Genomic DNA, 288,358 nt, shown 5'->3' with positions numbered 1-288,358 from the left:
ACTCTGACCCTTCCCCACGTTTCAGGGGAGACTAATTTGAGTAATAATAAAACCCTGGTCTCCTGCACAGCCGGCTCTGTGTGAATTATTCTTTCTCTATTGCAACTCTTCTGCCTTGATAAATTGGCTCTGTCTAGGCAGAGGGCAGGGGGAACCCGCTGGGCAGTGACATTAGCGACTCGAGGGCATCCCTTCATGGCTGTGGAAAAAAGCCAAGTCCTGGCTGTCACTGCCCTTCCACAAAGCGTATTCTTTGGAAGTTCCCACCACGAGAAACAGAAGCCCCATGTGCCAAGGGTCTTGCAAAGACAACTGCATCTTTGCGACTTTTTTCAGGGGAATATAATTAACACTGGGATCTTCTGACAAACTGGGACAATCTCCACAATGGTAGAAGAAAAAGAAGACAGTTTTATGTTAGAATAAACACTAAACCAGAATACGACATGCATCACAGGTGACTTGCTAAGAGATTGCAGAGACAAGAAACGTCACCTTCACATGGCCAGCAGGTGCAGCCACCACACTCATTCTCAGATGGGCGAGAACTCGGACTCAGGTGAGAGGACACCACGCCACCACTTGCCACTCATAGCTCACCCCAGATTTGTCTGGCAATTGGGATGGCCATCATTAGTTAACTGGTTTTATCTGGAAGGAAAAATAAACTCTTACCTTTACAACAGGAGGTGGGTTTGCAACTTTGAGGCCCTGCCAGCTGACTCTAGGCCCAAACCTCCCAGGGAACCTGGAGCTGCCTTCCTGGACGACTGTTTCAAATGGATGGCTCCCAAGTCCTTGAGAAAGACATTCCTGGGCTGTAAAACTGTCACGAAGCTTATTTAGCTTTTTAAAAGAGTTGTACACATTTCAAAGAGACAAAGAACTTTCAATTACAAGTTTTACAGTAAATGCTCTGAGAAAAGGTTCCAGGGCTCTCTCTTGTTAATAATACAGGAAGAATTACACCACTTACTTTTAATTTGTATTTTCCCTTACTTTTTACTTGCTCTTTTAGGAAACTGGAGTCAAGGAATTCACACTTTAAAGAAAGGTGATTGATTGATTGATTGCTGACATGTTGGAATCCAATAGTGCTTGACCCACAATTTTTCGAGCAACTGAGCATCTCTGTCCTCTCCGCCAGCTTCCTCAGTTCCATCCAAATTTGTCAAAGCTGCAACCTGCCAGGACCTCTTCCAGGAGCCTGGCATATGTCCCTAAAGAAAATCAGAGCTCACCTCTGCCTTGGGAGCTTAACAGTCAACAATGACATGAAAAGTAAAAGTCAGGTGATGGGTGCTACAGGCACGGAAAGCAGAGCAGGTTACAGGGGCCAGGACGCCTTGGCTCAGGATGAAGCTTCATTACCAAATGGGGGCGGTGGGGTAGGAAGGTTTCCGTGAGGGGCAGAGACCTGAGCTTACGCCGGAAGGTCAGGGTGAGGCGTCTGGAGGGACAAGCAGAGCGGGGGCCACAGGAAGAGCGTGGCTCTTTCTCCGGCTGAACCAGGAGTCGCTCAGGGCTCTGATCTATGGAGTAACCGGATCCCTCACGGCTCAACTGAAAGCAGACACGGACTCCAGAGCAAGGCCAGATGGGACCAGGGAGAACCTCAGAGGCCACCACTGCCACCCGCCAGGGAGGCATGGATTGGACGAGGCTGGGCCACGCTGGCGGCCCAGGGAGCGCGGGGGCCTGGCCGGGCTAGTAAATTGTGAAGATAAAACCAGCAGGTAGGAGGTGAGCATCAGAGAAGCCAAAAAAGTGCCCAAGGTCTGCCAGGAGTGATGGAGCCGCCTCTGCCCCTGGAGGGGAGGAGTCCAGGCTGGGTTTCAACACGTGGACTCTCGATGGCGGCAGCTGAGGAGATCCTGTCCCGAAGGCTAGGCTGAAAATCGCCTCTGGATTGGGAGCAGCCTTGGCTGAGGCCTAAGCCCAGGCCTCTGAGGTCTGCAGGGAGGGGCTGTGGCGGGGAGGGGCTGTGGCGGGGAGGGGAAAGGGCTGGGGACCAGGTCCAGGGAAGAGAGGGACGCAGAGGGCCCAGCAGGCCCCGGGTACCAGCCAGGGCTCCTCAGAGGACTGCAAGCACAGGCGGTGCAGGCATGAGGCGGTGCTGACGGGAGCCGATCCACATCACCATGGAGACCCCTCTGCAAGCTGGAGAGCTGGGGGAGCCTGAGGAGTCATTCAGCCCGAGTCCAAAGGCCCGAATACCAGGAGCTCCGGTGTCCGAGGGCAGGAGGAGCCTGATGTCGCGGCTCAAGGAGCCAGAGGAAAAGCTCAGCCTTCACGTGGGCGCAGAGCGCCCGACCCAGGGAGAGCCAGCTGCAGAGTGAGAACTGCGCATGCTCTCAGGACAACACGCCCAGTCGCAGCCAATCACAGCATCCAGGTGTCAGCCAGTCACAGCAGCTGAATCTCAGCCAATCATAGCAGCTGAATCTCAGCCAATCACAGAGGCTGTGTCTGGGCCAATCACAGCAGCTGGGTCTGACTCAATCGCAGTCACTGAGCCTCAGCCAATGGCAAGGTCCCGGCTCTAGCGCTACGAGGGCCCTCGCGCCCACCGTCCTCTCTGCTTCCTGAGGCCACCTCCTTTCCACCATCCAGGCTCCCGGCCCTGGGGCAGCCCTGGTGGCTCTGAAACTGGATCTAGGGCTCTCCATGGAGAGTTCTTCTTTGCTATATTGAGCTCTGTTGAATTCAGTTTTTCTAAACTTTTTTTGTTTTTGAGACAGTCTCACTGTCTCCCAGGCTGGAGTGCAATGGCGCGATCTCGGCTCACTGCAACCTCCGCCTCCCGGGTTCAAGCGATTCTCCTGCCTCAGCCTCCTGGGTAGCTGGGATTATAGGCGCCCGCCACCAGCCCAGCTAATTTTTGTATTTTTAGTAGTGATGGGGGGGTTTGCCATGTTGGTCAGGCTGGTCTCGAACTCCTGACCTCAGGTCATCCACCCGCCTCGGCCTCCCAAAGTGCTGGGATTATAGGCGTGAGCCACCTAAACTTTTTAACTGTGGTTATGAGTGACTTGCTACACAGAGCCTGAGACATGGGGGTGGGAGGTGGAGCTGAGGGGGTGGGGCTGAGGGGAGGCAGGGTTCTTTGGAGGTGGGGCCTAGGCGAAGTGGGGCCTAGGGGAAGTGGGTACTAGGGAAGGTGGGGCTGAGAGGGTGGGGATGATGGGAGGTGGGGTTCTTTGGAGGTGGGGCTTAGGAGAGAAGGGGCCTAGGGGAGATGGGGCTCAGGGGAGGTTGGATTGACGGGGTGGGGTTGTTGGGAGGCAAGGTTCATGGGAGGTGGGGTCTGTGGGGAGGCAGGGCCTCGGGGAGGCGTGGCCCAGGGATGGCAGGGCTGATGCGAAGTCGGGCCTGTGGAGAGGTGGAGCCTGTGGGGATTCCGGGGGCCTAGGAGAGGTGGGGCTGGTGGGAGGCAGATCCTTGGGAAGGCGGGGCCCAGGGAAGGCGGGGCTGGCAGTGGCCTGGGCCAGCGTGTCTCGCTGAGAAACTGGCGAGTCGAAAGTCCACGGCCTCAGTGGGTGATGAGCCCACAGCTCCAGCAGGGCCTGGACCCGCACAGTGTTCCACACCAAGCAAACGCCAGTGAGGTCCCCACAGTCCACACTGCTTACAGCCAGGCTCTGCATGGATTCATACGTGTGCACTCGAGTTAAGTAGTCTAAGGTGGGCTAGAGGTCAAGCCTGGTCTGTGAGCCAAGCCTGTTTTCCAGGTGGGCTGTGCGTGCATGGGACCACGGAGGGGAACCTGGGAACTTTGTGTTTATCTTTAATATTGGAGACCTTGGTGCCAAAGTACCATCTTCAAGACCCCCATAGCATGACCTGCACCCGGTGGTTGCCACTGGGCCTGTTTTATTTTTGCCTGTGCTATGCAGTCTTTGAGTTTTGGGACTCGATGTTAAAGCAGCAGGGAGAATGTCTGAGAGCTGCTCTAGGAGAGCATCTTGAACAATAGGCCCCTGTGTGTCTATTCATCCAGCTCATTAATTGTTCTATTAGCTACATCCTTTGTGGCCTTCGAGTCTTTTTTTTTTTTTTTTTTTTTTTTTTGAGACAGAGTCTTGCTCTGTCGCCCAGGCTGGAGTGCAGTGGTGCGATCTCGGCTCACTGCAATCTCCGCCTCCCAGGTTCACGCCATTCTCCTGCCTCAGCCTCCCCAGTAGCTGGGACTACAGGCGCCCACCACCACGTCCAGCTAATTTTTGAATTTTTAGTAGAGATGGGGTTTCACCGTGTTGGCCAGGATGGTCTCGCTCTCCTGACCTCTAGATCCTCCCGCCTTGGCCTCCCAAAGTGCTGGGATTACAGGCATGAGCCACCGTTCCCCAGGCTTTTTTTTTTAAATTGGCACTGGGGACTTACAAAGACAAATCCCATCAGCTCTCCAGAAATGCTTGCATTGCAGGGTGTCCTGGGAAAAGCCTCTGTCCTGGGGGCTCCCCCATGACTTCTGCACCGTGGCTTCACTAATCCCGTAAAGGGTTTCAGGGGCGGCAGGTTTGTCATTTGCCTTTCCAGCTACAACAGGACCAACAGGGTGCTGTGCCTCCTGGGGGAAGGATCTCCAGACCATAGTCAGAGCTGCCCCAGGCTTCGCGGAGCCTCTGAAAACACAAACCCAAAAGGCATCATGCCCTCCTCACATTCCGGTGGCTCCTGGTGGTCAAGCCTCATGACCACAGACGGATCTGTTCAGCACGCTTCTCCCTGGCTCTGTCTGCTTCTTTCTAGGACTTTAAAAGTGATGAGGCTCCAGGCAGTAGCATTCTCTACCACGCTAAATAGAGATTGGTGATTATCTTGATCATGACAGCTCTGACTGGGCTGTCTGCTTGTGTGTCCACCCCGCACACCATCCTCCTGTGGGGTGTCCTCTGCCAGGCTGCTCTCCTCACAGCTCAGATGCCTGGAAGCCTGTGACATCTTGACTATTCGCTGAGGGTGCTCTACCCAGAATCCAAATCCTGGGAAAAACTAAACGGGCAGATATGGTATTGGCTCCTGCTGTATGTGAGGACACGCTTCTCCCAACACTCAAGTCTGTTGTTAAGCAACAAAGAGAGGAGGGAGACATCAGGGAGGAGCCCCCATTGGCCGTCTCATTGCAGCATCTGGGGGCAAATCAGGGGGGCAGTCAGGCCCAGACTCTCTCCCCCATCCCAGTGCCGGGCCTCAGTGCCCTCAGGACCTTCATGGGACGTGGTGCTCAGGTCTTCCCCATGTGCATGTTTTGGGAAAAACAGTCCCGGTTGTGCAAGGGTGGGGTGATGGTAGAAAGGCTGGGATTTGAGAAACAGACATCAGTGTTCAGGCAGAAATTAAGTTGGGTCTGCAGTGCGATTTCATGCTCCAGAGATGTAGGGAGCATTTGGACCTGAGCTCGTGGGCATTTTACTTTGACAAACCTAGTGCCTCAGATGATGCAAACTCCTTGTATCTGGGTCCTCACACTCACTGGAATGCGTGCTTTTGCCTTTCATATGTGGAAGGCAGATAGTCAGGAACCGGCTGAGCCTCCAGCCCATGCCAGGTCTGGTGACTGGGCCGTTATCAATGCTCACCCCACCGAGTCTCCAATCACAGAAGGAAACATCAGGACACCAGAGGCCACATTTAAATCATGGTTTATTGATGCTTCAGGGAGCCTTTCCTAGGTGTAGGATAATGCTGATTTAATTAGACTACAGACTGGAAAATATCACTGTCTCACCCAAAGACTTTGATCTTAAATTTAGACTTTGCCAAAATTTATGTTTTGTAGCTAAAATAAATACAGGTTTGGCAGACTACGTCCCTCAAAAGGGATGAATCAGCCAAGAAAAGTGCTTTTCCTTTGTTTGGTTTCCTGAAGCAAGTTTAATGAGTTATTCTATTTGTGTTTATCCTGATGTTCCTGGGAATGAAAACAGAAACAGGAAAATGACATTTAATGAGCTGAGGAATCTGTCTAAAGTGAAATGGCCAAGGATGTTCTGTGGAAACATCCTAGAGAAGCTCATAGTAAAATGACCAGCACGTGACATCTTCCGCGTTTGCATAGTTTGTGTTTCTGAAATGCATTCCACCCACTTTTACAAACCTGGCCCATTTTACGTTAGCTCATCTCATAGAGCACAAGTGAAAAGCCTATGTGGAAAATTCTACTTCTGGAAGGAATGTCAAAGGATGCAAAAGACCTTTGTCTTTATGTCAGTGCCAAGAGAAATCCCAATAACATGAAAATGATCCTTCTGTTTAGGAATCCCAGGGGTATGAGGAGCCTTGAACATGGCCGTGGGTGTGGGCGGGAGGTGAACATGGCCGTGGGTCTGGGCGGGAGGTGAACATGGCTCTGGCTATGGGCGGGAGGTGAACACGGCCGTGGGTCTGGGCGGGAGGTGAACATGGCCGTGGGTCTGGGCGGGAGGTGAACACGGCCGTGGGTCTGGGCGGGAGGTGAACATGGCTCTGGCTATGGGCGGGAGGTGAACATGGCCGTGGGTCTGGGCGGGAGGTGAACATGGCCGTGGGTGTGGGCGGGAGGTGAACACGGCCGTGGGTCTGGGCGGGAGGTGAACATGGCTCTGGCCATGGGCAGAAGGTGAACATGGCTCTGACTATGGGTGGGAGGTGAACACCACCCTGGGCTTAAGTGGGAGGTGAACATTGCCCGTCACAGTCCAAGGTGACTCACTGGCTCAGGAGGAGGCCAGGAGAGATGTTGGTAAGGGTGTGGGCTGAAAGCTGGAAGGCCAGTCAGCAAAACCATGACTTCCACCTGACAGCTCTTCCCACCCACTCCGTGTGACTGAAGAAGCCCCTCCCTGAGGCTCCTGGGCCAAGGACTGCAAGGCTCAGCAGGAAGGAGCCACCAGGGGATTTCGTGGCCCCACCCCCACCCCACCCAAGGCTGGTCAGAGCACTGTGAAGGGGCAGCCTGGGAGGGTGGGCTCCATGTACCCAGCAGGTGACCTCGTCTTCCTGATACCATAGCCCCACTGCAGATGCATTGGACGGAGATATCGGAATAATGTTAACACTTACTGCTTCCTTAGCATCCATTGCTTTTTATTTTTATAATAAAATATACAATAAAGTCTTTGATAAATATTCACAAGCCATCGGAAAGAACAAGAAGAGGAAAGAAGTGTGACAGGCACAAACGTACAAATGATCAATGTGTCAGAACTGCCAGAGAAGGACTTCTAAAAATCCACTGTAAATATTAGAGGACTTCCAGGAAAAGATGAATGCAGTAAATGCAGAGATGACGAAGAATTGGATAGAAAAGTGGAGACTTTCTTAAAACATTAAAACTAATCAAAAAATTCTAGAACTAGAAATACAATTTGTTGATTTAAAAAATCAATATATTGGATAGGCTTAATTACAAGACAAACCCTGCAGAAGAGTTACAGAATTTGGAGAAATGTCACTAGAGATAATATAAAATAAAACTCAGGCAATGACTGAACAATTCGGCGAGCAGCAAGGGAAGCATCAAGAGATGCAGCAAACGTGGACTTGGAGGCTGCATGGAAAGAGAGCAGAGCAGTGAGAAGAATACAGAGAAAAGTCAGTCCCCCGAGCCCGGAAGCTCAGCAAACCATACACAGGAAAAACACAAAAAATGAACCAAGAAATCAAACGGATACCAGACGTGTATGTGACAGAGGACATTGGAAGATGTGTATGTTCAAAGGAAGAAAGAAAGAAAACTTTCGGGAGGCTGAGGCAGGAGAATCTGCTTGAACCCAGGAGGCAGAGGTTGCAGTGAGCTGAGATCGCCCCATTGCACTCCAGTCTAGGCAACAAAGCGAGACTCTGTCTCAAAAGAAAAAAAGAAGAAAAAGAGAGAGAGAAAAGAAAGATCTTGTGTATCCAGTAAAAGTATTTTTTGAAAATGAAGCCAAGCTGAAAACACACACACATGCATGCACGCAAATGCACACACACATGCACACACACACACATGCACACACACATGTGCACACACATGCACACACAAATGCACACACGCACACGTGCATGCACACATGTGCACGCACACACACATGTGCACGCACACATGCACACACAAAAATGCACACACACACATGCACACACACAGTATTCGTTGCCAGCAACTGCATTAAAATAATTGTAGAAGTTATTTTTATTTTTATTTTTTGTTATTGCCAGACATAAAATGATGCCAGTCAGAAACTGAAGTCTACAGGAAAGATGGCGAGATGCCCCAAAATGGCAACTAACTGGGTAAATATTTTTAGAAATTATAATTTTGACTATATCTAGCAAAAGCAACATCATTATATTGAATGAAACTTATTAAAACAGGAGCACAGAAGATGAGAAGTGAATGGAATTATTCTGGGTTTTTTTACTGTCCATATTTAAGGTGTACTACAGGATATTTTGATACACATTTATATTGTGAAATTATTACTATAAAACAGCAAATTAACCCATCCAGCTCCTCACATGGGTACTTTTTCTGGTGGTAAGAGCACCTAAAATCTCTCTTAGCAGATTTTCAGTATATGGAACAATATTGACTACAGTCCTCATGCTGAAATTAAACCTCTAGACATTTCCATCCTACATGACTGCAACTTTGTACCTTCGATCAACGTGTCCTCATTTCACACCCACCCCAGCCCTGGTAACAACCATCGTTTCTATATATTCAACTTTTTAAAGTGAAATCGGGTCGTATTTGTCTTTCTGTGTCTGGCTTATTTCACTTAACACAGTGTCCTCCAGGTTCATCCATGTTGTCAAAAATGACAGCAATCTCCTTTGTTAGAGGGTAAAAAACATTCTATTGTCTATAGGTACCACATTCTTTACTCCATTCACCTGCTGACAGACACTGAGGTGGTTTCCACATCGTGGCTGTTGTGGATGATGCCGAAGTGAACGCAGGTGCGGGCATCTCTCCATGAGACAGATTTAGTTTCCTCTCGACCTATACCCAGAAGAGGGATTGCTGGTTCTATGCTGTCTTAGAATTCACACGGAATCATTCAGGATTCACATGGAATTTTTCTGTTTTAAACTTGAAGAGGTGCAATATTAATTTGTATGGACTGTGTTAAGGATAATAGGCCAGTAGATGTAGCATCATAACTAAACACATATTCACTTCATTCCAAAGAGGTCAGGAGAAAAGGATTAAATGCCAAAGAAATAGTGGAGTGGGGGATGGAAAATGAAGCAACAAGATGATACTAGGCCCAAGTACATCAAGAATACGCTGGTCTCAGTGTTGCAGCTGAAAGGCAGAGACTGCCAGGATGGATGGAGAAAAACGACCCAGCTACGTTCTGTTCATGAGAGAGGCACCAAAATGCAACACAGAGAGGAAGCAAGGAAAAAACAAACAGCAGACACACTGCAGGCATCACAGGCAATACACAGCCACCGTGTCTATAGCAATAACGGAAAACCAGCCTAGGTGGCTTCCTGAGTAAATTTTACCCAACATTGAAGAAAGCAGTTGTGGGGGCTGGCAGGATGGCCAAATAGGAACAGCTCTGGTCTGCAGCTCCCAGCAAGACCAGCACAGAAGGCGGGTGATTTCTGCATTTCCAACTGAGGTACCAGCTCATCTCACTGGGACTGGCTAGACAGTGGGTGCAGCCCACAGAGGGAGAGCAGAAGCAGGGTGGGGGGTTGCCTCACCCGGAAAGTGCAAGGGGTTGGGGAACTCCCTCCCCTAGCCAAGGGAAGCCATGAGGGACTGTGCCGTGAGGAACCGTGCACTCTGGCCCAGACAATATGCTTTTTCCCATGGTCTTCACAACCCACAGACCAGGAGACTCCCTCAGGTGCCTACACCACCAGGGCCCTGGGTTTCAACCACAAAACTGGGTGGCCATTTGGGCAGACACCAAGCTAGCTGCAGGATTTTTTTTTTCATACCCCAGTGGCACCTGGAACCCCAGCAAGACAGAACCGTTCACTCCCCTGGAAAGGGGGCTGAAGCCAGGGAACTGAGTGGTCTTGCTCAATGGATCCCACTCCCACAGAACCCAGCAAGCTAAGATCCAATGACTTGAAATTCTTGCTGCCAGCACAGCAGTCTGAAGTTGACCTGGGAAGCTCGAGCTTGGTGAGGGAGAGGCATAGCCATTACTGAGGCCTGAGTAGGTAGTTTTCCCCTCACAGTGTGAACAAAGCCACCAGGAAGTGTGAACTGGGTACGGAACCCACCGCAGCCTGGCAAAGCCACTGTAGCCAGACTGTCTCTCTAGATTCCTGCTCCCTGGACAGGACATCTCTGAAAGAAAGGCAGCAGCCCCAGGCAGAGGCTTATAGATAAAACTCCCATCTCCCTGGGACAGAGCACCTGGGGGAAGGGTTGGCTGTGGGCGCAGCTTCAGCAGACTTAAACCTTCCTGCCTGCTGGCTCTGAAGAGAGCAGAGGATCTCCCAGCACAGTGCTCAAGCTCTGCTAAGGGACAGACTGCCTCCTCAAGTGGGTCCCTGACCCCTGTGCCTCCTGACTGGGAGACATCTCTCAGCAGGGGTTGACAGACACCTTGTACAGGAGAGCTCCAGATGGCATCTGGTGGGTGCCCCTCTGGGATGAAGCTTCCAGAGGAAGGAGCAGGCAGCAATCTTTGCTGTTCTGCAGCCTCTACTTGTGATACTCAGGCAAACAGGGTCTGGAGTGGACCCCCAGCAAACTCCAGCAGACCCACAGCAAAGTAGCCTGACTGTTAGAAGTAAAACTAACAAACAGAAAGCAATAGCATCAACATCAACCAAAAGGATGCCCACACAAAAACCCCATCCAAAGGTTACCAATATCAAAGAACAAAGGTAGATAAATACATGAATATGAGGAAAAACTCATGCAAAAAGGCTGAAACTTCCAAAAATTAGAATGCCTCTTCTCCTCCAAAGGATCACAACTCCTCACCAGCAAGGGAACAAAACTGGATGGAGAATGAGTTTGATGAACTGATAGAAGTAAGCTTCAGAAGGTGGGTAATAACAAACTCCTCCGAACTAAAGGAGCTTGTTCTAACCCAAAGCAAGGAAGCTAAGAACCTTGTAAAAGGTTACAGGAACTGCTAACTAGAATAACCAGTTTAGAGAAGAACATAAATGACCTGATGGAACTGAAAAACACAGCACAAGAACTTCTTGAAGCATACACAAGTATCAATAGCTGAACTGATCAAGCAGAAGAAAGGATATCAGAGACTGAAGATCAACTTAATGAAATAAAGTGTGAAGACAAGATTAGAGAAAAAACAATGAAAAGGAACAAACAAAGCCTCCAAGAAATATGGGACTATGTGAAAAGATCAAACCTACGTTTCACTGGTGTACCTGAAAGTGATGGGGAGAATGGAACCAAGTTGGAAAACATACTTCAGGATATTATCCAGGAGAACTTCCCCAACCTAGAAAGACAGACCGACATTCAAATTCAGGAAATACAAAGAACACCACAAAGATTCTCCTTGAGAAGAGCAACCCCAAGACACATAATGGTCAGATTCACCAAGGGTGAAATGAAGGAAAAAATGTTAAGGGCAGTCAGAAAGAAAGGTCAGGTTACCCACAAAGGGAAGCCCATCAGACTAACAGTGGATCTCTCTGTAGAAACCCTACAAGCCAGAAGAGAGTGGCCAATATTCAACATTCTTAAAGAAAAGAATTTTCTACCCAGAATTTCGTATCCAGCTAAACTAAGCTTCATGAGTGAAGGAGAAATGAAACCCTTTACAGACAAGCAAATGCTGAGGGATTTTTGTCACCATCAAGCCTGCCTTACAAGAGCTCCTGAAACAAGCACTAAACATGGAAAGGAATAATCAGTACCAGCCACTGCAAAAACATGTCAAATTGTAAAGACCATCGGCACTATGAATAAACTGCATCAACTAATGGGCAAAATAACCAGCTAGCATCATAATGACAGGATCAAATTCATACATAATAATATTAACCTTAAATGTAAATGGGCTAAATGCCCCAAGTAAAAGACACAAACTGACAAATTGAATAAAGAGTCAGGACCCATTGGTGTGCTATATTTAGGAGACTCATCTCATGTGCAAAGACACACATAGGCTCAAAATAAAGGGATGGAGGAATATTTACCGAGCAAATGGAAAGCATAAAAAAGCAGGAGTTGCAATCCTAGTCTCTGATAAAGAGACTTTAAACCAACAAAGACAAAGAAGGGTATTATATAATGGTAAAGGGATCAATGCAACAAGAAGAGCTAACTATCCTAAATATATATGTACCCAATACAGGAACACCCAGATTCATAAAGCAAGATCTTAGAGACCTACAAAGAGACTTAGACTCCCACACAGTAATAGTGGGAGACTTTAACACCCCACTGTCAATATTAGACAGATCAACAAGACAGAATTAACAAGGATATTCAGGACTTGAACTTAGCTCTGGACCAAGTGGACCTAATAGACAGCTGCAGAACTCTCCACCCCAAACCAACAGAATCTACATTCTTCTTAGCACCACATAGCACTTATTGTAAAATTGACCACATAATTGGAAGTAAAACACTCCTCAGCAAATGGAAAACAACGGAGATTATAACAAACAGTCTCTCAGACCACAGTCCAGTCAAATTAGAACTCAGGATTAAAAAACACACTCAAAACCACACAAATACATGGAAACTGAACAACCTGACCCTGAATGACTACTGGGTAAATAACATAGTATTGGAAGTTCTATCCAGGCAATCAGGCAACAGCAAGAAATAATGAATATTCAAATAGGAAAAAAGGAAGTCAACTTGTCTCTGTTTGCAGATGACATGATTGTATATTTAGAAAACCCCATTGTCTCAGCCCCAAAACTCCTTAAGCTGATAAGCAACTTCAGCAAAGTCTCAGGATACAAAATCAATGTGCAAAACTCACAGTCATTCCTATACACCAATAATAGACAGAGAGCCAAATCATGAGTGAACTCCCATTCACAATTGCTACAAAGAGAATAAAATATCAATGGGACTTTCTTATGCTGGAAAGACAATGGTTTTTGTGATAGGTCCTCTCCCCAGGACTCTGGCACAAGTCTCAGAGTGTAGGGAAGAGGAGACAGCATGACTGGGCTTGAAAACCAAGTGAGCAAAAAGTATATGCTATCTTCAAAACTATACTTTGAAATCTCAACCAATCACTGTCCTTAGATGCAGGTCACACTCCCTTCCCATGATACGTTGTAATTCCTTAGAAATAAAAATAGTGGACTTGCCTTTCTGAAAGTTATAGCTGGCCAAATACAATTGAATTTAACAGAATCTTTGCTGTGTATTTGTAAAGGAGATAAAATAGGAATAGTGTAGACAGAGGTATAGAACTCAGGCTGGAGTAAAAGTGGATAAAATATTTGAGTATAAAATGTTACAATCACTCATGTTTCTAAAATATGCAAAATTAAGGAATTGCCCCAATTTCAGTTTTTCTGCCTAGTGAAAACTTATCATTTCTGTGAGTTTTCTGTTGGATTTTTCTTCCTATGTCTCTGTTTTCAAACCTGAAAAGACACTACTTGACAAAATGGTTAAAAATCTGCATAATAAGTATGCTCATTAAATAAATATTTAAGGAAAAAGGGTAATACAATTTTTATAAGGAAAAAGTGCCCACTATTTCACATTCAGCGATAAATTAAGTAGAATTTTGGACAAAAATTATATTATTAAAATTTGTATAAAGACGTTTTGTTTTCCCACCAAAAATTCTTTTGGGATTTTTATTGTTTAACTGTGTGATGATAGAATTTGATGTAATGCAGGGTTTCTTAACTGTGGCATTATTAAGACTTTTGCCTGTATAATTTTAAAATAAATAAATAAACAAAATACCTAGGAATACAACTTACAAGGGATGTGAAGGATCTCTTCAAGGAGAACTACAAACCACTGCTCAAGGAAATAAGAGAGGACACAAACAAATGGAAAAACATTCCATGGTCATGGATAGGAAGAATCAATATCATGAAAATGGCCATACTGCCTAAAGTAATTTATAGATTCAATGCTATTCCCATCAAGCTACCATTGACTTCTTTCAAAGAATAAGAAAAAACTACTTTAAATTTCATATGGAACCAAAAAGAGCCCATATAGCCAAGAAAATCCTAAGCAAAAGGAACAAACCTGGAGGTATCACGCTACCTGTCTTCAAACTATACTACAAGGCTACAGTAACTGAAACAGCATGGTACTGGTACCAAAACAGATATATAGACCAATGAAACAGAACAAAGGCCTCAGAAATAACAGCAAACATCTACAACCATCTGATCTTTGACAAACCTGACAAAAACAAGCAATGGGAAAAGGATTCCCTATTCAATAAATGGTGCTGGGAAAACTGGCCAGCCGTATGCTGAAAACTGAAACTGGACCCCTTCCTTACACCTCATACAAAAATTAACTCAAGGTGGATTAAAGACTTAAATGTAAGATCTAAAACCATAAAAACCCTAGAAGAAAACCTAGGCAATACCATTCAGGACATAGGCATGGGCAAAGACTTCATGATTAAAACACCAAAAACAATTGCAACAAAAAAATTGACAAATAAGATCTAATTAAACTAAAGAGCTTCTGGACAGCAAAAGAAACTATCATCAGAGTGAACAAGCAACCTAAAAAATGAAGAAAATTTTTGCAATCTATCCATCTGACAAAGGTCTAATATCCAGAATCTACAAGGAACTTAAACAAATTTACAAGAAAAAAACAACCCCATCAAAAAGTGAGTGAAGGATATGAACAGACACTTCTCAAAAGAAGACATTTATGTGGCCAACAAACATGAAAAAAAAAAGCTCATCACTAATTATTAGAGAAATGCAAATCAAAACCACAGTGAGATACCACTTCACACCAGTTAGAATGGTGATCATTAAAAAGTCAGGAAACAACAGATACTGGAGAGAATGTGGAGAAATAGGAACACTCTTACACTGTTGGTGGGAGTGTAAATCAGTTCAACCATTGTGGAAGACAGTGTGGCGATTTCTCCAGGATCTAGAACCAGAAATACCATTTGACCCAGCAATCCCATTACTGAGTATATACCCAGAGGATTATAAATCATTCTACAAAAAGACACATGCACACGTATGTTTATCGTGGCACTATTCACAATAGCAAAGACTTGGAACCAACCCAAATGCCCATCAATGATAGACTGGATAAAGAAAATGTGGAAAATATACACCCTGGAACACTATGCAGCCATAAAAAAAATGAGTTCATGTCCTTTGCAGGGACATGGATGAAGCTGGAAACCATCATCCTCAGCAAAATAACACAGGACCAGAAAACCAAACACCTCATGTTCTCACTCATAAGTGGGAGTTGAACAATGAGAACATATGGGCACAGGGAGGGGAATATCACACACCAGTGCCTGTCGGAGGGTGGAGGAGAAGGGGAGGGAGAGCATTAGGAGAAATACCTAATGTAGATGATAGGTTGATGGGAGCAGCAAACCACCATGGCACATGTATACCTATGTAACAAACCTACACATTCTGCACATGTATCCCAGAACTTAAAGTATAATTTTAAAAAAAGAAAGAAAGAAATCATCCTACCCTACACGAAACCCTCTAGAGTACAAAGAGGAGGGTCCTCCCGCTCCTTTCACAAGGCCAGAAGAGCCCTAGTCCCAAATCTGACAATGGTGTTAGAGTAAAGGAAAGCATAGATGATCATCCTCTGTGAATATGGGTGTAAAAACTCTTCTCACATTATTATCACATAAAATCTAGTCATATTAAAAAGTACTTTACTAGAGAAATTCAAGGCAGCATTAATATTTGAAAATCAACCCCTCATATTAGTAGAATAAAGAAGAGATGTAATAGGGTGATATAGAATAAAATAGAATTAAAATTCAAAACATGTTTGTAGAGAAAAACATTCTCAGCAAAGTAAGAAAAGAAGAAAACATCCTCAGGCTGATAAAGGGCACCATAAAAAGCCACAGCTAGCATCAGACTCAATAATGAAATCATCACCTCTTTCCCATGGAGGTGCAGAAGAATGTTCATGTTCACCATTTCAATCTGACGTTAGCATAAAGTTTGTCAATACAGATGGAACCTGCTTATTACACCCATGCAAGCCCCTCTCTAATTGCAGAGGAGGACTCAGGTTGCACATCTAAAACGTCCAAGGCCTCAGGAACTAAACCTAAAAATAGATCTCAGCACTTTGGGAGGCCAAGGCAGGTGGATCACCTGAGGTCAGGAGTTCAAGACCAGCCTGGACAACATGGTGAAATACGAAAAATACAAAAATTAGCCAGGTGCGGGTCTACTAAAAATACAAAAAATAGACAGGTGTAGTGGTGTGTGCCTGTAATCCCAGCAACTTGGGAGGCTGAGGCACAAGAATCACTTGAACCCGGGAGGCAGAGGTCGCAGTGAGCGAGATCATGTCACTGCACTCCAGCCTGGGTGATAGAGTGAGACTCCATCTCAAAAAAAAAAAAAGTCTCAAAAACAAAAAAAAAAGGCTACAGAATACATGGTCTATTAAAAATTATATTTCTACATGTATGATAGTTAAAAACATTTGGTAGCTTACATTTTAAAATCAACAATTTAAAATAGCATCAAAACCATACAACACATAGGAATACATTTACTGGAAGATGTATAAATTCCCTACAATAAAAACTACAAAGCATTTCCAAGAAAAGTTAATGAAGATGTAAATCAGTAGAAACAGGTGCTGTGCTCACAGGTTGGAGGACTCAATATTGGAAAGATCACTTCTCCTGTAATTGTCAGATAGATTCAGTGGCATTCCAGTCAAAATCTCAGCCATCCTGTTTCACATAAACTGACAGTCTCATACTAAAATGTACCTGGGATCTGACTTCTGCTTAAGGAATCCATACAAATGAGCTGGAGGTGGAATGGAGATGAAAGTGTCAAAGCTGACCCTTGAAACACCCCAGGAGAAGAAAACTTAAGGGGAAATTTTGCAAGATCTGGATAGACAAAATCTCTTAGAATCTGAAAACAAAGCACTAGGTATAAAAATTAAAATGTTTTATACACATGACTTCATCAAAATTGATGACTTCAGTTTATTTTTTAAAAAAATGTTTAAGGACATAAAAAAATAAGCCAGACACTGGTGAAAATATTCACATTACACGAGGAACTCACAGATGGAATACATAGATATTCTCTGAAAATTAACATTAAAAATACAAACAACCAAACGAAAAGAGCAAAGAACTCGGATACAGAGCATGTAAATAAAGATAGAAACCACATGGGATAATAAATATGAAAAATGGCTCACATCCTTATCCATTAGGCAAATGCAAATTAAAACCACAACAAAGTACCATTAAGCACCCATTAACATAGCCAATCTTTTTTTAATGATAGTACCGAATGTTGGCAAGGAAAGGAGCCACTGGAACTCTCATCTACTGCTGGTCAGAGCATGCAGTGGTGCAACCACTTGGGAAAACTGGCATTTCCACAGAAAACAAAACATATACTACCATAGGATCCAGCTCTTTCACACTTAGGTATTTGTAAAGAAATGAAAATAATTGTCTGCAAACTGTCTTTACGGTACTCTTCATTGCAGCTTTATTCATAATGGGAAAAATGTGGAGAAACCTAATTATCGATCGATAGGAAGATTGATAAACAATGGTAGAGTATCCATACAAAGCAATACCACCAGGCCCCAACGTGAACCAGCTGTGTGCTGCAGGTAATGAGACTCCCACAACCTTGAGCCAAACATGCCAGGTGAGAACAGTACCTCTAGCACCACCCGCCTGTACGAAGTCCATGAACGGCAGCCCATGCAAGGCAGGGTGGAAATCAGAAGAGCGGCCGTCACTGGGAGCAGAGGGTGATTCCAGGATGCCGGCGAGGTTCTGTCCTTGGTTGGAGCACTGTTATGTGGCTGCAGACTTTGTCAAAACTCCTGGGGCTGTACGGTTACGTGTCAGTAAAAGGAAAAAGAAAACGTGTGTAAGACTTTTCTTAATATGATGACTTTAAAACTTGAAAATGTTAATAGACATTCTTTCTCCATTTTGTCAAGATAAAAATGAAAATGTAATTTTTTTCATTTAAGTCTACCTATTTTATGCATATCACAAAGAAATGAGATAGATAAGGAAGCAGCATAATCTCAGATTGTGTGATGCTGTGACCAACATTTGTGGAAACTAATAAAAACGGTTTTGTTCAAGGTGCAGCGGGACTTAGAGATGGAATAGACAAAACAAGCGTCAGATCAGTTTCTACGACTGTGATTGCTCTTTTGGCTGAGGTCCACCCAATACGGAACTGGAAATAGTGCCCAGGGCTTCATCACATAATAATTCAAAAATCTCTACTTATTGTTATGAGTCTGTTTCAATAACACACTAGGGTAAGCTTCCGCAAGCAAACAGAAAATAAGGTGGGTGAAAAGCTCCACTAAGAAATCTCCTGGTTTCTCCGGTCCCAGCTCTTTGCGCTTCCTGTTACTGTGATATTACCTGAATCCCAGGATGAGACCATACGCATCTGCAGCTTCAGAGACCTCAGTAATTACTTTTTTAAAACATAAAAGACTTATTTCAGATCATTATTCATGTGGTTCGTCTGGAAAAGGATCCCTGATTCAACGTTTACTGCATTTGGCGTTGGTGTTATTGTGGGAGTATTTAGGTTCTGAAAAGGTGGAGGCAGGATGTGAGTTCACATCCTCTTGAAGAATGGTAGTGGGATAAAGCGGGTAGCCGTTTCAGTCAGATGTCAAACGGTCATGATTTAGTGTTAGGGGAAGTGCGAGCGTAGGTGGGTTCCATGGCACATCGAGGTCTCCTTTATTTCAGGGTAAGGAAAGAGGCTGATCCTCCCCAGGTCAGAGCTACGGGAGCTTTGCTGGGAAGGACCTTGGTTGGGTGACAATAAAAATGTAATCACCTGCAATGGGCAAGTGACTTTTTTAAAAAGTTGTGTTCTGATTTGAAAAGAAAAGCATTTCATTTAAAATAAAGGTTGAATACATTCAAGGTGTACAATATGGTGAGGTGATTATGATACATTTTGCACTGATTACTATGATAAAATTGACCAACACATCCATCACCACCCCAGCCCTTATTCCACTTACAATGGAAAGCTGGTGCACACTGACCAACATCTCAGCACCACCTCCCCTCCCGGTCCCTGGGCACCAGCCTTCTAATCTCTGCTTCTCTGAGTTTGGCTTTTTTAGATTCCACATGGAAGGGAGATCACACAGAATGTGTCTGTCTGTGTCTGGCTTACCTCGCTGAGCAGCCTCCCCCAGGCTCACCCACCGTGTCACATGCTTCCTTCTTTTTAAATAAGAATGCCATGTGTATTGTGAGCAGTGCAGCAGTGAACGTGCCGTGTGTATTGTGAGCAGTGCAGCAGTGAACGTGCCGTGGTTATTGTGAGCAGTGCAGCAGTGACTGTGCCGTGTCTATTGTGAGCAGTGCTGCAGTGAATGTGCCGTGGTTATTGTGAGCAGTGCAGCAGTGAATGTGCCGTGTGTATTGTGAGCAGTGCTGCAGTGAACGTGCCGTGTCTATTGTGAGCAGTGCAGCAGTGACTGTGCCGTGGTTATTGTGAGCAGTGCAGCAGTGAACGTGCCGTGGTTATTGTGAGCAGTGCAGCAGTGAACGTGCCGTGTGTATTGTGAGCAGTGCAGCAGTGACTGTGCCGTGTCTATTGTAAGCAGTGCAGCAGTGACTGTGCCGCATCTATTGTGAGCAGTGCAGCAGTGAACGTGCCGTGGTTATTGTGAGCAGTGCTGCAGTGAACGTGCCGTGTCTATTGTAAGCAGTGCAGCAGTGACTGTGCCGTGTCTATTGTGAGCAGTGCTGCAGTGAATGTGCCGTGGTTATTGTGAGCAGTGCAGCAGTGAACGTGCCGTGTGTATTGTGAACAGTGCTGCAGTGAACGTGCCGTGTCTATTGTAAGCAGTGCAGCAGTGACTGTGCCGCGTCTATTGTGAGCAGTGCAGCAGTGAACGTGCCGTGGTTATTGTGAGCAGTGCAGCAGTGAACGTGCCGTGGTTATTGTGAGCAGTGCTGCAGTGAACGTGCCGTGTCTATTGTAAGCAGTGCAGCAGTGACTGTGCCGTGTCTATTGTGAGCAGTGCTGCAGTGAACGTGCCGTGTCTATTGTGAGCAGTGCAGCAGTGACTGTGCCGTGTCTATTGTGAGCAGTGCTGCAGTGAATGTGCCGTGGTTATTGTGAGCAGTGCAGCAGTGAACGTGCCGTGTGTATTGTGAGCAGTGCAGCAGTGAACGTGCCGTGTGTATTGTGAGCAGTGCAGCACTGAACATGGAAATCAGGTGTCTCTTTGATGTACTGATTTTGTTTCCTTGGGACATAAACCCAGGAGTGGTTTTGCTGGATCCTACAGTGGTTCCATGTTGAGTTTTTCGAGGAGCTACTGTCCCGTTTTCCTCCGCGGCTGCAGATTCACATTCCCACTACAGTGTACGAGGCTTCTTCGTCCGTGCTGGGGTAGGCGGCTGACTTAGGAAGCAAAGTCACCTCAGTTCAAAAAACAGAGCTTTTCCCAGGAAGGAGAAGACAGAGACCTTCAATCCTTCTTTGTCAAGGTCATACCCATCCTGATGACGTGGACGGATTTACATGAAAGCATATTCTGCAAGCATAAGAGAAATCATCACAACAGTAACCAAAAGGTTAAAAAGTCTGTGTAATATAAATGAAATATGATGTCCTTATCAATAGAAGCTCTACATGGATTTCAAAACAGACTAAACCCCTGACTTAAGCTTTTTGATTAAAAAATGGTTACCTCATCAAAAAAGTATAAATTTAATCCCAAACTGTTTAATTGGGAACATTTTATGATAAAACCTAGTTTTAAACATATCAGTAAAAATGCAAATTCATTTTGCTTAAGCCAAATTGGGGAATGTGCTCTGATTGTAAACTAATGTATGGAATGATTACTTAAGGAATTTTATATAGCCGTATCTAAAAGTGTGATTTTTAATAGCACGCTGAGTGAGGAGAGCAGTCATCTAGAATGTTAAAATTATCTGCACTCCCCTTGATTTCTACCATGTGCTACAAAGCTTCTCTACAAGGCATTGTTTCTGCTTTACTGGTAACGCCGAGGTTGGCTGGACTGATTCGAAACACACAGGTGAAGGGGGGCAATAAACTTCCTCTCGGGTCTCCCAGCCTCCACACTGGGTATTCTCCATGTTTTGTGTGGTTTCTCCCAGGTGATAGGGTGCAAACTCAGCAAGAGCGGGTGTGGTCCCTTCACATTTGTTTCTTACGGATACTGCGGTACATATGCACCCACACATATACATCTCGTTAACTCTCACATATATAAATCTATGTGTAAGTGTATATATATGAATTTATTACTGAATAAAAAGATTTTGTTGTTCAAAATGCCTTCAGTATAAAAGAGTAAAAATTTAAACATGTGTACTCCATGTACATAAAAAGTATGAGCATACATAAGCAGAAGTGTCATGTTTCGCCCCCCAGAGAGCCACAGTGTCTGCATTTTCCAAAAATTAATTTTTTTAATTAACAATATTTGTGGCTAGCTATCTCAATAGATATAGAATTTTCCTTGGTCATGTTTTAATGCCCTTAGTGCATTCCACGTTACCAACGTAAGGCAATCTATCTAATGAGTACCCTGCTAGTGAGATTTTCTACCTTTTCACATGAGACTGAACGTGTACATTAACCATTTAAGCACAAGAGAGGGAATCTGAAGGGCAAGGAAAGTTGCCCTCACTTACTCCTACCCTGTCTGCCCCAGGCACAGTCCATCCCCTCTGTCCATAATTTCAGAGCTTCTTTTAAAACTCTTGATAATTATTAGCAGGGCATGGTAACACATGCCTGTAGTCCTAGCTACTCAGGAGGCTGAGGCAGGCGAATCGCTTGAGCCCAGGAGGTGGAGGTTGCAGCGAGTCAAGATCACACCACTACACTCCAGCCTGGATGACAGAGCGAGACTCCATCTCAAAACAAACAAACAAACAACAACAACAACAACAACTCTCGATAATTGAATGAGGCGCCTGCCCATTGCTGTATCAACATCGACCGCAGACCGTGAAAGGTGCTGAATTTTGAGCGTTTGGTGCAATCCCAATGCCCTTCCCTCCCCTGGGAGCTCTTTGCTGGCTCTGTGCCCATGTGCACAGGTCAAGGCTTCCAGCAAGGGATTTACTTCTGTGGCTGCAGCCAAGTAGTCTATACTTTTATGCGTAGAAGGGTTATCTACAGGAATAAACTCTACCTATAATCGTTGGAATGTTATTTTTAACTTTTTCTTAAATCGTTTATTTATAATATAATAGTATCCAGGGAAAAGTAAAAAAGTATATTAACATTGTCGTGTTATCTCATTATTAATTATTTTATATGTTACCCTATTCTTTTTCTAATCTCTTTTTGACAGAAACAGGGTGACAGTGTGTATAATACTTTGCAACTGTTTTATGTAGCAACCGACCGCACAAGCCTGCTGCATCCATACAGACTGGTTGACTTCATTTTCCCATATGGTTCCACAGTTTAAATGAAATGTGCTTTATCCCATCATTTACTGGTTGGTGAACTTTTCGCTTGCCGGTGTGGTTTGTTCGTTGTCACTATAAAAGAATGCTTCCATGAACATTCTTGCACATTTAGCAGAATACATTGATATTTTGTTTCTTCTGAATAGATTTAATAAGTTGGAATAAAATTAACATCAGTAACAATTTCCAGATTTTTTTTTCTAAATACAAATTGTGACAATTCACACTCCCAGAACATATTAAATGATCACTTCAATGCTTATCAAACTAACCCATTTAAATTGCTATATTATTGTTACTTTATTTTGTATTCCCTGAGTACTAATAAGCTTGAGCATACCTTATAATGTTTTTAGACATTCACACTTATTTTTCTATAAGTAACTGTTTTATATTTGCCCAATTTTTATTGTATTTTTTAAAAAAATCTTGTCAGTATACAGAGGCTTTTTATTAGCTAAGGTAAATTTTGTCTTGCATATTATTCTAAATATTTTTCTATGCTGTCAATTTTATTTTTACCTTGTTTACATATGCAATAAATTTATAAAAATTTTTTTTTTGGAGATAGTCTCGCTCTGTTTCCCAGGCTCTTTTGCCTTGCTCCCAAAGCAATGGGATTACAGGTGTGAGCTGCCCTGTGGGGCCCAAACATTTCACATATCTAAATAGATTTGTTTTCTCTTTTGTTATTTAGTAATTTTATAACTACATGTTTAATAGGTATTTACAAATATTTATGTAGGCTGAGGGTGGTGACTCCTGCCTGTAATCCCAGTGCTTTGGGAGGCCAAGGCAGGAGGATCACTTGAGGTCAAGAGTTTAAGAGTAGCCTGGGCAGCATAGTGAGACCCTATCTCTACAAAAAATAAAAATAAATAGTCAGGTGTAGTGGGCACACCTGTAGTCCCAGCTACTCAGGATGCTGAGGTGCAAGAATGGTTTGAGCCCAGGATTTGGACATTGCAGTGAGCTATCTTACCACTGCATGCTGGCCTGGGGAGCACAGCGAGACCTGTCTCAATAATAAAAATAAAAATATATGTACCTAATATTTTTCTCATTTGGGCATTTTCATCCTAAGAAACATTCCTTGAACTATAATGTAACTCTATATATTCTTCTAGAAGTTATTTATATTTATGTTCGAGGGTCCTAACATTGTTTCTCACAGAAGAAGGCTGGCCATTGGTGCTGTATCTACTACATTAATAATTTATGTTACTGTCATATGTAAGCACTGCATATGTGCCTAGATCTGCTTCTTGATAAGTTTCTTGATTTGATTTAGTTCCATAAGTCTATGTTTTCCTTTTCTGAATAAATACAAAGCCACTTAAAACACAGCTTTATAAAACTCTTTAATATCTTGCCATTTTCAGCACCACCAAGTATCATTTTATAACATTTTCCAGGATATGCATCCACATTAATTCTTTAATTTAAAATTTAAATCATTTTGTGAAGCTCCAACTTATTTCTATTAGCATTCTATTTAAAATGCATTATATTCACATATTAACTAGGGAAGTATCTGAATTTTTACCATCTTCCTGTTTAAAAGGCTACCTTTATCCACTTACTCAAGTCTTCATTTCTATTGATCACTAAAACTTTTGCCATTTCCTTGGTGTGTTTGTTTGTCCCTTTCTTATGAAGTCAGTTCCTAAGTATTATGAAGTTTTTGTTTTTTGGCTATTTTCACTATTTCCATATCCTGTTTGTAATAATACATTGATACTACACTCAACATTTAACGATGTGTAACAATGTATATGTTGTGTGTTGCGTACCTGGCCACATCTTTGATCACTAACAGCTTTCTTTAATTATTGTACGTGAGTGTTCCCAGGTATGCATCCTAGTCATCCACAAAAAGAGGTGGTTGTTCACATTATTTTTCAAAGAGTTATAATCATTCCAAATTCTCTAATTTTAAGGTATATTTTAAAATAAAATTGAACAACATTTATCAAACACACGATTGTTTTGGTCTCTCTGTCACCCAGGCTGGAGTGCAGTGGAGCGATCTCAGCTCACTGCAGCCTGGACTTCCCAGGCTCAAGCAATTCTCCCGCCTGGGCCTCCTGAGTATCCGAGGGAGTACAGCTGCGGGCCGCCATGCTCAGCTAACTTGTTAATTTATTTTTACAGAGATGGGGTCTTGCTATGTTACCTAGGCTGGTCTCAAACGCCTGGCCTCAAGTGATCCTTTTCCCTCAGCCTCTGGAAAGGCACTTCTTACAAACTGGCCACGAAACATGGTGAGACACCCTGTGAAAGTTGCATTTTTCTCTAAGAAGAGATGGGGATGCCCTTGTTCCTGATCTTAGGGGGCCTTGTTCACCACTGGGCATGGGGTTAGCTTCAGGGTTTTCACTGATGCTGTTTATCAGGCTGAGGAGAGTCCCTTCTATTGGTAGATTGCTGTGAGTTGTCATCACGAATGAGAGCTAAATCTGTTGCATACTTTTGGCTGCCCATTTAAATCAAGCATCAGCAAACGTTTCTTCAAAGGGCCAGAGGGTAAATACCCTTGGCATTTGAACCACATGGTTTCTTTTGCAAATTCCTAACTCTGTTGTTGCGGCTGGAAAGCAAGACAGACAAGATTGCATCCCAGGGAAGCTCCATTCATGGACAATGACATTACAATTTTTAGACTGGTCATGTCACAACATCCTGGTCTCCTAGCTCTGGGAAAGGGCTGGGGCCACACGCCGTGGCCTTTCACTGGGTACCACAGACCCATGGCCCTGCAATTCGCCTGCACTCTATAAGGAGTGAAGCCTGAGCACAGAGGTTTTGTTTTCTTGTTTTTTTTTTTTTTTTTTTTGTGACGGAGTCTCGCTGTGTCTCCCAGGCTGGAGTGCAGTGGCGTGATCTCGGCTCACTGCAAGCTCCGCCTCCCGGGTTCACGCCATTCTCCCGCCTCAGCCTCCCGAGTAGCTGAGACTACAGGCGCCCGCCACCACGCCCGGCTAGTTTTTTGTATTTTTAGTAGAGACGGGGTTTCACCATGTTAGCCAGGATAGTCTCGATCTCCTGACCTCGTGATCCACCCGCCTCGGCCTCCCAAAGTGCTGGGATTACAGGCTTGAGCCACCGCGCCCGGCCGAGGTTTTGTTTTCATAAAGAATATTTCTCAGGAAGGCCAGAGAATGGTTAATATTTAGTTTTTATTTTAAAATAAATAACTATTATATTCACAAGTTTGGCTGGTTTTGGAAAATAAGGATTAGAAATGGCTGAATCTGTAACTATATTACAGTTCACTAATCCAAAAACACTAAACAATGCAAATGTATTTCCTTCATAGAAAATCCTGTGTCAAAGGCACCTCTCTTCCAGGTGGTTAAAGTGAATGCAAATTCTCGTGTGGTTCCAGAAGCAGTTTTCATAATTTGCATAGCAAATCAGAGCTACACATTCTTGCATTTATGAAAAGATACTAATATCTTCATGACTACATAGTCATGAAACTCTAATTTTTTTGTACTAAAAAATTGTGAAGTAAAAAGAGAGAAGAAATAAGTTCGGGGAAAAAAGAAAAAATGGAAAACAAGAGAATCTGGCATCAACTTGGGGTAAGACGTGGAGCCCCATCTATGACTATAGAGATGGAACAACCTTTTAAAGGAGAGAAACGCAGATGGAGATGGAGCTGGTGACCCACTGAAGCCTCAGCAGAGTGCACGGCGAGGAGGTGAAAAAATCCACCAACGCCTGGCACAGAGGATGGAGGCCACCGTTAAGAGGGACTCAGGGTCTTGGGGAAAACAGGAACCCCCACACAGGGCGGGAAGATTTCCCTGAAGTGCCAGGTGGCAGGGAACCCACGAGCAAAGAGCGCCTGGGCAGCCTCTTCACAGCCCCCCACGCGGGAAAGTGGGTTGTAAACCGTTGCTTGGAACAGACTTGGAAACCCATGCTGCTCACCGCCCAGGCAGCGCTCCCAGGTCCCTGTGAGGGAGGGGCTGACCTGAGCCCTTTCCAGCATCCAGAGGCACCGGGACCTGTGCTGTGCCTGGCCCAGCTCCGGGAACGGGGCCTTGGGCTGCTCTAGGGAGGAAGCCTGACTGGCTGGCTCCGTTCAGAGCCACCGCGGGCTGCACCAGCTCCTCAGGACCTGTCAGGATTGCTTGGCAAGACTGAGCTGGGCTCTCGTTGCCAGGGGCCTAAGTTGGAGCTGGCACAGCAGGTTGTGCAGGAGAACGCGTCCACGGGACAGCTGTCTGGAGAAGCCTCAGACCCGAAGGCTGGCACAGGCGTTGGGGTGGAGATGACCTTGAATTTGCTGCCCCTGGGGCCTGGGCAGGGCCTGCACTCGGCCTTCCTGGACTCAGCCCGATGCCTGTCTTTCTCCTGCTGCCTTTGCTCCGTATCCTCTTTGTAATAAACCTCCGTGGTGCACAACCTGCTGCTGAGTCCTGAAGGTCCCTGGGCGAATCACTAGACTTGGAGGTCGCCATGGATCCCACACCCGGAAGTGATAGCACGGATCTGCTGGTCACCAAGGTGCCTGCCAGGAGGTATGACGTTCATTCAAGGAGGGCAGCAAAACCCACCCACAGCCAAGTGAAACCCGTCACATCAGGGAGCCAAGCAGAATGACCAAGACGTGAAAAATAAGGGCACAGACCCCACAGGGGAGATACCAGCCATGAGAGAGTTTCCCCCAAAAGACCGAAATGATAAAACCATCAGCCAGGAACTTTAAGGCATCCATTGTAAACGTGATAAAAATTAAAGAAAAAGCTAAAAACAATGATTAGAAATGAAACCTAAAATCAAGAGCCTGCGATCACGAGAAAGCACCTTGTGCGATGAAAACTCACTGCATGGAATTAGTTACATACTAGACGCTGCCGAACCAAACAGTCAGGAAATTTGAAGACACAGCACTAGGAACAATCTAAAAGAAAACAGAGAGAGGAAGGAGATGGAGGACAACACGGGGAAAATTGCAGTGGCCCCTGGGAAAGTCTCAAGCGTTCAGTAAATACGTAAAGGGAGATCCACAAGACAAGAAGGAACATGGAAAAAAGCTGAATATATAATTGTTGATAATTTTCCAAATTTGAAGAAAAATGCAAACCCACAGAACTAAAAGACCAATAAACCCCGAGAAGAATAAGCACAAAGAAACCAGGCCTGTTGTGGTCAAATCCCTGAAAACCAGAGATGGTGACAAAGTTTCAGGCTACAGGGTATTGCTTAGTAGTCACAGTATTAAAATGGTAAAAATACCTTAAGAGTAGGTAGGGGGAAATTATATATAAAAGAACTAAGATAAAGATCAAACAATTCTTATCAGAAACACTGTAACCCAGAAGACAGGGGTACATTTTTAAAGTGCTGAAGAGAAATGGGAGACAGCAAAAACAAACTATATAGCTAGTAAAAATATTCTTAAACATTAAATCAAAATTAATACATATTTAGACAAGGAAACCCCAAAATAATCTAACACTAGCCAATCTCTGTTACAAAAATGCTAAATGTAAATTTTAATTGTAGAGGAAATGGCCATATCCTGTTGTATGTGAATTATATCTTATTTAAAATTGATTTTAAGACAGGAGACTGAGGCAGAAGGATCACTGAGCCCAGGAGCTTGAGACCAGCCTGGGCAACATAGTGAGATCTGTCTAAAATAAATATGTATATATATCAAATACAACCTCTGCTCTGGGCAGTTCTTTCTGTGTAAGTCTTCTTTGACCTCAGGTCTCAGGTCTCAGAAATAACCAGTTCCATCACATTACCCTTGCATATTATCACTGTATCTCACTCGACCTTCATTTCATTATTATCAATAATAATATTTCAAACTTTTTTTGAAAATCACATGAAACAATACGTAAAGTGCTTAAAGCGTGGCCTCACTTGCAATAGAAACATGGTGGTGGTGGTGATGGTGGTGATGGTGATGATGGTGATGGTAGTGATGGTGATGATGGTGGTGGTGATGGTGGTGATGGTGATGGTGGTGATGGTGAGGATGGTAGTGATGGTAAGGATGGTGGTGATGATGGTGGTAACGGTGGTAGTGGTGATGGTAGTGGTGATGGTGGTGATGGTGGTGATGGTGGAGGTGATGGTGGAGGAGATGGTGGTGATGGTGATGACAGTGATGATGATGGTGGTGGTGGTGATGGTGGTGAATCCTTTGAGGGCTCTACACATTTCTAGCACTGAAAGTCAACACACATTAACCTTCTATATAAAGGCTAACTGATCTACCATTTGAAGACTATCTTCTAACACAAAAACCTGATTGTGTTCCATGAAGCCAAAATTGAGAAATTAGAAGTCATTATATAAAGCTAATAGCTGAATAATATTGAACAAATTAAATAAACTGTCTTCACACACAGCACATAACCAGCCAGCAAAGATTTACAGGAGCTGCAGTGTTAAGTGTAGTCACTGTGTTTAAGAACAATTGGCATTTTTACCAGCAGCAATAACAGTCAACTTATATAAAAGTTGAAGTATCAAAGCATTGGGGATCTAGGGGCTGCTTAATAGCCATTAGCATTAAAAACAGAGAACAGTAACAACTGTTTGGTGTTAAACGTCTATTCACAGAGGGTGAAGCAGTTTCCATTGCCCTGAAACGGGAAGATCACCACTCCTCTCTGACATAAATTCCATCTCATTTGCTCTGGGAGAGAAGCGGAGACTTTGAGGGTAGGAGGGGTGAGCAATTGTGGCCACAAACCTGCAAGCCTCCGAGGCAGTGTTGTAGGACCCACACAGCACCACCTCTGCGTCTCCACCACCAGGTGCGCATGCCAACAAGCTCACCCCTCACGGGCACCTGCAGACTCTGCACGAAGCAACAGAAACACAGAGGCCCTCGAGGCAGCACAGACTCATTTCCCCACAGGCTACCTGCGAACAAGACTTCTCAGAGGCAAGGAGCTGCGGAGGAAGCCAGGACCTAACTGGAAGGAGCCAGGTGTGTCTGAGTCCCTGTGCATCTCGTAACGACAACCTCAAACTGCCACGATGTTGAATTTGTACCTAGTATTGAACTTGTATCCAGTGTTGCAAAGGTCATGCTGACTAAACGTTTCTAGGTGATTACTTGGAAGTGAAGTTTTCATTTCGTGTATTTGGCCTCTTCTTCCAAATCCAGTAGCTGACAAGTGGGGACTTGTTCACCCTCCATCTCTCAGGTGCTTGCTGGTGAAAAAGGCACTCTGAGGCTGGAGCAGGTTAAGGAAGGAGCTCTCTTCTCTGGGGTGACCCCGTGAAGTCGGGCAGGAGATTCAGCTTCCACTGACCTCAGCACATCTCCAGGCAGTGATGACACCAAGCTCCATCTTTCCCAGCACACCCTACTGTCTTCTTTTAAGGATAATGTAACTGGCTGGGCGCGGTGGCTCAAGCCTGTAATCCCAGCACTTTGGGAGGCCGAGACGGGTGGATCATGAGGTCAGGAGATCGAGACCATCCTGGCTAACCCAGTGAAACCCCGTCTCTACTAAAAAATACAAAAAACTAGCCGGGTGAGGTGGTGGGCGCCTGTAGTCCCAGCTACTTGGGAGGCTGAGGCAGGAGAGTGGCGTGAACCAGGGAGGCGGAGCTTGCAGTGAGCTGAGATCCGGCCACTGCACTCCAGCCTGGGTGACAGAGCAAGACTCCGTCTCAAAAAAAAGGAAAAAAAAAAAAAAAAGATAATATAACCAAAAAGTACTTTCGACTTTAAATCTTTCATTTTTAAATGTAACTCTGTGATTGCCACAACATTTGGTTTAAAGACACCCTTAGAATTCCTTGAATTTCAGAATTAATGAACTTTTTTATTAGTTAAAAAATATACGGAATATACTCCTAAGAATGATATTTCCGGAGACCATCTCTAAATACAGCATCTAAATAAAACAGATGATGCCAGGGAAGACAGAGAATATCTAAACATACAGCAGGTTAGACACACGAGGGCCCTGACTATAAAATGTGGGATCTTGACTCTTTTTTTTTTTTTTTTTTTTTTTGAGACGGAGTTTTGCTCTTGTCACCCAGGCTGGAGTGCATTGGCACGATCTCAGCTCATTGCAACCTCTGCCTGCTGGGTTCAAGCGATTCTCCTGCCTCAGCTTCCCGAGTAGCTGGGATTACAAGCATTGTATCACCATTCCCAGCTAATTTTTTGGATTTTTAGTAAAGACGGGGTTTCACCATGTTGGCCAGGCTGGTCTCGAACTCCCGACCTCAAGAGATCTGCCGGCCTGGGCCTCCGAAAGTGCTGGGATTACAGGCGTGAGTCACTGCACCTGGCCTTGACTCTCTCTTGTAGATCTAAGTTGCACGCGTGAAATTTAGATGATTGATTCCTGTGTGCTCTGAAGGATTTGGATTACTTAGGATCAGACAAGGGGAAGTAGAATCACGGTTTGATTTAGGAACCTGGCCCTGAGCTGAGACACCAGCTTGGGCTCCACACACGGGCTCCGTGCGGTGTGGCCCGAGGCTGCAGGAGCCGCCGTTCCCCGTCCCTGCCCCCAGGGTCTCCCGCTCACACGGGGACAGCCCCCTGAGTTCACGGGATCCGGGGAAGTCGCCCCAGGGGAGCGACCTGTCTCCAGGAACCCAGCCTTGTGTGCAGCTGGGCGAGCTCTGCAGCGTGTGGAGATTTCATCCTGAAACAATGCGGACCCGAGGCGGGGAAGGCCCAGCAGAAAAGCCCCGGGATCGCCGCCCGCGCCCCCTGGAGGGAACCGCCTCCCTCCGCGGCTCCGCCTCCTCCCGCGCGCTCGGGCCTCTCCCTGGGCAGCCGCGTTCCTGGGCTCCGCCTCCGCCTGCGGGGCCTTCGGGGAGACGCAGCTCCCGGTCTGGTCTGGGGTCCCTGCGGCTGCCCCGGGACCTGCCGCGCCCTCAGCCCTGCGGCCTCCTCGCCCGTGCCGTCCCCGCTCCCGGAGCTCTCGGCCTGGTCGCCTGCGCCGCCTTCCTCCACGGGAGGGCGGAGTTTCTGGGGGTCCAGGGAGGGTGGGAGGAGTTTCTAGGGGGCCTGGGGAGGGAGGGAGGCCGGGACGGGCCGGGCAGGGCGAGCTCCGAGGTGGGGAGGGGGAGGCCGTGGCCCCCTGGGAGCGCCTCTGGGCAGAGGCGAGGTCTACACGGCTGCACCCGCCCAGGGGGTCGTGGTGCTGTGACAGGAAAGGGGTCCCATAAGACAGGGTTCTTGGATCTCGCACTAGGAAGAATTCAGGGCGAGGCCATAAAGCAAAGTGAGCGCAAATTTATTTAGAAGGTGGAGGAACAAGAGAGTAGCTACTCCGAAAACAGAGCAGCCCCGAGGGCTGCTGATTGCTCATTTTTCTGGTTATTTCTTGATGATGCTAAACAAGGGGTGGGGGCGATCATTCATGCCGCCTCTTTTTAGACCCTATAGGGAACTTTCTGGCGTTGCCATGGCTTTGTAAACTGTCACCCAGCTGGTGGGAGTGTGCAGAGAAGACGCCCGGAGGTCACTCTTCTCGCCATCTTGGACTTGGTGGAATTTGGTCGCTTCTTTAACCTGTTTTATCAGCAAGGTCTTTATGACCTGTATCTGTGCTGACCTCTCTCACCCTGTGACTCAGAACTCCTGACTGTCTGGGAATGCAGCCCAGTAGCTCTCAGCCGCGTTTTACTCAGCTCCTATTCAAAGTGGACCTGCTCTGGTTCACAAGCCTCTGACAGTGTGGCCACCGGGGAAAGCCGAGGTAGAGCTCGCAGTCGGGTCCAGGGCCCAGCAGCCCTGCGGGGCTCCTCCAGGTGGGAACATGGCCTTGGACCTGCATTTCCAGAAGCCACACCTAGGCTCAGGGGGTCCCTGGACAAGGGTGTGTGCCTCACTGTGGGGTCCATTCCTGCCGTGTTGCAACAGTCACGGGAAGCCCTTCTGGATGTCCACGGCCGCAGGCTGGCGTGCGGGGGACACAGAGGCCTTGGGTTCACCACGGAAGACACGATTCCCACATGTCCTGCTGGGCACCGCGTCACTCACATGGGGGAGGCAGAGGAAGAGCCCATAGCCACCTGGGTGTCTTGTCCCAAAGCCCATACGGGCGACGGTGTCCAGGAGCCCAGCACATGCTGCAGGCAAAGGGCTCTGACCCCTCCCCAGCGGGGTCTGAAATGCAGAAGCAGGGACTGCCTGAGGCCCGCGTGACACCTGCTCTCCAGGAGGGCAAAGGGGCCGCACTGAGTCCAGGACAGAGAAGGCAGGTGGTGGTGGGCCCGGCCCAGGGTGCGAGGCTTCCTCTCTCGGTCAGCAGGTGTCCTGGGCCCAGGCCCATCCTCATGTGGTCAAACAGGGCTCACCCCTCAGCTACTAACATTGCACAAATGGGTTAGGACTCATGGTTCCTAACCCATTTTTCACTTTCTCTCACACGGCTGGACGCCTTCCACCTAACACCCTGAGATGCTTTGGAGCAGGGCCATACTGAGCTCACTCAGCATCTGTGCCCAACTGCACGTAGCACAGATGTGAAAAGTTGGAAACTGAAGAAATGAGGGAGTCCAGGGGTCCTGCAACATGGAATCCATGGGGCATCACTCGTATTCCACAAGCATAATCCAGAAATGTCCTTATCTATTTACTTATGTTCCCTAAGAAATCTTTCTCGAGAATATTTTTTTTCAAGTTTGGAAATTGTTAACCACTCTTCTCAGTATTTGAGTAATGCATTATTTATTTTGCTGTAGATTGCATGTGTTTTAATTTCAAGGTCCATTAGGTTGAACAGAATGAAAGCCATGTTCTTGTATAACAGCATCTTTCAGTTTCAGGCAAGAGAAGATGATAAAGCCTTAGAGAGGCCTTGGGAATCCTCCTCGGGCCCCCGTGGATGGTCTGAGATGGAACCTGGGACAGCCACACATGAGCCTGCAAAGGAGGAGCAGAGCAGAGACGGATGACAGTCTCTCAGCCTTGGCAACTGAGCCCGTGAATGCCACGAGATGGTCCTGCTGAGTCTTGGGGCCCTGACAATTCCACCTTGTTCTTATAAACTTGCTCTCCATCAATTAAGGGCTCCAGGAAAGGATTTTTGACTTTTTATTATGAAAATTTCAAACATGCGTACAAGTAGAGGAGATAAACCAGTGAACCCCTGCAGCCATCACCCAGATTCAACCACTGTCAACACCCCGATGACCCGACTTCAGCTTACTGACTGCTGGGGCTCACATTGTGTCACTCATGGATGTCTCAGGGAAGACACCTGAAAGCCAAGTACTGCTTTACCACATCAAAACGCCACCCGCACAGCTGCAGTACACTCACAATTTCTTGCCATCATCAATATCCAGCCTGTGTTGAAATTCTCTTAGTTGTCTCATAAGCGTTTTGGGTTTGCCTTGTTCATATCAGGATCCAAGGAGCCTCCAAGCTCTGCACTTGTCTGGTGTCTCTTTGGTCTCATCGAATGTGCAGCCCCCATCTTATTTCCATTTACTTGTTGGACAATCTGTGTTATTTGGCTTATAGGATTTGCTGATTGCAATCTCCATATCCTTTGTCTTCTGGGACATTCCTATAAGCTGACAGCAGTGTGATCAGATTCAAGTGTGGTTTGGGCAAGAGGCTGACACTGGGGGCGTGGACGGACCCCTTGCATCTCATCAGAGCCCACCCAGTGTCTGATCCTCCCCCTCTGGTAAAGTTTAGATGAATCAGTGCATTCTCTATATCCGGATGCCCCGTCCATTGTAAATTTAACCCCATGACATTAATTCGGTAGGTTTAGACATTATTGATGATCAAAGTCTAGATTATTTCCCTAGAAGTTGCAAGATGATGATTTTGAAATTCAATATTTTCTTCTGTATTAGGTGGGATGCCTATAAAAAGAGAAACAATATTACTATTAGACGTTTCTGAGAAATAATTCCTAAACTAAAAAAAGTGTTCAATTCTTTTATGACATTAAAGCCCAAAGCACTTTTAGCATCTTAACTCAGGAGCTCAAATAGCACTCATATCCTTTGATTCACTGCTGTTATCAATCTTTGTTTTTAACTCTTTACTTTGAGATAACTGTAGAGTCACAATGTTGACGTAGGAAATAGTAGAGAGAGAACCCATGTACCCTTCATCCAACTGTAACATCTTGCAAAATGATAGGACAATGTCACAGCCACGATGTGGACATTGATAGGGTTGAGATACGGACCCCCATTCACCAAGGATCCCGCTCACTCTCCCCATCCGTGCCTTGACATCTGGCAACCACCAACCTGTTCTGCTTTTCTATAATTATGCCATTTCAAGAATGATATCCCATGGAATTGTGTAGTATGAACCTTTTGTATTGGCTTTTTTCACTCAACATAATCCTCCAGAGATTTTTCCAGGTTGGTGAGTGTGATAATATTGCCTCCTTTTTCCTGCTCAATAGCATTTCGCGGTCCAGGCTTGCCAGAGTGTGTTTCACCAGCTGAAGGAAACCAAGTTGTTTCCAGTTTGAGGCTGCTATGAGCAAGGCTGCAATAAACGCTCATGAACAGGTTTTTGTGTGAATGTAAGCCTGCGTTTCTTTGGGGTAGATGTGTGTCAGTTCCCAAGGGTTTGGAGAATTCAGTGTTACCTTTCTGTGGTGGATTTCTGCATTGATTTCATTTATCTGTATGATTTTGATAATTTGCGATTTGTTGAAGTTTACTGCATGGCCCAGGATTCGGCCCATTTCTCTTTCCGTGGCACCTCAATAAATGCGTATTTAAACATGAAGCAGGTCCTGTGGGTTGATGGTGCTGTTCAGTTATTTCTAGTTTTCTGTTTGTTGACTTTTTTGGTATAGTTGTTCTATCAATTCCAGAGAGAGACACGTTAAAGTCTCCAACTCTAATTATAAATTTATCTACTTTTTCTTTCAGTTCTCTCAGCTTTTGCTTCATGTATTCCACAGCTATTTTGTGCATCCACATTTAGAATTACTACGTCTTCTTGATGAATTGACTTTTTTATTATTATATAATGTCTGTCTCTAATTTTCTTGTTCTGCAGTCCACTTTGTCTGATGTTAATGTAGCCACATCCACTTTTTAAAAAATTAATGTTTGCATGATTGACTTGCCTAGTCCCATTCCTTTAACCTGCCTATGGCATTAAAGTGATTTTTATTGTAAACAGCATTTGGTTGGGCCATGTTTTTTACTTCTGTTGGCAATTCTTGTGTTTAAATTGACATACTTAAATCATTTAAATTGAATGTAGCTATTTAAACATTAGAGTATAAATGTGGTATTTTATTTTCTGTTTTGCATTTGTTCTATCAGTTTGCCATTTTTCTGTTTTTGTTTTGTTTTTTAAATCTTTCCATGGGTTACTTGGACACTTTCAGAATTTCATTTTGATTTTTCTATAGTATTTTAATTGCACATTATGTAGACATTACTTATATTCTCCATCCATTGTCATTTACCAGTTTGAGTATAAAAATACAACCTATTTTTATATCTCTTTTCTTTCCCCATTTATAATTGTCTTTAATGTCTTCTCACACCAAACAATGCAACAATTTTGCTTCAACCACCAAATATAATTTAGAAAACTCAGGAAGAGAAGAAAACATGTTGTATTTACTCATGTTTTTGTTTATTGTGTGCTTTTTTCTTCTTATTGTGTGAGATTTTTTCTTTTATTGTTTTATCCCTATATAGAGAACTTAACTTCCTTGAGCTGTTCTTTTAAGATAAGTCTGCTGGTGATAAACTGTCTTTATTTTATTCACATGAGAGTATCTTGACTTCTCCATTCCTGAAGGACATTTTCACACATGTAGGGTTCTGAGTTGACAACATTTTTCATCCGTCACTTTCCAAAATATTGTTTCCTTCTGGCCTCTAGTTTCTGATGAGTAATTCAGCATTATTCAAATATATTTCCCTACAAATAAGGTGTCCATTTTCTCTGGCTGCTTTTAGATTTGTCTTTGGTTTTCAGCATTTAATTAAGAATTTTCTTTACATGGCTTTCTTTGGGTGTGTCTTGTTTGGAGTTTGGTCAGCTTCCTGAATCTGATGATTTTATATCTTTTCCAAATTTGGGAAGTTTACAGTTTTTTATCCCTTCAAATGCATTTTTAGAATGTTTCCTTCTCTTTTCTCTCCTTCTAGAACTTCAATAATAAAAATATAAATCTCTTATAATGGTTTCATATGTCCCTGAACATCTATTTTTGTTTTTCTCAGGCGTGTTTCCCTCTGTTGTTCTGTTGGTTCTGAGCTTTTCATTCTTAATTAAATTTACCTATGTGTTTTAGTTTAAATATATGTATTTTATAGTATTATAAAATATATATGTTATATATATTTACAGTATATATTTTAGTTTAAAATATTCATTTATATAAAGAACTATTAGTAGATACTATATATTTTTAGAGAAGCATATTGTTATCCATAATGTCAGTATACTTAGCTTGAAACTCATATATTCTTTCTTAATTTCTGCTTCTTTTCATAGTTTATTATTATTTTTCACTAGAAATTATGCCCTTCTTGCAGCTGCTTAAACCTTCACAACATGATTATTTTGGAGCTTTTGTTTTGCTGTTTGTTTTCATCAGCAGAAAATGCTTTGACTATTGAAAACTGAACAACATACTACCTCTTATTTTTTTCAGTTAATTTTACTTGAGTAGTTTTTATTTTAACAATAAATTGATTTTTGACAACTCTCAGATATCCTGGCCAACAAATCCAGGACGACTCTCCAGATGTGTGACGCCCTCTCACACACTCACAGCTGTGTGTCCCCGGGCGTCACCCACTTCTCAGTGCTCAACTTTCCTCAGCTGTGTGATGGGAAAGGCCACAGCACCTGCCCCTGCGCCAGGTGGTTATGGGGACCTCAGCTGTGTGATGGGAAAGGCCACAGCACCTGCCCCACCCCAGGGCGGTTATGGGGACCGTAATATACATATGCATGTACATCAATAAATTCTACAATATAGTAGACAGATATATTAATATATAAATACCAATCAATTAATATAGAAATACCAATACATTCTCTGGTGATGGTAATTACTAATTATTAATAAATACCCTCATGGCGCGATAATCAATTTACTACATATTAAATGGATGTGTTTCATTGATTTACTTTAAACACTTTCAATCTAAAGTGTTCCGAAGTTTCCTAATCTTTCTGGAGCATCATAACTCTACTGACAGATTCCACGCAGCCTTCTTCACCTGTGTGCGTCACACTTGGGTCAGAGACAGACACAGACCAAACTGCAGTTCACAGACATGGAGGAAAACCCTCCATCTCCCAGCATGCACGCTCCCCCCCAGCTTCTGGTGCGGGAATAAGAACTGAACTGCACACTGGCAGCCCCATCGGTCGTTCATCAGATCAGCTCACTAACACACCTGGCTGGTCAATGACAATCGTGACCTACTTTTTCATGTTTCTTCTTGAACTGCCCTTAGTAAAAATTAAGTCTGTCTTCATCACTCTCTGGGGACATTTGCCAGGAGAGAGGAGGGTTTTTCCATGCACTGATGTGCTGCGATGTGAAAGTGACATGGAAATCATGCCCTACCTTTATATTTCTCTGTAAATCTCCTCCACCCCTTGCCATGGGTTGGTCAATGATAAATGAAATTTCATCATTAAATAAGTATTGCTCTTTTCAGGTAGTAATCCCTGGTTGAATAAACAAATAACACTGTATCGTAATATGTGAAGCTATATTTGAATTTAGCCTATATTTACTTTTAAGTTACCTCCTCTGTACAAGTAAGAGCTAAGAAGAATTGCAGCTGTTGGGGAAAACATGTCAGGTTCAGTGAAGTTTTGCTGTCATAACGACAATCCCCCATCCTAGTCATTTATAAGAGCAAAGGCTCATTTCCCCTGTGCCTTAGGTACATGTGGGTTCATGTGCCTGGAAGGAAAGGAAAATCACAGGTCTTGTTGAGGAGGGTTGACGTCGGTGATGGAGCCAGAGCAGTGAATCCCAGGAGGTGCAGATGCTGGATGACTTCCCAGCCTGGAGGGGTCGGGGGTAGCTGGAGGTTTAGAGAGTGGACCCTGTCTATGGAGTCTTAATTAGGGAGTAGGAGTCAGGCTGGCAGGACGAAGGGAAAGCAAAACGAGAAAGCAGATAACATCTAAGTCTGCCTCTCTTCATGGTCCAGGCCAAATAACCCTCCTGTGCAAATAACTCGGAATTTTCCTGTGCCGAGATATCACCAGGTATCACCAGACGCCTGCAGGCTAGCTCACTGCGGCCTTGGCGTTATCAGTACACAGCACAAGCACCATCCTATAAAGTCCCCAGCAAGCCTTCGTCTCCCTGTGGTCAGCTCCTTTTTGCTGGCCTGCCCATTGCTCCCTTGCAATGTATTTTTATACTTGCTCTAATTTATTAGATTTATCTGTCTTTATTTACCTGCAACTGTCTTGGTGATTTCTCCTTACCTTCACGCCACCAGCCCCAGATAATCACCACTCACCTGTAACACCATCCTCTGAGCAGAGTTGGGGGGAGCATGTGACCAGATGGATGCAGAGGGGTGCAGGTGTGGTGCACGTGCAAGGAGAGACGACTGCAAAGCTCCTGGATCCTGGTCCAGCCTCGCCCTGACAAAGGGTCCCCTGGGCCTTCTGGGATGAGCCCCGTGAAGGCAGCCGCTGCCCTGTGGGGAGTGGGCCAGCACGTGAGCTCCAAAGCTGACTCCCTGGATTTGTGGTTCCCTCTCAGACGCCCACTGCCGTGTGTCCCTGGGCCTCACTCACTTCTTTATGCCCAACTTTCCTCAGTTGTGCAATGGGGACAGTCACAGCCCCTGCCCCAGGTGGTTCTGGGATCAAGTACTGCTATGCATTGAAAAAATTTGGAAAACACATGGCAATTCTGTGTTCAACATATTAGGGGTGATTTGCATGTTCTCAGTCTTCAGGCCCTTCAGGATAATGTTCAGCGCTAATTCAAGGAGAATAGTGATAACGATAATGATGATAATGAGTGCTAATTCAAGGAGAAGCAGGCAATGTCTGATAAAAGTCGATACAGTCGGGCAGCCACTGTGCCCTTGAGGTAGGAGGCAGGACTTGACTCCAGGGATGGGACTTGAACACCAGACCAGATAGAGGACTAGCTAAACCAGGGCCAGGAGAAAGCAGCTTTCAATCAGACACGCCCACCAGTGTGGCATGTCAATTTACCGTTGCCATGGCAATGTGGAAGCTACCGCCCGTTGCCACGGCAACGACCCAATGATTACTCCCCTTTCACTAGAAATGTCTGCATAGCCTGCCCCTTAATTTGCATGCAGTTAAAATTGGGAATAAACATGACTGCAGCCCTGCCCTGAGCTGCTGCTCTCAGCCTGTGGGGTAGCCCTGCTCTGCACGAGCCATCAGGGAGCTGTGATGCTGCTGCTTCAGTAAAGCTGTTTCCTTCCACCTCCTGGCTGCCTGTGAACTCTTTCCTGAGCAAAGCCAGGAACCCTCTAGGCTAAGCCCCACTTTGGGGCTCACCTGCCCCGCATCACCCTCACAGGAAACCAACACCACAAAGAGTGCAACAAACAGAAAACAGACACCAGACAGAGAGTGGATGCGCTGTCTCTCCCTGTCTCTGTCTCTGTGTCTCTCTGGGCCTCTATCTCTCCCTGAGTCCCTGTATCTCTCTCTCTGTCTCTCTCTGTTTGTCTCTGTCTCTCTGTCTCTCCATCTCTCTCTGTTTCTCTGTCTCTGTCTGACTGTTTGTGTTACGTCATCCACCCATTTACCTGGATTTGCCAAGACGACCTTCGTCCAGTCCCTCCAACCAAGCCGAGCACATTCTGTTCCCATCGCTCTCCTTGTTTATCTTTCATTCATTCAGAATAAAACAAACAGGCAAAAAATGGGTGGGCCTTCCCCGCCTGCCTGTCTGCTGAGCTCGTCAAAGGGTGAAAGCAGAGGACTCACTGGTCGTCGTCCTCCCCACTGGACAGGGCTCTCCTTGCTCCCCTCCTGTGAGATCCAGGCTGTAAGGAGACACCCCAGGCCTGCTTGGACCCAGCCCCACGCGGAAGCTGGTCTCCCCCCACAGTTTCTCATTGTCGCTGACTCCCCAGCCATGTGGGAGGACACCCGGTTGAGTTTCTACCCAAAGCTGTGAGGGTCCAAACCTGTTTACCTCCTGCCATCGCAGATCAAGAGGGTCCTACAGGAACCTGCCTGCTTCAGCGCCAACCTGGCTTTCTGCTGAGGGCAGTCGTTTCTGCTTTACAGAAATCAATTCTGTTTGCCTAGGAAGCCCCAGGGGAATCTTTACAGCCTCCCTGTAACTAGCTCCACGTTTCTTCTGTTGACAAATTCTCTTCTAATTACAATAGCTTTGGGACGGGCTTTTTGGATTCTCAGAGGTGTGCCTGGAAAAGGTGTTTTGTGCTTTGCAGGCTGCGGAGCTGCCAGGCGCTCACGGGCCTCTGAGAGTCGGGTGAATGACATTTAACCTAATCGGAAAATGCGCCTTCTGCCTTTCCACACTTCGAAATTCACAGAGAGATTAAACGTTTGAATTACTCTCCACCTGATTTATTTGTCATTTCATGCTACGGACTGGCACGTGTGTGAACCAATCTCTTTGCTTTGGAGTGCTCATGTGGTGAGACAGGTTTCTCAAATCTTTAGATAAGAAATTATTCTCCGAGAAAAGTGGGAGCATTTACAAAGCTGCTTCATCTACAACATAGAATGGTCAAGACAACACCGAGATCTTTTGCCATTTTATTTTTATTTTCATTATTGCTGGGAGGGTGAACTTCCCGGGAAAAAGCACCCCAGAGTTCCCAAATCATTCCTCACACCCACTTCTGTGGGGAAGCCTGGGGGGTTCATAAACATAGACATTGGCTGGCAGAGTGCATGGGACTCACACGTCATCCACGGCTGACTCCCCAAAATATCAGCGACATACCCTGCCCCCGGACGCCGGCGCAGTCACCCTATGCTAAGACAAAGCTGAGCGGCTGGCTTCATGCAGCGGAGAAAAGCCCAGCCCGGCCTCAGTGGTGTTGGGTGTTTGCAGTTTTGTGGTCTGGTTTACATGCGTCTTTCAATGCAGAGGCACCCAGTGGAGGGGGCCTGGTTTGGATTTGGATTAAGGATCATGATATAATCGTTAGGAAGGGTGGACACAGGATGTTGTGGCTGAACTGTGTCCCCCTAAAATTCATATGTTGAGGTTCTAACCCCCAGAAACTCAGAATGTAACTGTATTTGGAGGCAGAGTATTTAAAGAGGTAATCAAGTTAAAATGAGGTTGCTAGGGTGGCCCTGACCCAATCTGACTGGTGTCTTCATAAGGAGAGGAGACTAGGACACAGACACACTCAGAGCGACCCCATGTGAGGACATCACATTGGGAGGAGACGCCCAGGGTGAGCCAGGGAGAGAAGCCTCAGAAGGAACCAACCCAGGCACCTTGACCTCGGGCTTCCAGCACCCAGGGCTGAGAAAATAAGTGTCTGTTGTTTTAGCTGCTCGGTCTGTGGTGCTTAAGGCAGCCTTCAGAAACAAACCGAATGGTGTTCCAGGAGTTTCCCGGAATTGACGCAGTGGTGTGCATCTTCCCTCTTCCTGAGAAGATGTCCTGGAAGAGTGAACGTGTGCTGGTCAAGTGTGGGTGTGGGTGGCGCCCACTGTCCCCATTCTGCTGGTCGAGTGTGGGTGGCGCCCGCTGTCCCCGTTCTGCAGGAAATGCTGCCTCAGTTTCATCCAGATCACTCACTTCCACATGATAGTCCCCGGGAAACTTAAGGCTGGAAGGAAAACCGAGAGAAAGGAAGGTAAGGAGAATGTTCGTTATTTCCTAGGAAGCGACATTACCAGGTCCAGGCGCCCTGGCGTGGGTGTCAGCAGACGCATGGGCTCAGCTCAGAGTGGGCCAAGCCCAGAGCCATGTCCCTACAAGTGGCTCATGTGGAAAGGGACACAGGCTTCCCAGGGCAGTTTCTTGGTGTCACAGAAACCCTGGCTTTCCTGGAGATGGCCATAGAGGCTGTTCCAGCTGTAACCTCCAAGGCAGATTCCCGCCCCGGAGGAGAGCTGCAGAGGGTATCCAACTCCACCTGGGTTCTCACCCGGCCCCTGGGCCTCCTGTGCAAGTGAGCTTAACTCCAACCACCTGAAGCTGCAACAACACGAGACGGGAGGCGCTGCTGCCCTGGAGACTCCTCCGACGCATCCTGCCAGAGAGACCCCATCCTGCCAGAGAGCTCACTGCCTTGGCCAAGACTGTGCAGTCTCTAATTTTAACAGAAGCACCAAAATGGCTAAACGTTGAAAATTGTCAAATATATCACCGACATTCATATAGACAATGCCACTGCGTGGTCAGTGGCTAAGCCCAGGATTGGACCAAATTCCCATTTCCCATTCAATTCTGCATGACTCAGGTGGCAAGTGACAGCTGAGGGAAAAATACCGACTTTCACTGTAGTCACAAGGGTGATTCCAAAACTCCCCACAGGGGACTAGTGGGTCTTGGTCAGCTTTAATGAGACAGGGCAGATGGCCGCAGCAAGGCAGACGTGAGCCATGATGTCCACAGGGAATCAAATACTTAAAAAGAGTGTAGCACTCTGGCTCTGCAGTATGGAGAAGGGATGGGACTCGCACTCGGAGGGGGGGTCTCAGAATTCAGAAACCGCCTCTCCTGGAGGAGGAAGAGGGGATGGGCCAAGCACCATGTGGTGGAACTACTGAAAAATGGCAAATGGAAGGTCCTGCTTGATGAAGAAAACTTCAGAACCTGCCAGAAGGGGTGATTCTTGCCATTGCTTCTCCAGCCTCTCAGTCCACAACATGCATTTTTTTTGGTAAGGAATTAGAAATGTACATGGGTGTCTAATATTTTTATTTGTTTTGTTTCGATTTGAAGGCTTTTTAAAAAACAACAACAACAACAAAAAAACACATAAAATGTAAACTCAAATGGGAACACTGATGTGAAGCCCTAAACCTTTCTGCCAGTGGTCAGCAGGCTTTTCACTGCCTTCCACCATCGGCCCGAGGCTGAGATTGCAGGAATAAATGACTAAGAACTTCTGAAGAGATGCTCGCCCTGGGGACAAAAGTTTTCTAGGGAATCATTTAAGCTGTAATGACATTTTAGATATGAGACAGTAGAAATCAAAGACTTTTTAGTCACCCATGAAATCACCTCTTCCAGCTATAATCATTAAATCCTCCACCTTGCATGAGGGAGTTTGATAAGAACTTCTGGGAAACACTTGGGTGAATTAGCCCACTTTTGGGTCCATAGGCAAGACATGCATTTCCAGAGTCAAAAATCTCCAATATCTCACTAATAGAAAAGAAGGCTTTCTCCATGAGCATTCTGGATTATTGAACTCAACCTCATATTAAATATATAAATTTCATCTAAAGAATAAGCTCCAAGATCCAGTCGTGTGTCCCTGAATACCTGAAATGAAAAAATACACTCGCGTTGTGAACGCCGCATGACAAAGCCACTGTGTAAACTCCTGTGGATCAGTGGAACAGCAGCGTGAACCCAGCATGTGCAATTTTAAAACGTCTTCAATATTTGACAATATTAAATATGCTTCGGCCCAATAAACAGTTCTTGAAATTTGAATGCATTTTTATTTAATAACTCACAAGATAAAACTTTCTATAAGCATCAGCCTCATGAGTATATTTCCTATGGAAGAGTCTACAGAATTGTTTGGTCTTAACCAGAGAGTTATTTAAAAAACAACAATAGGGGCTGCTTTTGACTTTCAGCAGAACAAGATGATTTTTACCTGAAAACAAGATAAAAATTCTGAAGTCAGGGATATTGTGATTTAAAACAGGGATTTGCGTGATCGTTTGAGAGCATGCCTAACAGTTTCAGTTAATCCGTCCACCCCAGAGAAGCTCCCTCCTATGCCTCAGCTCTGCTTCCCGGCTGCAGGAGGCCTCCTGGCAATGTCCCCTGGGATCGCTCCCACCCGCCACGTGCAGATTCTGCAGGCTGGAAGCACAGCCCCATGCCAAAGGGGATGTCAGGAACACACGCGTGAACACACACTTGATCGGTGAGAAGAAGACCTGAAGGGCTGGGGGGACACGATGTATTTAAAATGCAGGATGCCGCCTGGCTGGGTCAGAGCTGAGGGAGGGCGCAACTGACCCCATGTGCTTCTTGGCTCCTGCTCGTGTGGCTTGTGTTGTGTGCATGAGTGTGAGCGTGAGTGTGCATGTGTGTCTGAGAGTGTCAGTGTGTGTGTATGTGCATGTGTGGGACAGCTTGTGAATGCCTGTGTGTGTGTGCATGTGTGAAGCTCTCTGTGTGCAACTGTGTGTATGCAAATGTGTGTGCATATGTGTGTACTTGTAAGTATGCATGATTGTGTGTATGCAGGTGTGGGTGCGTTTCAACCTGTGTCAGTGTGTGCATGGGTGCATATGGGTGTGTGTGTGAACATGTGTATGTATGCGTGACTGTGAACATGTGTGTGCATGTGAGTGAACATGTGTGTGTATGCATGTGAGTGTGCATGCATGTGTGACTGTGCATGTGTGTGAGTGTGCATGAGTATGTTTGTGTTTCTCTGTGTGGAAAGGGTAGGGTGTCAATGGGTTCCCCACAAATCTGTCCACAACAGTGCTTTGCTCACAGGTGTTTAACTACAGTTGTGCTCCCCCCTCCCCAACTAGATTTCCATCTTAGGAGGCCAGGGCAGGGCCTTTTCTGTGTTAAACTCTCCCGGAGGCCAGGTGCAAAGAGCAAGGGCCTGGGCTGAACAGTGCTGTGCACAGCTGGGGACCTGCCCTGGCCTCTGGGCTCTGGGAAGAATGGGGTTTTCAGGGTGGGGGCTCGAGCACGCTGTGTCCTGACCCTGCCCGGGTGCTGTGCAGGAAGTAGCTCAAGGCAATGCTGTGGGTGTCCTCAGGACCTGCCTGTGGGCCATGAGGCTGGGCCCAGGCCGGGGTTCCTGTAGAGGGTGAGCCTCGGGGTAGGGGCTGGGCTGTGCGGCCTCCATGGTGGGTCCTCAGGGCTGCCCTGGAGGTGCTCATGCTTGGTGTCCTCCCAGCTGAGCCTTGGGAGGGGCCCCAGGTCGGGGAGAACAATTGCTCTGAGATGACTAATTACAGAAAACTGGCTGGCTCAACATCCGGTTCCCAAACACCTCATTCTTCACATAGCACCAGCAGCACGACCCTATCCCCACATAGCCCCAGCGGCACGACCCTATACACCTCCCCCGAGCCCCCGCGGCAGACCCTCTACAACTTCCCCGAGCCCCTCCCTCTCCGCAGACAGCTCCTTCTCTGCTGTGCTGCCCATTACTTTTTACAACACATCTTTATACTTTAACAAATCTGCCGTTCCTTACCCAAAACAGTCTTGGTACATTCTTTTACCACTCGTGACACTGGCCCTGTCAGTTGCACCCGTGACACTTGCGTGGTAGCTTTGTTCTCATGAGGATGAGCTCCTGAGCTGTGCTGGGCTGACCTGGGCTCCCTCTGCTGGGGCACATGTGGTCCCAACAGGCCAGTCCCTCTGTCCCTCCACCCCCTCCACCGCGAAGGCACTGGCTGCAGGTGTTTCATACGCTGCACTGACATTTTATCCAGGTCTAGTCAGAGGAGGCTCAATTCTCATCCTCTGCAGCTCTGCCTTGGATGCTGGGAGGTTCTGGGATGATGCTTGGCTCTGTGAGGGGCCAAGGTGGAGGTTGGGAGGCCCAAGGGTCCCTGCTCCGCTGCAGGCCCAGCCCCGCCCACCTGCAGGAGCCCCTGCAAGGCAGAGCTGAGGACCTGGTTGGAGTGTGAGGCTGCAGGTGATGACGCCTGTGTTATGAAAGGGTCCCTAGGCAGTTTTTCTCTTATTTTCATGATTCCCAGAAAATAAATCACATAGTTCATGTTTTTTTAATGAACTAGTGTTATGTCAGCCTATCTGAGTAACGTGACGTGGAGACACTTGGGCAGGCACATTTTAGAGGACTTGAGTTCTGCAGAGGCACTGTCACTCAATTCTTACCTCAGTGACAGATTCTAGAGGTTCATGTTTATATTAATAGTGTAAATCAAAACTAAAATCCTAAGTCCTCAAACTGACTGAACAGATCCCCTCTTAGCCAAGAGGACTCCAGAGAAACCTGAAAAACAGAGTTCCCAGTCACAATAGGAAGGCGAGTCGGACACGTCGCCTTAGTCATCCTCCCTCCTGTTTGGATTTAGGCACAGCTGAGCAGCATTAACGTTAAAGAAGAGATCATGAGACTGACAGAGCAGACTCTTCGTGGCAGTGAGACACCAAATTCCAGCCTGACGTTAGCACCACAGGACAGATGGAAGACCCTGAAGGAAAGCAAAATATTTCACTCCAAACCATATTTATTTGACCTATTTTGAGAGGGCCCTGCAAAGCCATCTTTTGTGGGAGAAATTTGCATCTGTAGAGAATCTCCATTAATGCAGCCCGGCCTTCCTTTCTAGGCCTTCCCCGGATCTAAGGGAGATTAAAGGAGAGTCTGACACTTTCAAAGTCTGAAAAGAGACATTCACCTTCTATTCTCTCTGAAGACTGTGGCCTGGGAGGCTTCATCTGCATAACAAGAACCCTGGTCTCCACAACCCCCTTATCTTAACCGGAGCCTTTCTTTCTACTGACTTCAAGTCTTTAGACAAAGCTTAGCTCTTTAAACCAACTGCCAATCAGAAAATCTTTGTATCCACCTGCGACCTGCAAGCGCCCCCACCTGGAGATGTCCCACATCTTCAGGCCGAACCAATGTACACCTTCCATGTATTGATTTATGTCTTTGCCTGTAACTTCTGTCTCCCTAAAATGTATAAGACCGAGCAGTGACCCAACTGCCTGGCCACACTTTCTCAGGACCTCTTGAGACTGTTGCCCAGGCCATGGTCACTCATATTGGCTCAGAAGAAACCTCTTCACATATTTTATAGAGTTTGGGAGGGTTTTTTTTTTGGTCAAAGATAGTATCAATTTGTGAACAGAAAATAAATTTGGGGGCCACAAGATCACTAAGCTAAAGAGAAAAGTCAAGCTGGGAATTGCTCAGGGCAAACCTGCCTCCCATTCCATTCAACGTCATCCTTCTGCTCACTGAGATAAATGCGTATCTGATTGCTTCCTTTGCAAAGGCCAATCAGAAACTCGAAAGAATATAACCATTTGTCTCTTACCTTCCTGTGACCTGGAAGTCCCCTCACTGCTTCAAGTTTTCCTGCCTTTATGGATGGAACCAATGTACATCTTACATATATGAATTGATGTCTCCTGTCTCACTAAAATGTACAAAACCAAGCTGTGCCCTGACCACCTTGTGCACACGTCGTCAGGACCTCCTGAGGCTGGGTCACAGGCACGTGTCCTCAATCACAGCAAAATAAACTCTGTTTTTTAAATTTTTTTATTTTTTATTTATTTATCTCGCTGTGTGTCCCCAGCTGGAGTGCAGTGGTGTGATCTCGGCTCACTGCAAGCTTTGCCTCCCAGGTTCACGCCATTCTCCTGCCTCAGCCTCCCCAGTAGCTGGGACTGCAGGCACCCGTCACCTCGCCCAGCTAATTTTTTTTGTATTTTTAGTAGAGACGGGGTTTCACCGTGTTAGCCAGGATGGTCTCGATCTCCTGACCTCGTGATCCACCCGTCTCGGCCTCCCAAAGTGCTGGGATTACAGGCGTGAGCCACTGCGCCTGGCCTAAAATAAACTCTCTAAATGGACTGAGACCTGTCTCAGACATTTGAGGTTCACAAATTACAAGATATTATTTCCTAGAAAATGTTTAGTGAAATAAATATTGACTATTTCTGATATTTTTACTTTATCATTGTGAATCTACTTATTCTGAAATATAGTAAAACATTTTACTACATTTTCCAATCAATACATTATCTGGTGCACATTGCCTTAGGACATCATATGAGGCTGAATGTGTTAGAAAAATCATAACTAAACAATTTAAGAAATAAGGCCAGTTTCAGTGGCTCACACCTATGTAATCCCAGCACTCTGGGAGGCCAAGGTGGGTGGATCATCTGAGGTTAGGTGTTTGAGATCAGCATGGTGAAACCCTGTCTCTACTAAAATTACAAAATAAAAATTGGCTGGCCATGGTGGTGCAAGCCTGTAATCTCAGCATTTCAGGAGGCTGAAGCAGGAGAATTGCTTGAACCCAGGAGGCAGAGGTTGCAGAATCCCACCATTGCACTACAGCCTGGGCGACAGAGTGAGACTCCATCACACACACACACACACACACACACACACATTTAAGAAGTAAAAACTAGATTCTCAAATGGAGCAGACCATTCTTTAAATAAGGTGCTTAACCGCCTGGTAAGAGAAACATTTGAAAACAAACAGAATGAGTGATGTTTGGATAACAGGCAGAAATTATGAGAAACTTATCCTCTTTGGAAAAAACATATTTTCGAGTTCCATGGAGCAAATTGTAAAGCTCTGCATGCACAGAAGACATCATCCTGACGTCACCCCCTTCCCATGCCGGTGTGTTTGTGCTGGGGGCTTGTTTGCATTTTTTTTCTCTCCATGAAGGTATCATCACTGTTGAAAGACGGATGGGTTCATTCACAAGAAAAAATCATCTCCTAAATTCTGGTATGGCCAAGGCACTGGTACAATGCCCTGAACGGATTAATATAAATGAATGAGCCACGCACCCTGGTACTGCACCCCCACCTGGGTGCGTCTGGGGACGGTCCTCATGGCACCTTCGTACTGCACTCCCCACCTGGGTGTGCTGTCTGGGGAGGGTCCTCATGGCACCCTGGTACCACACCCCCCACCTGGGTGCGTCTGTAAGGGGGGGTCCTCATTTTTCTTGTTAATGCCCATCACAACCTTCATCCCGGGTAAGAAAAGGAAGATGGGGATGCTGAGAGGAGCCTTCTCCTTTTGTTTTATTTTGTTTTCAACTCAAACATGCAAGGCCACTGAGATACAGGATCCATTTCCACGCCTAATCTTCCTTCACCAGTCTCTTGTTGAAGCATCTAGGAAGAGCAGGCCTCCCTTCACGCCGTGGAGATCGGGAAATGACGGGCTCACAGGAGATGTGGGTGCACAGAAGAATCTGTCAGCCTCAAGCACATCTCCTGGGGTCTTTTTTTAAATTATGCCCTTGGCAGGCTCGATTTTGCCCTGCCTTCCTGTGCAGCTTTACTTTAACATTTAAGTGAAGCACCCAGGTGAGGGTGTTAATTGTCGAGATTCTAGTAGCTGATCTCCTGTCTGAGATTCTTTGAACTTGTCAATCATTGAAATGAGTCCATTTGGGGCTACGGAGAGGTCACAGGCCTGACACCAATTCTCTGCTCTGACACAGGTTTGGGATGTGATGGAGGACGAGCTGCTCAAGTCTCTGGGCTCCTGTAAAAGGACTGGTTGCAGAAATGTCCTCACAGAGTTGTTGGGAGGATTCAATGGAAGATGCATGCGAAGCACCTGGCTGAACGCCCAGAGCTCTGCAGACACTCAGGAATGAGTAAACATGCAGATTTTCTGCACCTTTAGACCGGATATTCTAAGAAACTTCCTGCTATGGATTAACTAGATCCTGATTGTGTTTTTCACTTCCAGGCTTAGAGGAAATAAAGGAAATATCCCAGGAGCAAAAACAAAACACACACAAGCATGCTCTCACGAGTCACTGGCATCTCAGCTGAAAAGTCAGTTCCACACCTGTGGGACCTGTGGGCCTGTTTCCGAGCTCTGTTCTGTCTCTTTGATCTGAGTGTCTATCTGAGGCCAATACCACAGTACCAAACGTGGTTGCTTTACAGGAAGTCTTGAAATCAGATGGGGTAAGCCTTCTGGTCTTGTTCAGCCTGTTGGCTATTTTATATGAATTTAAGAAGCAGCTGAAAATTAATGTTAATTACTACAAAAAACCTACTGAGATGTGATTGGGATTGCTTTGAATAGATTAATTTAAGGAGAGAGACATCATCCAAATATCCAGTCATCTGGTCCATGAACATGCTTTTCCTCTCTGTTTAGTTAGGTCTTTTAAAACTCAGCAATATTTTCTAGTTTTCATTTTGCAAGTCTTAAAAATATTTGTCAAACATTTCTCAAAATGTTCCATATTTTGATGACTTTATAAATGATACTTAAATGTAAATTCTCAATTGTTCATTGCACATTTATAGAAACAGTTGTTCTGTGTATTCTCAGCCTTGGTAACTTCACTCTTAGTTCTAGTCATTTTTTTTATGTGAATGAAAAGAGTCAACCTCTGTAAAGTATTTGAAGAGACTGATTCTGAGCCAAATGAGAGTGGCCAATGTCCTGTGACGCAGCCTCAGGAGATGCTGAGAACATGTGCCCCAGGTGGGCCCAGGGGCAGCTCGGTTTTACACATTTTAGGGAGACACATGTGAGATGTACGTTGGTTTCATCTGGAAGGGGGGACAACTCCAAGTGGGGGCTTCCAGGTCATTTAAGATTTAAAGATTTTCTGATTGGCAGTTGGTTATTTTCAATAGAAGGGAGCATCTGGGTTGTGATAGGGGATTGTAGAGACCAAGGTTTTATCATGCAAATGAAGCCTCCAGGTATAGACTGTAAATGTTTCTTCTCAGACTGAAGAGATCTGTGTTGATGTTAATGCTGGTCGGCTTTTCCTGAATTCGAACGGGAGAGGGAATGATGAGGCTCATCCAACCCCATTCCCATCGTGGGCTGAGCTAGTTTTCAGGTTAACTCTGGAATGCCCTTGGCCAAGGGGAGGGGTCTGTTTAGATTGTTGAGAGGTTTAGAATTTATTTTTGGTTTACATGTTATGCAGAATTTTCTACAGACGATGATGCCCTCTGTGAATAATGATAATCTCACTCTTTTCTTTCCAAACGTGATGTGTTTTTTGTCTGAGTGAGCCGACTAGGATTCCCAGCACCATCGTGAACGGCAGTTGCGAGCGCAGGCAGCCCTCTGCTGCTTCTGATCTTAGGTGGGAAACTTTCCTATTTCACCACTAATAAAATTTTAAAAGATAATTCTGGCAAAGATCAGAAATAGCAAAGACAGTGGAGGGTGACAGAAGGGTTGCCTGCAACAGTTCATGTTTTTTATCTTGTTAAAACAGAGTTACAATTATTTTAGAATATTATTGGGTAGAAAACAAATGGTATTTGTCTTACATTATTCTTTCTACTTTGCTTTTCGTTTTTTAAAAATATACTAGAGAAATGAAAATGAAGTTAGCTTCTATAAAATTATGAAGAAGAAAGGCAGTATCATAATGATTATGCCGGAACCAAGGACTGGCCTGGAAGATGGGCCTCCAAGTTCACAGGGACACCAGCAGGCACTGGTTCTCGACATAGAGCCTCAGTTCCAGAATGTTCCATGACATGACCAGGAGCAGGCGACCAGCCCTCCCGAACTCCATGTCTTATTCACCAGGCAGTGGTAACTGCAGGCTGGCCCTGACCAGGATGACCACTGGCCCACACTGTGGATGCACTTTGTGTTCGGCCTGCACTGGACATCGGCTCACCCACGTGCTGGGCTGTCCAGGGTCCAGGGGAAGCTCCAGGGCACATTTGAGGATCAGGAGAGCAACCTGCACAGTGCAGGACACTTGGCAGGGAGACTACGACCTGGGAGCCTTTCCTAGAAGACACAGAGTCCCCGCAAATACCCATGACATGGGCCTCATCACAGCACTGTCTGAGAGTGCTTGGAGAGAGGAAACCTGCCTGCAGCTGTTCCCGGAGCAGTGGGGCGGGGGACGCTCCCCTACTGAAGAAGGCATTTCCTTTTGGTGCCTCCAGTTCCTCCTGCCAGGACGTCAGCACCCAGGCTCCAACGCGGGCTGCTGGGGGCCACTGGCCGCAGCACTTCAATGTGGGGCGGGGGCTGCAGTGCTGCTGTGTGGACTTGGGGACACGGCACTCCAATGCTGCCCTGGATTGCATGGGGTGGGGGGGGCTATAGACGTAAAATTCAAGTTGGATTTTAGAGACTTAGTATGTGGAATAGAGTCTCAAATGTCCAAAGATGTGTTGTGTTGATTTCAGGGTGAATTGATAGTTGTTCTGATATACTGAGTTCAGTAAAATACATCAGCAGCGGGAATTTCACTGGTTACTGTTTTGTTTTTCTAAATATGACTACCACAAAATGTAAGGGCACGCGGGTTCACACCGTCGCCCAGCACTGGCCTCCCTTCCCAGACAATCAGTCGCATCTTTGCCCGCCGGCACGGCCCCTCGCTCTCGGCGCTCCTGCCTTCGTGCTCCTGTGTCCTCCAGGCCCCCTGCTCTCTGGGAAGCCTCGTGGCCAATGGGGCTTTGCTCAGCCTGGTCTCGGACTCACCTCCACCTTTGGGGCTCTAAGGCTTGTCATCCCTAAATGAGTGCCACAGTCACGGAAGCTTCAGGTCCACAGAGCTGGATGCCCCGGCCAGGCCTGCCAGCCTCACTCCTCGTCCAGAGCACAGCATCTCCTGCAGTTCCCCTCCTGTTTGACCAAAATGACCCTCCTGATCCCCTAAATTTAAAACCTCAGTGCTGGACCCTGCCTGGGGTCCCAGGAACCTGGCCCCTCTGCTTCACTCGCCTCCACGGCGTTTATCACTGGACTCGTACCAGGCTCCTTACCTGTTTCTCCTATTTCTCTCTCCCTTTAGGAGGGCAAAGACTATTGTTCACTGCTGTTTCCCACAGCGAGAACAGTGCTTAGAGGCACACAGGTGTGCACACCCAGATGCACACACACAGGAATGCACATAGATACACATATACTCACAGACACACACATCTCGTGTGTGTGAAAATAAGTAAATCAAACATCTTCATATTGTTTCAGTACTTTAATATTTTAGCTCTTTAAAAGTTTCCATGTTTACATGGTAGTGTTTCCTATCCAGCATTTATCCCTTGATCACTCCGTCCTGTTCTAAAATATTCTAAAACAATTTCTGAAGCCAAACCATCGAACTCTTCAAGACTAGGTCTCTAAGCAAATATGCCAAACAGACCCGATTCAAAGTCAGGCAGACCACAAGGCTGTCAGCCCAGCATGTTCCACTGAAAGGCGAGTCTGAGGCGATGTCTCAGACCCCTGAGGTCGGCTCCATCCCAGCAGCTCCCCTGGGTCTGTGCAGGGCCCCCCAAGCCTCCAAGTCGGAGCCAGTTCTCAACTCGCCAAAAAGAAGATGTGATGACTGCAAGAGCCTCTCCAGGTCCTTCAGGTTGGACCTGTCACCTAACTGGGTGAATTATGGCTGAATGGGTGAGGACTGTTTAACTAACTTCAGGCATCTTTCAGACTTTGTGGTTAGCTAAGCCGGCTGCTGCAAGAAATGGAAACAAACTCATTCAGGGGTTGCCTCTGGAAGACACAGGTGCCCACAGCCCTCCAGTCCCCCTGAATCCTCACCTTAAAATAAAATAAAATAGGTTGGCCCTTTTTCATTACTTATTCAAATACAGCTGTCCAGCTTGCACGGAATTACCCTCCATTTTCCATGTTTATGCACTAAATGCATATGCATATTTCTAGACTATTAGTTTCTTCATTTTTTTCTTTACAAAAGAGGACTTTCTGCTTTTATTAATTTTTACTATTTTCTCTAATATTCTGTAAGATTTAATGCATGTTATTTTCTAATTATTGTATTTAATCCTGGATTAAAGTAACCTCAAAAAATAATAATCAAGAAGAGATGGAAGGAAAAGAAGGGAATGAGAAAAAAGTAAACCTTACGTTTCAACAAATTTATAAAAAGACATATCTTTTATCCTTTACAAATACTAAATTATCGTTCATAGGCTGAAGGCTGTTCAATTATGAGAAAGCGTCATTTGAAGAGCTGGATGCCTCTGACCCCGCCAGGCTCCGCAGACCTGGAGGCGGCTCCGGATCTGGCGTGTGCGGCAGCATTGTGTGTCCAACAGGTGATTAACTCTGCTGGTGATAGTGCTTTTAGGTATGTGTGTCTTTTCTATGGGAGTAAATCTCCATAAAGCCCGCAGGATGTGCCAGCAGCCATTCTCGCTGGCCAGGCGGTGTTAGCGCTTGCAAGGCACATAGATTATATCCAGGAGGACGCAGTCAATATTTTCTGGGTCCTTTTTAGGTTCTGGGGACTTTGCAACACGCTTTACATCGCCCTTCATAAACCCGTCCTAACTGTGCGTTCCAGAAAATGTGCAGTTTCTTAAGTTTAGGAAATGTTTTCACCGCTTTTATTTTTTGAACGCTTGAATGGCTTCTTAACTTCCCGGGTCCCCGTGCAGGTTCATAGACAGACATGGGGACAGAGGTCTGCCTGGCGAGAGCTTAGTTCTGAGGGACACGCTTGGGCCATCCGGAGAGAGGCCCTGCTCCGCAGGCCGAGGAGAGGACGGCCGCACCCGGGAGCACCATCCCCCGTCAGGGCCTAAAGGGTGGAGCCTGGGAACAGGGGCTTGCTCCTCGCCTGCTCCCGGCAGCAGCGCCCCAGGCCCCGCCGTTACCCAGGGAGTGGTGCTGAGCAGGGCAGGCCCCCGGCGCCATGGAGAGAAGGATGTCGGCTGCAAAGCCCTTGGGCGCCCGGGCCCAGGGCGGCCCATCTGGGACACGCCAGGAGCAAGGGCACAGCTTTCTTCTGGGTCCCGTACGTAGGCCGCTGGCTCTGCACAAATGGTGGGAGGCACCGACCCTACCCCAGAACCGTAGACCCTCGTCCAGTTCCGAGTCAGGAGCCTTGGGGGCCAGAGACCCCCTTCGCTCGGCCTCCCGGACCTGAGTAAGGGTCCCCGCCCCACTTCCAAGGCCGGGACAAACGCCTGCTCCCAGTGGGTCCCGCGTTGTTCCCGCTTGTTTTCTAAGCGATGCCCTTCAGCCCTTCGGAAGCCCTCCGACCCCGCCCAACCCCCACTCTTCCCCGGCCGCTGCTCTTCTTCCCCCATTCAAGCCAGTCTGGCCTCCGGCTCTGTTCAGAGCAAGCCCAGCCCCCTTGCCATGGACTGGAAGGACGCCTGGCTCCAGGCTCCCGTCCTGCTCACACCTAGGAATGTGGGCCCTGCACTCCTAGAACCTAACTGGGAGTGGACTCATCCTTGTCTCCTCTGACATCAGCTGGACACATCATTTCTCTCCAAACCACAAACTCCCCTGAGCTGCCCTTTCTCTGGGAAGGCATAGCTGTCCGGATCCCCACGGGCCCAGGTGAGGTGTGGCAGGAGTCTTCCTACCTCATGACAAAGCTTCAAGCCTCCCCAGCCAGGAGACACTTACCTCCGCTCATTTCCTCTTTGAAGTCTGTGACGTGAACAGGCCCACATCCAGTACCATCTCTGCATGAGTTACAAGTGAGGGAAATCAGCCAAAATGCACTTATGCAAAAAAGGGACAAAATGAACTCTCATTACTGGACAGTTCAAAAAGGGGAGGCTTCAGGCACGGCTCGATCCCAAGGCCAAACTCCTGCTGGTTGCTCTTGGTTTCTGTCTTGCTCTCAGTTGGTCCTCAGGGCCATGCATGTTACCTCCACATTTTGGCAAAAGTGTACTCTGGGCCCTGGGGGCTGAGGTCATCCACAGCTCTAGTGACTGCACACCTCAGCGACCTCTGCTTCCTCTGAGGTGAGCCTGGCAGGAGCACATCCACAGGCAGTCACCAGGAATGAAGCCACTCAGGACTGTCACGGAGCCACATCAGGTTCCAAGTCAAAAAGTCAAAGTGTAAAAAGGAAGAGGGAGCCCCCTCCACCCCTGCCGGAGGTGTTTAAGCATGGCGAGCACGGATAACTAAATGCCATTCAATCAGACCTTATGTTCTATTCCTTCTGTGTCATCGAGGGGCGCAGCTCTGAGGGTAGGTCATTTAGCATCTTGTTTACAATGGCCGTGTGCTGCTGAAAATCCGAGTGGGAAACCAACGTTTGCAGAGAAGCTTCGTGTGCGCTCCAGCCCGTCACGTGCTTGTTTTTGGAGCAGATGACAGGAGCGAGGCTTCACCTGCTGCTTCCACACGTACAGCCATCGTGCAGGGCTCCTGCTGCATTCAAAGGGATGATGTTATCTCTCAAGGGAAAGTCATACTATTAAAATATAAAATTCTCTTTTATGCAGCAAAATTGCTATCATACATATTTCAATGGAAAATGAAGTGTTGTAATAAAATATGACAAAGATGATAAAGGCATGTAGTATTTTATGCCATTGAATGCCATTATACCATCCCATACAATAAATTGGTACTGTTCTGAGTAACCTTCAAAACAATTTAGTGCTAAATAAATAACTACACTTAGCTGTAAGTGGCAATACAGTATGAATTATAATTGTCAAATGACATCAATTGATAGTCATCAGTCAATGAGAGCATATAATTTTTTAGCAATACTTTTTCAACTAGGGAGTAGTCTCTACAAAAAGGACTTGTAATAACAAATTTCTAAGGAGAGTAAATATTCTTTGGAAAGACTGAGATGTGAGAAAATTATACCCTGACATAACTTAAGGAACAAAAGTTTTGCAGGATATATGACAACTATTTTATAGTTTCAGAGGATGGCTTAGCTCATTGCAAAAGAAGAAGAGGGAACAAACAGTTGGGGGAAGAATCAGTCCCTCTGTCCCTTGTCCCCTGTCCCTCTGTCCCCTGTCCTTCTGTCTCATCTCTCTGTGTATCTGCATCTCTGTCTCTCTGTGACTCTGTCCCTCTGTCCCCTGTCCTTCTGTCTCATCTGTGTGTCTGCATGTCTCTCTCTGTCTCTGTCCCTCTGTCCCCTGTCCTTCTGTCTCGTCTGTGTGTCTGCATCTCTGTCTCTCTCTGTCTCTGTCCCTCTGTCCCCTGTCCCCTGTCCGTCTCGTCTGTGTGTCTGCATCTCTGTCTCTCTCTGTCTCTGTCCCTCTGTCCCTGTCCTTCTGTCTCATCTCTCTGTGTGTCTGCATCTCTGTCTCTCTCTGTCTCTGTCCCTCTGTCCCCTGTCCCCTGTCCTTCTGTCTCGTCTGTGTATCTGCATCTCTGTCTCTCTGTGTCTCTGTCCCTCTGTCCCTGTCCTTCTGTCTCATCTCTCTGTGTGTCTGCATCTCTGTCTCTCTGTGTTTCCATCCCTCTGTCCACTTTGTCCTTGATTTTCTCCAAACACCCCCTGTCTTGACAGAGCCGCCTACATTCTGTGGCCCATGTCTATCCTGGGGAGTCCCTCGAAGCTCCACAGAGGGCCCCATCCCATCCCTGCTGCTGGAGGTCTATTTGGGCCTCCAAATAGTCAAAGGCTGCTCATGTCTCCGAGTGGGCTCAGGTTGTGTTTTCAGGAGCACCTGTTTCTTAACCTGTATCTAAATATGTTGGTTTCCCAAGGATACATCTCTTGGCTCCACTGAAGCCACAATTCTCCTTGGGAGAAATGATGTATCAGTAACTTCAGCTTCCTTGTACATAGTGATGAAACACACATTAGCATTCCCTTTATTGTAAGTTATTTTCTTAGCTAAGGAAACACATTTTATGCTTATTGGAAATTGTCAACTTCATGGCTCACAGACTCCAAGATTTTAATGTGACATGCATCAAAACAGACACAAATATCATCATCATCATCCTTATATTTAAAAAGATCACTTATGTTTAAACGTGGTTCTTCCCTCCAATTCCAGATCTTAGTTAACTATGACCCCAGTTTTGGAGTCACCCAGGTGAGAATTCGGGTGGCCACCTTCCCATTCTCCTTTTCTCCTGGTCACGAGAGCCCTGGATGCTGCCTGCTTTGCCCTCTCCCGCTCCCGTCAGCAATGGGTGCCCCTTTGCAACCACAGCAGTGCCCATCTGTGATGCTGCAAGGCGTCTGGGGCAGTGCTCTCCACACTGAGGGTCTCCCTCCATCAGCCCAACACCTTGGCAGCCGTCACTTTGTTCAAATACAAGAGCGACCATTGCAGTCCTCAGCGATCTCTCCCACCTCAAGTCAATACTAAACTCCCTAAAATGTCATAATCGGATTCCCTACTGCCCCAGACCCCTGAGTGTCAGGCACTGCTCCCGACCAGTCTGTAAATGACCAGCCCCTCGTCAACCCATGGAGGAAGCACAAGTTCGCCGGCAAATCCCCGTCACACCCTTGCGTCCAGAAGAGACACGGTGGAGAATCACCATCTGACATTCAGTATCTGTCACTGGCTGCCAACATGAAACGGAGCTTAGAACTCAGGCTGCAGGCTCTGTATTTCATTCTTTGTTCCAGATTCATAAATATAACGCAGTTTCTTGAAGCTTATTCATTGTTCTTCTCTCTGTTATGATTCTAATAATAGTGGCTACCTGTAAGTTTCTGTTGAATTATAGGCTTGTTAAGATGTAATTCACAGACCACGATCGTCACCATTTTAAAGTATATATTTCAGCATTGTTAGTGTGTTCATAGAGATATCCAGCCATCACTGCTAAATAATTTTACAGCATTTAAATCCTCCTAAAATGAACCTTGGACTCAATAGCAGTCATTCTGCTTCCTGCCTCTCCCCCAAGCCCTGGTGACCACAAGTCTGCTTTCTGCCTCTGTGGATTTTCTGATTACAGACATTTCATGCAAATGGAATCTTAACATTTCATGCAAATAGAATCTTTGGTTTATTTCATTTAAAGTGATGTTTTGATGGTGCATCTATTTTACATTTTTTCATTTCTTTTTATTGCTGATAATAATCTGTTGCATGAATATACCACATTTTGGTTCTTCATTTATCAGTTGTTGAACATTTGATGTGTTTCCTTTTTTTGGTATTATGATCAATACCAAATGTTGCTATGAACATTTGTGTACCAGCTTTTGCATGTGGATATTACCACAGTTCTCCTGAGTATACATTCAGGAGTGAAATAGCTGAATTATGTGGTAACTCTGTTGCAGTTTTGAAGATCTGCCAAACTGTTTTCCAAAGTGGCTGCATTTTCCAGTTCCGTTAGCAATGATTGAAGCTTCTGATATGTTCACCTCTCTCTCTCTCTCGTCAATGTAGTTGTTGTGAAGTGATCTTTTATTGTGGTTTAATTTGCTTTTTCCTAATGACTAATAATTTTGAGCATTTTCAAAGGCTTATGTGTCATTTGTATATCTTTTTAGGAGAACTATCTAGTTTTTGTTCATTTAATTTGCTTGTATTTCTTTTTATCATTGGTTATTAGCATTCTTTATATATTTTTTATACCAGTGCTTTATCAGATTTGTGATTTGCAAATATTTTCTCCCATTCTGTGTGTTGTCTTTACATATACTTGAGGGTGTCTTTTGAAACTGCAAGATAATTTTAAAATTTATTTTGAATATTTACAAAATTGTGATAAAGTCCAAATTATCTGATTTGTCTTTTGTTGCTTGTGCTTTTGGTGTCAGGTCTAAAAAATCATCACCAAATCCGAGGTCACACAGAATATACTCCTATGTTTTCTGCTAAAAGTTTTATAGTTTTAACCTTACTTTTAGACCTATGATTCATTTTGAATTAAATTTGTACATGGTGTGAAGTGGAAATCAAATTACATTCTTTTGCAGGTGGATATCCAGTTGTCCTAGCACCATTTGTTGTAAAGACCATTCTTTCCTCCTCGAATTCCATTGGCACACTTGTCAAAAATCAATTGGCCATAAATATAAGGGCTTATTTCTAGACTTTCAGTTCGATTTCATTGATGTGTGATTCCATCTTTATGCCTCTATCATATTGTTTTCACTACTGTAGCTTGGCGGTGCCACTTTGAAATTTTGAAGCACGAATCCAACAACTTTGTTTAAAATTTTCTTTAAGATTGTTTTTGGTGTTTGTAACTCCTTTTATTTCCATATGAATTTTAGGATTAACTAGTCAATTTCCAGAAGTAAAGCAGCTGAGCTGAAATTTTTGAAAGGGATTTTGTTGAATCTGCAGATCAATTTGCTCTTAACAATGTTAAATTTTCCAATCCATAAGCATAAAATATCATTCTATTTATCTAATTTTTTAAACAGTGTTTTGTAGTTTACAGTAACGAGTCATAACTTTTTTGCTGTATTTCTTCCTATTTTATTCATCGATGCTATTGTAAATGAAATTGCTTTAATTTCATTTTTGAATTTTTTATTGCTAGCATATAGGTCTACAATTGATTTTTGTATATTGTTCATGTACCAAGCAACATTTCTGAAGTCATTTATTTCTTATAACAGTGTGTGTGTGTTTCCAGAGATTTCCATATACAAGGTCATGTCATCCACAATAGAGTTTGACTTCTTTCTTCCAATTCGGATGACTTTCATATCATTGCCTTGCCTAATTGCCTCACAGGAACATCGATGACAATGTTAAATAGAAGTTGAGAGTGTGGATGTCCTTGTATTGTTCCTGATCTTAAAAGCAAAGCATTCGGGCTTTCAAATTTAAGTGTGCTATGGGCTTTTCTTAGAAGGATTTTATCAGATTGAGGAAGTTTCCTTCTATGTTTAGCTTGTTCACACTCTTCAAAAGATGTTGGATTTTGTCACACGAATTTTTTGCATCTTTTGAGATTATTATGTTTTTTCTTTATTCTTTTAATACAGTGTATTGCTTTCATTTGTTTCCTTATGTTAGATCAACTGTGCATTCCTGAAGTTAATCCCAATCATTCATGGTGTATAATTCCTTCTTATATATTGCTGGATTCAATTTGCTAATATTTTTGCAAATATTTATATCTCTAAATATTCATTCAATATTAGATATTAGAGATATCGATTCATAAGGGATATTGATTATTATCTTGTGATTTCTCTGTGCAGTTTTGGTACCAGGGTAATACTGGGACTATCAAATGAATGAGTTAAGAATATTCTCTCTCCTTCTGTTTTGGTTTTGGCCTTTTGACATGTTTTGAGTGACTGGCATTAATTCTTCTTTAAATATTTAGTAGAATTCATGCATGAAGCTATCTGGGGCTGGCCTTTTCTTTGTGGAAAGTTTATTGATTACTAATCCAATCTCTTTACTGTTATTGGTCTATTGAGATTTTCTATTTCTTTTGGAGATTTTCAAGAAATTTGTTGACTTCTTTTAGTTTATTGAATTTTTAGCATACAATTATTTATTATATTTGCTTATAATCTTCCTCATTTCCTAAAGTCAGTATTAATGCCCTCTGTTTAATTGCTGATTTTAGTAATTTTAATCTTTATCATTCCTTGGTCTAAGGTTTGTTAAGGTTTGTTAAATTTGCTGAGGTTTTCAAAAACTTTTGGTTTCACCAATTGTTGCTACTGTTGTTTAATTCACTATTTAATTTACCCTCCATTGTGTCTTTATTTCCTTCCTTGTGTCTGCCGCACGTGAGTTGTGTTTTTCTCATTTCTTAAGATTGAAGATTATGTTATCGACTTGAAATATTTCTTTTTTAATACAGGCATTTTCACCATTAAATTTTCTCCTAAGTACTATTTCCCACAAATTTTAGTATCTTGTGTTTGCCTTTTAGTTAGTATTCAGTTATTTTACAATGTTGTTAAATTGTATTCTTGAATTCTTTGGTTATTTGCATTGTTTCACCTGTTTTTGAATTTCCCAAGTTCCTTCCTGGTATTGATTCCTCCTATCATTCCGTTTTGTTCAGGGAGCATAACTCTGGCATGTCAGTCCTCCATTTCCTGAGGCTTCTTCAGGCGTTCCTGTGTGGTCCACCCTGGAGAACGGCTCCCTCTCCTCTCAAGAGGAACGTGGCTGCGGCTGTGCGTGGACCGTTTGGCAGAGGCCCGTCTGCTGGATCCACTGGTTCAAAGGGTTTGTTCCCGTCTGCTTGTTGATCTTCTACCTAGTGGCTCCATCACTCATTCAAGGTGGGACCAGTGAAGTTACCAACATTCACTGTCAGATTGTCTATTTCTCCCTTTAATTCTGTGGGTTTTTACTTTGCGTAGTTTGGGCTCCGGTGTTGGGTGATGTGTGTCCATATTTGTTACGTCTTGGGAGAGATTGACCATTTTGTTTTTATAAAATGTCATTTTGGTGTCTCAAACAACGACTCTGTCTTAAAGTCTATTTTGTCTGCATTCAGCCCCCCCATGTCCCTTTTGGGTATTGTTTACATGGTGTGTCTCTTTCCACCTTTCCCCGTTGGACTCTGACGCGTCTCTGCTGTGGGAGCCCATCGCGCTCTGGCGTTTCAGTTGCGGGAAGCCCACGGCGGCTCTGGCGTCTCTGCTGTGGGAGCCCATCGCGCTCTGGCGTTTCAGTTGCGGGAAGCCCATCGCGGCTCTGGCGTCTCTCTCTGCTGTGGGAAGCCCATCGCGGCTCTGGCGTCTCTCTCAGCTGTGGGAAGCCCGTGGCGGCTCTGGCGCCTCAGCTGTGGGAAGCCCATCGCGCTCTGGCGTCTCTGCTGTGGGAAGCCCATCGCGCTCTGGCGTCTCTCTCTGCTGTGGGAACCCATGGCGGCTCTGGCAGCTCTACTGTGGGAAGCCCATCGCGCTCTGGCGTCTCTGTCAGCTGCGGGAAGCCCATCGCGGCTCTGGCGGCTCTCTCAGCTGCGGGAAGCCCATGGCGGCTCTGGCGGCTCTCTCAGCTGTGGGAGCCCATCGCGGCTCTGGCGTCTCTGCTGTGGGAAGCCCATCGCGCTCTGGCGTCTCTGCTGTGGGAAGCCCATGGCGGCTCTGGCGGCTCTCTCAGCTGTGGGAGCCCATGGCGGCTCTGGCGTCTCTCTCTGCTGTGGGAAGCCCATCGCGGCTCTGGCGTCTCTCTCAGCTGTGGGAAGCCCGTGGCGGCTCTGGCGCCTCAGCTGTGGGAAGCCCATCGCGCTCTGGCGTCTCTGCTGTGGGAAGCCCATCGCGCTCTGGCGTCTCTCTCTGCTGTGGGAACCCATGGCGGCTCTGGCAGCTCTACTGTGGGAAGCCCATCGCGCTCTGGCGTCTCTGTCAGCTGCGGGAAGCCCATCGCGGCTCTGGCGGCTCTCTCAGCTGCGGGAAGCCCATGGCGGCTCTGGCGGCTCTCTCAGCTGCGGGAAGCCCATGGCGGCTCTGGCGGCTCTCTCAGCTGTGGGAGCCCATCGCGGCTCTGGCGTCTCTGCTGTGGGAAGCCCATCGCGCTCTGGCGTCTCTGCTGTGGGAAGCCCATGGCGGCTCTGGCGGCTCTCTCAGCTGTGGGAGCCCATCGCGGCTCTGGCGTCTCTGCTGTGGGAAGCCCATCGCGCTCTGGCGTCTCTGCTGTGGGAGCCCATCGCGCTCTGGCGTTTCAGTTGCGGGAAGCCCACGGCGGCTCTGGCGTCTCTGCTGTGGGAGCCCATCGCGCTCTGGCGTTTCAGTTGCGGGAAGCCCATCGCGGCTCTGGCGTCTCTCTCTGCTGTGGGAAGCCCATGGCGGCTCTGGCGTCTCTCTCAGCTGCGGGAAGCCCATGGCGGCTCTGGCGGCTCTCTCAGCTGTGGGAAGCCCATCGCGGCTCTGGCGTCTCTCTCTGCTGTGGGAGCCCATCGCGGCTCTGGCGTCTCTGCTGTGGGAAGTCCATCGTGGCTCTGGCGTCTCTCTCAGCTGTGGGAAGCCCATCGCGGCTCTGGCATCTCTGCTGTGGGAAGTCCATCGTGGCTCTGGCGTCTCTCTCAGCTGTGGGAAGCCCATCGCGGCTCTGGCGTCTCTGCTGCGGACACCCCATCGCTGGGCTGCGCTGCTGCCTGTTCTGCCCTCCTCTGCTTTCTGGCCGCGATTCCATTGAATGCGATGACTAAAAAGGTGGGATTTGCATCCGCTGTTTTACTAGTTGTTTTCTCTATGGCTTGTATCTGTTTTGTTTCCTTTTTTTTTTTTTTTTTTTTTTTTTTGAGACGGAGTCCCACTCTATGGCCCAGGCTGGAGCGCAGGGGCACGATCTCGTTTCACTGCAAGCTCTACCTCCCGGGTTCAGCCATTCTCCTGCCTCAGCCTCCCCAGTGGCTGGGACTACAGGCGCCGCCACCATGCCAGGCTAGTTTTTTTGTATTTTTTAGTAGAGACGGGGTTTCAGCGTGTTAGCCAGGATGGTCTCGATCTCCTGACCTCATGATCCGCCCGGCTCGGCCTCCCAAAGTGCTGGGATTACAGGCTTGAGCCACCGCGCCCGGCCTGTTTTGTTTCTTTACTCTTCTTTTACTGCCTACTTTTATGTTAAATAGATATTTCATTTATACAATTTTAATATTTTGATATATCTTTTACTCCTTTTTAAGTTATTTGCTTAGTGGTTATTCTAGAGATGTAATATAAATCTTATCTTAAAGCAAACTACTGCAAATTAATACCAAATTAATCTCCATAGTATGCAATAATGTTATTAAACAAAATTGGTTAACAACTTTGGACCAGTCATTGTGTAGTGTCCTGCTCTAGGCCCAGCAGAATAGACCAAGCCAGAATGGAGTCCCTTGTGCTAAGGCCCACATCACCAAACCAACGTTGGAAATGGGCAGTTTTCAAAAAATTGCAGGCCATTGAAATCAACCTGAGTCCACCTAACACAGAAGCCCTCTATTTTTTAACCCTTGAAAGTAGCCTTGAAAAACCCACCCGCCTTCTGTGTTTCATTCCTACTCTCCGGAGGCCCCTTTCATCTGCAGATCCCCTCAGTTCATGGGACACCCCCACTCAGTTCACATGACACCCCCACTCAGTTCACGGGACACTCCTGCTCAGTTCACATGACACCCCCACTCAGTTCACGGGATACCCCTGCTCGGTTCACGGGACACCATCGCTCAGTTCATGGGACACCCCCACTCAGTTCACAGGACACCCCCACTCAATTCATGGGACACCATCGCTCAGTTCATGGGACACCCCCACTCAGTTCACGGGACACCCCCGCTCAGTTCACTGTGCCCATCCTGCTTCCAGGGCCAGGTGTTTCCAAGTCTAGAATCACAAATAGAAGCCAATTCAATCTTTAAACTGATTTGTTGTAATTTTGTCTCTGACACCAAAGCAGCCTGGGGACTTGTCCACAAGGCTGGGCGATGGTGCGCTGGACCGAGGGCCCCTGTGGGGTCTGTGTGGAGGTGACACTGGGTGTGGAGACTTCAGATGACTGTCTACCTGATTTTGCATATTCACGGGGCACAAAAAAGGTTGCAGCTATTTCTGACACCAAGCCAGTCCTGGGTTAGCGACCCCTTGACATGGAGTGTGTGTCAGGAAAGAAGATTCCCGAGGGAAGCCCAGCTCCTGAGAGGGATGAGCTCAGGTTTCCACAGCTGGGCTGGGGGAGCCACAGGTGACCCCGCACTCCCCAGTGCCGCATCTTGGGGGAAGGTCCAGGCTTGCTGAATCCCCACTCCCCTTCCCTGATGGCTGAGGAGGCTCAAAGTGAAGCCCCAGGCTGATGTCTATGGAGACCCCTCCCCCACTCCTGGCAACTCTGAGGGGCCCCTGCTTCTAGGAGCAACAAGGTCGCCAGATGAGCAAGACTTCAGTGAGTGTGTCTGATGAGCACATTCATTCGGCCTGGTTGCCTTCTTTCCAGATGTTTGTTTCGGATTCCCCAGAATTGCAGGTTCATCAGCCCTTGCCTTGTGAAGGATGTCTGTAATTGTTATAGCGTCATGTGAAATGCATTCTGGGATATGCAAGCTGAGAGCAAACGCGGGCAGCTCTGAACCTGCATGCTCACCCCAGTTCCCCGTGTGCCCGCCCCAGTTCTACTAGCAGAGGCTCTCTTTGTCTTAAAATCCCATAGAATGGCATCAAATTACTGGATATAGAAACTATTTCAAAGCAATGCTTCCCACAAAATCAGATCTTCTTGTATGAAGCAATGTTTCATATAAGATGTGTGTGCCTTTTAGATACAGTTTTCTTTCCTTGATGAATGTTGGTCTTTAAAATTAATGATGAGTAAAGAAATTTGCATAAAATCACTCTCTCCATCAGGAGGCAAGCTCAGTGTTTCGATGACATTTATGGGAAAGGAAAGCCAAGGAATCGGGTGGAATTTGATCAGAGGAGGCACTGGGGTTAGGAGGGCATTGCAGACCAAAATGCCCCACGTCAGGATATGAAAGGAGCCAGAACCGTAAATTTGGGAAAGGTGATGAATATCTAATTTGTGTGAGTAGCTTGGGTTTCTCAGATGTCGGTATCGGGGAGGGAGGAGACCTCTTTTAGGGGAGCTTTAAGGAAGTCTGATTAAACAGTCTCCCGAGAAGCTCTGTGGGAGGGCAAAACCGATTATGCTATGATAGATTGCCTTCATCCAAAGCAATCAAACCTCCATAAGTGTCAGCAAAGTGTGTCTAATTTGGCAAATGAAATTCTGACTATAGAGTGTATGTTTCTAAATGTGAAGTATGTCAATTCAAGGACTGCTGTATTCACTGTGTTTTCTTCTCTGATGCAGACCTGCATTTAGTTCATGGGTAACAGCCACTGCCTGCTCCATCCTCAGGTAACAGCTGCACTTGCTGCATCCTTAGGTAACAGCCATACCTGCTCCATCCCCAGGTAACAGCCACACCTGCTCCATCCCCAGGTAATAGCCGCACCTGCTCCATCCTCAGGTAATAGCCGCACCTGCTCCATCCTTAGGTAACATCTGCACCTGCTCCATCCCCAGGTAACAGCCGCACCTGCTCCATCCTGAGGTAACAGTCGCACCTGCTTCATCCCCGGGTAGCAGCTGCACCTGCTCCATCCTCAGGTAATAGCCGCACCTGCTCCATCCCCGGGTAACAGCCACACCTGCTCCATCCCCGGGTAACAGCCGCACCTGCTGCATCCCCGGGTAACAGCCGCACCTGCTCCATCCCCGGGTAACAGCCGCACCTGCTCCATCCCGAGGTGACAGCCCCACCTGCTTCATCCCCGGGTGACAGCCGCACCTGCTGCATCCCCGGGTAACAGCCGCACCTGCTCCATCCCCGGGTAACAGCCGCACCTGCTCCATCCCCGGGTAACAGCCGCACCTGCTGCATCCCTGGGTAACAGCCGCACCTGCTCCATCCCCGGGTAACAGCCGCACCTGCTCCATCCTGAGGTAACAGCCGCACCTGCTCCATCCCCGGGTAACAGCCACACCTGCTCCATCCTGGGTTTCTTTCTCCATGGCTCCTCATTTGGTTTTCTGTTATTTTTCTCCTTTTCTATTTTTGTTGCTCTGTTGCCTACCAGGAGGTTTGAACTTCCATCTGGGCCTCCTTGCCTTCCTATCAAGTGGCTCTGTGCTCCAAATACCACACCAGAGATTTCAGTTCTCTCACAAAAAAATTAGCATTTACTTTCTATGGGGCACACAGTGATAGCTTCTTGGCTAATTTCTTAGAGTCACACATGTGTGTATTTCTTTTTTTTTTTTTTTTTTTTTTGAGACGGAGTCTCGCTCTGTGGCCCAGGCTGGAGCGCAGTGGCTGGATCTCGGCTCACTGCAAGCTCCGCCTACCGGGTTCACGCCATCCTCCTGCCTCAGCCTCCCGAGTAGCTGGGACTACAGGCGCCTGCCACCACGCCCGGCTAATTTTTTTGTATTTTTTAGTAGAGACGGGTTTTCACTGTGTTAGCCAGGATGGTCTCGATCTCCTGACCTCGTGATCCGCCCGTCTCAGCCTCCCAAAGTGCTGGGATTACAGGCTTAAGCCACCGTGCCTGGCCACATGTGTGTATTTCTAACTCTATGATCAAAAGCCCATCAATCATCTTCCAGGCTGGAACTGGAATTGGAAACCCCACTGAGTCTGTGGCAGTGAACCCAGGTTTCCCCAGTGGCTGAGCAGCCACAACTGGCCCTCGCCAGAGGGAGTTTGTATCAGTCGGTTTTCATGCTGCTGAGAAAGACACACCTGAGACTGGACAATTTACAAAACAAAGAGGCTTATTGGACTTACAGTTCGACATGACTGGGGAGGCCTCACAATCCTGGCGGAAGGTGAAAGACACATTTCACATGGAAGCAGACAAGAGAAGAGAGCTTGTGCAGGGAAACTCTGCCTTATAAAGCCATCAGATCTCATGAGACCATCATGAGAACAGCACAGGAAAGACCTACCCATGTGATTCAGTCACCTCCCACTGGGTCCCTCCCACAACACGTGGGAATTGTGGGAGCTGCAGTTCAAGATGAGATTTGGGTGGGGACACGGACAAACCATGTCAGGGTTTAAATGGGACCCGGGTTTCTGCAGCAGCAGGGGTGGTAACAGCAGCTGGGGTCTGGAACGACCCTGGAATGCAGCATGGTGGGGGCCGGGGGACCTCAGGGTTGGGGTTCCTGATATGGCCGTTCTCCTAATCCCCAAATCACTCCTGGAGCTCAGTCGAGAACCCACCCTCTCATATTGTGGGTTCTCAGCCCCTTGTGTGACTCTCTGCCTAGACACCTGGAGGGGTCGCTGCCCCAGCTGCCCCACCCGACAGGATGCTGTCCCCACCAAGGTGACGCACTGTCCCAGGTGGATTTCTTTGTCCTTTCCCTTCATCCCCGTTCTCTGCGTCCCTTGCTCACCGCTCTGGCCCTGGAGAAGGTTCTGATGTGATTTATGGGTGTCTCTACCTGGGAGGGTGGACACCTGCATGTGTGCACATCTGTTATTCTCGTTTATGTTAATCACACTCTTCTTTTAGGTGCCATTCCATTTACCATTATTTTTAAATTCTATAGGCGTTGCTGTTTTCATCCTTCCTTTATTCCTGAGTGTCAAGTGGATGCTTCTTTGGTGACTCCAAAACTCTTTCTGTGCATGCCCTGGTGAAGGATGCAGGTAGGCTTCATGACCCTGATGGGTTTCAGGACCCTGTCTCCACCCACAGGTGGGGACGACCACCCCGATGCAAGGTCTCTTATGAGAACAAGTGATTGGAGTGAAAAAAAATTGTATCAGATGGTTTTAAACAAGCAAGAAAGGTTTTATTCAAGACCACTGTGGTAAGGGAGAGCGCCCAACTCCCCTGCAGCACATGGCAGGAGGGCTGAGGAGCCTGAGGGGCCACCGAGCAGGTGGGAGAGCCCTGGAGGTCTCAGCAGGGGGCCGGCCCCCTTACCCTCCTCAGTGGAGTCAGGCTCCTGCCCTCCCACAGGGCCTGGGGGCTGGGCCCTTTCCTCCTCTATGCCTTGTTTTCCAAGGCAGCTCCCAGGCCTGGAGAAGGACATTTCCTGGGCTGTGGAACTAGCAAGCGGCTGGAAAAAGATTTACACCTGGAAGAGGCAGAGAGAGTTGACAATTTTACATTTTCCAAAGTCAATGCTCTGGACAGGGGAGGTTGACACCGAGTCAGGAAGAAATCTGCCTGGAGTGAGCGAAGCCTGGGGAAGGGAAGGCCGCCTCGGCCTGGGTGTGGCCGGCAGCCGACAGCCGAGCTATTGGTGCAGAGGTGTCCTGACCACGGTGCTCCAGGATCACTGCTCTAGGTCCTCCGGCAGGGTCCAGGGTTCCTGTGTCACCAGCCAGGGGCCCGACAGCTGGCTGAAGCCCTCACTTTCCTCCACATGCCTGGCTTGGCTGGGAGGCCACACCCGAGAGGCCACTGTTTGAGCCCCTCATCCATGCTGTCCTCACTGAGCAGCGGAAGCTCAGTGGCTGTGCTGGGGAGTGGGCACCACCCCAGTGACCCCCAGTGACCCTCACGATGCTCCACACACGCACAGGCATGTCTGCAGGGCTGCTGGGCCCTCCACAGGCGTATGACTGGCAGGAGCTAACACCTCCGCTCTGCCCAGGTGCACCCAGGGCAATGCTCTTCATCCTGACGACAGTGAGCCCAGCCTGCTGCTGACATGACATGAGGAAGCTTCAGTGCAGAGGCTGAAGGACCCACACCAGGGCTCCAGCAGCTCACGGTGGGTGGACAGGTCACATGCCATGGCTCCAGCAGCTCACGGTGGGGGGACAGGTCACACGCCAGGGCCTGGATCTGGGCCTGAGCAGAGCCGCTGTGGACCAGACAGAAGCGGCCACCACAGCCAAACCAGATTCCCAGATCTCGGCCGACGCCCTTGAAATCTGGGTCACAGAGCCTTTCTCACACGGTTTTCATTTTGCCCGGCAAGGATCGAGTTTCTTAGTCTACAAACGTACCAGGGCTCACTTCAAGGCCACAATCCATGAACACGGCTTTTGGGTTTTCTTTATGGGGAGTTCATAAAATCACATGCCGTCTTCTCGATCGTAATAAGACACGAACAAGCCTAGCGGACATCATGGGAGAGTTGAGGTGACCTGCTGTGCAAAGTGCTGCCTCAAGTGTGTGGATTCCCTTAGCGAGAGGCAGCAGCCGCCCAGCCCTGGGAGCCCCGGCCCAGGTTCAAAGCCCTCCATTTCTTTTCAGTGTCTTCTGGATCCGAAGGAGGGGGTCCCATGAAGTACAGACAGCCTCTGTGTCTCCATAGCAGGGAGAAGAAGCCCTCTTAATTGTCCCTTCCTGCAAATCCCCTCTCCTGATCCCAAAACTGCAACAGTGGAACCTTCTGGAAGGTGGATTTCCAAGGATTGTCCTTATCCTAAAACTGCATTCAGGAAAGACACGTTGACATGACTGGGGGCAGAGACGTGTGATGCAAATGAAGGTGTCTCTTTCATGTGACCTGAAAACTGAATTATTCATTAAAGGAATGAAATTGAATATTTCCACCAGCGTCAACTATCACTTTGCCTCAGCTTTCACGCAACACTCTCGTGAGTACCTCTTAGTAATCAATTTCTACACCTTTAGAATGTGATGAGTGTTACATGTAGTTTACAACATCCCAAACCCGACACTCAGTGAAACCACAAGGCTTCGTTAGAGGGAATATCGGTTTTTAAAAGGTATAGACTATTGGATCCATAAATAAAAGAAAAAGGAATTGCAATTAGTTGGAAATGCTGAAAAGAATGTACTGTTCATTTAGTTTTGAAAACAGCTCTATTTGGCCGGGCGCGGTGGCTCACGCCTGTAATCCCAGCACTTTGGGAGGCCGAGGCGGGCGGATCACAAGGTCAGGAGATCAAGACCACGGTGAAACCCCGTCTCTACTAAAAATACAAAAAAATTAGCCGGGCGCGGTTGTGGGCGCCTGTAGTCCCAGCTACTCAGGAGGCTGAGGCAGGAGAATGGCGTGAACCCGGGAGGCGGAGCTTGCAGTGAGCCGAGATCTGGCCGCTGTACTCCAGCCTGGGCGACAGAGTGAGACTCCATCTCAAAGAAAAAAAAAAGAAAAAAGAAAACAGCTCTATTTAACGAGTGTTCATAGCTGAAAGCACCGATAAATCAGGTGGAATCACAGGCTCTGTCCTCAGGCCCAGCCCACTGCCGGCTGCCGATTCCCAGGAGTGTTCACACCTCACTGGTAAATCACAGGTGGAATCACAGGCTCTGTCCTCGGGCCCAACCCGCTGCCGGCTGCTGGTTCCCGGGAGTGTTCACACCTCGCTGGTAAATCACAGGTGGAATCACAGGCTCTGTCCTCAGACCCAACCCGCTGCCGGCTGCTGGTTCCCGGGAGTGTTCACACCTCACTCCCGCAGGGCAGGGTGCCCCCTAGTGTGCACCTCACTTTGTCTTCGCCTTTCAGAACTGTGCTATGCATTCTAATAAGTCTTGTTTAAATGAAAACTTTATCAGAATGGAAAGACCACAAAACGTGTAGTCATACCTGAAATTCCAGTGCCGTTGACACTGCCAGACATTGGCTGGGCAAACTTGAGCAATTTATTTAACCTTTCTGCTCTGAATTTTTAAACTGCAAATTGACCATAATAACCCTGGTTTCATGAAGTTTCCTAGGGATGCTGAAGACAAATGAGCCCAGTGAGACCCAGATGAAAGGAAGAAAGAGAAAAAGAGAGAGAGAGAGAATGAGGGCAGAGGAGAGCGAAGGGCAGAGATGCAGCCTCATTCTCACTCCTAAACGAGCTCAGTTATTCTGTGGCCTCTCAGCAACGTGGCTGCTTTCTCCTCTGCAGTGCCCCCAAGGTGGGCTTTGCGGTCTGTGTTATTTCCACCTCGCCGAGAAATGGGCTCCTCCTCAGACCTCAGGCCCTGGGCCACTCTCCCTTTAACCAACACCATGAGATCTTTGCTCCCTCCTGGGCCCAACCAATGATGGTATTACCAAAGGCATTCATGTAAAATGCAAAGTAAAGAAGACAAGGTTGTGAGTTAAACCTTGGAGCATTCTGATTCCGAAGATCTGGAGTCCATATCATTGTAACAGACAGGACTCAGACTCAGTTTTAAATCACAGGCAAGAGTTTTGGGAACAAGAAATAAGCACAGAAAATGGGCAGGAGGACGGTGGATGAAACCAATGGGCTGATCATGGTTCCAGGATGGTCTTGCCGTGGAGGTGACGGGGTGAGCGCTGCAGTGCAGGGCTGGGGGTGTCACAGAAACGGGTGCCCCAGCTACGGCGTTGTCCAGGAAGGATGAGAAACCTGAGAACAGCTGGGTGGGAGCAGAGTCCACCAGCTGCACGGGGGTGGGGAGAGGTGCCCATCAGGGCCTGAGAGCAGCAAGGCTGGGGAGGAACCCTAATCCCTCATCTGCATGAGATGTGGGGCCTGCCGGAGCCCCATAGAGCTTGGAACGGAGCTGGGGAGGAGCATTTGCCAGGCCTCCCGTCCCCTCCTGCTGCCCACTGGGATTGCTCCCGAAGGAAGAAGAACCCATCAAGTCCTTGTAAATGTGCTGGGGAGAGAACCCCTGACAGCGCCTGGTGCTCGATCCTGGGGAGCCACTGTCTACAGTCTATCCTCTGCCCTGTCTCGGGTGACCCTGACTCTCGGGTTGTTCTGGTACCATGAAGTTTCTGGGCTCGGGTCCATGGCACCTGGAAAATGTCACATAAGTTAAATGGTCTTCAAAGCCCAAGACGAGATGTTCTGTGCACCCCTCAGAGACCCTATGAGGCAGGAAGGACAGTGGGGCCATGAGGGTCCCCAGCTTCTCCAGCTCGACCTGTGCCTGGAAATTACTCCCTGAAATCGTGAGCAGAGCTGGATGCTGGGTCAGTTCTGTGATCTGTGGGACTCTACCCTTAATGGCTTCATTTATTTACAGGGATCTAACCTTATATTTATCTATGTAAAGAAAGAAATTGGTCATTTCTTAGATTCACCTGCGCATGAGATATCTTTTTAAGAATATTTTCCTAGCCATTAAAGAACATAAGTCGATTTTCTTTTTTCATTTCCCTATTGCTATGTTACAAAAGGTAATATTCTATACTTTTTGTATTAAAGGACTTCAAATTACTGATACTCTAGATGACTTCTCAAGTCTTTGCCATAGTCTGAATGAAGAATGTGAGCCCTAGGTTAAAAAGATCAACAATTAAATCTCAGGGTGTGTGTTCACCAGGAGGCCTAGTGTTATTTTCTTGTTGGCCATTTGAGATTGGCTGAGAGGGAAGATCTCGTGCTGTGTTCTCAGCACAGGCACAGGTGTAAGGAAGCCTCCAGGAGGTGCAGAATTCCTCGACTGCTTAACTCAGTGATGGTTTCACGGGTGTTTGCTCAGGTCAAGCCTCACCGAAGTGCACTCATTAAATGTGTGCAGCTCTTTGTGTGGCAATTATACCTCAAAAATACTGAAACACTTTTACACTTGAAATAATTGAAGTGACATTTCAATCTAAAAGTATACAAAGCTATTGCCTACATAGCTGATTTTTCCATGAGAGTCTCGTTTACAAGAGAAACACAATTATGAAGTCAGTGTCCTTTAATTGTAAATGGTAACGGAAGAAGCGTGAGGTCCTGTCACGTCAGGGCTTACTCTCCCGCGTGTTTATTCCGTGGCTAACCATATGGTAGATCTGCAGTGATTCGGGAAGATGAATTATCTTCGACACAGAAAAGTTCAGTCCTCTGGCATGTATGAATCCTGGTGTGGTTTTTACACAACGTTCTGCGGGGATGCGTGGGGAGAAGCTGTGACGACAGTATCGGGATTTGTTCATGCTTCGTTCATCCCAGAGGCCGGCAACTGCCCGCGCAGTCACTGAGCCTCCAGCGCTGAGCACCGGACACTCCACCCTCCCCGAGGCACGTGTGCGGATGCAGGTGAGACGCCCAGACCAGGAGGGTGTGCGTGGGGGATCGGGCTCCAGAGAACCTGAGATGAGATTCAACCATGTGGACGGGCTGGTGGAGGTGGTGGCTCCTGGGCTGGGGAGGTGTAAAGAAGAATCCTGGTGACCCTGGCCCCGAAAAACTGCCGTGTACATTTAGTAGAAGACGGTCCATGAAAACAGACTCTCAGAAGCAAAGAGGGGCCTCGACGGGACCCCACTCCCACGTGCAGTGCCAGGTCTTACTCTCTCCACCCCCACAGGGAGCGTCCTCACCTCTCTGGTCTTCCTTCCCTTGCCTGGTTTGCAATTGTCCACTCAATTCCTGCAGCCCCAAACAGTCTTTTTGATGTGGACTATTTTGAGCTTGACATAAATGAATTAACGAGCAGTGTGTGTTTTTGTTGCTTCGTCCACTCACACACTGTCTGAGACACACTCATGTCTCCGGAGGTCCCTCACTCGCCTTGTGCTGGCTGACTCCCCTGAGGGATTTGCTGGGACGTCCTTATCCATCTGCCGTGAACGAGCATTTGGATCTCTTCCCACTCGGGTTTGTGCGAACAGTGACACCAGGTGCATCTGAAATTCGCCTTGTGCCCAGGTGCACGCGGGGCGTGTGCAGCTCCCTGACCCCTCTGCAGTGGGAGAGCAATGAGGCCCAGGGCGTAGCAGGGAGGTGTGGGTGTGGGGCCAGGCTGGGGTGGGGGAGAGGACACTGGATTCTGGGCTTTATCTGAGGGCTGAGCAGCAGGCGTCATGGCAGATCGGATCTGGTGTTGAACTGACCCGACTCTCCCAGAGAACTGATGTTCATGGTTTCTCTGAATAACAGAAATGGATCCTTGTGGTCTTGAAACTTGAGAAAGTGACATTTGTCTTATTTGAGTTCTTTTCTCAGGAAACTGACCATCAGGCCTCCCGGGTAGTGTGAAGGAACAGAGACTCACCAGATCACGGCATCTGGACGGTGAGACGCCAAACCCCTCACTCATCATGAGTGCCTGACCAGCCACCTGCCTCCTCCTGACCAACTCCTCTTCCTCACTCTCCCTAATTCCTGTTTTCCTTACACATAGTCACATTTCTTCCCTGCTATATAGTCAGGAAGATGCATTTGGGGCTGACGTCCCAACTCCTGGCCTGCAGACCCTGATGCATGCCTTCTTCATTGGCAGTAACCATCGTCTCAGTGACTGGCTTTCTGTGTGCTGAGCAGTAGGATCTGGAACAAACCCCTGCATTTTGGGAACAGGGAGAGCAGCCTCAGCAGGTCCCCAGCCCTGAGCGCAGACATGACCACCAGGGACCCACACCAGCCCCCAAAGGTGAGTGTGGACAAGAAGAAAAGGCTCCTGAGGACCCAGCCAGGAGAATTCCTGCAACGTCACGGAGAATCACGGCCACCCGGCCCAAGCCACCCTTGAAGGGCAGCTGCAAGATTCAGCTCATTTTTCTTCTTTCCTGGACGTCTTCAAATCTCCTTCAACACAACCTTGTGTGATCCTGAGATTCCATCAAGGTGTGCACTGTTTTACTATATTGCTTTACTCTGCCAGCTATCTGGAGAAATGCAACCTCATCAGCAGAAATTATTTCCTCCCTGCCGCTTTTTAAATCTGTTATTTCCTACAGCCAGGTACTGAGCCCTTCAATTGAGGTCTAAACCCTCTGCCCTCTCCCTCCAGGGTCACCAAGCCGGTGGTTTCAGTTCCATGCTCCCAGGCAGATTGTGTCAACTCAAAGTCCAGCGCGCTTATGAAATACTTTTTGTGTTTTTTTTCTTAATTTTAGGAGGGTTTTTTTTAATGTTTTTGTTTCATGGAGGTGACACCCTCCGTCTTTGACTTGTGGGCGCCTTCCTCCTTCAGTCTGCGTGCACTGAAGCCAGTGTTTGCTGTACAGCCTCTCAGCCGCAGCCCACAGTGAGGTGCAGGTGCTCAGCCATCGCCCCAGAGAGCGCCTCCATTCACCCCTCCACCCGTAGCCCCTCGAAACCACTGCCCTGCTCGCGGACATGGTAGCACTGTGTTCTCCAAGATGCCACGTGGCAGCATCCTTCGGCCTGTGCCCACTGAAACTAGCTTCCTTCACCAGGCATGTGGCCTGGGAGACCTGGGGCATTTGGGGTGCATGTTTCCACTGCTGGTTGGTGCCCCCTGTGTGGAAGCATCCGCGTTGGTTCACGCCTTCTCCTGCCGATGGACGTTTTGTTTTCTTTCAGTTATTGGCAATGAGCAATGAGGCCTAAACACTTGAGTGCAGGATTGTGTGTGCACGTTTAAGCTTTCTCTTCGGGGAAATTTTAGGAGTGGGGTTGCTGGATGACGTGGTAAGAATGTGCTTAACTTAATAAGAAACTCCTGGACCACGTCCAGCCCGGCGGGACCCCTCCCATTCCCACTGCCGTTTGTGAGGGTCCCAGTTCCTCTGCATCGTCACTAGAAGCTGGGTTGGCCCGTGGTTTTTGTCTGTTTTTAGCCATTTTAATAGATTTGCAGAGCTACTGTTGACTGGCATTTCTCCAGCATCTCTATCATGTTGAGCCTCTTTCTCGGGCAATATGCCCTCCTTAAACCTTCTTTGATGAGGCCTCCATTCAAATATCTGCCCTCTCTTTAATATTGGGGTTTTTACTTTCTTATGGTTAAGTTTTGATCGTTCTTCATATATTCTGTGTGCCAGTATGTTGTGAGATGTGTGATTCACGAATATTTTTTTCTAGACCACAGTTTGTGTTTCATTCTCTTTAGATTTTTATATTGCTTTATAGAATTATAATTTTAAATTTATGACTAAATTTAATCTGTCAGTCTTTTATGAATCATGCTTTTGGTGTCATGTCTAAGAACTTTTCACCTAACCCCAGGTCATACAAATTTTCCCCTGTGTTTTTATCTAACGGTTTTATAGCGTTATATTCTCCATTTAGGCCTGTGATAAATGTTGAGTAACATTTGTGTCAGCCACGGCCATACCTTTTTCCGTCTCTGACAGTATCTTGGGTGTTTGCAGCTCCCCGTGCCCCGGGCAGTTCCCGTCTTCTTGGTCCACCCTTCCTGTGAGTTTCAGGGCATGTCTTAGTGCAGACGCTGTCCTGGTCCATCGGGGGTCCTGTGGGCTTTTCCGTGTGGGAAAGTCGGGACTGCGATGTTGATGGGATGCTGTGAGTCAGGGGGAGGTTCTGACGGGGTTTCCGTGTAGGAGAGAGAGGTGTTTGGTTTTCCGGATGGGGCAGACTTGAGAGAGGACAAACCTGAGAAATGCCACCAAGGAGAAGCCCAGGCAGAGGAGGTCTCGGGGCTGCCCAGTCATGTGGGTGCCAAACGTGGATGTGTCAGTGGCCATGCCAGGAGGTAAACCCTCAACCAAGGGCCTCTGGGTGTCCAAGGCCAAGTCTTGTTCAAGAGGTGTGTTCAGCTGAGCCAACCATGGCAGAAATGCACACTGGAGATCCCATGGTTCCTCTGTTTAAATCCCCTGCTAATCCCACCTGACTCAGAGAAGGAGCCAAGTCCTCACAGCAGCCTGCAATCCTCACCTGACTCAGCCTCCTCTCGGCTCTGATTCTCGGTACCTTTCTACTCCTCTCTGTCTCCTCTCCCACCAGAGAGGAGATCCTGCACATTCATCCTGGTGGATTCAAACCCATCTTTGCCACACAGATAGTCACCAGAATGAATAGGTATAATTGATAAAGAGTCCTCTTGAAAAACAAAAAGGACAGGCCAGGCATGGTGGCTCCTGCCCGTAATCCCAGCACTTTGGGAGGCTGAGGCAGGAGGATCACCTGAGGTCAGGAGTTTGAGATCAGCCCAGACAACGTGGTGAAACCCCATGTCTAATAAAAATACAAAAATTAGCTGGGTGTTGTGGTGTGTACCTGTAATCCCAGCTACTCGGGAGGCTGAGGCAGGAGAATCACTTGAACCCAGAAGATGGAGGTTACAGTGAGCTGAGATTGCACCACTGCACTCCAGCCTGGGTGACAGAGTGAGACTCTGTCTCAAAAACATAATAATAGTAATAATAAAAGAAAAAGGCAAAAATTCAAACAACTTAACAGAAACTGGGCAAAAGAGCTGAACCAGCCCGCCACAGAAGAGGAAATGTGGAGGAATGGCTAATGAAAACACAAAGAGGGGCTCAGCCTAACCGGGGAAGATATCACGTGACACTCACCAGACTGGCAAAAATCCCATAACCCAAACAATGCCAGTGTTGGGGAGAATGGAGAGTAGCAGGAACACCATGCACTGCTAAGAACGGTTGTGAAATATATTTTTGTGATGCTTGTATATGAAAGGGTGTGTGCTGTGGGTTACGAGGAAAATTACATTTCTTACCTGGGATGAAATTTTAAATCTTGAAAGCTACTGACCAGAAGAAACTTGCATTGTGTACCAAAAAAAAAAAAAAAAAAAATGCCGAAGAACGTTCCCAGCAAAACACAGTCCTCAGGGCCCCAACCTGGCCAAACTCTCATCCACAGGAAGATGAAGACATTTCCCGTGCTCCACTCAGACGACGGGAGATCACGCAGCATAAAAATGAACCATGTCAGTGTGGGTGGGTCTTGGGGGAGAATGGAGACGGGAGATCATGCGGTAATGAAAATGAACCATGTCAGTGTGGGTGGGTCTCAGGGGAGAATGGAGATGGGAGATCACACAGTATGAAAAAGAACCTTGTCAGTGTGGGTGGGTCTCAGGGAGAGAAAGGAGACAGGAGATCACACAGCATGAAAATGAACCATGTCAGTGTGGGTGGGTCGCAGGGGAGAATGGAGATGGGAGATCACACAGCATGAAAATGAACCATGTCAGTGTGGGTAGGTCTCGGGGGAGAATGGAGACGGGAGATCACGCAGCAATGAAAATGAACCACGTCAGTGTGGGTGGGTCTCAGGGGAGAATGGAGGACAGAAACAGGCATCGAGCAGATGCTCAGAGCCATGCAGCCTAGGAGCAGCCACGCAGGAGAATTTCCTCACATCAGAGTTCAAAACTCCAGCCGAGGCAACAGAGCAAGACCCTGCCTCAAAAAGACAATGGAAAGTTCAAAAACTAAATGGCATATTTTTAAGGGATGTACACATACACGGTGAAAGAAACATACTGTGAAGAAAAGTACAGGAAGAACAAAGACGAAAGCAGGAAGTGATTCCCTCTGTAGGAGAAGGGAAGGGACTGGGATTGAGGCAGCGCCTCCAGGGAGCATCCAAAGTTATGTCTCTTCACATTCTATTCCCTAAACCTGGTGGAGATCCTCTGTGTCCAATGTGTCAATATTCTTTATACCTTACCCATATTGTATCAATGCTTCATTTCTATTCAATATTTAGAAGACAGTTATAAACAAGATATGCATTCAATAGCAAGATGGCCGATGAACATCAGGAAGGAACATCCATGAGGTTCCATCCACAGAACCTCACCATGGATACACTTGTGATCAAGGGCCTGGTCTCCCTTCATGACACAGTCAGAGAGCAGTGGCTGCACCATCATAGCAGGGGAGTAGGACCAGCTGGGACAGGGTCCTTCTGTGACACCTGCTGCATCGCCAGGCTGTGCGAACGGACTCAGCTGCCAGAACTCACAGAACATCAGTATCAGCACCGAAACCTCACAGGAAAAACGGTAAGTTCTGGTTCTCCATTAATAGTAACTCTCAGATTAATCTCGGTCATCCATCGCTTCTCCAAGAAATAACTTTTTATAGCTTTGCATGGGTCTATTTTTCAATTTATATTTCATTTTACTAACTGATTGAAAAGATATATATTGTGTGGTGTGTGATTTTGTCTGTCAGGATAATCATAGTTTAATTTGTATTACTATTATACCAATATCATTTAATTTTTTTTTAACCTTTTCAATTCCCATGGGTATTAATCAGGATCTTTCTGTCTCGTGAGACAGAAAACAAATCCAAACTGTGTAAGAGAAAAAGGAATGTATTGATCACGAGGACTGAGAAGCTCCCAGGCTTAACTTGCTTGGGATTCAGCTACATGTACAGTTTCAAGTGGGGTCCTGTAACTCTCTCTCTCTCTCTCTCTTCTTCCCCAACATCGGCTCCATGTTTAGCTCCATGAACTTCAGACTTAAACAGCATCACTGGCTCCTGACCAGGATTCCAGTTCCACAAACCTCAAACTAGAACACCAGCCCGGCTTCTCCGCAGGTCTCCAGTTCTAAAACCTAAGACATCAGTGGCAGTACCTACTCCTCCCGGGGGATCCAGCTCCGGGACCCTCAGACTTGAACAGCAGCACCAGCTCCTCTGCAGATCTCCAGCTCCACCACCCTCAACTAGAAACACCAACACCGGCTCCTCCGCAGGTCTCCAGCTCCACAGCCTAAGACGTCAGAGGCAGCACTGGCTCCTCCCGTAGATTCTAGCTCTGGGACCCTCAGATTTGAACCGCAGGGTCACCTCCTCCCTGGATCTCCAGCTGCACGACTCTCAAACTAGAACATCAGCTCCTCCCAGGGTCTCCAGCTCTACAACCGTCAAACTAGAACACCATCAGCTCCTCTCTGGGTCTCCAACTGCATGACCCTCAAACTAGAAAAACAGCAGCAAACTGAAAAAACTCCCTGGGTTTTTCTAGTTTGAGAGTCATGCCCAGCTGGACGCCCAGGAAGGAGCTGATTTTACTCTAGTTTGAGCATCATGGAGCTGGACACCCAGGGAGGAGCTGGTGTTTTTCTAGTGAGGGTCATGGAGCTGGACACCCTGGGGTTGGGCGGGGGGGCAGTGTTTTTCTAGTTTGAGGTCATTTGAGGGTCAGGTGCACGACCCTCACACTAGAAAAACACCACAGCTCCTCCCCGGATCTCCAGCTCCACAACCCACAAACTAGAACTTCAGCAGCTCCTCCCCTGGTCTCCAGCTCCACGACCCTCGAACTAGGAAAAAATCAGCTCCTCCCTGTGTCTCCAGCTCCGTGACCCTCTGATCAGAAAAACATGAACTCCTACCTGGGTCTCCGGCTGCAGGAGCCTGAAACTAGAACATCAGCTCATCCCCAGGTCTCCAGCTCCATGACCCTCAGACTTAAACAAGAGCAGCACCAGCTCCTCCCGGGGTCTCCAGCTCCACGATGCTTGAAATAGGAAAACATCAGCTCCTCCCGGTGTCTCCAGCTTCAGGACCCTCTGATCAGAAAAACATCAGCTCTCTTATGGGTCTTCAGCTACAGGAGCCTCAAATTAGAATAACATCAGCTCCCCCCGGGTCTGCAGCTGCACAACTCACAGCCTAGAACAACGTCGGCTTCTCTCCAGGTCTCCAGCTGCTGGACACTCAAACTAGAACATCGGCCCCTCCCTGGATCTCCAGCTCCATGACCTTTTGATCAGAAAAACATGACCCGCTACCTGAGTCCCCAGACGCAGGAGCCTCAAACTAGAACATCGTCAGCTCCTCCCCAGGTCTCCAGCTGCTGGACACTCAAACTGGAACATCAGCTCCTCTCCAGCTGTATGTTGGACCTCCAGCTCAACGACTCTTAGACTTAAAAGGCAGCGTCGGCTCCTCCCCAAGGTTCCAGCTCCACCACCCTCAGATTTGAACAGTGGTAGCACCAGCTCCTGTCCGGGTCTTCAGCCCCACAACCCTCCCTGCACAATCCCTTCTCGTGAAATTCAGCAGTCAAGAACACTGCAGCGGAAGTAAATAAATAATGTTTGTTGTCAAATCAATGTCTCTTTTACGTTCATGAGTTAACTTTTCTACTTTCCATTAACCTTGCAATCTACTTATGTCCAATGTGAGGTAGAACCACAACATTTGAAATGACGTTTAAAAACTTAGTAATATTTTTTAATATGATCATCACACAGCTGTAGACGCGATCTTATTTCTCTCTGCCTGTGCAGAAGTCTTATGAAAATTCAAACTATGGATTTACTTTGTCGAGATTCCCAGAATACACATTAATCCCAAATGTTACTCCCCTCCTTAAAATCTTTTAACATGTTCCCATCACCTGAGCATAAATGCCAGCTCCCATTCATAGCCCACAGTGTCCAGCACGGCCCTGCCCTCTGCCCTGGTCTGTGGACTCCCCTCTTAAATGCCAGCTCCCATCCACAGGCTTCAGTGCCCAGCACGGCCCTGCCTTCTGCCCTGGCCTATGATTTCCACTCTGGTGCCCAGCCCGGCCCTCCTCTCCCCTCTGCCCTGGCTTATGGTCTCCCCACTTAAATGCCAGCTCCCATCCACAGCCCACAGTGTCCTCATGGCCCTGCCCTCTGCTCTGGTCTAAGGTCTCTCCCCTCTGTTGTTCCCTTCCTGCCGGACAGGCCTCTGTCAGTTCCTCAAACCACACAGGCTCAGGCCTGACTCCGGGCCTTTGCCCTGCTGTGCCCTCTGCCTGGGATGCCTTTCCTGGGCTCCGCATCCTCCTCAGCTCGCTCAACTCCAGCCTGCTGGTCGACCCTCAGGTAGATGAACACACGGTGTCCTCCTGCCCCACCAGCCTTCGCACAGGCTCTTCTCTGTGCCAGACACACTCCCCCATCACCATCGGGGTTTACTCTCTCAATACCATTCATCCTTGGAGTCTCCGCTGAAATATCGCTCCCTGCCCACCCCCCTCACTGGGACTTAACCTTGGTTCGGTTGCCAACCCCCGTCTCCTGACTCCAGGAAGCCAGATGCTATCCTAGCACTCGGAACGTCCCCACTGCCACATTTTTCACACCGGTGATCACCGTGTTAGGTTGGTGCAGACGTCATCGCGGTTTTTGCCGTTACCATCACCAGCTCCTCCCACTTTTTTTTTTTTGCCATTACTTTTAATGACTGCTGCACCAGCCTATTAGAATCATTTATATTCATCCACCCATCATCTGCCTTCCCCTCTAGAAAGGAAGCTCCGTGAGAATAGAGGCCGAATCTACTCAAATCACTCCAGCTTCCCAGCACACTGCTTGTCATAATCATTTCCCGACTGACTGACAGAGAAATGCCGTCACTGTTGCTGGGATGAGGCACACGACACGCCCCTTTGAAAGCCACTGTCATGGACAGTTAGCGTTTGCTCTTCACTCCTGCACCTGTGGCGTGGCTGGGCTTAGGCTGATCTAGTCTGGGCTTGACTCCAGGCTGAGCGTGGGAACCATGTGTGCTCCACACGCCTCTCATCCTGCAGCCAGAGCCGCTGTTCCCTGGGGCACAGTCATCTCATGGGGAAAATCAAGAGCCTCAGAGGGCAGGCCTGGCAGTGCCAGCACATTCCAGGCTTCTGCTTGTGCCGTGTCCGTGCAAATCTCGTTGGCAGAAGCAAGTCACCCAGCCACGAGCAACACCTGTGGGATGGATAAGTCCATCCACCCTCCCTCAGGCCCTGGCTAGGCTGCAGCTGCGAGCTGTGTCATACTCTTACCGGGGAAGTGAAAAATTGAGGCCCAACATTAAATCACCCACGGCAAGAAATGTCAGCCTCTGTGTCCCCACGCTGGAATCATTCTTCACCAGCGGGTTTGCCTGAGCTAACTTTGCAATGGTGTCTGCAGGTTTAGGCTAATGCTGTTCCCCGTGGAGGACAGAGAAGCCTCAATCGGCCTCCATCTGTTGGGAAGAACAAGACATTAGCTTGGCGCAAAACAACCACAAGCCCCAGGTGGCCCACGCCCCGTGAGACAGGAGAGGAGCCGAGAACTGTGGAAGCTCAGGGAAGCTTGTGTCCCCAGCCCCTCCCCTGTGTCCCCAGCCCCTCCCCTGCATACCCAGTCCCTCCCTGCAAGCTCCCATCTCTGCTTCCTTCCTTCCTTCCTTCTTTCTTTTTACTTTCTTTTTTCTTGAGACAGGGTCTGGCTCTATCACCCAGGCTGGAGTGCAATGGTGTGATCTTGGCTCACTGCAACCTTCACCTTCTGAGCTCAAGCAATCCTCCCTCCTCAGCCTCCCCAGTGGCTGGGACTACAGGCACACGCCGCCACACCCAGATAAACTTTTTTTTTTTTTTTTTTTTTTTTTGGAGAGACAGGATTTTGCCATGTTGCCCAGGCTGGTCCTAAACTCCTGAGCTCAAGCAATCCTCCCACCTCAGCCTCCCAAAGTGTTGGGATTACAGGCATGAGCCACCAAGTCCAGCCTGCTTTATTTTTCTTCATAGTGCTTGGAACCTCCCTTTTTTTGTGTGTGTGGATGGAGTCTCACTCTGTTGTCAAGGCTGGAGTGCAGTGGTGTGATCTCGGCTCACTGCAACTTCCACCTCCCAGGTTCAAGCAGTTCTCCTGCCTCAGCCTTCTGAGTACCTGGAACTAGAGGCGCCCACCACCACACCCGGCTACACCTGGATCTCAGAGACTTCTGGCCTCCAGAACTGTGAGACAACAGGTTCCTGCTGTGGAAGCCCTCAGTCCCCTGCGGGGGGGTGGGGCAGCCCTGGTGGGGGTCTGTGTGGCCCAGCCCTGGAGCCTGCAGTGGGGTGGGGCAGCCCTGGCGGGGGTCCACGTGGCCCAGCCCTGGAGCCTGCAGTGGGGTGGGGCAGCCCTGGCGGGGGTCTGTGTGGCCCAGCCCTGGAGCCTGCGGTGGGGTGGGGCAGCCCTGGCGGGGATCTGTGTGGCCCAGCCCTGGAGCCTGCGGTGGGGTGGGGCAGCCCTGGCGGGGGTCCGCATGGCCCAGCCTGAGGCGGTGAAGGAGGCTCCCCTGGGATGCAGCCGTCATCCCTGTTTCAAAGCAGTTTTCTGTTTTGCTTTAATCAAATCTTAGTCCAACAATGGACAGGAATGTTGTAGATGTGTTAAAAGTAGAGCGTGACTGACACTGAAGACGGCTTCTCACTCCCCCTAAAACTGCGATTCTGAGGTTAAAATTCGGTATAAAACGTTCTACTGCCCCAGGACGATCTCAGAAGAGGAAGGTCATTTTAATGCAATGTTGGCAGGAGAGTTGGAATGATTTAGATGAGAAAGCTACATAATAAAAAAATATTTCACGAAGAGCTCAGTGTAAGAAACATGGAAATGGAAGGGCCAGGAGCAGCAGCTCATGCCTGTAATCCCAGCACTCTGGGAGGCCTAGGCGGGCGGATCATGAGGTCACCGATCGAGTCCACCCTGGCCAACATGGTGAAACCCCGATTCCACTAAAAATACAAAAAATTAGCGTGGTGGCAGGGGTGCCTTTAACTCTGGCTACTTGGGAGGCCGAGGCAGGAGAATCACTTGGATCCGGGAGGCAGAGGTTGCAGTGAGCTGAGATCGTGCCACTGCACTCCAGCCTGGGCAATGGTGCAAGACTCTATCTCAAAAAAAAAAAAAAAAAAAAAAAAAAAAAGAAAGAAAAAGAAAGAGAAAGATGGAAATGGAGCTGTAACTAGCCATGTGGGAGCCATGAAGAGCAAAACTGAAAACCACCCACTTCTTATGCATTCCTCACTTTCAACAGAAATTTTTAAAATCATCATTTATCAACACCCTGGCCGCTGTTCCTCGCCACCGCACCTCCCCACACAGCCCTTCACAGAGTCCAAGCTCTCTTCAGTGCCGCCACCCCGAACCTGGAGCTCGAAGAAGGACGGTGGCAGCCTGTGACCTCTGAAAACACGGCGCCCGCCCAGACTCTCCACAGAAAGACCCCCTGTCCCACCATTACCATCGCTGGGAAGCTGTTGGTCAACAGGATGAAGACGTCAGTCTAGCATTCCATCGCCTCGTTCACACCCAAAGTCACCTGGACGTGGGGCATGGGCGTGGAGCTGGGATTATCCACTCCAGCATGACCTCTGCATGGCATCCAAGGACAAAATCTCAAAAGTAGAAAACACCAGCTATTAAGAATAAAAGTAAACCATATGGAAGAAGTTGCTAGTAATTTCTACCCTCTACAGCACCAGTGACACGGACGGCTGCTTTCATTTGCCTTGGTTTGGGTTGGGTTCTGTTCACTAGGTGGTCGTTTTTATTCATTGACTTTCCCCAGCCCTGTGGGCCTCCTGCCCAGGGAAGGGGCCGCAGTGAATTAAGCATCTGTTCGCCCCGTACCAACCTTGCACCCACAGTACATTCTCAGCAAGAAAAGAACCCAGACTGGAAGCCTGTGGCTTGTGTTTTAAAGCATTTCGTTATTATCCACTGGAAGGTTTAAATAGATAACTATACATTTTCTTTTAGAAATGTAACATGGGTTTTGAGTATGAAAGAGACTCCATGGAAATGTTGGTTACAGAACTTAAAACACAGGGCCTGCGATCATGAAGAAAACACACCCCACGTAGGAACCTGTGGTCGTCGCATCAGAGAACGCGCTGCCCCCGCAGGAAACCGTGGTCATAACATGAGGAAACCCGCAGCCCCCATGCAGCTGACGCTCTTACTTTCCGTTGGCATCAGCACTGGTGTCCGGCGTCTCTGACGAGTCTCAGCAAACCACAGCCCCAAGTCCTGTCGGGACGTTGTTTTATCCCATAATTGTCTACCTGGTTGATATTTTCATAAGCAGACAATCTTGACTGTGATCTTAACTTGCTACCTGAGTAGGTAACTAGTAAAAACTTACAGTAACGTAAAAACCTGTGTGCATCCTTAGAGTGAAGACGTCTTCTGTTTATGAAGTGTTTGCCATGCATCTGTTTTTATACAGGTACACATGCCTTAAAATGTTCTAATTCACAGAAAAAAAAAAACCTACAAACATAGAAGGCATTTAAGATGAACTGAATTCCAAAACAGCGATGAACACACTGACAGTAATCGAAGGTGAAATTTTCTGCATTAGTGATCATTTATGAAAGATATGAAACTCCCTTCAATACACACATTCAATTTTTAGGTTTTGAAAACGTCAACTGTGCTGTATAATTTTGACTTTCGCTTTCCCTTTTTTTGTGATTTCTGCTTTTAATTTTTTTTTTTTTAATAAAAAGGTTTAAAATGGTTTTAAATGACCATTCATGGCTCCTCCCCTGGACCAGTCGGTCCTTCCCAAAGCACAGTTGTGTGTCCCTCGTGCACACTGGCAATCACGCAGTCACACTGTGTGTTCCTTCTGTGTGTTGTGCACACTGGCAAACACATGGTCACACTGTCATTCCCCGTCGGCCCCCACGGCCTCGAGCATGAGTATTGCCTGGAGTCCACAGACATCTCGGGTGTCACTGGGAGGCAACTCTCCTGGGCCTGGCGTTGGATCTGCTCTGTTCCCGGGGTGTTCCCTGGTGCCAGCAACCGTGCCTGCCCGGGGTGCTTGTGAGAAGTGACCAATCTTCTATGGATGATTATTTTATGCTCACTTTTGTGTGTTTCTGTCTTCTCTGTAGAATTGTGACCCCCCCCCAGGCTCTGAGACTCAGGGGAGGTGCCGGCACCCCAATCTGTCACCTGGGTGGGGGCACAGCAGCCACCCCCTCCTAGTTCATCGAGGCCCCTGAAGAGGCTGCTCCAGCCTTGTCCATTAGTCAGTTTAAAAACACTAAGTGCCTTTTTGTTGATGTTCATTTTAAAACACAGAGCACAAGGACTTCTCAGCAGGTCGCCTTTTGTTAAAGGTTAAAGGCCGCCTTTTGTTAGCATGACTTGGGCTGAGACAATGTGGAACTAGGAAGGGAGAGAGAGACAAGGAGAGAGATTTAGTTTTAGGGAAATGGCTCGCGTGACCGTGGAAACTGGCAGGTCCAAAGTCTGAAGGATGGGCCCTCGGCTGGAGACCCGGGGAAGAGCCTGCACTGAGGGTCTGGTCTGAAGCCATCGGACGCTGAATTCCTTCCTGCCGAGGGGGTTTATCTCTGTTCTAGCCAAGCCTTCAAGGGATCAGAGGAGACCCACCCACACTATGCAGGCTCCTCCTCTTTACTCACAGCTCACCCATCCAGCGCCTTCCAGAGGCCTCCAGAGTAATGTCCCGTCAAAGACCTGGGCACGTGGCCCCACCGAGCGGAGGAATACAGCGGCGGGGGAACAGAGCGGCGGGGGAACACAGCGGGGGCGGGACACAGCTGCGGAGGGACACAGCGGGGGCGGACACAGCGGGGGCGGGAACACAGCGGCGGCGGGAACACAGCGGCGGCGGGAACACAGCGGCGGGGGGACACAGCGGCAGGGGAACACAGCGGAGGGGGACACCGCGGAGGGGGGACACCGCGGAGGGGGGACACCGCGGAGGGGGGACACCATGGAGGGGGGACACGGCGGAGGGGGGACACCGCGGAGGGGTAACACAGCGGGGGCGGGACACAGCGGCCGAGGAACACAGCGGCGGGGGAACACAGCGGAGGGGGGGGACACAGCGGGGGAGGAACAGAGCGGAGGGACACCGCGGAGGAATACCATCACACACGCTCAACTCTGAAAATCCTCAGGGATTCCAAGTGTTCTTTACTACCTATTTTCTCAAGTGTTTAAGCTACACGAAATTAGCAGAATTGGTCACAGAAACAAAAAATAAAACCTACTGAATGACTGTCAAATTTTACAAAAGCACAGACAGGCCTCCAAAGCAAGTGCTCCTAACCTGAGCTGAGCCAAGGACATTGTGTGTGTCGATGTCCCCATGGAGGGCAGTGCTGAGGACACTGTGTGTGCGGACGTCCCCATGGGTGACAGTGCTGAAGTCCTGGTGAGCGAGTCCGAGGGGAACGGTGCCACTGCTGCAGCACCCCCTCGCCCCAGGCCCCGGATGTGTGAGGGCTGGGAAATCCCGTCTGTCTCTCTCTGGAAGTGCACGGGGTCTCCTCCCCCAAGGAGTCTCCAGGGTGCTTCAGTGGGTTCTCTTACCCTCTCACCCAGCTCCAGCCTTGGGGGTCCTCTCACACTGGGACCATCCATCACACTGGGACCAAGGCCTGGGACGCATCCTCCACCCTCTTGCTGATGGTTTCCCATGCCGTCTGCCACCTCCGCCTTCCCAGGCCCTTCTCAAATGTTACAACTTCCTACCTGATCTTTTGATCACTGACTGCGTTTCTCATTCTTTTTTCTTTCAGGAAGAGCTCTCTGTGAGTCCAGTCTCACATTGCTATAAAGAAATACCCGAAACTGGGTAATGTATAGAGAAAAGAGGTTTAGTTGGCTCACAGTTTTGCAGGCTTCACAGGAAGCATGGCAGCTTCTGCTTCTGGGGAGGCCTTGGGAAGCTTCCAATCATGGTGGAAGGCAAAGCAGGAGCAGGCATCTCACACGGTCAGAGCAGAAGGAAGAGGGAGGTGGGAGCTGCCACACGCTTTTAAATGACCGGATCTCATGAGGACGCACTCACCAGCTCGACGACAGTGCCAAGGGATGGTGCTAAGCCACTGACGAGAATCCACCCCGAGACCCAAGTACCTCCCGCCAGGCCCCACCTCCAACGCTGGGGACTAGGAGTCAACAGGAGATTTTGTGGGGACACAGAGCCAAGCCTTTTCAAGCTCCTACACTTAATACTTGGATGATTATTCTCAGCAATCTGTTCTTGTTCCATGAATGCATATTCCCATCATCTCTTAGAGGGTAGTCATTATTTTTTTTTTGAAATTATCCATATTCTCTGATTATTTGTTTTCTCTGGGCTTTTTGATTTCTTTATTTTGGTTTTTATCTTGACCGCTACATGTCTGTACTCGTTTAAAAGAGGAAAGCTTCAAATGTGGGTTTACCAAGTAACCCCATACCACCCTCCAACAGAAAACAACTAAAAGTCTGGAAAAAGATGTAAGAAAACATTCTTGAAGACGCCAGAGGGCTGATAGTAAGGAAGGGGCGGCTGAGTCGGAATGTGCAGTAGAACAGGGACCCGGTGGGGAGTGTTCACTCGGAGACAAGCCTCCCTGGGGCTGTTTCCCAACTGAAGAACCACAGAGGCTGAGCGTTGGTGAGGGGCTTGGGGGCCGAGCCCAGATCCACAGGACCCCGGGCTGGTCCTCCCTGAGAGCACAGCTCCCCATAAGTCAACTCGGTCTCCAGAACTGGACCAAAATTACCCCAAAGTTTTAGCAGAATGTGCAGATGCCCTACAGAGCAAATGTTACTTCTTTCTTTCTTCTTATCTCACTTTAGTAAGAAAAATTACCTCTTCGATTTTTCTACTAAAATGCTTGACATGTAATCGATGATAATCAGATACCCAGGAGGAAGGAGGATATCAGCAGAATCTCCTTAGAATAAAAGAAATGAACAGTTTAAGCAGATCCAGTGAGGCTCAATTCATGGAACTATCTCAGATGGACAAACTATGACCAGCGTCATTGGGGCAGCCTGGCCTTGGAGGGTGGCCTGGACACAGGGGTCCCCATGGCCTTGGAGGGTGGCCTGGACACAGGTGTCCCCATGGTCTTGGAGGGTGGCCTGGACACAGGTGTCCCCATGGCATTGAAGGGTGGCCTGGACACAGGTGTCCCCATGGTCTTGGAGGGTGGTTTGGACACAGGGGTCCCCATGGCATTGGAGGGTGGCCTGGACACAGGTGTCCCCATGGTCTTGGAGGGTGGTCTGGACACAGGGGTCCCCATGGCATTGGAGGGTGGTCTGGACACAGGGGTCCCCATGGTCTTGGAGGGTGGTCTGGACACAGGGGTCCCCATGGCATTGGAGGGTGGCCTGGACACAGGGGTCCCCATGGCATTGGAGGGTGGCCTGGACACAGGTGTCCCCATGGTCTTGGAGGGTGGTCTGGACACAGGGGTCCCCATGGCATTGGAGGGTGGTCTGGACACAGGGGTCCCCATGGTCTTGGAGGGTGGCCTGGACACAGGGGTCCCCATGGCATTGGAGGGTGGCCTGGACACAGGGGTCCCCAGAGCAGGACAGGAGTTCAGAATTAGACCCAGGTACATATGGTCAATGGATTTTGAACAAAGTTTCCCAAGGAAATTCAGTGGGGAATGAATAATCTGTTTAATAAGTTGCACTGGAACAGTGAAAACTTGAATTCTGAAAGGAAACTTTGATCATAACTTCACATCATATATAAAATTAAAATATTAGAAAATGAGACATAAACTCATTTTGTTCAAAGATGGCATGATTGTGTTTGTAGAAGACCACAAGGAACTTATGGAAAGATTATGAGAATTAATTAATATGTTGAGTAAGTGTGTTGGATACAAGGTAGTGAAACAAAAACACAATTTTATATCAGAAACAAAGAGAAAATGAAATTGGAAAACTATAAATAAGTAGGAAAAAATCTAAGCAGGATATGTGAGAGCCTTACACAGAAAATCATGAGATACTATTGACAGAAATTAAGTCAATCCTAGACACATGAGAGGTACACTCTATTTTTACATTGAAAGACTCCACTTTAGTCCACCTCAAGCTCACTGGTAACTCAAGACAACTCCATTCAAAACTCCAGTAGGTTTTGTTGTGTTTCTGAGAAAATTTCCATCCTTATCTACAATTTTTGCAGGAATCCCAAGGAGGATTGCACAGCTCGGGAATGAGGCTTACCGTAAGCTAAACTAATAGGAAAATAGACCCTGAGAAGATTAAACAGCGGCCGTTTGTATTTTGGGTAAAGAAGAGTTAATGAGAATTTGTTCTTCCCAAGTCTAAAGTAAATGGAGCATCCTTTTTAAAATTCCATTAATGCATTTCACTAAGAAGCATTAACGAGAAGACGATCGGCCGAGGGAAGCTCGCCAGGGCATTGTGGGCGTCTGGGTTTGGCTGGTACAACGTTTCACAATTGTGTTTTCTCACACACCTCTTTTCTCAGGAATGATTCAAAAAGCTGATTTCATCTCTCCCCTGGAGGTGTGAAGATATTACATAGAAATTCACTGTGGAAGGGGGAACAGAGGAAGAGAATGAGGTTTCTAATGACATGTCAAGCTGTCTGACTTTGCGGCTGAGTGCGTCTTTACTTCTCATGAAATGAATTTGAGGTCCATTAAAAAATGGGATGAATATAATCCTCAGAATATTAACATAAGTAGCAGAATATAAATCTCAAAAATGCTTCTGAGGTGTAAACAATTGTTTTATCACAACTGTTTTTGAAGGTAGCTAGACTTATGAGAGATTGTTATATCTAAAGTGCTACATAAGGAAATCCAACTTTCAGCTTCGATTATTTAATTTGGTAGACTAAAATATCCTCCTAGTATTGGAGAAAAGGCTAAAATTAAAAATTGTATTTTTTTGAAACTCAGGAGACACTGTTGTCTTTAAAGGTTGAATAATTTACGTATAATTGCACTAGCGTGAGCTGTCTATCACTTTTACTCCGTAATATAATTGAAATTTTAATGTTTCCATTAAAACAGTCGGCCAGGCGCGGTGGCTCACGCCTGTAATCCCAGCACTTTGGGAGGCCGAGACGGGTGGATCACGAGGTCAGGAGATTGAGACCAGCCTGGCTAACACGGTGAAACCCCGTCTCTACTAAAAATACAAAAAATTGGCCAGGCGTGGTGGCGGCGCCTGTAGTCCCAGCTACTCGGGAGGCTGAGGCAGGAGAATGGCGTGAACCCGGGAGGCGGAGCTTGCAGTGAGTTGAGATCCGGCCACTGCACTCCAGCCTGGGCGACAGAGCGAGACTCCGTCTCAAAAAAAAAAAAAAAAAAAAAAAAAACCGTCATAAAATACACTTTTTTAGCAAAAAGGAAACCAAATGTGACCATAAAATAATTTTTCAGGGCCAGCTTTTCTCAGATGTCTTATATTTTATGTTTGTTATAAAAAGGAGCATCTTTCTCTGAGGCAAATCTATGCAATTTCTGATTCTACATGCTCTGTGTTTAGTATTTTTTGACTCAAAAATGACACTATTAGGATAATAATTATGACCCCAAGCAGGCAAATACTTGCTTTTAGAAGACTAATAATCCTGAGGTTTTCCACCCAAAATGGATCTAAGGACGATACTTTGGTGTTTATTTGGTTTATATGCAAATTTAGGTACAATGTATAGGTAATCAGCACGTAGGAAGAACAAGAGCTGGGTCTGGAGTGTGGACTCACCTTTAAAGCACTTTACACGTGTGTTCAATATTACATTAGACCCTGGTAGAGATGTTAATTTATCCTGAGTCTAGGATTTACCACGTCAAGATATCAACATAGACTATTCTAACACAATTCTGCATATGGGATGTGCTACTATATGGAGCCGGGGGGCCGGGGGCAGACTCAGCGTCCCCTTCCACCACCCCCTGGAGCACAGGAGAAGATCCACCATCTGGGACTGGGTGCCGGGGGACCGTGGAACAAGGCGGCAGAAGACTGGGGTCTTCGCATCCAGCCTGAGGGTCTGTGCCCAGCGGCTACAAGACCAGGATCAGCCTCCCCGAGTCAGAGAATGTGGTGACCACCACACCTGCAGAAGCCTCTTCCACGAGCTTCTCATCCTGCCTGAGGCTGGCGAGCGGGTTCACCTGGACCACAGAGCAGGACCCCGCGCAGCTGTGTTCTCACCACACCGAGACCACTCCTGCCTGCAGCTGGCGAGCGGGCTCACCTGGACCACAGAGCAGGACAGACCCCACGCAGCTGTGTTCTCACCACACCGAGATCACCGGCCTGCCCAGGGAGAAAGTCCACCAGGGGATGGTTTGAGGCCGAGCACTGACCTGACCCCTGAGAGCCCTGATTCTGGTCTCTAAAGGGCACGTCCCGCCCAGGCCTCCCGGGGGAAAACAGCAGACACTGAGCAATGTTGAGTAAACCCCAGTGTCATGAACTAGACTCCGGCTTCCCGAATGCTGCTTCCCGTCGACAACCCAGGAAGCGAGCACTGAGAGCTGAGCGTGCACTGCCCGTCACGCCGGAGGAGGCAGCCACAGCTGCAGAAACAGGACTCATGTGAGTGTGCACCAGCCATTATTTCTGGGTTATTTCTGACGGTTGAGTGTAGATTTATACATGCTATCATTTGTAATGTTGTTTGTAATATTCAGGACAGATTGGAGAAAGAGGATTCCTTTTGCTTTCTTAACACCTTTCTGCCTGTTCATTTCGTACACATTTAATGATCTGAAGGCAATCTCGTTGGTTGAAAAAAAAGGACTCATCACATTATTTTTTGCAAGAGTTTTAAGGCCGTTATGGATACGGTCACACGGAGGATACTACAGAATTTTGAACACATTTGGAAAGTTTAAGTTTTGGGCGATGCGCACAATTCAAGAGCTGTGATTTTTTGATGAAAGCAGAGCGCTTTTCACACAAAACAGGAAATTTCCTCGACTGATGCAAAGGGCCATAAAAGAAAACTGACACAGCATTAAGTCACCGAGTATTAAATAACTTTATTCTCACCAAAAAAGTTTGGAAATAAGCAACTCGTAGATGTGAAAGCAGGATTTTTGCACAACAGTCACGTGGCCAAGTTTTCAGGGGTGTCAAAGGCCTCTTGCAAACAATTTATAATGTTACTTTCACTGACTCTTGCAAGGATTGGATTTAGACAAAACTCAGCACTCACTCCCTTCATCTAGGGCCCTGCATTGAGGAGCAGAGAGGCACAGGCACGTGGGAATGAGAGTGCAGACGTATTGATCTGACCGCAGCTGATCAAAGTGAAGATGTATTGATCTGGCCGCAGCTGATCAAAGTGAAGATGTATTGATCTGGCCGCAGCTGATCAAAGTGAAGATGTATTGATCTGGCCGCAGTTGCCAACCCCAAACATGGCGCCATATTCTTTCAAAGAAGACACTACCCGGTCGGGGGGTCTGAGCCCCTTCCTCTGAACGCTGTCTTCAGGCCTGGTCCATTCAGAGGAGGGGCTCAGACCTGGGATCGGGCGGGGGTCTGGGGGATCCTGCGGACACTGTGAGAGCCGTGCAGCTTCCTCTGCCCTCTGGGAGAGCAGTGGTCTCATAAGACTTCCATCTGGAGACGAGCACAGGGTGTCTGGACAGCCACCCACCCCAAGCCCCTGGTCGACAGACTCCAAGAAGAGGAGAATCAATCAATCTATGGAAACTGACCCAGAAACAGAACAGAAAATAGAAATACAAGATACAGACATTAAAACAGCCATTTGGATAGTGTCCTGGGTGTTCAGGAAGGAAGAGGGAAGACAGGACGCATTAAATAGAGCCAGGGAAAATCAGAAAGGCCAAAATCAAAGTTTGAAGATAAAAATGTGGGTCAGAAATAAAAACACAACAAATCTGGTGGGTGGAGGGTGAGTAAACATTGCAAGAGAAGAAATCGTTTCACTCAAAGACAGCCACGGAGACCCCTCAAACGGAGACAGAGGACCTGTGAGCTGTGGGAAGCTTCACAAAGCCTCATATACTCAAAGCTGATGTCCACAAAGGAGAGTGGATTTGGGCAAAAATAAGAAAATGTGTAGGAAAAAACTGGCCAAAACATCAGAATTTCATAAAAACTATCAACACAGATCCAGCAAGCTCCATGAACCCCAAGCACAAGGAACGTGAAGAGAAGCATGCCAAGGAACATTCTACGGAAATGGTAAAATCTCCTGCTACACAGACCCAGAAAAAGGGCACAATACAGAGAGAAATGGTGAGGAAACCCAGCAAACAGGCAGAGTGGGAGGTCTTAAAGTAACGAGAGAATACACGGTCAAATTGGAGTATTTCTTCAGCAAGTTCCTCTTTCCAAAATGAGGGTGCCACGAAGACATTTTCACAAGCAGAAAAGATGACGACATCCGTGGCCAGCGTTGGCGGCGTGGCACTTACGGGGGACGTCCACCGAGCGAAGTCAAGGGTGCTGAGTAAGGAGCTGGCCCCCCAGCAAGGGAGGAGCATACGGGAAATGGCTCCTGCACGCTTCACAGAAAACACTTCTCGTTATTTTAATCTACTTAAAAGATAATCGACCTCCTAAAACAAGTTTAGTATCAGCGCATCACTGGGTTTATAGTACGCATAGAATAAAACATACGTTGGTCATAGCACCGTGGCTGTGGGAGAGAATGGAAGGGGATTCTTCCCGGGCCCTTAACTGCCGTGAAATGGCACAGCATTGCTTGGAGGAAGACTGTGGTACGTTAACCATGTGTATCAGAAACCCAAAGCAACCACAAAATTAACGCAGCAATGAGTTTAGCTAGTAAGTTAAAAAATAAAGTGAAATGTAATGATAAAAATAATTAGCAATTCTAGTGTTAGCTCCAACATATAAACAGCGTGTCCTCTGTCGCTTCTAAACTCACAGGCAGAAGCAGGAAAAGGCTGAGCGGTTGGTGAACGAGCGCAAACGTACGGTGAGATGGAGGGAATACGTTCCAGCCTTCGGGAGCACGGTAGGGTGAGTAGAGGTCACAGTAACTTATCGTGTATTTCAGAGAGTTGGAAGAGAAAGTCACGTTCCCAACACAAAGAAATGATGTCGGAAGCGGTGGGCACCCCAGTGACCCTGACTTGAACATCACACATTGTATGCTTGTTTGAAAACTTCCCATAAATACAGACAACACGCTGGACAAGCAAAGCAATGCCGCCTGGGCTCTGCAGCTTCTGGCCTGGTGCCTACTTGGCTGTGACACGCAGGTCAGGACAGTCGTCTCCTCTGACCAGCCCTGCCTGCGACAAAGGCCACCACCCACTCCCCAGGACAAGGGAGGTCTCACAGTGTCCCACAGCGTGCCATGGGAACCTGGGAGTCCCGCACAAAGAATATTGTTGAGAAATACAGTGCGAATTCCTCTGAGAAGCAAATTCTGTTTATGACCAATGTGTCGATTGTTAGACAAGATTCAAACAATGCTTGTGAGCAAGTTTTACAAAAGCACATTGAGAAGGAAGCTAGTGGGCTGGGTGTGGCGGCTTCCGCCTGTAATCCCAGCACTGTGGGAGGCCGAGGCGGGTGGATCACAAGGTCAGGAGTTCAAGACCAGCCTGGCCAACATGGTGAAACCCCGTCTCTACTAAAAATAAAAAAATTAGCTGGATGTAGTGGCCTGCACCTGCAATCCCAGTCACTGGGGAGGCTGAGGCAGGAGAATTGCTTGAACCTGGGAGGAGGAGGTTGCAGTGAGCCGAGATCACCATAGAGACCCCCAGGCGTCAGACGCCACATTAGGAGTGCCCGGGATACCAGTTACTGTGTCCTCCTGGGACGGATGTGATCGCCACCTGCGTCCTGGGAACGTCATGCAGGCTGAGCTTTGACAGAAGCCAAGGTGAGACCCATGCTCTGCACACAGGGACCCCCTCCAGCGCCCGCCCTTCCCACACAGCAGAACTTAGGCCCCACGTAGCCCAGGTAAGCCTGGCTTTGTCCTGCCGCTCTCCTCAGTAAAGCTGTGGGGGGAGGGGTGCTGACCCAGCACCTGCACCTGCTGCTCGCGCCCCCGGAAGCGGTTGCGTTGCTGACTTACCTGTTTAGACTCTGTCGAGCCTCCCTCAGATGAGGCTTTTTGCTCCTCAGGCAGGCAGTGGAGAAGGGAGGGACAGGAAGGCAGTGTCTGCAGGCTGGCTCCGTCCCTGACTATTTTCAGCTTTTCCCTGCTCTCTCTTGTTTTTACCCAGAGTCAATCTTGTCCACGTAGAAGCAGGCGGATTAGAGGTAGCTTCGTTCTTTGCATCAGACTTGTCAGTGCCTGTGGTTTTATTTTTTAAAAATACTAGAGAAAGACTATTTATTCCAAGGCAAACATTTGAAAAGACTACTTTGTGTAAACTGAGATTAGCACTATGTATACATGCATACGCCAATGTGCCTGTGTGTATGTGTGTATATGTGTGTATGTATGTATACTTGTGTGTGTATACGTGTATATGTGTATGTGCATGTGTATGTGTATATGTGTGTATGCATGTATATGTGTGTATATGTGTGTATGTATGTGTATGTGGGTATGTGCATGTGTATGTGTATACCTGTGTGTATGCATGTATATGTGTATATGTGTGTGTGTATGTATGTGTATGTGTGTATGTATGTGTATGTGTGTGTATATATGTGTATGTGGGTATGTGCATGCGTATGTGTGTGTACTTGTATGTATGCCTGTATATGTGTGTTTATATGTGTGTGTGTGTGTGTATGAATTTCTCCTGTGACTCCGTTCTAATTTGCTCAGAACGCTGCCTTTCCTCCTCCGAGGTTTGGCTGTACCAGGTCTTTCCTGGGTATGCAGGTGGTTCGGAGTGAGGCTGAGCCCTGCCATTCCAGCCGGTTTTGAGAGCCAGGGCACCTGCATGGCCTTGGCAGGTTTGCAGTTTGAGAAACAGGGCATGAGTCCAATTGTGGGAAAATACAAAGCAGTTCCCACAGAAGGTGCGATCTGGAGACGCAGGTCTTGGAGGCTGTCAGAGCATGTGGCCGGCAGCCACAGGTGAAGCTGAAGAAGGCTCTGCCACTCCCACTCTCAGCCCCACGTCCGAGCATCTCGGACACAGAGTGTGGGAGCAGCTGACTCTGAAATAAAGAGAAGAATCGGAGGCAGTTTGCAAGGTAACGCTCACGGTTATCACTCTGGTTAAAGTTCCAATTCCAACCGTTTCCCACTGTGCACGGCACCTTCAGCCCCTGTAGATGGAATCCGATGATGAGGGCGGGCGGTCAGTCCAGGAGACGCTTCCACACTTGCACCACCACCTCCCTGGGGGGAAACGTTGCCAGGTCGAGCAGATGAGGTGGCGTCAGAGGACCTCGGTGGTGGCGAAGGTCCCTTCTGGACCAGCTTTCCTTCCCTTGGGCGCCTCTGAACCTCTCCTGATGCACCTGGACCTCCACCTTTTGGGTCCACCCTGAGCTTGCTGGGCCTGCCCAGCCTTGACAAGAATCCTGTGACGTCCGTTTTTCCAGAACACTCCACTCCTGGTGTCCGACCAAACTCCCCGTCCTCACTCTCCCTGTCCGATCCCGCTGCCCTGCCCTCAGCAAGAAACCTGTGCCCTCTGACCAAATTCCCCATCCTCACCCTCCCTGTCCGATCCCGCTGCCCTGCCCTCACCCTCCCTGTCCGATCCCGCTGCCCTGCCCTCACCCTCCCTGTCCGATCCCGCTGCCCTGCCCTCACCCTCCCTGTCCGATCCCGCTGCCCTGCCCTCACCCTCCCTGTCCGATCCCGCTGCCCTGCCCTCACTCTCCCTGTCCGATCCCGCTGCCCTGCCCTCACTCTCCCTGTCCGATCCCGCTGCCCTGCCCTCAGCAAGAAACCTGTGCCCTCTGACCAAATTCCCCATCCTCACCCTCCCTGTCCGATCCCGCTGCCCTGCCCTCACTCTCCCTGTCCGATCCCGCTGCCCTGCCCTCACTCTCCCTGTCCGATCCCGCTGCCCTGCCCTCACTCTCCCTGTCCGATCCCGCTGCCCTGCCCTCAGCAAGAAACCTGTGCCCTCTGACCAAATTCCCCATCCTCACCCTCCCTGTCCGATCCCACTGCCCTGCCCTCACCCTCCCTGTCCGATCCCGCTGCCCTGCCCTCACCCTCCCTGTCCGATCCCGCTGCCCTGCCCTCACCCTCCCTGTCCGATCCCGCTGCCCTGCCCTCACCCTCCCTGTCCGATCCCGCTGCCCTGCCCTCACCCTCCCTGTCCGATCCCGCTGCCCTGCCCTCACCCTCCCTGTCCGATCCCGCTGCCCTGCCCTCACCCTCCCTGTCCGATCCCGCTGCCCTGCCCTCACCCTCCCTGTCCGATCCCGCTGCCCTGCCCTCACCCTCCCTGTCCGATCCCGCTGCCCTGCCCTCACCCTCCCTGTCCGATCCCGCTGCCCTGCCCTCACCCTCCCTGTCCGATCCCGCTGCCCTGCCCTCACTCTCCCTGTCCGATCCCGCTGCCCTGCCCTCACTCTCCCTGTCCGATCCCGCTGCCCTGCCCTCAGCAAGAAACCTGTGCCCTCTGACCAAATTCCCCATCCTCACCCTCCCTGTCCGATCCCGCTGCCCTGCCCTCACTCTCCCTGTCCGATCCCGCTGCCCTGCCCTCACCCTCCCTGTCCGATCCCGCTGCCCTGCCCTCACCCTCCCTGTCCGATCCCGCTGCCCTGCCCTCACTCTCCCTGTCCGATCCCGCTGCCCTGCCCTCACTCTCCCTGTCCGATCCCGCTGCCCTGCCCTCAGCAAGAAACCTGTGCCCTGACATCTCCTTCTGGTCATTTTCTGTCCCCCAACGCCCCCACTGTGCTCATCGGCACAAGTCCCAGCCGTCTTGACTGTATTCGGAGTTGAGTGTGACCTCCTCCCCTATTGCAGAGGTACCGAGTGAAGCCTTACTCATCACTTCAGCAAGAATCAGAATATGAGGAGAACGGTGGGCCCCTCCCCACCCCATCTCCTTCTGCAACTGCCAGTGGCCAAGAGCCCAGCAGGCACGGTTGGCTCCAGGGAAAGGAGTGGACCCAGCAGAAGCCGCCAGGAGTTCTGTCCTGAAAGGAGGTGTTCATCGTTCTCAAGAATCCTTGAGAGACTCAGAAACCAATTGGATAACTTGGAAAATGTCCAGCAGAGCCCCAGCCCCCAGGGGGATGTGTCAGTGCGTGGCGTGACAGTGGGGTGACCGTGGTGCCACATAAGGGACAAACACCATAAGCACGGCCCAGAGCGGGTCGTGCCAGCTGAGCTGGGCCCCTCCAAAAAGGCATGCTGGAGGCCGGACCTCCTGGACCTCAGACCGTGACTGTTTAAAGATGGCATCTTCACAGAGTTCAAGTTAAGTTCATTAGGGTGCACCCTGATACAGTGACTGGGGTCCTCAAGGAAAGGGGAAATTTGGGCACAGAGACACGCACAGGGGAAAGACAAGGTGAGGACATAGGGGGAAGACGGCCAAGCACAGGCCTCCCTCGCAGCCTGAGAAGGAACAAGCCCTTGGGCATCTTAGCCTTGGATGTCCAGCCTCAGGAGTTGGGGGGGACGGGGATTTCTGTGGTCTGAGCCCCCTCGGGAGCTGGGGACAGGGGTTCTGTGGTCTCAGCCGCCTCGGGAGCTGGGGACGGGGGTTCTGTGGTCTCAGCCCTCTCGGGAGCTGGGGACGGGGTTTCTGTTGTCTCAGCCGCCTCGGGAGCTGGGGACGGGTTCTGTGGTCTCAGCCGCCTCGGGAGCTGGGGACAGGGGTTCTGTGGTCTGAGCCCCCTCGGGAGCTGGGGACGGGGTTTCTGTGGTCTCAGCCGCCTCGGGAGCTGGGGACGGGGTTTCTGTGGTCTCAGCCCCCTCGGGAGCTGGGGACGGGGTTTCTGTGGTCTGAGCCCCCTCGGGAGCTGGGGACGGGGTTTCTGTGGTCTCAGCCCCCTCGGGAGCTGGGGACGGGGTTTCTGTGGTCTGAGCCCCCTCGGGAGCTGGGGGACGGGGGTTTCTGTCATCAGAGTTGCCCCGTCAGTGGTTCATGCAGCTTGTGACCATCGAGTGGAGGGAGTGCAATCCCGATCTCCATGATGAGAGGAGGAACTTTACCCAGGAAGGGCCTCTCATTTGACACTAGGGGATTCAAGGGAATAAGCTGGCCTTCTGCTAACCGGGCTTGGGACTAAGCCTCGAGTTAGGAACTGTTCCCAGCTGGGGCAGGAGGGGTGGAGGCTGGGGCAGGAGAAGCGGAGGCTGGGACAGGCTGAATCTGCCCATGGGTCCTGGGGACACCCAGCACTCCGGCTGCAAACGTCACCAGCGCCAGACACCCTGCCCTCTTCAAACCCCAGACAGAAGTGTTTTCCATCTCAGGTAAGCCAAATACAAACATTTCCATCCAGAAAAGTTCAAATACAAATGGACAACACAAATCATTTAAATAATTGTAACATAGCTATGTGATAATAGACCAATGTGTTTTCAGTATACACAGGATAACTAAAATATTTATTTCATTATAATCATCCAAATATGTCAAACAACCTTGTACAATGATATCCAGCACTTCTTAAAAAGCAAAGATGCTTTTAAAAATATGCATTTTGAAACCATGAGGCAATTCCTAATACACTTTCAAAAGCCACTTCTGCACACGAAATACTAAAATATCTAATGCATAATTAAAATATTATTTAAAACAGATAAAAGAAAGTGTAATTTTTTTTTAATGATATACTAGGCATGGTGGTTTGTGCTTGGAGTCCCAGCTACTCAGGAGGCTGAGGTAGGAGAAGCCCTCAGCCCTGGAGGTCCAGGCTGCGGTTAGCCGCGACTGACCGTGCCACTACACTCCAGCCTGGGTGACAGAGCAAGATCTTGTCTTTAAAAGAAATTGCATTACATTAAAAATTAGAAGTATGATACCCTCTATAGAGCTGACATCTCCGTTTCAGCGCAACGTTAAAAATCCCCCACTCAAGAAGAGCCGGGGTCTTCCCTACCCTTTGTGTGGGTGAGGGAAGGTCATGACCCCTGCACTGCTGGTTACACATCACGGATGCAAGCGGAAGAGAAATGTCTTTTAACAGAGGTTGCGTCTATCCCATTTCCTTTTTTTCTACCCAATGCAAAATAAAAATATTTTAACTTCTCAAAATTGGACACATTCTATAAAATATCTCTCTATAGTATTGTATATAATATTTGTATACAAAGTTTAAAAACCTATTTTGTTATGACACTCATTGGAAGACTCCATGTTTTCCTCAAATATAAAAAGAACTAAGGACATATCTAATTTATAAAAATAGAACATTGCCAAAGAATTTCAAATGCACTTATAAATTAATACACATCACAAAGTTAATATACAGGGTAGGTTTTGTGAGACCAGTGGACAGGTTATTGTACTAATACTTAGAATGATTATTCATTTGTTCTCACCCTGCTGTAAAGAAATGCCCGAGACGGGTCATTTATCAAGGAAAGAGGTTTAATCGGCTCATGGTTCTGCGGGTTGCACAGGAAGCCGGCGGCGTCTGCTTGGCCTCTGGGGAGTTCAGGGAACGTTCAGTCCTGGCGGAAGGCGAGGGACGCGGGCCCCTCGGGAGGGAGACGGGCTGGGGCTACAGAGTCTCAAACACACACAAGCATTTGCTCACTCACGGCCACGAGGGCGTCCCGGAGGCGACGGTGCGAAACCACTGGTGGGAACCCGGCCCCGTGATCCTGTCACCTCCCGCCAGGCTCCGCCTTCATATCAAATGGCAAAGACCTGGTTTACGTCTGAATTTCAAAACGTGAAACTAAAGCCCAAAGCCACTGGCAGACGAGCATTCTCTTTCCCATTCAGGGTTTTACAGCTTGGCGATTTCTGACTTCACCTTCCTTCCCCGGATTGGTGCTGAATGTAGGGTGGAGGGAATGTGTCCCCTCCAAACCCACGTGTTGAAGCCCTAACCCCAACGCGATGGGATTAGGAGTGGAGCCTCTGTGGGGTGATTATAGGATGAGAAGGAGGCCAGAGCTGCCTCTCTCCCTGCTGTGAGGACACACGGAGAAGGGGGTCATCCTCAAGCCACGGAGAGAGACCGAACACGGCACCTGCCAGCCCTAGCCCTTCCAGCCTCTGGACTGTGACGGATGAATTCCTGGCAGGTAAGCCCCAGTCTAGGGGATTTTGTTACAGCATCTCAAGCTAATACAGGGGGACTCTGGTCACTTGAGTGCCAAGGTTGCCTCTGTGGAAAACATTTCAGAGCTTTTTTATTTATTTTAATCTATAGCACCAACCTTGCCCAGCAGTGCCAGATCACGTCTTGATGTGTATAAATAGCTGGACAGGGATGACAGATGGACAGAGGTGGGTAGCTAAATGGGTGGGTAGAAGAACAGAGTGATAGATGCATGGATGGATGGATGGATGGATGGATGGAGGGATGGGTGGATGGATGATGGATAGATGGTGGATGGATGGTGGATGGTAGATGGATGGTGGATGGATGGATGGTGGATGGTGGATGAATGATGGATGGTGGATGGATGGATGGTGGATGGATGGATGGTGCATGGGTGGTGGATGAATGGTGGATGGATGGGTGAATGGTGGATGGATGGATGGTGGAAGGATGGATGGATGGATGGATGGTGCATGGGTGGTGGATGAATGGTGGATGGATGGTGGATGGATGAATGGATGGATGGATGGTAGTGGTGGATGGATGCATGGATGGTGGGTGGATGGATGGATGGATGGATGGATGGATGGATGGATGGTGGATGGTGGATGGATGGATGGATGGATGGATGGATGGTGGATGGTGGATGGATGGATGGATGGATGGATGGATGGTAGTGGTGGATGGATGGATGGTGGGTGGATGGATGGATGGATGGATGGTAGTGGTGGATGGATGCATGGATGGTGGGTGGATGGATGGTGGATGGATGGATGGATGGATGGTGGATGGATGGATGGATGGTGGGTGGATGGATGGATGGATGGATGGTGGATGGATGGATGGTGGATGGATGGATGGATGGTGGATGGATGGATGGATGGATGGATGGATGGTAGTGGTGGATGGATGCATGGATGGTGGGTGGATGGATGGTGGATGGATGGATGGATGGATGGTGGATGTATGGATGGATGGTGGGTGGATGGATGGATGGATGGATGGATGGTGGATGGATGGATGGTGGATGGATGGATGGTGGATGGATGGATGGATGGTGGATGGATGGATGGATGGTGGGTGGATGGATGGTGGATGGATGGATGGATGGTGGATGGATGGATGGATGGATGGATGGATGGATGGTGGATGATGGATGGATGGATGGATGGATGGATGGATAGTTTATTATAGAGAGAAGTGAGTGGAGAGAAGTACAGAAGAATAGATGGAGAAGCAGGTTTAGACAAATTCAGAGGTGAGAAATGGTGAACTAGGTCACAAGGCGTGGAGCTTTCTCCACTGCAGCAGAGCTGAGTCGGACATAGATCTCACCTCCCTCTGTGCCAGCCGGTGTCAGGTTCACCTGATGTGTGCAGTGGAGCCTGTGGAGGGGAGAGCATGTGTCCAGGGCTGCTCTTCTGTGAAGGGAACCAGTTTCCCAACAAAGGCTGGGCCTCTGCTAAGCTCTCAGGGTTTCAGGGGACCTGCTCTTTTGTGGCCCTTGATCCCACGCCCCCAGAGGGTCAGTGTCCTGCTGCCAGCCCCATCTGGTCCTAGATTTAGGGACTCTGATGAGTTAACACCACATACCTTGGCCACAATTCAGCATTTCTGATAATTAATTAGTTAAATTAATAAAAATGCTAGTTTTTTCCTAGACTTAACATATATTTCCAGCAATTACATTGGCATCATATGAAAATAGCTTAATAAATGATTAACTTAAATATATAGTAACTCACTTGAAATGCCTGATTTCTTTCTGCAAAAACAGAAATTGCTTTTTCTGAAACCCCTGGCTCCTAAATTTAGCACATCTTTCCAGGACTTCCCCCATCCTTTCTTTGGAAATATGAAAATGTGTAACACTTATTCACCATCTGCCTCTAGGACCCGGAGAGGAACAGTTCAAGAAATTAAAACTTAGAGAAACATGCATAAAACAAAAAACTGCCAACTTGGCTTAAAAAATGACCAAAAGCCACATAAAGCACACTTCTTCTTTAGTATTACCCAAATAATGACAATAATAAAAATGACAATAATAACAATAAATTGGTGGTTAAATGCGTTACGGACGCACGCCACGCCAGGCTGCACAGCTCGGGGTTTACGGTGCAGATTGCCACATTACACACATGGCGAAACCTGCAATCCATAAAAAACTCCCAAGAGCGCCTTAGCGTAGCATTTTCCAGGTTCATTTGGCTACAGAAACATTTGGAAATATCCATTACCATGTGCAGTGAGCCTGGTCAGAGCTGCGAGGGCACAGAAACAAGAGGCCCCTCCTGCTTCACCTTGGAGAGACAGGACACCCACCCTGGCTGTGCCGCGGCGGCCACGTCCCCGACTGACTCCACACCAGCTCCCGTGTCCCGGAACCGCCCATGGGCTCTGACCCTCCGGCACCACTCCCTCTCCACTCATGGACCCCAGACTCTCATGCACACCCTGAAGACCCCGTCCCTAAACCCTGGCACAATCATAGTTCCTCTCACAAATGCAAACATCAAGTTGTTTGCTTCACTCATGGGAGCTGCTCTCTGCACACGGGGGCTGTGAAGTGGCCTCCAGTTTCCCGTGGGACTGGGCCACGGAGGACGCACGGAGTTCCTCCTCACTCAGTGAAGATGCAGTTTCTGCCACCGGGTGTGGCCCCGGAACAGCCGGGCTGCACTGGGTGCTGAGGCCACTGCTGTCAATGGGGAGAGACCTGCTTTTGCAGGTGGATCAGAGTTCTGGACTCCTCTGTCATTTTATTAGGAAACAGATTTTGCAGACCCTGGGCTGCAGCTCCTGTGCTGAGAACTTTCCAGAATGTTGGTGGCTCCTGTTCTATGCCTCGTCCCGGAAGATGTGGTTTCACTCCAGGTGCTCCAGAAAGGTGGTGCTCTCTACGGAATGAAGACGGGTGGGCACAAGCGTGGGTCCGGGGCCACCCTCTGTCGTCTGCCGGTGTTTCTCATCCAGCGGCATCTGGGAAGGTCTGTGACTGCTGAAAACATTCTGCGCATGAGCGTTGGGGAAGGAAATCCACCCAGAGGAGGGGCAGGTGCCACCCCAGGCGACAGAGCAGCAAGCTGCAGGGAACGGAGGCAGCAGGTGCCCGGGACATACCGGGGAGGCTGTGGGACCAGCCCGTTCACCCGACAATTCGAGAAGCACCGTGTCCCCAACACCGGGAAAGGGAAAGGCTCAGGAGCAGCCCATTCACCCGACAGTTCCAGGAGCACGGTGTCCCCAGGGGCTGCAACGTGGGGGCCTGTGAGCGTCGGGACGGGGTGTGCCCTGCAGACCAAGGTTCTGGGTGTTCACCGCTGCACACCAGCTTTATCCAGCGATGGCCGACTCGCAAGGTGTTTGCTTTCTTTCCTCACACAGGCACTTTTAAAACCAGGTAGGACTTCTGTAAATATTTAAGTAATTTGTCAGTTTCAAACTTGTATCTTCATTGTATCTGAAGTTTGACTTTTCATCAAAACTTTCTGTTTACTTCTGAAAACAAACTGTGTGAGTTATTTCAGATGCAGCCTAGTCAGCTTGTTGAGAAACATGTCAACTCACTGAGGCCATGCTCAGGCTGGGATGCAGGATGCCCGTAAACAGTGTTGCCACAAACTGGGATGAAGAAGCAGGATTTTCCTCTAATGCCCCACTCATGCTGAGATGTTTAATGTAATATAATATAATATCCTGCTATATGTAGCATCGCAGATTGTTTATTTAATATGATCATGTATTAATTATATATTGCATATAATATAATAATTTCTTTATAAAATTCACTAAAATTTAATTCTTTGAAATCAGGTATTTAAACCATATTGTCAGTTTTGACACTAACCCTGCTTCAGCACTGGAGCGGTGCTGGCTTTCCCGGGCTGGGCGGCGTGGGCCGGGCTGGAGAGGACGTGAGGCTGGAGGCCACCCTGTGTCCCCCGCTACCCAGGACAGTTTTCTGCAGGGATGTGTGTGCAGCTATGCTTCCCGGGAGGCCTGTGGAGCTGAGGAACGGAGCCCTGGGCGTCTCCCTGGCCACACAGCTGCAGCACAAGCATGGCCCCGGGAAGGCACCTGGGTGCGTCTTTTAGTCCCCAGAGGCTGATGTGCACGGCAGAGGCTGGGATCCGATCCTCATGCCAACTCCAGATTTCCCAGGCTTCCCGGCTGTGCCTCGGCACCTGGCTCTTTGGAAAAGGTTTCTGGACTTTTGCAGAAGGAACCAGGCCTGCATTTTCATTTCTCTCACGTTTAATTAGATGGAAAATGATTATGCAGAGCTCTGAGGGAAAGTCTCAGGACGAGGCTTGGAGAGGACACGGTTCTCCCAAGTTACAGTGAAATGTGTGGGAAACGAGGGCAGGAGGCGTCAAAGCGTGGACAAGGGTTGTTTCAGGAGGAAAAATTGCTACTGGCTTAATTTTTTTACTCTCCTGTTTCACATTTTTATAAGGTTTTAGAATCAGAAACATTAAAACATTAAATATTTTTGAAAGAAAATCATAATTATCATTATTTTACACAGATGATACATATTTGGTAGAATATCAATATTCCAGATTTATACGAAATGACTTTTTCCCAAAACTCTACATTGCCCAAAATTCTCCTGAGGAAGGAAAAGTAACTTCATAATATTCTAGAGTTATGCACGTCCTTTAAAAGGAAGTATTTGTTTACAAATGTGTATGTGGAAGACAGCATTTGTTTTTCATGAAAATTTATCTTTTTTTCAAATTCTTGTAATATTAAAAATACACACTCTCCCAAGCAGAAATATATTCGCTCAGAAATCAAGCTCATCACTTTTATCACTTTTCTAGTCTTGTGTTTCTATGAACCCTCATGTCCTGAATTCAATGTTTTTAGCTGTTAGAAATGTCTACTGTGGTCAGTGCAGAACAGGATGAATCCATTAAGCATGGCAAATGTTAACTGTGTTTACAGGTATTTACTTTTTTAATATTGTGTTGCTCCTAGTGTCTTCTGTGAATGTTTGACATGTTTCAGAACATTCATGATGGCAATGTCTTCATTAATTTTACTAAATTGTATTTATTCATTTCTTTATTAATCTGCTTTGTTTTTGGTGTTGTACTGAGCTGTGCTTACATATTTATTTTTCTTTTGTCCTTCCTGCATTGGTATTTCTGGCCTGTTTCTCAACAGCCCCTGAGGGACTTTTTTATTAATGCTCGGAAGGACCGAGCCGCATCTCTTCTTCATGGTGTGGAGGCTTGAGGAGCACACGGGCAGCTGCCCGTCCACGTGGAGCTGGGAAGTCACCCTGGTGTCCACAGTCAGGGAGGGAGGATGTCACACGTCCCTGCCTGGTGCTGAGACCTCAGAACCTCCAGAGACAATCAGCCCCAGCCAGGAAGGAGTCACCTGTTTGCATAACAATCTAACACTGTGAGACCCAATGCACACACCAGAGGTGCCCACGCTCTCACACGCACCCAGACGCCCTTGTGCACCCGTGCCCCCACTCTCACACACACTCAGATGCCCTTGCACACTCATGCCCACGCTCTCACACGCTCACATGCACCCAGATGCCCTCAGACACTCGTGCCCACACTGTCACACACACCTAGACACCCTCGCATTTTCACGCCCATGCTCTCACACACTCACGCATACCCAGATGCCCTCACACACTGATGCCCACACTCACACATGCTCATACACAGCCAGGTGCCCTTGCACGCTCATGCCCACGCTCCCACACTCTCTCCATATACTCTCACATGCACTCACACTAATATAGACACACTTGTTTACATTCATACTCACATGCACACACATATTCATACACGCTCATTCACACTAACACACAAATACATACTCATTCACACACACTCACATTCTCACACATGCACACTCCTACACGCATACTCATACACATTCACACGAACACACAAACACATACTCACAGATGCACCTACAGCTAAGGACAGCTCCCACAGTCCTGCACATTTACATGAAATGAACCTTTTCTTGCAAAATTGCCATAGCTTGCCTCGTTTGTGAGAACAAAGTTCCTAAGCAGGAAGGCCAGGCAGCCCCCAGGCTCTGCTTCGAACGCTGCTGTGTCTGCACACTGAGCTTGTTCATGACTTACCCAGGGTCTGAGGAGCAAATGGAAACAGGAGAGAAAATTCCTCCCTGCACTGGGAGCTGCTGGTGGACGCTTTGCTTGCTCGGCGATGAGCTTGGCGGTCAGGGTTTGGTTGTTGACCTGTTAGGATCGATTGCATTCGCAGCACTATTGGATCTTAGTCAGTGATCAGCGCATGGTACCTGGCACTTCTGTTGATACAAATATGACTTTGCTTTTAAACATTTAGGTGCCCTTCTGGAAGCACAGCCTGGCACGGGGTTAGGAACCGGGCAGGTGAGTCAGGGTCTGCAGGGAGGGTGTCCTCCTGGAACCACAGGCAGACAGGGGGTTAGGAACCCAGCAGGTGAGTTGTCAGGGTCTGCAGGGAGAGTATCCTCCTGGAAACGCAGCCTGGCACGGGATTAGGAACCCGACGGGTGAGTCGGGGTCTGCAGGGAGAGTGGCCCAGTGAGGGTACAAGGGACCTGATGCGTCCTACAAATGGTGGAACCTTGAAAGCATCGTGCTAAGTGGAATAAGCCAGTCACAAAAGGTCACATGCTATATGAGCTCATTCATGGAACTGTCCAGAACAGGCAAATCCACAGAGGCACAGGTAGAGAAACGGTTTCCAGGGGCTGAGGACTCTGGGAGAGGCTGTGTGGTTTTATTTTGGGGGTGATGAAAATGTGAAATTAACTGTGGTTAAGGTTGCACATCTCCGAGTACACTGACCAGCACCCACCGGATCTCCGAGTACACCGAACACCACCGACCGGATCTCCGAATACACCAAACAGCACCAACCGGATCTCTGAGTACACCGAATGGCACCGACCGGATCTCCGAGTACACCGACCGGATCTCCGAGTACACCGAACACCACCGACCGGATCTCCGAGTACACCGAACGGCACCGACCGGATCTCCGAGTACACCGAACACCACCGACCGGATCTCCGAATACACCAAACAGCACCAACCGGATCTCTGAGTACACCGAATGGCACCGACCGGATCTCCGAGTACACCGACCGGATCTCCGAGTACACCGAACACCACCGACCGGATCTCCGAGTACACCGAACGGCACCAACCGGATCTCCGAGTACACCGAACACCACCGACCGGATCTCCGAGTACACCGAACACCACCGACTGGATCTCCGAGTACACCGACCGGATCTCCGAGTACACCGAACGGCACCGACCGGATCTCCGAGTACACCAACCGGATCTCCGAGTACACCGAACACCACCGACCGGATCTCCGAGTACACCAACCGGATCTCCGAGTACACCGAACACCACCAACCGGATCTCCGAGTACACCGACCGGATCTCCGAGTACACCAAATGGCACCAACCGGATCTCCGAGTACACCGAACGCCGCCGACCGGATCTCCGAGTACACCGAACGGCACTGACCGGATCTCCGAGTACACCGAACGGCACCGACCGGATCTCCAAGTACACCGACCGGATCTCCGAGTACACCGAACGGCACCGACCGGATCTCCGAGTACACCGAACGGCACCGACCGGATCTCCGAGTACACCGAACGGCACCGACCGGATCTCCGAGTACACCGAACGGCACCGACCGGATCTCCGAGTATACCGAACACCACCGACCGGACCTCCGAGTACACTGACCGGATCTCCAAGTACACTGAATGGCGCCGGCCGGATCGCTGTGCTCAGCTCCCCAAATCCACTTCATCCCCAGAACGGTGCAACGATAGGAGGTGTGGGTTAGGTGGGGTCTGAGTCCACCCCCCGCGTCCTGTCCACCTGGATCCCAGTCGGTCATTCTGGGTTCTTTATGGCATTCAGGGACATTCCCGCTGCTTACAGCTGCCTCGGGTCTCAGATAAATGGCTCTTTCTTTCCTTTGCCTAACAGCTGTGGCTTTACCTAGCCAGTATATTTATGGAGCATCAATCATGAATGTAAAATGTGGACAGCTTTCACTGTACATATGGTTGTAGAATATTGGAGAAAATAGAAAGCCAACAGGAATTAATGACAGGGCTCCACACATGATTTGCAGCTTTCACAAACTATCAATTAAGCCACATGATGGCTTCATCCCCAGGCAGAGATGAAAGCCCCGCAGGTGAGCAGGAGAGAGACGGAGCACGTGGACACCGCCCGTGAGCAGGAGTGAGACGGAGTGCCACGGGACACGTCAGGCTGGGCCACCACCCGTGAAGTCACAGTCACACTTCAGCTGGTGGTACCCACAGTGTGCAGAGGACGCCACACCCTCAGAGCCTCTTTCTGAATCGTCCTCTCCGGGAAATATTTAAAACAAACTGAGCCTGGCACAGGAGGAGAGCTACAATAGGTTAAATTTTGGATACAGATCCAGCTACTACCAAAACAAAGGAATTTTTTTCTTCAACTTCCTTAGGCAGCATCTAAAGAATCAAAATCAGATTCACCTGTTAGGCTGACAAAAAATTTGTAAGTAAAAATAGCCAGACACAAAGAGTGTGTGTGTGCACACGCGTGTGTGTTTGTGTGCGTGTTTCTATACATGTACACGTGTGTAGACTGTTGATGGACATTAAGCCTGTGCAGGCAGAATTAACTGGATAAAGTTTTATTGAAAGCTGAACATGGGGATCCACTCGGGAAGATGCCCACAGAACTAGCATGTTCTGGGGTCGGCTACAAGGTGGAGCCTTTGTGGGAAAGTTGAGGAGAAGGGAGGGGACTCCTCACACCAGAGGCATCCTTCTCATGGGGGGACAGGGCGGAGGGCACAGCCAATGCAGACAGATCACACCCTGAGGGCTAAAATACCTCCTTGCAAGACCATCAGAAAGCCTCATGATTCCGAAACAAACCAGCAAAGCTTCGTGATTCAGAAGCAAGTCAGCAAAATGTCATGACTCAGAATCAAATCAACATTTCGTGGTTCAGAAACAACTCTGTGAAATTTCATTGTTCAGAAACAAATCAGCAACATTTCATGGTTCAGAAACAAATCAGCAACATTTCAGCGTCAGTGGGCGCAGCACTGATCAGTGCGTCAAGCTCATGGTGAGATTCTCCACTCCGACAGGACGTGCCCGTGAGTCACGGACCTCTCCAAGGCCAGTTAATTTGGAAGCAGGTTTATTTTTAAAGTAAACGGCCAAATGTGACCGAAAGGTTACCAAGACCCCCGCTCTCTCTCTCTCTCTCTCTCATACACACGCACCATCTTACATACTCTGTGATTCCACTTACAAGATTTTATCACCCCAGGCTTGGGCCTGAGTCCCTCAACCCTCTCTGTGTTCTCCCCGATGCCTCACGCTTGGCCGTCGGGATTCACTGACATTACCTAAAGAGAAGCCGCCGCTGAGCAGCCCCCTGACCCGGCGTTTTCCAGCTGGCTCCGCGCATCTCAGCGTGAGACCCACACGGGAGGCGCCTGTGAGGACTGCAGAGGTGGACACGGGTCCCAACCGCCCCAAGGCTGCCCCAAAGCATCTCATGTCATTGTTATGTTTTATGTATGGGGCATTCTGGTAGAAATTCTGTACTGGAAAACTATCTCCCCACTAAAACCAAACGAACAGGCAGCTTTCGGGGTCTTCGTAACGCCTCCTACCTCACCTCCTAACGCCTCTCACCTCACCTCATGACGCCTCTCCTCACCGGGTTTCTGGTCTCCTGGGGCGACCTGCAAACCATGGGTCCTCAGCCTCCTCCTCACTGGTGCCCGGCCCCACAGGCTCTGGGGTTAGGACAGTGCCTGCTGCCTGGTGCTGGTCTGGGAGACCCCCTGGCCAGGGGGCAGGAGCTGCACGGGAGGGCTGAGGGCCAGGAAGTGCCGTGGGGCAGGCAGTGTGGACGCTCTGGGGCGGGGAGCGTGGGTGTCAGCAGGATGATTTTTGACACTTTATTTACACAGACGTCTCGATTGTACCATTAGATGAGTTTGTCAAGTTCCCCTGTAAACACCACCCCAAATAAATAAGATATGAAATATTTCCAGCCCCTACAATTTCCCCATGCCCACCCACGCCAGGGCCCTCCCGGCTCCTCCCACAGCGCTGAGTCCCTGTGCAAGAAAGTCCTGCTTCTCCCGGATCAGATGGCACGGGATAGCCTGGCACACAGGCAGCCTGCAGGGCTAGCACGGATGCTTGTGTCCGATGTTTTTGCTCCAAGTATCTTTTGAGATTCACCCACGAGTTTGTGGACGCCAGAGGTTCATGCATTTTCATTGCCCAGTGGCCTTCCACTGTGTGGTGAGACACAATTTCTTTAACTGTTTCCTGTGGAGGAACACTGGACAATTACAGGTGTGGGCTGTTACTGTGAGTGACCCCATCCAGGACTACGGACACTTCCAGGTGTGGGCCGTTACTGTGAGTGACCCCGCCCAGGGCTATGGACAATTCCAGGTGTGGGCTGCTACTGTGAGTGACCCCTTTCCAGAGGGGGGGGGATGGACAATTCCAGGTGTGGGCTGTTACTGTGAGTGACCCCGCCCAGGGCTATGGACAACTCCAGGTGTGGGCTGTTACTGTGAGTGACCCCGTCCAGGGCTATGGACAGCTCCAGGTGTGGGCTGTTACTGTGAGTGACCCCGTCCAGGACTACGGACAGCTCCAGGTGTGGGCTGTTACTGTGAGTGACCCCGTCCAGGACTACGGACAGCTCCAGGTGTGGGCTGTTACTGTGAGTGACCCCGCCCAGGACTACGGACAGCTCCAGGTGTGGGCTGTTACAGATAAAGCCCCTGTGAGCGGCCCTGTCCAGGACGATTTGTGGAAGACATTTACATTTTGCTGGGCACAGGCAGGTGTGCGTAGAGTTGTGGGGCACCTGCCACACTATGGTCAAAATGCCTGTGCCTATGCACCTCCCCCCTGCCGGCGACGTGAATATTCCAGACGTTCCAGACCCTCCCGGCACAGGGCGGGCCCAGGCTCTTCACATCCAGTTATTTCAACGTCCGTCACGCAGCATTTTCACGCAGCATCCCGTTATGACGTGAAGGTGAATTTCCCGATGGCCGAGGACACTGAGCACTTTCGATCTGCTTGTTGGTCATTTCTGTATCACCTTCTGTCTAATGTCTGTCTTGTCTGCTTTTTCTAAAAGAACTATTTATTGATTTGTAAAGGACCTTTATATTTTGATACACGTCTTTCGGATTTTATATGTGTGCAAATATTTTATTACAATCTGTTTCTTTTCTTTTTATTTTTTAATGGTGTTTTTATTTAAAGCAGCAGAATTGGTAGCTAACAGAATAGAGCCTATGAGTCACCTGAAGGGCAAACGTCACATCACCGTGTTAACAGACGCAGGAAGGGTATCTGAAGAAGTCCAACCTCCATTCATGAATAACAATTTTCAGCAGACTTCCCTGGGGGCCTTCCCCACCTGTGGGAGTCACACATCCAGAAGCCAAGTGAGCTGGAAGGACCCCAGTGGGGATGGACTGTGGTTGGAGACTCTGGTGTGAACCCCAAGTTAGCCTGACATAGACACAGATGGTTCCATGCAGAATATTTATAGACATGTATGTGCCTGAATTCGCATTCACACACATTCCCTTGCTCTGTCAGCTGAGAATAAAAATGAGGATCGTTATTACTATTACATTCGCATTTAGGCCTTTAAATAGGAGCTCTGGTTGTAAACCTCTCTAAGGGGCTCTGGACTAACTGTGAGAGTGGTGAGGGGAAAAGGCCTTTCTCATCTCCATCTGACCCACCCATCTACCAGCCAAGCTGGACACTGACTGTCCTTCCCTCCTGTTCCCAGAGGAGCCACTGCAAACAGACACCCCAGAAAGACTCCATGAGAATGGTAGTAAGTTTGGTGCAAAGGAAAGATTTAGTGAAAATGACACTTAGTTCATTATTCACCGTGGAAGCCATCATGCAGAAAACAAGCCTCAGCTCAGCCGGGCTCTCCCTGGGTCTTACTCCTCCACTGAACTCCCGCCTGTGCCTCCAATGAGAAGCCCCTCATGCCAAGCCTTACCTGCCCCTTCCCCCTGCCACCCCCTGCACCACACAGACTACACAGTTACTCTGTAACTCAGCTATCTGCGGACAAAACCAAAGGAATGGCCTGTATTTGCAACTCACTCTCGATTTCTTCTATTTGCGATGCCAGGGAGCTGTTTAGCTCAACAAAATACCACAGTCTGGGTGGTCCCTTTGTGGGTGTCCATGTGAGCACGTTGGGCCACCAGCCTTCAACTGAACTCTGAACTCGACACCACTGCATTCTCTGCAGACTGACAAGGAGATAGGGGCACCGGCCATGAGTGAGTTAGAGTTTCGCACACAGAGATGGCGTGAGAACCAGAAGCTGGCACGTCACTCGCACATTTGCTGGAAATGCAGAGTCTCAGGCCCACCTCAGGCCTCCCAGGCTAGAATCTGGGTTTTAACATTGGCTTCTACACCCTGACGGGTGGGAAGCTGGGCCTACAGGAGAGACTCAGGGAACGCCAGGCCAGGGTGGCTGGGGCCCTTGCGGGCCTCATGGACTTGTCGTGTCCGTGGACATCATCTGCACCCCAGTCCGTGCCCACCACTTGTCAATCCATGTCCTTTGTCCTAAGAGTGTGGCCAGAGTCGCCAAATAGACCATTCACGTGCCGCCAAAGCTCACACCCAAGAACCTATGGGGCAGGTTGACGCCATCACTTCCACACAAAGGGCAACACTGCTGAAGTCCACAGGCCCGAATCTATTGCTGGTGTTACAGGCAGAGTCATGCTCCTCCTGAATTCACGTGTTGAAGCTCTAACCCCAAGCCCCAAAGAATGTGACTGTTTTGGGACACAGGGCCTTTTAAAAAGGGTGATAAAGTTAAAATGAGGTGACCAGTGTGGGCTCTAATCCAACCTGCCTGGTGTCCTTATAAGAGATGAGGACACAGACCCCCACAGCGGGACGATGCTGTGAGGACGCAGCAAAGAAGCTCCATCTGCAAGCCACGGAGAGAGGCCTCCACAGAGCCCAGCCCGGCCGACACCTGGACCTCAGTCTTCTTCCCTTCAGAGTGCTGAGAAAACACACCTCTGTTGTTTAAGCCACCCAGACGGTGGTATTTCGCTGAACAGACCAATACACCTCCCTGGCGTTGCAAAAGGGAGAAATCAAGAGTGGGCTGCAAATGTAGGCCATTCCTTTGGTTTTGGCGGTGGATAGCTGAGTTACAGAGGAAAGAGGGTTTCTGGATGTCTGAGCACCTGCCCTCCAAACTCCAGCTCCACAAGCTTATCAGAGAGCCACCTCCGCTGTGGACACTGGTTTCCCCCTCGGCCTGCCTTTGCTTTGCATTTCCTGGGCTCAGCAAGCAATGCTGCTTTCCATCTTTTGTGTCTCTCCAAAGAAATGGGGATTTAATACACACCAGCCTTGGACTGGGGATCACATGTTGCCAAGGACGCCTAAGAGCAGACAGTGCACTTTGAGCTGAATGGAAGCGCCGCACCCCTGCGTGGCCTGCGTGACCCCTGCACACAGCAGCTGCAATACAGGGCAACAGCTCCCAAGATCAACTGTGCTTCTCCTACCCCAGATGTGGGGTCGGGCATTTCCCCAAGGGTCCTGATCACAGGGAAGGGTATTCACAAGCAAAGGTCTTCATGCTGGACTCCAGGACACAGACCAGGAACACGGGGCATCCCTGCTGAGGCTGGGGGAGGGTTGGGGAGGGGATGGGCGGCGCCTCACTCTGAAGCGGGGACAGAAACACTTGTGAAGGCCACGGGGAGGAGGGCACAGGCCCCATGAAGTCCAAAGGCGGAGACCAGGGAACTGCCTCTCCCCCACCCTTCCCTCCCCTCTGACTCACAAGCTCTGGGATAGCTGGATTACAGCTGAGTGACCTGAGAGACACAGGCTGTTCGAGGAACAGCAAAGGAAAGTCCAAAACCAAAAAGGGAGACAAAAGGAGGTCACAGAGGAATCTGAAGTCCCACACACCCACAGCAACACACAGCCCAGCCCTGGGCAGGGTTAATGAAAATCTCCAATTCAAAACCTATTTATTCAGAATTGATTGCCCTCAGCCAGGTGCGGTGACTCATGCCTGTAATCCCAGCAATTTGGGAGGCTAAGGCGGGTGGATCATTTGAGTTCAGGAGCTCAAAACCAGCCTGGCCGGCATGGTGAAACTCCATCCTTACTAAAAATACAAAAATTAGCCAGGCGTGGTGGTGGGCATCTGTAATCCCAGCTATTTGGGAGGCTGGGGCAGGAGAATTGCTTGAGCCAGGGAGGCAGAAGTTGCAGTGAGCACACATGGTGCCATTGTACTCTAGCCTGGGCAACAGCACGAGACTCTGTCTAAAAACACAAAAAAACAGAATCTATTGCCCTCTAGAAGATGTCCAGACTGCGAAAAAAAAAAAAAATAGGAATAAGTAAATTGAACCCCAAATGAGAACCACTACACACCAATTAGAATGGCTAAAACGCAAAATTCAAGCAACGCCCCATGCTGATGAGGTTGTGGAGCCACAGAATTGCCAGCCATGCTGTCAGAATGGCAAAATGGCACAGCCACTGTGGAAGACAGTTGGTCATTTTCTTAGAATGTGGAACAGAATCTTACCACAGGATCTGGCCATCACAGCCCTAGCTATTTACCCAGCTGACGTGAAAACTTGTTCACACAAAAACCTGCACGTAAATGTTTACAGTTGCTTTATTCTTAATTTCTAAAAACTGGGAGCAACCAAGATGTCTGCTGTGGATGGAGGGTTTGTGACCTCCCGCCCCAGAATTCGTATGTTGAAGCTCTGCCCCATGTGATGTGTCTGGAGACGGGACCTTTGTGGGGTGATTAGGTCATGAGGGTGGGGCCCTTGTGGATGGGGTTAGTGCCCTTACAAGAAGAGACACCAAAGCTGGCTCCCTCTCTCCAGTGTGGGCACAGGTCAGAAGGCAGCTGCCTGCACATCAGGAAAAGAGGCCTCAGAATGAATATGCAGCCAGCACCTTGAACTTCCCAGCCTCTAGAAGAGCGAGAAATAAATTTCTGTTGTGTAAGCCTCCCAGTCCATGGTGTTTTGTTCCAAACTGCCCCATACAATGGTCTCCCCACAATGAAATGGAGAACATGTGCTTCGTGCAGTGGGTGCTGTGCAGCGATAAAAGGAACCAGCTATCGATTCACACAGCAACAACGATGAATCTTAAATGTGCTCTACTAAGTGAAAAACCCAGGCCCAAAGGCTACATATTGCATTATTCCATGCATATGATACTTTGGAAAAATTAAAACGGTAGGAATGAACAGACTGGTGCCAGGGTGTCCAATCTTTTGGCTTCCCTGAGCCACGTTGGAAGAAGAATTGTGCCTTGGGCCACACATAAAATATACTAACAATAGCTCTTGAGCAAAAACAATGTCCATGCATAGATCTCATAAGGTCTTAAGAAAGTTTACGAATTTGTCTTGGGCCACATTCAAAGCCATCCTGGGCCACGTGCAGCCCATGGCTGTGGGTTGGACAAGCTTGGACTAGCAGTTGCCAGGGGCTGGGGAAGGGAGTGCTTGGCCATCAGGGGCCACACAAGGAGCTCTTCTGTCTGGCACTGGGGTGGGAACACATGGCTCTGTGCACTTGTCAGAACCCAGCACTGCACGTCACAAAGCGTGAACTGTAACGAGGGCAAACTTAAAGAAAAGGGAAGCTGAGCTGAGTCACTTCAGAATGTGATGTTTTGAGTGGAAATTGTAAAGCTAAAGACAAAAGGACATTAATAGTGTTCCTTCGTTGGTAAATTTATTTCCCACAGGGGTACAAGTTAACAATTCACATACACTGGGATTGAACAGATAAGTCAACAAGTGGCAAACCATGGGAGGCAGACTTCTTGTGTTGGAAGGGAAGATTATTTATAATAAGGAAGTTTAGACTGAATCCTGTGGTACTAGATCAGAATCAGAGACATCAATGTGAACTCATATTTAGCTTAGCATCGATATAAGGATGGACAGATCCAGAAATAATCTGAAGTACATGTTCACACATAGGGTATTAGCCGCACGCACATTACCCAGCTGTCTTCACTAACAGGGCTGGAGGCAATGACACCCCAGTCCCACTGAGCACACCCAACACCCAGGTTTTTGTTTCTAAATATCATTCTCCAACGAGGGGAACCAGGGCTGATTCTAGGGTGGATCAGAGAAAAGACAAGATGAGCCTGGAGTATCTCATGATATCAAAAAGTAAGATGTTCAAAAAAAACAAAAGGAAGGGGATTGTCCAATGGACACAGGTACCATGTGAAAGGGCTGCCAGTGGCCAAAGATGGAAAAATTTGAACAACAAAAGAAATAATATATTGGATGATTGAATTATAATCCAAAATATAAAGTAAATATGCATGAGCCCATACTGGTATAAATAGATAATTGAATAAACAAGTAAATGTGGGGAAGAGGCAAATCTTTCTTACTCCAGATAACATCATACGCGGCAGCCCCTCCAGGAGATGGAGCTTCCCTCTTCCCCAGCCCTCCCCTGAAGGAAGCACAGGCTTAGTGACTCATCCCAAAGAGTGGAGCAGTGGAAGGGAAGATGGTGACTTTACAGCGAAGACACCTGGCAGACGCCACCGGATCCAAGTGTTGAGAGATGAACGTAGGCACATGGAAGTTTAAGGAGTTATTTGGGGAGACAGGAATCCATGAGTTGGGCAGCACCACACTACAGCAGGTTGGGCTCTGCCAAGGAGCACGAGGGAAACAAACCTTTGCCAAGTGTTCTTGGAAGGAAGAACAGAAAGAGGGATTGATTAAAGTGAAATGGCATCTTAAAGCCCCCGTTTTGAGGTTAGCTGGCAGTCTCTGATTAAACTTGAATTTTCTTTCCTAGGACAGGACCCCTTACCCTGAATGGGGTTTCTGTGTGCAAGAATTGGGTTTGCTTCTGAGGTACTGAAGCCCCAGCCTAGTGCCTCCCAATTCGTTATTTTCACACAAGTGATCAGGTTAATGCCGCCTGTGAAGTCAAGAGGATGTTCTACGCCTTCGAGAGGCTGTGAGGGGAAGGACATTTCACCTCCCTGGTATTATTTGCCAAAGCCCATCACCCCAGGCTAACCATGAGGAAAAGGACAGATGAACCCAAACGGAGGGGCATCCACAGGGTGCCCAACAGGCTCCTCTGCATTGCCAGGGTCGTGGCAAAGGAGAGACAGAAATGTCACAGACCAGAGGAGCCGAGGACACAGGAGGATCAGACACAAGGTGGCACCCCCGATGGGGTGACAGCAGAGAGGGGACATGGATGGAAGCTCTGAAATCCGAAGCCTGGAGTTGAGTTCGTGGCGATGCAACGCGGCTTCCTTGGCTGCTGCAGGTGCACCATGGCAACGAAGACGTGGACGCTGAGGGAAATCAGGAGCAGCTTGCAGAAGCTGCCTGCGCGATCTTCATAACCCTTCTGAAAATCTAAAATTATTCAAAATTAAAAAGTATTTGAAGCTGACAATGACAAACAGACATGCACTGCCAGCTTTCCGTGGGCCTCACTCTGTGGTTATTCAGTCCACACACGGTGGCAGGAGGGGTCCGCTGCTCTCTGTGCACTGCCAGGTTTCCATCGGCCTCACTCTGTGGTTATTCAGTCCACACACGGTGGCAGGAGGGGTCCGCTGCTCTCTGTGCACTGCCAGGTTTCGGTCAGCCTCACTCTGTGGTTATTCAGTCCACACACGGTGGCAGGAGGGATCCGCTCCTCCCTGTGCACTGCTGGGTTCCCATGGGCCTCACTCTGTGGTTATTCAGTCCACACACGGTGGCAGGAGGGATCCTGAAAGGCAGAGGGCCCCTCCCAGCCTCCCAACCTGGAAGAATTCCAAACAAGCTTCAAGGTTCCAGGCCGTTGCATAAATCATCTGCCATTCAAGTGATTGCAATTCAGATGATTCCAAATAATTAGCAATTACATCTCCTTTCGCACCCCCTCCAACGTCTGAAAATGAGCTTTGATCATGAATGCCTATTTGGGAAACTAAGAATTCTCTGCAGGAACTAAAACCTGGCAACTTCCTTAGGCAAAAATTAATTGATTATTCAATTAATAAAAATAAAGAGACTCTTCGTCATGGCCCAGAGACGGCACTAATGAAGAATGCAGCCATGTCCGGACCTGCGGGGCCCAGAGCTCCACCAGAAGTCGCATGCCCCCTGGCAAGGCCCCGGCCACAGGAACCTCCATCCCTGTGTCCTGATGGGACAGTGGATTTACTGGGAATGCTAACAGAACCACCACACTCATGGCAAGTGCAAAATGTGCCCTGGCAGGCCTGAGTTTGTTTCCTTCTAGTGAGTTCTGCCTGGACTGTGAAGTCTCCTAGGGTCAGGGGGGCAAGTGATCCCACACTGTGCCTGTGCCCACCTGTCCCGGAGCTCTCTTCTCTGGTCTCCCAGAGGCTCTGAAGTGCATTGGAAAGATCGCCCCAAGCCAACACGCCTCCATGCGCAGAGCTCACATCCCAGGGCCCCCAGGGGCTTCGCGTTTTCCTGGCATGCCTAGGACTTTTCTGTGGCTTCAGGGGCTGCTCTTATCAGCTTGACCCAGTGCAGCGGGTGGGTGAGTTGGGAAGTCAGCATCTCACTTTGTACAGACACAGTGTGGGGGACAGTAAGAAGATTTCTACCTTCAGCTGGGACTGCCAGAGCTCCCGGAGGGCCTGGGCACATGGGGAGGGCAGAGTGAAGGGTCTGGCCTGTGATACCCTTGCAGCCGGGCCCAGGTGGGGCAAGGTGCTCCACCCACAGTCGCTCTGGTTTGGCCTCTACACGGCCCTGGGAGGTTGAAGCCACTGTCTCTGAATTCCTTCCTGGGGCACTGAGGCTGGAAGGACGTGCCCAAGACCCAAGGTCCGATGAGAGGAGCTGACAGCTTTTGGTGACCAGGAGCTGTGGGACAAGCCTCTTTGCACTTACACAAGGTGGTTTCTCAACACAGTGCTCACTCACGGAGCCCAGCTCTGCCCCGCTTTGGAGATGCTCATCCTGGTAAGGTGCGGGAATGTGGGTGACGATGGCTGCATCTCATCAGTACCACCTGCTCCTTCTGCCCATTCTGAGAAGGACTCACACTTCAAACAGGTGTGGGGAAGGTGAGGACCCTACCAGGGCCTGCTCAGTGAATAGTTGTTGCAGGAAATCGTTTCAGCCTGGGCATATTTATTCATTTATTAACGCATGCTTCCTTGGGGGCATTTTATCTTCCAAAATCTTCCACAGCCCTGGGATCCTTCCAGATTCAGTCAAGTGCATCCTCACGGTGATGTGTGGCCAGCACGCGTCCCTGCACACAATTCCAGGCTGAGCCACCAGAGCCGGTGGGAAGGAGCCCCTGGGCCCGTGCTGCCCCTCAGCACACACTCCCAGCACCAGCTCTCCAGCTGCTTGGCCACGACCCAGGGGCCTCTGACCTCCCGGGTCCCTGCCCAGCTCACCCCAGGGCCCTGCCACGGAGCTGTCCCAGCGCAGCGTCACCTGGAACAGCTGGTCACAGCCAGTCCCGCCCATCCAATGGAGTCACACGTGCCCTCGGGCCCCAGTGACGGGCGGGGACTCAGGAAACACCGTCAGCGGAGGCGGCCCCTCGCCAAATTCGTGACTCCTTCATTAAACTAGTTTTCCCCAAAGATGGCAACACACAGCATCGCCCAAAACATCCTCCGAGGTGAGAGTGGGGGTTCCCGGAGGTCAGATGAGCCTCTGCTTTCCCAGCAAGGGGGCCTGGGCAGAGAGGGCCAAATCTGTCTCAGGTCCCGTGCCACCTGTGATGGGGCTGGCACCAGGACCTTGCCTGCTGTTCCGGGCACACGGCCAGAGCCATGCCTGGAGAAGGGCACCAGCTGCCACCGCCGAGCCTGAGAATTCCGAGCTGCAGTCGAAGTCCCAGGCCACACAGAGCCCGGGGCCAGCACTCCCAAATCCCCAGGCTTCGGGAAGCAGGGAGGCTTTAGCTCCCATAAAACTAACTTAGAGCCCGGAGAGGCCAGGGACGCACACGCTTCTCTCTTCCCACGCCTGGAGGGTGGGTGCCCCTGCACGTTCCTCTGAATCGGCAACCAGCCCCATGAGTGCCCATCTAAATGTTTCCTTCATGGAGACGGAAAAATAACTGTGCACATTTTTCCCAAGGCTGAAGTTGTAAATTACAGGCACCCTTCAATCAACTGGCTCCTCACGAGGAAATTAACAATCTCGCTGATTGCTGACAGATTTCGTTTCCTCCACCATTTGTTTTTCCTTTATCCTGTAGTTTTCCGTAAATGGTTCCTCTAAAGTAGAAAATATGAGTTACGTGGAAAACGGCAAAACAGGAAAGAGGCAAATCTGCCTGTGCCCCTCCCCTCCGACCCGAGCCAGGTCCGAGCTGGGCTTTGTCCAGTGTCCTCACAGCTGCGGATGGTGCTGTGTCCCCCAGAAAGACAGCTGAAGTTCTAACCCTCACACCTGAAAATGTGACCTCATTTGGAAACAGGGTCTTTGCACATGTGATCAAGTTGAGATGAGGTCATCCATTTGGCGTCCTCATAAGGAGAGAGAGATTTGGGCAGAGACACAGGGATAACACCATGGACAGACGGAGGCAAAGGTGGGTGATTCATTCACCAGGCAAGGAACACCAAGGGTTGCCAGGAACTCGAGAGGAAGGAGACCAGCATGGAAGGGCTTCTTCCACGGAGCCTCCAGAGGAACCAGCTGCTTGACCTTGGACTCTCAGCCTCCAGATTGTGAGGACCACCAAGGACTCCTTCCATAAAAATCAAAACCTCAAAGCTGCAGCTTCCAGGCCTCCTGGTTGGGATAGGGTCCATTCACAGAAAGAGCAGCTTCACGCACATCAGTGAGGGCACTGAGGGCTTACCCGGGCAACAGAAGCTTCCAGACTGTCTCCTAAAATCCCTGACCTCAGGGTGGTGCATTTCTGTTCCCAACGTTGAGTTACTGCAGTTTCTGAGAATAACTCCAAGTTGGAAAAGACAGTTGCCTCATGCCAGCTGCGTCTGTATTAATCCATTTTCACAGCGCTGTGAAGAAATACCTGAGACTGAGTAATTTATAAAGAAAAAGAGGTTTAATGGACTCAGGTCCACATGGCTGGGGAGGCCTCACAATCCTGGCAGAAGGTGAAGGAGGAGCAGAGGCAGGTCTTATATGGCGGCAGGCCTTACATGGCGGCAGGCAAGAGAGCCTGTGCAGGGAAATTCCTGTTTATAAAACCATCAGAATCTCTCGAGATGTATCCACTATCAAAAGAAGAGCCGGGAAAACCCACACCCATGATTTGATTACCTCCTACCGGGTCCCTCCCAGATACCTGGGGATTATGGGAACTACAATTCAAGATGAGATTTGGGTGGGGACACAGTCAAACCATATCAGCATCTTTCTGGGTGTCACAACTGCCTATGGAGCAGTTTGGTGGAACAAGCAGGCCTTGGTAACACCGGATATTTCAGAGACCATGGATGATGATGGAGCCACCCACCTTCCCAGGCACAGAAATGGAAAAACCAGACACACTGAAAATGAACTCAGTCCTTCCTATCAGCAAGTAACATGATCAACTGGAAGAAAAATGTATTAAATAATGGATGTATAATGAATGTAGACAAAATAAACTACGAAACATAAGGCTGGAAAGACAACCTTCTTTTTAACAGAAATGTACCAGAAGGGAAAATTTTATAACTTTCTATGAGAATTGATCAATAATTTGGCAATCACAGAGTTAATGAGGTGTTTCTGTTTCTCTTTTTGAATGACTATTTAATTTGAGAAATTAACAGGTTGAAATGCCCCCTCCCACTTCCCAGGAGGCAGGTCTGGAACCAGCTTCCCCCATGTCCTGTGCCCCTAGTTAATATGGACATTTATTTCTCACAGTTCTGGAAGCTGGAAGTCTGGGGTCAAGGTTGCGGCCAATCCTGTGTCTGGCGAGGCTGCTTCCTGGTTTGCAGACACCATCTTCGTCTCTGTCCTCAGCAGAGAGGACGGATGGTGAGTAGGGAGAAGAGGCTGGTTCTGGTGTTTCTTCTTCCAAGGGCACTAATCCCTTCATGGGGCTCCACCCCATGACCTAATCATTTCCCAAAGGTCCCATCTCCAAACACCATCCCAGTGGGGTTAAGGATTTCAACATAAGGATTTGGGGGGATGCAAACCTTCAGCCCACAGCAGTGCCCTTGGTCCCACCCTTTCCTCTCCTAGACTTCCTCTGCAGGAGCTCGGCAGGCACTCCTGGTCTTCTTTTATCTTCTTGCAGAAAGATGGCCCAGCAGGTCTGTGACAACATTCACACCCACAAGGTCAACCAGGAAGAAACTGAACCTGATGCAAATAGAGACAGTCGCACCTGTGAGAAACAAACTCACCCGTCCAAACCCAAAGAATGGACTCAGAGACCTGGAGAACAGTGAAACGGAGATTTTCAATGACGGTCTTGCAAGATCGGGTGTCTGGCTGGCATGCAGGTACCCCCAGCAGAGTTTCAACAAGCAATGTATCCCCTAGTGCACAGGTCCCTCCCCCAGTTCCTCATGGGCTGAGTAAATGGGGTTACAATCTTCCTGGGCATCACCTATTGGTAGTTGGATTAAGGTTTCAAGTATGTTCTTTAGGATCTTTCTACTGTATTTTATTATAGCCCACCATGCTTGCAACAGTCTCAGGACTCTTCAAACATTTGACTATGGCCCTAGTGGCTGCATGTAGCTGATAAGAAAGAGTATAATTATTTATGCTGCAAGCTAGCCTAAACTAAATGCTTTGGTGGGGTGGGGAGAGGGTAGTTGAAGGGGCCCCAACTGATAGGCACCTGGCCGCTGGGTGAAAGGGAAAGCAGGAAGGAGAGGGGGGTGGTGACAGTACATTTCTGCTTCTTTATTTCTCTATTTCCACATAGCCTACTTAAACCTATATAAAGGCACTTACAATTGAAAATGGACCACCACATACAGGTTATTTTCTACACACCTGCCTGTCAGCAACCAATCTTGCTCAGATATATCTTTAACCAGCACGACCAGTCAGAGCTTCAGTCACGTGGCAGCCTGGGGAGCTTATTCATACCAACATTCCTCACCTCTGTTTGTTAATCTACCCACCTACCAGCAGTAGTTCATCCATCTCAGGGGCTCAGGAAAAAAGTCACGGGACTTTGATCATGCTCATCCTTATGTTCTGAGAAAAGGGGTGCTCAGGATGAGTTGATGTGGCTTCGTCTGACACAAGCTGTCATAAACCACACGCCCCATCACCAACCCCATGCTCCATCGTCGACTCCACGCCCCATCATCAACCCCACGCCCCATCACCACCAACCCCACGCTCCATTGTCGACTCCATGCCCCGCCACCAACCCCACGCTCCATTGTCGACCCCACGCCCCATCATCAACCCTACGCCCCATCGTCAACCCCACACACACCCCGTCATCAACTCCATGCCCCATCAACCCCATGGCCCCATCATCAACCCCATGCCCCATCGTCAACCCCACGCCCCATCACCCATCATCAACCCCATGCCCCGTCAACCCCATGCCCCATCGTCAACCCCATGCCCCATCACCCATCATCAACCCCATGCCCCATCAACCCCACGGCCCGTCGTCAACCCCACGGCCCATCGTCAACCCCACGCCCTGTCATCCACCCCATGCCCCATCATCAACCCCACGCCCCATCACCCGTCATCAACCCCACACCCCGTCATCAACCCCACACCCCGTCATCAACCCCATGCCCCGTCATCAACCCCACGCCCCATCACCCATCATCAACCCCATGCCCCGTCAACCCCACAGCCCATTGTCAACCCCACGCCCCATCGTCAACCCCATGCCCTGTCATCCACCCCATGCCCCATCATCCATCATCAACCCCACACCCCGTCATCAACCCCATGCCCCGTTGTCAACCCAACACCCCGTCATCAACCCCACGGCCCGTCATCAACTCCACGCCCCATCATCCACCCCATGCCCCGTCATCGACCCCACGCCCCATCAACCCCACACCCCATTATTAACTCCACGCCCCGTCATCAACCCCACGCCCCGTCATCAATCCCACGCCCCATCACCCGCCATCAACCCCATGCCCCGTCGTCAACCCAACACCCCGTCATCAACCCCACGGCCCGTCATCAACTCCACGCTCCATCATCCACCCCATGCCCCGTCACCAACCCCACACCCCATCATCATCCCCACGCCCCGTCATCAACCCCACACATGCCCCGTCATCAACACAGCAGCATAGCATTTCCTCCAGGAGAACACCAAGATCTCACATCCCATCCATAGGCTGAGGCTGCTGCTCCTACAGGAACCTGGGGCAGTGTAGCAATTCCACATCCTGAAATTTCTAATCAAAACTATTAAAGTGTCAAACAGTGAATAGCTAAAATACCACTTTGTGCAATTAAGAGGTTGGAAGGAAAACGTTAATTGTATCAGAGAATATGGACTCCTAAGATACAGGGAGTCAGGTTCATTTTCAAGTCGCTCTTCTTTCAACAGATTCACTAAGGCTCTTTGTCAACACAAATTGAAAACGATTAAAAAAGTAATGATGATGCTTCCTGCCCTCCATGAAAGGACCACATACAGACACCACACTCATATCTGTGGCCCTGGGGTGGCCTTTAATGGCCCAGCAGAATGGCCAGAACTATTAGAGGAAACATTTAATAAAGTCTGGACGTCAGAGCCCTGTGGGTTTAGCTGGACTCCTGGAGGTGCGGCCCAGAAGCCAGCGGGACGGAATTGGAGGCCGGAGGCTCAAACTGTCCCCTCTTCCACCAAGGGCTCCTCCTCCAACAGCTTCTCGGCTGCTGAAGCCCCTGCATCGCCTCCAGGGTCCCCTGGGTCCAGCCTCATGCTTCCCGTAACGAGTTTTTAAACCACAGTCCTGCATCAGATGACATCTGTTCTGCAGGCTGCGCGTCCCCAGAGGGAAGGGGGCTGTGTCTTCGGGACAGTGTGTGCTCTCAATCACTTCACTGCTGACAGGCACCTCAGCTGAAAGGTGTGAGTTATGCAAAGATTGTGCTGAATTATTTAAAGCATTCTCTATTTAAAGAACAGAGAATATTTCATTAGCATTCTGCTGTGCTTAATTGAAGACTCACAAATCAATTAAAACTGCTTACCTTTTGGCTGTTCAGTAACTTCACAGAAACCTCCCAGAAAATGCAGCCTCTTCACAGCTGGATTCATCCTACACCCAGCGACCTGCAGCCAGCGTGGCGCTGTGATTAGAGGCGGCTCAGCACCCTCAGAGGAGCGACCTGCAGCCAGCGTGGCGCTGTGATTAGAGGCGGCTCAGCACCTTCAGAGGAGCGGCCCGGCTGTGCGCACATTAGAGAAAGGCTTCCATCGTCGTTGGTCCTCTTTCTCACAGGGACTCTGGGGTCTTGGTGCCGGAAGATGCAACTGCCTCTAGCAGCCCGGCTTCATTTTAGGGACAGTGACTATGGAGAAACCAGGTCTGACCCATTTTCTCCAGAGGGGAGGGAGCCACGGGGAAAGGCCCCTTGTTGTTCTGTTGGCTCCGAGCGCCTCCCAGGAAAGGTGAGAGCATGGACTCAACCCTGGGAAGGCCGAGAGATCCCACTGGACTCTGCCTTCCTCAACACTCTGGACAGGATGCAGACAGTGGGGTCCTGGCAGCAAGACCCCGTGGGAGTGGGGCCTTGGAGCTCAGGGCCAGGCCGAGGGGGTGCTCATTGTTGGTTCCAGCCTGCAGACACGTTGACATTGACACCACACGGGGCAACTGAAACCCTAACAGAAAACCCAGTGTCCCCTGGCCAGACCCAGCAGAGGAAGAGCCCAGCTGCTAGAAAAGAGGGTGGAATCCCAGGCAGAAGAGCTCTTCGGGCTGAATGGAAATGATTCCAGAGGGAAATGCAGATATGAAGAAGGAAATAAAGAGCTCCAGAAATGGCAAATAGCAGGGTGAGTGTACGCGACTTCTCTAACGGAGGAAATTACCTTTAAAACGCGTGTGCCGGCTTAGAGCAAAAGAAACCGTGCCGTAAGGTGTGAGTCAGCGTAGTGCATATGACACCACAGAACAGAGAACCAGGGGCCTCCGGGATGGCCAGGCAAGGTTGCCGCATTTCCTATGAAGTGCACAATCGTCATACAAGAGTGCATTAAATATACATATGTATGCATTCAAAATAGACAAACATCACATATATCCATTAGACTTCGTCAAAATTAAAATATTCTGTTCACCCACATAAAATGATGTCATTTACTGCAAAAAATATTCTCATTTATCCAAGTGCTGACATCCAGAATAAGTAACCCCTAAAATTTCATAATAAAACAACTTGGTGAAACAATGGTCAAAGGATTTGAACACTTCGCCAAGTGATGGCAAATAAACACACGAAAAAGTGTTCAACAGACTTGAGCACCAGGAAGGTGCAACGGAAACACCAATGAAAACCACCCCACACACCCACAGTAGCCAAAATCTGTAACACTGGTGGCACCAAACACGAGGAAGGGTGTGGCCCACCCAGAACTGTTGTGCATTCTTGGTGAGAACGTCTAAGACATCCCCTCGATGGAATTAGAAAACCACAGGGCAGGCAGGTCAGCTGCTGTGCTGCACACCACAGTGGCTGGTAAACTCTGCACACAGCAGCGGGCCATCAACCGAAATAACAGCAGGCAGAGAGCAGCTCTCAAAATGAAGGCATTCCGTGGGGAACAGCAGTGGATTATCAACCAGGATATGTGAGCCATCACAGATCACAGGCATTCCCTGGGAGGCTGGGGCAAGGGGAAGCTTTTAAAGGCAAAAGAAGCTCGAGTAAGCAGTTCTGAAACAAAACTTACCAGCCTGAGAGGCTGATTGCAGGGGCTGGCGATGGCTCATTGGAAACATTGACAGCTGCTGGGAGACGTCCTCATGGAAGCAACTTCTGAGCAACGTGAAGCCTGGCATTCCAGTCAAAACCTGGTAATATAACCAGTATTTTCCATTGTATGCTGCTCTGAAGAGAACAGGCTTTCATTGAACTTACACAAATAACTATATTGCCAAAAACATAATAATATTCACAAATAGTTCACAAATTTTGGAGAGATAAGGTAGGGAAAGAAGCCTATGTTTCCATTTTTGTTCACAAAGTTATACTTTACCAAATTGGTGTAAATTATAGATAGCTTAAGAAAAATATTTTCCTTAAATCTGGAAAACAAAACACTAAAACAGAGAACCAAAAAACCTTTAAATTAAAACTATAAAAACCCATAATTCCTTTTCATCAGTTCATTCGGTCCCATGTAATTAATTCTCATTCTGCTTCATCTAGGTTAGCAGATTTATGAACCCATCAGTTTCTTCAACATAGCCCTGAAAATATCTACTCTGTCCAACGGTATGATCTCAAAGGAATCAGCAATCAGAGTTCAAGAGGACTGCCAAAGTCATTTCATTAGAAGCAATTTGGACTGTAGTTGACGCAAATGCTTTTAGAGAAACATCAAAACAATAATTTGGATTTGGATTTTTATATGGATGACAAAAACATAGACGGGTCATGGTTGAAAGTCTGATGAGAGTTCATTATAATGAGAAATTGACAAGGAACTTTGGTTATTTCCATAGCATAGAATATTTTAACACAATAATTAGAACTACTACTGATAACATTACACCAAGATATATCAGACATTTAAGAACTTTATACAACTTTTGGAATACACTAATACTGTATCCATACAAATATAACTTAAAGAAAGGTTAAGGCCAGGCGCAGTGGCTCACGCCTGTAATCCCAGCACTTTGGGGGGCCAAGGCAGGCGGATCATGAGGTCAGGAGATCGAGACCATCCTGGCTAAGACAGTAAAACTCTGTCTCTACTAAAAATACAAAAACATTAGCCAGGCGTGGTGGTGAGCCCCTGTAGTCCCAGCTACTCAAGAGGCTGAGGCAGGAGAATGGCATGAACCTGGGAGGTGGAGCTTGCCGTGAACCAAGATCGCGCCACTGCACTCCAGTCTGGGTGACAGAGAGAGACTCTATCTCAAAAAAAAAAAGAAAAAGAAAAAGAAAGAAAGAAAGGTTAGACATCATTTCTTATGTTTACAATGGTTCCCACATATTTAATAATTTAGCGTGTCAAATAAACTTAATATATTTCTTTTAAAATGCAAGAATAAAAAGATTTCATTTAGAATTTGATCTTGGGAAAGCTTGTCAAAAATGTCAAAGGTTTAAAACAGGATAATAGGTCATTGTGAAATAATAGTCACCCATTTAACTATAGTGATAATTAAAATACTTTTAAAGCAAATACAGAAAGTTACACAGATGAAAAAAAAAAATAACCCTAACTCTTTAAAGGAAGAATTTTTCCAAGTGATCAAAAACCTAATAAAGACAGCACAAAGTACACGACATTATCTTGATAACTTTTTCTAGGCCAGTTACTGTGGAGGCCTCATTAGTGAGGGAGAGTGGGGCTGGCGGGACTGAAGGAAGCAAAAAGAGAAGACACATAAGCTTTAAGTCTGCCTTTCTTCATGGTCCAGAACACATAATCCTCCTGCACAAATAACTCAATCTTCTAGCTATCACCAGATCCTTGACTGACAGAAAAGTTACAAGTTAGCTCACTGCAACCTTGGCGTTATCAGCACCGTACAAAGCCCTCTTCAGCTCACAGCATAAACACTGTCTTATTAAACCCCCACCAAGTCTTTGTCTCCTTGCAGTCAGCTCCTCCCTTGCTAACTTGCCCATTGCACTCTTGCAACGTATTTTCATACTTTCTTTAATAAATCTGCCTTTCTTTATCTGCAACCGTCTTGGTAAATTCTTCTTCTCACCACACCACCAGCCCCAGATGGTCACCACTCACCTGTGACAGTTACCAAAAAGGTAAGGAACACTCTGATTATTTTTTAATCAGGAGTAGATCAATACTACAAGAAAATCTTGTCATATTAACAGAGAAGACCAAATTCTAGTTTCATGTTGGCAAACTTTTGATCTTTTTTCTTCTTTTTTTTTGAGATGGAGTCTTGCTCTGTCGCCCAGGCTGGAGTGCAGTGGCGCACTGCTCATTGCAACTTCCGCCTCCCAGGTTCAAGTGATTCTCTGCCTCAGCCTCCCTAGTAGATGGGACTACAGGCATGCACCACCACACCCGGTTAAGTTTTGTATTTTTAGTAGAGAAGAGGTTTCACCATGTTGGCCAGGCTGGTCTTGAACTCCTGACCTCAAATGATCTGCCCTCCTCAGCCTCCCAAAGTGCTGGGATTACAGGCATGAGCCACCACAGCCAGCCTAAATATTAATGTTCTATTTTAGAAAGACTTATAAATTATTTCCTTCTAATTTTAGTCAACTTGATCACATACACAATGTATTTCATAAAATTCGTCTTCCATAAACCTTTTGCAATTTTCTCAAACCTTCTAGAATTTGTTCAAACCTTCAGTTTTGTTCTATACTTCATCTTTTTTATATTGGAACAACGAATCACGCTAACTTAGGATAAAAATTTACTCTTTTTTCCCTTATAATTTTGGCCACATAAGATTTTCTCATATAAAAAATAAATTTATTCTCTTTTTCTTTTCAACTTTCCTTACCAAAGATATAACTTTCTTTGCTTATTTTTGTCCTATTTACTGGTTCCTTTCTGCCTTGTTTCTATTTCTTTTCAAAATTTACATTTTCAAGCAACCTTTAAATAACCTCCAAATTAGACAAAATTGTTCTTCTTCTAAAACAACCCTCATGTCTTTTTATAATTTTTTTACCAAAAATTGTATCATTATTTTTCATACTTTGCATATAGAATGACACACATTAATTAGAATTTTTAAATCTTAGTGCCCTTAATTTTTAGTGGAACCTAGGAAGAAAGCAATTTTGAACTGTTATATAACATTTTATGAATACATATTTTATAATTTTTCAGAAATGTGCTTCCTCATAGAACAATTTCTCAATGTAGAACAAGACACAATGTTTTCTAATAGACCCAAATAAATTTTATCTTTCCACAGAACTTTAGAAGCCAGGAATAAGCTTACACTTACGTTCAGTGATTAATGTTTTAGTATTTTAATTTGTTTGGGTTACTCATGAGAAACTTCCTGAGATATTAAGCAGCCATCATCTTGAGGTGTTTTCCTATTAACCATTTTTACAGCATGTGACTGTCAGGCGGTCATCTCAAAATCAAGAAACTGAAGAGTTAAATGCACAGCGCTTTGTTTCATTGCTGCGCTTCCTACATGAGAAGTAATGGGCTGCCGCCACACTTCCGAGGACGTGAGAAGGAATGGGTGTGCCGCCACACTTCCGCGGACACATTTGTTTTTAGGTAAGACTCATGCTTTACAATTTTTTAGCAGAGATGAAAGTTGTGTGTCTGCATCATCTTTAACGCTGAGGACTCTGAAGACACCTGCTTTTATTAAACCAGCAAATCTAAACTCACCTTTATTCACCAAAGGTTACCTCAGGTCATGTGAACTTTAAAAACATTTGGGTTAGTTCCTATTCTTTTTTACAGTTGTAGCTATGCTCATTTATTTCTAAGTCAATTTAAACAATGCCTCTTACTGAGTAGGAAATACCTTAAAGATAATTTATTTGCTCCATTTTAAAACAGTCAAGAATCAAGCCAATCAAAAAATGTGCACAGCACACAGTCAGCAGTGCTGGGAAAGGATGGCTCGGCTGACTGAGAAATTCCCAGGGGAAGAAGCAGAGTCTGGCGGAGAAAACAGAGAGCCACCGAGAGTTATAGCCTGAGCATCAGCTTCCAGTTAGCCTGACTTCTCATCAGGGAGCTCTAAAGAAAGTCCTTTTTCAAATATCTTATTATCAGCTTTTAATGAGGTCAACAGTAAACATTGCCGGTAGTATTGAAGTCTTTCTTTCCTCCCATCTAGTTCCATTTTAGCTTAGGACAGAAAGTCAAACAAACAAAAAGTTCCTATAATGCTCCAAATATTAACCAAGTTCCAAACCAAAGGTAAACCTACTTCAGCTGTGATTCAAAATTAATAAGCCCTGTATGGCTTAACCACGGATGCAAGAGGTCCCCAGAGAGGATGCAAAGGATGTAGTCCCCTTCAGGATCCAAAATTTCTCCTGAAGATAGGCTAAGGAAGTAAAGATGCTCACTGGTAACAAGGCAACCACAGTGAGGCAGTTAAGGTAAGTTCCCGAGAGCTGCCGTGGTGGAACAGAGACACTTCACGCTTCCGTCCTGGCCGGTGACTCCCGTCAGAAGCACGCCTGGCAACTTGGATCTCCCAGTGGGCGGAGACCAGAGACAGCATCCTCACTGGTTATGACCAAGTTCTCAAGACAGAAAACAAGCCTTAGGACAAATCGCACAAAAAGCAGAGACAAAGAAAACAGCAGCTATTTCTGGGAAGCTGTGGCCAAAACGCAACGGGCACCCAGCACCAAATTCACAAGAGTCACCATTTAAAGAACCACTTCTTACAATGTTCTCCTTCCACTCCAAATTTTAAAAAGAAGGGACAAGAAGACTTTTTACCTTCTCAACCAGGCATTCCAGATAGTGGCGTGAGAGAGCTGACTCTGGTGAGAATTCCTGCCTCTGCCCTGTGTCAGGGCTCCTGGAATCCCACCTGCAGGTTCCAGGGAGAGGACAGAGCGGGTGTCCCAGACCTTTAACGGGTCTGAGAATTAAATTAACATAAGATAGACTAGCAGGAGAGAAGCATCATACAGGTTTTACAGAGCATGGGAGCCCTCATATGGAAATGAAGACCCCAGAGAGGCAGTTATCAATTCACTAAATCATTCCCGGGGGCTTAAAATATATGAGTTATCTAACAAGGTCTGTACAGTGTTCTCTCTGCTTCAACTTCTCATCCTTCAAGATAAGAAGGCTGCTTTTCCTTCCTTTCTTTCTTCTTTCCTTCCTTCCTCCTTCCTCCTTCCTTCCTTCCTTCCTTCCTTCCCCCCTATTTATGGTCTCTGATGGGTGTAGAAGTTAATTTCTTGGATGTTTACATTTCAGCTAGGGCTCGTGAGGATTAAAAACCTCCAGGTAGCTTTGAAATCAGCGTATTTTTTAGTTTTGTTTTAATTATAGTTGTAGCAGTGGGTTTTATCTTATTTTAAAATGACTCATTTTATGAATCTCTATTTAATTTCATTTTAAAACTTCAAGTTTCACCCAAAATATGTTTGGACTTAATTTTATGTAGACACAGTTTATAAAATCACTGTCATTGAAAAGTTGATTTATAAACTTTGAAGTCATTTACATTCACCTAATTTACTTGGTTTTAGCAATTATGCTTTAATTCCTTCTTAATCAAAACTGGCCATTGAAGGAGTCAGGAAGTACCATCCCAGACGATGCTTCTTTAACACAAATATTCTTTTCTGCTAAAAGCAATGAAGAAGTAGCAATGGAAGGGCTCCATTTTTCCTTCCATCTAAAGAAGGATATTAATTTTCTTAACTGGACACAACTCTTATCGGCACAGAGATGGCACCAGGGGAATCCTAATTAAATCTTACTTCACTCATTTATTCTCATAGTTTTTGCCTCGGAAGCCCAAGATTGTTTTCCTTTATAGATGTGAGTTTTCACAAAACAGTTTCAAGACAGCCAGCTAAATGCTGAAACGTGTTTAGTTTGACAGGCAGTTTTTTCAACTTTGCTTGTTTCTTAATGAGATTGCTAACTTCAGGGTAGAGCCTATTAAGAAACCGTGGGGAGAAAACATTTTTTTACATCTGCAATCAGCATGGGTAGCTTTGAAAAAGACTCAAGCCTGCTGTTTTTCGAGTGACTCTAACTAAATTGTCAACACGCCAGAATAGCGTATTTAATTACTTTATTTCCTTCCTCTAGAACTTCCCTAGAGGTTCCACATGTTAAAAGATGAATTGGTGGTCATGGAGAAAAGCTGGGGAGCTCTGAATAAAGGGGGTGGGGAGGTCAGCCAGAGAAGGAGGAGGAGGACGCCCTGTGGGAGGGGGAAGGAAGGGCTCTGGGAAGGAGGAGGTCAGCCAGAGAAGGAGGAGGAGGACGCCCTGTGGGAAGGGGAAGGAAGGGCTCTGGGAAGGAGCTGCCTTGGCTGGCGTGGAGACAGCACTTTGCAGCGAGGCCTTTTTAAAGTCCTGAATGCACTTTGAAGCCTCCAGATGGCAATTAAAAATATGTGCCTCATTCAGACTGTTTAACCCAATAGCTGCAGCTTTCTAATGTAGTTCTAGGAAACCAGTTTGGGGAGCTGGAATGATTCTCAAATGGCCACTGGAATTCCAAATCACCCTTCGTGTCATCTATCCATGGGCTTAAAATATGCACAAAGGACCACAATGTTTGAATGTATGACCAGCTGAGCCCCTGAAAGCCGGGCGTGCCTTACACTTTGAGAATCCCATTCTGTCTCCTACTGCACTTTTGAAAGAAAAAAGAAATTCGTATAACCCCTGTATGTGATGTTTGCTCTTTAAAGATGTTTTTGAAACAAGCAGGGAGAGCAGAAGTAAAAACAAGCCAAACCACTTAATCACTTACGGATGCACAGAAACAAACAAACCAGAGCACTCCCCAGGACCAGAAAGAACCACCCAGCCTCGCGGGGTCCCAGGAGGGATGCGAGGTCCTATATTAAGGCAGCCTCGTCCAAGGCAGATCCCGAGCGAAGTCAAGCTTCTGCCGGAAGAAGGGCTCTCAGCCTGGGAGAAGATGCACGTGGGCAGAAGAGGTGGGCCGTGGAAACGACGAGCTCAGAGGCCTCAGGCAGGCACCACACAGCAGTTCCAAGAATGTCACTTCCTTCTGAAGGCCATCTTGCTTCTGGTCCTACTTCTGGCACCAGATTGTGCCATTCTGAATAGCAAAGGGAGTGGCTCTCAGGATAAGCGAGTTTATTTGGAAATGGCAGCGGATTGTAATCCTGAACATGTGAGCCGGGCAGATCCCAGGCATCACTGGGGAGGCTTTTAAAGGCAAAAGGGAAAAGTTCCTGTGAGCTTTTACTAAACAAAGTATATCGATTTCAGAGGCTGATTGCAGGAGGTGCTGATGACTCATTGGAAATGCTGATTGCTGCTGGGGAGGCATCAGCCTAGAAGCCACTTGTCTGGACTTTTTTGTGCTGAGTTCTCATAACAGCTCTTATCACAGCACAGAGGCATAAGGACCTTCAGAGCGTTTGCGCAACTGCTCTTACCGCAGACACACTGCACGAGGCTCCCTTCCTCGTGATCTCCCGCTCTGCTTTGGGAAAGCGACTGCATCCTGGCGTCAGCAACTTCCACAGGCTCCTAAGGATGGCGTCAGAAACAGGCACCGAGCAACTTACTGGGATTTTGGAACAGAAATTACAATAATATGTAACTTTTATAAGATCCCCAAGAGGGTCTGATACATAGCCGAGTTAGGGAAGACTGGAATAGTGAGTTGAATTATGTTTTCCAAAAAATATGTCTAAGTCCTAACCCCACATGGCTTGGCTAGGACCCCACCCAAATCTCATCTTGAATTGTAGTTCTCATAATCTTCGTGTGTCATGAGAAGTGATTGAATCATGGGGTGGTTCCCCCCATGCTGTTCTCATGATAGTAAGTGAGCTCTCGTGAGAGCTGATTTTTTTTTTTTTTATATGGAGTCTCACTCTGTCACCCAGGCTGGAGTGCAGTGGCACAATCTCGGCTCACTGCAACCTCCACCTCCTGGGTTCAAGTGATTCTTCTGCCTCAGCCTCCCAAGGAGCTGGGATTACAGGTGCACGCCACCATACCTGGCTAATTTTTGTATTCTTAGTAGAGACAGGGTGTCACCTTGTTGACCAGGCTGGTCTCAAACTCCTGACCTTGTGATCTGCTCACCTCAGCCTCACAAAATGCTGGGATTACAGGCCTGAGTCACCATGCTTAGTGGATCTGATGATTTTATAAGGGGCTTTTCCCCCTTTTGCTGGGCACTTCTCCTTCCTGCCGCCATATGAAGAAGGACATGCTTGCTGCCTCTTCTGCCGTGATTCTAAGTTTCCTGAGGCCTCTCCAGCCATGCAGAACTGTGAGTCAATTAAACCTCTTTTCTTTATAAATTACCCAGTCTTGAGTATTTCTTCACAGCACCGTGAGAATGCGCTAATACACCTCAGTACTTGTGAATATGACCTTATTTGGAAATCAGGTCATTGCAGATGTAATTAAGTGAAGGATGTTGAGATGAGATCACCCTGGGTTGCCCTGGTGGACCCTAAATCTACTGACTGGTGTTCTTATAAGAGAAAGGAAGAGGGAGATTGGCACAGACAGAACAGGAGAAGAGAGAGGAAAGTGGAGAAGCCACATGAACGAGGCAGAGATGGGAACAATGCAGGCACAAAAACACGGGCCCAGGGACACCTGGGGACACCAGGAGCTAAGAGAGGCAGGAAGGCTCCTCTCCTCAAGCCTGGGAAAGGGGTGTGGCCACCAACACTTTGGTCTCAGATTTCTGGTCTCCAAAAGTGAGAATAAACTCCTGTTATGTTTTAGAGATGGAGTGATACGGTTTAGATGAGTGTCCCTTCCACATCTCATGCTGAAATGTGCTCCCCAGTGCTGGAGGTGAGGCCTGGTGGGAAGTGTTGGATCATGGGGGCAGATTCCTCATGAACGGCTTAGCACCATGCCCTGGGTGATGAGTGAGTTCCTGCTCGGTTGGTTCTCTGGAGAGCTGGTTGTTTAAGAGTCTGCCCCCACCCACCATCCAGCTCTCGCCATCTAATCCTGCCTCCCCACTGCCCTCCACCATGACTGGAAGTTCCCTGAGGCCTCCCCAGAAGCAGATGCTGGCACTATGCTTCCTGTACAGCCTGCAGAACCATGAGCCGATTAAATCTCTTTCCTTTATGAATTACTCAGCCTCAGTATCTCTTTACAGCAATGCAAGAACAGACTCAGATGCAGGGTCTCACCCTGTCGCCCAGGCTGGAGTCCAGTGATGCTAAACTGTGGGCCACATTGCCATGGCCCAGACAGTCAGGACTTGGTCGATGACTGTGGCTTCCTGGGTTGGACTCCTCATCACCTTTCAACTCAGGACCAAGATGGGAGAGCCACGTGTGTTCCATTACCAAGCTCACAGGCCGCCCCACTCTCCCCAGCCACTGCCTCCACCAGGGGACACCAGGGCTGCCTGTTCCACTGTGAAGCTCCCCCAGCCCAGCTGCCTTCAAGTCTCTGTCCAACACAAACGATGTGGCGAGGCCCTTGCCCAGCCAGCCCTGGGTGAGCCCTACCTGTGCTCGTGGGGGTCTTTGATGACATCCACTGCCTGGGCCAGCTCCCCCTAACACTCTCCACCTCCCATCCTAGCTACCCCTCACATCAAGTGCCCCTAGGCACCCCTTAAGAGCTGCAGACTCCTGCCTTCCTTCTCCACATCTGCCCCTCATAGGCCTCTCTACCTGTCCCCCACTGAAGCCCTTGCCCTGACCCTGCCACGTCGGCCCATCATCCTCACGTGTGCGCTGTTGGTGGTGTGTAGGGTCGGTCTCCTCACGTGTGGCCCCTGAAGGCAGACAGTTGAGCAGTTTGTTCATTGCTGTTCCTCATGCCTCAAAGTGTGTACATGTACGTTCATGGCAGCATTAATCACAGCCGACGAAAGGCGGAAACAGCCCAAATGCCTAATAGGTGTGAAAGGAAAACAAATCTTGGGCCCCCAAGTCACTAAGCTAAAGGGAAAAGTGAAGCTGGGAACTGCTTAGGGCCAACCTGCCCCCCAACTCTCTTCACAGTCTCCCCTCTGCTCACTGAGATCAGTGCATATCTGACTGCCTCCTTTGGAGAGGCTCATCAGAAACTCCAAAGAATGCAACCATTTGTCTCTTACCTACCTATGACCTGGAGCCCCCTCCCTGCTTCCAGTCATCCTGTCTTTCCAGACCAAACCAATGTTCATCTTACATATGCTGACTGATGTCTCGTGTCTCCCTACAATGTATAAAACCAAACTGTGCCCTGACTGCCTTGAGCATGTCGTCAGGGCCTCCTGAGGCTGTGAGACCTGTCTCGGTTACTTTAGAAAGTTTATTTTGCCAAAGTCGAGGACACGCACCCATGGAGAGGAGAGAAAGGACCCTAAGGGGTGGATGTAAAGAAGTGCTGTAAACAACAGGCCAACACGGTGTCCAATCAATCAGACGCCAAGACACTTAATGTCTCCTTTCCGCAAAAACCCTCACCCCTGGCAAACCAAGGGACGGCCACTCTAAGCTTCCTGCAGTGTCAAAAAGATTTCCACCCCCTCCTATCCCTGGAAAGGGGACAGGTCGATCCCATTCTTCCCTGGAAAGGGGAGGATCAAGAAGAGGTGGATGCCTGTCCTGCAGCAGGGCAGCTTCCTCCTGTGCATGGCCGCATCTCACACTCACGCCTCTCTCCTCCACACCCGCGTCACTCCCCTTGAATACCCGCGTCTCCCTCCCTTGAATGCCTGCCTCACTGTCCTACTTGTTCCAGTACTAAGGAGACAAGAAGCCACCAGGCTCTGGATTGGAAGCCCTGGGAAGCCACCCCGAGGGGCAGGACAAGCTTGGATGAGCTTCAGTGCAACAGAAAGTGCAGCTCGCTCTCACCAGGCTCCGTCCTCCACCGAGAATGATCAGACCTCATTCCATTCCTCAGAAGAGGAAACGGTGAGTACTTTATGCTTAAAGACAACGTGGCTTGGAACCACCAGGGCACTGCTGTTATGATAATTCACCAGCTTCAGCATTCGGTACAGACCTGTGTATGTCGGGAGTAAAGACCATGTGACTGGTAACAAAGAGCAGAAGGGGACCCACAGGTGATCCAAAACTGGGGTTGGCAGAGAAGGACCTTAAAGACAGCTGTGATGAATGAGCTCAGTGACAAGAGATGGGAAAATAAGGGATCCCGACGAAGAAATGGAAACCTTAAAACAATAACACAGACATTCTTGAATTGAAAAGTATATCTGAAATTAATAATGAAATTGGTGGGTTTAATAAAAAATTGAACACAGTAGAAGAATTTGTAAACTTAAAGACAAGTCATTAGAAAACACCTAAACAGAAGTAATAGAAAATACTCAAATGAAAGTAATGGAAAAAAATAAATAGAAAATCCAGAAAGGAAAAATATAACAGACGAGACGCAGTCAATAGGTCAGACATCTGTGTAATCCCAGAGAGAGATCAGAGTTACTGGGACAGACAAAATATCTGAAACGATAATGGGTGGGAATATTTGAAAACTGCTGGCAGACGTTAATCCACAGATTCACGAAGATCAGTAGATCCCAAGGGGGATACACATAAATCCCACCTTGGAGCACCCTGCTAAGAGTAATGAGAGCCAAATACAAAGAGAAATATCCACAAGCATAGGGGAATTGTCACAGGCCCTTCTCGGTAACTGGGATAACATAAAATTAGTCGGGATAAGGAAGACCCGAGCAACATAATTAACTAGAGTGACCCAATTGTTCTACCTCAGACCTTGTATCCCAAATGGCTTGATTCCTCTTCTTCTTAAGTGTACATATAACATTCACCAAAATGTCCATATGTTGGGACATGTGGAGAGCCTCAAATAATTTCAAAGGATCTAAATTTAAAATTCAGAGCAGTTTCTGATCTCAGTAAAGTCAGAAGTGAAAAAAAAATTACTAGAAAATGCTCAACTTCCTGGAAATCAAACAATATGTTTCTAAATAATCCAGTGGTCAAAAAGAAATCATGGCAGAATGTGGATATATGTTGAATGAATGGTGATGAAGACAAGACACATCAAAACTGCAGGATGCAGCTAAGCCAAGAGAAAATTATATTCACTGGAGCCTGCAGGGCAGCCACGCGGGCACAGGAGAGAGGACAGCGACGGGCCAGTCGAGACCTCAGGACAGCTGCGGCCTGGGCACATCCAGCTCCTCCCCGTGGCCCGGGCACATCCAGCTCCTCCCCGCGGCCCGGGCACATCTGCTCCAGGCCTTTGCAGACATGGTAGCCGAGCACCCTCGGCCAGGTTCTGCGGCTGAGCACTTGGTCCTCTCTCTGGGGACAGTAGTGTGGCTTCTCCCAGAGCCGGGGTCCCTGCAGCATCACGGGGACAGAAGTGGGGGTGACCTGCCTGCTGCGGGCTCCCCGGGTCAGAGGCCCGCAGAGCCTGGGGTCCTCCAGCTTCCACTCCCCACAGCCTCTGGCCATAGATTCGGCTGGAGTCACTGCTGAGGCCGCAACAGAGGGCAGCGGCCGAGCGTCCACCAAGACAGGAGTCCGGCCTCCTGCCCCGCCTGGCCCTGAGCAGAACCACCGCAACCACTTCTCACCCTCCAGGAGCAGCTGCGTTCGGGGAAACAGCATCATGTGTGAGGTGGAAGCCGGGAGGGGAACCTCCCCGCGCACCTTAGGGTGGACCCGCGTTGCTCTCATTTATGTGGTTGCTTGAAAGATGCCCCATGTGCTGAGCCCCCCGCCCCCTCAGTTCCCCTCCCCGTTCTCCCTCCCCCCTTCACCCTCCCTTCCCTCCCCCCGCCCCCACCTTGCTCTTCCTCCACCCCCTTTCCCCTGAGCCTCACTCCCTACTGAGCCGGCAGCCCTGAGCCTGTATCTCAGGCGCTGCTTCCCAGAGAACCAGCTAAACACTCTTCACTCTTCGTCTTGGGGGCTGCTGTAGCCAACACCACAGAGGGGCTCACACAGACCTCCACTGCTCACAGTCTGGCAGCCGCGGGTCTGAGGTCAGTGGCCGGCCGGGATGGGTTCTTGCTAGGGCGGCTGGCTGGCCAGCAGGCGGTGGAGAGCGAGCTCTGGTCTCCTCCTCTTCCTAGGAGGGCACGAATCCCCTCACGTGGCCCCACCCTCATGACCCCATCTCACCCCAGGCACCTCCCAAAGGCCGACCTCCAGATGTCATCACAGTGAGGCTGGGGCTTCCACAAACGGCACGGTTCTGTCCCCAGTAGACATACATGCAAATGGCAGAAACTGCTTAAGGCTCTCGAAGTCATGTGGTGGAAAACATTAGATTTCCTTAAACATTAATATGCATCTTATTTGTATTTGAAAGGGTTTAACAGACAATCCTCTCACAAAATGATGCCAGGCAAGCCAAGAGATATCATCACCCATTCTTGTAATCCAAAGCTTAAAAAAGTCCTTTCCTGGCCGAACGCATTGGCTCACACCTGTAATCCCAGCACTTTGGGAGGCCGAGGCGGGCGGATCACCTGAGGTCAGGAGTTGGAAACCAATTTGACCAACATGGTGAAACCCCGTCTCTACTAAAAATACAAAAATTAGCTGGGCATCGGGGCATCCGCCTGTAATCCCAGCTACTATGGAGACTGAGGCAGGAGAATCACTCAAACCCGGGTGACGGAGGTTGCAGTGAGCTGAGATCTCGCCATTGCACTCCAACCTGGGCAACAGGAGCGAAAAAAAAAAAAAAGTCCTTTCTTTCTCTGAACGTGCAAGGAGCAGGAAACTGACCACAGACAGCCAAAGGCATTTCCAGGTCCCTCCGCTAAAGCATGCCCTGAGTACTCCCTACCTTCCCTGCACAGCACCCACCGCTCCCGAGTTCCACCTCGATTCTCTTTCGGAGACACGCAGCCTGGGCTCCGTAGGCTGCCCCACCCTGCCCTCCCAAGATGGTCCCGTGACCCAGGCCTGGCCGATGAGAGCACCCAATGCCCTGCTACAGTGCAGGCTCAGAGGTGGGCGCAAGGCCCGAGCCAGTGCAAGCATCTCAATCAGAGGCTCGTGTTTGAACTGCTGGGAAGAGGAAATCTCTGAGTCGACTTGAGGCTGCAAAGAAATGACCATGACTGCCAGGAGCTGGCAGGAGGAGAAATCTGGGCGTCTCATTTCAGAGGAAGGCGTAGTTAAGAGACAGAGACAACTGAGGCCCCTAGATCCATCCATTCCTGAATGCCTCTTTGCAGTTAGTAATTGCAAACATCAACAACCCCTACCCCTTCAATGATACTCTGTTTCTGGCTTTTATCAGCTTGAACTGAGTTCCTGGTGACTGCAAACCAGAGTCCCACTCAAGTAGTTGTTGGTGCTGTTTTGAGTTTAGGGCCCTTCTGACTTTGAAGTTAAACAGTTAAACACCTGAAAGGAATGCAGTCGGTATGGAGGTTTTTGTTTTTACTTATTTGTTGCTGCTATTTTACACAAAACAGGAGTTTCAAACATCTGGAGGCTTTTAAGGATGGGGATAATTTCTCACAGCAGCCTTAAATGCTTTGGGGTGAAGCCTCCTGTTTCTCACTAAACATTTTCTCAAACATCTGGGAGGCTTTAAGCATTGCATTTAAGCAAATACTCTCAACTTGTGAAGCAGGCGCAGAAAATAGGAGGCTCAAGGCCCCATGGGGTTTACAGTGCAGGGATAACTTCTGGGGGTGAAAGGAGGGAAAATGCAGGTAAGAGCTAGTGGGGCCCAGCTGCTTCTCACCCCATCCCCGGCTACAAACCGCGAGGCTGCCACGTGACCAGGCGAGGCCCCGCCCTGCAGCACACGCCCTAACCCCGCTCTGGGCTCCACATTCTGCCCCGAGAAAGGTCACAGGGGCTTGCGGGCGGCAGCTGCATTCCCACGCGGAATATCCCAACGGCATCGCCATTCCATCTCAGCCAGCAGCGCCCACCGGCACGGGCCCCGCCCGCCGACCGGCACCAGCAGCGCCGCTTGGCCTTTCGCCGGCCTGGGAACGTCCAACGCGCCACGATTTCACGGCAAACAGCACGCGCTCCACCTAGTGGACAGAAGCCGGAGCTGCGTCCCGGGACGGTGAGGCCCCGCTGCAGGGTTCATGCAGCCCGGGCTGGAGGCCTTTGCTTCTTCCCACTCCCTTCACTGACATGAGGCCGCAGCGGCATCAGGAAGACGTCACCAGGGCTCTTCAAACCCAAGAGTCAAACCTGTGCACAGGGTCGATGGTGACACAATTCTGTTTCCGTAAACTGCCCGTACGCCGAGGTTTATTTACTCTAAAGAGGTGCGGGTCCCGGCAGCAGGGGCCCAAGGAGGCGTGGATTCCGCCAGGACAAGGGGTGTGACGTCCTCACCTGCGTCTCACACTGGCTTTGCAACCACAGGTTTGTGAAAACAAATGAAACACATTATTCACTGTGCCTGTTCGGCTCCAAACAGCAGGCCAGTGTTGTGCAAGAATGACCCAGAGGATGGCAGGGGGAGATGGCGAGACAGGTCAGACACGTCCTAAACAATGGAGCCTCACCCACCCCAAACACGCACACACAGACACGGGTAAACACAGAGACAGGCATATACGCAGACATGCAGACACAAACGCGTGTTCACACACAACCATGAAACACAGAAAGACACTTGTATGCACAAAGCCCTGAGACAGCACGCACACACACTTGTGCACACAGGCATGCACACTTGTGCCCACTCACGGACCCATACACACAGACGCATGCACACCTGTGCTCACACGGACTTATGCACACACACACATGCACATCTGCTCACACATGGACCCATGCACACACATGCACATCTGTGCTTATACACGGACCATGCACACACACATGTACACCTGTGCTCACACACGGACCCATGCACACAGGCACACATGCACATCTGCTCACACACGGACCCATGCACACACACACATGCACATCTGTGCTCATGCACGGACCTATGCACACAGAAACACAGAGAAACCCACACAGCTGCATGTGTGCACACATTCATGCACACACACACACACACACGGACACGCTTCCCTCACACACACTCCCCCTTTGGGCCCACCCTCCCAGCCTCCAGCACAGGCCAGGTGGAGCACCTGTGGTCAGGGAAGATGGAGACACGGGAAGTACAGCCCCTTTCAGGGAGGGCAGAGGGATGGGGGATCACGGCCTTGTTCAAGGATGATTCAGGGGGGATGGTAGGAGCACGGCTCCCTTCAGGGAGGATGGGGGATGGGAGGAGCATGGCTCTCTAGGGGTATGGGAGATGGGGGAGCCTGGCTCCTCTCAGGGGGACAAGCTGTGGGGGAGCAGGGACCTCCCAGGACAGGGGGTGCTGGGCCCCCCGCAGCTTCGTGCTGGCACTGGTGGCTGGCTCACACAGCATTTCTGGAACTTCCTCTCTCAGAGCAATTTGGGAACTGGAGTTAGGGCCAGCAAGGATGAGGGGGCACATAAGAGATGACAGGACCTCACCCAAAGCCCAGCCCAGGCCGGGGCTCCTGCCTCCCCTGGCTCCCTCTGCCTCCGTCCCCCTTGTGAGGTGGGGTACCGGGTGATGCTCTCCCCACGGCCCCCTGACCCCCACTGTGCAGGTTTCTTCTCACACCAGCAGGTCCTCAGCTCCCGCCCAGCCCAGGGAGGGCTCCCCACTCTCCACAGGCATTGAGCCCACACGACGCCCCCACTTCCAACACCCACGGTACCTGGAGCACCCGTGGACCCCCGGCTTCCGAATTCAGCCGAACAGCTCCCAGGACCCGGAGGTGATTCACTCTCACCCGCCTGGGAGAGGCACAGGCCAGGCACAGGAGAGGTGGGGGGCCTCCAGGAACCACCATGGTCACTGCCATGCAGGCCCCTGGACCCTCATTTGGGGTTTTTATGGGGTTCCAGACACGACCGATTAGGCCACAGGCCACTGGGGACTGACCCTATCCGGCCTCTCCCTCTAGGGTGAGGTGGGACTGGGTGCGCCAAGCTGACCCGCACCGGTTCTACTGGCAACCAGCCCCCCCTCCAGGAGCTGCCCCCTTAGCATCAAAGAGCAGGAAGATCCAGAGTGGGAGCTCTGTGCCCACAAGCTGGACAGAGACCACGTCTCCTTCTGTGATGTCGCAGCACAGCGGTCCGGGGAGGCCACCATCTCCCTGCCCACAAGGGCTTCTCCAGCCTCCTCCAGCCAGGGACCAACACCCACGTGCGCCTTTTCTCCTCTGCCCTGCGCCCCGCAGCCCTGCTCGCCCACCTCACACACGTATAGTCACACAGACACACAATCACATACCATCACACAAAATCACACACACCCCATCACACACAATCACACACACACACCATCACACACACATGCAGACACACACACACCATGTACACACACACACCATCACACCAGACACACCATCATACACACACGTGCAGCCACAGACATAGTTACACACCATCACACACAGACGCAATCACATGTGCAGTCAGACATCACGCACACAAAATCACACACAGACACGCACAATCACACATACCGTCACACACCAAGACACACAGACCATTACACACAGACACATGATCACACACACAATCACAGAGACACACACGATTACACATTATCACACACACAGACACACACACCATCACACAGACACACACATCACACATAGACACACACACGATCACACGTAGACCCACACAATCACATATAGACACAGACATACCACACACACACGATCACACACACACATCACAGACACACGCACAATCATACATACCATCATATACCAAGACACACACCATTACACACAGACACATGATCACACACAGACACACACAGAGACACACACGATTACACATTACCCCACACACACACCATCACACACACACACATCACACATAGAAACACACACACGATCACATGTAGACATACACACAATCACATATAGACACAGACACACACGATCACACACAGACACACACACATCATCACACACACAGACACGTCACACTCCCAGACACAGGAACACAGACTCCGCTGTCCCCACCTACGGTAACACGCGTGTTCCAGACACAGGCGATTTCTCATTGCTGACATAGAGATCGTAAAGCTTAGAAAACGTCAGCTCCCCAGACTCAGCCAAAAAGCGTCCACTTCAGCTCTGCTTCTCATTTCCTCGCCTCTTCTGTCATTTTTCGAGTGGCACAAAATCAGACTTTAATTCCTGTTAGGGCTCCAAGTTTTTGATGTGGATGATTTTTTAGTCTCAGGCAGAATGTACTGCAGTGCCCGCTACATGGCAGTCGCTGAAGCTCAGCTCAAGTCCCATGTGGGGCTGGAGCCCTCGAACCTCTCACAGGAGGCCGACGTGGCCGCCGGGCTGCGCTTGCCCATGCACAGCTAACCGACCCGAGGTGAGGGCGCTGGGTGAGCAGACCAGGCCTCCTGTGCAGGGGGAGAAAGAGGCTCCTGGGGCGGCCTCCACCACCGAGGTGTGGACAGAAGACCAGTCTCAGCAGGAGACTCTGCAAGAACCAGATGAGAACCCTCATCTGACTCGGAGCCAGGGTCCAGGAGGCTGCAGACAGTCCCACGCAGTCCAGAGAGAGTGGGGAGCAAATCTGGCCTCACCCACAGCTGGGCGAGCCCCAGAAGCCGCCCTCGGGGGTTGGCCATGAGGTGGAGGCTGTAGCTGGAGGGCAGGTTGAGGGAATTCCCCCTCACAGTGACAGAGTGGCTTAGAAAAAGCTCAGAAACCTGCCCCGTAACCACTGCCAGGAAGTGCTTTCCGACATCTATCCTAAGTCCTTCATGCTACAGTTTTCAAATTTTATCTTCAAACAGTAACAAGCCACATGCCTCAAATATCAAAGCCTATGAAGACAGCATGTGACCTCCTTCCCTGCCCCCAGCGCCGTTCCACGGGCCTCGCCCCTCCCAGCCTCCCAGAAACCACTGCTCATGATTCCTTTCCCCGTTCCAGGACGGTAAGCCCAGGTCTGGGCAGGCCCACGGGCAGACGGCCCTGCCATGGGGAGCCTCACCCCAGGCCACAGACAGAACAGAACGCTTTCCATCGCCTCCGCGTCACACACACATGCAAACAGTAAATGAAACACCGTGTGAAATTCTGAAACCTCTACAGAACACTGGATCTGGGCAGCAACATGAAAGGATGGCAGGTGGGGGTGTGGGTTTTTCACTCTGGTGGGGGGCTGCAGGGGCAAAGGGCGGGGCCAGAATGATCCATGGGGCGACCAACAGATTGGAGCTGGAGACACTGGAAGTATTTGCAGTGTCAGAAAGTGAGGAGATGCACAAACACACACAATGATGGGGCTCGCCGCAGTGACATAGGGGCTCGTGGAAAGCGCCTCCGAGGGCCAATGCTGGAACCACTGAACAAGAAACAGAGCAGCGCTGGGTGGTACCCGAGGTGTAACATAAGCCTCTGCAGGTCCACACTGATAGAAAGAGGTAACTGGACAGATGTACTATTGGGCGAGGAGAACCCGCCACATGATCCAGCTCGGGGTCAGGGACGGTCCTGTCGGTGCATGAGAAAACCCAAACCCCAAGAGGGGCGCTCCGCAGAGTTCCTAACGGAACCCCTCAAAACCCTCAAGGTCGTTAGAAACAAGGAAAGCCTGAGAAACGTCCAGCCAAGGGCAGCCCCAGGGGTCATATGTAGTCCCGGACACAGGGCTGGCACAGAAAGAGGGAGAAAACCAGAACCGGAATGAAGTATTGTCCTGTCAGTAATGATGGATCAGTGTGGGCTGGTTAGTTACAACACGTGTACCAGTCCGGGAACGTGGGCGTGGGGCCCACGGGACTCTGCCTTCTTCTCCATCCTCCTGTAAATATAAAACTCCACTAAAATTGTTTGGAAGTTTATTAAAATAGGGAAGCTTAAAGAACAGCTAAGTCCGGGGTTTAGGTGGCACACTGGGGTTTAGGGACACGGAGGTTTAGGGACACGGGCGTTTAGACGCTCTGGGGTTTAGGCACTGAGGTTTGGGCACCCCGGGGTTTATGGACATGGGGGTTTGGGCGCACGGGAGTCGGGGCGCGCCGCACTCAGTGCTCCTTTCCTGTGGCTTCTGCTTCCCACACACGCTTCCACTTTCCTTTTGTCTTTTTGTCGGTCGGGCGGGTTTGTCCTTTCCCGTCTCCTTAGAAAGCCTTAAACCTCCTTAGTACTGTAGATGAGTTCTGATTTTGCATAATAAAAATACATTGTGAGACACTGATTTTCTGTTCTTTAAAAAAAAGGTGAAGTTAGCCGCCTATCTCAGCAAAGCCTATGTGGAGCGGGTAACGGGTGAGCTGCAGACCCCACGCGTCCTGACATTAAAGGCCTCTTGGGACAGGCCAGCTCACTGGCATGAACTTCCCTCCACGGCCACACACTCACATGCACAAACACACACGCACACACGCGCACACATACGCACACTCACACGCACACTCACACGCACACTCACACGCACACACACACATGCACGCACACACATACACACTCACATGCATACTCACACAAGTGCACACATGCATACACGCACACCCACACATGCACACCCACACATGCACACACACCTCCACACACATGCACACACACTCATATGCACACTCACACGCACACACACACGCACACTCACATGCACACACACACGCACACACATGCACACTCACACGCATACTCACACACGTGCACACATGCATACACGCACACCCACACATGCACACACACCTACACACACTCACATGCACACACGGACACTCATATGCACACTCACTCACATGCACACACACACGCACACACACACGTGTGCATGCTCATTTCACCCACACTTCCTAGTTCCGATCACACATCCTCTCACAGGCAGTGAGGTCTGTAAAACAGGTAGGGGGTGACCATGGTCCATGGGTGCTGCAAACTGCTGAGACAATATTTTCCTGAAAAGGATCATCTGAACTCATTTTGGCCGCAGTGTCCCCACACCTGTGCAAATCCATTTCAGGCCTCGTGGTGCATCTGAAAGCTGTTGTGCACGGTCCCTATGTAGCGACCCTGGGGAAGCCACAGACGCCCACCGGTCCCACAGCAACCCCTGGGTGGCGCTGGACGACTTGGTTCCACGTGGACGCTCTCCTGCCCTGCACCCTCTGCCCGGAGCCCCGCCTGCCCGGCCCACACCCACTGTGGGCTCCGGCTGGGGCTTGGTTTGGGTTTGTTGGGCGCTGCCCAGAAGGCCTGTGCCAGTCCATTTTCACATTACTATGAAAGAACGCCCAAGGCTGGGTGAAGTGTAAAGATAGGAGGTTTAACTGGTCGCCATGCTGCAGACTGTACAGGAAACCTGGCGCTGGGAGTGGCTCCTGGTGAGGCCTCAGGAAGCTTCCTCGGGTGGTGGAAGGTGAAGGGAGCCCGCGCATGACAGGGGAAGAGCCGGAGCAAGCGGGGGTAGGTACCGGGCTCTTTAAACCACCACATTGCACACGAGCTCCCATGGCAAGGTCGGTGCCAAGCCATTCATGAGGGATCCGCCCCATGGCCTCCCTCCACACTGGAAGTCTCGTTTCCACAGGAGATTTGGAAAGGACGCATCAAACCGTATCCAGGAGGGTGGGAGCAGAGCTGCGGGTGGCAACTGCCTCCAGGCACCGGGGCCGCCTTGGTCCTGCCCTGGCTGTGGTTAACCTATTTCCTGCCAGGACCAGGCAGATCACCAAGCAGGAACAGAAGGTGCTGAGTCTAATGGCTCCTTTCCCCATGGCCGCAGTGGTCTCTGCTGGCCACTCACGGCTGACGGTCTCTGCCAGGTGCTCCAGGGCCATCAGTGAACGCTGGATATTCCCCCCAAGAGCACAACACAACTCTCTTGTCTACACAGCTTGCCTTGGCTCACTTGTGAAACCATGTTCGGACTTTCCGTGCAAATTCCCATCCATCAGTTATACAACGACCACCACCAGCCGCCGGCCTCCGTCCACTCCCGGCTCCCCACGAAGTCAACCACACCGTTATCATGGAATAATAGTGTGGTTCCATGATAAAATAAAATCGTAATGTTTTTGTAGAAAATAGCTATTCTATAAATAAAAATGTAAATAAGAATAAGCTGTTCTCAAGGCAAACATCACATGGATTTCTCTGTTCCACGCGTCCTGGAAAATGCACTCCACATGGGGTAGGGACAAAGCCTAGACTGTGAGACTGTATGCAATGGCCTCTTCGGAGGCCTCTCATTACCTGTGTCCCTCGCCCGCCTTGCAGTCTCCACGGAGCTCCTGGGAGCCATCTGACCCATGCCACCTGTCAGTACGACCTGGGTATGGCTTGGCATCAACTCCGCCGCCAATTTCAGTAGAACGCCATCTGCTCTGCACCTCAGAACGTATGTCCTGCTTTTGATAAACTCATGGAATCTACATACCCCTGATATGTAAGCACAGTTTACACAACAGCATCTAAAGGGAGAAACTGGGTTTTGCCCACACTTCTCCACAGCCTTCCACCCTCTGGGAATCGACCTCGGGTTGGCAGCGACTCCCGACCACCTGCGGGACCAAGTCAGGCCCCGCTGCAGGGTGCAAAGACCCAGTGCCAAACACACACCCTGGGTGCACCCTGAGCCACCCCTCCTCACTCGCCACGTGCAGAATGTTGTCAAGTAGTCTCAGTGATAAAAACACTGTCTACAGAATAAATACTATCTGCCGTCCCAGAATCTCCCAGTCAGGGTTTCTCGGAGGGTGTGTGGCTTGAATATTCCCACTGGAGTCCCCACTTCCATATTCTGCTCTGGGATTCTGGGACTGAGATCTGCAAACCTTTCCCAGATCCCGCCAGCAGGGAGGTTCCGGCAGGTTCTGCCAAACAGCAGCACTGGCAGAGACCTGGAAGGTGGGAGAGAAGAAGGCCACCCTCCCTTCTAGCACCCTACCGGCTCCAGCTTCTGCCAGGTCTCATGTCACCGCTGCAGCCCGGCCTTGGGGCTCAAGACCTCCAAGTCACACTCCCCCGCCCTCTGGGCCTGTGTGCCTACCGGGGAGTGCCGTCCTCTGAGCTCTGCCACACTAGGAGCCCAATCCCCCTCCTCCTGCCGGGGAGTGCCGTCCTCTGAGCTCTGCCACGCTGGGAGCCCAATCCCCCTCCTCACTCCCGGGTCTCAGGGCAGCTGCTGCCTCTCTCGGTTCTGATATCAGGGCTGCCTGTTGCCCTGGGATGAATGCCCCCAAAACGCCCACACTCCAGTCCCCACAACCTGTCAGCAAACACTGTCCCACGGAAAAATGGACTTTCAACTACCTGAGGAAATGGTAATTTCCATCCCTTGCATATAAGTGTATTTTTTGGTCAAAAAGTAAGGAATCGTTGTTGTCTTTTTTATTTGTGTTTTTTGGAGACAGGGTCTCGCTCTGTCACCCAGGCTGGAGTGCAGTGGCACAATCACGGCTCACTGCAGCCTCCACCTCCCAGGAGCAAACGATCCTCCCACCTCAGCCTCCTGAGTAGCTGGGAATACAGGCGCGTGCCACCACGCCTGGCTAATTTTTGTTTCTGTTTTTTTTTTTCCAGAGATTGGGTTTCACCATGTTGCCCAGGCTGGTCTGGAACTCCTGGGCTCAAGTGATCCTCCCACCTCAGCCTCCCAAAGTGCTGGGATTATAGGCGTGAGCCACCGCACCTGGACAAGCCATTGTTCTCTAATAGATTTTAATCCTGCAGATTTCTCGTACGCAGTAAAAAATAGTTAACTTTTATAAGAGTTAGTTTTTTTAATAGAAAGGCATAATTGGATTTAATGTTTTAATCTGATGTTTGAATCTCAGATCTACAAAATATCTGATAAAGGAATACAATCTGCAAAACTTAATATGTAGTCACACAAAATTAAGTCTGAAAACCATAATAGATTGTTTACACTCTCTCCTTGGCTGTAAAGAGTTTCCTTTGATTAATCCTATTCTTTCTTCTGTAACAATTGTTATTTCTCATAGGATTTATTTTTCTCATTTCATTGTGACTGCAGTTGTCAACTTTATCTTTTCTATTAACTTTTTGTGTCTCCCTGAAGCTTAATTTTTATACATCATTTTGTTTTTCTGTTAAAAGCAAGCAGTATTATGAGCAATAAATTTCATGCCTTGGCATTAGACACCATTACTGCTGTCTTAGTGCTTCCGTTTTTTCCTGGGTTAGCACAAAGCAGGCAGTATTCCTTAGGGAACCACGAGGAGCCAGGCAGAGGAGCAGCCTGGAAGCCCAGCTGGGCTGCGGGGGCAGAGGGTCCCTCCCTCCAGAGGCCCCTCCTGTGGCCGGCCCTCCTGAGCAAGTGTCTCAGGCATGAGGACCTCGCTCCCGCTGGCTGGCACTCACCCCTCTCGCCATCCCTCCCCTTCCGTCACTGGTGCACCTGCAATCAGCACTCCCGAGGCCCGTGCATGACAGGCGAGGCCTGGGTCTATGTCCTGAGAACACCAAGGGAACAAGCAAGGCCGAGCACTGCCCTCCTGGAGCTGACACACTGCTGTGTGCATGTGTGTACATGTGTGTGCATGCATACATGTGTGCTACTGCCTGTGTGTACATATGTGTTTTAGACCATAAACCTCCAGTGGCAGAAGTTGCTATAGAAAAGAACAGTTCTTTCATAAAAACCATTACATATTACATGGTTTTGTAACTTGCCCATTTAACTCCATAGATATCAACGATTCTCACTGGGCTACAGTCACCAAACAACTTGAGTTCTCCTCACATCTGCCCCAGCAAACCTACTCCACTCTCTCTTCACTGAAAACTTGGCCAGCCTCAGACATTTTTCATCATATTCAAAATATTGGCCAGGCACAGTGGCTCACACCTGCAATCCCAACCTTTTGGGAGGCCAAGACAGGCAGATCACTTGAGTCCAGGAGTTCGAGACCAGCCTGGGTGGCATAGCAAAACCTCACCTCTATCAAAAAAATTTTTTTAATTAGCTGGGCATGGTGTCAGGCATTGGTGGTTCCAGCTACTCAAGAGGCTGAGGGGAGAGGATCGCTTGAAGGAGGTTGAGGCTGCAGTGAGCTATGATCGCACCAATGCACTCTAGTCCCAGCTTGGGCAACAGACCAAGATCCAATCTCAAAATAATAAGATAAATAATCCCCAAGAAGTTGCAGCTCCATAAGAAACACGTGACACAGCTCAGACGGCACTTTGGCCAGAGGGTCATGGGGCCTATGCACACCCAGCTGCCAGGCATGACCGGGACACCATCTGCCCAAAACCATGGATGGCCGGGCTCCCAAGTTACCAAGGAGACACGTGGCCTCTCAACCTGCAAGTGAGGTGGCAAAGTCTGGCTTTGCAAAGGCCAGAGAAATGGAGGCTGTGCCCTTCCAGGGTCGCCCGAGCTGGGGCTCTGGATCCCAGTGGGCACTTGAGAGGTCAGTGGCAGCAGGAGGGTGTGGTCCCTGTCCCAACCGGCCTCTACCACAGCAGACACACCCTCTCCCTGAGGCTTACAGGCCTGCTACGAAGAGGGCGTCAGGGAGGCCGGTGGGGGGTCCCATTCCGGCTCCCCAACCTCAACACTCCTGCCTCCTCCCCACCTTGCTGGCTGGGTCCCTGTATGGTCAGGACGTTCCCATCCCCTTTCCTGGGCCACACCCGCAGCCTCTTGCTGTTGATCGGGGGCCCCAACGCATCAGGCTGCCCTCGAGGCCCATCCACATGGCTCCAACTCCATTGCCATATATGGAAGGCGTCTACACAGGAGGCTCAGGCCCTTGTCGTGCCAAGTGGTGACCACTCAGGGCCCCGTTATCCTCCTTCCCCTCTCCAGGGGTCCCTGGTGACCATCTCCACAAAACCTCCACGCCGCGGAGTGCTGGACCAAGAGAGCACTGCAGAGTAGATTTTTGCTCCCTGGGTCCCCAACATTGCTGCAATGTCTTCGTGTCTGTGTCGCTGGGAGCCCTCCCGTCCACATCTGCCCCGAGGCTGCTGGGGTTCTGACCAAAACCATGGCGTGGTCTCATTCCATAGCTTTCTACGTTGTTAAACATTCTTCTACAACACGGTGAGAATAGTTTAACAAGTTCCCAACACCGAAAACAGTGCAGTGATTTGGTTCAATCTGAGCATACGTTCTGGACTATTTTGGGGGCAAATTCCCAGATGGGGAATTGCAGGTCAGTGGGAATGAAAGACAGCCCTGTCTTCCTTCTCACCAGATCGCTCACCTGAGCTGCTGCAGTGCACGGTGTCATCAGCCCTGTTTCCTCAGTCCCGGGACAAAGGGTCATTTATTTGTTTGGTTGGTTTAAAGTCTATCAGGTTGACAGATGGACAATTCTTACAAAGGTTGGTGACTCTTTTGGGGTAAGGAGTGGCTAAAGGCAGAGCAGATCAGAAGCTGGCACGCTGTCATCGAATGGAGAAGGGGTGGAGAACACTTTTCCCTCCTGGCATCTCAGGGGACCCTGCAGCCAGGTCACCCTCAGCAGAGCGAAGCCAGGCATGCACTCCAGGAAAGGAGTTTCTGCCAGCACCACCGCTCATGCCTGTAATCCCAGCACGTTGGGAGGCCAAGGCGGGAAGATGGCTTGAGCCCGGGAGTTTGAGACCAGTCCGGGCAACATGGTGAAACCCCATCTCTACAAAAAATTTTAAAAGTATACAGACCTGGTAGTACATGCCTGTGGTCCCAACTACTTGGGAGGCTGAGGTGAGAGGATCGCTTGAGCCCAGGAGGTTGAGGCTGCAAGGAGCTGCAATTGTCCCTCTGCACTCCAGCCTGGGTGACAGAGCAAGACCCTGTCTCAAGAAATTAAAAAATTAAAAAAAAAAAAACAGAATTTCTCCCATCACCGTGACACTGCATGCAGCAACTTTCATCCTTCATTTTCGGCTTGGGAGTCAGCGGTCCTTGGTGCTGGGCCAAGTTCTGCACAACGACTCTGGTTTCAATCTCGCAATATCCAAGTGCTTCGTAATTTCAGACGTGGTACATATTGCCCCAAAATGAATGATTTTATCACAGCAGTTGTCCGACTTATTGTTTACCACGTTTATTTCCTGCAATCCATTTTTCTCTCTTATTTCAATAAAACAGCATTCGTTATTGTCATAAATTCCAGGCTCTAATATTTCTGGAACAAGGTATATTGAATACTGAAACACTATTCACTATGAAAATCAAAATATAATGCCCTCCACTGATATCCAATCAATAGTTTCAACGAGATAAAAATGCTTTACTTTTAAGTAATCTGAAGGTGCTTACTAGTTGGGATTTTTTTGCTAGCATTGGCTACTGAATTCAGTGAAAATGCCCACAAGCTGTAATGAAATTTGCTTATTGGCCTTGATTAAAAGTGAATGGACTTTGAAGTCTTATAAGCAAAACACCATAGTTGCTACATGGACATTGAGGTTGACAACATTTAAGTGAAGAAGAAAAAAGGTGGGCTCTTCATAGGGCATATTGGAGAGGGAAAGTGTTCAATCAAAAGTATTTGCCATGAGTTTAATTATAATCAACTACTCAGTTGTTTCATATCACAAAGTCTTCAGGTTGACAAATCAACAAATATGACTAAGCAGTATTCTTGGCAATGTCCTCCTTCTTGGAAGATGTGGTGACTGCTGGGTTGTTCAGCCTCTGCCTACAAGTTCCAGCACAAACCCCGAAAGCCCCTGAGCTGCCAACCTGCACCCACACACATTCCGGAACAGACAGCCTGCGCCCACACATGTTCCTGAACAGTCAGCCTGTGCAACACACGTTCCTGAACAGCCAGCCTGTGCCCACACACATTCCTGAACAGCCAGCCTGTGCCCACACACATTCCTGAACAGCCAGCCTGTGCCCACACACATTCCTGAACAGCCAGCCTATGCCCACAGCAGCCTGTGCCCACACACATTCTATGAGCTCCTGAGACACCCAGGGCATGCTGTTGGTTTGAAGTTATGCTTTTAAAAACTCCTAGCTCCATTTTGATTTTGCAAATAGAAAAAAAATGTTTAAATACTTGCATTAAAATGTAATTTTTGAAAGTTCTGCTTATCTTTTTTTTTTTTTTTTTTTGAGATGGAATCTCACTCTGTCACCCAGGCTGGAGTGCAGTGGCACGATCTCAGCTCACTGCAACCTCTGCCTCCCAGGTTCAAGCAATTCTCCTGCCTCAGCCTCCCAAGTAGCTGGGATTACAGGTTCCCGCCATCATGCCTGGCTAATTTTTTGTATTTTTATTGGAGATGGGGTTTCACCATATTGGCCAGGCTGGTCTCTATCTCCTGACCTCAAGTGATCTGCCCGCCTCAGCCTCCCAAAGTCCTGGGATTACAGGCATGAGCTGGAGATCCAGGAGAGCCAGCCAGGCAGCACCCAAGGCAGAAGGCTAGGCCTGTTATAACCTAGCTCAGACGTGGACTCCATCACTTGCCATTTTCTATTCACTGCAAGTGAGTCATCAGGTGCAGCCCCCCACTCAAAAGAGGACTGAAGAAGGGCATGAAATCGGGAGTTCACATCACTGGAGGATGTCTCAGAAGCTGACTACCACACACGGGTACGTTTTAAAATAAGCTTGTTGATTTCCAAGAAAAGAAACTAAGGAGGATATTGATTACAGTTGCATTAAATTTATAACCAGTTTGGGGAAAATTGATGTTTCAAAAATATTTAGTCTTTTTTATTTAGGTTTTCTTTAATTTCCTTCAGTGAATATATGCAGTTTTCAGAGTAGAGGATGGGCACATGTTGCTGTACTTTTTTTTTTTTTTTGCACTATTGGAAAAGTTACTACATTTTTTATCACATTGTCTACTTGGTGCTGGTATATAGGGGTACAATTGAATTTTAATTATTGATCTACAGATCAATTCTTACTAATTTTAAGACTTTTTGAACGGACTCTTTTTTTCTATATATACAATCATCAGTGAAAAATGAGTTTTATTTCTTTTCTTCAAATCCCCTGCATTTTTTTCCCTATGGGACTATTACGTAGACATGATGGTAGCATTTACACATTCACTATTAAATGCGAAGTTTGCTGCAGGGCATTCACATGTACTCTTTATCAAATTAAGGAAGTTTCCTTTTATTGCTAGAGTTTGTTAAAGGTTTTGATAATGAAAGGCATCAGTATTTCATCAATGCTCTTTCTTCATCTATTGAGAGAAAGGTTTTTCTTCTTCATTGTAATAATATGGTAAATAGCATTGACTTCTTTAGTGCGAAACCATCATTGAATTCCTGCAGTACACCCCCATGGCATCATGATGTGCCAGTTTTTGTATATAATTTTGCTGATATTTTGTTCAGGATTTTTTTTCATTTATGATAATGAAAGAGATTGGTTTGGAATTTTTCTTTATTTAAAAGTCCTATAAGTGAGGCTGGGTGCAGTGGCTCACGCCTGTAATCCCTACACTTTGGTTGGCTGAGGTGGGCAGATCACTTGAGGTCATGAGTTCGAGACCAACCTGGCCAACATGGTGAAACCCCATCTCTACTAAAAATATCAAAATTAGTCAGGCATGGTGGAAGGCACCTGTAGTCCCAGCTACTTGGGGGGCTGAGGCACGAGAATCATGTGAACCTGGGAGGTGGAGGTTGCAGTGAGCCAAAATTGCACCACTGCACTCCAGCCTGGGCAACAGAGTGAGACTCTGTCTAAAAAAAAAAAAAAATAGTCCCATAAGTGAAGTTGAAATGAAAAAAAAAAAAATCCAAAAGATCAATGAAACCAAAAGCTGGTTTTTTGGAAACATAAAACTGACAAACCTCTCACCAGACTAAGAAAAAAAGAAAGAAGACCTAAATAAATACAATCAGAGATGAAAATGGAGACATTATAACTGATACTACAGAAATTCAAAGTATCTTTAAAGACAATGGCAACTATGTGCCAATAAATTGGAAAACCTAGAAGTGGATAAATTCCTAGACACACACAACCTACCAAGGTTGAACCATGAAGAATTCCAAAACCTGAATGGACCAATTGCAAGTAATGAGATCAAAGCAGTAATAAAAAGTCTCCCAGCAAAGAAAATCTGGGGATCCAATGGCTTTACTGCTGAATTTTACCAAACATTTAAAGAAGAACTAACACTATTCCTCCTCCATCTATTCCAGAAATTATGGAGGAGAGAGCACTTCTAAACTCATCCTATGAGGCCAGTATTATCCTGATGCCAAAATCAGACAAAGACATATCAAAAAATGAAAACTGCAGGCCAAAATCCCTGATGAACATTAACGCAAAATTCCTCAACAGAATACTAGCAAGCCAAAATCAACAACACATCAAAAAGATCATTCATCATGACCAAGTGGGATTTATCCCAGGGGTGCAAGGATGGTTCAACATATGCAAATCAATTAGTGTGATACATCATATCAACAGAATGAAGGACAAAAACCATAGGATCATTTCAATTGATGATGAAAAAGCATTTGATAAAATTCAACATCCCTTTGTGATTAAAAAAAAAAAAAAACATTAAAAATTAGGCATACCTTAACACAATAAAAGCCATAGTTGACAGACCCACAGCTAGTAGCATATTTGATATGATCTGGCTGTGTCCCCACCCAAATCTCATCTTCAATTGTAATCCAAATTATAATCCCCATGGGTTGGGGGAGGGACCTCATGGGAGATGATTAGATCATTGGGGTGGTTCCCCCATGCTGTTCTCATAATAGTGAGTTCTCACGAGAGTTGATGGTTTTATAAGCAACTTTTCCACGCTTCACTCTCACTTCTCCTTCTCCTTCCTGCCATCATGTGAAGAAGGACATGTTTGCTTCCCCTTCCGCCATTATTGTAAGTTTCCTGAGGCCTCCCCAGCCATGCGGAACTGTGAGTCAATTAAACCTCTTTCCTTTATAAATTACCCAGTCTTAGGGAGTTCTTTACAGCAGTGTGAGAATGGACTAATATAATACTGGAAAGGGAAAAACTTTCCTCTAAGATCTGGAACAAGACAAGGATGCCCACTGTTATTCAAAATAGTACTAGAAGTCCTAGCTAGAGCAATCAGACAAGAGAAAGAAATAAAGGGCATCCAAATTAGAAAGGAAGAAGTCAAATTATATTTGTTTGCAGAGATAAGACACTATATTTGTAAAAACCCAAAGACTCCACCAAAAAAAACTATTAAAACTGATAAATTCAGTAAAGTTGTAGGATACAAAAGCAACACACAAAAATCAGTAGCATTCGTATATGCCAAAAGTGAACAATCTGAAAAAGAAATCAAGAAAGTAATCCCATTTGCAATAGCTACAAATGAAATTAAATACCTAGGAATAAACTTAACTGAAGAAATGAAAGATCTCTACAATGAAAACTATGAAACAATGATGCAAGAAATTGAAGAGGACACCAAAGAATTGAAAGATATTCCATGTTCACAAATTGGAGGAATCAATATTGCTAAAATGTCCATACTATCCAAAGCAATCTACAGACTCAATGCAACCTCTATTAAAATACCAATGACATTCTTCACAGAAATAGGAAAACTAATCTTAAAATCAATATGGAACCACAAAAGATTTAGAATAGCCAAAGCCATCCTGAGCAAAAAGAACAAACTGGAAGAATCATATCACCTGACTTTAAATTATACTACTGCGCTATAGTAACCAAAATAGTATGGTACTGTCATAAAAACAGACACACAGACCAATGCAACAGAATAGAGAAGCCAGAAATAAATCCATACATCTACAGTGAACTCATTTTTTATAAAGATGGCAAGAAAATACAGCAGTGAATGGACAGTCTCTTCAATAAATGGTATTGGAAAAACTAGATATCCACATGCAGAAGAATGAAACTAAACCCCTATCTTACACCATAAACAAAAATTAAATCAAAATGAATTAAAGACTTAAATCTAAGCCCTCAAACTATGAAACTACTAAAATAAAATATTGGGAAACCTCTCCAGGACATTGATCTGTGCTAAGATTTCTTGAGTAATACCCCAAAAGCACAAGCAACCAAAGCAAAACTGGACAAATCGGATCACATCAAGTCAAAAAGCTTCTACATAGCAAAGGAACCAATGACAAAGTGAAGAGACAACCCACAGAATGGGAGAAAATATTTGCAAACTACCTATCTGACAAGCGATTAATAACCAGAATATATAAGGAACTCAAACAACTCAATAGAGAAAAACCTAATAATCCAATTTCAAAATGAACCAAAACTCTGAATAGACATTTCTCAAAAGAACACATACAAATGGCAAACAGGCATATGAAAAGGTGCTCAATATCACTGACCATCAGAGAAATGCAAATCAAAACTACAATGAAATATTATCTCGCTCCAGTTAATATGGCTTTTATCTAGAAGACAGGCAATAACAAATGCTTGCAAGGATGTGGAGAAAAGGGAAACTTCGTACATTGTTATGGGAATGTAAAGTATTACAACTGCTATGGAGAATAGTACGGAAGTTCTTCAAAAAGCTAAAAATAGGACTATCGTATGATCCAGCAATCCCACTGCTGGGTATATACCCAAAAGAAAGGAAGTCAGTACATCTAAGAGAGATCTGCACTCCCATGTTTATTGCAACACCATTCACAATAGCCAAGATTTGGAAGCAACCAAAGTGTCTTTCAATAGATGAGTGGATAAAGAAAAGGTGGTGCAGGTACACAATGGAGTACTATGCAGCCATAAAAAAAATAATGAGGTCCTGTCATTTGCAGCAACATGGATAGAACTGGAGAACATTAGTGAAATAAGCCAGGGACAGAAAGACAAACGGCATGTTCTCATTCATTAGCGGGAGCTAAATATTGAAACAGTTGAACTTATCAAGATAGAGAGTAGAATGATGGTTACCAGTGGCTGTGAAGGGTAGTGGGCAGTGGTGGGGAAAAGATAGTTAATGGAGAGTTAGATAGAATGAATAAGATCTGGTATTCCCGACAGGTTGATTACAGTCAACAATATCTTACTGTACATTTGAAAATAACTGGAATGTTTGTAACACAGAAAGGATAAATGTTTGAGGTGATGGATACCCTATTTAGCCCGATGTGATTATTACACATGTATGCCTGTGTCAAAATATCTCACGTATTACATAAATATATATATCTGCTATGTATCCATAAAAATGAAAAATTAAAAAGCAAAAAAATTAAAGTCCTGGCAATAAACATAATACTCAACAGGTATTACCTAGGTGACAAAACAGTCTGTACGCCAGGTCCCCATGACACACAACTTACCTATAAAACAAACCTGCACGTGTGCCCCTGAATCTAAAATAAATAAATAAAAGTCCTTTTCAGAGCGTGGTATCAAGCTTATGCTGGCCTCAAAATTGTGTTGACAGAGATAAGGTCATCAAGATAAGAGCAGACATCACTGAACTAGGAAGGAAATCACTGAACTAGGAAGGAAATCACTGAACTAGAAGCTGGCATGCAAAAAGAGCAGGTAAGTTCTTTGATTTGTTATTTCACTCCTATGTTTTCTGGTTCGACTTCCTGTTCTTTTTATAGATTCTTAGACAAAAAAAAACACTTTTCGGCCTTTCTTCTTATCTAATACATTTAATTAAGGTATAAATTTCCTTTTAAATATGTATTTAGGTGGATTTCAGAGGTCCTATCATTTTATTCAGTTCAAAATATTCTCTATTTTTTATTGTCATTTCTTAATGAAATCACAGTTTCATTAAGTGGGTGATTTCTTGACCCATGAACTACCCGGAAATCTATAGACTGATTTCCAAGCAACTGGAGGTTTTCTTGTTAGTTTTTATAAATTTCTAGTTGGACTACATTGTGTTCAGGAAGTGTACTCTGATTTAAATCACTTGATGATTGTTGAGTCCCTGTGACCAAGTATATGGTTACTTTAGATGAACGTTCCAATTTTCACTTGAAAAGAAAGTGAATTTTTTTCTTTCTTTTCACCAAGAAAGTGAATTCTGCCATTTGTTATTGCTTGTTGTTAAAGTGCTCCATGTGGATTAATCGGGTCAAATGTGCTCAGTCTAGACCTGTTGCTTTTTTATCTGCATGTACTATCAGATATCGAGACAGGTGTGTTAAAGTCTGACACTATGATTGTGAATTTGCCTATTTCTATTGTCATTTTTTAGTGTATTTTGTTATCTAGTGCACACAAACAGGAAGTGATATCTCCCTGATGGCTTGACATCTTTTTTAAGTATACAACCTTCTTTTTTAATTCTATCTATGTTAGTACAGCTACAATCTTTTTAAAATGCTGCTATTGAATGCTACAGTCCTTTCCAGACATTTAACCTCCACCTTTTCAGTTCCTCATCTACAGTACTATACCTCTCATAGTTTGTTTTGCTTTTCTATCTACTCTGACAAAGTCCTTTAATTTTGAGGACTTTAGTCAGTTTGCATTTAATATAATTATAAAAATCATGTAATTCATAACTATTATCTCACTATATATTTTCATTTGAATCATCTGTTTTTATTTTCTATCCCCATTCCCTCCCTCTTTTTGATTAACTTAATGTTATTCCATTTTCCCCTTTAGCAATTTTTTATTATAATTATTTTATGAAAATTTAAGTGCTTATCCCAGATATTTAAACACTCATCCTTGACAATTTCCAGTCTAGTTTGAAGTATTACTCCTGCCACTCTCCTGGAGAAGTATGAATCTTAAAACAATTTAACTTCACTTACCTCCACGTTTTTCGTTGTTTTTCTCACATATTTTAAACACATTTAACGAAGCTCCACAAAACACTGCTGTTACTGTTTTCTGTGCTGGGTGTTCAGGGAATGTCGAGAGATATTCACGATGAGCCTTCCCTCCCCACCCAGCTCACTCACACCCTCACACTGCTGTGGTTACCCTCGCTCATCAATTTCCTTCCATATGAAGAACGCCCTCTAGGACTTACGTTAGTTCAGCTATGGTGGTGATAAATGTTCGGAGTTTTCTTTTTTCCAACTTTTATTTTAAGTTCAGGGATACATTGCAGGCAGGATCTGCAGGTTTGCTACATAAGTAAACGGGTGCCATGGGGCATTGTTGTACAGATTATTTCATCACCCAGGTATTAAGCCCAGTACCCACTAATTATTTTTCCCCATCCTCTTCCTCCTCCCAGCCTCCACCCTCCAACAGGCCCCAGTGTGTGCTGCTCCCCTCTGTGTCCATGAGTCCTTGTCATTTCGCTCATGTTCTGAGTTTTCTAACACTGGTTCAGCGTTGTTGTTGAAGACCATTTCCCCGGCAGCAGAAGTTCTATGGTGACTGCCTCTCAGCAGCTGGAGGAGGCCATTCCGTGGCCTCTGGTTCCCATGGCTTCTGCTGAAAAGCAACCGTGATGTTGTTGAAGTCATGCATCCCTTTCATCTCCCTCCAGCTCCCTCTAGGTTTCTATCTTTGTTTTTGGCTTGTATCATCTTATGATGGCATGCCTAGGTATGATCTTCTCGCTTTACTTATTCTTCTATTCTTCGTGGGTTTAGAAAGCTTCATACATCTTTCGTCTGTTTTGAAAATCCCCAGCCAGTAACTCTTCACTCATTTTCTTTATTTTTTTTTTGTTATTATTATACTTCAAGTTCTAGGGTACATGTGCACAACATGCCGGTTTGTTACATATGTATACATGTGCCATGTTGGTTTGCTGCACCCAATAACTCGTCATTTACATTAGGTATCTCTCCTAATGCTATCCCTCCCCACTCACCCTACTCCATGACAGGCCCTGGTGTGTGATGTTCCCCTTCCCGTGTCCTAGTGTTCTTATCATTCAGTTCCCACCTATGAGTGAGAACATGCGGTGTTTGGTTTTTTGTCCTTGTGATAGTTTGCTGAGAACAATGGGTTTCCAGCTTCATCCATGTCCCTACAAAGGACAAGAACTCATCCTTTCTTTATGGCTGCATAGTATTCCATGGTGTATATGTGCCACATTTTCTTAATCCAGTCTATCATTGATGGACATTTGGACATCATTGATGGACATTGGGTTGATGATCTTTGTTATTGTGAATAGTGCCGCAATGAACATACGTGTGCATGTGTCTTTATAGCAGCATGATTTATAATCCTTTGGGTATATACCCAGTAATGGGATGGCTGGGTCAAATGGTAATTCTAGTTCTAGATCCTTGAGGAATCGCCACACTGTCTTCCACAATGGTTGAACTAGTTTATACTCCCACCAACAGTGTAAAAGTGCTCCTATTTCTCCACATCCTCTCCAGCACCTGTTGTTTCTTGACTTTTTAATGATTGCCATTCTAACTGGTGTGAGATGGTATCTCATTGTGGTTTTGATTTGCATCTCTCTGATGGCCAGTGATGATGAGCATTTTTTCATGTGTCTGTTGGCTGCACAAATGTCTTCTTTTGAGAAGTGTCTGTTCATATCCTTTGCTCACTTTTTGATGGGGTTGTTTTTTCTTGTAAGTTTGTTTGAGTTCTTTGTAGATTCTGGATATTAGCCCTTTGTCAGATGAGTAGATTGCAAAAATTTTCTCCCATTCTGTAGGTTGTCTGTTAACTCTGATGGTAGTTTCTTTTGCTGTGCAGAAGCTCTTTAGTTTAATTAGATACCATTTGTCAATTTTGGCTTTTGTTGTCATTGCTTTTGGTGTTTTAGACATGAAGTCCTTGCCTACGCCTATGTCCTGAATGGTATTGCCTAGGTTTTCTTCTAGGGTTTTTATAGTTTTAGGTCTAACATTTAAATCTTTAATCCATCTTGAATTAATTTTTGTATAAGGTCTAAGGAAGGGATCCAGTTTCAGCTTTCTACATATTGCTAGCCAGCTTTCCCAACACCATTTATTAAATAAGGAATCCTTTCTCCATTTCTCGGTTTTGTCAGATTTGTCAAAGATCAGATGGTTGTAGATGTGTGGCATTATTTCTGAGGGCTCTGTTCTGTTCCATTGGTCTATATCTCTGTTTTGGTACCAGTACCATGCTGTTTCGGTTACTGTAGTCTTGTAGTATAGTTTGAAGTCAGGTAGCGTGATGCCTCCAGCTTTGTTCTTTTGGCTTAGGATTGTCTTGGCAATGTGGGCTCTTTTTTGGTTCCAAATGAACTTTAAAGTAGTTTTTTCCAGTTCTGTGAAGAAAGTCATTGGTAGCTTGATGGAGATAACATTGAATCTATAAATTACCTTGGGCTGTATGGCCATTTTCACAATATTGATTCTTCCTATCCATGAGCACGGAATGTTCCTCCATTTGTTTGTGTCCTCTTTTATTTTGTTGAGCAGTGATTAGTAGTTCTCCTTGAAGAGGTCCTTCACATGCATTGTAAGCTGGATTCCTAGGTATTTTATTCTCTTTGAAGCAATTGTGAATAGGAGTTCGCTCATTATTTGGCTCTCTGTTTGTCTGTTATTGGTGTATAAGAATGCTTGTGATTTTTGCTCATTGACTTTGTATCCTGAGACTGCTGAAGTTGCTTATTAGCTTAAGGACATTTTGGGTTGAGACGATGGGGTCTGCTAAATATACAATCACATCATCTGCAAACGGGGACAATTTGACTTTGTCTTTTCCTAATTGAATATGCTTTATTTCTTTCTCCTGGCTGATTGCCCTGGCCAGAACTTCCAACACTATGTTGAATAGAAGTGGTGAAAGAGGGCATCCCTATCTTGTGCCAGTTTTCAAAGGGAATGCTTCCAGTTTTTTCCCATTTGGTATGATATTGGCTGTGGGTTTGTCATAAATAGCTCTAATTATTTTGAGATACGTCCCATCAATACCTAATTTACTGAGAGTTTTTAGCATGTAGAGCTGTTGAATTTTGTCAAAGGCCTTTTCTGCTTCTATTGAGATAATCATGTGGTTTTTGTTTTTGGTTCTGTTTATATGATGAATTACATTTATTGATTTGCATATGTTGAACCAGCCTTGCATCCCAGGGATGAAGCCCACTTGATCATGGTGGATAAGCTTTTTCATGTGCTGCTGGATTCAGTTTGCTGGTATTTTATTGAGGATTTTTGCATCGATGTTCATCAGGGATATTGGTCTAAAATTCTCTTTTTTTGTTGTGTCTCTGCCAGGCTATGGTATCAGGATGATGCTGGCCTCATAAAATGAGTTAGGGAGGATTCCCTCTTTTCCTATTGATTGGAATAGTTTCAGAAGGAATGGTACCAGCTCCTCCCTCTACCTCTGGTAGAATTCAGCTGTGAATCCATCTGGTCCTGGACTTTTTTTGGTTGGTAGGCTATTAATTATTGCCTCAATTTCAGAGCCTGTTATTGGTCCATTCAGGGATTCAACTTCTTCCTGGTTTAGTCTTGGGAGGGTGTATGTGTCCAGGAATTTATCCATTTCTAGATTTTCTAGTTTATTTGCATAGAGGTGTTTATAGTATTCTCTGATGGTAGTTTGTATTTCTGTGGGATCGGTGGTGATATCCCCTTTATCATTTTTTATTGCATCTATTTGATTATTCTCTCTTTTCTTCTTTATTAGTCTTGCTAGCAGTCTTATCAATTTAGATGATCTTTTCAAGAAAACAGCTCCTGGATTCATTGATTTTTTGAAGGGTTTTTTGTGTCTCTATCTCCCTCAGTTCTGCTCTGATCTTAGTTATTTCTTGTCTTCTGCTAGCTTTTGAATGTGTTTGCTCTTGCTGCTCTAGTTTTTTTTTTTTTTTTTTTTTTTTTTTCTTTGAGACGGAGTCTCACTCTGTCGCCCAGGCTGGAGTGCCGTGGCCGGATCTCAGCTCACTGCAAGCTCCGCCTCCCGGGTTTACGCCATTCTCCTGCCTCAGCCTCCCGAGTAGCTGGGACTATAGGCGCCCGCCACCTTGCCCAGCTAGTTTTTTGTATTTTTTTAGGAGAGACGGGGTTTCACCATGTTAGCCAGGATGGTCTCGATCTCCTGACCTCGTGATCCACCCGTCTCGGCCTCCCAAAGTGCTGGGATTACAGGCTTGAGCCACCACGCCCGGCCTCTCTAGTTCTTTTAATTGTGATGTTAGGGTATCAGTTTTAGATCTTTCCTGCTTTCTCTTGCAGGCATTTAGTGCTATAAATTTCCCTCTACACACTGCTTTAAATTTGTCCCAGAGATTCTGGTATGTTGTGTCTTTGTTTTTATTGGTTTCAAAGAACATCTTTATTTCTGCCTTCATTTCGTTATGTACCCAGTAGTCATTCAGGAGCAGGTTGTTCAGTTTCCACATAGTTGAGCAGTTTTGAGTGAGTTTCTTAATCCTGAGTTCTAGCTTAATTGCACTGTGGTCTGAAAGAAAGTTTGTTATAATTTCTGTTCTTTACATTTGCTGAGTAGTGCTTTACTTCCAACTATGTGGTCAATTTTGGAATTAAGTGCAATGTGGTGCTGAGAAGAATGTATATTCTGGTGATTTGGGGTGGAGCGTTCTGTAGATGTCTATTAGGTCTGCTTGATGCAGAGCTGAGTTCAATTCCTGGATATCCTTTTTAACTTTCTATCTCATTGATCTGTCTAATGTTGACAGTGGGGTGTTAAAGTCTCCCATTATTATTGTATGGGAGTCTAAGTCTCTTTGTAGGTCTCTAAGGACTTGCTTTATGAATCTGGGTATTCCTGTATTGGGTGCATATATGTTTAGGATAGTTAGCTCTTCTTGTTGAATTGATCCCTTTACCATTATGTAATGGCCTTCTTTGTCTCTTTTGATCTTTGTTGGTTTAAAGTCTGTTTTATCGGAGACTAGGATTGCAACCCCTGCCTTTTTCTGTTTTCCATTTGCTTGGTAGATCTTCCTCCATCCCTTTATTTTGAGCCTATGTGTGTCTCTGCACGTGAGATGGGTCTCCTGAATGCAGCACACTGATGGGTCTTGACTCTTTATCCAATTTGCCAGTCTGTGTCTTTTAATTGGAGAATTTAGCCCATTTACATTTAAGGTTAATATTGTTATGTGTGAATTTGATCCTGTCATTATGATGTTAGCTGGTTATTTTGCTTGTTAGTTCATGCAGTTTCTTCCTAGCATTGACGGTCTTTACAATTTGGCACTTTTTGCAGTGGCTAGTACTGGTTGTTCTTTTCTATGTTTAGTGCTTCCTTCAGGAGCTCTTGTAGGGCAGGCCTGGTGGTATCAAAACCATCCAGCATTTGCTTGTCTGTAAAGGATTTTATTTCTCCTTCACTTATGAAGCTTAGTTTGGCTGGATATGAAATTCTGGGTTGAAAAATTCTTTTCTTTAAGAATGTTGAATATTGGCCCCCACTCTCTTCTGGCTTCTAGAGTTTCTGCTGAGAGATCTGCTGTTAGTCTGATGGGCTTCCCTTTGGGGTAACCTGACCTTTCTCTCTGACTGCCCTTAACATTTTTTCCTTCATTTCAACTTTGGTGAATCTGACTATTGTGTGTCTTGGAGTTGCTCTTCTCAAGGAGTATCTTCTCAAGGAGTATCTTTGTGGTGTTCTCTGTATTTCCTGAATTTGAATGTTGGCCTGCCTTGCTAGGTTGGGGAAGTTCTCCTGGATAATATCCTGCAGAGTGTTTTCCAACTTGGTTCCATTCTCCCCATCACTTTCAGGTACACCAATCAGACGTAGATTTGGCCTTTTCACATGGTCCCATATTTCTTGGAGGCTTTGTTCATTTCTTTATACTCTTTTTTCTCTAAACTTCTCCTCTTGCTTCATTTCATTCATTTGATCTTCAATCACTGATACCCTTTTTTCCAGTTGACTGAATTGGCTACTGAAGCTTGTGCATTCGTCACATAGTTCTTGTGCCATGGTTTTCAGCTCCATCAGGTCCTTTAAGGACTTCTCTATACTGGTTATTCTAGTTAGGCATTCATCTAATCTTTTTTCAAGGTTTTTAGCTTCTTTGCGATGGTTCGAACTTCCTCCTTTAGCTCAGAGAAGTTTGATCATCTGAAGCCTTCTTCTTTCAACTCATCAAAGTCATTCTCCGTCCAGCTTTGTTCCACTGCTGGCAAGGAGCTGCGTTCCTTTGGAGGGGAAGTGGCACTCTGATTTTTAGAATTTTCAGTTTTTCTGCTCTGTTTTTTCCCCATCTTTGTGGTTTTGCCTACCTTTGGTCTTTGATGATGGTGACGTACAGATGGGGTTTTGGCATGGATGTTCTTTCTGTTTGTTAGTTTTCCTTCTGACAGTCAGGACCGTCAGCTGCAGGTCTGTTGGAGTTTGCTGGAGGTCCACTCCAGACCCTGTTTGCCTGGGTATCAGCAATGAAGGCTGTAGAACAGCAAATATTGCTGAACAGTAAATGTTGCTGCCTGATCATTCCTCTGGAAGCTTCATCTCAGAGGGGCACCCAGCCATGTGGGATGCCAGTCTGCCCGTACTGAGGGGTGCCAGTCTGCCCCTACTGAGGGGTGCCTCCCAGTTAGGCTACTCAGGGGTCAGGGACCCACTTGAGAAGGCAGTCTGTCTGTTCTATATATTTTTATCCTGATGTTTTAGTGTTATATTTTTTTCTATTGACCTCCTTTCTAATTCATAAAAGCTGTTGTTTTGCTGTGACTACTCTGTGACTTAGTCAATTTAATGGGTTATTAATTTTAGATACTATATTTTTCTATTCTAGACTGTTCAATTGATACTTCATTTTTTTAACTCTTTTCTCCATCTGTTTCCCTAAATGCCTTGGACTTATTGAATCATAATTATTTTAAAACCCTTGTTGGCTGGGCATGGTGGCTCATACCTGCAATTCCAGCACTTTGGGAGACCAAGGCAGGCAGATCACTTGAGGTCAGCAAGACCAGCCTCACCAACATGGCAAAACTCTGTCTCTACTAAAAGTACAAAAATTAGCCGGGAGTGGTGGCATGCACCTGTAATCCCACCTACTCAGGGGGCTGAGGTGGGAGAATCACTTGAACCTGGGAGGCAGAGATTGCAGTGAACTGAGATTGCACCACCACACTCCAGCCTGGGTGACAGAACAAGACTCTGTCTCAAAAAAAAAAAACAAAAAACAAAAACAAAAAACAAAAAACAAAAACCTTATACCTTGTTCACTGACTCAAATATCTTGATCACCCATGGGTTTATTTCTATCGTCTGTTTTCTTTTGTTTTTCAGTAATCTGATGGTATCTTCCGGTGTGTCTATTAATCTTTGCATATAAAGGACCATCAAGGCTTGAGATGATGTTACCCTCATGCAGGCAGACAGTGGTGGCTGTTCACCTTGTCCCAGTGACTCTGCCCCCTCAGTCTGGGTTGCAGCCTTCATCTACCTTCAGTTCATCCGCCAGTCCTGCAGCTTGGTCCTACATGCTTTCAACTGAAATTCTGTTTTGTTTTGGGATCCCCTTTCCAAGCAGGTCCTAAAGCCATTCCCTGCTTTTCAAGGCTGTCAAAACTCCATGCTGCTTTTCCTCCAGATTTTCAACATCCTACCCTGTGCTGCTCCAGAATTAAATATATATATTTAAACACACACATATTCTGAGGGGAAAATCAGCTGCACGTGAGACTCTCCATGTCTCCATCAAAACTCTAGGCATTTCCTAGCCCCATCCCCTTCCTCCTCCAAAATGGCCTCCTCCTCTTCTTGTTCTTAATGTTCAGTATCTCTTGGATAGCTTCAAATAATGCCTGCATTTTGCCAAGCATTTCTCATCATTCTCAACAGGAGAATGCTTGAGGTGCTTCCAGCTTCACTTTCCCATATGGTGATTTGAAGCACACTTTTTTGGAAAGCTGTAAGATACTTATTTCTGGTTTCTTAATGTTTCTCAAGATCTACCATATGTTCCAAACAGCTGGTCTGTCGACAAACAGCTTTTCTTTAACAACAACAAAAAAAAATTATCACATGATAAGACTGCTAGAAAGAATTCAAACGATGCACTTAAAACCAAGAACTACACACAGACTCAAGTTGATGGTCACCAGCACAACCAGCTACAGAAAGTCAACTGGTCTCCCTCATTTCAGATTCACCTCCTGTTTTTTCAGGCCCCAATCCCAACACGCCAACACATATACCTAGCAAAATGCACCCTAGCATGTATAGTTGATCTTAGCTGGTGGTATCATTTAGTCAGACCAAGTGCAATTTGACTGTTAAAGATGGAAACTTTTTCACACAACGTGGCTCATCCCTGAAGGGACCCTGGTTTATTGTGATGCTAGAGGGAAGTCTGCCTGTGTTGGACTTTCTCTGTAGCGTATTTAACGGCAAGTTTATCGATGTGGAATTTTTACCATGTAGGTGACTGCAGATTTTAGAACTAAACCCCACTCCATGTGCAGCCCCTCTCTGTCACCATTGTTAAAATTTCAGATTTTTGGAAAACACAAAATTGAGTCTTTCGGCTGTTAGAAACAGAAATATCTCATATACTCCAGCCATGGTAAGGTGTGATAAGGGTTCAGCATCTCACAGAAAACCAAGTCATTATCACTTAGAATTTAAGCAGCCTCGGGACCCAGGCTCCCTCGTCACACCCCAGCCCCACCCATCTTTCCGGATGGTACATGTCTGTGGTCCCAGCAGAGGCTGAGGTGAGAGGATTACCTGAGCCCTGTAGGTTGAGCTTACAGTGAACTATGATCACACCACTGTACTCCAGCCTGGGTGACAGAGTGAGATCCTATCTCAAGAAAAAGAAAGGAAGGAAGGAAGGAAGGAAGGAAGGAAGGAAGGAAGGAAGGAAGGAAGGAAGGAAGGAAGGAAGGAAGGAAGGAAGGAAGGAAGGAAGGAAGGAAGGAAGGAAGGAAAGAAGGAAGGGAAGAAGGAAGGGAAGAAGGAAGGGAAGAAGGAAGGGAAGGAAGGGAAGGAAGGGAAGGAGGGAAGGGAGGAAGGGAAAAGGAAATCAGCATTAGAACACCACAGTAATTATTACTTCTGGCAAGATGTCCTTAGGGCTGCTGGGACTCGTAGGCAGCTGTCTGGGGAGAGGTGGGTACTTGTTTTGTCTAAAAGTAGTTTCCTTAGTATATTTATTAACTACAAAAGAAAAAAATCATAACTCACTGTGGAGCAACCTGCAGATACCTGCTAATCAGGCAGTCAAGGTCAGCACCACCATCAATAAGCCATGCCAATATTAAGCAGGGCTAATACAGTGCATTCACAAAGACATACACCACGTCTGCGGTATCCTCACCCATGCCAGTATTAAGCAGGGCTGATACGGTGCATTCACAAAGACACACACTACATCTGCAGTATCGTCACCCAAAAAAAAAAAAAGCATAGCACCAGACTAATCATGAGAAAGCCTCCCAGGAACCCAAGTTAAGGAACATTCTACAAAATAACCGACCAATGCTCTCCAAACGCATCAGGATCATAGAGACAGGATAGAGGGGGCAGCTGCCACCCGGGAGAGTGGAGGGTCAGAGGATGCAGGACGCAGGACAGCCAATTCCATGCACATCCAGGACACGTCCTCGAGGGGAGGAGCAATGTGGAAAATGAAGCAGAGGCAGGTAAAATCTGTGCTTAGTTAACAGCATTGCACCAGCATTAACTTTCAGTCCGGCACTTACCCAGGTTATGTCAGATGGCAGCCTAGGGATGCTGGTGAGGGGCATGGCCCCGCTCCCTATGCCCAAAATCCCTTCACTTGAAAGGTAGAAAGGCATTGCAGTGTGATGAAACAAAGCATAGAGAGAAATACTCCAAAATATTCACAATAGAAAAGCAATATGTCAAACAGTGGCTGAAGTAGTCAGAATTAAATCATAATACATCTGCCAAAATTGTACAAGTTGTGAAATTTAGAGAATTTTGCAAAACAGGTTACGTTGCACAGAATGTTTTCTCTTTGCCTTTTTTTGTTAAGCATCCAGCTGACATGTTTTTGCAAACCACAACCTAAGACCTCCAGAGGAAAATCCACTGGGGCTTTGATGGGCCAATACGTCTTTGTTTTTCTAAAAACAAACACAAATGAGAGGCTAGATTCTCATACCTCTTGATTTTCCTCCAGCCCTAAACACTTTTGAACAGTATTTTCTAAATGTCTGTCAGTGATGAGGGCTGTCTTAGGATCAGAAAATGGGGCCTCAGAAATCCCCGACGAAGTCCCCATCAACACCAGAAGCTGCACGCCCCAGGCCTGTGACCCTCCAGCCACTGTGCAGCCCACACTCACTCCCCATCTGGCTGAGGCCTCCACCCTGCCTGGAACAGCCCCCTCACCTCCACCCTGAGCATCCTTGCTCCTCCTTGGAAAAAGATGCATGTCCTCGGGGTGCCCCAGACAAGGGGACTCCTGCCCCAGATACTGCAGCCTGCCCACTGGGCAACACCACGCCACCTACCACCACAAAACCCCCAACACAACAAATGAGTAACGTGTTTTGTTCTTTAAAAGAACATTATCACTGTCACCAACTGGGCGTGGTGGCTCACACCTGTAATCTCAGCACTTTGGGAGGCCAAAGTGGACAGATAGCTTGAGGTCAAGAGTTCAAGACCAGCCTGGCCAACATGACGAAACCCTGTCTCTACTAAAAATACAAAAATTAGCCAGGCATGGTGGTACGTGCCTGCAATCCCAGCTACTCGGGAGGCTGAGGCAGGAGAATTGCTTGAACACGGGAGGCGAAGGTTGCAGTGAGCTGAGATCGTGTCCGGATCACTATACTCCAGCCTGAGTGACAACAGTGAGACTTTGTCTCTAAAAAAAAAACAAACATTACAGTCAAGCACTGCTTAACCATGAGGATATGTCCTAAAAAATGTGTGTTAGGCAATTTTGTTATTGTGAGAACATCAGAGAGTGCACATACACAAACCTAGATGGCACAGCCTCCTACACACCTTGGCTGTGTGGTAAAGCCCACTGCTCCTGCACAGCACGTGACTGTGCTGATGGTACCATGATGGCATCTGTGCACAGAAAAGGCAACGCACCACAAACACCACACACACTCCAGACACACCACATACCACACCAGACACCACACCAGACACACCACATACCACACCACACACCCCAGACACATCACACTCCACACCAGACACACCACATACCACACCAGACACACCACATACCACACTCCACACCAGACACACCACACAACACAAACACCAAACACCACACACACTCCAGACACACCACTCCACACCAGACACACACCCCAGAAAAACCACACACCACAAACACCACACACACTCCAGACACACCACATACCACACCACACACACACCCCACAGACACACCACACACCAGACACACCCCACACCACACCACGCCAGACACACACACCACATCAAACACACACACGTCACAGACACACCACACACCACAGCAGACGCTCCATACACCAGACACACCACAGACCACACACCACACCACAAACCACATACCACACCAGACATACCCCACACCCCCCACACCATACACACCACACAGTCATACCCCACAACAAACCACACCAGACACACACTACAGATATACCACACACATCCCACACCATCCAAACACACACACTTCAGACATACCCACACCTCACAGCAGACAACTCAAGACACACACACCACACAGGACGCACACACCCCAGACACACCACACATACCTACCACCCCACACCAGACACACACCCCACACCAGACACACACCCCACACCAGACACACACCATAGACACACACCCCACAGCACACTAGACACACACACACCTCATACACCACGCACATCAGACACACACCATACACACCCTGCCTCACACAGCCACAGACACTGTGTGTGAGACCCCCTCTTTAACAGGAATTAACGCTCGACTGCTCTGCTATATAGATTTTTTTCTGAAGTGACTTTTGGCCTTTTTCCTACCATTTTAATTAAAATCCGCAGATGTGTTCAGATGAAAACCAAATCTGAGAATTGGCGAGTGAATTCCGGTGGCTGGGTGGGGCCGCGCCTCTCACCTCTGGGTCTCAAGCGCTGGCGGGAACTCGAGTCTGGGCGCGCGTGTTGGTGGAACAGCCGGGCCTTCGCGTTTCCTGCTCCCGCCTGGGCTCCTCAGTGCTCAGCCGCCGCCCTGGCCGCTCAGGGGTTTGTGTCGTGAACCACTCAGAGAACGGCGGGAGGAAGCAGCTTCTTTCTGCGCGGCTTGTGAAACGCGGGAATGAACAGAATGCGCCGCTTCCCCTCAGCAACCGCCAGACGCTCGGGAAGCCCCCCGGTGTGGGGGCTCCTACCGCCTCGGGGGTCCCTGCACGGACTGCGGCCGGGAGACCTGAGGCGGCGGAAAGGCCTGGCTGCCCGCGCCTGCTTCGCGCCTTCCCTCCTGACGGGAGCGGGCCCAGCTCCATCCGCCTCAGAGCCTGCAGGCCCGCCCGCCCCTCCGCGGCCTCTCTCTGACTGGCGAAAGCTTAGCAGCCTGTCTTCGGATGAATCCTTTAGGTTAATTTTTAAATGACCGCGTGAATTAACAATGTCAACGCATCTACATAGATGGAGGCGGTCGCGGGACAGGATGCTTTTCAAATCCGCTGTCAGGCTTAGCAGGCCCTGAGTGGGATGCAGGGTGGACGCAGTTCACGGGTGCAAATGTTAGAAACAACGAATAAGACTGACCTTATTCACCTGTTTCTTTCCAAAGCAAACAGCGCCTCTGAAAGTATTATGCGCCAAGGATTCTGCCCACTCACCTACCCCCCAAAAAGAATCACCGTTTCATACTGTTGTAACAGTTATAATCGGTATCTTTATGTTTACAACGCTGAAACGTTTCTTTCACGTGATTTCCAGTGGAAACAGTTCCTGATACAGTGATTTGAAAGTGGGCTTCATCACTGGAAATTAAACCAACTAATCAGGAATGGCATTAAAATGTGTATATGGCACGTCAGGTCCCTTGGCATATAAGGAGGGGGTGGAACATCATTTACTATGGAACACGGGCGGTACTGGCAACGGCGGGAGCATCCGGTTCGTCCTGTGATGGACGTGGGACGAGGACACAGAAGGAGCTGGTGCTGAAACACAGGCCTAGAGGGGGCCGCTAAAGACGCAGCAGGGAAGGAGATATTTTTCCAGAAGAGTGTGGAGCAGGACTCACGACAAAGATGAGAGTCAGCAGCCAATGGAAAAAAGCCACGGTAGCTGAATGAGAAGTACGTGGTTCCTAGAGACTACAGAGAAGTGAGGGTGTTTGGAGATTCACACCCTACCCTGTGAAGACAGGCACCCACAGCCGGCATTGTCACTCAACAGAGCGCTGTCAGGTGCAGCCTTCAAAGAGACTGGCTCCGAATCAGGTGACTCTCATGTTCCTCCTAAAGCCAAAAGGAAATTTTAATGATCAAACCTGCTGATGCCACCTGGAATACAGCTTTAGTTAATGATCACCTGGGCTCTGCTCTGGGAGGAAGGGCGCATTAACAGACACAGCCAGCTGCTTCACTAAGGCCTCCCATCCTACTGAGAGCAACCAGAGGGGAGGCACGGGATTGCACTTACATATGTGTGAGCTGATGCTGGCTCTCACAAGACTGTGAATAATGAGGGGTCCGCTTACATACGTGTTACCTGGTGCTGGGTTCCCACAAGGCCATGAATAATGAGGAGGGGTCCACTTCATATGTGTTAGGTGATGCTGAGTTCTCACAAGGCCATCAATAATGGTGAGGGGTCTGCTTACATATGTGTTAGGTGATGCTGAGTTCTCACAAAGCCATGAATAATGATGGGGGATCTGCTTACATGTGTGTTACATGATGCTGGGTTCCCACAAGGCCATGAATAATGATGAGGGGCCTGCTTACATGTGTGTTACATGATGCTGGGTTCTCACAAGGCTGTCAATAATGATGAGGGGCCCGCTTACATATGTGTTATGTGATGCTGGGATCCCACAAGGCCATGAAAAATGATGAGGGGTCTGCTTACATGTGTGTTACATGATGCTGGGTTCCCACAAGGCCATGAGTAATGATGAGGGGTCTGCTTACATGTGTGTTATGTGGTATTGGGTTCCCACAAGGCCGTGAATAATGATGAGGGGTCCACTTACATGTGTGTTACGTGATGTGGGTTCTCAAAAGGCCATGAATAATGATGAGGGCTCTGCTTACCTATGTGTTATGTGCTGCTGGGTTCTCACAAGGCTGTCAATAATGTTGAGGGGTCCGCTTACCTATGTGTGAGCTGATGCCGGCTCTTACAGGCCATGAATAGAAGACTTTCAAAAAAAGAAAAAGAAAAAAATCCCTTGGGCCTCCAGGAAAATAAATAAATAAATAAATAAAGAATTTACTAGCAGCATAAGCAACATGCAATGCACAAAGCCAGGAAGCAATGAATCTTATTTTCAAGAAAAGCAGGAAAGTGTGAACCAAGTATTTAGTATCTACCCTCAAATACCAGCCTGCAGGAAAACAGCTTTAAAGGTTGGTGGAAGCAGAAGTGCACATGGGAAATGAGTGTGGGATCTGGTAAAAGGGCTAATGGTGAGCACTCGGCATATTTAGTTATAGGTCTAGATTGTCTTGCGTGGGTAAAAAGTGGAAAAATAATATATAAAATTAATATGTTCTGACACAGCAGAAATGATGCAACTGGGCAGATAAGGAAGAGGGAAATACAGTTCAAAAAAAAAATGATGGAACGGCCAGGCACGGTGGCTCACTCCTGTAATCCCAGCACTGTGGGAGGCCGAGATGGGCGGATCACCTGAGGTTGGGAGTTTGAGACCAGCCTGACCAACATGAAGAAACCCCATCTCTACTAGAAATACAAAATTAGCCAGGCATGGTGGCGCATGCCTGTAATCCCGGCTACTCAGGAGGCTGAGGCAGGAGAATCGCTTGAACCCGGGAGGCGGAGGTTGTGGTGGTGAGCCGAGATTGCACCATTACACTCCAGCCTGGGCAACAAGAGTGAAACTCCATCTCAAAAAATAATAATAATAATGAGAAAATACTAAATAAAATATTGGTATAAGAATCCAAAACTACTGGAAGAAAATAATATACTACATCATGCCTTGAATGTTTGTTCAATATTAGGAAAGCCATTGTCCTTTTAAACCATATTAATAGATCTGAAGACAAAAATATGACTCTGTCAATTCTGGAAAAGCTTTGATAAGATTTAATATCAGTTCCAAATTTTTAATCAAGAATTTCAGAATGGAAGGATAGTTCATTACTATAATAGATTCCTAAAGCCACCATCTTATTTAATGAAGAAATACTTGGGACATTTCCACTAAAATCAGATAAAACAGGATACTCTCTGTGATGAACTGAGTGTGCCTCTGACTCCAAATTCATATGTGGAACCCCTACCCCACAATGTGGCTCTGTTTGAAGATGGGGTCTTCAAGGATGTCATTAAGGTTAAATGAAGACATCGGATGAGGCCCTAATCCAGTGGGACTGGTGTCCCTATAAGAAGAAAAGGAGACACCGGAGTGAGTATGCCCAGAAGGACAGCCATGTGAGGATACAGTGAGACGGTACTGTCTGCAGGCCAGGAAGAAAGACCTCATCAGAAACCAAGCTTGTTGTCACCTTAATCTTGAACTTCCAGCATCCAGAATGTGAGAAAACACATTTCTATTGTTTAAGCCACCCAATCTGTGTTACTGTGTTTTGATAGCCCAGGCATAGTAATACATCCACTATCTCCACTATCATTCAACATTGTACTGGAGCAATCAATCAGCCAGTGCAATTAGACAAAAGAAAATAATTAGAAGTGTAAGAATTGTAAAAGAATTAAAATATCATTATTTACAAACGATATGAGCATATTTCTGGAAAACCCTAGGACACCAATGCTAAATCTAATTAAAGCAATGAAAGAGTTAAGTAATATACCAGAGCACAAACTTAAAATACAGAAATTAGCAGTATTCATATACTCAGTAACTAATTAGAAGATACTTGAAGAGATAATGAATAAAAATTTTCCAAAATTAATGAAAGACACAAACTCAAAGATCCAAGAAGCTCAGTAACCTCCCACAAAATGAAACATTGATCCCACAAATAGTGGGAAGAATGGAAAATGAATTTATACTCTCATAAGGGACTCATACTGTAGATGAAATAATTGTGGACTAACACCAATTATTATTAATAATGAAAAATACTAATTAAAAGATTAGCATAGGAATCCAAAACTACTACAAGAAAATGATATACTACATCATGCCTTGATGTAGTACGATGTAATATACTTGAATTGATGTACTATCAATTCAGGTCAGACTGAGATCAGTTTAAAATGCATGTTATAATCCCTAAAGTCACCATTAGTAAAATAAAACAAAGAAATACTGCTTAAAAGCCAATAGAAGAGTTAAAATAGATTACTAAAAAATGCATTTGAAATCCAAAAGGAAGCAGGAAAGCAAAAATAAGAAGTTAAAAAAGAGGGAAAATGTATACATCAAAATGATGTCCTTAAACCAAAAGTTTTTTTGTGGTTTTTTTTTTTTTTTTTTTTTTTGAGATGGAGTCTTGCTCTGTCACCCAGGCTGGAGTGCAGTGGCCGGATCTCAGCTCACTGCAAGCTCCTCCTCTCGGGTTCACGCCATTCTCCTGCCTCAGCCTCCCGAGTAGCTGGGACTACAGGCACCCGCCACTTCGCCCGGCTAGTTTTTTGTATTTTTTAGTAGAGACGGGGTTTCACCGTATTAGTCAGGATGGTCTCGATCTCCTGACCTCATGATCCACCCGTCTCGGCCTCCCAAAGTGCTGGGATTACAGGCTTGAGCCACCGCGCCCAGCCTAAACCAAAAGTTATCAATAATTATATAAACGTAAATGAAATAAACACCAAAAATACAAGGCAGTGATATTTGGACTAGATTAAAAAGTAAAATTCAACTTTATACTGTTTCTAAGTAACTTTAAGTATAAAGAAATGCTTACACTGAAAGAATAATTGAATAGGCATACTATGAAAACACTCACCTTGAGAAAGTTAATGTGGCGATATAATTACCGGACACCATGACCTCAAAAAAAAAGAAAGTGTTAGCAGAATAACGGAGGACATTATATAAAATTAAAAAGATCAGTTCATCTGGAAGATATAACAACACTTAATAACATAGCTTCAAACACTTGAAGAAAAACTTACAGAACTGAAAGACTAAATTCAAAGCTTCACAATTCTAGTTGTAAATGTTAATCTTTCTCTTTCGTATTTTTGTTTATATAAACAATATGAGCTACTTAGGGTATTCTAAAGTGCATCCAATGATTTAACCACTTTGACTCCAATTCTTTCTGTTGTATTTATTTATATAGAACAAATAAATAAAATGATGAAAATTATATAAAAGAACTAAACAACACTATCAATCAACTTGACTTAATTGACAGAGAATACGCACAAGTTCACTTTTTTAAATTCAAAAACAGGCAAAACTTGACACTAGGATTAGAAATGAAGTTAATGGTTACTTTTGGGAAAGGAGAATAGACTCATGATTGGAATGAGACCTGAAAGTTGGAGGGATGGAATGCTTCCAGGGTAGCTGTTCTATGTCTTGTTCTATGGCTTGACTTGGGCAAAGCTTACATCAAGGTTCCTTCTGTGATGGTTCGTTGAACTGTACCTATATATGCTGTGTAATTGTGAGTATATGTGTGTATGTGTGTGTAAGTGTTATATTCAATTAAGAAATTTCAAAAGATTATACCACAAGAAAAGATAAAGAGAAATTAGCCTCCATATTATCATCACTCAGCTATGAGTCTGAGACCTAAGATATGGTTGTAAAACTTCAATTTAAATGGAATATTGACATACCCAAGCCTAACAGTTGGTGTTAAAGAAGAAAGAACAAGATGTTATTTTATTATGTAAATTCAGTCTTTATAAGGCAATGTAATCAGAAGTAATAAGAATTGTTTGTATTTCTCAGGACACTAAGCATACAACCTAATATGAAGAAAAACTCAAGTTTGCTTTAATTTCCACATATTTACTGATCATAATTTGTAATAATTATCCTAAACAAACTCCAGGAGCTTATAACATTAGGGGATGAAGAAGCCATCTTCACTAGTAACACCAATGGCTGGGTATGAGGTAACCAAGGAGGAGAGAATGGCTGGAGTGACAGTAGGCTTCTCAGTGGACAACAAATTATGAAACTTCAGAAGTAGGATCAAGGGTTGCAAATTGTGTGCTTCAAGTTCATTATTTTATAGATGAAGAATTTGAGTCAAAGTGGTTAAATCATGGGTTCCAACCTCGGATGTACTTTAGAATACCCTAGGGAGCTTTAAAAATTACTGATGCTGGGCCTCACATACAGAGATTCTAAATGAACTGGCCCAGCTGGGAGCCTGAATTTCAGGATTTTTTTTTAATCTCCAGGTAATTCTACTGTGCAGTCAGAGTTGAGATTCTCTTCAAGGCACCCTATAGGTTAGCAGCAGGCTAATCTTACGAGCCCAGGTTTGCTGAGTCCCACTAGGGCAGTGCCAAGTGTTAAGCAGCATTTAGTAAATGAGAATGAAGTCTGTGTGTGTGTGTGTGCATTGGTGTGTTGTAATGAGACAGGTGTGTGTGCAGTGATGACCATCCTTCTTAGAAAGGTGAGGTCTTATCCAAAGATCACAGGAGGAATGTGTCTCTTTTATAAAAGCATAAGAATTTTTATTCATGTGTATGTTTCTGTGTGGAAGTAAAGAGCAGTAGAGTTTAGGGAATCTTACTGCAACACCCAATTTTGAAATCTAGGCATCACCACCATACAAAATCCCAATCAGCAATGCCAACACCTTTCCATCTTTGCCATATGGAGTTCTTTGACAGAGTTGCCTGGCACGGTGATTTTAGAATATGTCTGTAAATTCTTTGACACTCACACTGTAAAGAGCTGGAGTTTAATTCCCCTCCCCACTAAGTGGGCCAGTCTTAGTGACCCTCTTCCAATGCCTCAGATGTGGTGGAAATGATGCTGTGACTTCCAAGACCAGATCCTAAGTGATGCAGTTCTTCCCGGCCCATATGGCAGGCTCTGGAGGAAGCCAGCCACGGTGGCATGAAGACACTCACACAGACTTGTGGAGAGACCTGCATGGAGGGGAACCGACCTGCCTGCTGTGTGAGTGAGGAATGTCGGAGGTGTGTCTGCCAGCACCACTTGAATCTTCAGGTGAGTGCAGCCCTGGCTGATGTCTGCCTGACCCACCCCATGAGAGGCCCCCCATGCCAGAGCTGCCCATCTGAGCCATCCTCACCCTCAGACACTGTGAGCAATAATATATAGAACTTTACTTAATAGACAGAGAATATGCGCAATTTCACTTTTTAAATTCACAAACAGGCAAAACTGGACATTAGGATTAGAAGTCAAGTTAATGGTTACTTTTGGGAAAGGAGAATAGACTCTTGATTATTGTCATTGTAAGTCACAGAGTTCCAGAGCTGAGGAACACAAGGAATATGCACCACACCTGGATTACATTTCCTTCTACAGTCCTGGTTCTGCCCAACCTTTGGAGAAGATGTAAATAATTATCTGGGAAATCCCCAAGAACCCACATTGCAATACCAGCCCATGAGGCATTTATCTGTGTTCCTGCTTCCGGCAGTCATGCATGATCAAGAGCAGGCAGCAACAGCTTAGAAAGACCCTGAGTAGAAAACCACCTTGAGCAGTGGTATTTGACGCTTCAGGTGCCCTCCAGCCAGGTCTGTGCAGATCTTTGCCTCCTGCAGCTTCATCTTATTTCCCCAGACCCTTTGTATGAACAAGTTTCATGGAAGCCCACGGAAAAGGGACAGATGTGAAGTTTGAAAAGTTTCATCAGCTGCCATCTGACTTCAAATCCACGAGCTGAAAGGCAAGTGGATCTGAGTCCATGCTGAGAACCTTTACCTGCACGACTTTCAGTCCGGCCATGTACTCAAAAGGCAGCTGACAACAACTGGACCCGGGCTGCCGGGAGGAGTTTGCTGACGCCGGTGGACTGCACAGGGACCTCTTCAGGGCTGCCCCTGCTGCTCCCAGAACGGACAACCTGCACTCATGTGAATTCCACTGCCAAAGTGAAGTGGATCTGCTTCTTTCATGCCTATGTTCCTCTGTTCGGTGAGAACACTTTTGCAATTCTCTTCTGAGTTGGAAGACAGGGTAGAGCAAATGTTTGTTATATGAACCCTCAGCTTCATACAGTGTCTGTCCTAGTCACAACCCCGTCCTCTGAGGAGCTATCTTCCAGGTTGGCTTCTGTTATGGTGTTAGGCTGCTCTTGCATTGCTACAAAGAAATATCTGAAGCTGGGTAATTTGCAAAGAAAAGATGTTTAATTGGCTCACTTTTCTGCAGGCTGTACAGGAAGCATGGCTCCAGCATCTGCTTCTAGGGAGGCCTTGGGAAGCTTCCAATTGTGGTAGAAGGGAAGGCGGAAACAGGCATCTCACACAGCAAAAGCAGGAGCATGAGAAAGAGAGTGGGGGGCAGGGGAAGGTGCCACATGCTTAAACCACCAGATCTCCTGTAAACTCAGAGCCAGACCTCACTCATCACCAAGAAGATGACCCAAGCCTTTCCTGAGGGATCTGCCCCCGAGATCCAAACCGCTCCCGCCAGGCCCCACCTCTTGACACTTGGGGTTACATCTCAACATGAAACTTAGGTTATAGATATCCAAACTCTTATCAGTTACCAACGTTGGCCTCTATGATAACTGTGGCCTCTGTTACCAGCTTTGGCCTCTATTTCCATTTCAGCCGCATCCTCTCGACACTCCATCTTGTCTCTGATCATGCGTGTTGTTCAGGTTGGTCTCTAACCCGCTGCTCTCTGAATGCGCTGGATGTCATGTGGGGACTCTGTTTTTGAGGTTTCTCTGGGGTCCCCTTGGCCAAGAGGGGATCCAATCGGTCAGTTAGAGGGCATAGAATTTTATTTTTATTTCTAAACTGGTTAAATACATGATTAAGCTCCAGGATACACGACCAAAAATACATGGCAGGGGTACTAATCAAATATTTGCTTGTTGAGGGGGAGGCATTAAAACAAAAGAGGCTATTCTGTTGAAAAGAACACTGACCTGGACATCAAGAAAACCAAGATGTGCCTTATTATTCATTGCTTTGGCAAAATATGTCAAATGTATTTTGGTGTAAAATATTCTGACTTCTCTCAGGATCCGCTGAGAATCCACACGATGCATTTCGCCTTAACTTCTCTTAATGCCTAAATTTTCAAAACCAAAACAATAGGTATAATTTTTAAAAACTTCTAGAAATTATTTCTCTTTTATCAATATTGCATTAATGTTCATATTTGTATATGTGAAAAGAAAAGAAAATTTCAGGACTTTCCAAATTTATTGTGACAAAGAGAAAAGTTAAGCCCTGGAGACTGAGTCGCGTAACACAGCTGTTTTTTGTCCCTGGTGCATGACTGTTGGTTCCTGACCTTCTTTTGAGATGTGAGACCTCAGCCAGGCTCCCCACTCTTCATTCAAACCTAGGCTCAGCAATGTGGAGACAAACCCCACTCCAGAGCCCCACCCCGTGACTGTCCTTACAATAGAATGTTAAACAGCCTCCTTAGAGCATAATTAATGGTAGCCAATGTTACTGTTAAAAAACAAATTCTGTAAAATATTTAAAGAGATTTCTTCTGGGCCAATATGAGTGACCATGGCCTGGGTAACAGTCTCAAGTCCTGAGATAGTGTGCCCAGGCAGTCAGGTTACAGTTTGGTTTTATACATTTTAGGGAGACAGAAACTACAGGCAAAGACATAAATCAATACATGTTAAGGTATACATTAGTTTGGCTTAGAAAGGTGGGACATCTCCAAGTGGACAGGAGGGGTCCTTACAGGTCGTAGGTGGATACAAAGATTTTCTGATTGGTTCTGACTGGCAGTCGGTTGAAAGAGCTAAGCTTTCTCTAGCGACTTGAAGTCAATAGAAAGAAAGGCTTAGTTTAAGATAAGGAGGCTGTGGGCCGGGTGTGGTGGCTCATACCTGTAATCCCAGCACTTTGGGAGGCTGAGGCGGGCAGATCATGAGGTCAGGAGATCAAGACCATCCTGGCTAACATGGTCTCTACTAAAAAATAGAAAAAAATAGCCGGGCATGGTGGCGGGGGCCTGTGGTCTCAGCTACTTAGGAGGCGGAGGCAGGAGAATGGCGTGAACCCGGGAGGCAGAGATTGCAGTGAGCAGAGATCGCGCCACTGCACTCCAGCCTGGGTGACAGAGCAAGACTCCGTCTCAAAAAAAAAAACATAAGGGGGTTGTGGAGACCACCGTTCTTGTTATGCAGATGAAGCCTCCCAGGCCACAGTCTTCAGAGAGAATAGAAGGTGAATGTCTCTTTTCAGACTTTGAAAGTGTCAGACTCTCATTTAATCTCCCTAGATCCAGGAAAGGCCTAGAAAGGAAGGCCTGGCTGCATTAATGGAGATTCTCTACAGATGCAAATTTCCCCCTCAAAAGATGGTTTTGCAGGGCCCTCTCAAAATATGTCAAAGAAATATAGTTTGGAGTAAAATATTTTGATTTCCTTCAGGGCTTCCCAATTGTCCTGTGGTGCCACACCAGAGTCAGGCTGGAATTTGGTGTCTTATTGCCACAAAGTGTCTGCTATATCACTCTCATGATCTCTACTTCAAGGTTAATGCTGCTCAGCTGTGCCTAAACCCCAAAAGGGAGGGTGAGGAGGTGTGTCTGGCCCCCTGCCTGTCATGGCCAAGAATTCAGTTTTTCAAGTTTCTCTGAGGTACCCTTGGCCGAGAGAGTCTGTTCCATCAGTTGGGGGGCTTAGGATTTTATTTTTGGTTACCACAATCAAATGTGGTATCCATATGTTTGCCTTTGTAAGGAAAATGCTGTCATTCTGTTCAACCCCCCTGGTTCTGCCTCTCCCCACATCAGGGCACTGATCCCCTGTTCCTTGGTGAAGATCCACTACGAGGACAGTAGCCCTCACACTTCGCACTTTAATAAACTCTTTTAACTGGATCCTGAGCCTTTTGATTACTTTAGGTTGGCATATACTTCTTTACAAATTATTCACCAAATCATTTACTAAACCTGTTGTAACCACCCAAGGGGTTCACCTTGCCTGCTGCCTAGACAGAGCCCATTTATCAAGGCAGTGGAATTGCAATAGAAACAGAGTAATTCATGCAGACCGGCTGTGCAGGAGACCAGAATTTTATTATTACTCAAATCAGACTCCTCAAAAACTCGGAGACCCGAGTTTTGAAGGATAATTTGGTGGGTGGGGCCAATGAATCGGGAGTGCTGATTGGTTGGCTCAGGAATGAACTTATTAGTCAGTTCCTGGGTGGGGGCCACAGATCTGGTTGGCAGGTCCAGGTGGGGCCATCCAGTTGTTAGAAATGCAAAAACCTGAAAAGACGTCTCAAAAGGCCGATCTTAGGTTCACAACAGTGATGTTACCTGCAAGAGTCATTCAGGAAGTTGCAAATCTTATGACCTCCGAAATAATGGCTGGTAATATTTGGAATTCCAGCCCCTTTCATCTCGACTTGGTGGCTGGTGGCCTTTCATCTGTTTTACAAGAACAGTTTAGCCTTTTGGGAAGGGCTATCATATAAACTATACACAAAATTCCTTTCCAAAGTGAGTTCAGCCTACACCCCGGAATGAACAAGGACAGTTTAGGGGTTAGAAGCAACACGGGCTCAGTTAGGTCTCATCTCTTCCACTGTCATAATTTTCTCAGTTATCATTTTTGCAAAGGTGGTTTCACTATGAATCATGTTTTTTTGTTTGTTAGTTTTTGTTTTTTCTCTGAGATGGAGTTTCACTCTTGTGCCCAGGCTGGAATGCAATGGCACAATCTTGGCTCACTGCAACCTCCGCCTCTTGGGTTCAAGTGATTCTCCTGCCTCAGTCTCCCAAGTAGCTGGGATTACAGGCGCCTGCCGCCATGCCCGGATAATTTTTGTATTTTTAGTAGAGATGGGTTTCACCACGTTGGCCAGGCCGGTCTAGAACTCCTGACCTCATGATTCGCCCGCCTTGGCTTCCCAAAGTACTGGGATTACAGGCGTGAGCCACTGCGCCTGGCCTTGAATCATGTTATACTTTGTTTTTAAATCTTAAATATCTTTACTAGAGTATAATTTAAAAATCTACACCTTTTATGTGTACCGTTGGACTAGTTTTGACACATATTTACTGTCATGGAACCACTGCCACAATCAAGAGAGAGCACGGAACCTTTCTCTCCCCTTAAAGATACCTCCTGACCTCGGCAGGCGATGCTCTTCACCCGCCCTAGGAAAGCAGGACCTGTTCTCTGTGACGGCTGGAATCTGAACATCTAGAATTTCATGGGAACGGACACAGTCTTTCGCATCTGGCTTCTTCTGCTTAGCACAATGCTGTTGAAATCCATCCGTGTTGGACATTATCAGTGAAAAGAGTCGAACTCTGTAAAATATTTGCTGAGATTTATTCTGAGCCAAATGTGAGTGACCAACGGCCTGTGACTCAGCCTCAGAAGATCCTGAGAATGTGTGCCTAAGGTGGTCAGGCTCAACTTGGTTGTATGCATTTTAGGGAGGGACATAGGACATCAATCAGCACATGTAAGTTGTACAATGGTTTGTTCTGGAAAAGTCGGGGCATCCAGGTCATAGGCCAATTCAAATATTTCCTGATCGGCAGTTGGTTGGGTTATGATCTAAAGACCTGGAAACAATAGAAAGGAATGTCTGGGTTATGAAAAGGGGTTGTGGAGACCAAGGTTTTATCATGCAAATGAAACCTCCAGGTAGCAGGCTTCCGTGAGAATAGGTTATAAATGTTCCTTATCAGACTTAAAGAGTCTGTTCTATCAGCCTTAAGGTCTCTGTGCTGATATGAATGCTGGTCAGCTGTGCCTGAATTCCAAAAGGAAGGAGGGTATACTGAGGCTTGTTCAACTCCCCCTTCTCATCGTGGCCTCAACTATTAATAGTCTTTCCGGTTAACTTTGGAATGCCCTTGGCCAAGGGGAGGGTTCATCAATCAGTGTGGGAGCTTAGAATTTTATTTGCGGTTTACAGTATGTATTAGCTCTCTAGCTTAGATTGAGAGTCTTTAGTATCCCATTGTTTGAATGCAGTGAATATGTTTATCCAGCCACAGCTAATGGCCATTCAGGTGTCTCCAGTTTGAGGCTCTTGTCTGTAGAGTTGCTAGGAACAGTCACCTATGGCTCTGTGTAAGCACGTTTTTGTTTCTATTTGCATAAACATCGAGGACCGGAATTGTAGGCCATCTGGTAGATGTATGTTTATTTTACATGGAAGTGTTAAAAGGTCTTTCAGAGAAGCCGTACTGTCGTGAAATCCTGAGACCAACGTGTGAGCTCTCCCATTCTCCTGTGTCCTCACCAGACACTACGGTGGCCTTTTCCCACTTAGCCATCCTAGAGGGGCATCTCCCCCTTTAACCTGCATCTCGCCGATGGCTCATCAGTTGTGCATTTTGTGGTGCGCTTATTGGTCATTTGTGTGTGCTCTTTTGTGAAGTATCTGCTCAAATCTGTTGCCCGTATTTTAAACTGCTTTTTCTTATTATTTTGGAGTTATAGGTGTTACTTATGTATTTTATGAGTCCGTCCTGGACAGGCTGCACAAACCACCACACTGGCTTCCAGAATCCTGTGAAAATGGAAGCCACAGAGGGAGCCCAGGTTTTCAAGGAGCGAGTATCTCAGCACCTGTCACAGGGCTTCAGTATGATCAAGGCTCCCACATCCCAGAGGATAAAACCTCACACCCAGTTTGGTTCTCACGTGCAGGAGGAGCTTAACAGCACATGATCATGATCATAACAGATGTAATCAAATGTTCCACATGTTTATCAATTCAACCTCATCCTGGGAGCTGTCTTGATCTTTCTTGCACTTTTTTGGCAAAGATCTTAACCCCAAGTGTGAAAGCTCATGTATCCACAGCTAGGTGGTCCAGCTGTGGTTTTCACAACAGGGTCTGAAGGAAAGCACTCCAGCAACATTGGGTTGATTTTACTTATGATCTCTTCAAATTTAAGCTCCTCATCCTAAGAATCTGGAAAGAGGTCACCAATATCAGGGGCATCCATGCTGAAATCCAGGCTCAGCACCACCACTTTCCACATGGAGGGTGACAGCATTGGGTCGATCTTTAGCTTCCCAAGGAGTTGGCTTGGAGGCAGAGCCACATTTCACACTGAGCAGGCTGCCTTGGAGCCACCACTTGCAATCCACAGAATTGGCTTTGTGCGGGGTGGGCTCTGCGCGGGGTGTGCTCTGGCAACGTTCAACAGACTTTCCTCATGCTCGGATGTCACCGTGCAAACTCAGTGTGGACACATGTTCACAGGACTCACGCAACGAGCCTAGGAGACACCGTGACTGTGGCAGCTGCATTTCAACCTGACCATCTCCTGCCCCATGGTGTCGAGGGCTCCTCACTGTGGCCCTGAATGGAGGGGCTGTCACAGGAAAGAACTCCATCTTGGGTGCTTCTTTAGAAACAACAGCAAAGCATCTTTAACATCAGAAGAAGAAACATCTTTTACTCTTTGCCCCAGAATATCTTTAGCGGTGAGGGCTTCACCATGAAGTGACTGCTGACTCATCATGGTGACGCTGTTCATGGTCCCCGGATATGCCTCTGATACACTGTCAGTGGCAAGACACCCAGGTGCCAAGGCGAGAGACTGAAGGCACAAGCTGTTCCAGTATAATAAAGAAAATACTTAAAATAAGAATAGTTGTATTAGACACAGAATATAGATATGATTATATATGAATATTACTAATCATTAGTTTATAGCATTATTCTTTATTCCAATGTTATAATAATCTCTGTTCTACAATTATAACCTAGGAAAAACCAGGCCATACAGGGATAGGAGCTGAAGGGACACGGTGCGAAGTGACCAGAAGGCAAGAGCGTGAGCCCTGTCACGCCTGGACAGGGCCACTAGAGGGCTCCCTGGTCTAGCGGTAACGCCAGTGCCTGGGAAGGCACCGTTACTTAGCAGATGGGGAAAGGGAGCCTCCCTCTCCTCCCGGGAGGTAGAGAAGACTCTGCTCCACCACCTCTTGTGGAAGGCCTGACATTAGTCAGTCCCACCCGCAGTCATCCGGAGGCCTAACCGTCTCCCTGTGATGCTGTGCTTCAGCGGTCACGCTCCTGTTTCACTTTTATGTTCCGCTCTGTACACCTGGCTCCGCCTTCCAGATAGCAGTAGCAGAATTAGTGAAAGTATTAAAGTCTTTGATCTTCTGAGAAGAGCATAGAAGAAATCATGTCGGTTGTCCTCTCTCTCTCCGCCTCGGCTACCTAAAAGGGAAAGGCCCCTGTCCGGTGGACACGTCACCCACACGACCTTATCAATCATTGGAGATGGCTCACACTCCTTACCCTGCCCCTTTTGCCTTATATTCAATAAATAACAGCGCAACCTGGCATTCGGGGCCACTACCGGTCTCCGCATCCAGGTGGTAGTGGTGCCCCAGACCCAGCTGCCTTTTCTTCTATCTCTTTGTCTTCTGTCTTTATTTCTATAATCTCTCGTCTCCACACACGAGAAAAACCCACAGACCCTGTAGGGCTGGACCCTACATCACACAAGATGGAAAACTAAGAAATGGAATTCAGGACGATGTTACTCATAGCGTTTCATGATGGCAGTTCTCCAGGTTCTTGGATTCCCAGTAAGTACAAGGCTTGTTCCGCATCCCGCCACGGGACCCACCACCCACATGGGCAGCGGGGAGCTGTGGTGGGAGCAGGGGCGGGTCACCCAGAAAGCCCGGACTGTGAGCCCCAGCGACACCAGGCTTCTCAGACTGGGGCTGGGTGGAGAAACAAGACTACACCCACCCTCAACTCGCAGCCCCCAGAAAACGACCAGACACAGTCGTTCAAGGAGAAGAAAAAGCCCCGGGGGGCCGGTGCAGATGCACAGGGAAGGCTGAAGATGGCGCCACACAAGGTCACGCAAGGCCACATAAGGTCACGCTGGAGGCGTCTGAAGCCAATGCTCCCAGGAAGGGCGCCAAGGAAGCAACACAGCTCAAGCCCGGCTCACCTCTGACCAGACCGACTCAGCACCACACCGCGACCTGAGAGGAGGTGAGCTCAAGGCCCCGCCATCATCACATGTGCCTCAGCCGCTGCTACTCTGTGCAAGATGTCTGGCATTCAAAGATCGTGACACACACACACACACACACACACACACACCACTGTCAACAGACAGAATAATAAACAGGACCAGACTCAGAGATGACTTAAACATTGAAATTTGCTGTCAGTTTGTTGTGGCCACTCTCCATGGAGGATGGATTCTCACCCCAAGTTTGGTTCACATGTTGAAACTAATGAGGCCAACACATACCACAGGAGGGTATTAAAGGTTTATTTTACCTACATAATGAGGCATTCTGGGAAAATTGGGACAGATCTCCCATGCAGGCCCAAAATTGGCTTGAGAGAGCTGGGACAGTCCTGAGGATTCATGGTGGCAGGGGATGGCCCCAGGTGAAGATTCCTGTGCACAGGAAGGGCTTGCATGGTTTGAACCTCCTGCAAGCACCAGAGGAGGGAAAATCTGGTCGTTCTTATCAGCCGGCCCAAATGTGGGGCAGAGGGAAAGAGGGAGGGCTGGAGCTCAGAAGCTATCAGCACTCAAACAGCAAAAAATGGAGACAGGCTCTTTATGACAATGATACAGATAAATAAAAATAAGCAAGTAAATAGTTAAACAAATAAGTAAATAAATAAACTAATAATTAAATAAATGGACATATCACTAACATATGCTCTAGTGGAAAGGTGGCAACATGCCTGAATACAGGGGGAATTTCAGCAGAGAGAGAAGCTGTGTTGAAAAGATAAAAAGGAAATCATAGATACAAGAAAATGTGGCAAAACATGTGAAGACTTTCTTCAGTGAGATTATTAGTCAACTGTATGGCTGAGGAAGGAAACCACAAAATCTGATAGGTCAATAGAATGACCCAAAATGGAACACAGAAACATGTGAACAACAACAACCAAAAAAAAAAAAAAAAACAGAACATCCAAGAGCCTGAGTGCCATGAAGCACTCTAGCACACGTGTGATTGAGTCCCAGAAGTAGGAGAGAGAGAAATGGGTCAGAATGAATATTTGAAGATATGATGGCTTAAAGTTTTCTAAAAATAGTAAAAGACATTGAACCAGAGATCCAGGAAACTCCAAGAAGCCAAGCCAAGACACCGACCAAGATTCTTTGCTTGACCAAACTTTAACCAGGCTGCCGCGAGCCTTCTCCCCAACAAGGCCTGTCACATACTTCCCTGCAGAATCCAGTTTCTATAGCAGTACTGTTAAGTAGGTTTAGGAGAGAATTCCTTACCCCTAATATCTGATATCTGATCAAACTCCTCACCTCCACCATCTCCCAGGTGATGCCTGACTGCCTGCCTGCCTTTGGCAATAATCCCATCAGGTCAGTTCAGCCAGAATCCTCCCAGATTTGATGTCTCCTCTTGGCAAATTTCCATCCATCCATGTTCTCCAAGCCTCTATGTTGTTTTTTGGCTAAAAATCTCCACTTGTTCTGGTTTTATTTGGAATTGAGTCCAGCTCTATACTGGAGTCTCTCTTCCCCTGTAGTTTTATGAATAAAATCTACCTTTAACTTCTGTCCAGTTCGTTGTTTTGGGGGAGGGTTTTTGTTTGTTTGTTTGTTCTGTTTTGTTTTGTTTTGTTTGAGACAGGGTCTCACTGTCACCAAGGCTGGAGTGCAGTGGTGCAATCACAGTTCACTGCAACCTCAACCTCCCCAGGTTCAGGTGATCCTCCCACCTCAGCCTCCCAAGTAGTTGGGACTACAGGCATGCAACACCATACCCAGCTATTTTTTGTATCTTTTGTAGAAACAGGGTTTAGCCATGTTGCCCAGCCTGATCTTGAACTTCTGGGATCAAATGACCCCCCACCCGCTTCGGTCTCCCAAAGTACCTTTGTTTTTTTAAAAAACAATGCATGAGTATGAAGACACACACACACTTAGATGAATTACATTTGAACTGAGAAAATCTTGCTGGAAATTAGAATTAAAAGATACATTTTATTAGAGTCACAAAAATAATGATTGTAGCAAAATTCTTGTTAGAAACTGTGCAAGCCAGAAGACAGTAGAAAAGAAAAAAAGTCAACCCAGAATTCTATACTTGACAAAATATTTTTCAAATATGTATGCTTTAACACATATTTTTCAAATAGTATTAAAGACTTTTTCAGACAAAAAATGAGAGAATTTATTACCAGCAGAACTAGACCATAAGAAATGTTAAAGCACATTCTACAGAGAGAAGTATGATACTAGACAGAAACTTGGATCTACACAAAGATCTCTATGCAGTTAAAATGAAAATAAATATAAAAGACATTATGTTCTTATTTTTAATCACCCCAAAAGATATGAGACTATCTAGAAAGAAATGGCAACCCATTGTGTGTTTACAGCAGAGATGGCAAAGTTGCCTGCCACCAGGATTTTTCTCATAGAGATTTGCTGGCTCTTGGCCAGGCTCGTTATGGACATGTTGTTTATGGCTGCTTTCACATGATGGTGTCCACAATGGCCATAAATCCGAAAATGTTCAGCAGTTGACCATTAGCAGAAAATGCTTGCTGACCCCTGGTTTATATCACAGGTAAAATTATTATGTGTGACAGCAGCAGCACAAAGTATGAGAAGGAGGAACCGGAAGGGCACCTTTCTAAGATTCATATGTTATGCAAGAAGCAGTATCATAGTATTTGAAAACAGAATGTCAATAACTAAATATATATGTGTAGTAAACCCTAAGGCAACCACTCAAAATAATGTTGGAAAGGAGGACAAAGAAAGTTAATCCTGGAGATAAGTTGGAATCATAAAAAATGCTATTAATCCAATAGCAGATAAAAAGCTAGGGGAAGCAAACATAGAGCAGATGGAACAAATAGAAAACAGTAAGATGTCAGATTACAATTCAGTCATTAATATTGTATAGCGTTATCATTAATGGCATCAAGTATAAATTAGACTAATTAAATGAGAAATATTGTCCAAATGAATAAAAAGTTAAAATCCAACTGTATTATGTCTACAATAAGCCCACTTATTTTAAATATAAAGACGTAGACAGGTTAGAAGCAAAAGAAATAAAATATAAAGATGGAGGGGCTTAATATAAGACAAAACTTAAGGACAAAGACTATGACTAAGGGTAAAAAGGCCCACCACATAATGATAAAGGCATCAATTGACTAAGAAGACATAAGAATCCTAAACATGTATGCTCCTAACAATACATGAATCAAAAACTGACAGAATGGAAAGGAGAAATAAATGACAAGTCCACATTGAGAGTTGAAGACTTCAACATTTCTCTCTCCATAATTGCAGAAACAGGTAGAAAGAAAATCAGCAATCATTGAGAAGAACTGAAAAATGTTTACCACATGATTAGCATGACCTAATTGACATTTATAAAACACCCAAGCCAACAGCTTGGTGAAAAAAAATACACATTTTTTCAAGTACACATGGAGTATTCATGAAAATACAGCATGCCCAAGCCATAAAATTCACCTAAATATGTTTAAAATAACTGAAATCATGCAACATATGTCTTCTGACCACAATAGAATTAAACCAAAAATCAATAACAGGAAGATATCTGGAAACATGATAGATTCACAAATTAAAAAGGAAATCTTCTAAATAACCTAAAGGTCAAATAGAAACTCTTAAGACAAATGAGAAAATATTGTATTTTAAATAAAAATGAAAACACAACATAAGAATTTGTGATGTGTGTCTAACACAAAGCTAAGAAGGGAATTTATGGCAATAAATGCTTCCATTAGGAAAAACAAAGTTCTCAAGTAAATGATTAAAGTTGCCACATTAAGGGCATATTATACCCAAATCTCATTTTGAATTGTAGCTCCCATAATTCCCATATGTTGTGGGAGGGACCCAGTGAGAGGTAATTAGATCATAGGGGTGGTTCCCCCATACTGTTCTCATGGTAGTGAAAGTCTCATGAGATCTGATGGTTTTAAAAGAGGTTTCCCCTTTCACTTGATTCTCATTCTCTCTTGTCTGCCACCATATAAGATGTGCTTTTTTGCCTTCTGTCATGATTGCGAGGCCTCCCAGCCATGTGGAACTGTGAGTTCATTAAACTGCTTTTTCTTTATAAATTACCCAGTTTCGGGTATGTCTTTATCAGCAGTGTAAAAATGGACTAACACAATGCCCAAGTCAGGAAGAAAGAAGGAAATAATGAAAACAACAGCAAGAATCAGTGAAATTGTAAACAAGTACCAATAGAGAAAATTAATGGAGGCAGAAGTTGGTTCTATGAAATAAATACTAGTTTGATAAACCTCTAGCCAGAATGATCATGATAAAAACAGAGAAGAAGCACATTACCAATATCAGAAACGAAAAAGAGACATCAGTACAGATCCTGCAAATCTTACTAGGATAATAAAGGGGTGTTATGAACAATGTTATACTACACGTTCAACTAATTAGGAAAAATGGCCCAAATGCTTGAAAGACACAACTAGCAATATTATTCAAGAAGAAACAGGTAAACTTGATAATCCTCTACTTATTTGTAAGTAGAAGACTTCTAACAAAGAAAATTTCATTCCCAGATAATTCTACCAAACATTTAAAGAAGAAATAATACCAATTCTACTCAAATTCTTCCAGAAAAGTCAAGAAGAAGGAGCATTTTCCAACTTATTTCATGAGGTTTGCATTACCCTGATATGAAAACCATACATAGAGCAAGATTCCTCATGGGCACGCACATACAATAATCATCAACAAAATATTGGCAAATTGTATTTTTAAAATGACAAAATAGAGTTCATCCAAGGAATGTTACAGGCTTCTGGATTCTAAAAGTAATCAGTGTAATTCAGCAAACAAATAGACTGAAGAAGAAAATATATATATGATCATTTCAAAAGAAGCAGAGAAAGCATTTGATGAAATTCAGTATACACTTGTGATAAGGCCTTTCAGTACACTGGAAATAGGAGGAAAGCTGGCAGCTAACATCCTACTTACTTGTGAAAGACTAGATGCTTTTCCTTTGATTGGAGCCAAGGCAAGCCTGTCTGTTCTCCCCACACCTATTCAGCATTGTCCTAGAAGTTCTAGCCAGTGCAACAAAGTAAGAAAAAAGAAATAAAAGGCATACACATCAGAAACAGAGAAATAAAATGGACCTCATTCACAGATGACATGATGGTCTATGTAGAAAATCCTAAGGAATCTACAAGGAAGCTTCCAGAATTAACAAGTGAGGTCAGCAAGGTTGCATGATACAAAATCAACACACACAAATCAAGCATATGTCTACAGGGGATGGGGAGAGTAGACTATGAGTAGTCTTGTGGGAGGATTCACAGTCACTGGCTGATGCACCTGGATTTGTACCATCATGCACTCCACACGTACTCCAAACCTTGTCCCTCAGATACAACCATCAGCTTCCTTTCCAACCCTTTCTCACTTCTGCCAATACCAGCACTAGATTCTTTTTTCATGGCAGAAGTCAGAAAACTACCATCTTCAGGTCAAATCCAGCCCACAGCCTGTTTTTGTATGGTCCCTTAGCTAAAATGGCTTTCATGATTTTAAAGTTCTGTAAAGAAAGAAAACGAACAATGAGTCATCACCTCACACCTGTTAGGATACCTGCTATGAAAATGATAGGCAATAACGAGTGCTGGCCAAGAGTGTGGAGGAAAAGGAGCCCTTGCACACTGTTGGTGGGAATGTAAATCAGTACAGCCATTGTAGAAAGCAGTTTAGAGGTTCCTCAAAAATTTTAAAATAAAACTACCATGTGGTCCATCAATCTTACTTGTAGATATGTACCCAAAGGAAATGAAGTCACTATCACAAAGGGACATCTGCACCACTGTGTTCATTGCAGCGTATTCACAACAGCCAAGATATGGAAACAACCTAAGTATCCATCAACACATGAATGGATTAAAAAAGCTGCATATCTACACAATGGAATACTATTTAGCCTTAAAAAAAAAAAAAGGAGAATCTGTCTTTTGTGACAATGTGGATGAACCTGGAGGACATTATGCAAAGTGAAGTAAGCCAGACACTAAAAGACAAATACTGTATGATCTCACTTATCTGTAGAATCTTTAAAAAGTTGCACTCATAGAAACAAAGAACAGAAGGATGGTTACCAGAAGCTAGGGGGTGGGGAGATGGGGAGAGATTGTCAAAGGGTGCAAACTTTCAGTTACAAGATGAACAAGTTCTAGAGGTCTTACTCACCAGTATGAGTGGTGATAGATGCGTAATACAAATTTTTTTAAAAAAAGAAAAGAGGTGTGTATGTGACAGAGACCGCTTGTGGCCTGCAAAGCAAAAAAAATTATTAATATATTATATATATATTTACTGTCTGTATCTTTACCAAACAACAACAACAAAAAATTTTGCCAACGCCTGGTTTAGAGTTGTTCACATGCTTCTGAATGAAATAGATGCTAATGGTGGAAGTGAACTTTTTTGTCCCATGGCTGTGTCTGGGTAGGAAAATCTACCCCCTCCAGGACTTTAGTTGGTTTCTGGATCTGATTTTCAATCACCTCTCACTGTCAACAAACAGTGTTCGACAAAGTTGTCTGGAGTATTTTGTGATCTTTCAACAGAAGTTCCTCACAAACTTCAGCTGGGGTCTGTTGTTACTGTTCACCGCCTGCCATCCACAACCATATGACTCAAGGGCTACCAAATACAGAACAACATGAATTACTTAACACTGTTGAAGGTTAAGCGAATGTCTGTCTGTCTATCTGCAGGAACGCTTGTCTTATTCTGTGTTCTGCTGCGAGTCAGTTCAAAATGTCTCTTTTGCATTCACGTCAAATGTTTTAATCATTATAGATAATAAGATCATGGGGTCTACATTTCAGTCAGTGTCATAATAAGCTCAATAGACAGGAAAGAAATAACATCTTGAATGAAAATGTGATTTTTAACAGTGTCTGTAATTTTGTAAATATCTGTATTATACTTCTAAAGTAGTTAATTCCAGGATCATATATCATGCCACAAAATAAATTTCAGTTTTTAAAATCTTCCCATATAGTAGAATATTCTGCCTAATACCCCAAGTAAAAGTTAGCCATGGTGGGAAAAAAGGTGTGTCTTACATCAAAATTGAAACTCTATTAATTCTAGGTTTCAAAATGAAAACAATTTATCCAGTTCTTTAAAATCACACAATTCAGGAAGAAGGCTCTTCAAATGGTGAAAACGAACATTGATTTCTCTCAAGTTTTACAAACAATCTGCTGTCTTAAAAAGTTAACATCAACTAGAAATGTCCTTTAAGATGTCCTTTAAGACACAAAAAATCATGGTGTCAACATTTCTCTGAATAACAATGTGGAGCAGACACACCTGGGTTTCAGGCACAGGTGACCAACCAGCAGCTCCTCTCACCCTCTGCAGGTCTTTGTTCCCCATCACATCACTGTTTCCATGCACCCTGATGCTTTACTCTCAGAGAAACCAGAGGTCAGGTGAGCACAGGGAATGTGTCTTTCTTCATGTGACTTGGGTCTGCCACCCATGCCCAACACAGTTAAAGTTGCTCAGAAAACATTTGGTGAGCACCTTAGAAAGACAATGCATACCTGCCTTGAAGAGGGCTTCTTCACATGCCGGAAGGAGAGCAAATCACTGGGATCTATCGGGGATGATGGGAAAGTGTGAATTGGCCCCATACTATGTAATCAATTCAATGCATTTGGATGCTGAGTCAAACAAATATATTGCTTACAGATTACAAGAAATACTTCAGGTCCTAATTTGTCATTTGCCATTGGTATTCTATTACCCATGACTCAGTTATGAAATATCACATCCCTCTTCCTGAAGAGTAAGCCACAGCCCTGTCACAGGGACACATACAGCCCCTCGCCATGGGCAAGCCCACCACACTGCTCCAGCAGCCCTCCCTGCTCCTCCAACGTTCTCCACCACAGTCGGTGGAAGCTCTTATTTATTTTTCTGTGTCAATTATCTTCATACTCCAGTGGTCTTTATGGGCTTTGAGACACAGGGATTCATCCTAACTCACTCTAACATTTTGCATGTGGTTCTGTTTTCATGAAATGAAAAATTGATCTCCCAATAACAGAACATCCTTAGGATGCTTGAATTGATGAGGAAATACTCAATTCCCATCCTGTAATATTTGAGTATTCTAACAACTAATTCCATTCAGAGGCTGATATAAGAACAAATTCCTTGTTGTGTATATTCTAAAGCAGGGAGTACTTCAACAGCACCGTTAGATTAACTTCCACGTTGAGAAGCTATTGTTTAACTTCACAGAGCTAGCACTCTATACATTTCTGACATTTTTCTTATTTTGTAGATTTGAAAAAGGATTGAAAAAGTATATGGGGAAGTGCATTTTTAGTTACAATGGCAAAACAGAGTTAGGACTTAATCTCTCACTGTAAACAATGATAAAACTTCTTTAAATGTGAAAAAAGCTCCCAACATTTAACAACAGTGTGCACAGATCTGTAGTCCCTTACAGAAGGGAGACAAAGGAAGTGAGCCCTGCAGCCTCACAGCTTTCAATCTGCAAGCAGCTTCCAGAAAGCTACACAGAGAAGAAACCCAGAGACCTGTGGGGGCCATGCTGAGGAAGTGAGGGTTAAAGGGCTCTGGAGCAAACAAAGTGGGGAACTGGAGCACAGTTTAGGAAAAGAAAAAGCTAGAACCTCTTTAAAGTGTTGAAAGGAAAACATGCCAACCTAAAAGTCTATATCCACCAAAATAGACATCAAAAAGGAAAATGAAATAATACCTTTATCAGACAGAAAGAGATGAAAGGAATCATAACCAGCAAATTCTCATTGCATATATATCTTTTTGATTCTTCAAGCAAAAGGGAAAGTATACCAGATGGAATGTTGGGTCTACATACATTAATGAGGAACACCAGAAATGGCAAATAAGTGAGTAAATGAAAAATACATAATTTTCATTTTTAAAATTCTTTATACATTTAAAGCAAAAATAGCAACAACATATTTTGAGATATATAATATAAAAAGAGAGAGAAAAAATATATAAGAAAACCACATGATCCTCTCAATAGATGTAGAGAGAGTATTTAACAAAATTCAACACAAATTTGTGTTAAAAAATTATCTATATACTAAGAAAAGAAGGGAACTTCATTAATCAGACTTTTAAAATCTATTAAAAGTGCAGCTAACATCATACTTAGTGGTGAAACACTAAATATTCTCCCTTAAAAATCAGGAATAAGACAATTATTCCCATTTTTACCACTTCTACTCAGCATTTTACTGAAGACCCTAAGTATTGCAATAATCAAGGAAAAGAAGGAGGTAAAATTACTTGAAGATACTATTCTTCATTTTAAAATCCTAAGAAGGCTGGGCGCGGTGGCTCAAGCCTGTAATCCCAGCACTTTGGGAGGCCGAGACGGGCGGATCACGAGGTCAGGAGATCGAGACCATCCTGGCTAACACGGTGAAACCCCGTCTCTACTAAAAAAAATACAAAAAACTAGCCGGGTGAGGTGGCGGGCACCTGTAGTCCCAGCTACTCGGGAGGCTGAGGCAGGAGAATGGCGTAAACCCAGGAGGCGGAGGTTGCAGTGAGCTGAGATCCGGCCACTGCACTCCAGCCTGGGTGACAGAGCGAGACTCCGTCTCAAAAATAAATAAATAAATAAATAAATAAAATCCTAAGAAATGTTTTTGAAAGCAAAGAGAAATAAAGAATAACTTTAGCAAGGTCACAGGATACAAGATCATTATACAAAAATTCATTGTATTTCCATATACTAGCTATGAATGACTGGAAACTAAAATTCTTTAAAATATATAATGAAACATTTTAAAATAAAATATATAATGTGTTGAGGGAAAATTTTAATACAATAAGTTCAAGATGTATGCAGACAGAAAAGAAAACATTGCTGAGAGAAATTAAAGAACCCCTACATAAATAAATGGGTATACCATGTTCATGGACTTGAAAGCTTAAGACACACACATAACCACTATAGCAGGTGCCACGCTAAGCATTTTATATGAAAATCTCTCAAATGGCCTGTGTGGAGGCTCAACTGTTCCTACACTGGGTCTCACAGTGAGCAACTGGTAGAGCCAAGATTCATCCCAGGTTTCTGGGCTCCATGGCCCAGACTCTTAAGCACTATGTCTTTAATTTGCACACTGCTTTGACAAGAGAATCCATCTTCATATTTTCTGAGTGAATATCATTTTTTATCACATTTTCCATTATGTGAAGAAAAAAATGTTTTTATAGAGATGCTCAAACATATGCTCTCACCCTTGAGGGGTCTTTTTAATATAATTTTTAAACTCATTTTTACAAAAAGTTACTAAAACAGAAAAGAAGTTTCTTCCCTCCAGTGCTAGGTGCAACCTGGGTCCATCTAAATTAAGTTCAAGCTACCCCTAAATCAGCATCCTATCTTCTTAAAATAAGAAGTTTTCTTCTCAGTTTTGTGCTATGAGGGTGCAAACATCAGACCTTCAGTCCACCTTCTCTGTTTCCAGGTCTTAGGTGAGCCCTGTTAAGTTGGCCGGGCCTGGTGACTGGGGTGGCTTCTACATTAGCCTTCAGGAGGCCTTGGCTGGTCTCCCATGGCCTCTGGATGCTGCCTGCAGCTCAGTTTGCAGGTGCAGAGGCCTCCATGGCTATGCTGAGTAGAGAGAAGTTTCCTAAGCGCCAGTCAGCTGAGGAGCTTGTGGCAGGGCCAGACCCCTAATTCCTGCTGCTGTCTTCCTAGCAGGAGATGGCTGGGCCCCAAGGCCGCCATCTGCTCCCAATTTCCTCTTTAATAAAGGATGGTGGAGGTTGGTCAACAGGTACAAAGTTACAGTGAGGAGAAAGAAGCTTTGGTGTTGTATCGCACAGTAGGGTGTCAACGGTTCACAGTAAAATACTGTATATTACAAAATAGCTGCAAGGGAGGCTTCTGAATGTTCTCACCACAAGGGAATGATAAACGCTCAAGGTGGTGGTCATGCTAAACACTCTGATTGGATCGTCAAACAACACATATGCATCAAAACATCAAGTTGCACCCCATAAATATGTACAATTGCAATGTGTTGATTAAAGAAGAGAGAAAAAGCAAAGAATGGCTTTTCTTTAGTGCAGAAAATAGCAGAGGGACATTTTACTGTGCTGCAGATACAGCAGGGCCACATGGGGTCCCATGGGAGGGCTTCCATTCCTTACCAAGAGGGTAAAAAGGTTATTTCAACTGCTGTGAGCCCATCTACCACAAGTTACTTCGATGCTTAACAACCATTAAATTCGGAGACACTGCAGAGTGAATGACTTTTTCCCTTCCTCACAGAGAAAACATACAGCGAGTGTTCAAAGCACTGGCAGGGACACTGTGCAATTTGGTCAGCACCTCCTCTGATCCAGACACTGCTCCCCAGGGTCCCAGACATGAGGATAGGCTCTGAGAGAAGATAAAAAGCCTCAGTCAGTCAACCTCTGCTGGGGACTTGCCAGTGATACCAGTGTTCCTGCTGCAATCTACACACAGGACGAAATGAACTCTTCTTGCCCCATGACCACACGCTCAGAGCTGGAACACTGGCTCAGAGCACTGCAGAGGCTTAGGCATTCAGAAACAGGCCTGGCTCTGCCCCAGCTACAGGACAGTGATGTCACAGGATGCCCAATGCCACTCGAGGTCACCTGAGGGCAGATGTCCCTCTCTCTAAGGTAAGTGAGTTTCCTTTTCTCTAAATTGTGGGTAGAATGAGTCATTCCTTTCTGAGGAGACACAGCAGGCATTGGTCTCTGCACATGTGCACACACATACACACATGGGCATATGGGCAAACAGGCACACACACCCTCACACGTGCACACCTGGGCACATGGGCACACATGCACACACACCCTCACACATGCACACCTGGGCACACATGCACATACACTCTCACATGTGCACCCACACGCCCACATAGGCACACATGCACATACACCCTCATACGTGCACCCACACTCCCACATGGGCACACACGGGCACATAGGCACACACACACACACCCTCACACACACACCCTCATACATGCACACACACCCTCACACGTGCACCCACATGCCCACATGGGCACATGGGCACACATGCACACATGCACACACACCCCTCCCATGGGTACCAGGCTGGTGCTTGGCACCTGTAGAGCCTGCCTGAAGGCCTCTCCTCCAGCATGTCCAGCGTGCATGGCAGAAAAGGAGTGGGCATGACTGAGTCTCAGACACTGGTGGCTCCATCCCTTTCCCCAACCCACGGGCCTGGGTAACAGTGAGCATTACCCAAACTCAGAAATAAGCACCGGCCTCCCCGAGAGCTCCTCTGGCAGAATTCAGCCAGCAGGTGGGAGGGGTTCAGGCTTGGGGAGAATCTCTGCTCTGAATGTCAAAGGCCATGTTTCGGATGCCAAGTTCAACCGTTGACTCAGCCTTTCACTGAAAGAGTTGTGATGGTTTGTTTCCTGTGTCAGCCTGGCCAGGCCACAGGACCCAGCACCCAGCACCCAGCACCCAGCAATGCAGTCACATCCTCCCTGGGTGTTGTGTGAAGGTTTCTGCACATGTGCTTAACACCCGCCATTGGCTGATGGAATCCAAGGAGGCCCCAACGGTGGGGCGGGCCTTGTCCAAGCAGGTGAAGACCAAAGAGCAAACTGGGACCTCTCAACGATGGACCCCACCTCACGATGGCAGCAGCAGCTCTGGCCTGGGTGTGTGAGCCAATCCTTAAAACAACTCTCTCCATACAAAGAGAAAGAAGCAGAACTACCAGGACCTACTTACAGCTGACCTTCGAATAACATGGGTTTGAACCACACGAGGCCACTTATACATGAATGTCCTGCACCTCTGCCACCGCTGAAACATGAAGGCCAGCGGCCTCCTCCTCCGCAGCCTCCTCAACGGGAAGACGCCGGGGAAGAAGCCCTTTTGGATGATCCACTCCCACTTCACTAATAGCAAATATATTTTCATCCTTCTTACAATTTTGTTAATAACATTTTTTTCTCTAGTTTATGTGATTGTAAGAATACAGCATACAATACATAGAACACACAAAATAGGTGTTAATCCACTACTTAGGGTACTGGGAAGGCTTCCAGTAGACAGTAGGCTGTGAGTAGTTTGGTTGTTGGGGAGTCAAAATTTATACTCGGACTTTTGACTATGCAGGGGTTAGCGTCCCTGACCTATCTCCACATTCAAGGGTCCCCGTGTATCCTATCAGCTCTGTTTCTTTGGAGAACCCTGGCTGATACTCAGTGTTTCCATTGTCAACCTAAATCACAGTAGAGAGATGAGCTCTCAAAAGTAACATTAGGCTTCCTTGGGAATGGAGGGCAGCGGTAATCGGACTGCATCACCTCAGACAGGTCACATGTACGTCCAAGAACTTGGGGGAGGAAGGCTATCGAAGGCAGGAGAGAAAAGCCCCTGGAAGCTGCTTTGAAACAAAGTTTGTTGGTCATGAAGCTCATCACAGAAGTTGAGGAGCTCACTGGTGGAGACAGCGTTGCCAATCAAGTGTTCTTGAAAGAGCATCTTATCTGGAAGGCTGCAGGCTTAAAGAATTTCTCATGATAAATCTTGTTACAGAAGTATGTGCAGATGCGCAGAACAAGAAAGGTGCAGACTGGGTGCAGTGGCTCACACCTGTAATCCCAGCATTTTGGTAGATTGAGGCAGGCGGATCACGAGGTCAAGAGAGTGAAATCATCCTGGCCAGCATGGTGAAACCCCATCTCTAGAAAATATACAAAAATTAGCTGGGCATGGTGGCACGCACCTGGAGTCCCAGCTACTCGAGAGACTGAGGCAGAAGAATCGCTTGAATCTGGGAGGCGGAGGTTGCCTTGAGCCAAGATTGTGCCACTGCACTCCAGCCTGGAGACAGAGCAAGACTCCATCTCAAAAAAAGAAAAAGAAAGAAAGGAAGAAAGGCATGAGCTGCTTGGGCGGAATGCAGGAATCCTGTGGGTTTTAGAAAGTCCTTGTGATAGTGCACACGTCCCACACAGTGTAGCCTTCTCCTTTTCTTAAAACTTCAGATAGAATTTTAAAGAATTTTAAAGAGTTTCTTGTAACTTCAGATAGAGTTTTCAAGAAGAATATTGGGTCTCCATTCATGAGAGCAAAAGCAGCATTTCTGTGGAGCTGCAGCCTGCTGGGTCCACCATGTCCCCCCAGTGACAGCGGCCAAGGCGGCATCTTGGCCTGAATGACCCCCAGAGGGAAGGAGCTGAGTCTCAAATGGGTCTGAGGTCCCTGGAGCTGGCCCCATGCAAGGGACCAAAGGGTGGCTCTGCCGCCCTCCTCTCCAGCAGCCCCCAACAGTCCCAGCCCTACGGTGGACCCCAGCCCCACCGGCCCATTGAGGCTTCTCAGACCAAGGACCAGAGCTTTGCCACCTTAAAGGGGTTTTCAGAAACAAGAAGGTCCTCCCTCCGAAGTTCAGTCTGGCACTGATACTGCCTGAGGGCCACCCACAAATAGCCTATGTCCTGCTCCAGCCCCAAACCCCACGGTTGCAAGCCTCCTGCTGGACTGAGGCCTCTGTGCCACGGGGGACAGGCAATGAGGGCACCACCGCAGGGGCAGTCCTCAGTCTCGTGATGCCTGGCCCCTCTCGCAAGAGTCTAATCTGCTGCACTGATGTCCTCCCCGCTGACTGGTGGGGTGGGCGGGGGCTCACCCAGCCTCTTCCCAACACCAGCCACCGCTCACCAGTTACGGTGACCACACCCCTGGGCGGAGTGTGGCTGCAAAGCTACAGAGGACAAGAGCGGAGGCTCTTGGAAAACAGGCTGGGGGATTAAAACACTCTCAAATATGTGTGTTCAGGCACAGAAATCGAGTTTCCAGAAACCATCAGTCTCCAGTGCTCAGATTTCACATGCGGGGTGCCGAAGCGGGGTGCCTGGCCCTGCGCTCTTCACCGCCGGTGCACGGGAGGCTCCAGAGCTGCCCTAAACCAACCCACGGCCGCCGGCCTCGCCTGGCCACTCTCTGCCATATCTCGTCCTGCCCGACGGGGGTGGGAAGGAGGGTCTGTGTCCCGGCTGCTCCCTCTGCCACAGCTCTGCACTGTCATACGAGACCAGGCCGCAACCCGGGAGGGGTCCCAGGGCCAGGTGCCGGGAGGAGTATGCACGCAGGCGCCTGAGGGGCACAGTGGTCTGGGAGAAATGTCCAGGGCTGCGTCCCAGCGGGACCCCGAAGCTGGCCCCTGAGGAGAGGCCTGAGTCACAAGGGAAGTCACAGCGATGAGGTTAATCCCTGGAGAGCTTCATCGATGTCTGGAGAGGTTTCACTTCCACAGTCATCTGTACCATGAGAAAATCACGGTTCCCAGTCCTAACTGCCCAGGCAACCCTCCCAGGCAGTGAGGGAAGGTCACACGGCCCTCGAGAAGTGCGGTCGAGTACAGCCCCAGACCCCAGACCCCAGGCCCCAGGCCCCCACCGTGCCAGCCCTGCAGACGGTGACCAGGAGCTCTGGGAGTCTCCTTTCAAGGGCCATCATTTCAGCGGTGCTGCACTCTCCTGCGAGGTGTATACTACGGCGTCATCCATCTTACATATTTGTCAGTTTATGGCAGCTTTTTTTTCTTTTCTTTTTTTAAAGAGCCTGGATTGCCGAGGGGCTGGTGATGGGAAATCTTCCCCATGTCCTGTGGACTTTTCTGTGCTGTACAACTTTCCACAGCAAGTCATAAAAACTAAATAGATATATAAATCTTGAGGTTCGAGACAGTCTTTTATCTTGTTTTTTTAAAATTCCTTTACTTTTTATTTCTGTTTTGCTTCACTTTACTCATTCTAGATTCCAGCGTGTTTTTATTCATGATTAACAAGCTGGAAAAGCCAAGAACTTGTTGGAAGGGAAAAGTGTGCAAAAGCCATCTCTCACCGCTGCTTATGAAAAATAACGGATGACCACTCAAGGGGCCTATTCCTAACGATGTCACCTTTCCCTTACCCAGAGACACCACGCCTGGGAGCTGCGCTCCGAGCCAGAGACGGGTGTAGACACGGAGGTGCACACAGTCAGTCTGCAGGGCCCCGGGACTCACCCGTTCCATCAGGTCAGCTGCTTGGAGTGCTGGCCAGCAACTGTGCTCTGGTTAGAAACACGGTCGTGAGGGCTTGGAGGCTGCAGGCCCAGCCAGGAGGGAAAACTTCACCCAACCCTATTTCCCGCCCCATCTACACGTTAATTCCACACGAGCATCACCATTCAGCAGTGGTGATTATAATTTCTCCAAGCATCTGCTTTTTACGGCCATTTTCAGTCCTAAAATGTCTGCTGTGTCTGCAGCCTGATGTTTGCTTTTGGCTTTCTGTTAACCGCATTTGGGCAGTTCTTTAGGGCAGGACACTTGCTTGTGAGAGGTTCCCCACTGTGGTGACTCTGGGACGACAGAGTCGCGCTGGTCTGGGACCAGCCTGGCCTTGGGTTCACTGCTGGCCGCCCTCCAGGGGCCCCGGGGTTTTCAGTGTTTCGAGAGGGGACCCTCATTGGCCAATACTCGGTCTCTCATGCTTTCCAGTAGGTGCTGCTGACTGCCCCTAGAGGCTCTGGGGTACACCGTGTTGACATTCTCTCTAGGACTGTGGGTTATGGCCCTTCCCCCCGGGGGAATATTGGTCTCACCTTTTCCTGCTCTGAAGTTAGAAGTTATGATTTTTCTAAGAGCCAGTTGCAGGCCGCCTCCTGTGCACCGTCTTATAACTGCTTAAGCCCCTTAGTGGAAGGAACTGGGTGTTCCTGGGCCCCTGGCCTGACAGACGGCCACCTACAATGGTAGACAGGTGGCCACTCAAACATTGTTTTTGGTGTCTCCGTCACCGAGAAGGTTCTCCGGGGAATCAAGGCCTCTGAGGCCTCCCCTTGGGCCGTGCTGCTCACCCCTCTCCCCTCCATCCTGCTCACCCCTCTCCCCTCCATCCTGCTCACCCCCGCATCCTGCTCACCCCCCTCCCCACTCCTCCCTCCACAGCCACCGTGCGTTTGGACCCTCTCTGCCCAGCCTAAGGCATGTTCCCTGCCTCTCTGGAGCTCAGGTTCATCATCCTACTGCCCATCCACAGCTCATAATCTGCTTTTGCAACACCTTGCAAGCTATTGCACCTTCTTTGTAGAAAGTGAGAATTTAAGAGGAAAAGTAACCAGGCATTCCATAAACTGAGGCCAACTGACACCCCCGTGGGATCCTTACTAGACATGGGACAGCAGTGAGCGTCCTGAGAGACTCGCCATGGGGGCATCTTTCAGGTAATTGGAGCAAATTTGAATTAGATTGAAAAAGGAAAACCTCATTTTCTATTGCAACAATGTTTGGGTTCAGTAAACTGGTGAGCAGACAGACCTGGCCTCAGCATGGTTCCTTCCTCACACCATAGTGATATTTATCATTAGACTGTTCTGTAAAAGGGAGGAAAACAGGAAGAAGCTTCTGTGGCCCTCAGCCAGGACCCCGACCTCAGTGCTCACTGCAGGGTGTGTCTGGTTCATGATACTCCCAGAAGCTACACCAGAGAGCCCAGATGACCCTCCTAGGAGGCCCATGCCCCTCCCTCAGAGCCTCCTCAGTCCCCCAGTTGTGAGAGGGGCCCCACCAGTTCTCTAGTGTAGGGTTCCACCCCTGGGACATCAGGGTCCCCTCCCTGTTATTCACCAAGCACTGGTCCACGTCCCCCGCTGCCAAGGAAGCAAGCCCAACCAGTGCCACCAGGAGCAGGGCCCCATATCAGCCCCTAAAATCAAACCTGTGCCCTTCGCAGGAGGCAGCTGATGGGGGAGTGGAGGATATGGCCTTTCTCCATGTCCACTTTGGCTTTATGCAGGGAGAAACCTGGTGAGTTTTCGGGGAATCCAGGGAAATTGTAGAGGAATGTGTGACGTTGACCATGCCCTTTGATTTAACTTGGCATGAAATGCAAATATTATCTACTTGCTGTACTGTATGAAGGGGTGGCCTGCCCCTCCACACCTGTGGGTGTTTCTCGTTAGGTGGAACGAGAGACTTGAGAAAAGAAATAAGACACAGAGACAAAGTATAGAGAAAGAAAAGCGGGGGCCCAGGGGACCGGCGCTCAGCTTACAGAGGACCCACGCCGGCACCGGCCTCTGAGTTCCCTTAGTATTTATAGATAATTATCTTTACCATCTTAAAGATAAGGGAGTGGCAGGACAATAGGATCATTTTTAGGGAGGAAATTAGCAGTAAGACATAAGAACAAGGATCTGTGACATGAATAAGTTTAAAGGAAAATCCTGTGCCTTGAGATAAACCTTTTAGCAACATTGTTTCATCCTATCACATGGGGATAAACCTTGGACAATACCTAGCTTTTCTAGGAACAAAGTCACACCCTGCACGCCCAAAATCCATTAAACCTTGAGTTACCACAGCACATGTCTCTTGCAAGGACAAGGTTGGGGGTAGGGTCACAGATTAACAGCATCTCAAATACAGAACAAAATGGAGTCTCTTATGTCTACTTCTTTCTATATAGACACAGTAACAGGCTGATCTCTCTTTCTTTTCCCCACATTTCCCCCTTTTCTTTTCAACAAAACCACCATTGTCATCATGACACCGAGATTACATACTTCACAAAGTAATAGAATATCACAAAGCAAGTGGAGGCAGGATGAGATCACAGGATGGTGTTAAAATTAAAATTTTTGGGCATGCATAGTCATGGATAACATCTTATCAGAAAACAGGGTTTGAGAGCAGACAACCTGTCTGACCAAAATTTATTAGGTGGGAATTTCCTCGTCCTAATAAGCCTGGGAGCGCTACAGGAGGCCGGGGCTTATTTCATCCCTTCGGCTTCAACCGTAAAAGGCGGCACGCCTCCAAGGGGGTCGTTTATAGGCCTACCCTCAGAGCGCATTCTCTTTCTCAGGGATGTTCCTTGCTGAGAAAAAGAATTCAGCGATATTTCTCCTATTTGCATAATGAAAAGAGAAGAAATATGGCTCTGTTCCGTCCGGCTCACCGGCGGCCAGTTCAAGGTTGCCTCCCTTGTTCCCTGAACATTGCTGTTATCTTATTCTTTTTCCAAGATGCCCAGATTTCATATTGTTCAAACACACATGCTCCACAAACAATTTGTGCAGTTAAGGCAATCATCACAGGGTCCGGAGGTGACATATATCCTCCTCAGTTTACAAAGAAGATGATAGAATTAAGAGATTAAAGTAAAGACAGACATAAGAAATTACAAAAGTATTAATTTTGGAGAACTAATAAATGTCCATGAAATCTTCACATTTTATGTTTTTCTGCCGTGGCTTTAGCCAGTCCCTGTGTTCAAGGTCCCTGACTTCCCGCAACGTTCTCTCTCCCTTTTCCTCTATATAAATGTGCCATGGTGATGAAGGCTTGTTCGTTAGTCAATGGTGCTCGATTGCGGTGTTTCCGTCTCCGTGGAGGCGCTTTTCTTTGCATCTCCGATGGGTTCATTGTAGAACTTCAAATGTTTAGTGGGTATCCAAACAGGAAGCTGATTTTCTCCTGGTGAAACACAAGCAAAACCTCTTCCCCAGGTTATCACCTTCCCTATTTCCCATGTCTTATTTTTGTTGTCTTTCCACCAAATCAGTTTTCCTTCATGTGGACTGTTCTTTTTACCAGTAAGATGTTGTTCTGTAGAAGTAGTAGTCTGATTTCTATAAATGTTTAAAAAATTTAAAGTATAGAGTGCTAGATTAAGCTGCATCTGAGGAGTGGTACACTCCTTACTGTCTCCCCCCTTTTTTTGTTTAACTAACTGAGTTTTGAGTGTTCTATTAGTTCTTTCAACTATGGCCTGTCCTTGGGAATTATAAGGAATTCCTGTTGTATGTGTAATATTCCACTGATTTAAGAATTTTTGGAAAGCTTTACTACAATAACCTGGTCCATTGTCAGTTTTAATTTTTTCTGGAACTCCCATTACAGCAAAACAAGATAATAAATGTTTTTTAACATGGGAAGTACTTTCTTGATTATCTGGTCCTAAACAATGTAAAATCATTGTACTTTCGTACACTTCTGAAGCTGTGCCTACGCCGACAAGTCTTGTAACAGCCTTTTGTTTAGGCCAATTTTTTGGCCATTGATTTAAAGCAATGACAGAGATATCTGCTCCAGTGTCTACTAACCCTTCAAACTGTTTTCCTTGAATAATGGCCTTACACACAGGTCTGCTCTCAGAGACCAGATTTGCCCAATATGCAGCCTTTCCTGTTGGATCAGTGCTTCCGAACCCTCCTGTTCTTTTTATCTCACTGTTTCCAACTTTAATATAAGGTAGGAGTAATAATTGAGCAATCCTGTCTCCTGGACTGGCACTCCAAGGAATTGAGGAACTAATAACCAATTGAATTTCGCCTTTAAAGTCTGAATCAACCACACCAGTATGAATTTGAACTCCTTTTAGATTTAAACTTGATCTTCCTAAGATTAGTCCTACAGTCCCCTCAGGCAATGGGCCATATACCCCTGTGGGGATTTTTTGTGGAGGCTCCCCTGGAAGCAGAGAGACTGCTTGTATGGTGCATAAATCTACTGCTGCACTGCCGTTTGTGGCGGGGGATAATTGCTGTATTGTGATAACTGGCTTATTCCCTGAGACACTTGTGGCAGTGGGGGTTGTTGTTCCTGAAAACCCTGAGGAACAAAGGGCTGAATTTGGAATGCCCCAGTTTGTTGCGGGGCCTGAGGCTGGCCCCTCCTCTCGTTTCCCGACAGTGGTTGCCCATTTTTATCAAATTTAGAACGACATTGATTACCCCAATGTTTTCCCTTTTTACATCTTGGACATAGGCCAGGTGGCTCTTTATCTGTTCTTGTAGTAGTTTGAGTAGTTACATTTTGTTTATTTGAGACTAGGCAATTCTTTTTTAGATGACCAATTTGACCACAATTATAACATCTTCCCCCAAATGTTCTAACCTGTCCTCCTAAAGCGACTCCTGTGATTGCTTGAGCCATAAGCATAGCTTTATGTATAGCTCCTCCAATTCCATCGCAGGCTTTAACGTACTCTGAGATTACATCTGATCCTGCGGGAACCCTTCCTTTTAATGGCTTAATGGCTGATTGACAATCAGGATTGGCGTTTTCATATGCCATCAACTCCACTATGACCTTACGGGCATTCTCATCGGTAATTGACTTTTGAGCAGCATCTTGAAGTCTTGCTACAAAATCAGGGTAGGGCTCTTTAGAGCCTTGTCTTATTGTATTAAAGGAGGGGCAGGCGGTTCCTGGGTCTTGGATTTTCTCCCAGGCCCTAAGGCAGATAGCCCTGATTTGCTCAATGGCCTCATTTGGCATTATTACTTGTTGGTCAACAGTGCTCCAATTTTGACCTATTCCTAATAGTTGATCTGCATCTATGTCAATTGGAGGATTGGCAGTCCTATTTTTTCGGACCTGTACTTGTGCCCCATCAATCCACCAAGTCTTAAATTGTAAAAACTGAGAGGGTGAGAGTGAGGATTTTGCCAGAATCTCCCAATCATAAGGAATGAGTCTATGTCCATGAGCAATGGAATCTAATAATGTTCTCATGTAAGGAGAGTTGGGTCCATACTGTTTTACTCCTTCTTTCATTTCTTTTAGCATTTTTATAGAAAAAGACTTATATCTGGCTTCAGCTACGGGAAGCTCTCCCTCTTGGGCCCCTTCTCCAGGTGGTCTTGCTTCTAATATTACTGGGAATTGCCACGCCTCAATATCTCCTTGTTTTCTTGCCTCATCAATAATTTTATGTAACGCACTACCCTGTGTACTAGGCGGTGCTGTAGGATTAAGTCTCATGGTGGGCGGCTGAGGATATGGCGCCCTGCCCTGTGGCGCTAGAAATGTTCCTGGCTGTCCACACGGATTTTCTGGGGGCAACCGATACTGCAGTTCGGCTGGCGGCCAGTATTGATAGGCTACTGGCGGCTGGGTCTTATCTTCTACCGGCTGATATTGTGGACACTGCATTTGGAATGGCATTGCCATGACAGAAACTCTATCTTTTTCTATTTGATCTTCTTTTGGAGTTTGTACTTGTTTAACCTGCATTTGAGGTTGTAAAGTTACAGGCATTTGAGCTGCTGGAAGAGGAGTTGGCCATCGTGGTTTAGACTCTGATGGCTCTGCTAATTCTGGATTTTTTTCTTCTAATTTTAACGTTTCAGGATATACTACCTCCTGTAATTGATTATTGTCAACATTTTGCGTTGACCGAGCCATAGCCGGCTCTGATACACATTCACAGTGTGAACTTTCCTTTCCTTTCCGGGATTCTATCCCTGCCTCTTTTTCACAATCTACTGCACAGCTTTTAGGGACATCAGAAATTGGAACGCTATCTTCTTCTGTTTGAAATGGTTCTAAAGCTACTTTAATAATGACCCAATCATTCCATACTGTGAGCGGAATGATTTTACCTTCCCTACTTGCTTGTTTTAATTCTTTGCCAATTTTTTCCCAGTCTTTTAGATCTAAAGTTCCCTGTTCTGGAAACCATGGACAAAACTGCTCTATTGTTTGAAATAGTGTAATTAGATTTTTGGTAGAGACTTTAACTCCCCCTCTTTTTAAGAGAATTTTAATAAAGCTGCGATAAGAGGCATATTTACTCTTAGTTTGCCCCATTGTTACCCTAGGTTCTTCCGAGCGCACAAGCTTACCGCAAGGCTGACTGTAGACGTACTCGGGAGTCTCTCGTCGACTTGTCCTCAATGACCACGCTCCAGCGTACCTTCACCTTAGAGAAAAGCTTCCACGTTGGGCACCAGATGAAGGGGTGGCCTGCCCCTCCACACCTGTGGGTGTTTCTCGTTAGGTGGAACGAGAGACTTGAGAAAAGAAATAAGACACAGAGACAAAGTATAGAGAAAGAAAAGCGGGGGCCCAGGGGACCGGCGCTCAGCTTACAGAGGACCCACGCCGGCACCGGCCTCTGAGTTCCCTTAGTATTTATAGATAATTATCTTTACCATCTTAAAGATAAGGGAGTGGCAGGACAATAGGATCATTTTTAGGGAGGAAATTAGCAGTAAGACATAAGAACAAGGATCTGTGACATGAATAAGTTTAAAGGAAAATCCTGTGCCTTGAGATAAACCTTTTAGCAACATTGTTTCATCCTATCACATGGGGATAAACCTTGGACAATACCTAGCTTTTCTAGGAACAAAGTCACACCCTGCACGCCCAAAATCCATTAAACCTTGAGTTACCACAGCACATGTCTCTTGCAAGGACAAGGTTGGGGGTAGGGTCACAGATTAACAGCATCTCAAATACAGAACAAAATGGAGTCTCTTATGTCTACTTCTTTCTATATAGACACAGTAACAGGCTGATCTCTCTTTCTTTTCCCCACACTGTAGAGGAAGAACAGAGTTCCAGGCACTGCCCAGGGACATGCAGACGGGGTGGCCGCTCCGTAACCCAGGTCATACCATTTATTGTGTGGAAGGAGACGCAGCTCCAGATCTGGGCCCTCAGTGGGATTACCACAGGGGTTCCCATGGAGACAGAAATCACATGATAACTCGTTTAAAAAACAGTATGAAAAAGTGTGTGGTGAAGCCAGTTAATTTTGACAAAGTTAGAGAAGTAACTCAGGAAAAAGATGAAAATCTACTCTGTTTCAGGAGCACGTGGTGGAGGCACTCAGGAAATACCCTAAGACAGACCCAGACTCCTCAGAAGGGCGAGCTCTCCTGGGTGGGCATTTTGTTCCTCAGTCTGCCCCTGACATCAGGAGGAATCTACAAAAGGTAGCAGTGGGAACCCAAACCCCCAGGAGCCAATTCTTGGGCTTTGCTTTTGGGGTTTACAATCAAGAGATGAAGCAGAAGAAGAGACAAAACAAAAAGAATAGGCAAAAAAAGCACAAGCGTTAGCAGCTGCGTTAGGCCCCCTCCTGCCTCCGGGTTACCCACCCTGAGGAAATGTGGGGACAGCAGCATCTGGGATGCCAGAAGCCTCCAAGTCACCAGCCTCTAGGCCAACGCCACTGTGCCTTCCAAAGCAAGAGGGCCCAGGAAGAAAGACTGCCCCAGCGTGAGAGGAGGTCTGAGATGCCCAGAGCCACAATGGCGGACACAGCAGAAAACTGATGGGCCCAGGGTCCCTACAGCTCCCAATGGACACCTTGTCATATCCAGAGAGACGCCTCAGGCCACCCTTCATGAAGCAGCCAGAAACACTGAGTGCTTACTGGACACACAAGCCTGCTCAGTTCCCACCCACTTCTCAGGGCCGCTGTCTTCCCGCTCTTGCACAGTAACAAGAACTGATGGCCGGCCAAAAATTAAGAGATTCACCACCCCCTTGGTTGCACCATGGGGGGCCACACTCAGGAGAGCCTCATGAGAAGGCAATGAGCCAGGAAGGGACCCTCCCCAGCTCCTAGTGCTCACCCAACACAGCGAGAAGACCCCCCCACTCCACCGCATGCTGCTTCTCAGGTAGACCCTCTGTCTGGGACGTGGAAGTTCCTGGTAGAGCTGTGAACACACCCACATCCAGTTTATTTTAAAGCCCAGTGTTAATTACCCATGGAACAAACAATAGCCTTAGAGACCTGAGGCTCAGGAGGCGTCCAGCCCCTGACGATGAAGTTCCTAAAGTATGGATTACAGCAATTCTGTCAGTCCCCATTAACACCCCCATTTCACCTATAAAGCACCCAAATGGGGAACACAGATTTGTTCAGGGTCTGAGCGCAGTTCTTGGGGCAGTCGTCCCAGCCCACCCACTGGTTCCTGATCTTTACACAATATTACCAAGCCCCTGAAGATGCTCATTGGTTCCCACTGTTGGGCTTAAGGACATTTTCTTTTGTTTACTTTACACCAGACTCCCTCTAGTGTACGTTTGCTTTTTTTTTTTTTTTTTTTGAAATGGAGTTCCTCTCTTATCACCCAGGCTAGAGAGCAATGGCGTGATCTCAGTTCACTGCAACCTCCGCCTCCCGGGTTCAAGCAATTCTCCTGCCTCAGCCTCTCGAGTAGCTGGGATTACAGGCACCCACCACCATGCCCAGCTAATTTTTGTATTTTTAGTAGAGACGGAGTTTCACCATGTTGGCCAGGCTGGTCTCAAACTCCTGACCTCAGGTGATCCGCCTGCCTCAGCCTCCCAAAGTGCTGGGATTACAGGCGTGAGCCACCGCGCCTGACTGTACGTTTGCTTTTGCGTGAATGGACCCAGACCCTCATGCTGCAGCTCGGCTTACCTGGATGGTCCTTCCCCAGGGTAGTCCTGACCTTCCCCAGGACAGTCCCGGTCTCTTTGACAATGCATTGGCCTACGGAGTTAAGGTCACTACAGTTAACTAACGGGTCCATACCAGGAAAAGGAGATGGAAGAAAAAGATTTCTAAAAAACAGAATGGGTCCCTTTTGCAATTTGTGGTGACCTATTAATTTCCAGCCCTGCTAGGGAAGACTGTGACAGAAACACATCCCAGCTCCTTACTGTCCTGGGAAAGCGAAGGTATCAGGTATCCCCCAACAAGGCCCAGATCTCTGTGCAGAAGGCTAAATATTTGGGATATGTGCTCACTCTTGAGACAAGGACTTGAACCCAAGAGTGAAACGAGACCATCCTGGCACTCCAGCCCCTCAGACTAAGAAACATGTAAGAGCCTTTTGGGGAACAGCTAGATTCTTCTGGATTTGGATTCCTGGGTTTGGGGTCACAGCAAAGCTGCTTTAGGAAGCTCTAAAGGGAACGAGCATGAGCCTTTGAACTGGTACAGAGCTTGCCAACAGGTGTTTTTACTTCTAAAAGAAAAGCTGGGGACGGCCCCTGCTTTGGGATTCCGAAACTTAGAAAAACCTTTCTATGGGCCGGGCGCGGTGGCTCAAGCCTGTAATCCCAGCACTTTGGGAGGCCGAGACGGGCGGATCACGAGGTCAGGAGATCGAGACCATCCTGGCTAACACGGTGAAACCCCGTATCTACTAAAAAAATACAAAAACCTAGCCGGGCGAGGTGGCGGGCGCCTGTAGTCCCAGCTACTCGGGAGGCTGAGGCAGGAGAATGGCGGGAACCCGGGAGGCGGAGCTTGCAGTGACCTGAGATCCGGCCACTGCACTCCAGCCTGGGAGACAGAGCGAGACTCCGTCTCAACAAAAAAAAAAAAAAAGAAAAAGAAAAACCTTTCTATGTAGCTGGGAAACAAGGGCCGGCTTTGGGTATCCTAACACGAAGGCTCAGGAATAGCCCCAGACCTGTGACTTGGTTTTCTAAACAGCTGGACCAGGTGGCAGCTGGGTGGCCAGGATGCTTGAGCACTGTGGCTGCCATCGCTCTATTGGCAGAAGACGCCAGTAAGCTTTCTTGGGCACAGCAATGAGATGTCATCGCTCCCTAGCAAGTACATGGGGTCCTAGAGGCAAAAGGACACCGATGGCTAAAAGGAGGTCACTTACTTAAATACCAGGCCCTTCTGCTTGACCTCCTAGATGTTAACCTTCAAGTGCAGTGAGTTTTAAGCCTGACTACCCTGTTGTCGGGCTTCATGTCCCGAGAAACAGATCCCCACCTCATTCCTCCTTATTTGGAAGCCATAGAACGGACCTACTCTAGCAGGCGTAACCTCAGAGATGAGCCCCTGCCTAACCCGATGCTGAGTGGTTTACAGATGGGGTAGCTCTGTGCATGGGAGAGGAAGAAAGGTGGGTTCTGGGAGCTGGCCAATAAGAAGGCAGGGAGGCCAAAGCTTTGCCTCCCCAGACTTCTGCTCAAAAAGCAGAACGAATTGCTATAATCTGGGCACTCCAATTGGGAAAGACGTAGGCATCAATGTATTGACTGATTCCGAATATGGGCTCCTTGCCCTCCATGCTCATGCTGGCATACGGAAAGAAGGGGGGCTGCTAACAGCCAAGGGGTCCCCACACAACATCACGCTGAGATCCTGGAGCTTTCTTGGATGCTGTCCACTTCCCAAAGGAGGTAATAATTATTCACTTCAGAGGACACGCTTCTATTATCAGAGGAAATGCTCCAGCAGACAGAGCAGCTAAGGCCACAGCTAAAGAAACATCCATATTCCAGGCCACTGCACCAATGCCAGGTACTGCACTAGTGCCAGCAACACCCTACTATATCCCCAAGGCAAGTGGACGGGCGGAACAGGAAGACTCACAAAAGGATCCTCAGGACAAAGCAACAAACTCTCCCTCCCAGAGGCCGTGCAATGAAAAATAAATATTTCCAGGAATCTTCACATTTGGGATGGGACTCCACATTCTAACTGATTTCTCACATCTCGGGGAAGAAGCTATTCCAGACTGCAGAGGGTCACCAGGGTCTGTGAACTTTCACCCAGCCTTCACTAAGATGCCAGCCTTAACCCAGATGCCAGCTTTCACCCAGATGCCAGCCTTCACCCAGATGCCAACCTTCACCCAGATACCAGCCTTCATGCAGATGCCAGCCTTCGCCCAGACACCAGCCTTCACCCAGATGCCAGCTTTCACACAGATGCCAGCCTTTGCCCAGATGCCAGCCTTCACCCAGACACCAGGCTTCATGCAGATGCCAGCCTTCACCCAGATACCAGCCTGTGCCCAAATACCAGCCTTCACACAGATGCCAGCCTTCACCCAGATGCCAGCCTTCACACAGACACAAGTCTTCACCCAGATGCCAGCTTTCACCCAGACACCAGCCTTTGCCCAGATGCCAGCCTTTACCCAGATGCCAGCCTTCACACACATGCCAGCCTTCACCCAGATGCTAGCCTTCACCCAGATGCCAGGATTCACACAGATGCCAGCCTTCGCCCAGATACCAGCCTTCATCCAGATACCCAGGGCCGTCCCACATGTGACCAAAGGCAGCAGCAGTGAAGATCTTGGTCCTACTTTGCTCCCAGCCACTGGGCTGAGGGGCAGGCACCACAGGGACCAGCCTCCCCCAGCGCTGGGTCTCACCTGGGAAGAGCCGGTCGGCTGCCACCAGGGGGTATGTTCAGTAAAATTCCGGCAGAAGCTGAAATTCCAAACCTCACAGGGGAGGAAGTCAAGGCTGGTGTCCAGGAGGTTCCCGTCCCTGTGTGGGCAAGCATTCTCAGCTGAGCCCCAGGCCCACATTTACCGCCCCTCATGAAAGTCAGAGGAGGCAGCCACAAGGGGTGGTCAGGGGCTAGCCCTGCCAGGGGCACCTGTGAAGCCCAAGCTGCCTGGCAGGTCTTTTTGTCCCCGTCACCTTCCGGCCACAGCAGGAGCCCACGAGCCTCTGGAGGCAGCTGGCGTGGGTGGTCCCTGCCTGAGTCCCCAGGCTGTGCTGGCCCCAGCCACACAGGGCCCCCAGGCGTTTCCACGGCCACCTGGCAAGAAGGCTGCCGTGTTACCAGGATGTGGTCTGAAGAGCACCTTAGTTTGTCCCCCCAAGGCCCTGGGGACAGGCATGGCCAGAGCAGGCCACATCCAGGACGACTCAACACCAGCAATTTAGGAGCTCAGCGAAGCTCCCTGACCGGGACTAAGGAGCACAGCAGAGACTCAGCCAGGAGCCCGGCCTCTGCCCTCCCCAGGTGCAACGCCGGCGCCCAGAACTGGGTCAGGAACTACTCTTAGGCTGGACAGTGCAGCTCCCACCTTCTGTGGTTCTGAGGAGAACATCCGGATATGTCAGAACACGGCCCCTGCCTGTACACAGCAAGGCAGGCCCCACCTCGGAGAACCTGTGGGCTGTGCAGTGGCCACAGCACCAGCTGCAGGATGTCTCAGCCGTGACACGGTATCAAAACGTTTGTCTCACCAGGAGCTTGTGAGTGGCCTGCAGTGCAGCTGCTCATTCAGTGGGTCTTGGCCTGACCCGGCACTGAGTCATGCCCAAAGCTTTAAAAAGTCCCAGCTGTGGCGCTCACCCCACCGCCCCCCCTGTGGAATGCCTGGGCTGCAGTAGGCTCTGCCCAGGACCCCTACCCTGCAGAAGGGTTGCAGGGCACAGAGAGGAGGCAGGCCCACTCGGCGCAAAGCCCAGGCCAGTGGGGGGCCCCCCACGGGAAACAGTGAGGAATTCACGCAGGTGCAGCCCACAGTGCTTTGCTGAGTGTGATGTTTTCTGGCTCCAGCTGCGGCTCTCAGACCCTGTGAAATTTCACATTAGACCAGCAGTTCTCAAGCCTCAGGGCGCATCAGACTTACCTGGGCCTCAAGCCTGGAGCTCCTCTGTGGGGGGCCTGCGGGGCCAAGAATGTAAGTGTCAGCAAGTCCCCACGAGGCCACTGCTGTATCCAGGAGCACTTTGACCACATTGCCAGAGACCCACGACTGTCCATGCGTGGCCAGCAGGCAGCACCTCAGCGTCCCCTCGAGCCCGTGAGAACCCAGACTTCCAGGGTCTGAGTGAGCTCCACGCAGACTGCAGGCACCATGTGCGCCACGGCCCAGCAGGGCTGACCCTGGGCCGGCCAAGGGGGAGATGTTTCTTTGTTAAATCTTCAAAAATATTAGCTATTTTTTCCAAGATCAAGGTGTCCTGAGCTCCTGCACTCTTCCTCAGTTTGCCCAACACTGGCTCCCACGGGGCCATCGGTGAGGGCAGCTTGACCAAGGCTGGCCAGGAGCCTGAGGGGGTGGGGTTAACGTGGACCCCTGGAGAAGAGCCTGGCGTGGCCTGGACAGCTCACAGATAGAGCTTAAATGAACAAAGTGGCCAAGGGGAGGCTAAAAATTGCCTCTAAAAACTGGTTCCTGTAAGCCAAGCAGGCAAACCCCCACCCCAGAGCTCTCTCCACCCAGACAGAGATCTTCGGGCTCTGCCAACGCTGGGTCGTCTCTCCCACCCCCGGCCTCCCCCCGCTCGGCATGAAGAGCTCTGCTCCAAGGCTCATCCTGGGATGAAACAGGCAGACAAGAAGCACCCTTCATGAGCATTTCCAGGCCTGACGCTTTGAGGCAGGAAGCACCCAGTGGGACAGACAGTTTTGAAAAGGGGCTCTGCAGCCCAAAAGGTGGTTGGAGAAGCTCACGTCTTTCCCCAAATCACCCAGACCTGGGGTCAAGGCCTTGGGTGGCGTAAGTCAGTGCATTCCCGCCCCCCAGGGGGCTGTGGGTCCCTGGTTCACCCTCCCCACAGCCCCCATCTCCATTTACATCACAGCAGGCTTTAAAGTTCTCTGCTTTTACTCCTCTTTTGCAGACTGTTTTGGGTTTCTGGGCTCTGCACGCCCACATCAATTTTGGAATCAGCTTGTGATTTCTACAAAGAAGCCTGCTGGAATTTAGACTGCGACACTTTGAACCTACAGATAACCAAGGAGAAATGACAGCTTCACGATACAGAGCCTTCTGACCCCTGAGTCTCCCGTCTCACCACGTCTTCACCTCTCCTTTGAATTATCCAAGCAGTGTTTTGTAGCTTTCAGTGCATAGGTCTTGCACGTATTTATTCAATGCTTTCCCTACATATTTTATGTTGCTTGAAGCTATTATAAGCTGTTCAGTGCTGGTGTAGAAAAATTTGTTCAGAAAAATTTGGGTTTTGAATATTGACCTTCTGTTTTGCGGTCTTGAAGCCAATTCAATAATTAGTAATTTAATATCAGAACCAATGTTCTAACAACTTTAAAATTTCCCTTAAACTTGAAACTTAAAATTTCCATAAACTTGATCATGGCACCTACAGAAGAAAGTGGTTCCTCTTCTTTTCCAACGTGGATGCCTGAGTTATTTTCTTGCCTTGCTGCCCATGAGGCTCTCCAGCGCAACCTAAGTCTAATGTAACTCAACTCAGAGGTCCTGGCCTTGTTCTAGGCATGGGGAAGCACATCCAGAGGTGGAGGCTGTGGATGATGAAAGCTGCAGGTTTTCCATGAACACCCTTTACCAAGCTGAGGAATGTTCCTTCTTTTTCTGTTTGCTGTGTGCTTTGTTTCCTCTTGTTTCACGAGTGGCTGTTGGACCGCATCAAATGCTTGTATTGTATCTATTGAAGTAACCATACTCTGTCTTGTTGGGATGCTTTTCCTCATTATTTTTAATACTGTGAATTACATGGATTGAGTTTCAGATGTGAAACCAACCCTGCATTCCTGAGATGATCCACATTAGGTTGGGGTGGACTGCCCTCTGCTGGATTGGAGGTGCTAATGTTTTACTATGGACCACGTTTACGTTCATAGACTCCCTGGTCTTTGGTTTTTTCTCTGCAATGGCTTTAGTTTTTGTACCAGTATGCCAGAGCAAAGAGGGAAAACTTCCACCTTCACCCTCTAAAGGTTCACAGAAAATACACTGACAAAAGGTGGATTAATAGGAGGAAAAGCATAGACATTTATTTTAACATGAACAGCATGGGAGAATCACAGGAGTATAATTACCCAATAACCCAGTGAGGTCCATACCCTTCTTCACAGGGGAGGGGAGATGGGGGTGTGAGAGGAAATGATTTTCAGAAGGGAGTGAATGGACCCCGGAGACAGCATTCTGAAAGATTCTCTGGTAATTGAGTGAAACCTAAGAACAAACAATGGCTTGGGACAATGTTGCCAGTTCACTCAGGTGCCAGGAAGTTCGCCTGGGCTCCAGGAAGTTCACCCGGGCTCCAGAGGTTCACCTGGGCTTCAGGAAGTTCACATGGGCTCTAGGAAGTTCACCTGGGCTCCAGAAAGTTCATATGGGCTCTAGAAAGTTCACCTTGGAAGTTCACCTGGGCTCTAGAAAGTTCAGCTGGGCTCCAGGAAGTTCACCTTGGCTCCAGGAAGTTCACTTTGGGTGCAGGAAGTTCATCCAGGCTCTGGTACATTTACACAGGCTCTAGGAAGTTCACATGGACTCTAGGAAGTTTACCCACACTCCAGGAAGTTCATCTAGGTTCCAGGAAATTCATCGGGGCTCCAGGAAGTTCACCTGGGCCCTAGGAAGTTCACCTGGGCTCCAGGAAGTTCACCTTTGCTCTAGAAAGTTCTCTCAGGTTACAGGAAGTTCACCTGGCTCTAGGAATTCCACCTAGGCTCCAGGAAGTTCACTCAGGTTACAGGAAGTTCATCTGGGCTTTAGGAAGTTCGCCCAGGCTCTAGGAAGTTCATGAGGGCTCTAGGAGGTTCACACGTGCTCCAGGAAGTTCATTCGGGTTCCAGGAAGTTCACTCGGGCTGTAAGAAGTTCGCCTGGGTTCTAGGAAGTTCGCCTGGGCTCTAGAAAGTTTTCCTGGGCTCTAGGAAGTTCACCCAGGCTCCAGGAAGTTCACGTGGGTGCCAGGAAGTTCACATGGGCTCCAGGAAGTTTATGTGGGTGCCAGGAAGTTCACGTGGGCTCTAGGAAGTTCACCCGTGATCCAGGTAGTTCACCCAGGCTCTAGGTAGTTCACCTGGTTCCAGGAAGTTCACCTGGGCTCCAGGAAGTTCATATGGGCTCTAGAAAGTTCACCTTGAAAGTTCACCTGGGCTCTAGAAAGTTCACCTCAGCTCCAGGAAGTTCATCTTGGGTGCAGGAAGTTCACCCAGGCTATGGGACATTCGCACAGGTTCTAGGAAGTTCACCTTGGCTCTAGAAAGTTCACTCAGGTTACAGGAAGTTCATCTGGGCTTTAGGAAGTTCGCCCAGGCTCTAAGAAGTTCATGAGGGTTCTAGGAGGTTCACACGTGCTCCAGGAAACTCATTCGGGTTCCAGGAAGTTCACTCGGGCTGTAAGAAGTTCGCCTAGGTTCTAGGAAGTTCGCCTGGGCTCTAGAAAGTTTGCCTGGGCTCTAGGAAGTTCACTTGGGCCCTAGGAAGTTCATCCAGGCTCCAGGAAGTTCACGTGGGCTCCAGGAAGTTTACCCAGGCTCCAGGAAGTTCACATGGGCACCAGGAAGTTCACCTGGGCTCCAGGAAGTTCATGTGGGCTCTAGGAAGTTCACCCGTGCTCCAGATAGTTCACCCAGGCTCTAGGTAGTTCACCTGGTCTCAAGGAAGTTCACCTGGTCTCTGGTCTCCAGGAAATTTATGTGGGCTCTAGGAAGTTCACCTGGGCTCTAGGTGTGGTGTCTGATGTTCAGAATCCTCCTCTGTGATGTGAATTTTTCTCTTCTGTGGTTCATGGAATTTCAGGGAAAGAATGGAAAGCAATTTTGTTTCTCTTTGGGGGGCCTCGTTTCTTGGTAGACGAGAGCCTTGGGAGAGTGGCCTTCTCCTGTGCTTGAAAGGGGCAAGGGTTCAAGAGATTTTGGGGCACAGAGAGACCTTGGGGCTTCTTCTTTGGCTCCTTATTTTGACGTATCATTTTCTGAGTCCCAACAAGGACAACATAGGACTCATAAAATGGGTTGGGAAGTGTTCCATGCACTCTATTTTCTGAAGGAGTTCAGGTGGGATTGATATAATTTCTTCCATCATGGTTGACAGAATTCACCAGTGCTGCCATCTGGGCCTGGACTTCTTCTTGGGAAGTTTTTAAGTTACAAATTCAATTCCTTCAAGAATTATAAGGCTATCAAGATGTTCTATTTTTTCTTGAGTCAGTTTTAATAATTTGTGTCTTCCAAAGATGTTAAAGACTTACAAAGATTCTGTTGAATGATTGTGGTAAAATTGCTCCCTATGACCCTTTTAACTGCCTCTAGGATTTGAAGTGACATCCCTCTGTCATTCACAGTATCAGTAATGTCTCCTCTGTTTTCATCTTACCTGCTACAGGTTTATCAAATTGTATTGGCTTTTTTCAAACAACCTACATTTGGGTTCATTACTTTTCTTATTGTTTGCCTATTTTCTGGTTTTACTGCTTTCCCGTTTTCTAAATCTAACCAGTGAGTTAACTTTATTTCCTCCCTCTACTCAATCCTAGATAAATCCACCCTACTTCTCAGCTTCCTAAGGTCAGAACTGCATCATTGATTTTGATCATTCTCCTTTTGCAATGTAATGCCAGAAAGTTCCCTCTAAGCACAGCTATCTTCATCTCGTATATTTTAGTGTTGTGTTTTCATTTTTATTCCCATCACTGTTTTCTACCTTTCTTTGTGGTTTGTTCTTGGACCCAGCGGATTATTTAGAAGTACAGACACCTCCAGCAGTGTGGACACCTCAAGCAGATGACACATGTATTGAGTTCTGATTTGGTTTTGGTTCTGGTTTTTTGCTTTTGAAAATTTAGTGTAGGTCCTCACGGGGGCTCACAGCTGTCATCCCAGTGCCTTCAGAGGCTGAGGCCGGACAACTGCTTGAGCCCAGGAGTTCGTGACCAGCCTGGACAACACAGCAAAACTGTGTCTCTATAAAAACATTTTTTAAAAATCAGTGTAGCCCTGAAACACAGGCAACACCATTAGCTTAATGCTCATGGTGTAAACGGGAGCTTGCTGGCCTTGGTTCCATGTTCCCCTGCTGGTGACAATATTGTACGGCTCACTACTGTGAGACAGACAAGGTGGGAGGCTGAGGGCTGCATGGGGGTTGGTGGGTGGGGATGAGCACGTGGCTGATGTGAACTGCCACCACGCAGAGTCCCCAGGACGTTCAGGACAGGGTTTCCATGTCAGGATGACCACCACAAGGCCGGCCAGAGAAGAGCTATTCCAACGCATCCTAAGATCTCCGGGAGCGTGAGTTCATGGACCCCAGGTAGAGCTGACTGATGTCTACACGGCCTGCATGACCCCCAGGTACCCTGGGCTCCCTAAGAACATGAGAGAGAGCTCCAGGCCTTGGCCATGTCTCAGGGGAAGCCAAATCATCTGTCATCACATATACCCACATATGCGTATATAATATTACACATTGCACATACCATACAGAATGTGTGCGTGCAAATTCAACTTCACCTTTAATCCTGAGTCCAGGATTCTAATCCCCCAAGGGAATCATTCCTACCCTCTTCTACTGCTCTGACATGTGGAAAGGAGAACTCAGCTTCCAGGTGTGGCAGGTGAGTATATAAAAGGCATCTCCATTGTGGCTTCCAGGGCACTCGGGGGCTGTGAACTGGTGAGGAGAGGAAACACCGAGGAAAACAAGGTCTTTGCCGAAGACTCCAGGTCTCCCTACTGTCTGCCACCTATTGTCACAGCAGGTGCAAGTGAGTTTTCATCTCCTGGCCCATCGTGCACCCACAGGGCAGACAGAGTCACAGCAGCCACTCTGTCCCCACCTGCATCCTCCCCTCCGAGGGCTGCGGGAGAGGCGGGAGGAGTCAGAGGTCACAGGCAGGGGAAGGCGCGCACCGACGAGCTGCAGGGCTATGGAGCCCCCGCCCCCTGCCCACCAGCCAGGCCTGTCATGGCCATCACACGGCCGTCGCCTCCAGAGCCTATCCTGGTGAGCAGAGGTGGCTGGAGGCCTTCCCTGAGGGCCCCGTGGCAAAGTGGCCTCCAGTGGACACACAACCAACCTGCACACCTGCTGAGCCTGGGGAGGTCCAGAAACAGCCCCCAGCTGCGAGGCAGGGTGTGCGGGTCTGTGATTTGTCTTTTCATTTTGAAACAAGCATTTCAAAGAGCAAAATTTGTTGATTTTGATGTCAAGTTTATTTCATTGTTTTTCATGAATGCCTTTTGTGTCCTGTCTAAGTAATCTTTGCCTACTTCAGGGGCTGGAAAACTATGGCCATGGCCCGGATACCAGTGTTTGTCAATAAGGTTTTATTGGCACAGAGCCATACTCACATACTCATTGCATGGACCACCTTCAAGCCACAGCAATTGAGTTCAGTCATTGCCGCAGACCTGCCACCCACAAAATCCAGGATATTCACTCTCTGCCCATTTCAGAAAAAGTCAGCCTCCCCTGACCTGCCTGAGAGTTACACAGATTTTCTTTGACATTTTCTTCTAGAATTTTTGCAGTTTTAGTATTTTGGGGGTTAAGTTTATGTGTAGTGTGAGGTAGGGATCAAGGTTCTTTTTTTCCCCCATGTGGACACTCACGGTTATTCCAGCAACTTTTCTTCACTCTGCTGAGGCATCTTGGCACCTTTAACAAAAACTTATTGATCCCACACATGTGGGTCTATTTTTGGACTCTGCTGTTGCTTTGATCAATGTGTTTATCCTTACAGCAGCACCATGGTGTCATTACTGTTGTTTTATAGTAAGTCATGAAACCAACTCTCCAGTTTCTACAGAAAAAGCCTGCTGGATTTCAGCTTGGATTGCATTAAATCTATGGTTCCATTTGTAGAGAACTGATGACTCATGCATACTGAGCATCCCCATCTGTCTCCAGGTATTGATGTTATCTCTAATTTATCTCTACAATGCAGTGTGGCTTGCAGTGTACAGGTCTTACACTATGTTAAATACATATAATATATATTTTATATATTTTATATATATTTTATATATTATATATATATCATGGTTCTTGCTGACATTGTAAGTAGAATTTGTTTAATTTCATTTTCCAACTGTTTATTGTTTGTCCATGGTCTTTTAAGAATAACAAAATCCTGTCCAAAGCCCAAAAGAAGACCGCCTCGCAGCTCCTTAGTCAAAATTACACCACTGGCTGGGTCCTACAGCTGGTGAAGGTGCAGTTGGTGTTACCAAATCACCATACTGAATCTAAGGGTTTGATTTGTGCAAAAAACACAGAGTAGGGGTCTGTCTGCAGCTCACAGACCTCACCCTTTTGCTCACCTGGTAACACCAACATCTTGCGGTCCCTTGAGGTTTTTGGACAGTCAATCCTGGTGAGGAGCTCTGGGCAAAGATTTTTTTCCCCCAACCACCCTCTCCTGCCCTGTAGTCTTGGGCCCCAGCTCCGAAGAAGGAGCCTGGTATAGGCCAGACCTTCCTGCCCAAATCCATCTCCCACCATGAGACCCTAGAGCAAAGCTCGGGCCACTCCACTCTGGCACAAGTTTCTCAGACACCGCAAATCTGGAGCCAAGGTGGAGGCCAGCTGCCTGCCCACAGGATGACCTGTAGCCTCACTCCTGTTTATGCCTGAAGCCAGCACCTCCTGCATGGGGCTGAAAACCTGAGGACACTGGTTTTGGGGGAAACCGGGGCACCCAGACCACCCTGGTACCCTCCCCACCCTATCCTGCTGCCAACTTCACAGTCTAAAGCAGGAACCAGAGGGGCTTCATGGGCCCAGGGCAGCCTTCCTGTGCTCCAGACCGGGATGCAGAGGGCAGAGCCAGCAGGCACCCCGCCCTAACGGAAGCTTCAACCAGCTCTGCGTTTGCCGCTGTTCTAATCCTTACAGGAGAGACAGGCAGGTGCCTCAGGTTCTGCACACTCGGGCTCCTTGACGTTTGGACAGACCCAGTTCTGACTGAGGTCTGAAGAGCCTCTTGTTGAATCTCTTTCTAATAAGTAAAAGATATTTTCATCCGGGCACAGTGGCTCATGCCTATAATCCCAGCACTTTGGGAGGTCAAGGTGGGGAGATCATGAGGTCAAGAGATCGAGACCATCCTGGCCAACATGGCGAAACCCCGTCTCTACTAAAACTACAAAACTTAGCTGGGCTCGGTGGCGGGCGCCTGTAGTACCAGCTACTCGGGAAGCTGAGGCAGGAAAATCGCTTGAACCCAGGAGGAAGAGGTTGCAATGAGTCAAGATGGCGCCGTCGCACTCCAGCCTGGCCATAGAGCAAGACTCCATCTCAAAAAACACACATGTATTTTCAGCATCAAAACCTGTAAAGCAAGACATTGTAGAGGTTCAACTCAGCTGAACTGGAGAAAACAAGTTTATTTCCCAGAAGTGGAAAAGATCAGGATTCTGTGGCTCCCAGGCTGGGACTTGGGGCATGTTCACTGTGGATGTCACCGAGCAGAAGAGCCAGGAGAGCTGTGCCCTCAGCCCGTCCTCGGAGACGCACTCACAGAATCTCACTGACCAAAAGAGCATCGGTGAGGAAAGGAATCCAGCTCAATTGGCATCTGCCCGGCATTCCGTTCACGCTGTTCCTTTGAGCAGAAAGGAATTTAAATGCCTAAAATAAACAGCATTTTATGACTGTCTTCATCTCACTCTCTCTGCTTGTGTGTAACATTTGTCAGCATAAACACAAAAGTAAAATGAATACATTTTTTTAAAGATACATGTCTTTGGTTTCAAAACTCGCTTTGGGAATGTGTTAATGAGTTGTTTTCTCTCTAGAATGTTCCCTTGGTGTGTGTGGTCTGCAGAGCAGCTTCAGAATGAATTTTCTCTCTCCCTTTGAAAGAACTTCAACTGAAAGATTTGCTTCTGCCGTTAAACCAGGCACTGGAGTTCAGCTGACATCAGCTAATTAAAGCCCTGCTCAGACGCCTGGCCACACCCCGTTCCACATCCTCCTGCTCTGGGGCAGACAGAGGCCAAGTGTTGGCCACTCAGAGGCTGTGAAGCTCTCCCAACAAGGGAGCAGACGTCCCTGACCAGGGAGGATTACAGGGGGCTGGGCATGAGCTGGGCAAAGCTCAGAGGAAGAGTGGCCTGTGCTCCTCGGGGTGGAGGAGGACCAGCTGAGTCTGACGTCTGCTTCCGAAACCCTTACTGTGGTCAGTTCTGTCCACCTGCCGGAGGCCAAGGCACTGGGCTTTGTCATCCTGAAGCTCCTCCCATGTAGCAGCCGCTCCTGGGCCTGCATCCCGGCCCACCCCGTCTCCTATGGGCATGGCGGCTACCTGTGAGTCACAGGGCAGCCTGGACCCAGGACCTTGCTAAATAAAGCTGCGGGTTCCAGCCAAGGCATGGCCTTCTGGAGGGACGGGCCAACGGGGAGGCTGCCTGGCTGGAAGGCGCAAGGTTAGCCGCGACCCCTGTCCCAGGAAGGCTGAGATGTGCTGGAACAGGATACTCTGCACCGGCCACCTCCGCGGCCCTGGACGACCCTAAAGGCTGGAACTCTCCATGCCAGATGAAAAGTGCCAGGCTGATGTGAGGCGAGCACGGCCAGGGCCTTCCTGGGTCTCAGGGCTGAGAGAGCGGGCAGGACCAGCCCAGTGCATTCCACCTAGAGCCGCACAGCACCGTCCTGCACATGGGGCTAGGAAGGACGGCGGTCTCCCGGGTCGGGCGCTCTGCTCCCTGTGCGGAACCTCTCACCTCACAAGGCTCTGAGAAAGTCAACTCCATAAAGGCTGGGTCCCAGTAGCTCTGGAAAGCCCAGTAAACCACCACCCCCAAACCCCGCCCCAGGCCAAGGTTTCCAGGAAGGAGAAGGGTCCAGGAGGGTAAGAGGCAACGTGCCCACACCCCTCCCAGGGTACTAATTCCCAGGCAGGTCCCTGCAACTGTGCACTCAAGTCCAGGGGTCAGGGGGCTGGAGGGGAGGGGCACCACCAGCCGGGCGCCACCTGCCCACTCCCCACTCAGCCTAGCTGCTGTCTGAGCCTTTGTGAGAGCCGGAGTGGTCTGCACTGGGGGTTCGAGATGGGGGCTTTATCAGGTCATGGGTCAACTTAGTGTCAGGGAGACTTTTCAAGGGGGACTGTGCAGTCAACCAGGGCACCTGGCGCCCGAGGCCTCTCTGGGGTACTCACGGCGGTGGATCTCCACCAGGACCACTCCCACGGGGGCTCCAGAGTGCTGCCGTTCCAGGCCTGTCCCCTCTGCATTCGCTGGGCCACTTCCAGAAGGAAACACTGTCCCTCACCCACTACTGAGCAGCCGATGAGTGAGGCTCCCTCCAGGGGAGCCAAGGGGCTTCTGCTGTCAGCACCCAGAGGCACAGGATTGAGGCATCAAGGGGCTTCTGTTGTGGGCACCTGCTCTGGGTTCTCTACGCCTCCCAACAGGTGTTAGGAGGGTCCCCTTGTCCCTTCCCTGGCCCCGAGCTACAAGCAGCCATGTCGGCAAGAAGCCTTGCTTCCTCCCAGGGAGGAACAAATTCACAGAAGGTGCCTGGACTCAGCTGCTGGGTGTGCCACTGGGCGAGCCACTGTTTCCTTCCTGCACTGGTACCGAGACTTCCAGCTCAGCCTCAGGACTACAGGCATTTTCTAAACCTCACCAACCGCGATCGGTCCAGCCTTCTCTGCCTTCTCTGCCTTCTCCGGTCCCCGAGAATCCCAGGGGCCAGTGGTATCTGCTCCACCTCACCAACCACAGGCCAGTGCCCACCTGAGCGTGGTGGCCTGGGCCTGGGTTTGGAGCCGCAAGAGAGGAGCAGTCACATGACGGTGCAGGCGTCCTGGTGCGACCCACAGGCCCTGCTCCCTATTCTCAGATCATGGCTCTGATCCGTGGCCGTGTCTTTGACTTTCACACACTGAACCAGTGACTTTCCACTTTTCTCATCTGTGAAATCAGACCATTATGCCATTTCGGGGGGCCATGGTCATGGGGAGGGGGCACAGAGGTCTCTATGGGTGTGATGTCTCCCCATCCCCCACGTGTGCCCCCTGCCCACACAGTCTCATTCTGTCCCCGAGGCTATGAGACTTCACTGCTGTCCGGTCCGTCCTGCAGATGTGGAGCTGACCGGGGGCTGCAGGGTTTCCCTGGGTCTCCCAGACCCTCCAGATGCAAAGTGGATTCAAACCCCTTTGTCTGACTCCACACTCAGAGTGTGGGTGCGGCAAGGCCTGGACCATTCTCTCTATTCTCAAGGATTTTTTTTTTCTTTCTCAAGGATGATTTTTCATTTAACTCGTCTGCTGGAAAGTCTCCCGAGGTAATGGGAGGAAAAAAAAAATAATCTGGGAAATTACATCAGTAAAAATATTTTTTTCTGGAGAAGCCCAAGAAGTTAGGAAGTCGGCCCCGGAAGAAGGTTCTGGAGAACTGTGGTGGTGTCTTTCCTGTTTGGTAGAAAAGCAAAATCGACTTCCCAGAAAACACGCAGGACTGTGCCTTGGGGACCCCAGTTCTCCTTGGCCACCCTCCATCCTGCCGGCACCTTGAGTTCAGGGTGTCAGTGCTACTTTTTAAGTTAGAAACGGGGGGAGAGAGCGAGAGAGAAACAGAAAGAAAGTCGCAGACAGTGGCTCACTCCTGTAATCCCAGCACTTTGGCCAGCACTTTGGGAGGCCGAGGCAGGTGGATCACCTAAGATCAGGAGTTCAAGACCAGCCTGGCCAAGATGGTGAAATCCCATCTCTACTAAAAATACAAAAATTAGCCAGATGTGGTAGCCAGTGCCTACAGTCCCACGTACTCAGGAGGCTGAGGCAGGAGAATCGCTTGAACCCAGGAGGCGGAGGTTGCAGTGAGCCGAGATCATGCACTCTAGCCTGGGCCACAGAGTGAGGCTCCATAAAAAAAATTAAAAATAAAAATAAAAAGCCAGGCACAGTGGCCCACGCCTGTAATCCCAGCACTTTGGGAGGCCAAGGCGGGCGGATCACGAGGTCAGGAGATCAAGACCATCCTGGCTAACACGGTGAAACCCCATCTCTATTAAAAATACAAAAAATTAGCCGGGCGAGGTGGCGGCGCCTGTAGTCCCAGCTACTCGGGAGGCTGAGGCAGGAGAATGGCGGGAACCCGGGAGGCGGAGCTTGCCGTGAACTGAGATCGCGCCGCTGCACTCCAGTCTGGGCGAGAGAGCGAGACTCCGTCTCAAAAAGAGAAAAAGAGAAAAAGAAAGGGAAGGGAGGAAGGGAAGAAACGGGGCCCTGCCGTTCACATCTGCTCCACAGAGTCTCTTTCCTGCTGTCTCCAGCGTACTCCTCAGCCCAGGGAAGGTTCTGAGTTTGGGGAGCAGGTCACAGCTGGAGAGAAAACACCAGCAGCAGAGAGCAACAGCCCAGAACTCCCCAGACACGGCTCCTGCTGAAAGGGGCGGTGGCTGCAGGGCAAGGCCAGAGCCAGGGGACACTGGACGGCCTCTCACCCACCGTCACCAGAGAGCAGATGCTTGTACAGAAGAAATGCAAACAACTGCTGTCCTGTGGAAAAGGAAGGTCCAGGGCTGTGACGTGACGTCCTGGAGGGCAGTAGCCAGTCCAGTCTCTAACTCCACGCAGTTCTACCAGTCACCCTGTCGGGGGACAGTGTAAACCCGTCTCTCTAAATCTTCTTCAAATTGGCCCTACTACCCTGCTGGCTCCCTCATTAATGAGCTAAATAAATCCTAGACACACATTCCTCCCATATTTGTATGAGACTCAAGTTTTAGCTTTTTGATGGTCATCTGCACTCGGTACAGATATGGAACTGGGAGATTTTGAAGACCCAAGATCGAAGAGGTGAGAAGACCACCTCTCCAGCTTGTCCTCTCATCTCAGGAGTCCTGGCTTGGAAGACAAGTACCCGGTGTGGTCACCGTAAGTCAGAGGTGTGGCTCAGGATGGGATCCATGGACCAGCAGCATCCACAGCTCCAGACGGTTTATTAGAATGGCAAATTCCCAGAGCCTGCCTGCAGCCGCTGCATCAGAATCCGGGTGTGAGGCCCCGAACGTGTTCGGCAAGCCCACTGATGTAGCCTTATAATAAACTTTAAGCCCGGTAGTGTCCTCCAACTTTGATCTTTCTCAAAGTTGTTTTGGGCATAATATGACCTTTGCATTTTAAGATGAACCTCAGAACAAACAACATTTCTACAAAATTGCTTGCTGAGATTTTTATTGGGATTGTGTCGAATCTATAGAATTTTTAAATTATCTTACAATCATCTTAAAAACAGTGAGTCTTACAAAAAAGAAATAGCTGGGCATGGCGATGCATTCCTATAGTCACAGCTGCTTGGGAGGCTGAGGTGGGAGGATCTCTTGACCCCAGGAGTTCGAGGCTGCATGAAACATGATCACACCACTGTACCCCAGCCTGGGAAATGGAGCCATCTCCAAAAAAAAAAAAAAAAGTGAATCTTCCAACCCATTAGCACAATGTGTCTCCCAATTTACTTATATTTTCTTTGATTTCTTTCAGTGGTGTTTTCCAGTTTTTATCCACAAGTATGTCATATTTTCAATGCTAATGTGAATGACACATCTGAAGAGAAACCTCACTTGGTCATGATACCTCATTGTTTATATGTGTTGTTATATTTGATTTGCTAAAATTTTGTTAATAATGTTTGCATCTCTGCTCTTAAAGACTATTGGTCTATACTTTTATTTTCTTGTAATACCATTAGCTGGGTTTAATATCAGAGTAATGACAGCCTCACGAAATGAGTTGGGAAGTATTCCCTCCTCTTCAATTTCCTAGCAGAGTTTGTTAGAGTTGGTATTATTTCTCACTTAAATGCTAGATCGAATTTCCTAATGAAGCCATCTGGGCCTGGAGTTTTTTTTATGGGATGATGTTTAAGCACAAATTCAATTTCAATAATAGATACAATATTATTTAATTTTTTATTTTAATTTATTTGAGTAGTTTCAATAGTTTGTGCAAGAATTTTGTCCATTTCATCTAAATTGTAGAATTTAATTTGTTCATCATATTTCTTTATTGTCCTTTTAAGACTGTAGAGTCTGTAGTAGTGTCACTTCTCTTGGACATTATCTTTCCAACATTGATCATTTGTGTCTTATCTCTTTTTCACCTGTTTAGTCTGGCTAGAGGTTTATCAATTTTATTGATGTTCTCAAAGAACTAGCTTTTGGCTTCATTCATTGTTCTACAATGTATTACTGCTTTCCATTCCTCTCTGATCTTCATTATCTCCTTTCTTCTGCTTACTTTAGATTTGGTTTATTCTTCTCTCTCTTAAGGTAGAAGCCAAGGTCACTGCTCTGAGACTTTTATTTTTCCCTAATAAGGATGTTTAGTGCTTTAAATGCCCCCATAAGTACTGATTTCACAGCATTCCACAGATTTTGATATCCTGGTTTTCATCTTTAGTTCAAAGTATTTTCTTATCTTGCTTATGATTTCTCCTTTGGCCCATAAGTTATTTATGAATCTATTATTTAGTCTTTAAATATCTGAGGATTTTCCTATAACTTTCTGATATTAACTCTTAATTTAATTCCATTGTGGTCAGAGCATATACTTTGTGTGATTTGATTTTTTAAAATTTGTATTTGTTTTAAGGCTCAAGATAGGGCCTTGTTCCTTTATGTGTCAACTTGACTGAGTCATTGGATGCCCAGATTGGACATCATCTCTAGGTGTGTCTATGAGTCGGTTACCAGATGGGATCAGCATTTGAATCTGGGGACCCAGCAAAGCAGATGGGCCTCCCCAGTGTGGGCAGCATGACCCCACCCACCAAGAGCCTGAACAGAAGAAAAGAGGAAAAAAGAAGGGGCTTCCTTATTTCTGCCTCACTGTTGAGCTGGGACATCTCATCTCATCTTATCCTGCCTTCAGGCTGGGATTTACACCATCAGTTCTCCTCGTTGTCAGAGATTCAAAATGTAAGCTGAGCTACACCATTGGCTTTCTTGGATCTGCAGTTTGCAAACAGCAGATGCTGGGACTTTTCTGCCTCCATAATTGCACCCACCCAGTCCTCATAATAATTCTCTCTCTCTCTCCCTCCCTCCCTCCTTCCTCTCTGTCCTCTCTCTCTTCTCTCTCTCCTCTCTTTCTCCCTCTCCTCTCTCTCTGTCTCTCCTCTCTCTGAGATCTCTGAGAAGCATCTCCTCCTGGCTCTGCTTCCCTGGAGGCCCCTGACTAACACAGCTGTGTCTCTGTGAATGTTCCAGGTCTACTTGGAAGTCACCTGCATTCTGCTGCTGTCGGGTGGAGTGTTTAACGAAGCTCCCTCAGGTCTCTGCTGTATCTGACATTAATGAAGTAAGTCCAGGTTTTGTTTGAGTAGTGTTAGCATGACATATCTTTGTCTATATCTTTATTATAACCTACCTGTGCCTTTATTTTTAAAGTCAGTTTCTCATGATCAGCATACATTTAAATCTTCTTTAATAAGACTGGCCAGTGGGAGTGGGACCAGATCCAGTCACAGGGGAGCTGTAATCCTTTCTGAGAGGCTTTCCTCCCGGGCAGCTGCCTCACACGCTTGTGCTGATGCACATTCAGCGGAAGACGAGGCCCTCTCCCCAGGCCTCCGTGCCCCTCCCACCTGTAGGGTGCTTCTCCCATGGACTCCACCAGCTTTGGGCCCTTGGGATCCCAGTTCCATCCCCTTAACTCAGGAAGCCCCGGGCTCTGCCTCGGCTCCCCGCCCTGCACCACGGCCTGGAACCTCTTTCCTGAGCTGTGGCATCAGCAGGTCTCACCCTGTCTGTTTCCTGCCTCCCAGTGATCACTGTCCTTCATTACTTCGTATCCAATACATTAAAAACCGTGGCTTATTTTTTTCTTGTGTCGTAATTGGTTTTGGTTCTGGGGTGAGGGTAAATTGGTTCCTTTTACTCCACCTTGGATGGAAGTGGAAGTCCTAAAATCACCCTTTAATCTTTCTGTGAAATGAGATGTATCCAAAAAAGAAAATATTCAGTAAGGAAGATTTTAATTGGATTTTTTGTCCACGTGAAAGGTTTGAGAAACTTGGTGGTTAATTCAGTTGGTCAGCATCAGACAGTGAGGCCAGGTTTCTCCACCGCACTCAGCCCAGACCGGACGCCCAGTGATTCTCCCGCCACCCTCAGGGGCTGGGAAGACCCAGGCAGGGCAGCCACAGACCTCCCAACTCAGGAAAAGAAATTCCAGAAGCATGGACCCCTCTCCTGTGAGTGGGGGTGGAGTGGGCCCCTCTCCTGTGAGTGGGGGTGGAGTGGGCCCCTCTCCTGTGAGTGGGGGTGGAGTGGACCCTCTGCTGTGAGTGGGGGTGGAGTGGACCCTCCGCTGTGAGTGGGGGTGGAGTGGACCCTCCGCTGTGAGTGGGGGTGGAGTGGGCCCCTCTGCTGTGAGTGGGGGTGGAGTGGGCCCCTCTCCTGTGAGTGGGGGTGGAGTGGGCCTGTCTCCTGTGAGTGGGGGTGGAGTGGACCCCTCCGCTGTGAGTGGGGTGGAGTGGACCTGTCTGCTGTGAGTGGTGGTGGAGTGGACCCCTCTCCTGTGAGTGGGGGTGGAGTGGACCTGTCTGCTGTGAGTGGGGTGGAGTGGACCTGTCTGCTGTGAGTGGGGTGGAGTGGACCTGTCTGCTGTGAGTGGGGTGGAGTGGACCCCTCCGCTGTGAGTGGGGTGGAGTGGACCTGTCTGCTGTGAGTGGGGGTGGAGTGGGCCCCACCACTGTGAGGAGTGGGAGGTACCGTGTTGGCCTCTGCCTTTCTCATGCTGTCTTTAACGCCTACTAATTAAGGGGAGGAGTTGTTAAGGCCCTGAAGACCCAGGAGTGAGACTCCGAGAAATCCCGAGAAATCCCGAGTGGGCCTTCTCCTCTGCCCCGTCCAGCCCCATCCAGCCGGCAAAGGCAGACAACAGAAGCCAAGCCCGCTGACGTGGGCAGCTCCTGCCAGGGTGTTTTATTCATGGGGGATTCCAGACCTCAGATCAGAAGAAGCTGAAACAAGTTGAAGACGGGTCTCCATCGGAAATCCAAGAACCCACTTTCGGTCTAAAGGAAAACAGGCCTAAAGCTGCGCCTGGCCGTGTTTCCCCCTGAACTGCTGTAACTAAGCAGCCTCCACCTGGCCGCCTTCACGCTAAAAACTTTTGACCTTAGCCACAGGCACACATCAGTTTAATGAACACCCAAGGACGGGGCAAGCAGCCCAGCGACAAAAGAGACGAACCAACAGGTGGTGACAGCTTGACTCATCGGAGGCCAGGCTGTGGAGGACTCGACTTTGACACGCACGTCCCGGCCACCACGAAAAATAGAAAATAGACAGAGGTGACTGGGGGTTCCCATGCTCTGCTCTCTGCTGAGGACAGCAACAAGGGGCAGGAGCATCAGACCCCTCATTGTGCCAAGAAGCCTGTGGAGCCGGCAGCAGGTGTCCAGGAGCTCTGGGCACTGAGGCAGGAACCAGGTGTACGATTCTGCGGGTGGGTTCCAGGGACAGAGCCTTGCCGAGGCCCTGGGGTCCCTGTAAAGTCAGTCTTAACGGGGGGACCTTGGATCCGGGTGTTCTCCAGACTGAAGGGGTAGTTCTGAATCAGAAGGGAGCTTGTTAAATTTATGAGCAGTCCTGTGTGAAGCAGAGGCGTGTCTGGCAGCCAGAGACAAGCATGGACTCAGAACCAAAATCCAGGGCTGACCCAGCTGCCTCCCGTCTTCCCCTGTCCCTGAAATCAGGCAAACTGCATCTGTATTTGACTATTTTTTTTAAATTTGGGCATGGACTGAGAACAATAGGCAACATCTCAATATTGCATCCCTAAGTCCCTATTCCTCCCCCTTGGCAACGCGGGCTTCCCATCCTCACCTTCTCCTGCACCTAAACCACAGCCCCCAAATCCTCCCAGCCCGTCAGCTCTGCCTCGCCCCAACCCCTGCACCCAGCACCAGGCGGGGCCTTCACCAACAGACTTTCCTGGAACGAGGTAGGACTGTGCGTCTGGAGCCCCAGAAATATCTACCCTCTCCCAGGTGAACTCCACCCCCGAACACTCTGCACACACAAAATCAGCCAAAACAGAAACCACGGTAAATGAATGCGAACGCACAGACGCTGAGATGTGGTGCAGGTGTTCCGTGTGGTGTCTATGAAGAGTGTGGGATAACTCGGCGAGACGTGAAATACTGAGTGTTTCATCCTCCTCTTCAATAGGAAATGCGATGGAGTGGGGAGATGGAGTGAGGGGCAGAGAGAGCGCGGATCCACCTGCTTACCCTGTGCTCAGCCCACGGCAGGCCTGAGGGTCAGTGCGGCGCAGGTGCCATCCCAGACCTGGCTGGTTTATTTTGCCAGAGCGGATCACAGGGGAAGAAGAGTTCAAGCCTGCCTGGAAGGCATGGACCGCATTACACAGACCAGCTACGACAGACTGCCTGCCACAACCACATGAGTTTTATGAAATCTGAGATCCGAGCCGACAGAGCCAGGAGTTCTCAAAAAGCCAGGGTGCCTGTCACTGAGGATGTTAGAACAACCCCACCCCGTTTATCAACAGCCCTGGAACACAGGCTTCTCTTTCATTTACTTAAAATAACGGCATAGCTTTCAGGGCCACTTGCAAAACCCAAAGCGCAGAAGATTGGTTTCGTTGCTCTCAGCACTTTCTCAAAATCCTAAAAGGAATTCCTAGTCCTCTGCTCCCCGGCATCCCCGCTGTTCTCCTTCGCGATGGGGCAGTTTGAACTGGATCACAGCCCATCCTCCCTCTGGGGATAAACATCTGTGGTCCAGCGGCAGGGGCTGCGGGTTCACACTCAGTCTTTGCGGCCACTCAGCCTGGTGCAGCCGCTGGGAGGAAGGGCGGCACTCCCCGTAAACGCGTGGTGAGGAGCGCGCAGCACAGTCAGGAAGGACCAGCCTCAGTTTCTCCACAGCAGGCGCTCTGCGGTGACCCTCCAACATCGGTCTTCTGAGCTGGGGACCGGGCACACGGCTCGCTTCTCTCAGGTGTTAAATGGCCTTTCCGTCAAACAGGCCGATGTGGCAGTCAGAGCCAGGATCCATTCAACTGATCAGTCAATCAATGTATATTTATCAGGGGCCTCCTGAGAACAGACAGTGTTGTTCTTAGGGGCCTCAGGTTGACAGCCAACAAGCGGGGAGTTGGTGTGACGGGGACACAGTGCCCGCCAGATTCGAAATCCACCCTCCATGCCAAACGGGTGTCCCAGTGTGGGCACTGCTTCTTCGAAAACCAGCTCCCCGTTGTCAGTGGGAGTCCACCTCTCCTCCACTGTCAGCCGCGTGCACCAGGTGAGGACGATGGGTACCCAGCAGCGCCCCCGGGGCACACCGCAGGGTCAGGATGCCTGGCCCTGGCCCACGGGGACATAGCAACTCTTTCCTCTGCTGGGTCTGGACTAAGGGGAAGTTGGCTGAGGGGACAGGAGGCCTGAGAATGACCACAGAAAGGAGCAGAACCAAGAGCCAGAAGAAAGAAAGCTGCTCCCAACAACCTTGTTTGAGTCCTGGATCCAGCCACACCTGAAGCCACCTATCCCTAGGCTTTTTTCAGGGTGTGTCCCAGTAAAACTCTTTCTCACTCGAGCTTCTTGAATTTGGTTTTCTGTCACGAGCAAAATCTTGACTTCTATTCTATTCTAAACCAGCTCTGTGTCTCTTAGAGTCGAATACTGTTGATTTGAGGATCCAGTGACCCCCACCCAGTTGGGCCATGTGGTGGGGGATCTCCTGGAGTCACAGGTTTTAGGAAGGCAGGAATTTTGGGCCTTGCCCCAGCCCTTCCCACAGTGAGGTCAGGAACGCTAAGGACATATTCTCAGGGATCTAGGAGCTCCATGAGGGGTGTGTGTGTGTGTGTGTGTGTGTGTGTGTGTGTTTCATTTTGATGATAATCTGAAAACCACAAACAACAATGTTCTGGCTCATATAGATGACAGCTCAAAGAGGAACGCTGCCACATGGTCTCAGGGCAGACGCCTGCAGGTGGGTTTAAAATCACACCCTCCAGGACAGATGCTAGGGCCCTCGTGCGGCACCCTGAGAGCAAAGTGTGTGTGATGTGGTGTGAAGAGAAAGTGGGAGGACAGAGTCACCACCAGCACAAAGGGGATCAGCCACAGAGCCACAGAGCCCACGCCAACCGACCAACAACTGACAAGCTGCCTGTGTCGGGCAGGTCAGCAAACAAGGAGGGCGGATTTCCTCACAAATGCCATCTTACTTTCCCCGTGTGCTGTTTGGGGTGTACTGCTGAACTGATTGTCCCATCAACCTGATGGCTCAATCAGTAAAATGAAAAAGTTGTTAAAAGATAATGACAGTCATGATGAAGATTCAAATGATTCTTCTATCTCAAAATGATAACATTCAGACAGGGAACAAATTTCTGACGAAACTCAACACTGCAACTTGGTTTTAGCATGACACCACTGTCTACCCCATTACATAAGGGTTGTTACTTGGATATGGATTGACTTTCTGGAAATCTACAGTTACATTTCACCAGTAACTTTGTTTTGGTTTTCATAGTGGTAAAGAGGTTATGAGAATAAGATGTTGCTGCCCAGCTTTACATCTGCACGTGGTTAGCTGCACGGAACCTGCAGGGCTGAGCCCAGCTTCATGTCTGCACGTGGTTAGCTGCACAGCTGCTGCAGGACTGAGCCCAGCTTCATGTCTGCACATGGTTAGCTGCACAGCTGCTGCAGGACTGAGCCCAGCTTCATGTCTGCAGGTGGTTAGTTTCAAATTCCATGGTGAGGGTCCCCTTCCGTGCTAACTCTGTGTTTCCTGCAGCCCCATTTCTAGACCCACTAAAGCCACACTGAGGAGAAACCATAATACTCACAGGATTAGCTGACACAGCTCTTCCCATGACAGCCCAGCAATAAGCAGAAGAGATGGTGCCCCCTCACCTGCCTGTGTATGAAGCTGGTCCACTTTAATTGCCTTGTAAAGCAAATACGAGTCACTGATTTGCTCACTTTAAAAGGCAACGGATGAAGTGCAAACCAATAGTACAGACAACTCTGGCTTCCTTTTGCAATTAACTTTGATAAACAGTATGGGGGCATTTACCACCTTAATCTGCCACTGGGACCTCATCCCAGTAACAGGCTGCCATTAGCATGTTCGATGGAAGATCATTTAAACCACACTCCTCCCACTGCCCATACACAGCAGTAGGCCCTGCCCTGCCTGTCTCACACCTGCCTGCCACCATGAGTATCTAACACCTTCCCCTCCTGCGTGCATGTGTAATTCTCCACATGGCACCCGGGGAAAAGACAAAGGGCTCCCCAACACACACCATGCCACCACCCTGTAAGTCCAGACCTCCCTCAAGACGGCCTTGGTTTTCCATGGTGCAGTCCAAGGAGGGAGATGTGCCGGTGCTTCCCGGCCTCCTGTCCCAGGGATGGAGACATCCGGGCACCTCCCGGCCTCCTGTCCCAGGGAGGGAGACGTCCGAGCACCTCCCGGCCTCCTGTCCTGGGGATGGAGATGCACTGGTACCTCCTGGCCTCCTGTCCCAGGGATGGAGATGTCCAGACACCTCCCAGCCTCCTGTCCCAGGGATGGAGACGTCCGGGCACCTCCCGGCCTCCTGTCCCAGGGAGGGAGACGTCTGGGCACCTCCCAGCCTCCTGTCCCAGGGATGGAGACGTCCGGGCACCTCCCGGCCTCCTGTCCCAGGGAGGGAGACGTCTGGGCACCTCCCGGCCTCCTGTCCCAGGGATGGAGATGCACTGGTACCTCCCAGCCTTGGGTCTTCCTGTGGTTAAAATGTGGAGTTTATTTTCTGATTTTGTTTGCAGTGCACCTGGGGACACCTGAGCCAAGATCAGAATCTGAACTCGTTTTTTTCTCTTTACAAGTTCTGGGACACGTGTGCAGAACGTGCAGGTTTGTTACATAGGTATATATGTGCCGTGGTGGTTTGCTGCACCATCAACCCGTCATCTGGGTTTCAAGCCCCGCGTGCACTAAGTCTTTGTCCTAATACTCTCCCTCCCCCTGCCCCTTGCCCCCTGACAGGCCCCAGTGTGTGATGTTCCCCTCCCTGTGTCTGTGTGTTCTCATGGCTTGTCTCCCACTTATGAGTGAGAACATGTAGTGTTTGCTTTTCTGTTTCTTATACAGATTATTTCATCACCAGGTACTAAGCCTAGTACCCAATAGTTCTCTTTTCTGCTCCTCTCCCTCCTCCTACCCTCCACCCTCAAGTAGGCCCCTGTTGTTCCCTTCTTTGTGTTCATGAGTTTTCATCATTTAGCTGCCACTTGTAAGCGAGAAAACGTGGCATTTGGTTTTCTGTTCCTGCATTAGTTTGCTAAGGATAATGGCCTTCCGCTCCATCCATGTTCCCACAAAAGACATGATCTCATTCTTTTTATGGCTGCGTAGTATTCTGTGATGCATATGTACCACTTTTTTATCCAGTCTCTCACTGATGGGCATTTAGGTTGCTCCCATGTCTTTGCCATTGTGCATAGTGCTGCAGTGAACATTCACGTGCATGTGTCTTTATGGCAGAATGATTTATATTCCTTCAGCTATACATCCAGTAATGGGATTGCTGGGTCAAAATGGTAGTTCATTTTCAGCTCTCTGAGGAATCACTACATTACTTTCCACAAGGGTTGAACTAATTTACACCCCACCAATAGTGTATAAGTGTTCCTTTTTCTCTGCAACCTCACCAGCATCTGTTATTTTTTGACTATTTAGTAATGGTCACTCTGACTGGTGTAGGATGGTATATCATTGTGGTTTTCATTTGCATTTCTCTAACGATCAGTGATATTGAACTTTTTTCATATGCTTGTTGGACACATGTATGTCTGCTTTTGAAAAGTGTTTGTTCATATCCTTTGCCCACTTTTTAATGGGGTGGTTTGGTTTTGACATGTAAATTTGTTTAACTTCTTTATAGATTCTGAATGTTAGACTTTTGTCGAATGGACAGCTTGCAAAAATTTCTCCCATTCTGTAGGTTGTCTGTTTATTCTGTTGATAGTTTCCTTAGCTGTGTAGAAGCTCTTTAGTTTAATTAGATCTCATTTGTCAATTTTTGCTTCTGTTGCAATTGCTTTTGGCATCTTCATTATGAAATCTCTGCCTGTTCCTATATCCAGAATGCTATTGCCTAGGTCACCTTCCATAGTTTTTATAGTTTGGGGTTTTACAATTAAGTCTTTAATTCATCTTGAGTTGATTTTTGTATATGGTGTAAGAAATGGGTTCAGTTTCAATCTTCTGCATATGGTTGGCCAGATATCCCACCACCACTTATTGAATAGGGAGTCCTTTCCCCATGGCTTCTTTTCATCAGGTTTGTTGAAGATCAGATGGTTGTGGGTGTGTGGCCCTATTTCTGGGCCCTCTATTCTGTTCCATTCGTCTGTGTGTCTGTTTTTGTGCCAGTACCATGCTGTTTTGGTTACTGCAGCCCTGTAGTATATATTGAAGTCAGATAACAGTATTCCTCCAGTTTTGTCCTTTTTGCTTAGGATAGCCTTGGCTATTTGGACTCTTTTTTTGTTTGTTTGTTCCATATGAATTTTAAAATAGTTTTTCCAGTTCTATGAAGAATGTCATTGGTAGTTGGATAGGATAGCATTGAATCTGTACATTGCTTTGGGCAGTATGGCCATTTTAATGATATTGATTCTTCCTATCCATGAGTATGGAATGCCTTTTCCATTTGTTTGTGCCATCTCTGATTTCTTTAAGCAGGGTTTTATAATTCTCATTGTACAGAAATTTCACCTCCCTAGTTCACTGCATTCCTAGGTATTTTATTCTTTTTGTGGCAACTGTGAATGGGATTGCATTCCTGACTTGGCTCTCAGCATGGCTGTTTTTGGTGTATAGGAATGCTACTAAGTTTTGTACATTGACTTTGTATCCTAAAACTTTGCTGAAGTTGTTTATCAGCTTAAGAAGCTTTTGGGCCAAGACTATAGGGTTTTCTAGATAGAGAAGCATGTCATCTGCAAACAGGGATAGTTTGACTTCCTCTCTTCCCGTTTGGATACCCTTTATTTTATTCTCCTGCCTGATTGCTCTGGCCAGAACTTCCAACACTATGTTGCAGAGGAGTGGTGAGAGAGGACATCCTTGTCTTGAGCCAGTTTTCAAGGGGAATGCTTCCAGCTTTTCCTTATTCAGTATGATGTTGGTTGTGGATTTGTCATAGATGGCTCTTATTATTTTGGGTATGTTCTTTTATACCTATTTTATTGGGAGTTTTTAACATGAAGGGATGTTGAATTTTATCAAAAGCCTTTTCTGCATCTATTGAGATAATCATGTGGTTTTTATCTTTAGTTCTGTTCACGTGATGAATCATATTTATTGATTTGTGTATATTGAACCAACTTTGCATTCAGGGATGAGGCCTACTTGATTGTGGTGGATTATTTTTTTGATGTGCTGCTGGATTCAGTTTGCAGTTATTTTGTTGAGGATTTTTGCATCAGTGTTCATCAAGGATATTAGGCTGAAGTTTTCTTTTTTGTTGTGTCTCTACCAGGTTTTGGTATCAGGATGATACTGGCCTCATAGAATGAGCTGGGGTTGAGTCCCTCCTTCTCCATTTTTTGGAATAGTTTCAGTAGGAATGATACTAGCTATTCTTTGGACCTCTGGTGGAATTCCACTTTGAATCCATCTGGTCCTGGGCTTTTTTTGGTTGATAAGCTATTTATTACTGATTCAATTTCAGAGCTCATTATTGATCTATTCAGGGAATCAATTTATTCCGGGTTCAGTCTTAGGGGAGTGTGTATGTCCATCTCTTCTAGGTTTTCTAGCTTGTGTGCATAGAGGTGTTCACAGTAGTTTCTGATGGTTATTTGTATTTCTGTAGGGTCAGTAGTAACATCTGCTTTGTCCTTTCTAATTGTGTTTATTTTTATCTTCTCTCCTTCCTTCTTTATTAGTCTAGCAAGGGACCTATCTTATTAATTTTTTTCAAAAAACCAATTTCTGGATTCATTGATTTTTTAATGGTTTTTCATGTCTCGGTTTACTTCAGTTCAGCTCGGATTTTTGTTATTTCCTGTCTCCTGCTAGCTTTGGAGTTGGTTTGCTCTTGCTTCTCTAATTATTTCAGTTGTGATGTTAGGTTGTTAATTTGAGATCTTTCTAACTTTCTGATATGGGCATATAGTGCTATAAATTTTCCTCTTAACACTGCCTTTCCTGCATCCCAGAGATTCTGGTATGTTGTATCTTTGTTCTTATAAGTTTCAAAGAACTTCTTGATTTTTGCCTTAATTTCATTATTTACCTAAAAGTCATTCAGGAGCAGGCTGTTTAATTTCTATGTAATTGCATGGTCTTGAGTGATTTTTTAGTTTTGACCCCTATTTTTATTGTGCTGTGGTCTGAGAGTGTGTTGGGTATGATTCTGATTCTTTTTACATTTGCTGAGAATTGATTTATATTCAATTATGTGGTCAATTTTAGAGTATGTGTCATGTGGCAATGAAAAGAAGGTATATTCTGTTGTTTGGAGATGGAGAGCTCTGTAGAGGTCTATCAGATCCATTTGCTCCAATGCTAACTTCAGATCCTGCATGTCTGTTAATTTTCTGCCTCAATGATCTGTCTGACACTGTGAGTGGAGTGTTGAAGTATCCCACTATCATTGTGTGGGAGTCTAAGTCTCTTTGTAGGTCTCTAAGAAGTTGCTTTATGAATCTGGGTGCTCTTGAGTTGGGTGCATATATATTTAGGATAGTTAGGTCTTCTTGTTGAATTGAACCCTTTACCATTATGTAATGCCCTTCTTTTTGATCTTTGTTGGTTTAAAGTCTGTTTTATCTGAAGTTAGGATAGCAACCCCTGCTTTTTCCTGATTTCCATTTTCTTGATAGATTTTCCTCCAATCCTTTATTTTGAGCCTATGGGTGTCATTGCATGTGAGATGGGTCTCTTGAAGACAGCATACTGTTGGGTTTTGCTGTTTTATCTGCTTGCCACTCCATGCCTTTTAAATGGAGCATTTAGCCCATTTACATTCAAGGTTAGTATTGATATGTGTGGATTTGATCCTGTCATTATATTGTCAGCTGGTTATTATGCTGACTTGTTCATGTAGTTACTTTATAGTGTCACTAGTCTGTGTGTTTAAGTGTGGTTTTGTATTGGCCAGTAACAATCTTTCCTCTTCTTATTTGGTGCTCCTTTCAAGATCTCTTGTAAGGTGGGTCTGGTGTGAGTGAACAGCATTTGCTTATTGGAAAAGGATCTCATTTTTCCTTTGCTGAGGAAGCTTATTTTGGCTGGATATAAAATTCTTGGTTGAAAGTTTTTTTTTCTTTAAGAACGTTGAATATGCCCAATCTCTTCTGGCTTGTAGGGTTTCTGCTGACAGGTCCACTGTTAGCCTGATGGGTTCCTTTGTAGGTAACCTGCCCTTTCTCTCTCACTGCCTTTAACACTCTTGTTTTCATTTTGACTTTGGAAAATCTGAGGATTATGTCTTGAGGATAATCTTCTTGTGTAAAAGCTTGCAGGTGTTCTTTGTATTTCCTACATTTGACTGTTGGCCTCTCTAGTGAGGTTGGGGAAGTTTTCTTGGATGACATCCTGAAGTATGTTTTCCAAGCTGTTTGCTTTCTCCTCATCTCTTTCAGGGATACCAATGATTCATAGCTTTGACCTCTTTACATAACCACATATTTCTTGGAGGTTTTGTTCATTCCTTTTTATTATTTTTTCTCTATTCTTGTCTGATGGTCTTATTTGAGAGAGCCAGTCTTCAAGTTCTGAGATTCTTCCCTCGGCTTTGTCTACTCTGCTGTTAATACTCGTGATCACATTGTGAAATTCTTGTAGTGTATTTTTTAGCTCTACCAGGTCAGTTAGGCTCTTTTTTACATTGTCTGTTTCATCTGTCTGCTCCTGTATCCTTTTATTGTGATTCTTAGTTTCCCTGGATTGAGTGTTGCCATTCTCCTGAACCTCAATAATATTTGTTTCTATCCATATTCTGAATTCTATTTCTGTCATTTCTGCCAACTCAGCCTCGTTAAGAGCTCTTGTTGGAGAACAAGGAGCCATCGTTTGGAGGATGGAAGTCACTCTGGCCATTTGAGTTGCCAGAGTTCTTGCATTGGCTCTTTCTCATCTCTGCATGTGGGTGTTCCTTTACCTGTGGTATAAATTGAATACAATCAATAGACTTCTGGATGTTTTCACAGGGCTGAAGCTTTGTGCAGGGTCTTTATTTGTATCTGACTCTTGTCTTTGGCTTTACAGCAGGGGTATGTTAGAGAGGCATTTTTGGTGTTGAAGCTTTGGGATGTGATCCAGTAGGTGGCTCTCAGGCAGAGTGGTCAGTAGGTAAGCTCCTGCTTGGTCATGTGGCTCCCTATATTTCCTCACAGTTGCAGCCATGCTGCCTCTCAATGCTCAATGCTCTGAGAGTGTGAGCGCCTCTCCCACTTGAGTCCTGGCTGTGGAGCATGGCCCAGACCCCTTGGGACAAAATGTTCATCTACACTTTGTTCTGGTATTTCTACAATTTTTATATAAATTATTGATCCTAATTTAACTAATTTTGAAGTATGTTCAATTAAATAGTGAAAGGGGTTTGTTAAATTAACTTTTTTTTTTTTTGAAATGGGGTCTTACTCTGTCTTCCAGGCTGGAGTGCAGTGGCAAGATCATGGCTCACTGCAGCCTCAACCTCCCAGGCTCAAGCAATCCTCCCCTCCCGAGTAGCAGGACCACAGCTGCACACCATCAGGCCCAGCTGTTTGTATTTTTTTGTAGAGACGGGATTTTAGCGTGTTACCCAGGCTGGTCTCAAACTCCCGAGCTCAAGCAATCTGCCCACCTCGGCCTCCCAAAGTGCTGGAATTATAGGCATGAACCACTGCACTTGGCCCAAAATTAACTTTTAAATAAGTAAATTTGAGTAAAAAGATGGGCATATTTAAAGAAAAGTTGCAGCGAGTGGATGGTGGGAGGGCTTTGCACACGTTGGGTCGGGGTTTGGACAACGGGGGTCAGACCCTGGGCTCCCAGGACTGCTCACTGCTGTCAGTCTCCACTGGCTCCACAGATCCACGCAGCTGTGACGTGGCAAAGCCTCTGTTTAATACACTGTGTAAAAGTCAGACAACAACACGGACGTGCGGGAACATTTCACCCCACGCAGAGGGCAGCCAGGCAGAGAGAAGGCAACCTCCTGTCCCCAGGCTGCTCCCCAGGAGGCCTGGCACCCACAGCCACGTCTGAACCAGCAAGGCCGCTTCCAGGGCTAAGTCCCCTTGGCTTTCCTGATCGCTGGCCACGTGCCTGCTCTGCTGCAGAGCACCCCAAAAGCCAGCCGAGGCCAGGCCAGGCGAGAGGCTCTGCCTTCCCATCAGGCACAGACCTCCTTCAGGACTAATCTGGACAGGAGTCTGCCTGCATTCCATGGTGGGGAGTGGGTCTGGGAATCCCCCCCAAAACCAAACCACACATGTTTTGATGCACGTGCATTTTTCCATTTAATTTTCAAAATGGAACCAAAAATATAAAAGGACCTTCGTGTTATAAAAACCTGCAAATCAAGGAGTGACAACCCCTTCACACCCCATTTCTCCACATTCCTCAAGGAGGTGACCCTGTTCCCAGCAGCGGCGTCCCCACCTGGGCCTGGGCAGGGCCTCACGGGTGGTCTGACTTCCTCCTCCTCCTCCTAAGTGGGGTCATGCAGGCGCTGCTGTCCTGGGACACCCATACCCTAACAAAACGTCTGGGAAATATTTTCACTATCTTCTTAAGTGCCCTGCAGTATCCGATCCATGCATAAAAATATAATGATGTGTTCTGTCATTCTGTTCATTGGTATTTTACAAATGTTTGATGCTCACAATTTCTCACTGTTAAAGAATAATGTCACAGTGAACATCTTTGCGTGCACATATATGATAACAGGTGTGGATATTTTTAAAAGTTAAATGCTAAAAGTGGAATTTCCAGGTCAAACAGTGTCTGCATTTTACATTCTTATAGATGGAGTCAAATTACCCTGTAAAGAGGCTATTCCAATTTACGTGCTCTTTGTATTAGTTCTTTTTTTGCTGACATAACAAATAACCAAAAACCCAGTGGCCTAAAAGTGCTGGCATTTACCGTGGGGCAGCACCAGGGGTCAGAAGTCGGGAACAGGGGGCCCAGAAGGGGCTCCTCCCTCGATCCTGCAGGTGGGAACCCACCTTGTGAGGGCAGGAGACAGATTCCCAGCCATCTGCCTACTTGAACAAGCACACGCACATACACATACCCTGTGTGCACACAGACACGTGCTGTGAGGGAAGAACAGGTACCAGACTGGAAGCCATGTCAGGTTGCCCTTGAGGGAGCCCTCAGCCAGCGTGAAGACCCATCTGGGCTGCCCTGCGGGGACACCCCTGTGCTGGGGCCAGTGCAGGAAACGGACCTGCGGGGGGCGGCTCCTGTCAGCCCAGGGTGGGCCGGGCTGAGGCCATGTGCACAGCATGGCTGAGAAAACGAGCAAGACTCCAAGGTCCAGCCAGGGGCCCGATGGCCTTTAGGGAGACCTAGCACTCTTGCGGGATCAGGAGGACCAGAGAGAGACCTTAGAGTGTATACAGGAGGATATCTTTATCACTGAGTGCACTCAGACCCAGCAGACTCAACGTCCAAAGACTGGGCCCAGAACAAAGTCAGTGCCTGACTTTTATACACACTTCACAAAAGGGGGTGGGCTAGCTTGAAGCAAGCTTACAGGGGTGTGAAAGCAGGGATACCGAGGCAGGACAAACTCAGGATTGCACATGACTGTTGCGAAGCAACCCAGATGTCCGTTATTTAGGTTAGCCTGGGCAGGAGCTTATTCATAACCTTCACTGTGGCACCCAGGTGGCCGTAACTGAGGCCTGCTCAGAGGCTCATGACCATCACTCTACTGCTTACACAGAATACTTGAAGTCGCTAGTTAACAGAGAACAGGAATTTATAAACTCATTCCATAAAACAAAGGAAAATTTGTTTTTCTCCTTCCTATGTTGAGGGAGTGCCGGGAGAGTCTCCAGGCACATTCGATAATATTATTATTAAGACTTTTCCTGGGTCTGGGCTGTGCTTGTTGCTGCCTCTGGGACAAGGCAGCCTAACACAGGAAAGCTTATTTCTCTTTCTTTTTAATTTTATTTTTCTTTAATTTTCTGCCTCAACACCACCTGAGCGTGGCTCCGTGAGTGCAGGGCCAGGGTGCTTCAGGAGCTGTGCTTTAGGCGGGTGGAAGCCCCCAGAGTGGCCATGCAAAGGGACACCGTGCTCAGCACTTGCCAACTCCTGCGCATACCGGGCCCGGGTCCAGGTTCTCAGGTCCTGCGTCTGGCGGCCCCCACACCCTGGGCTCCCGGGAGGCTCGAAGGACAGCGCTGGGTGATGCCGCACACGGGGAAGGCTCAGCCTGCGCTGCTGCTGCGACTGTGAGGACGCCGGCTTCGCCGTCACAGAGCCCAGGTCCAGGGGCGCAGGACAGGACTGGCGCAGGAGGCTACGAGGCAGCGTTCCCGGCCGGCGCGCGGAGGGGATGCGGCGGGCGGGACTCCTGGGCTAGAAGGCGGCTGAGCCCGGCAGCTGGAGCCCTGCAGCCTGGACGACCGCCTCTCACTCAGAACCTCCTGCCACAGGATCGTCCGGAGCCCACTGCACTGGGGTAGCTCAGGAAAGAGGAAGAAATGCAAACGCCTCAGCGTGGGGCAAATGCATTCTCCCAAATTCCTCCTCCCTCTGGCTGATCATGCAGATAGTGCAAACTCGACCTGCAAACTCCGAAACAGTGGGAATCAGAATGCGCTCCCCGCGACCTTCCAGCGCCATCAGGCAGGGCCAGCACGTGGCGCCCTGACGTCCCTCCGCGCACAAGTCAGAATGAAGGGCCTGGAGGCACCTTTCGAAGCCCTAGGCCGGTGTTTTGATTGTTGGTTGGTTTGGCTTCTCGGCTCCCTCCTCCCGTGTGTCCAGAGCAGGTGGAGGATCCCCGTGGCGCTCACGCATAGGACCTGGGGAGACCACCACGGGCTTTACAAAACCGCAGTCCGGCTGGAGACGCCCTCCTGGGGTCATTCCTTTCCCCCCACCTCTCCTGGGGTCACTCCTTTCCGTTTTTAGGTCGCTTCCTCCCATCTGTGCTGCACGCAGCGGCTTTTCTGAAGCAGCTGCTGGTTCCCACGGGCGTCTTCCACCCTCGTTGCCTGAGCCGTCTTTCCACCTCGTGCATTCTGTGTGCTGGGTCACGTCCTGGCGGGTCGTGAAGCCGAACCCCAGTTTCCAGGGAGCCACAGATCAAGGTGTCCTGAGCACACACCAGGACTCGGGAAATCACAGACAGCTCCCAACCCACTGATGACACCCACAGAACTCCAGTTAAAAAAAAAAAAAAAAAAACTGTGAAGGATAATATAAAAAATAAGTGTACAGTCTGCTTTATGATAGTAAATGAAATTTTCCCAAAAGCTTTCACCTGAAACTATCAATTACTTGGAAACCTCGTAAAGAACCAAGTGACCCGGGAGATGGGAAAGAAATCATGGAGGCTGGCCCTGGCCCGGGCCCTGTTGCCGGCTCCCTGAGGCCTCCAGGGATGGAGCCTGAGAGAGGAGCCCCGTCCAGGACAAAGTAGGGGGGCTTCACTTTATGCATCGACCTGATGGCGCCGGGGCGGCAGCCAGGACAGTGTTTCTGGGTGTGGCTAGGAGGGTGTTTCCGGACGAGACTGGCATCGGAATTGGTGGACGGGGTGACACCCGCGTGCTGGGCATCATCCAATCCTCTGACGGCCTGAAGGGGCCTCAGTGGAGGAAGGAGGAATGGCCCCTGCTCTCCTGCCTTCCTGCTTGCTCCAGGACGCCTCCTCTCACCGTCTCTAGACCAAGGTCTGAAATTTACACCAACCTCCCTCAGAGTCGGGCTGACTGACACCGCAGGCCTTCCCGAGTCCCAGACGGCAGATCCCGAGACCTCTTAGCGCCTGTCACTACCAGAGCCAGCTCCTCACAATAAATACGTAAATCTACGTATGGGCCGGGCAGAGAGACCCTAAGCATTTCTGTGTCTGCCTCGAGTGTGTCTGCCTCGTCGTTTTGTGATAGACACTTCGCCTGCGTTAAGTGCAGAGGCCGCCATTCCTGAGACACAGGCCTGGGCAAAACCAGGGACTCCCAGATGCCCCAACGCCCCTGCCAGACACCGGCTCCCTCCCACCCACACAGCTTCCTGGGAGCAACCATCGAAAGAAGAAAAACAGTCCTGTGGGGGCTGAGAGCGGAGGAGGCGCAGCTGGCTGCCCTCCAGATTCCTATGCTGCCAACAGCTGCCCGCCAGACGGACAGCTCTGCCAGGGACGGTGCCCAGACAGAGGGCAGCGCGTCTTTCTGGGACTGAACCGACGCCAAGCGTGCGTGTCACCGAGCCCATATAACAGAGAGCGGCAGGCGAGATACAGACGTGTGCATCCCGGAAGGGGACAGGCTGAGGACCCTCGGCAGACGCGAAAACCGGCCGGTCGCTGAGAAATGGTTGGAAAAGTAAGCTCTTTGTGATGTGACAGGCGCTGTCCTTGCTTGAGAGATTGGCGCTGCATTTGGGGACCCCCAAAATGTGAACAGAGTACCTGAGATATCTGGCACAATACGTGAGCCCACCCGCATTTCGCTGGGGGAATTAAACTTTGTAATTTTGTTTTCCACTGGGATTCCTGACGTCAACGCCTTCGGGGGACAATGTCTCCATCACCTGCCTCCCAATGCACACTGTTGTCTGTTGTCGTTGTTGTTTTGTTGTTGTTGTTGTTGTTGTTGTTGAGATGGAGTCTCGCTCTGTCGCCCAGGCTGGAGTGCAATGGTGCAATCTCCGCTAACTGCAAGCTCCCTCTCCTGGGTTCACGCCATTCTCCTGCCTCAGCCTCCAGAGTACCTGGGACTACAGGCACCCGCCACCACGCCCGGCTAATTTTTTGTATTTTCAGTAGAGACGGGGTTTCACCATATTAGTCAGGATGGTCTGGATCTCCTGACCTCATGATCCGCCCACCTCGGCCTCCCAAAGTGCTGGGATTACAGGCGTGAGCCACCGCATCCGGCCGCATGTCTGTTTTTTCTGTCTCTGCTAGTTTGCTGGTTCTCCCTTTTGCTGCTGGTTTGTTTTCGTCCCATGAGGGTTTAAAGGGCTTCCTTTGGAGGCTAAGCATCCTAAGAGCCAAAGCTCTAACGCCCACGCTGCTCTCTGAAGCCCCCGCCAAGTACAGCCAGGTCTCAGCTGTCAGATGTTTTCCAGCTGTTATCTTGGTTTGAATCTGACACCAGCCCCGGCTTCATTCGGGGAGGCATCTGCCCAGACACCAGAGGAGGCGCGAAGTTCCGGGGAAGCAACTGGGCAGGCCCTGACTGGTGGGGTCCGTGCATCCCACCCTCCTCATTGGCTGAGTTTCCACTCATTGAATTTGCGCCAGCGTCCTCAGCACAGGCAGGATGGCTGAGTTCAGTCCCTTCGTGATCAACTTTGCATGTCTAAGTTTCTGGAACAAAGGGCGTGGCATCGATGAGCGATTTCTGTGGCCCTCCAGGGGCAGCTTCCCAGCAAAGCGCCCAGCACCCACATCACAACAGGCTGCGCAGGCCGCAGTGTCCGCACCTCTGCAGCTGGAAGCCCCCAGCCAGGGGTCACATCAAGCTCCTGGAAGGAGTCCCCAGCCCTGTTCACTGCAGCCTGAGCTGAGCTCCAGAAGGCAGCCTCGCCCTCTCCACCTGAAGCAGGTGACGTGTTTGCAGGAAACGAGCCCGCGGGTCTTAGCTGCCTGGTTTTCCCCTCGGGCCACACTCCTGCTGCCCGTGTTCTTCCCCAGCAAGAGAGAAGCGTGGGGGGCGGGGAAAGAGAAATGCCTCCAAGGCCAAGCAAGGCCAAAGTGAGGAACAAAGTGCCCTGAGGGAGGCAGCCAGGGCTGCAGAAATGGCACCGTCCACCCGATAGGCCCCGAGGAGCTTGCCGGATAGCGGCTTAGGGGTTCAGGCGGCCCCAGAACAGTGGATGCCTCGTTCATTTGGAGACCCGCTGCCTTGCACCCCGAAACGTGGCTCTGGCTCCCTTGTGTAAACCCCATCCTCAAGCACAGAGCAGGGCTGTCCACAGAGACCTGGGGCCAGGCCAGGGCAGGCACCGCCCAGGGACCCAGGCTCCACGCCTCCCAGGGAGAGCTGACCCGGAGCAAGTGGGCTCCAGTAAAGGCTGCTGCTGTAGGCACTTGCCCTTTGTCATGGACATTCTTTAGTTGTTTGTTTGAGACGGAGTCTGTCACCCAGGCTGGAGGGCAGTGGTGCAATCTCACCTCACTGCAACCTCCACCTCCCGAGTTCAAGCGATTCTCCTACCTCAGCCTCCCAAGTAGCTAGGATTACAGGCGCCCGCCACCAATCCTGGCTAATTTTTGTATTTCTAGTAGAGATGGGGTTTCACCATTTGGCCAGGCTGGTCTCTAACTCCTGAGCTCAAGTGATCTGCCAGCCTTGACCTCCCAAACTGCTGGGATTACAGGCGTGAGCCACCACACCCAGCCTTGGACATTCTTGATGGCTATAGATTGATATTCTAAGACTGCTGGTGTCCTGGAGATGCTGGAGTCCAAAATAATTGGAAAGTAAACATTTCAGTCAGCCTCACTTTAGCATATTACATCAAATAGCAGAGCTGAAGTTTTTCAGTATAACCTGCCACATTTAACCCCACTCCCGGGTTTACGTATTTCAAACCAAAAGGTACCCAATAACCAAGTGTCGAGAGAGGCCGACTGAGCCGGACACGCTGGCTCACACCTGTAGTCCCAGCACTTTGGGAGGCTGAGCCAGGAAGATTGCTTGAGCCCAGGAGCTCAAGACCAGCCTGGGCAACATAGTGAGACCCCATCTCTACAAGATATACAAAAATTAGCCGGGCAGGGTGGTGCACACCTATAGTCCCAGCTTCTCAGGAGGCCGAGGTGGGAGAATCACTTGAGTCCAGGCGGTCAAGGCTGCAGTGAGGGGAGATCACACCACCATACTCCAGCCTGGGCGGCGGGAGTGAGACCCTGTCTCAAAAACGAGGGATGGACTCACCTGGCACAGGAGCCACAGCCCCATCTGAGAAACACTTGCCTCACTGGTGGGACCACGGATCACCCACACTAACACACAGAGTTAGAAGTGCATCATTGCTTAGATTTTAAAGTGACTAAAAGCCCAAAATAGAATTTGCCCTCCGTTTCTACTTCTGCCAACCCAGGAGACTGTTCCAGAAGGCAGAGTGGGTAGACTGTTTAGGAGCCAGCCGGGAGCCTCCTGAGGCCTGAGTCTCAGAGGGCAGCCTCCGCCATCCCCCATGTGCCAGAAAGGTGGGGACCACAATGCTCCAGGCTGAGCTAGCTCCTCTGCCGTCCGGGTGCTGGAGCACACACTCCTCAATGGGAATGGCACAAGGTGGCTGAGCTCTTCTCCACTTTTTATTTTCCAGAAAATGAGTAAAAGCCTCACACTGAAGAATCCTGGAAGAGTAGCATATGATTCAGGTGGGATAAAGATGTTTTGGGAGAAAAAAATTGAGCATCACGCAAGACACCTGCAGAACGAGGACATGAGGGTTCGCAGGAGCGCCCTGAACAAGTGAGTCAGGATGTACAGTGCGTGGGGGACCCCTGTGCCTGAGCCGCACTCATCGTCCAGGGGCAGAGCCCAGCCAGCAGTGTGCCTGGACACAGCCCTAGCCCTCAACCCACCATGAAACCCCTCAGCTCCAGACCTGTGTAAAGAGTCAACCCAGGAGGAAACTGACAGCCTAGTGATCACATTCGGAACAGTAAGTGGGAAATGACAAGACACCACACTGCTAACCATGAGACCAGGAGCCCAGATCAAACATTGCTCTCCAGGCAACACCACACCCCAGTGCCCACGGCCAATTCACCCACACCCCAACACCCACACCCACACCCCCTTCCCCCACACCTCAACACCCACACCCACACCGCCGTCCCCCACACCCCAACACCACACCCCACTGCCCACGGCCAATTCACCCACACCCCAACACCCACACCCACACCCCCTTCCCCCACACCTCAACACCCACACCCACACCCCCTTCCCCCACACCTCAACACCCACACCCCCTTCACCCACACCCCCTTCACCCACACCCACACCCAACCCCCACACCCCCTTCACCCACACCCCAACACCCACACCCCCTTCACCCACGCTCCCTTCATCCACGCTCCCTTCACCCACACCCCAACACCCACACCCCAACACCCACATCCCAACCCCCACACCCCCTTCACCCACACCCCAACACCCACATCCCAACACCCACACCCCAACAATCACACCCCCTTCACCCACACCCCAACACCCACACCCCCTTCACCCACACCCCAACACCCACACCCCAACAATCACACCCCAACACTCACACCCCAACACTCACACCCCTTTCACCCACATCCCCACTCACACCCCCTTCACCCACAGTCCAACACATACACCCCCTTCACCTACACCCCCTTCACCTACACCCCTTCACCCACACCCAAACACACACATCCCAACACCCACATGCTCTTCACCCACACTCCAACACACACACCCCATTCACCCACATCCCAACACTCATACCCCCTTCACCCATACCCTAAAACACATACCCCAACACCCACACCCCAACACACACATGCCCTTCACCTACACCCCAACACCCACACCCCCTTCACCCACACCCTAACACACACACAATACCCACACCCCAACACCCATACCACAACATGCACACCCACTTCACCTACAGCCCCTTCACCCACACCCCAACACACACACCCCAGCACCCACATGCCCTTCACCCACACCCCTTTCACCCACACTCCAACACACACACCCCTTCATCCACATCCCAACACCCATACCCCCTTCACCCACACCCCAACACCCACACCCCAACACATACCTGCCCTTCACCCACACCCCAACACCCACACGCCCTTCACCCACACCCTAACACACAACACCCACACCCCAACACCCACACCCCAACACACACACCCACTTCACCCACACCCCCTTCAACCACACCCCAACACCCACACCCCAACACATACCTGCCCTTCACCCACACCCCAACACCCACACGCCCTTCACCCACACCCTAACACACAACACCCACACCCCAACACCCACACCCCAACACGCACACCCACTTCACCCACACCCCCTTCACCCACACCCCAACACCCACACCCCAACATGCACACCCACTTCAGCCATACCCCCTTCACCCACATTCCAACACCCACACCCCCTTCACTCACACCCCAACACTCACACCCCTTTCACCCACATCCCAACACCCATACCCCCTTCACCCACACCCCAACACCCACACCCCAACACACACACCCTCTTCACCCACACCCCAACACACACACCCCAAATCCACACCCCCTTCACCCACACCCCAACACACACACCCCAACACCCACATGCCCTTCACCCATGCCCCAACACCCACACCCCAACACACACACCCCCTTCACTCACACCCCCTTCACCAACATCCCAAAACCCACATCCCTTCACCCAATCCTTTCACCCACAACCCAACACACACACTCCCTTCACCCACACACCCTCCCCCTGCCATCTCCCTGACACCCCATCCAGGATCACAGGAACTTTTCCAGAAGGAAATGTCTTTCTCTGGCTTGTTTTTCTGAGGTCACTGCCCTTGAGTGACGTATCCGTACTTGTGCCCTTCCTCCTCCTAGCAGACATGCTCAGGAAGGCAGCTACGAAGCCAGCACGCCCTTCTCTCCTAGGGCCAAGCCCAGGGGTCTGTGGGTGCTGAGTGGGTGACCCTGAGCCGACCCAGGGTGTAGCCACTGCTCAGGGACAGCTGGATGGGGAGCGGAGCTCCTCATTTGCTGCAAGACATTGGCTGGCACACAGCAGGCGCTTCCAGAGGCTCCAGGCAGCCCTTGGGGCTCAAGCCCCAAGCAAGAGAGCCGTGGTGCCCCTTCCTCAGCCTGAGGCGGCCCCCAGAGCCTGAGGGTGCCCCTCCCCACTCACCAGCTACCCAACTACAGACAGGGACCCAGCACAGAGCCCAGCACCAGGCAGGCACTCGGCAGATGGAGGAGAAAGAGAGGCCCCCCCGCCGCCAAGTGCCTGCCCCACAGGCCCTGCCTCGACCCTGCCCTGTGCTTCCCAGACGTGTGCCTCCGCGTGCCTCCCCGTGCCTCCACGTGCCTCCTGGTGCCTGCGCGTGCCTCCACGTGTGCCTCCACGTGCCTCCGCGTGCCTCCACGTGCCTCTGCGTGTGCCTCCGCGTGCCTCCCCGTGCCTCCACGTGCCTCCCGGTGCCTGCGCGTGCCTCCGCGTGTGCCTCCACGTGCCTCCGCGTGCCTCCTGGTGCCTGCGCGTGCCTCCACGTGTGCCTCCACGTGCCTCCGCGTGCCTCCGCGTGCCTCTGCGTGTGCCTCCGCGTGCCTCCCCGTGCCTCCGCGTGCCTCCCGGTGCCTGCGCGTGCCTCCACGTGTGCCTCCGCGTGCCTCCACGTGTGCCTCCGCGTGCCTGCGCGTGCCTCTGTGTGTGCCTCCGCGTGCCTCCCCGTGCCTGCGTGTGCCTCCGCGTGCCTCCCCGTGCCTCCACGTGTGCCTCCGCGTGTGCCTCCGTGTGCCTGCGCGTGCCTCTGCGTGTGCCTCCGCGTGCCTCCCCGTGCCTCCACGTGTGCCTCCGTGTGCCTCCGCGTGCCTGCGCGTGCCTCTGCATGTGCCTCCGCGTGCCTCCCCGTGCCTCCCCGTGCCTGCGCGTGCCTCTGCGTGTGCCTCCGCGTGCCTCCGCGTGCCTGCGCGTGCCTCTGCGTGTGCCTCCGCGTGCCTCCCCGTGCCTCCCCGTGCCTGCGCGTGCCTCCGCGTGCCTCCCCGTGCCTCCGCGTGTGCCTCCGCGTGTGCCTCCGCGTGCCTGCGCGTGCCTCTGCGTGTGCCTCCGCGTGCCTCCCCGTGCCTCCACGTGTGCCTCCGCGTGCCTCCGCGTGCCTGCGCGTGCCTCTGCGTGTGCCTCCGCGTGCCTCCCCGTGCCTCCCCGTGCCTGCGCGTGCCTCTGCGTGTGCCTCCGTGTGCCTCCCCGTGCCTCCCCGTGCCTGCGCGTGCCTCCGCGTGCCTCCGCATGTGCCTGCATGTGCCATGTACCCTGGTGTCCTCTGGCCATTGCCCAGGTGCAGGTCCCAGGACCTCTGGCCATTGCCCAGGTGCAGGTCCCAGGAGTGGGCTCAGGCCCTGGGACTGTGTCTGCGCTGCCTCCTCCGGCCCCCGAGGTGGAGGCTGGTGTCCCAGGCAGGCACTGGGTTCTCTCAGGGGCCGGCGGAGCCTCCATGTGCACAACCCCCCTCCATCCACCCACATAGCCCGGTTCTCCCCAGGCCACGGGGCCAACCATCACTTTTAAGGTCACTCTTAGGTTTCCCGTTAGAGAGTAGCCTAACTTTCCTCCCTGCATGAAGCCCAGAAAGCTGAGAGGGTCCCGTATGTGAGCCCATGGGCCAGGCCCACCCTGGGAAGCTGCCGTGAGAGAGAAGCTGGCCCATGTGGGAGACCGGCCATCCACAGCCCCTGGCTCGGGACACCACGGTCCCCTGTGGAGGGACAGAGGCCACTGGTTCCATCACCACGGGCTTGGCTGTCCTGGCAGCCTCTCTGGGATGGGCGGCCAGCCGTGAGGGCCGAGGACTCCAGGACATGCATGGAGCTGTCCTGGGCCCCGCCAGTCAGCAGCCATGGCCTGGCAAGGGTGAATGTAGCTGTCGCTCGGGGACCATCACCGTGGGGCCCAGCCATCCGGGCTATACTGCCTGCCACTCAGCAGCGCCATCGTCACCTGGGTTCTGGGCATCTGGGACAAGTGTCCTCATGGACACAGCTCACCCTTGGCTGGAGCCGGGCACCCACCCCACTCTCCAACATCTAAAGCCAAAAACACCTGAGGCTGAAGGAAGCGGCAGCCACGGGCAGGTGGGGATCTGCCCAGGTCTCGGGGAGCCTGGACCACTTTGACCAGGCCATTCTTGCCGCCAGGTCCCCCCGTTGCGTGGGGCTGAGATCACAACATATCACCGTCCACTGTGGCCGGGCTGGGCAGGTGAGGCGGGCCGGCAAGCAAGAAGGAAGTGGGCACCCACAGGCAGCCGGGCAGGGTGCAGGGAGGCAGGCAGGCCCCAGGCAGCCACAGAGGCCGCCCCGTCCTGTGAGGGCACCTGCCACTCGGTGAGCAGAGCAGAGACAGAGGCTGCAAGAGCTGGAGCTCAGGCGCAGTCTCTCTGGGGCTCGGAAGCTTCCAGAAGTGGGGGCCCAGGCTGCTTCCCGGGGCAGGCCTTTTTCCTCTCCTGTGAGGAGGGTCCTGAGTGAGACGCCCCCACTGGGCAGCAGCCTGAGCCAAGGCCAACCAGGGCCCTGGGAGACCCAGCAAGGTCACAGCTGCCGGCTGGGCAGGGACACGGTGACACCCCCCCCAGCGGCGAGTGTCACACTCCTGCTCTCACAGGTGCCCAGGTGCTGAGAGACACAGGCTTGGCTGTCACTCAGTCCCAAAAGCTTGACTCACAATGACGAAATTGTCACCCTGCCCCAGGCTCCGCGTGGGATGGGCTGAGCAGCTGGAGGGGAGGAACAAGATGCTGCAGGGCCCAGGGAGGTGCCCAGACGGGGTCCCAGAGGTCGCTGAGCCTCTCCACACCAAGGACAAGATGGCAGCCTGAGGGCCTGCGAGCTCCAGGCTCTGCGTGAGCTTCCGGAGGGTCATGGAGAAAGAACACCACGCGTGGGGTCCAAGCACCCACGCCAGAGTTCACAGGATCTTCACCATGGAAATGGCCCGCACTTCGCTGACCCCGTAACAACCCCACCTCGGGGTCCGCGCTGCAGCAGAGTCCCAGGGTTCTCCAGCACATAGCTGGTGCCCAATAAAACCTAAGTCAATTGGATTGAACGTTTCCTGCTAAATTTTCTTCCTATCTTTAAGATGCATATGTAGTAAACCTTTGCCATGATGTTACAAACTTGCAATAAGCCATGTAAAGAAACCACTGCATCTCAGGGAACTCTTCAGCTGCCTGACCACCTCCGATCTGCAGATTTAAATGCAATTTTATTTCACCTTTGATCAAAATATGTACATAAGTTTCAACTTCAGGACATGCCTTATATTGCTAAAGCTTTGTCCTTTTCCAAAATTCCTTTAGTTCATATTTAGTACTTGAGACATCTCAGAAAATTAAATATCCTCATTTTTACAGTTGAAAAAGTTCAGGTTTAGAAAGGGCAGCATCTCCAAGGCCACGAGGGCTGTTGGAGCCGGGATTCACGTCCTGGTGCTCGGCATGGGCCCTGGGAGCCCCACTGCAGGCTGCAACCACGCTGGACAGGTCAGAGGGAGGGAGAGGGGCCACCACACTGCCCAGAGGCCAGACGATCGAGAACCTGGGGTGGTCTCCTGGACAGAGGAGGGTGCTGGCTGCAGCCGAGGCCAGTTCTGACTCCTGTACCCGCACCCCACACCTCGCGCGCACTCTTTTGCAGCCGCAGGGATCAGCCCTCAGGAAAACGGAAGTGCTGGGGCCTTGGCTGGCTGGGGCTGCCGTGGAGTCTCACGGTCGAAGATGTTTATGGGGTTCGGGTTCTGTTCTGTTTGGACCCTCTGGTCATGTTGTCAAAGACAAGGAAATTAGCCCCAGCTTTGCCGGTCACGGGTAACCCAACGAAGCACTAACCAGAGGATAGCGTGGCCAGGTCCCTGCTGTACCACGTGCAGGTTCTGCACAGGCCCACGCCATCACGAGTGTGCATTTCTGGGGCTGACCATGAACTACTGGACAGACAGCACGTGCGGAAAGAAGGATCGGAACCTGACACAAAGCCTGGGGGCCTGGCCTGCCAGTCAGTGGGCAGAAGCGCAGCCAGGGCCCTCGTGACACCCGCCACGGAGATGTCCAGGGCTGGGGTCACAGGTCAGCACCGGGCCCCACCCTCACCGCTGGTGACTCGGGGATTCACAGGGAGGGAGGGAGGCGACTGACAGCCCTGAAGATGGTTCATGCACAGAAACTACTCGCTAATCTTTGCAAAGCCCCGGGCTGCGGAGGAGTGATTTTATCTGATGATGTCCTTAGAACACTATTACTGTCAACACCGTAACAAACTGAGGTGTCACCCTGGTCTTTTGGAGGATGGAAGGGCGTATTCATGCTGCGATCTTCATCACAGTTTGGCCCAGCAGAACCTTCCAGAACCACCACCCCCTCCTGCTTGCCTCATGACCCCATTACTCTCCAATGATGCAGTCACCTTCCCATTGACAGTAGAGGCCCCGGCCACAGGGGCAGCGGGCAGTCTGCCAGCCACATCTTCACTCTCTTTGTCGTTAATCCTCAGGCAAAGCTGGGCCCAGCTCCCAAAGCTGGAAGGCGCCCAGTGCAGAAGAGAGACAGGGAGAGAAGGAGACCAGGGAGGGTGGGAGAGGGGCAAGGGGAAGAGGGATGGCTGGGCCAGCTTTCCGGGAGAGGAGAGGGACGCCAGCCCCCAGGGCCCTGAGCCCGGAATCCCTCCTCACACCTTGCCCCTTTGCAATTTACCTGGTGTACAGAGGGCATTTCTGAAATCTTAGCTCCAGGAGCTGAATTTCAGCGGAATACGCCTTCTTTTTATGAGGCACGGACCAGAGGGGATCTTAGCTGAATACCCAGTAATTACAGGCACTGCCATGATCCACCTGCAAGGCTTGTCAGCTTTCTAAAACAAACACCATTGCTCAAGCCTGTTTACTTTTAAAGCACCCGACAATGCTCGCTTGCTAGTTTGTTTTTGTCCTGCTAAATCTTTGAAAGGCTTTCCATAACTCCTGGCAAATGTTGCCAAATTCAATGCAGTTGGCATTTAAATATAACTTTGGAATCGTGCACTGTTCCTTTTTCGTAACTGCGACGGGGTTGGGAAGGTAGGAGGACGCACTCCCGGCCGAGCTGCCTGGGGCTCCGAGGCTGGGCCACGTCCTTTGCTGCTGGTGCCTCAGGTTCCTGTCTAGAATCGGGCCCCGGGATTCCTCATCCAGACAAGCTCTGAGACTCAGAATATTCCCAGTTTTAGAAAAGCGCTGCAGTGCAGATCCCAGGAGTCTCCTAACACCTGTCACCAAGCATTTTAACGTTTCTGCGGTAAGACTCAGACACGCTCACACTCAGTCAGGCACGCGAAGACCCAGGCAGACTCAGTCAAACTCAGACCAGGTCCTGCTGCCCAGCAGCCCCTAGAGAGCTTCCCGTGCTCCAGAACTGCCGGACTTGGGAGTGGAGGGCGAGGGACTGAGGAGCTGCCGGTGTGGGCGTGAAGCCGCCTGGCTCTGCCCATGCCTGCCACGGTGCTTGGCGTTCATGAGGTGAGGCCCAGGCAGTGGGCAATGGAGCTGCCTGGCCTGGCCTGGGCACCCCAGCTCCTCCCTGCGGAGGCCGGTCTGATGCCGGGGTCTGGACTCCAATCACAGAGGTGCCATTGGGAAGGCAGAAACCAAGGCCACAGAACCAGTTAAACCAGGAGGACATCCATGGATGTATTTGCCACATGCTGTTTCTTTTTTCTCTAGTGCACATCTTTTTAAAATAAGAGCATTTCCCCACAGAGCCAAAATCGAATTACCATACTTAACAAAACATCTATCCTTCAATATCAGCCAATATCTAGTACATTTTCCAATTTCTCCAGTTGTCCACAATTTCCTCTGAGGGCAGGTTTGTCTAAGGAAGATCAGACGTGGAACCAGTTCCGCCACCTGCCTCACCAAGGAGGCCGGGTGTCCGGGAAAGGTCCCCACCGGGCCTGGCATTGCTGTCCTGGGGGTTTCTTTCCCATCCCCCCTCATTCCTTAGAAATGGAAATCAGCTCCACACGTTGCTGGATTCGTGGTGTACATTTCAGCTGTGACGTATCCAGGGGATGGGAAGCTCCTGCACTTGCCACCAGGAAATACGCTCCCTGGGTGACCCTCGCTGGGAGGCTGAGGCTGATGCCCACACGAGGGAAGGCTCACAGCCTTCCCTGCCGCCGATACCAGATGAGGGCCCTGTCCCAGCAGCCGCTCACCTCACGGTCTAAACACTCACGGGCTAACCTTGCCCTGGTCCGTGATTTCAGTGGTGTTTGGAAAAGATGATTTTTCTAACTCAGTCACTCATTCACGTTTACGGGCCAACATTCCTTTGTGTTGTTTTTTTGAGACAGAGTCTTATTCTGTTGCCCAGGCTGGAGTGCGACGGTGCGATCTCGGCTCACTGCAACCTCCGCCTCCTGGGTTCGAACAATTCTCCTGCCTCAGCCTGCCAAGTAGCTGGGATTACAGGCATGCGCTACCACACCCAGCTAATGTTTATATTTTTAGTAGAGATGGGGTTTCACCATGCTCCTGCCTCAGCCTCCCAAGTAGCTAGGATTACAGGCATGTGCCACCACACCTGTCTAATGTTTGTATTTTTAGTAGAGATGGGGTTTCTCCATGTTGGCCAGGATGGTCTTGAACCCCTGACCTCAGGTGATCCACCCACCTCGGCCTCCCTAACACTGTAATCCAGTGCTGGGACTATAGGCATGAGACCCCATGCCCAGCCCAACATTCCTTTTTAAAGGAGGTCTTTCCTCATACTTAGAGCCATTTGGTTATACTGGCCTCGTCTTTCTAGCGCAAACAAGATAATGCTCGATTTTTCCCTTTGGCCGCCAATATTCAAAATAAAGAGTTGGTTTAAGATCTGCCTGAGGTGAGTTTTTCAGGCGTTCTCTTTCCTTAGAGTGTCACTGTGGATTCATGGATGTAAACGGATTAGATGTATCCCAGTTAACTATGGACCTCATTCTTTTTGATGCTCAGGTTGTCCCAGATTACACCAGTGTCACCTCTTTCAAACTGGCTCTTTGTCTTCTCCACAGGCCCCATTCGTCCTGAAGAGGCCCCTCACCTTCAGGCACAATGAAACGTTCTGAGACCCTTGTGCACGCTGGCTGTCCCCAACCAGAAATCTGCCATTTCTCTATTAGAAACCAGGGTTTGTCTTGGTTGTCACAATGTAACATTAAAATTGCCTCTTCTTGAAATACTGGAAATAAGGGGGAAGCTGCAAATAACCCCATCCCTATTAAAGAAATTAAATTTGTACATAAAAACCTTCCCACAAAGAAAACCCCAAGCCTACAGTAGCAGGAAAAAAAGATTCAGTAGGTACTTACGATAAAATTCTTAGCAAACCAGAAATAATGGGGATCTTCCACAACCCGATTAAATACATTTATAGAAAACTAACACCACCATACTTAAGGTCACTTTTGACACTTCTGTTCCATACTGTACTGGGATCCCAGCCAATGCAATAAGGCAAGAAAAGGAAACAGCATAAAAATCAGAAAGCAAGATGGGGGCAGGGAGGGGAAAAAGAGGAAGAAAGCCATTATTTGCAAGCATGATTATGTATTGAGGAAACCCTATATAATCGACAAAACAAACTACTGAAAATGATTCAGTGAATCTAGTCAGGTTTCAGGATATCTGATCAACACACAAAATTCAATTATCTTCCTATATTTCTATGAACAATTTGAAAATGAAATTGTTAAACAATTCCATATGCAATGGCATAAAAAGGCACCAGACCTGAAGAATAGAAGTAACAGAGCCGCAGCTAGACAGCAGCTGATGTCCACCAAGAGATCGCATGAAGCCATCCCTGGGCAGCTGCCCCGGGTGCCCACCCCCCACTCATCAGATTTTCATCAGACCCTGAAAATCGAAGGTCTGAGCCAGGGAAGCAGACCCAGCTCGTGACAACGAATGTATGAGGCCAAACTGAAGGCACCTGCTGCTTCTTGCCTCCCAGCCTGACAGACACTTAACACGCGGTGGGTCAGTGTGAGGGAGCATGGGAGGAAGCAGGTGGGGGGCCCAGTGAGAGGCAGGATGGTAGGAAGCAGGCAGGGAGCGGGAGGCAGTGAGGGGGAGGGAGGGAGGAAGCAGTTTGGCGGGGGAGGGGGGCCAGTGAGAGGGAGGATGGAAGGAAGGAGGTGCAGGGGGCGGGCAGTAAGAGGGAGGATGGGAGGAAGCAGGGGGCGGGGGATGGGACGAAGAAGGCGGGGGTGGGAGACAGTGAGAGAGAGGGAGGGAGGAAGCCGACCCCACCCTCCAGCCTGGCCTGAGCTGTGGCTGCCTCTGAGAGGGCAGAAGGGCCGGCCTGCAGGGGATGCGCCCCCTGACGCCTACAGAGTGAGGCCAAGGGCACCCCCACCTGAATCCCCTCCATGAAGTTTAATGAGTTTACAGGAGCATTGGAGCGGGGGGAATGGTGGCACCAAAAGACATATCCCCCTAGAACCTGCGAGTGGGACCTCATGGAGAATGGGTCTTCACTGATGTAATTAAGTTCAGGTTCTCCAGATAGAATCATGGTGGATTAGGGTGGTCTCTGCATCCAATGACAGGTGCCCTTATAAAGGAGAGAACGCAGGGAGATGGATGCTGCGTGAAGAAGGACGGAGCTGGAGTGACGCATCCACAAGCAGAGGAGCACGAAGGCACAGCGATCCCCAGCACAGCGGAGAGAGGCAGGAACGGCCTCCCCCTCAGAGTCCTCGTCCTCCCTCAGAACCACCCCTCACCTCTCCCTCACAGGCCCCCCGCCTCCCCCTCAGAGTCTCCGTCCTCCCTCAGAGTCCTCGTCCTCCCTCAGAACCACCCCCCGCCTCCCCCTCAGAGCCCCTCTGCCTCCCCCTCAGAGCCCCCCGCCTCCCCCTCAGAGTCTCCGTCCTCCCTCAGAGTCCTCGTCCTCCCTCAGAACCACCCCTCACCTCTCCCTCACAGGCCCCCCGCCTCCCCCTCAGAGTCTCCGTCCTCCCTCAGAGTCCCCGTCCTCCCTCAGAACCACCCCCCGCCTCCCCCTCAGAGCCCCTCCGCCTCCCCCTCAGAGCCCCCCGCCTCCCCCTCAGAACCCCTGAATTCCCCTCAGAGCCACCCGCCTCCCCCTCAGAGCCTCCGGAGGGAGCAGACTCCACCACCACTTTGTTTCAGACTTCTGATCTCCAGAACCGTGAGACAGTCAATATCTGCTGTTTTGAGCCACCTGGTTTGTGGGACCTTGTTAACCTTCTTACTACAACCCTAAAAAGCAAATACCAGCACGCACTATTTTATATTTTAAAACCAGGATTATAAAAGAACCATGGAAACGCAGGGAAAGGCACAACTATCCGGTTTTCTCTGGCAGTCGCTCTGAAGAGGAAATGGAGTGGAATTTTTACAACAGGAGTGGGTTACTAACGGGCATTGAGGCACCTTCCTTGGAGGGCGCAGGTGGTGGGGTGGGTGGGGGTGAGGGGCAAATGGCAGAGAGAGAGAAAGAGAGAGAGAAAGGCAGGTCCTGCCTTCGTCCTCCACTTCAGGGGCTCACCTTGGCCACACAGCTAGTTCTGACCAAGAAATGTGGGCAGGGGTGACGCAGTCCACTCCTGGCCCTGGCTCATAAGACCCTCGCAACAGCCTCCTCACCTTCCTCCCCAGCTGTGTACTGATCGGAGAGGACGCCAACCCAGAGGAGGGCAGCGCCACAGGTGGAAGGGTCTGCTGGATCCCTGATGACAGTGTGGAGCCGAGCTCCCTGAGGACTTGCATCACGGCACAGCAGTGCTGAGATATGAGGTGTGCCTCGCGGATGCACCTGCTGTGTGCATGGGTCGGGACGGCATCCTACAGAGATTACAAAGCCTCAAAAATGTCCTCACTGGGGCCACAGAGATCAACACTGGGCCTTAGGAAGAGTGGTGGTGCAGGTGCAGGGGACGCATTGCTGTGGGCACAGATCTGCCGCACCGGGAAAGATGGGGAGGCCACTGAAGCAGCCCAGACAGGTCTGGATCCCGAGAAGCACCCTCCTGGCAGGGGCTGTGGAGACCAGAGGAGGTTCCCTGATGCCTCCTCTTTGAAAGACGCTCTGCACCCGTGTATTTGTGCTCAGTAAGACCCATTTGTTGCACACAAGCTGGCACAGCTCATAATTCAGGGGCAATAGAATTGGAAGGACATTTCAGAAAATCTGTAAACAAAAGCAATTATTCTTTTGTTCAGAAGAAAGAAAACACAACCAGCCATTTTTCCTCATTCTCTGCAGTGTCCGTGAGTGTGGCAGCCAAGCTTAAAATGTACTTGCCTCTCGGATTCAGCCCAGCCCCCTCCATCAACACAACCACCACAAAACTTGGTGTTTTCCCCTACGAACTTTGCCCAATTTTCCTTTATCCACCTGGAAAACAAGACTCCAGGCCACGTTCACTATGAGATTAGTTAATGACTCTCTGTGGCCCTGAGGTCTGCCACCTGCCCCAACCTCACTCCTCAAGGAGGAAGCCTGATAAACTCATTCATAGCGAGGCAGAGGACGCGGTGATGCAGAAGAACATAAAAGCTGACGCTGGGGCTTTGCCAGGTCCCTGGAGACTGAGGCTAAGGGTTGAATGTGCAGTGAAGGGCTCTGGGGTTCCAAAAGCTGAGGGGGACTTCTGTGGCACAGCCCCTGTGGAGACTCAGGTACCTCCCTGGAGGCAGATCCAGGGCAAAGCTCTGCCTTAATCCTCCAAGATCTTTCTCAGGCCTACTCCAGTTTAGCAGGGGACCTGACTTCTAGTTCACGGGATTATCCTGAGTGTTACAGAGAATACACGTGTGAAAGGGGGTGGAGTGCACACGTGCAACCAGAATGCCCTGCACCCCGCAGCAGCCAGGTCTGTGCGGAGAAGCCTGGAGGACAATGTGGCTGGCATGGGCTGCTCCCGAGATGATGGACAGATGGACTGGAGCCAGGACCCTCACAGAATATCTAGGGGGAAGTGGCTGCATGGACAGCAGCTCTTCCAATACGACTTGGAGGCTTCATTTCTGCCTCACATGCGGTTTTGTTGCATCTCTCTGAAGGTCCTCTCATTAAAGACCAGCACCTGCATAATCCATCCACAGCCTGCAGCCCTGCACAGAGGCTCAGACTCCCACCTGCTGCTGTGAGCAATTAAACCACTTAAACCTCATTTACAGGATCATCCAGCTGAACACCCAGGCTGTGCTGCTTAAGGGCTGCAGCCTTGAAAGACATGCTCAAAATGACAGCCTCAGAAAGCCCGCATTGCTGGGAAAGCCTCGTGCTGAGTGGTGCAGTCCACCCTGGGGCCCCCAGAGGAGTTTGCATTTCTCTCCTGTGAGCTCTTTAATGGTGCACGTACAGCAACGCCTCACCCACCGAGCCGAGCACGGAGGGGCTGACTGATTGGACGTCTCTGCAGCACATGCTGCCGGCGCCATGGCGCCCTGGCTCACAGCAAGTCAACGTTTACACTCGCAGCCTGTTTCTCTGCTGTCGGAGCTCTGGTGAGCCGCTGGCGTCACTGCCACAACACGCGGGGCCCGGTGTCCACCTGCCGCCTCCCCGCCTGGGGCGCCTCTGGGCTGCTAGGCTGGTAAGAGGTCACCCCTGCCATGACAGGGTAGCCAGTGCTGGACCTGCGCTCCTCTAGCAAATGGCTGTGAAACTGGACAAATACAGGGCCACTGTGATGGAGCTGACTGTGAGCCATGCTTCCCACCCTTCTCCTCCCCATCTGCCGTCATAGGAGGCGGAGCGCAGGGGGAACAAGAGCCGCAGTGAGAGGAGGGGCAGCGCCAGGGCTGGGCTTAGCCTGGGGCAACAGAGAAGGAGCTGTGTGGGGGCCGGAGGGGGGAGACCGGGAGGAAAACAACAATGGCTCACAGCGGCCTCAACCTCCTGGGCTCCAGGGATCCCTCTGCCTTGGCCTCCCAAGAAGCTGAAACTACGGGTGCGCACCACCACGCCCAACTAGTTTCTTTTCCTTTTAATAGACGAGGTCTCACTGTGTTTCTGAAACCACTCTTGAACTCCTGAGTTCAGGCAATCCTCCTGCCTCTGCCTCCTAAAATTTGGGCATCACAAACATGAGCCACCACACCCAAAAGACGGTTAATTTCTTAAAAAGGGAACTTTAATGTCTTTAAAAGATTGTCCAAAGCAAAAGCAGCATTGTGTTATGGAGTTTGTGATGTAGGTAGAAGTTAAACATATGACAACTATAACAGGAAGAACAGGGTTAGAGGAATTACACTGTTACAAGTTTCCAACATTTTGTGTGACATGAATAGGCTGATAAATTAAGGATGCATTTTGTTGTCTTTAGAATAACTACTAAAAATGGTAATACCAAGAGACACAGCTAAAAGGCCAACAGAGGTGTAAAACAGAGTGCTAAAAAATTTCAATTAACCCAAAAAAGGCAGGAATGGAGGAACAAAGGAACAAAAATATGACAAATAGAAAACAAATGACAAGATAAGACACTTAGAAAACAAGTAGCAAGATGGAGGATGTACAGCAACCTCATCAATCATTACAGGAATGGCAAATGGAGAAACTCCACGTGCAAAGTGGAGACTGTCACCAAGACCCAACTCCATCTATGGACACCCACTTAAGATACAAAGACAGGTTTGGTGTCTAAAGGATAGAAAAAGATCCACAGTGGGCCAGGCGTGGTCCCAGCATTGTGGGAGGCAGAGGTGTAAGAATCACTTGAGTCTAAGAGTTTGACCTGTAATCGCAGCACTTTGGGAGGCTGAGGCAGACAGATCACCTGAGGTCAGGAGTTCGAGACCAGCCTGGCCAACATGGTGAAACCCTGTCTCTACTAAAAATACAAAAAATTAGCCAGGCATGGTGGTACGTGCCTGTAATCCCAGTTACTGGGGAGGCTGAGGCAGGAAAATTGCTTGAACCTAGGAGGTGGAGGTTGCAGCGAGCCGAGATCATGCCACTGCACTCCAGCCTGGGCAACAAGAGTGAAACTCCTTCTCAAAAAAAAAAAAAAAAAAAAAAGAGTTTGAAACCAGCCTGGGCAATCAGCCTACAAAAAATGCAAAAAAAAAAAAAAAAATTAGCCTTGCATGGTGGTGTGCACCTGTGGTTTCAGCTACTCTGGAGGCTAAGGTGGGAGGATCACTTGAGCCCAGGAGGTCGAGGCTGTGGTGAGCCGAGATGGCAACACTGCACTCCAGCCTGGGCAACAGAGTGAGACCTTGTCTCAAAAAAAAAAAAAAAAAAGGAAAAAAGTGGCCGGGCACGGTGGCTTATGCCTGTAATCCCAGTACTTTGGGAGGCCAAGGTGGGCAGATCACAAGGTCAGGAGATCAAGACCATCCTGGCTAACACGGTGAAACCCTGTCTCTACTAAGAAAATATGAAAAAAAAAAAAAATTAGCCAGGCGTGGTGGTGGGCGCCTGTAGTCCCAACCACTCGGGAGGCTGAGGCAGGAGAATGGCGTGAACCCAGGAGGCAGAGCTTGCAGTGAGCCGAGATCGCACCACTGCCCTCCAGCCTGGGCGACAGAGCAAGAATTCGTCTAAAAAAGGAAATAAAAGGAAAAAAGAATAGAAAAAGGAAAAGATACAGAGCGCCAATTCTGTGCATAAGAAAGCAGCCCTGGGACACGCACATGAGACCAGGTAGCACCCCTGAAGATAAAGAGGGATGTTCCATGACGACACCATGGTCAGCCTCTGTGAGGATCACAGAAAAATCCTAAATGCCTAAAAAAATAATAAGTTTCAAAATACACGAAGTAAAAAGGACAGAACTGAAAGAATAGAGAAATTCACTGTCCTAGTTGGAGATGTAATGGCTCTGCAAGCACAGCAGACAGGACAGGAAGGATTCGCCGGTTTTAAGAGCACTGTCAACCAGCTGCACCTTATTAACTCTTGGAGAGCGTCCCACCCCACAGCTGCAGAACACACGTAATTTTCGAGTGTGCATGGAGCATTTACGAAGATAGGGCTTATGGTTTGTTTTTTTTTTTTTGAGACGGAGTCTCGCTCCGTCGCCCAGGCTGGAGTGCAGGAGCTGGATCTCAGCTCACTCCAAGCTCCGCCTCCCGGGTTCACGCCATTCTCCTGCCTCAGCCTCCCGAGTTGCTGGGACTACAGGCGCCCGCCACCTCGCCCGGCTAATTTTTTGTATTTTTAGTAGAGACGGGGTTTCACCGTGTTAGCCAGGATGGTCTCGATCTCCTGACCTCGTGATCCACCCGTCTCGGCCTCCCAAAGTGCTGGGATTACAGGCTTGAGCCACCGCGCCCGGCCAGGGCTTATGTTAAACAGTAAGAATAAGTCTCCGTAATTTTAAAAAGTGAGATCCTGCAGTTTGTTCCTTCATCAAAATGGAGTTAAATCAGTAATAGCAAGATCCCTTTTAGACTCTCCACATATTTGGAAAGTGGGCAAGACTCTTCTAAATATGCTTCTCAGAATAGGGGGTTTAAAAAATAAATACATAAATAAAGAGAGTTTCCTAAATAAAGCATGGTCAAAGAAGAAATCCAAAGAAAATCGGCACGTATTTCAAATATTCATCAAAATATTACACAAAAATTGTAGCATAGTCGTAGAGGAAGATTTGTTACTTTAAACACTGACAACATTTCAACGAAGAAGGTACACGGTGATCAATACCCTCATGAAAGGGTGTTCAACTCACCCGTCGCGAGGAAATGCAAACTAACGCCTCACTGAGATCCGCCAAACTTCTGGTGCAGACTGTGACCTGGCAGAGGCGAGAAGGAGGAGATTGGGGGTGAGGTCCACGTGTCCCAGGCAGGGGACAGAGGCCAGAAGGAAGTGGCTGGGGGTGAGATCCACATGTCCCAGGCAGGGACGGAGAGGAGGGAGAACTGGACAGCAGCATCTGCTTCCAGCCAGGTCACATGTTTGGAGACGCGGTGTCACCTCAATGTGAGGAACAGCCACCAAAGACACGTCTGTACTTCCTCCCACCACCTCTCACCAGGGATCAGAATCCCGGCCCCGGGGACCCTCGACCCATAAACATCTTGGGCCTGCAGCACCACCGAGCACGCCACAGCCTTGGCCTGGGGCTGCTTCAGAGACAGTGCACAGGGGCTTCTCACTTCCCCGGCCAGGAGCCACCCACGCTGCACCCAGGGAGGCCCCATCTGCGTCTGTCCCACCTGTCAGACCGAGCCAGCCAGAGGCGCCCAGAAAGACTATGCCAGGCCTCAGCTGTGTTGAAACCCAGGTTGGGGACAGTGGCAAGACCTGTGCCACCGTCTGCCCTTGATCCTGGCTGGATTCAGTTACGTGGCTGCACCCCAGTGAAGGCGCAGAGGGCACCACCACCTGCACAGGAAGGGAAGGAAGCCCACAGCAGAGCACACTCACGTGTGGCCACGCCCCCAGCCCAGCCCCCTCACACGTGGCCACACCCCCTGCCAGCCCCCTCACATGTGACCACACCACCGGTCAGCCCCCTTCCACACGTGGTCACGCCCCCTCGCACATGACCACGCCCCTCCCAGCCCCCTCACACACGGCCACGCCTCTTACCCAGCCCCTCACACGCGTGGCCACGCCCCCTTCTCAGCCTCCTCACGCGAGTGGCCTCGCCCCCTGCACGGCCCCTTCACACGTGGCCACGCCCCTGCCCAGCCCCCTCACACGCATGGCCACGCCCCTGCTCAGCGCCGTCACACTTACGGCCACGCCCCTACCCAGCCCCCTCACACGCACGGCCACGCCCCTGCTCAGCGCCCTATCGCGTGCTGCCCACCCGTGCCCATCCAGGGCGGCCTCCTCCGCACCAGGGCTGACCCAGTGTGGGGTCCAGGTGGGCTCTGGGAGGCCCCAGGGCAGAGCTGTATCCGCGTCACTGAGGCTGCACCGAGAAAAAGGAAGGGGCGGAGGAAGCTGAAACCCGACCCGCGCTGCCTGGGTGTGGCGAGCCCGCTCGGGTGTAGTCGTCCCGCCCGCTCATCTGCTTTCCCTCCGTCTGTAATACGCGTGGCACCCGGAGTGTGTGACTTTTGTGATGTTCTTTTAGGGGAGACATAACGCAGTCCTCTGTCCGGCCTCCTGCCGGGAATGGTCATGGGGGCGCGGTGAACCCCATGCGTGCCGAGGGCCGCCTTGGAGCCCAGCACCACACAGGTCAGGGCAGTGTTAGCCACTGCTGAATGACTCCTGTTGTGGTAAAATTGTTTTGACTCTTAAAGACTACACACAGCCCATTCTGCCATTATTTAGGGTGAATTATACTGCTGGGTCACAAGGAGAAGACGTGGCTCCTCTTGATGCTGAGGGAGGCCTGGAAGTCATTGCTGGGAGCATGGGAAGAGTGCTCCCCGAGGCAGAGCCTCCCAGGAGACAGAGGCGGCCCAGCGATGACCTGGGAGGTGGTGGGCACAGGTGTTCGGGGTCCCTCGGGGCCCACCATCGGAGGCCCCTCAGCAGGCCCTAACCTCCCCCTTGTGTCCTAAGGCAGTTCCGCTTGCATTGGCCATGGTCATTTCACTACTTCTGACCTGGAAACGAGGTATATGTTTGGGGGTGTCACGAGGCTCCCAAAGGGGTGCTCACAGGGCGCTTTTTCTTATTTTATAAAACCAACTAAACGAGCCACACCCCGAGGGGCAGTCCCCCTGCTCACCCCTGGAGGGACTCTCCCGGGGCTGAGGGTCTTCCCCAGGTGCCTCACCCAGGCTTCTCCAAGTGTGGGGTGGCCTTCAGTCTGCTGAGAAAAGATGTGGGTTGTCTGGCAGTCACTCTGCACTGGATTCACAGGAACCTCTGCTGCCTCCCTGGTCCCCCTTGATCGGCGCTGGGTCTAGGAACCAGCTCTGGGTTGGAACTGGACTTGAAAATGTCATTTTCTGCCTGTACCCACCAAGGCCACCTGGGGCTGGGGAGCGAGGAAACCCCTGTCGCTCTCCTCAGATGTTGGCCCCAGGGCACCCTCAGTGTCCCCGACTCCAAATCACCTTTTCTTCCCAAATGACCCCAGCAGCGTAGGCCAGCCCCAGCTGGAAAGACTGCTCCCCTCGCCCCTCCCCTCTGCTCCCCTGCCCTCTCTTCACCTCCCGTCCCTTCCTTTCTTCTGCAGGTGGAAGTCCTGGGCCAATCCCACATCCACATCCCTCACTGCACTCCTGGATCACACCTGGACAGACACAGAACTAGTCCTGGGAGTGATCACAGGGCCAGGACCCTAGTAATGAGTTATGTAAATAGCTCTGGGTGTCTGGAATTGGTTCTCTGCTCCAACTAGATTTAAAGGCATTCACGCTCTGTTCCCAGGGGTACCAGGGTGCTAGGTGCCCACAGGAGTAGCATACAGGCACTCAGATTGTCACCTGCAGACATCTGTAATCAAGTGCCTATAGGATGCCTGACCCTGGGCATCAAGGGAAAAATGTAGGGGTGTAGCTGGGTGGGCGGATGCTTCTAAATGTGCTGAAGAACTTGGGGGAAAAGTGAAAGGCCTCCAATTTGGCCTCCAAAGTCCCAGGCAAAGAGGGACACTTGCCACTAACAGGTGGGGACATTCCCCAAAGGCTGTGAGGCAGGGTGGAGGCATCGCCAGGACCCCAGCCCTCTGCTGCCTTTCCTGTACAGAGGTGCAAAGTGCCAGGCACCAGAAGGAAAGGGAAGGAGACAGACACCCAAACTTCTGCTCCAGCTAGGACCTCTCACTGAGGCCCAAGTGGTGTAACCCTCCACCTACCAACCATCCTGGGACCCGGATCGCCGGGTGGTCACTCCTCCTGGGGACTTCCCTGGCCTCCTCCTGCTCCCCTTGCCAAAGCTGCAGGTAAAGGAGCCCCAGCCCACCCCATCCAGCCGTTGTCCAAGGCCAAGGCCTGCCTGTCCACCTGAATATCCAGGGTCCAGGGTAACCAGCCTGATCCTAACCCAACCCTGCAACAGGTAGTTACATAAATCAGCACAGACCCCAGACACTTAGAGCTGCATTCGCTTTATCCACCTCAGGGTGATGGGAGCTGCTGTTGGAGTTCTCACTGACCCTCCCAGGGAACCCCAAGCCTGTGCTCAGCTTCACACGCTCTGGGCGGACTTGGTTTCAGCAGGAACGACATCTGACCCTGGACGAGCTGACCCCCATCACTAGGAAATGTACCTAAAGTCAGGAAATTATTCAGACTTTGAGTCCCCTCAACTTTGGCTGAACTAATAGCAATTACATTAAAAGTGTGTCTGCCCTTCATCTTTGACTTTGATATTAAATATCTCTACTATCAATTCAGTTGCCTAAAGTCGTTACTGCTACCTCATATTTAATTAGGCCCAACCTGGCCACTCAAACCCTACAGGAGACTCAGGTGAGAGGTCAGATATAGGCTCAGGTTAAAGTTCCAGTGTGGGCTCAGCTGAGGGCTCAGGTGCAGGTTCCAGTGAGGGCTCAGGCTAAGGTTCCCGTGAGGGCTTAGGCGCGGCCTCAGGTGAGGGCTCAGGTGCGGGCTCAGGCGCAGCCTCAGGTGAGCGCTCAGGTGCAGGCTCAGGCGCAGCCTCAGGTGCGGGCTCAGGTGCAGGCTCAGGTGCGGCCTCAGGTGAGCGCTCAGGTGCGGGCTCAGGTGCGGGCTCAGGTGCGGCCTCAGGTGAGAGCTCAGGTGCGGCCTCAGGTGCGGGCTCGGGTGCGGCCTCAGGTGAGCACTCAGGTGAGGGCTCAGGTGCGGCCTCAGGTGAGCGCTCAGGTGCAGGCTCAGGTGAGGGCTCAGGTGCGGCCTCAGGTGCGGGCTCAGGTGCGGCCTCAGGTGCGGCCTCAGGTGAGGCCTCAGGTGCGGGCTCAGGTGCGGCCTCAGGTGCGGCCTCAGGTGAGGCCTCAGGTGCGGGCTCAGGTGACGGCTCAGGTGCGGCCTCAGGTGAGCGCTCAGGTGCAGGCTCAGGTGAGGCCTCAGGTGCGGGCTCAGGTGCGGGCTCAGGTGCGGCCTCAGGTGAGGCCTCAGGTGCGGGCTCAGGTGCGGCCTCAGGTGAGCGCTCAGGTGCAGGCTCAGGTGAGGCCTCAGGTGCGGGCTCAGGTGCGGGCTCAGGTGCGGCCTCAGGTGAGCGCTCAGGTGTGGCTCAGGGTGAGCGTTCAGCTTGGGCTGCCTGGCATGTGAGCCCCAGGCCTGCCCTTGGCTTTTGAGCTGGTGTCTGTGCCTCGGCTTTCCCGCGACCACGGCAGTGCATTCAGCACTCACAGTACCGCATTTGCCTTCACAGCGGTGAGCCGCACACCGGTGAGTGCACCCGTGGCCTTAGCTCCCATTTTTACTGGTGAATGTAACAATTAATTAAATAAATACAATCACTAATGAAACCAATGGTAACAATGCTGATGATGGGTAGTCTGTTAGTTTTAACGAACTCATCTGATTAAGCCGAGAAGCAGTTCGACAGCATTGGGGACAAGGGAGAGTCCCCAGAGATCCGCGCCCTCCCAGGCCTTCGACAACGGGATCTGCTCGTCCCCTATAGCGGCCACACGGGGGCGCCGCAGGACAGCGAGGAGTGGGCCGGGGGCGAAGGAGGGAGAGAGGGACGGGGTGGGGAGGCCTGGCGAGGGAGGGGAGCGAGGAGACGGATGGGGTGGGGGAGTCGGGACAGGGAGGGAAGCAGAGAGAGGGACGGGGTGGGTGCGTGTGGCCGGGAGGGGGAGGGAGAAAGAGGAAGGGGAGGGAAGGGGAATGGAGAAAGAAGGGGGCGGGAGAGGGACAGGAGGAGGGGAGAGGGACCGGGAGAGGGCTGGGAGGACCGAGAAAGGAGGGTCGGGAGAGGGGCAGGAAAGAAGGACCAGGAAGTGGCTGGGAAGGGGGAGGAGTGAGGGTCATGGGGGGTGGGAGTCAAAGGGCCGGACAGGGGCCCTGGGCAGGTGTCGGGGGAGTTGGGGTCAAGCAGGCCAGGGAGCTGAGCGGTGGCCAGGGAGCTGGGGTGTCCCAGGTGCCTTTGGAAACCCTGAGGGGGTTCTTCCAGGATGGGCGGGTGCCTGCAGCCTTTGGGGCTCCCTGGCAGGGTGCGGAAGGACCCCAAGGGCAGGAGTTTCCGGGCAGCCCCGAGGCAGACAGAAGGAATCCCCTTGGGAAAGGTGGGGATCTCTCACCTGTTGCTGAGGCTGCTCCGCCTGCCCCCAGGGCCCACAAGGAAGGGGGTCCCAGGTGACAGTCATGTCCTGTGTCCTGACAGGGTCAGATTCTGGGAGCTGACCAATGGCAGGGATGGGCCGGGAGCCATCCTGAAGGCTGAGTTGGGTAGGTTGTGGAGAAGGCACCAGCCTTGCCTTCTTCCTCTTCAGTGGCCACATTTTAGTAGCCATGCGACCAAGCGAGGTCACTGCAGGGTGGCCCCTCTTGTGCTCATATGAGGACACCTGTGCACAGGCTTCTGGGGTGTGTGGCGCTGAGGGCAGGGGCATGGGTCCAGAACACAGAGCCTCCCTGTGCCCTCCCTGCCCTGGGCCCCAGAACTCACCCACCCTCTGGGCCCCAGCAAGCTCCCAGCCAGGGATGGCCTGGCAGGCGATGGGAGAAGGGAGAGGTCAGGGCCTTGTGCCCCCTGCCTGGGGCCTCAGGTGCTCTTGTGAGTCCCCCGCCCACAGCCCCTGAGACCACTGCCCCACAGCGCTGGGCAGAAGGGGTGGGGAGGGGCACCTGCTGTCGGCCTGAGGCGGCCAAGCTGCCCACCCAGGAGACCCCCAGAGCCCCTGCTCCACTAGAGGAAAGCAGACTCCCAAATCCCATCCCAGGATGAGGCTGGCTTGGGCCCTATAAGTCGGTGTGTGGGGTTCCTGCCACCCTGCAGTTGGGCCCCCAAAGCCCCGGATTCCGGTTTATCCTGGGACCCCTGTCCATGCAGTTGGGCCCCAAAACCTGGATTGGGGTTTCTCCTGGGACCCTCGTCCCTGCAGTTCGGCCCCAAGGCCTGGATTCGGGTTTCTCCTGGACCCTCGTCCGTGTCACCTGCAGGCTCGCTGCTGTCTCCAGCCTCTGTGTGGGGTGGAACCTCCTGGGGCCCATGGGGTCTCCATCGGTGCCCGGTAAGCAGAGGGTGCCAGGTTGGGATGAGAGGTTCCGCTGCTTCCTCTTGAAGCCCCCCCACCACCTGCATCCGAGCCCACCACAGCTGTGTGGGAGAACGCCCCCCCGCCACGCCTCCCCCGCACACCCCAGGGGTCCAGGCCAGCCTGGCGGGCAGAATCTCCGGAGGTGCTGGCCCCCCTCCCCAGCAGGGGCCCTGGACGAGGCTTCCCCTTTCTACCGGGCAGGGCTTCCCCAGTCGCAGACGCCAGGGTCTCCCCAGGCAGTTCCCAACCTCCCAGGACCCTCAGGGCGGACCCTGCCGGACAGTCGGACCCAGACACTGCCACGGTCAGGCCCCCACCTGGCTGGGACAGCCGGGTGTCCCAACACCCCCCGCCCCTAGAAAATGGAACCTGGGCTCTTTTAAAATGAAAATCCAGTGTGTGGCTTTGAGTAACAGGAGAGTTTTCTGTCATCTGCAATGGATCGAATTTATCAAACCCAGACAGGCTGAGAGCCCCACCGTGGCCCCCCACCCCTATGGATGAGAGGGGCCAAGATCCCTCCCGAGGCTACACTGAGGATGGGGGGAAGAGGGAGGGCGTGCCAAGCCAGTCTCAGCGGGGGCTCGAGTCTTTCCTGGAGAGAGGTAAGTGGCCTCTTCCACGAGGCCCCTGGGTCCACACAGGAGGGAGGTTAATTTGCACCTGACACGGGGTCGAGTCGGAGCTGGAGCTTCCTGTCCTATCCCAGGAGGCACACATGGCCAGGAATGTGGAATCCCCAAGAGGGAGCTCTCCCCAGGGGAAGAAGCGGTGGGCTGAGGGGCCCCTGCAGGGTGGAGGGACAGAAGGACCGGCCCAGGTTTCTTTCGCCTGGAAACCTCCCTCGGTGGAGGGCTGCGTGGCTGGCTTTGCTTGATTTTATTGGAGTTACACACATAGGAAGAGCCTGGAGCGCACAGGAACAGCTCAGGGCAGACCCACAACACCACTAGAAGCGAGCGACAGGAGAGGCTGGGCTGCTGGCGGGGCAGGGTCTCAGAGGCAGGGGTGGGGTCCTGGAGGCAGGGCAGGCGTCTCAAAGGTGAGGCCTCGGAGGTGATGGGGCGGGGCCTCGGAGGCGGGGGTCTCAGAGGCAGGGGTGGGGTCTCCCTCGGAGGCGGGCGGGCGGGGCCTCGGAGGCAGGGCGCGCGTCTGAAAGGCAGGGGCGGGGGTCCCAGAGATGAGGCGGGGTCCCAGAGGCGAGGGTTGCCTGAACTTCGGGGCGTCACACTTGCTGCGGGTAGATCCCGGGGTTCAGCCGACACATGCACATGAGCCAGAAGACGCACACGGTCATGGACACCCAGATCCAGAAATCCTCGTAGGGCTCGGCGTGCGGCCTGCGACCGGCGCGGCCAGGGCGCTCGTCTTCCTCCCAGCGGCACCCACAGCGGGCCTTGTGGAACCTGGACCTCAGCCGCCTCTTCTGGTAATAGCCTTGGGAGACGCAGCCATTGCCCTGGGGGCCGTAGGCAACGTGGCCACCGCCCTTGTGCTTTATGACATCGAAGACTGAGAAGGGGATGGTGATGGAGCCCTCACTGACGGTGACGGGGCCCTGGGCATCGGCCTCCAGAGGGGCGTCCTGACCCGCGGTGACGAGGCCACCTTCCTTCTCTTTGCCTTCAGAGATGTCAGTAAAGGAATCTTTGCCTTGGACATCAGCAGGGAAGGAGAGGGCGAGGGAGCCCTTGACCTGGGAGGCGAGGTCACCAGCGTTGGTCTCTGGCAGGGGGTCGTGACCCACAGGGATGAGGCCCTGGCCGCCTCCTTCCTTCTCGTTGCCTTCAGCCACTTCAGCAACGGCGTCCTTGACATCAGTAAAGATGAAGGGGAGGGTGATGGAGGCCTCTTTAGTGGCCACAGGGCCATCGGTGGCCTCTGAGAAGATGTTGGTGAAGATGCTAGTGAGGGAGGAGGGGAAGGTGAGGGAGCCCTCCCCACTGGCCGAGAGGCCGACGCAGTAGAACATGGTTGGCGTGTGTTTCCCCGCAGGGACAAGGCCATTGTTGAGGGAGACGGGGCCCCAGCCCTGGGCCACGCCAACGGGGCTACAGAGGGAACCCCGGCCCTTGAAAAGGAAACCTTTGAGCTCGAAGGTCTGGATACTGCTGCCGAGGAGGCCGGGGCCATGGAAGAGGGGGTCTCCAATGGCCACTGGGAAGCCTTTGCCCCCAGGCATGGCCACAGAATCCCCAGACAGGTAGATGGAGCCCTGGCCAATGACCAGAGCCCCATGGCTGCCGGTCACAGGGAGAGAGGCCTCCTGTGAAAGAGAGGCAGGGATTGCAGGGCTCTCAGCGATGGGCACCTGGTCATTGCTGGCGCGCACAAGGGAGAACGGGATGGCGATGACACCACCACCCTTGCCGAGGTCATCGCCGGAGGTGGGCAGCTGTTTGCCCCTGGAGACGGCGCCGGTGCCACCCCAGGCCGTGGCAGGGAAGTTGCCTGTCGTGGTGTTGGTGCTCCAGGCAGGGTCTGGGGCCTTCTGAAGGAAACAGACCCCCAGCTCGCAGGCCTCACAGCAGCCCTCGTAGGCCTCCCTGGGGTGCCGGGTTGGGCCGAGGCCATCCCCGTAGCAGTCCTGCAGGATGTGCAAGACCAGCCTGCTGAGGAAGGGCCGCTCGCCTGGGGGCCTCACCTGGCAGTCCCCGGGCGCAGGGCACAGCTTGCACCGCTGGCCCCAGATGCGCATCTTCACCAGCCCCCGGCGGCCGGCCCTGTCCCACCACAGGTGGAAAAGGACATGCACGTGGGCCGAGTCCCAGGTCCCCGGACAGCGACTGCACTGGAGCCTGCGGGGGAAAGAGGTGCATGTGAGTGCAGCAGAAGGAGGCCCCACGGCCGGGCCTCGCGCTCTGTTCTGTGGCCTCCTTGCCCATCCGACCCCAGCGCCTCGCTGCCCCCTGCCTCGCATCCCACACTCAAACCCCAAACCTCAAACCTCACCCGCCAGCCACCCAGGGCCACGGCCAAGGCGGCCCAGCACCTGCTCCTGCCTGTGCTGAGGTTCTGAAACCACCAGCCCCTTGGCCACACGGGCAAACGCAGGCCCATGCACGCTAGCTTGCAACCCCCTCATCTGGAGCGCTGTTCTCAGCAAAGCAAACCTCCTCTCAGCAGTTTTGCAGCAAAACCCGCTCTGGCCTGGCCTCTGTGAGGTGTCGGCCACCTGCCGCCCGCGTGGCTCTGCTGGTGTTTTGTGAGTTGGGGTTAACACAGGAAGAGGCAGGCCAGCTGACACACTTAGAAGGGGAAAAGCATGCATCTGGGGGCTGTCCCTGGGGGCTCAGCAAGGGGGGTCCCTGTCCTGACTGAGAGGAGGTGATCCCCCCGTCACCTGCCAGCTGAGGGAAAGGGCGTCACTGAGGCCTGCGGTCATGGCCCAGGCAGCCCTGCTGGGCGTCGCCAGGCGAGGGGAGATTTGGGGAGAGCACTGGGAGAGACTGGCTTGTCCACAGCAGTCACCAGACCGGTGACCATTTGCTAACCACACAAGCAGCTGTGAGCTTCAGGGAACCCTGCATGAATGAGAGGCTCTGCTTCAGTTCCACGCAGTGGAACTTTCTGGATGACAGAATGTTCTATAGCCACACTGCCCCACCTGCAGCCGGCAGCCACACTGGCCACAGAGCCCGTGGACACGGTCGTGCTGGAGGAACTGAACTGCTGACTGTATTTAAATGGGACTGAGGAGCCTGCCAAAGCCACAGGCGCTGGGGCTCATGTTGGGGCACCCGTCCTCAGTTCTCTTCCGCCAGCTGGGAGCCACTCAGAGCCATCTCCGCCTGGCTGTGGGAACGGTGATGTGCTTCCAAGCACTTCTCAGACCCCAACATGGGTTATTACTTTCCCAACTTCTGAAAAAGCTGGGATTCTGCACACACCTGGCCCCAGGGGTCTCAGGCACTAAGGGGCTGTGTCCAAGGGCAGGATGACTCCCCCTTTGCCCAGGGCATCTCCACAGAGGGACTGACCAGCCGGCAGCCTGGGGGCCTGTCAGGCCGGGCGTCTGCGAGGCTGTGGAGCTGCCCTGCGCCCCTCCCGGCTGGCTCCTGGCAGAGCTGTGGATGCCTTGCCGGGTAGAGAAGCAGATGGGGCCCACCCTGTTGTGCTGACGGCACCACGACCATGACGATGGCCCGTGAGGCTCACATGTGACTCACAGCCACCCCGGGCCCCCGATCAGGGCCGAGCACCCCACCGTCTGCAGCGCAGGGCTGGATGGTGACCACAGGCACCGGCACGCCCCAGGGCCCACCTGTCAGCACAGACAGCTTCGAGGCCACGGCACTGCCATGGAAACAGGAGATAAGCCTGTGTCCAAGGGCAGCGCTGGCCTGAGGAGCCGAGTGAGGGAAACCAAACCCTCCACGAGGCACCCGCCATGTCTTCCCCGGGACCCCTGCGTCAGCAGCCGTGTGCCCAGCATGGCGAGGCAGAGGCTCAGAGGGGAGAAAGAAGGAGCACCCAGTCCCCCCTCCCGTCTCAGGGACAAGAAGAGGCCCGACAGCCCCACCCAGCCTCTGGGACCACCCAAAGTCCTGTGGAAAAGCACCTTCAGCCCCCTCCCTCTCCCAGGGTCCCCAGCCTCTGGCCGCACCTCGAGAGCCCCACCAGCAGGTACTGGACGCCACCGCCGTCCAGGCGTCCTGGGACCAGGCTGTGCTCAGGTAGCAGAACCCAGACGTCCTGGGGTTTCCTCTCGGCCATGGCCAGGGTGAAGGTGCTGGCCCACATGTCTGCCCCAGCCCCGTCCATGCTGCCGCCTGGCTCCGCAGTGCGGGCTGAGGGCTGCGCCCGCCGGGGGCCCAAGGAAGCATCCCTGCATCCGGCGCCGGCCAATCAGCCACCTTGACAACAGCACGGTCTCCATGGCAACCAGATTTGTCTCCAAGAAATGGGAAGCAGAAAGGAAAAATACAATACAATGCAATCTCCCATGACCCCGCCACCCAGAGAGCATCCCTGTGGCAGCAGCACCGTGGGGGCGGCAGCACCGTGGGGGCGGTAGCACCGTGGGGGGCCCGTGGACACGCAGGGGCCTCCCCAGACCTGTGCGTGTAGAGGCCCAGGTGTTTCCACACATCGCTCTAAGGAATCATCCCCAGCCCTCTCTTTCTACTGCGCACCAGGAACGGTGGCCCACACTCATCCCTTGCTGAACACTTCGTATTTGTCCAGCTTGTGGCTGTCATGTAACTTACTCACTCAGCTTCTCTCTGCAAACAGCACTAACGCTTTTCACACAAACAAAGCTGAGAAGAACTTTATAGAACGTGTATCACTGCAGATTGTCCCGTGGGTGTATTCTCTTAAACGTTTTACTAGTGAGAAATATAAAATATTTACGTAAAATGCCTAAAACATAAATGCAGAGTTTCACAAATTATTCTAAAGTCTTAGTCACCACCTCCCAGAGGAAGAAAGAGAACCTCGCTCTGCCAGCCTCCAGAGCCGACTGCCTGTTCGCTCCCGATTTCAGCCCGCGGCCCCACCCCCACCCTGGCAGAGGTGCCACCAGCCTGGCCGTGCCTGCACGGACCACGATGAGGCTTCAACACCTGTGATGCCTCCCTCACCGAGCCCTTTAGCTGTGCAGCTTCTGAGCTTCACGTAAACACCCCATGTGTGTGCCCAGCTTCTCACACCTTTTCAGGTTAGTTTGTGAGATTCAGTGGCATTGCTGTGCATGGCAGCCACCTGTCAGGGCACAACAAGAAAGGGTGAGCTGAGAAGGAGCTGGGACGTGCAGGGGCGGAGGCAGCCGGCGATCCCTACAAAAGCTCAGCACAGATCTGCCCCCGGGAGCCTCCAGGCCGCCCGGCTCTCCTCACAGCTCCCATCTCACCATCTCTCTGCTCTGCACACTGAACAATCTCTTCTCATTTTTCTACCACTTCACGCATTATCTCCTCGTCTCTGTCCACTCTGCAGCTCACGCTGGCAAGTGAGTGCATGTTGTCATAGTTTTCAAATCTGTGACATCTTCCTGCCTTGCAGGTAGGTGTGACTGCAAGATGGAAGAGGAAGCCATTAGGAAGCGCTCTGGGAAGGGGCCTCCATGCAGGGCCAGAGTGCCAGGGAAAGCCCCGTGTTCTCATTCCAGCTTCACTTTCTTCTGTCCATCAGTGCTGGGAGGATGGCCGCCCTCCAGCCAGTCTTAGGCCCGCCTG

The 288,358-nt window shown here is 48.8% G+C and overlaps 2 protein-coding genes and 2 long non-coding RNA genes across 8 annotated transcripts; 1 reads left to right on the top strand and 3 right to left on the bottom strand.

Annotated features, from left to right (window-relative positions):
* Window positions 1-119,288: 119,288 nt before the first annotated feature.
* LOC114671471 (uncharacterized) lies at window positions 119,289-127,345 on the bottom strand. Its single transcript, XR_013402306.1, has 2 exons — window positions 126,203-127,345; window positions 119,289-126,013 (listed from the first exon to the last, which is right to left on the bottom strand). It is a non-coding gene; the product is annotated as an uncharacterized LOC114671471 (long non-coding RNA).
* Window positions 127,346-128,266: 921 nt separating this feature from the next.
* Window positions 128,267-276,481, bottom strand: LOC114671542 (uncharacterized). The gene is made up of 4 exons (XR_003721588.2): window positions 276,298-276,481; window positions 275,808-275,873; window positions 130,900-131,020; window positions 128,267-130,169 (listed from the first exon to the last, which is right to left on the bottom strand). It is a non-coding gene; the product is annotated as an uncharacterized LOC114671542 (long non-coding RNA).
* On the top strand, window positions 255,585-264,178 carry LOC114671541 (protein FAM240C). 2 transcript variants are annotated; one of them, XM_077958182.1, is made up of 3 exons: window positions 255,585-255,711; window positions 258,668-258,816; window positions 263,827-264,178. In XM_077958182.1, the coding sequence occupies exons 1-3, from the start codon at window positions 255,700-255,702 to the stop codon at window positions 263,951-263,953; spliced, it is 288 nt and encodes a 95-aa protein (XP_077814308.1). In that variant the 5' UTR covers window positions 255,585-255,699; the 3' UTR covers window positions 263,954-264,178. The 2 variants fall into 2 exon arrangements, with proteins under 2 accessions (XP_077814308.1, XP_077814307.1); XM_077958181.1 differs by lacking the exon at window positions 255,585-255,711 and adding an exon at window positions 255,758-256,938.
* Window positions 276,482-283,000: 6,519 nt separating the features above from the next.
* RTP5 (receptor transporter protein 5 (putative)) lies at window positions 283,001-286,971 on the bottom strand. 4 transcript variants are annotated; one of them, XM_077958179.1, is made up of 3 exons: window positions 286,786-286,971; window positions 284,824-284,977; window positions 283,001-284,670 (listed from the first exon to the last, which is right to left on the bottom strand). In XM_077958179.1, the coding sequence occupies exons 1-3, from the start codon at window positions 286,941-286,943 to the stop codon at window positions 283,405-283,407; spliced, it is 1,578 nt and encodes a 525-aa protein (XP_077814305.1). In that variant the 5' UTR covers window positions 286,944-286,971; the 3' UTR covers window positions 283,001-283,404. The 4 variants fall into 4 exon arrangements, with proteins under 4 accessions (XP_077814305.1, XP_014967063.3, XP_077814304.1 ...); XM_015111577.3 differs by having other exon boundaries at window positions 283,001-284,977; XM_077958178.1 differs by lacking the exon at window positions 286,786-286,971 and adding an exon at window positions 285,293-286,669 and having other exon boundaries at window positions 283,001-284,977.
* Between the last annotated feature and the right edge of the window lie 1,387 nt (window positions 286,972-288,358).

This window comes from Macaca mulatta, chromosome 12 (genome assembly GCF_049350105.2).
Source record: "Macaca mulatta isolate MMU2019108-1 chromosome 12, T2T-MMU8v2.0, whole genome shotgun sequence".
Classification (NCBI taxonomy): domain Eukaryota; kingdom Metazoa; phylum Chordata; class Mammalia; order Primates; family Cercopithecidae; genus Macaca; species Macaca mulatta.
Note: the sequence above shows the minus strand (reverse complement) of the source record. Positions and strands in the feature narration are given on the sequence as shown.

What these genes read in the sequence shown, in the direction of transcription:
- LOC114671541 (XM_077958181.1), top strand. Translation starts at nt 256,654, where the DNA reads ATGGCTGAGTTCAGTCCCTTCGTGATCAACTTTGCATGTCTAAGTTTC. An exon ending in GCCCTCTCCACCTGAAGCAG is followed by an intron (nt 256,939 to 258,667) that starts GTGACGTGTTTG and finishes TTTATTTTCCAG; the next exon opens with AAAATGAGTAAAAGCCTCAC. An exon ending in CGCAGGAGCGCCCTGAACAA is followed by an intron (nt 258,817 to 263,826) that starts GTGAGTCAGGAT and finishes ACCCTGCCCCAG; the next exon opens with GCTCCGCGTGGGATGGGCTG.
- RTP5 (XM_015111577.3), bottom strand. Translation starts at nt 286,943, where the DNA reads ATGGACGGGGCTGGGGCAGACATGTGGGCCAGCACCTTCACCCTGGCC. An exon ending in CTGCTGGTGGGGCTCTCGAG is followed by an intron (nt 284,978 to 286,785) that starts GTGCGGCCAGAG and finishes TTTCCCCCGCAG; the next exon opens with GCTCCAGTGCAGTCGCTGTC.